Source organism: Sphaerodactylus townsendi, linkage group LG17 (genome assembly GCF_021028975.2).
Source record: "Sphaerodactylus townsendi isolate TG3544 linkage group LG17, MPM_Stown_v2.3, whole genome shotgun sequence".
Lineage (NCBI taxonomy): Eukaryota > Metazoa > Chordata > Lepidosauria > Squamata > Sphaerodactylidae > Sphaerodactylus > Sphaerodactylus townsendi.
Window position 1 is genome coordinate 18,157,738 of NC_059441.1, and position 288,358 is coordinate 18,446,095.

At 46.0% G+C, this 288,358-nt stretch overlaps 4 protein-coding genes and 1 long non-coding RNA gene across 9 annotated transcripts in view; 3 read left to right on the forward strand and 2 right to left on the reverse strand.

The window, feature by feature from the left end:
• Positions 1-4,302: 4,302 nt before the first annotated feature.
• PDE8A (phosphodiesterase 8A) lies at positions 4,303-152,307 on the forward strand. 3 transcript variants are annotated; one of them, XR_007243243.1, is made up of 23 exons: positions 4,303-5,862; positions 98,338-98,394; positions 103,089-103,279; positions 104,416-104,472; positions 105,583-105,640; positions 107,423-107,511; positions 108,544-108,622; positions 111,095-111,232; positions 115,881-115,969; positions 117,681-117,732; positions 119,039-119,081; positions 120,076-120,153; positions 122,644-122,714; positions 122,989-123,153; positions 126,379-126,427; positions 127,304-127,439; positions 134,251-134,449; positions 135,751-135,968; positions 143,566-143,698; positions 146,555-146,722; positions 150,621-150,750; positions 151,228-151,421; positions 151,691-152,307. XR_007243243.1 is itself a non-coding variant. In XM_048481819.1 (22 exons), the coding sequence occupies exons 1-22, from the start codon at positions 5,638-5,640 to the stop codon at positions 151,332-151,334; spliced, it is 2,532 nt and encodes an 843-aa protein (XP_048337776.1). In that variant the 5' UTR covers positions 4,303-5,637; the 3' UTR covers positions 151,335-152,307. The 3 variants fall into 3 exon arrangements, 2 of the variants coding, with proteins under 2 accessions (XP_048337776.1, XP_048337777.1); XM_048481819.1 differs by having other exon boundaries at positions 151,228-152,307; XM_048481820.1 differs by lacking the exon at positions 120,076-120,153 and having other exon boundaries at positions 151,228-152,307.
• Positions 152,308-171,531: 19,224 nt separating this feature from the next.
• FSD2 (fibronectin type III and SPRY domain containing 2) lies at positions 171,532-189,351 on the reverse strand. Its single transcript, XM_048481896.1, has 12 exons — positions 188,681-189,351; positions 188,494-188,589; positions 186,847-187,080; positions 185,004-185,026; positions 184,432-184,553; positions 183,134-183,298; positions 180,495-180,629; positions 179,344-179,497; positions 178,718-178,851; positions 177,555-177,687; positions 173,140-173,316; positions 171,532-171,949 (listed from the first exon to the last, which is right to left on the reverse strand). The coding sequence occupies exons 1-12, from the start codon at positions 189,224-189,226 to the stop codon at positions 171,700-171,702; spliced, it is 2,169 nt and encodes a 722-aa protein (XP_048337853.1). The 5' UTR covers positions 189,227-189,351; the 3' UTR covers positions 171,532-171,699.
• A 5,808-nt stretch (positions 189,352-195,159) lies between these two features.
• On the forward strand, positions 195,160-212,791 carry WHAMM (WASP homolog associated with actin, golgi membranes and microtubules). 2 transcript variants are annotated; one of them, XM_048482149.1, is made up of 10 exons: positions 195,160-196,016; positions 198,120-198,293; positions 199,523-199,673; positions 201,514-201,683; positions 203,230-203,395; positions 204,133-204,320; positions 206,927-207,013; positions 207,765-207,860; positions 209,686-210,166; positions 211,248-211,427. In XM_048482149.1, exons 1-10 carry the CDS (start codon positions 195,429-195,431, stop codon positions 211,277-211,279), a joined length of 2,133 nt encoding a protein of 710 aa, XP_048338106.1. In that variant the 5' UTR covers positions 195,160-195,428; the 3' UTR covers positions 211,280-211,427. The 2 variants fall into 2 exon arrangements, with proteins under 2 accessions (XP_048338106.1, XP_048338105.1); XM_048482148.1 differs by having other exon boundaries at positions 195,162-196,016; positions 211,267-212,791.
• Positions 212,792-212,901: 110 nt separating this feature from the next.
• On the forward strand, positions 212,902-214,161 carry LOC125424555. Its single transcript, XR_007243252.1, has 2 exons — positions 212,902-213,692; positions 213,882-214,161. It is a non-coding gene; the product is annotated as an uncharacterized LOC125424555 (long non-coding RNA).
• Positions 214,162-231,263: 17,102 nt separating this feature from the next.
• HOMER2 (homer scaffold protein 2) overlaps positions 231,264-288,358 on the reverse strand; it is a 74,330-nt gene continuing 17,235 nt past the window's right edge. The window contains exons 2-9 of one of the 2 annotated variants that reach the window (XM_048519618.1): positions 270,311-270,467; positions 248,601-248,732; positions 245,461-245,553; positions 244,490-244,629; positions 243,307-243,463; positions 241,163-241,273; positions 236,366-236,446; positions 231,264-233,070 (exon numbers count right to left, since the gene is read on the reverse strand). In XM_048519618.1, coding sequence (XP_048375575.1) covers positions 232,882-233,070; positions 236,366-236,446; positions 241,163-241,273; positions 243,307-243,463; positions 244,490-244,629; positions 245,461-245,553; positions 248,601-248,732; positions 270,311-270,467 — 1,060 coding nt within the window. In that variant the 3' untranslated portion in view covers positions 231,264-232,881. The remainder of the gene's footprint in view (positions 233,071-236,365; positions 236,447-241,162; positions 241,274-243,306; positions 243,464-244,489; positions 244,630-245,460; positions 245,554-248,600; positions 248,733-270,310; positions 270,468-288,358) is intronic. The other variant, XM_048519619.1, reaches the window with a different exon arrangement.

Consider the following 288,358-nt stretch of genomic DNA (forward strand, 5'->3'; position numbering starts at 1 on the left):
GGACAGACGGATCTTCCCTAGAGGTGGGGAAAGCCTTCTCCAATTTCAGGTTCTTCCTCTATCCTCGTGCACATTTGTGGAGCTCGAGAGAGATGGCTAGACGAGATTGCAAGCCTTGTTTCATCAAGTTAGATAGGTGGATATACACACGACCTGCACACAGCTTTTGCGGGGAGGGACGGTTAAAATAATGGATGCACTTTGGCTGGGGTTGAGTATATAGCACCGGTGCCATGCGAGTTGGCACGACATCTGAGGTCTTCAGGGAATTGCATTCCTGAGCAGTGTGTGGATTTTGCCACTCCTGTTCTTTGGAGGGGGAAAAACAGCATTTAACACTTCACCACAAATAATAATTGCTTACGCTTCTTGCAGCACTGTTTCCTCTTTCTTTTCAAAAGCACGCTACTCCTGTTTTCTATTTTAAGTAGGCTTCTTTGCTCATCCCAGATTTACTTGCTCTGAGCTTGTCTAAATTATCATTACACAGTTTATCTTCTTGAGGTATAAACCACAAGTACCTACTATCACTAACAGGGCTGTATTATCCATAAGGCTGACTAGGTTGAATTTTTTTCATAAGTGAAAACCCTCTAGATCAGGGGTCTGCAGCATGCAGCTCTCCAGATGTTCATGGACTACAATTCCCATCAGCCCCTGCCAGCATGGCAAATTGGGTCCTTGAACATCTGGAGAGCAACAGGTTGCAGACCCCTGCTCTAGATGGACGGACGGATGGACGGACGGACGGACACACACACACAGACACACACATATTATTGCTTACTGGTTCCATACCAATATTCACATGAGAGTAATACAAGGTGGGAGATGCTTCGTTTCAGTTCATATCTACTCATATCATCCCTGTTGCAGTTATGAACTGCACCTTTCTGCTGGGACAAAGTCGATACCGCTTCGAAGCTTCGAAGTGCAGACGCATCGAAACAACACCTCATCCATTCAACCAATCAGGAGCCGCTTTTGTGGCATGCGCAGAATGGGAGAGTCGTGGCGGGCATGTAATTGTAAACTGTAAACTGTAAAAAAAAAAAGAACGCTCCCGTTTCCCATGGTAACACAAGCTCCAATCACAATCGAGGAGTGAAACAGGTACCAAGATGATCCCGCCCACTTAGCTCGGTTCCAGGGGGCCAAGTAAGTTGCTGTGCAGACAGCCTGGAATCTCCCCCCACTGAAGGGAACCGAGCCGACCTTAGCTCCCTTCTGTAGTGCGGAAAGCCCCACAGTCAACTGAAGTTTGTTTTGGAGGGAAAAGCAGACCAATAGTATGCTAGCGTCCAGGTTGTGACATCATGCTGCCTCCTGTGACATCATGCTGCCTTTCCTTGAGAGCCAGCGAGGTGTAGTGATTAAGACCAGGTGGAGAACCGGGTTTGATTCCCCACTCCTCCACCTGAGTGGCGGAGACTTGTCTGGTGAACCAGATGTGTTTCCCCACTCCTGCATTCCTTCTGGGTCTGGGTGACCTTGGACTAGTCACAGTTCTCTCAGCCCCATCTATGTCACAAGGTGTCTGTTGTGGGGAGAGGAAGGGAGAGGAGCTTGAGTCTCAGAAAGGTGGGGCATAAATCCAAACTCTTCTTCTTGCTCTCTTATTACACCTCTATGAGACGTAATCTAGTTGTGACCTGAAAGCCTAGAGGTTCAGCCCCGAATAATACAGCCCCGATCGCTAACCAAAACATTTGGATTTGTGGCAATTATTTCCAATAAGACACAGGCAATTTGGAGAGCTGCGACCAGTCAGAACAAGCAAGGCGGACCTAGCCTGGCAAACAATCTGACTTCAGTCTCACACTCCCTGGGCAGCATCCTTGAAGCAAGAGGTCACTGCCCTGTCGGCCAGCAAGGTGAAACAGTGTCCTCAGCCCCCCCATCTCCTGTTTTGTGTGTGTAAAGCGTGCTTAAACCACAGCCAACTTACGGCCACCCAGTAGCGTTTTCAAAGCCAGAGGCTAACAGAGGTGGTTTGTGTACCTAGAGCCGTGGTGGCGAACCTTTGGCACTCCAAATGTTATGGACTACAATTCCCATCAGCCCCTGCCAGCATTGTCAATTGGCCATGCTAATACAAAACCAGAAACGCATTGCATCAACCGCTTTTATGTGCTGAAAGGTGCATAATAAACATTTTTAAGAGGACATTGTCTCGGTAAACTGGAAGTACTGCGTGCGAATGCTGATACCTTAACAGCTGAGAACTCTGACAGCTAAGAGCTTTGTCCTTAAGAATATTAGGCACATAGAGTGCTGTTGTATTTATTGTTGTATTTATTGTTGTATTTATTGTTTATTGTATTTATTGTTGCACTTGTTCCTTTGTATATATGCACTTTATTGTTTATTATGCACCTTTCAGCACATAAAAATGGTTGATGCAACACATTTCTGGTTTTGTATTAGCTTCAATGTTGCATCTGTTGGTTGATTGATACAATTGACCATGCTGGCAGGGGCTGATGGGAATTGTAGTCCATAACATCTGGAGTTCCAAAGGTTCGCCACCACTGACCTAGAGAGAGTGCCTCTGCATAGTGACTTCTGTGTTCCTTGGTGGACTACCACATCTAACATGATGTGGTGGTTAAGAGCAGCAGACTTTAATCTGGTGAACTGGATTTGTTTCCCTCTTCCTCCACAGGAGGTCTGTTGGGTGACCTTGGGCCACTCACGGTTCTTCAGAACTCTCCTGGCTCCACCTGCTTTACAAGGAGTCTCTTGTACAGAGGGGAAGGGAAGGTGATTGTAAGCCACTTTGAGACTCCTGATGTGGAGCAGGTGGAGTCTGATCTGGAGAACCAGGTTTGATTCCCCACTCCTCCACCTGAGTGGCAGAGGCTTATTTGGTGAACCAGATGTGTTTCCACACTCCTACATTCCTGTTGGGTGACCTTAGTCTAGTCACAGCTCTCTCCAAACTCTCTCAGCCCCACCTACCTCAGTGTCTGTTCTGGGGAGAGAAAGGAAAAGAATCTTGTACGCCACCTTGAGTCTTCTTACAGGAGAGAAAAGTGTGGTATAAATCTTCTACAATTGAGAATAGCAGGATATGAGTCCAAACACTTCTTCTTCCGCTACTACCCAGGACTAACCCTGCTTAGCTTTGGACGAGGTTTGGCTAGCCTGGGCTAACCCTGATCAAGAAGAGTTTGGATCTATACCCAGAGGTGGGATCCAACCCGTTCTCATCACTTCTCTAGAAGTGGTTACTAATTTTTTCTGAGTGCCGAGAAGGGGTTACTAAAGCAACCTCCCTGCCCAACAGGGACTGGAGGTGCGTGTGTGCGGCGGCGCCACTGTTTGAATCCCACCACCATCGGAACCTGTTATTAAAATTTTTGGACCCCACCACTGTCTATACCCCACCTTTCTCTCCTGTAAGGAAACTCAAGGTGGTTTACAAGCTCTTTTCCCTTCTCCCCACAACAGACACCTTGGGAGGTAGGTGGGGCTGAGAGAGTTCCGAGAGAACTGTGACTCGCCCAAGGTATGTAGGAGTGCGGAAACACATCTGGTTGACCAGAGAAGCCTCTGCCGCTCAGGTGGAGGAGTGGGGGATCCAACCTGGTTCTTCATATTAGAATCCACCTGCTCTTAACCACCATGCCACCACTTCGGACGAGGTCTGACTAGCCTGGGCTGACCAAGGCCCCTTCCGCACATGCAAAATAATGCGTTTTCAAACCACTTTCGCAACTGCTTGCAAGTGGATTTTGCCATTCCGCACAGCTTCAAAGAGCATTGAAAGCAGTTTGAAAGTGCATTATTCTGCATGTGCGGAATGAGCCTCAAGTCAGGGCGATGTGTGGCTCTCGCTCTGTCCGGGCAGCGCCCCCTTGGCGGAGGGGCAGACCCGTGGGGGCAGCGAGGCCCCGGCACCTTCCACTTACTCGGTGAGCCAGGCTGCAGGACGCGGGCGGTGCGCCAGGGCGCTTTGGGCCCGGCCGGAGCAGCTGCCGGCGCGGCGGTGGCGCTACTACAGCAGAAGCGGCGGCGCCAGTTCGAAGTTGCCTCCTCGGCCGGCAGCCGCCGCAGATTGGCCCTCGCCGTTCATTTGCATTGACGCCAGTAAAGGCTGGAGGTCAGCGCCGGCGGGGGCTTTTATTGGCTGCGCCTCCGCCGCCGCCTCCGCCGCTGTCAAAACTCCCGAGCAGATCTTTCCCCCTCCTCTTCGCCTCCTCCTTTTTTTGGGGGGGGGTGGGGGGTGGGGGCGGCGGGGAGGTTGGAAAGGGGGAGGCCGGGGCAGGCGGGAGGGAGGGGGGAGGCGTGCAGGGGGTGGCGAGGCTGGGCGGCTGCGGGAGAGCGAGGCGAGCTGGGGGGTGGGAAGGCTTTGCAAAGCCAACGGAGCTGGGGAGCCCGGAGGGGGCTCAGGCTGCGGGGGATCGGGACCGCGAGGGCCCCCACCCACCCACCCACCCGGCGCCTTCTCTCCGGTTGCGCCCTTGGGTGCAGCAGGGTGGACTCCGGCGCGCGCTCTCGCCTGGCACCGGCACCGGCACCGTGCGGGGGACCCAGCGGCGCTCCAGCGTTTCCTCCGGAGCCTGCTCAACTTTGGTGCCTGCAGCCGGCCGGGTGCCTTCCTCGGCCAGGGCATCTCTGGCGCAGGTCCCTCCTCTTCCACCCCCGGAGGCTTCCTGGGCGAGGATGTGCTAGATCGGGGCTTCTCTCTCTCTCTCTGCCCACCTCCCCACCCCCCCGGGGAGATCGCTGCTGCGCCTTGGCTTGGCTGGGAGGCGTCTCCTGCAGAGAGGAAAGCAGAAGGAGAAACGCTAGAAACCCCTTCCTGCCGAAGCTGCGATCGCAAACAGAGGCGCAGTAACGTGTGAATGTCTAGGACTGGAAAGCAGGTCGGCTGCAGCTGGTGGGAAGGCGGAGGACCGCGGACGGGAGTTGCGCCGACGCTTGCCGAGGATTGCTGTGTAGCCCTGGAGGATCTCTCCCCTAGCCAGGAAGAGACCAGCTGCTGGACCCTGCGTTTGTCTGAATCGCTGGCTCTTGGAGGAAGGGAAAGGTTTGGGAGGAGGGGGGAGGAAGGGTGGGGCGCACAAGGTAGGGGGTGGGGGCTTGGGGGGCAGGGAGTAGGACACCCCACCCACCCCCTCCTCCTGGATTGCGTTTTATTACAAAGGCGCGTGAGAAAAAATGTGTTTTCCAGTCGGGAGGTTGTTTTTTTTAAGCTCGGGAGAAATGGGGCCATCGGGGAAACTGGTGGGTTTGACCTCCTCTTAATCCAAGAAGGTCCAAGGGAGAGGAGATTAGACCCCTTTCTCTGGCCTGCCCTTCCATCCACGAATATTCCCTTCCCAATGTGAAGTTGTCAAACTTTTGATTCCCGTTTGAAAACCCCCACCCCCAATTATTTCCCTTCCTTCTGTCACTCCCCAGCCTCAACTTGCAGAGGCTGAGATCAAGAAAGACGCCCCCTCCCCTGTGCAAGAATGCACCATGTTTCTTCTGAGGAAGGGATGTGGCAACTGTAGGTAGCTGACCATGTGGAGCGGGGCCCAGGAAGGTGATACAAACTGTTAAGGAAAGCAAGATCTGGACAGGTTTTTCCCCACAAGTGGAAAGGGGGGGGGAGAGAAGTTGCTTTCAGCATCACGGAGAGCCAACATGGGCTGCGCTCCTAGCATCCATATCTCGGACAGCAGGGTGGTCTACCACAGCAACAAAGAGCTGGAGGACTCGAACTCCTCGCAACCGCAACAGGGCCACCCTGTCTCTGGATTATTCATTAAATCCTCCAACACCTCCACGTACAAATTAAGGACGAACCCCTCCAAGAAGGATAAGCGGAGCATGGAAGTGGAGACTCAGGCCGGCAAGTCCAGTGTGAAGGTAATTTCTTTTTCAAAATTGGGGTGTGGGGTGGAGAACCGGCGGAACTATTGAGATGTGGCTTTGATTTCATACCCTACAAGACGCCGCGGCCTGTGATGGGCTGATTTTAGACCGGCCTGGCTGGTGACCTGTTTGTAGGTTCCTTCCTTTGCCGCAACCTGAAACGGGCTTTTCCGATTGGTATCCTTTCCCCATCTTTCTTTGGCTTTTGAGGACCTGGGGCCGAAGGAAAAAGTTCGGCGTGCATATCAAATAATACTGCTCGGGTATGTACTTGAACACCCTTGGGCCTGAACGTGCCAGCTAGCCGCAGTGTGAGAAGATACTGATCGGTGTAAACTCCCAGCAACCTACCTCTCTGGTTAGCTTTGGTTCTACACAACCCCCTGATTTTTTTTCAGGTTTATTTGCATAAGCTAAAGTTTATTTTCGGCCCCCTTTCTAAGAAGAAACAGATCTGATAGGGACATTGGCGTGAGGCTCTGATTTGCAGACAGAATCATGACTTGTTGACCTTTGTGGGTTTTAGTGTACAAAATGGGAAAGAGAATATGCAAGAAAATGATTAATGGGGGGCGGGGGGGGGGAAAGGCCGTGCAGTTTTAATTCTAAGTAAATTTAAAAGAGATTTGTACCAAGATGAGACTGGCAATTTTATAGGATGTAGTTCTCATTTGGTGAGAACAGAGACACACATCTGTCAAAAGGATGTTCCAAGCAAACTAGCCAGTATCATTTCCAAGTAAAAGTGTTTAGGAATAGGACGATCAAAGCCAGATTAAGAGGAAGGTTGGGTTTTGCCTTTTGGTTCTTGAGGGACATACTGTTAGGAGTAAGGAATTCCGACAAGGAAATATAAAAAGATTGAAATGGAAATGGTGATGCCAGCCCCAAGGCAAAGATTTACTGTCCTCAACCTTGTTAGACTGTAGTGCAAGAACATTAAAAAAAACCCCTGAAAACCCAAGTTATACAACTCTCTGATGCGTAAGACAAAGCAGGTCTTGTTGATTTTTGGTGAGACTAGATTGAATACAATCTATTTGTGTTTTTATTGTAACGCTTTCCTTTAAGATACTCATGGGGGCATAGATGACTTCCTTCCTTATTTTAACCTTACGACATTCTTGCAAGGTGGGTTAGACTGAGAGGGAATGTGTTGCTAGCTGGTCATGGGTGTAATATGAGAAGGGTTGGGCCTCACTGGCAGGGCTGTTGTTGTGTGAGTAGGTTCAATCTCTAGTGTTGGCCATTCGAAAGATCTCTGGTAGCCAGCATTGAGAATCACTCTTCTGTGCTTAAGACAGTGGAGATGTCTGCAAGTCATAGTAAAAGAAACGAATCGAACAAGATGGACTTGTCTTAGCATGAAGATGGCGTGTCTTAGCATGAAGCAGTTTTATAGATATATTTGATGCTTAGTAAAGATTTGAATCCAGCACTCTGTATGTGGATGAAAATGTAATCCACTTGATTCAGTGTAACTTGTCTCTGGTTTAAATTACCTATTTTGTCTTGCCATTGTGACTGAGTTTAGAGCAGCTAGATTCAAGTCCAGCAATACCATAAAGACCACAAGGGTTTCAGGGTATATAAGCTTCTGAGAGTCAAAGATCCCTTGGTCAGATACGAAGGGTTTAGGGTAGGCTGCTAAAATGCGTAACTGCAATAAAACAAGAATGGGAGGGAACCGGCGAGGAAAGGCCTCTGATCTGGGTTGTAAATATTTCTCCCAGGAAGCAAGCCTCAACTGACGTCTGTGCTCCCTTGCTCAGGATACAGTAAACTGTGCTCCTTTTATAATAACCTCCTATGGGAGAAAGTTCCAAAGAAATTGGCGCATTTATTTGGTGTGAATTTCAGACAAGTCTATAATATGCATGTTTACTTGGGAGTAAACCCTATTAAGCTCAGTTGGACTTGCATTTTAGTAAATGTGCATAGGATTCAATTGAACTGGCAATTTGGGCCAGAAACACAAATATGCTAATCAGCAGTAATCACTTTGGACCTCAGGACAGACAAGGAATTCAGAGGCATGTTGGTGACTTCAGTTTCTTTCCCCTAAATTTAGCTTTTATATATATGTGAAGAAATAAAAGACAGCTTGGCAAAAGGAAGAATGGATAAACAAAAGACTCAGGGAATTAGGGAGGGGCTACAAAGCAAAATTGATCTGTGTCCAAAAAGGCAGGGTGTCCTGTGTGAAACTCTGCAATCAATGTATTAGACCTTTGCTTCTTGTTAGTATACTGGGTCAGAAAGTCCCTCGGATTTATGAAAAGGGCGGCAAGGTCTGAAATCTTCTTGGTTCTTAAAATCCCCCCACATCCCTACACAAGCGTGGCTAAATGCAGTTAAACTAGAAGGAAAACCACTGTTTGATTGCAAGAAGGGTTTCTTCCATTGTGTGCTGAAGGTATCTAAATTGATTTTCAACAAGTTGTTTTAACATCCGATTTATCTTGCATTGACGGCCCTATTTTGCGGCCACTGTTTGGGCCTGCTGCCCACTTACAGACAGATTTAAAGTTGATCCCATGAATTTCAATTAATGAATGAATTGATTGAAACCTGCCTGCAACTTAAACAATAGCTGTGAAGGGTGATGCTCTATAGAAGAAGCCATCTTATGCCTACTTCTTACTGAGACATTCCTGGACTGAATGCTGCGCCATCCTCTCTCTCTCTCTCTCTCTCCTCTCCCCCTCTCTCTCCCCCCTCTCTCCATCCATCCATCCATCCATCCATCCATCCATCCATCCATCCATCCTTCCTTCCTTCCTTCCTTCCTTCCTTCCTTCCTTCCTTCCTTCCTTCCTTCCTTCCTTCCTTCCTTCCTTCCTTCCTTCCTTCCTTCCTTCCTTCCTTCCTTCCTTCCTTCCTATCTATCTAATCTGTCTAATCTAATCTATCTATCTAAAATTGAACATGGCAGGGAGAAAAGGCTGTAGTTTTGTTAGAATGCATCACACTATTATTTAACATTTATGGGAACAGCAATTTATACTTCTGAGGTGCTGCTTGCATGGGATTCAGTAGTAGATCGTTACATGCAGAACCTCCTAACTTCAGTTTCTGGCACTTGGAAGCAGTCTGTCCGCAGGCCAGTGTTTTAAAAAAAAAAACACCTTCTCCTGTTGACATTCGGGAAGCGGCTCCCAGTCCGAGCTCAGCTTCATAGGTACGGATACAGTTGCCGCTACCAGCCCCGACGTCATCTTTTCTCTCTTGGTCTGGTTATGATTTAAACCAGGATTTCATCGACTGGCATCAAAACCAGCACTAGAGTGAATAAAAACGATGTCCTTTTGCAAAAGAAAATTGTCGAATGAGCAGGTATATCCCTGATTCAACACCAATGTGGGGTTTGAACAGCTACAAGGGCTGTGCCCTTTGATCGTGGGCCAGGCCCCCCGACTCGAATAGGATTTTCAGTGCATGTCAGCCGCACGTATGATTGCAGAATAGACTGTTCACTTACAATAGCACCATGACTTGGCATTAAAAACCTGACAAACGGGTGCAATAAATCTAGCCATAAAATAGGATGAATACATAAATAACATATTGCAAGTCGGCCACTGAGATTTGTTCTGTATCTAATAATTTAGCATCGGGGTGCGTGTGTGTGTGTGTGTGTGTGTTGCCAGATAATCCATTCTTGGCCAGGTGGTAGATAATTGCTTTTTGGGAGGTTGTTTTTAAATCCATGACGTTACTGCTGTCAGACTGTATTTCACATCGTCTCTCAACCTGAACATCTCAGAATAGTAACGGTTCGAAATAGTTGTTTTCCTGAAGTTGAAGTTTTGTTCAGATTTTGCAGGCAGAAGAACATTTGGGTCACGTCTACGATCAGACAAATTTATTAACATGTTTAGGGGGAAATGTACTGATTTTTAAAATAATATTTTGGAATGGATTGACTGTCACAAGGTGTTGGAGTGGCTACTTCTGCAGGGAAATGCAGCTCAACGGAGCCCCCTTGTTTAAAGGTAGTATACCTCTGAGTAACAGTTGCTCGGGACGAAGGGGGAAGGCTGTGCTTGACTTCACATCCTGCTTTTAGCCTTGCTGGATACGTCCGTCTGATGGCTTCTCCTAGAAACAGAGTCCTGAATTAGAATGGATCTTTAGTCTTGTCCAACAGGATACTTTATTCATAAGCCGAAAAGTCAAGGCATCCTAAAAGAAATTGATACGTAGAAGAAGAGTTGGATTTATATCCCCCCTTTCTCTCCTGTGAGGAGACTCAAAGGGACTTACAATCTCTTTTCCCTCCTCCACCCACAACAAACACCCTATGTCGGTGGGTGGGGCTGAGAGAGCTCCAAAGAACTGTGACTAGCCCAAGGTCAACCACTACACCACGCTGGCTCTCTTTATACTAGTATCATGCACGATGCATGTCATATGGATCACCAGTAATCTATCTAATCCAGCATCTTGTTCCTCAAAGTGATCAACCGGTTGCCATGGAGGGCCAGCAAGCAGCCCAGAGGCTGAGGCCTTCCCCTGATATTGCCTCATAGTACTGGGATTCAGGATTACTGTCTCTGAATTTAGATGTTTCTCTTGTGATAGTAAACAATGGGCCTTTCCCCACTTCTCCTGCTGCTGCCGTCGCTGCGCGCTGCTCTGAGCGCGCGGCATCCCTAACGCGCGTCTGGGCGTCCCCACGAGCGCGGGGTCATCCAAAGGCGCCGTTTTCGCCAGAGCCAGGGATGCCGCGCGCTGAGCAGGCGCAAGAGCAGCAGCGTCGGGGCGGCTGTGCTGTTGCCGCCCCTGACGTGGGGAGTGCAGTGGGACCCCGCGCTACTTTCGGAGAGTAGTGCGGGGCTTAAGGTAAGTGGGGAAAGGGCCATTGATAAATATTTGCTCTATCTAACCATCTTTCGAAGACAGCTGTTCTTGTGGTCATCCAGTGGCAGTGAATCCCACAGATCTCTAACAACTCTTTCCCCCCAATTCTCCAGAAACCCTTTTACTTTTTTTCAGAGTGCTCTTTGATTCTTTCATCTCATTAAATTTTTTAAAAAATGGAATGGGGTTTTTACGTGCCGATTTATAATCCGACCGGGTCCGTTGCCGAGTGGGGCTCTTGCCACGGGAGAGGGAACCGCATACAAAAGTCATATTAATTCACTGACACGCAAAACGTTGTTGCTGTTTGATAGTGTTACAGGATCAACGTTTGTCGCTGCAAATGTGGTATTGCTGTACCTTCTGGCTTGAGTTGAAGATTCTGTCCCTTCAAAACACCTGGGTGGTTGTGCGGGGAGGCATTTTTCTGCAGAAAGTTCTTCCGCATTGGCGATTCCTCTTTCCCCTCCAGCCTCTCCACCCTTTTCTTTCTTGCGCTTTGCCTCGCAGTTGCTCTGAATCCTCCTCACCCTTCTTCCCTCCCGTTTTTTCCAGTGACGTCAAACCTCTTGCACAAAGCTTGGCTCCCACTGAGTCGATGCTTTCCCACAACAAAACATTTCGAACGTCTCGGTTGCTACTGTTGTATTCTTCCTAGGCCAAAATGCTTTGCTATCAGGGGGTGGCCACTTTTTATTAGATTCTGGGTTGAATGCGGCACGCTTTGTTGACATGGAGCAAACATTTAGAAACTTACTCATTCGAGTAAGTACCATGTGCTTGTTTTTTAAAAAATGTTTGAGCCATGTCAGGGCAGTCGTTGCCAAATTACGTGCTAGGAGAATGCTGCAAGTGAGCAGTGAGAGAGAAATTAATTAGAGACGCCTGGCCCCAGAAATATTGCCTATAACAGGGGTCTGCAACCTGCGGCTCTCCAGATGTTCATGGACTGCAATTCCCATCAGCCCCTGACAGCATGGTCAATTGGCCATGCTGGCAGTGGCTGATGGGATTTGTAGTCTATGAACATCTGGAGAGTCGCAGGTTGCAGACCCCTGATCTATAAGCTTCCTGAGATGTGTCTGCACATTCCATTTGTTTGGCCATAAGAACATAAGAACAAGCCAGCTGGATCAGACCAGAGTCCATCTAGTCCAGCTCTCTACTACTCGCAGTGGCCCACCAGGTGCCTTTGGGAGCTCACATGCAGGAGGTGAAAGCAATGGCCTTCTGCGGCTGTTGCTCCCGAGCACCTGGACTGTTAAGGCATTTGCAATCAAAGAGGATCAAGATTGGTAGCCATAAATTGACTTGTCCTCCATAAATCTGTCCAAGCCCCTTCATTTGTCCACATGTTTTCTGCTGGGGGTGAGAGATGGAAAGGATCGTTTCCCTAATCCTTACATGGGGTGTGATTGGACCAATCAATTGCACCAGGTACAGCGGTGCAGAAGAATTATTTATCTCAAGAGGAGTTTGAAGAAGAAGAAGAGTTTGGATTTATATCCCCCCTTTCTCTCCTGTGTGGAGACCCAAAGGGGCTTACAATCTCCTTTCCCTCCCTGTCCCCACAACAAACACCCTGTGAGGTAGGTGGGGCTGAGAGAGCTCCGAAGAACTGTGACTAGCCCAAGGTCACCCAGCTGACATGTGCTGGAGCGCACAAGCTAAACTAGTTCACCAGATAAGCCTCCACAGCTCCAGTGGCAGTGCGGGGACTCAAACCTAGTTCTCCAGATTAGAGTGCGCCTTCTCTTAACCACTGCATCACATTGGTTCACTGTTATGTCCTGTCCTGCCAGGCTTGGCTTGGTGTCTGGGGTGGTGCGGGGAGGGCTGATGCCACTGCTCCGTGGAGTCCTACTTAAAATTTGGGGAAGGGGGGAGGCTTTGGAGGGATGGGCCCATCTTGGTGTTTGGGACAGCATGGGGTTGGAGGAGAAGGAAGTGGAGGCAGATGAATTTATAAGTGTGCTTTTTGCTTTTGGTGAGACAGAGTATGAAGTGGGTCAACTTGGTTAGTACTTGGATGGGAGACCTCCAAAGAATACCAGGTTGCTGTGCAGAAGCAGGCGACAACATGCCACGTCTGTGTGTTCCTTGCCTTGAAAGGCCTGCAGAGTCACGATAAGTTGGCTGCAACTTGATGGCAGTTTTCTCCACCACCACCAGCAGCAGCAGAAATTTAACTTGGTCCTGTCCCCACCTGGACTGGATTCTTTGAAAAGCTTCCTCATCTTCCCAGGGGAGGAGAGAAACAGGAGAGCCGACTGCTGCTACTACTTAGGCCATTCAGATGAGCAGTGGTGGGATCCAAAAATTTTAGTAACAGGTTCCCATGGTGGTGGGATTCAAACTGTGGCGTAGCGCCAATGGGGCTGGGTGGGGCATTCCAGGGGCGTGGCCAGGCATTCCGGGGCGGGGCTGTGGCAAGGACGCAGCCGCTGCGCCAGTCCTTGGGCGGGAAACGAATGCACGCAGGCGCAGGCTGCCACGCACGCCGGTGCACCTCCTGCTAGACTGCTTCAAGTTCTGCACGCTACTGCTGAGAGGAGGGGCGTAACTAAGGCAAAAATCACGTGGCAAAATCACCCATTAGTCACCCCCTCTCGGCACACATAAATAATTAGTAACCTACTCTCAGGAACCTGTGAGAACCTGCTGGATCCCACCTCTGCGGACGAGTTTCCTTCACTGTTTTTCTCGCGAGATGGCACATGGGAGGGGGTGGTCTCCCGTGTCAAATGTCACTCAACCCCCATTATCTTCTCTTCTCAATGGTAGCTCTCTTGCCTATACTGATGAAGCGATTCTAGAAATGAAAGGAGACTATTATAGCAATCTAGGGTGTTTTACTATAGGATCCTTGCTCCAATAATTTAAAAAAAAAAAGGACATTAAGCTCCTGAGTTTAGGACAATTAAAATACCACATAGCAAAGAGCTGCAAAAGCCAGCTGTTCCATCCACTTGTTGCTACCATGGTAGCCTTAACGTCATCTCGCAAATCAGCTAGTGGAGCTGACAGGACTTAATGAGGGACACCTTTGTGTAATATTTGAGCAGATCGCTTGCCGAATGAATAAGAAAGCAAGAGACATCAATTTGCTACTTGCTGTTCCGATAAGTCCAGTGTAATTGGGGATCTGGGCAGGGCTCAGAGCATAAGAATGTAAGAAGAACTTGCCCAGACCAGACCAGTGGTCCATGTAGGCCAGAATCCTGTCTCACACAGTAGCCAGCCAGTAACTCTGGAGAGTCAACAACAGGGCGTATAAGTTGAGGCCCTAGTGTTGCTTCCTAGCACTAGTCTTTGGAGGCTCATTGTCTGTGAACGTGGATGCTCCCTTTAGTTACTGTGGCTTGTATCCACTGGTGGGCCTCACCTCCCTGAATTTATCTATTCCCCCTTTAAAACCATCTTTGCTGATAGTCATCACTACGTCCTCTGGCAGGGAATTCCACTTTTTAATCATTCGTCATGCACTTCCTTTTGTCTGTCCTGAATCTACTACCCGTCAACTTCATTGCGTGTCTTCAAGTTCTAGTATTTTGGAAGATAAGAACATAAGAACAAGCCAGCTGGATCAGATCAGAGTCCATCTAGTCCAGCTCTCTGCTACTCGCAGTGGCCCACCAGGTGCCTTTGGGAGCTCACATGCAGGATGAGAAAGCAATGGCTTCTGTGGCTGTTGCTCCCCAGCACCTGGGCTGTTAAGGCATTTGCAATCTGAGATCAAGGAGGATCAAGATTGGTAGCCATAAATTGACTTCTCCATAAATCCACCCAAGCCCCTTTTAAAGCTATCCAGGTTAGTGGCCATCACCACCTCCTGTGGCAGCATATTCCAAACACCAATCACACGTTGCGTGAAGAAGTGTTTCCTTTTATTAGTCCTAATTCTTCCCCCCAGCATTTTCAATGTATGCCCCCTGGTTCTAGTATTGTGAGAAAGAGAGAAACATTTCTCTCTGTCAACATTTTCTACCCCATGCATAATTTTATAGACGTCAATCATATCCCCCCTCAGACGTATCCTCTCCAAACTAGAGTCCCAAACGCTGCAGCCTCTCCTCATAAGGAAGGTGCTCCAGTCCCTCAATCATCCTCGTTGCCCTTCTCTGCACTTTTCCTATCTCTTCAAGATGGAGCAAAAGGTCTCTCTGTCTACTCTATCTGCCCCGTACATAGTTTTATAAACCTCTGTCATGCCCTGCCTCACTGGCAGAGGTGTCTCTAGGGAAAATGTAGCCTGGTGCACAATCTGAGTGTGTGTCCCCCCCCCCCCCCCATATGGGCAGCCGCCTTCCCCCACCAAGACCAAACAACGCTTTTCGGGCACCAGGTCATTTCAAAATCACCATCACATTATAGAACACCAACTTACAAAATCTGATCAGTGGTGGTCAGTACCTCACAGCAGGAGGAAGGAGGAGAAGGGACATGGGGGGGGGAATTTTTTGCCCCCCACATGACTAAATAGCCATAGCCCAAGGACATTTGACCCCATATGTCCCCCTGGGTGGTACGCCCCTGCTTTATTCTGTGTCAGACCATTGGTCCATCTGTCTCAGTAGTCTCCTTTTTGAGTAGCTGGTGGATCTCCAAAGTTCCAGGTAGGCTCTTTTGCAATATTTACGGTAAGACTTTTATGATCCTTTACGGTCCTTTGCGATGCTGGGATTTGCACCTGGAACTTCCGTCTATGCAAAATGAGGTATTTGCACCTGGGACTTCTGAGCATGCAAAATACCAAGGATTTTTTTTTTTTTGGAAGGCTTGACTCCAAATTTACTAACAGCCTAGCCTTGAACACCCCTATCTGCACATACCCTTTACACCGTTTGTGAAACCCGTCTTGCCCTGAGGGTTTCCCTGTCTCTGTGTTCCATCCAGATAACAATTGGATTGCTTGAAGCATTGGGACTGAAACCCACTGATTTATTTTGCCTTTAGCTTCCTTGTTCCATTTCTGGAAAAAAAAATTTTTTTTTACAGCCTCCAAGGCTCATAAATTATGATGATATGAGCTTTGCAGGATGGAGATTAATTAAATAGCCGTGTTTCCAACGTGCACATTCTTCCAGATCTTCTTTTCTCTGCTGCGGACTGAACTTTTGGCCTGAAATTAAACTCCCGAGCCTTTTCCCGCCCTCCCCCACCTTGTACAATCTGTAAATCTGTCACTCACCATTATGCAAAAGCTTAGTGTTTTATAAACCAGGAGCTTTGGTTTCCAGATATTCACCTTCCGTTTCTAATGGGGAGGGGAAATGTTTAAAGAGCAGTTTTCCCCTTCTCCAAATTCTCTGTTTAACATCCCCGTCCCAACTGAAGTAGTCATACAACGTACAACATTTACTAGACTACAGGGTTTTTTTTTTTAAAAAAAAATAATAATAGCAAACATGGCTAAATGTCACCATTAAAATAATTTGCGACCTAAAAAAAGTAAAATGAGTTTTGTGACACTTTCATACGTTGGCCGATGGTCGGCTGCTGCTCTGCCGCACAGAGAGGGGACATTTCCTTCACGGCAGAGATTTCTGTACAGATGCACTTACCTTACAATGATGCTAATTCTAGGAACCCCCCCCCGCCCCCCCCACACACACACATACACATTGTCTCCTCTGACTTTGGGGTTTTGTTCCTTCTGGGTTGCTCTCTTTTCCAGGCCAAGAATGAAGATTGCCATTTTTGGGTTTTGTAGCCCTTTAAATGTAATGTCAATATTCCCTAGGCCTATGTTGATATTGTGCAGGCTTTTTAAGGGAATGCCGGCTGTGGATTCCCACAAGGATTTAAGCAAAACACCTGTATATATACCTGTTTTTTCTCCCCTTTTGGCTTCTGTGCTGAAGAGGTGGTACACAGAAGAAGACGACGAAGAGGAGGAGTAGGAGTTAGGATTTATATCCCACCTTTCTCTCCAATAAAAAGACTCAAGATGGCTTACAAGCTCCTTTCCCTTCCTCTCCCCACAACAGACACCTTGTGAGGTAGGTGGGGCTGAGAGAGTTCTGAAGAACTGTGACTAGCCCAAGGTCACCCAGCAGGAAGGTAGGAGTGTGGAAACACATCTAGTTCACCAGATAAGCCTCTGCCACTCAGGTGGAGGAGTGGGGAATCAAACCTGGTTTTCCAGTTTAGAATCCACCCGCTCTTAACCATTACACCATGGTGGCTCTGGCCAACCTATTTATTGCATACAGCGTCCCAGGAGTCTTCCTACGGATCTCCTTCCATTTTATCCTCACAAGAAAGAGACTGTGAGTGGCCCATGAAGACCCTGAGATGTTTCTTGAACATGGCCCTGTCCTATCCGCACTACAAGACAGTGTTTTGAAATAAGACTTACAGCAAAAAAAGTATGGCCACCGTACAGTACAGACCTAGGTGTACTTATCCTTCTAAATGAAATAGGCTCAAATCACCTTGGCCTGGGGGTGAGTGCACACCTGCCTGAGATCACCTGTGGAGAGCCAGCTTGCTGTAATGGTTAAGAGCAGGTGGGCTCCAATCTAGAGAACTGGGTTTGATTCCCCATTCCTCCACATGGCCCTGTCCTATCCGCACTACAAGACAGTGTTTTGAAATAAGACTCACAGCAGAAAAAGTATGGCCACCGTACAGTACAGACCTAGGTGTACTTATCCTTCTAAATGAAATAGGCTCAAATCACCTTGGCCTGGGGGTGAGTGCACACCTGCCTGCGATCACCTGTGGAGAGCCAGCTTGCTGTAATGGTTGAGAGCAGGTGGGCTCCAATCTAGAGAACTGGGTTTGATTCCCCACTCCTCCACATGAGCGGCAGACCCTGATCTGGTGAGCCAAATTTGAACCCTTTCCTGATGGGTGACCTGGGGCTGAGTTCTCTCAGAACTCTCCCAGCCCCACCTATCCCACAAGAAGTGTGTTGTGGAGGGAGGACAGGAAGGGAAGTTGCCTTCTTCGTACAGGAGAGGAGAGGAATAAATTGAAACTCCTCCTCTTCTTGCACTGGTGATGCATGCCTCGTTCCAAGGGAAACTGCTCCATTGTTGGCCACGGTACAGCACAGATGTCTTTAGGCCTTCTCGTTCCAAGGGAAATTGCTCCCTATTTGGGTGACCTCTGAAAGCTTCCATAGGCTCCGGCTGGTTCAGATACGGCAGCCACACTGTTGAGTGGATCTCATAGAACTGATCGCTCCTTGTACATGTACATATGAAGCTGCCTTATACTGAGCCAGGCCTTTGGTCTATCAAAAGCAGTATTGTCCATTCAGGCTGGCAGCTGCTCTCCAGGGTCTCAACACTGAGGCCTTTAACATCACTGACTCCTTGGTCCTTTTAACTGGAGATGCTGTGGATTGAACCTTCTACTGGTGTGGTGTAGTGTAGTGGTGAATGGCAGGCGCACTCTAATCTGGAGAGCCGGGTTTGATTCCCTGCTCTGCCACTTGAGCTGTGGAGGCTTGTCTGGTGAACCAGATCAGCTTGCACATTCCAACACAAGCCAGCTGGGTGACCTTGGGCTAGTCACAGTTCTTCGGAGCTCTCTCAGCCCCACCGACCTCACAGGGTGTTTGTTGTGAGGGGGGAAGGACAAGGAGATTATAAGCCCCTTTGAGTCTCCTGCAGGAGAGAAAGGGGGGATATAAATCCAAACTCCTCGTCCTCCTCCTCTTCTTCTTCTTCTTCTTCTTCTTCTTCTTCTTCTTCTTCTTCTTCTTCTTCTGCTTCTGCTTCTGCTTCTGCTTCTTCTTCTTCTTCTGCTTCTTCTTCTGCTTCTTCTTCTTCTTCTGCTTCTTCTTCTTCTTCTTCTGCTTCTGCTGCTTCTGCTTCTTCTTCTTCTGCTGCTGCTGCTGCTGGGTTCTTTTGTCTTTTGTCTTCGTCATCATCATGTGGACAGGAAGTTGCAAATTTCCACAATTTATATTGATGCCATTTCTCCTTCATCCCCAAAATTCCCCCTCCATTTCTCCTTATCCCCCTCCCCACATTGCCACAAGGAAATGGAGGAAAGAATGGAGAATCCTACATATGGATGTTGTGTTGTGGCAGCCTTGAATGCACAATGGTAGGTTGTTGCTCCATGGAAGCAGGACGGGTCAGTCTTTTGGCTGCCAGTATCCTGGCCTGGTGTGAACGGTGGCCACCCTCTCTCCTAAAAGCACTGTGTGTACACATTTTAATAATGATTCCTTGAGGGCTATGACCAATCTGCTCATGCAGAAAGAACGTGCAGCATCTTAACCCTGACATCGCTTCCATTTCTTCAATTAGATCCCAGTACCCTAAACTAATCCATGCGAAGAAAAACAGGTTCTCTTGGCAAATAAAACCAACCGACCCTCTTCGTGGAATGCAATAGAAACTTGATGATGTAGAAGACGTCTTTTCCTGCCGATTATTTGCCTTATCTTTGTATTTCTCTTGCAACTGTAATAGTTCAAAAGGGCTCGGTTTATAGACTAACATTAAAGAATCTTACAGTAAAATTCCAAGCAGAGCTGTTCGCTTCTGAGAGCCAGTGTGGTGTAGTGGTTAAGAGCAGGTGCACTCTAATCTGGAGAACCGGGTTTGATTCCCTGCTCTGCCACTTGAGCTGTGGAGGCTTATCTGGTGAACCAGATTAACTTGTACACACCAACATGTGCCAGATGGGTGACTTTGGGCTAGTCATAGTTTTCAAGAGCTCTCTCAGCCCCACCCAACTCAAAGGATGTTTGTTGTGGAGGTGGGAAGGAAAGAAGAGTGTAAGCCCCTTTCTATGGCTGCTGAGACATCAACAGGTTTGACAACAGCATGGTGTAGTGGTTAAGAGCACGTGCACTCTAATCTGGAGAACTGGGTTTGATCCCCCACTCTGCCACTTTGTAAGGCTGAACACACTCAAACGCAGTTAACTTAAAGAAAATAACGTTATTGATTTGCGTCGCCCTAAATACAGGGTGCTGGAACTGAGGATTCATGTCCTCAGTTCCAGTATTTATTTTATTTCTGAACTCAACAACAACCAATTAGCTTTCTCCCCCCTGCCCAGTCTCTGGCCTCTCATTGGCCGTGAAGCTCCGGTGGGATGTAGCTCCTCAGTTTGTTTTCCCGCTGTTTTTGGAAAAAGGTGGGAGCGGTGCATGCTGGGAATTGTAGTCCTGACACTCTTGAGGTGTGGAGGCTTATCCGGTGAACTAGATTAGCTTGTGCACTCCAACACATGCCAGCTGGGTGACCCTGAACTAGTTACAGCTTTTCGGAGCTCTCTCAGCCCCACTCAGCCCCACCCACCTCACAAGGTGTTTGTTGTGGGGGGGGAGGGAAAGGAGATTGTGAGCCCCTTTGAGAGAAAGGGGGGGATATAAATCCAACACATTCTTGTTCATATCTATGAGAAACGGCTGAGTGAGGTCATCCAGAGATTTGGGCCGAGTGGCCACCAGTATTCAGATGATGCTCCACTCTTACTGCCGCCTTTCACAGCATTTGACAACTTGTTTTGTTTGGGGTTCCCACAATGATTCCCCCCATCATATATTGTGTATTTTATATATGTGTTTTAACTGCTTTGCATTTATTTTAACTCTGTTTTTCACTCTTTTAAAAGTTGTTTTAATGATGGGTGGTTTTATATGCTTTCGTTATAATGGTTTTTATAATGCATGCTTTATTATACTGGTTTTGCAAAGTAATTTTTAAATGCATCTTTTAAATTGCTAGCTACTTCGGCTGCCCTTTTTAAGACCAGAAAGGCAGGATGTAAATTTTGCAATTAATAAATAATGATTCATTATATCATAAATTATGCTGGAAAAGTCAGGAGAGAAGGAAGTAGCTGCCTGTAAAAGATGATTGTTCTCAATATTCCTACGAATTTGAGATTTCAGAGATGATAACCAGCATTTTGAATTGTGCCTGGGAGCAGTTGATTGTCCACTATAGGTTTGATAATAAAATAGTTTGAAATGAAAGGACTGATCTACATAGAACAGGGGTCTGCAACCTGCGGCTCTCCAGATGTTCATGGACTACAATTCCCATCAGCCAATTGGCCATGCTGGCAGGGGCTGATGGGATTTGTAGTCCATGAACATCTGGAGAGCCACAGGTTGCAGACCCCTGATTAGAAGCAGAGGCATACCTAGGAAAAATGTAGACCGGTGCAAAATCTGATCCCCCCCCCCCGGTATGGGCAGCTGTCCTCCCCCACTACGACCAAGCAACTTTTTTTTTGTACCAGGTCTTGAAGTCAGTGTATGGACCGGGGGGGGGGGGAGGAGGAAGGGTTTCCACACCCCACGTGACTAAATGGCCACAGTCCGGGGACATTTGACTCCATATGTCTCCCTGGGCGGTGCGCCCCTGCATAGAAAGAAATGAACATCGGTGCATGTTCCTGGCAGCCAAGTAATAGGCGACTCTCGTGGTTCACGAAATGGCTTACGCGAGATCAAATAATACCATTTAAACCAGCACATGCCCATACATGAGAATGCTGGGCTGCTGTTATTGTAGATGTCCAGCTTTTTCAGGGTCACAGGCTAAGGGCCCACTGACCGTAGACTAAGACCCAAAGGCCCCTTGGCCACTGGCTCCGCCTGTGCTAAATACCTGCAGCAGAGTTGGAACAGAAGCTAAGCCCTGACCTCACTCAGTTGCCAAAGATGTTCTCAGCCTCCCAGTTTTGAAGAAACTTCCTTATTCCTCCCTCTCCCCTCCACTTTTTTCTTCAAAGTGCCCATCTGGCATTGGGGCAGCCCCACTGAATGAGGATCCAGCTGGCTCAACTCTGTCCTCATCTTAAAATGGGGAAAGACTTTTTTTAAAAAAGTATTGGGTGGGATAAAAACCATGTCAGCGGCTGGTTACAGATTTATCCGTGACAGTGTCTGTGTCATCTGTGCAAACCTTTCTTTCCATGTGGACTGAGGTCAGTGACATTAAGCACGACTTCTGTTTGGTATCAGACAACTGCCTCCGACCGGCTTTCGAAAGGATCTCTCAATGAGCGTTTGCAACACTCATCTGGCTCCTGCATGTTATCCACGCCACAACCCTCGGACGTCGGTTAGGCTTAGAGACGGCAACTCGCTGGTCTGTCTGTCCGCTTATCTGCCGAAGGACCGGGGGCAGAAAATTCAGGCTCTACAGTGCAGCCGTCAAAGATCACCTTTGCACAATTGTGCTGGCTTCAGACACAACTCGCTGAGCGTAACTTTTAGGGTGGGGCAGGGTTTTGTTTTGATTCGCTTTAATGCAAAACGTTCTTTCTGCGTAGAATATTGTGATTCATACTGTGTGAATCATGCCCTTACTGGCTGATCGAAGGAAACCAAGGCTTCATGTTTCTTATAGCTTATATATTCACTGCTTCCCAAGGTGGTGAGAAGCCAGGGCCACCATTTTTCTTAAAGGGGGAGAAAACCGAGACTTCAGATGTTTCTTCAAAGAGGGTTTGGTGTTCTCTTTTTCTTCTGTATACTAGCCTGACCTCCTCCAAGCACAAAAGTACAGTTTCAGGAGCTCTTCCAGTGTTTCAGAGGCCCCTTCCGCACACACAAAATAATGCATTTTCAAACCACTTTCACAACTGTTTGCAAGTGGATTTTGCCATTCCGCACAGCTTCAAAGAGCACTGAAAGCAGTTTGAAAGTGCATTATTCTGCATGTGCGGAATCAGACAGACTGACAGTTTTGTTTTTGACTCTAGAGAGGGAAAGAGATAGACAATAAGTATACAGTTATCCCTTCCACACTGTGACTTTCTCCATCGTGGTTTTGATATATTGTGGGTCGACATGAGAAATGAAATGGGAATTTGGGGGGAGTTTTGTGGAAGCCGCAGACGACACGCGAAGGCCAGCGAACAATATGGACAAAGAGTGTAATAGACTTCTCTCTGTGATACACCTCTGAAGATGCCAGCCACAGATGCAGCCGAAACGTTAGGAACGAGATCCACCAGACCACGGCCACACAGCCCGGAAAACCCACCACAAGCAACATGGGAAAATTTTAGAAACTCAGAAATGCATAAAATATATGTATAGTAATGTATAATATCAGCTTTTTTGATCTTTTAATACCATAAACATATACCATTTCTTTTTAAAAGTTAAAAGAAAGGAAAAAGAAAAAAATCAGGCTTATTCTCTAGTTCAGTGATGGCGAACCTTTTTGAGACCGAGTGCCCAAATTGCAACCCAAAACCCACTTATTTAACGCAAAGTGCCAACACGGCAATTTAACCTGAATACTGAGGTTTTAGTTTAGGGAAAAAACGGTTGGCTCTGAGGCGTGCGTTACTCGGGAGTAAGCTTTGTGGTAGTTGGTGGCTCTGCTTTGAAGCAACCATGCAACTCTTCCAACTGTGAATCACGACCCTAGGAGGGTTTACTCAGAAACAAGCCCCATTGCCAGCAACCGAGCTTACTCCCAGGTAAAGAATCGTGCTTTAGTTCTTTGCATGAAAACCAGCGGGGTTTAACAGCACTTATCAGGGTTACCTACATTGTTTCCCCAAAACTAGGTCTTAGGTTTAATGCTAATAATCGAGCCCAGCAGCCCAGGCCAGCCTAGATGTGGGGGGTGGGGGAGGATGTGTTTGCACATGCCCCACAGAGAGGGCTCTGAATGCCACCTCTGGCACCCGTGCCATAGGTTCGCCACCACTGCTCTAGTTCAAAGGGACGGCCAAAATGTTTTCGTGGATTTCCAGGTTGTGCGGGTGCCGCACGCCTCATTCCAGGGATGTGGAAGGGATAACTGTACTTGGGTGGCCAATTAGAAGGCAATGAATCAAATGCCACGATCCAGTATAGGTCGTTGTCAGTTCAGTAGAGCAACTTTAGTCTGGCTGCCCCACTGAGACAACTTATCCCTTTCAAAAGTATCTTGAGGAATTGCCTTTTTTTTTTCTGTCTGCAGAAACATTTTGTTCCTGGAAATGATGGTGTTTTATTAGCCCTCTGCTGTTCGGCGGTGCTAAAAAAATCCCCCACTGACTTGATAAAATGCAAGAATGTGAACTTTTGAATGATGTTGGAGTCACTAAGGCCACTCACGGGTTGTGTCTGCTCGGTAAAAGATAACCAGCCGCTGCGCAAGGACACCCGTTGGTTTGTCTGGAAATCTGCAGACTGGGTCAAAGGAGAACTTTCCCTTGGAACGTCACTTGTCAGGACTGCTCTAATGTGGGGGCAAAGAACCCTGAGCTCAGAGCAAGGAGCTCCCAGTTCAAATTTTATGTCCACCACCATCGACTCACTTGGGGGCCTAAAGCAAGCCACACTTTATCAGCCTCAGCCCCCCTCTGCTTCAGGACAAGCAGAATAAAATTCTTGTTCCTTGCAGGTGCAGTGGGGAGGGATTGCCAATACCGAGCGAGTTTGTCTCAGTCTCTTTCCAGGACAAGAGAGGTGTGCAATGGGGCTAGTTTTGTGAGGAAACACATTTGGTTCACCAGATAAGCCTCCGCCACTCAGGAAGAAGAGTGGGGAATCAAACACGGTTTTTCAGAAAAGGAATTATTCCTAGGACACTTGGGTTGTACAAGATCTTCTGTACACGTTGTGAAAAGCTTCTTCTGCTGATTTTGCTCCAGCGGGCCTCAAAGGCCACCGAACGAGGCCCAAGCAGATGTGCAGTACACTGTAAGAACATAAGAACATAAGAAAGAGCCTGCTGGACCAGACCAGAGTCCATCTAGTCCAGCTACTCGCAGGTGCCTTTGGGAGCTCACATGCAGGAGGTGAAAGCAATGGCCTTCTGCTGCTGCTGCTGCTGCTCCTGAGCACCTGGTCTGTTAAGGCATTTGCAATCTCAGATCAAGGAGGATCAAGATTGGTAGCTAGAGATTGACTTCTCCTCCATAAATCTGTCCAAGCCCTTTTTAAAGCTATCCAAGTTAGTGGCCATCACCACCTCCTGTGGCAGCAAATTCCAAACACCAATCACATGTTGTGTGAAGAAGTGTTTCCTTTTATTAGTCCTAATTCTTCCCCCCAGCATTTTCAATGGATGCCCCCTGGTTCTAGTATTGTGAGAAAGAGAGAAAAATTTCTCTCTGTCAACATTTTCTACCCCATGCATAATTTTATAGACGTCAATCATATCCCCCCTCAGACGTCTCCTCTCCAAACTAAAAAGTCCCAAACGCTGCAGCCTCTCCTCATAAGGAAGGTGCTCCAATCCTTCAATCATCCTTGTTGCCCTTTTCTGCACCTTTTCTATCTCTTCGATATCCTTTTTGAGATGTGGCAACCAGAACTGAACACAGGACTCCAAGTGCGGTCGCTCCACGGCTTTATATAAGGGCATGACAATCCTTGCAGTTTTATTTATGTACGCCGTAGCATGCAGACACAGGAAGATGGTGGTCCCCATCCAGTTAGTTAGTCATGGTTAAATCCTGCAGAAATAACCAGTTGTGTGCATATTTCTGGAGAGGGCAGACCATGGGTTTTTTCACCACAGGTTTGATTGGGAAGGGGGAGAGGAGCTAACTATTGTGTTTTCCAAATGTAGCACACTTAATTGGAAACAAATACGGTTAGAATGGGCACTTAGTTGTTTGGGAGAAACCATAACCAGGTCTCATGGATTCAGGATAGTTATTACATTTTTTAAAATGGGCAGTTGTACACCTTATTTTCCACATGACTGTTGTTGCCAGATAACTGCTGTTCAGGTTTACTATTCCTTTCCCCCAATTTACCCTATTGTGGCTGAATTAAATATTACTAGAAGTAATTTTCAGAGAAAACAGAAGAAGTATTTTGGTTGGCATATTAGCAGCAAGGTTTGAAAACAGGTAAGGAAGCAGTCTCCAAAGCAAATATTTGCTCTAATTTAAGAGAGCTTTTTAAATGTTGAGTAACAATAGGATCTGATGACTTATACACTCAAAATAATCTAAAAGATAAACTCTGATTTATGCTGGAAGTATTTTGTTGGGGGGGGGATGCCCAGTGAAAGCAAATTTTTGCAAGTGGGTTTTATAAAATAATCATCAGGTTTTTCTGAGTTATCTCTTCCCCAAAATTCAATCAAATGATTATTTTAGGATGGCTTTTTGCAGTGCAATCTAAACAGAGTTGCATCTGGATAAGTCTGTTGCAGCCAAAGGACTTAGAAAGGGGCGACTCTTTTTTTATGGATGTATTTTTATTTAATAACAGCAACAACAACATAGCAAATGTGTGGCCTCTGATGTTTTCCAAATCTTTCTCATAGCGTGTGTCACAGGTGGGTAACCTGTGGCATTCACATTGGCGGCGGGGTGGGTGGGGGTTGACTCTTCTGGGCAGAGCCTTTGGACAATTGGCTGTGATAGAATCTGGTCTGCATTTGAGTGTTTTTGCCAAGGTGGTAGAGTCACTGCCTGCTCCCGGAGTCATTTGCTGAGAGTCTTTATCTGTGTGAGGCTTCAAGTGCTACCCTGTTTCCCCAAAAATAAGACATCCCCTGAAAATAAGACCTAGTAGAGGTTTTGCTGAAGTGCTAAATAGAAAGCATCCCCCAAAAGTAAGACGTAGCAAAGTTTTTGTTTGGGAGCATGCCCGTCAACCAGAGCATGCAGCTGTGGAGCGGAAAAATAAGACATCCCCTGAAAATAAGACATAGCGCATCTTTGGGAGCAAAAATTAATATAAGGCACTGTCTTATTTTCGGGGAAACAGGGTAATTGTTGTAGATCAGGAGCCAAGGGATTACCCCTGGCCCACAGGAGGTCTGTTTGGCCTCAACACGGACCAGGGCCTTTTTGACCTTGGCCCCCTCCTGGTGGAACAGTCTCACAGAGGAGATCAGGGCCGAGGGCCCTGTGGGACGGAGTTCCATAGGACCTGCAAAATGGAACTGTTCTGCCAGGCATTTAGTTGAGGCCGATCTTTGACTACCGGTCTCCCCGGTTTTTAAATTCTGATTGTATGGACTATGTTGGTTAGTTTATCTATTATTTGGGTAATGTTTCGTTTTAAACCATAGGTTCTTGTCAAAACAGTTTTTATGAATTGCACTTTGATTGTACTTTGCCCTGAGCCAGAGATGGGAGGGGGCGATTAACAACTCTAATAAATAAATAAGTAAATAAATAAATATGGCTTATTTGCGGATGCTCACAGAAAGCATTGTATGTGAGTGAGGGGGAGACATGTAGATTGTTATATGCACCAAACCTCACGAAATGCTTCAAGTTCTGGTTTGCTTGCCACCAGAAAATGCGCCTCCAATTTGGTTACCTCATGAAGGATTAAACATCGCACAGAATAGACCCAAACTTATGCTGCTAAATATATAATTTTGGAGAATTCACCTTGACGCGTACTTTCTTGCAAATGCCCCGTAGTTACCATATTTACCATAGCTACAATCTGCGGTGTTTCGAAAGAAGCTTTCTTGGAAGGAGGAGGCGGAGAAATGGAAACAGGCCGGTGGTGTTTGAGGCAGCCGTTTGGAACGAACTTTGAAATTAGTTCCTGTGACCACCCACAACTTGTCGCTCTTTCTCTCTGTGTCACGCTGTGAGGCTGATTCTGGCCCAGTCGTCTCTTTGGCAAGTTTGTGACTCCCAGACTATTGCAAAGTCTCATGTGGGTCGAAAGAAACCAGGCGCGTAGGCAAAATGTCGGGATTTTGCAAGCGTCTGTCACAACTCAGTTGTACAAGGGTTAACCGTTTGTGTGTAAACAAGTTGCTGAAGTCACTGTTTATGACCTGATCTGTTGATTAGCTGTTGGTCAGTCAGATAGCCGTTGCTTACATGTTAGTGAGCACGTTCAGCTGAAGTTATAAAGTTAACTCTCTGTTCCTTTGTTTGAGCGGACACGACACCACCACCACGAGCGCGAGACAGCAGATAGGTACCAAGACGTAACCAAAAGTACAGTAATGTGTGTTGCAGGAAAGAAAGGATTTCTTATTTTATCTCCACGTAACCTTCCCTTTATAGTTCGTAAACTCATATATAAAAAGCAACTGAGAATCTGTCTGTTCTGTTCGACTCTGCTAATATATATATATACACCCAACACAAAATAACCCAAGGAAGATGCTGGCAGTTTGAGGTTTTGCTCTCCCCTCCCTTTGAGGAGGCCTTTGTGGTTTTTTGGGTTCAAACTGTGAATGGGGAGAGTCTGTTGTCATAGTGATTTCCTAGCCAATCAGAAAATGTACGTCTTCTGCTTCGAGCCAACTTGGCAATTTCTGAAAGCTTGGTCAAAAGAGACTGGTTTTCCATGATCTCTCTCTTTACCAAACCGACTGGAAAGTTTCCGTTTGTACAGGCACGGGGGAAATTCTCTCTTTCCCTTTCTTTGTGGGTTCACCTCTGTCCAGATCCTATGTTTGATATCTCCAAACAGATGATGTGTCAAGGACGCTTTGTGTTGTAGTGAGCAGACTTCATCCCCCACCCCCCCCACCCCCAGGTCTGCTTATTATCACGTATGAGAGGGCTTCTCAAGTATTCTTTCTTTCAGAATAGCAGGAATGACCTAAGGAAAAGAGATGGTAGCTCAGTTGGATTGAATGCCGTGCTAAATAAGCCACGGAGTCGAGTCCATGCTGAATTGAGGACTTGCGCAAAGGTTGCCTTCTCAAGCCTAGCTTTCAGTACCCCTGTCTGCAGATGTGTGGGTGGCATCCAGAGGCAGGACTTTCTCAGTGGGGGCACCTCCCCCTTCCAATGCCCTCCCTCTTGGGGTTCACTGGCTGTTTATCTTGCTGCCATTTAGGTTCCAGGCCGCGCGTCTGTTTGCTTGCTTTTGCACAGGATTTTACATTGAGGTCTTCCATGTTTATAAACTATTTTTATGGTCTCTTTCTAGTCTGTTTTATGAGTAGCATTCTAGGCTGCGGAATGTTGTTTTTGTGCTGGTTTTTATGCCCCTGGCTTGGTTTTATTGTTTTGGTTTTATGGCTTGTTCATGATTGATAATTGTTAGGCTGTTGTATTTTATTATTGTATTGCATTTTACTTTGTGTGATGCCTGGAGCAGGTCTGTGGAAATGTACGTGGAAATCTTATTTTATTGCAGCCAACTTACAGCAACCGGATAAGATTTCCAGGGCAAAAGTTGTTCAGAGGTGGTTTGCCACTGTCTGTCTCCAGAGGTGGGATCCAGCAGGTTCTCACAGGTTCCCGAGAGTAGGTTACTAATTATTTGTGTGTGCCGAGAAGGGGTTACTAATTGGTGATTTTGCCACGTGATTTTTGCCTTAGTTACGCCCCTCCTCTCAGCAGTAGCGCGCAGAACTTGAAGCAGTCTAGCAGGAGGTGCACCGGCGTGCGTGGCAGCCTGCGCCTGTGTGCATTCGTTTCCCGGCCAAGGACCGGCGCAATGGCTGCGTCCTTGTCACAGCCCCGCCCAGCAATGCCCCGCCCCTGGAATGCCCCGTCATTACCCCCATTGTGCCCCGCCCAGCCCCATTGGCGCTACGCCACAGTTTGAATCCCACCACCATGGGAACCTGTTACTAAAATTTTTGGATCCCACCACTGTCTGTCTCCATGTAGTGACCCTGGTATTCCTTCGTGGTCTCCCATCCAAATACTAACCACAGCTAACCTTGCTTAGCTTTCAAGATTTGTTGAGATCAAGCTAGCCGGGGTTATCCAGGTAGTTCATAAATAATACATTCTGTGTGATGAATAATAATAATAATCTACAGTTTTCTGGATTTAGGGATTTAGTCATCTCTGCTTGTTGTGCGAGGGTCCTTTCAGATCGTTTCAGCTAAGAATATGGGGACTGTTCTTACCTGAATGACCTTAGGAACTGTGGGCGTGACCCCAATGTTCTTATGGTTTTGCTGGGTTGTCAGCAGTACAGGGTTTCTGGCAGTGGTGGGATCCAAAAATTTTAGTAACAGGTTCCCATGGTGGTGGGATTCAAACTGTGGCGTAGCGCCAATGGGGCTGGGCGGGGCATTCCGGGGGCGTGGCCGGGCATTCCGGAGGCGGGGCATTCCTGGGCGGGGCTGTGGCAAGGACGCAGCCACTGTGCCAGTCCTTGGGCGGGAAACGAATGCACGCAGGCGCAGGCTGCCACGCACGCCGGTGCACCTCCTGCTAGACTGCTTCAAGTTCTGCGCGCTACTGCTGAGAGGAGGGGCGTAACTAAGGCAAAAATCACGTGCGAAAATCACCAATTAGTAACCCCCTCTTGGCACACACAAATAATTAGTAACCTACTCTCAGGAACCCGTGAGAACCTGCTGGATCCCACCTCTGGTTTCTGGGCCCCCCACTTATAGATGCCACACATAGAAGGGATGAATAAGGATACCACCAGTTGAGATTATATGGGATTTATCTTGCAACTGTGCGTTCTCCCTTCTCAATTGAAGGGCATTTCTGATTTGCTAACGATGACTGGACATGAATCCAGGTAGAGAATGTTGGGAGCGTTGCTTAGCAACCACAGATTATACATGAATAGTATCTAGCCGTTGCTCAGCAACCAGCACATCCTGGCCTCTTGTGGAGATGTGACCAATGTATTGAGGTAGCTCCCCCTCATGTTGGAGGTTTCACATCCCACCAGAGAAATTTGGGTAGCTCCCGCTCATGTTGGAGATTTCACATCCCACCAGTGAAATTTGGGCTCTGGGCCTCAAATAATTCCACCAACTGATGCCATGTTTTCGTGGGTGTCCTCTGCGGTCCATTTATGCTTATATAAGAGCGGGACTGAACCGGTTGCTTAACATGGTGAGGAAATGTAAAGAAGCGCCAAAGGTAAGTCTCCCTTTGCAGGGAGATGCAGCAGAACTAGAAGTAGAGGGGCTACCACTGAGCAGGACCTGGAGTTCTAGAATTACATTGATCTCTAGACTATGGAGAACATTTTCTCTGCAGGAAATGGCTGCTTTGGACGGTGGACTCTATGGCCAGCGTGGAGTAGTGGTCAAGAGCGGTGGACTCTAATCTGGAGAACCAGGTTTGATTCTTCACTCATCCACATGAGTGGTAAACTCTGATCCGATGAACTGGATTTGCTTCTCTGCCCCTGCACATGAAGCCTGTTGGGTAATCCTGGGCTAGTCGCAGTTTGTTCAGAACTCTCTCAGCCCAACCTACCTCACAAGGTGTCTGTTGTGGGGAGAGAAAGGGAAGGTAGTTGTAAGCCACTTCGAGTCGCCTTACGAAAGACAGAGGGGGGGTATAAATCCAAACTCCTCCACCTCCTCCTCCCTACCAAGCTCCCTTCCCTTCTAAGACTCCCCCCCAGATTCTCTCGGAATGTCCCAAACCACAGTTGACCTTCCTAACAAAAGTGATGCTCTGTTGAGAGCCAGCGTGGTGCAGTGGTTAAGAGCAGGTATACTCTAATCTGGAAGAACCGGGTTGGATTCCCCACTCTGCCACCTGAGCTGTGGAGGTTTATCTGGTGAACCAGATTAGCTTGTGCACTCCAACACATGCCAGCTGGGTGACGTTGGACTAGTCACAGTTCTTCAGAGCTCTCAGTCCCACCCACCTCACAGGGTGTTCGTTGGGGGCGGGGGAAGGGAAAGGAGATTGTAAGCCCCTTTGAGTCTCCTTACAGGAGAGAAAAGGGGGATATAAATCCAAACTCTTCTTCTTCTTATGGAGCATCACCGGTCAAGGAAGCTGGAATCTCCCTTTGAATTGAATAGCAGCCTGACTATTTGGGACTCTTTAGTTTGGAGAGGAGACGTCTGAGGGGGGATATGATTGAAATCTATAAAATTATGCACGGGGTAGAAAATGTTGACAGAGAGAAATTTTTCTCTCTTTCTCACAATACTAGAACCAGGGGGCATCCATTGAAAATGCTGGGGGGAAGAATTAGGACTAATAAAAGGAAACACTCCTTCACGCAACATGTGATTGGTGTTTGGAATATGCTGCCACAGGAGGTGGTGATGGCCACTCACCTGGTTAGCTTTAAAAAGGGCTTGGACAGATTGATGGAGGAGAAGTCGATCTCTGGCTACCAATCTTGATCCTCCTTGATCTGAGATTGCAAATGCCTTAGCAGACCAGGTGCTCAGGAGCAGCAGCAGCAGCAGAAGGCCCTTGCTTTCACATCCTGCACGTGAGCTCCCAAAGGCATCTGGTGGGCCACTGCGAGTAGCAGAGTGCTGGACAAGATGGACTCTGGTCTGATCCAGCAGGCTAGTTCTTATGTTCTTATTGACAGGTAGATTTAAAGGCAGCAACTGCAAAGTTGTTTTAACATTTAATTAGAAAGTTAGGTTGCTCCAGAGGCTTCACTTTCCCTTGCTCAAACAGAGATGGCCTCTGGGCGTTTACATAAGTTGATTTTAGTTAACTGAAAGCTTCCTTCATGTTGTTAGACAGGGATTTAAACCAGGCCTCCCCCACATAGATGTGGTCCTTGTACAAAGGTGAAATACCTGCTGCTTCTAGAAAGTCAACAGCCCTGACATGAAAAGCAAGTCCCTGGCCCTTGAGAATATGTTCAAAATGTCTGCGGGTTGAACGTTCTTGTTTGTGCATGTGGCTGGTTTTCGCATGGGCCCTCCACCTCAGATTGTGTGTTCTGTGTCATTCTCGTGCAGATCTAACAAAAAATGACATTCTGTAGCCAGACCCTGGTTTTTTGAATGAGTCACTTGGCTGGATGGAAAGCCAAGATATGTACCCTTCAGCGACTTGAAAAAGCCACAGATGTTTTGTGGCAAAAAGTAGAGGGATCTTCCCCTCCGTGTACAGTTAAGCGCTGTAGTTTGGGAGAGTTTGTAAATAGATGGTGCAATACTGATTTCTTGGACTTCAATAAGGCACAGTTGTTGCCAGTTGGATATCCCTTTTCTCTTCAAAAAGTGAGCTATTTATCTTCAGACATGAGAAGGCATAAGAAAGCAAGAGCTTTGTCATTGAGAAAACAGCTCTTGTTTGAATCCATTCAACAATTCTTCAATGCGTGGAAGATGAAAAATGTCACCAAGTACTATTTGGTTAGCATACCATCAGCGTGTTTTAAAATCATATGTTTTACGTGAGTGTATTTCCTTGTCACATTTTGTTTATCTGGAACATTTCTACTCTATGTCTTGGCTGCGTAATGCTCAAGGCAGCTTAAAACATAACTTCCGACAATATCTATACAAGATAATCACGACTGAAATCTAAAACAAGTTAGAGCACAGAAAACAGCCAGGGAGGTTAAAAGTATAAGACAGATAAAATTCCCATAATACTAGATATCATTAAAAGTCAGTAAAAAAAATTTTTTAACTTAGTGCCTGACTCTAACAAAGTAGAGACCCTATAAATATGAAGGAGTTCCAAAAAGGTCATAAGCAATGGTGGGATCCAAACAGGTTCCCATGGTGGTGGGATTCAAACTGTGGTGTAGTGCCAATGAGGCTGGGCGGGGCACGATGGGGGCGGGGGCGGGCATTCCTGGGGTGTGTGTGGCAAGGACGCAGCTGCTGCGCCGGTCCTTGGGTGGGAAACGAATGCACGCGGGCGCAAGCTGCCACGCACGCCGGTGCACCTCCTGCTAGACTGCTTCAAGTTCTGCGTGCTACTGCTGAGAGGAGGGGCGTAACTAAGGCAAAAATCATGGGGCAAAATCACCAATTAGTAACCCCCTCTTGGCACACACAAATAATTAGTAACCTACTCTCGGGAACTGTGAGAACCTGCTGGATCCCACCTCTGGTCATACGGAAGATTGTATGTTCCTGCATTGCAGTGGGCTGGACTTGATGACCCTTAGAGTCTCTTCCAGCTCTAGGATTCTATGATTCCACTTTATCTGTGATAATGGAGGCCACCCTGAAGATTGTAATCTGAGTGGATCTGGTTAAATCCTCAGACACCAACGTCGCAGACCTTGAGGCCTTTATAGATTAAAAACAGGTACAATGTCTTTGATTTATGTTGGGGAAACGAATTGCCAGCCAGTCGCCGACCTGAACCATTGGTAGGATACAGTCTGTTACCCTGCCCACTGCTAAGTGGCTGCATACTAAATGACTCTGGACATGAACAAGACAGCTGTGTCATGAGTCCGTGCCAGAGAAAAGAGTTTTGAACGACACCCCCCCCCCCCCAATGCCTCCTCAAAGCCCAGCCAGGGATAATCCAGATCTCCGCTCCTTGGCCCAACGCACTACCAACCCATAAAATGTCTGTCTGTTTGGAACTGAACTTTGGCTCTTGTCTCAGTCTGGCTGATTGCCATTTTGCCTGTAGCTTCACCAGGGTTTCATGAAAGGGGGAAGAAAGAGCCGGGTGAATTGCCTACTTTGCTACACAATGGTGGCACCCATTCTTTTTGCTCTACCAGCTGGAACTTGCTCTTGTTAAAGCCCGAGATTGCAGTTCAGTGCCGTACCTTTAAAGGCGATACTAATGCCTTTAAGAGTTTATTTCCAGATGTATTAAAAAAAAAATTAAGAGTCCATTTTTAAAAAATGTTGACTCTAAAAACCTAGCTAGATAAACACGAGCAGGGAAGTGTTACTTGCTGTAAATGCACATACCGCCGGTTTTCAGATGAATAGAGCCCTTGCTTTGGACTGTGTCCAGCAGGAAATATTTGAGGTTTGGAAAGCTGTCCAAGTCTTGGATGGGTTTTAGATCTTAGTTCACTGGCAGACTGACCCATTCTGGGCAGGGCAGGGTGGGAGAAATGGTATGATTCAGTGCTTCGCATAATCCACTCATTTTAGTTGTTTCCTCATTAAAAGCACCACTCTGTGCCATGCAAAATGGAATTCTGCAACCTGATCATTCAAATCAAACATATTTACATAATTTTCCATTGCCTGGTGGTGCTTTTAACTTTGTAACCGTTTATTCTGGTCTGGCTGATCATGAACAAAGAGTGAAGGAATGGTCCAAAGATCACTCCCTGGAAATCTTATTCTTCAATCTGTTTGGCCTTCACAAGGCATTGCCCATGAACGTGCAACTTTACCTTTGTAGCTATAAGGACTAGAAACACAACCTTTTAAAACTGGAAGATGATTTCCCCCCTAAAAAGTCAGTACCACATTCTTTGCTCCTCTTTCCCCATGCTTGTGTGTGGAATTGGAACATATACTCAGCCCCGGTGGTATGTAAAATACAGAAGACAAGAGACACAAAAAGTAATTCATTCTGATATAACATTTTGCATCTATTGCTGAATCCTGTGGCTAAATAATACGGCAGTGATGGCGAACCTTTTCGAGACTGAGTGCCCAAATGGCAACCGAAGACTCACTTATTTATCGCAAAGTGCCAACACGGCAATTTAACCTGAATACTGAGGTTTTAGTTTAGAAAAAAACGGTTGGCTCAAGAGGCGTTCGTTACTCGGGAGTAAGCTTGGTAGTAGTCTGTGGCTTTGCTTTGAAGCAACCATGCAACTCTTCCAATGGGTGAATCACGACCCTAGGAGCGTTTACTCAGAAGCAAGCCCCATTGCCAGCAACCGAGCTTACTCCCAGGTAAAGGATTGCACTTTAGTTCTTCACATGAAAATCAGTGGGGTTTAACAGTGCTTATCAGGGTTACCTACACTGCTTCCCCAAAACTAGGTCTTAGGTTTAATGCTAATAATCGAGCCCAGCAGCCCTGGCCAGCCTAGATGTGGGGGGGGGGGGGACTCTGTTTGCGCATGCCCACAGAGAGGGCTCTGAATGCCACCTCTGGCCCCTGTGCCATAGGTTCACCACCACTGTAATATGGGAAATTCTCTTTTTTGCCCTACAGCATGTTGATGCAATTTGCTTGCTTGGTGGGTGATCAGAAATTCTGTGGTGACCGGCCCACTACACTGAAGGGAGGGTGGGAATCAAAGTCCAACACCCAGGACCTGAACAGCAGGAGTCCAGTCTGGTCAAAATTATTTAGTTATATTAAATATTACTAAAATACCATGCAACGATCAAAATGTCAGATAGGATCTGGGAGGTTTCAGATGCCCTCTCTGCTCTGGAATCTTGCTGGCTGTCCATGAGCCAATCACTGTCTCTAAGCCTAATCTATCTCCAAGAGTTGTGGCGAGGATAAAATGGAGCAATGGAGATAAGTGTAATACTTAACTAAACAAATGAATGGTTTGAACAATGCCTGATGCTAGTCAGTTGTTTTGGTGACTTTGCACTCTTTGGCCAGAGCACCAGAATGGTGGGTTGGGTTTGCTTCTCGACCAGTGATTGGATAGAATATCACCTAGGTGTTTGGATTGTTTTGGAAGAAAAGTTGGTCATGAAGGGAAGGATTTGGAATGTACCATGGCTGCCTCTCTTCCAGCGACAGCCCTGTTGCTTGCAGGCAATCATAGAATCGTAGAGTTGGAAAGGACCCCAAGGGCCATCAAGTCCAATCCCCTGCCTTGCAGGAACACCCAATCCAAGCACTCCTGACAGATGACCATCCGGCGTCTGTTTAAAAACCTCCAAAGAAGGAGACTCCACCACACTCCAAGGTAGTGCATTCTACTGTTGAACAGCCCTGACTGTCTGGAAGTTTTTCCTGATGTTTAGATAGAATCTCCTTTCCTTCACCTTGAACCCATTAGTCCTCCTGGTCCTAGTCTCTGGAGCAGCAGAAAACAAGCTTGTTCCCACACCAACATGACATCCCTTCAAATATCTAAATATGGCTATCGTGTCACCTCTTCACCGTCTCTTCACCAAACTACACATCCCCAGCTCCCTAAGTCTCTCCTCGTACGGCATGGATTCCAGACCTTTTCCCATTTTGGTTGCCCTCCTCTGGACCCATTCCAACTTGTCAATATCCTTCTTGAACTGCGGTGCCCAGAACTGTACACAATATTCCAGGTGAGGTCTTACCAACGCAGAATAGAGAGGTACCATTAGATCCCTTGATCTGGACACTATACACCTATTGATACAGCCCAGAATTGCATTGGCTTTCCGACCGGACTTGCCCACAGGATCCTTTGTGGAGAACATGGATGAATGATTGCTTTAGACCAGATCTTATATGTCTATCAAAACAAGGATAGGAACGATTTCATGGGTGTGATATGCAACATTTTGAATTTGGACTTGGCCACAGTATTTGTGAGTTGACTCACGTTATCAGAAAATCTTATGGAGGCAGCCAAAGCATGTGAAAAAGTAGACGCAGGAAGTTTAATTGTTTTTACGATGTATGACATTACAATTGATTGAATCTTAAATATATTTTTATGTTTATGGTTTTACAGTTGTTAGTTAAAATAAATTATGTATTGGCATCAGTCTTGGAGATTGACTTAAGTGATAAAGATACTTGAGTTAGAACTATAAAATGTGCTGTTCAGTCCCCTAATCACTATACTTCATTGGCTCATCTATTAAAGAAACAGGACAGGGACCTTTTCCGCACAAATCACTGAAAACGTTTGCAAGATGTTTGCAAAATGTTTTCAGTCCCCTCATAACACATCTTGGCTGCTATTTTGTGATTCTTCTGTTTTATTTTGACTTTGCTGTAGATTCATGGTTTTGATGCTTCATATTGTTGTGCCGCGATTCTCCTGGGGTCATGTCTTTGTAGCTTCAAAGATGTAACCACCCAACGTTAAAAAAAAACTGATGAAAAGAAACAGGTGAGATGGAGAGAGCTCAGAAAATGGTTCTGAGGAGAAAGTCCAGGGACTGCGGAGAGGCGTGGGAAATGTTTTAAAGACATACGCACAGGAAGTGAAAACATTGTCACTAAAAAATTGCTAAAATCAAAGATACATACAAAACATTTTGAGGCTGGAAATAGAACAGTGTTGAGGCTGAGTGTATGACTGATCCAACCACCAAGGTCACCGAGTAAGCTCCACGGCAGAGTGGGGATTTGAACCTGAGTTTCTTAGATCATAGTCTGACACCTTAACCACCACACCATGGTGGCATTATGTCTCACTGTTAATCCACCTTCTCCCCAAAACCTGCCATCAAAGAAGAAGAAGAGTTTGGATTTATACCTCACCTTTCTTTCCTGTAAGGAGACTCAAGGTGGCTTACAAGCTCCTTTCCCTTCCTCTCCCCACAACAGACACCTTAGCAGCAGTGGCGTAGGAGGTTAAGAGCTTGTGTATCTAATCTGGAGGAACCAGGTTTGATTCCCAGCTCTGCCCCCTGAGCTATGGAGGTTTATCTGGGGAATTCAGATTAGCCTGTGCACTCACACACACGCCAGCTGGGTGACCTTGGGCTAGTCACAGCTTCTCGGAACTCTGTCAGCCCCACCCACCTCACAGGGTGTTTGTTGTGAGGGGGGAAGGGCAAGGAGATTGTAAGCCCCTTTGAGTCTCCTGCAGGAGAGAAAGGGGGGATATAAATCCAAACTCCTCCTCCTCCTCCTCCTCCTCCTCCTCCTCTTCTTCTTCTTCTTCTTCTTCTTCTTCTTCTTCTTCTTCTTCTTCTTCTTCTTCTTCTTCTTCTTCTGTAGATGGGACTGAGAGAGTTCTGAGAGAACTGTGACAGTCACCTAACAGGAATGTAGGAGTGCGGAAACACATCTGGTTCACCAGATAAGCCTCTGCCACTCAGGTGGAGGAGTGGGGAATTGAATCCGGTTCTCCAGATTAGAATTCACCTGCTCTTAACCACTACACCATGGTGGCACTTGACAGTCTCTTCCCTAAATCTCTGGGAATTTCCAAATCCAGAGTAGGCGAGCAACAATGTAGGAAGACGCAGCCTGTTCGTAGTATTCATCCCACAAAGGTAGCAGGAAAAGAGGCTCTCAATCTGCACGTCCCCGAGTCTCGCTTTTATAACTGTTCCTGCTTTCCTCTTATAAAATAGCCAGCGATAATTGAAATAATGAATCACGGAGGTATTCTGCTGCAGTGGATTAAGCGTTCCTACGCGTGCAATCCAATCTGACAGCAACTGGCATCGACTTGATGCTGGACGTGAACACTGCATTCCTTCTGCAACCTGGGCAGCTTTCTTTCTTCCCTTCAGGGGGCCTAAGACAAAACAATTAGGGCAAATTGTTCTGTCATAAGCAAAGGAGAGATTTGCCTGCCTAGCTCTACCCACCCGAGCTGGAGCTAAAAACTGTCAGAACACAAACATTTCTTAGGACTTTTTCAAACAGTGAGTGTGCTTGTGAAGGGCGCTGAACACCTTCCTGTTTAATATGCAAACCTAATGTTTGTTTTTTGGAGGGCGGAAATATTTGTGCGGGATTATTTACTGGGAGTCAGCTTCATCAGTGTAGAGCTTGAGGACAAGCAAGAAAATGCGACAAGTTGTAAGAAGTTTGTGCAAGATAGCTTTGGCCTGGTTCAAATAGCTAGCAGAGCCTGTGCCATGACCTTCATCACGGTGCAAGGCCACTCCAGGGCTTCCATGAAAGTAAACTTGTGTGAACTGGTGCCTCCACAAGGAGCTATAGGAAATGCAGTGTCTGGTATTCCTAATAGCCCTATTTTGAGCTGCCGGAATTCTGCAGATCATTGCAACTATGGCTGATTATGCACAAAGTGTCTGCCGTGCTGCAGGGGCGAATGTCCATTGCTGCAAGATTTCTTGTACACATGTATTTAATCAAGCTCCGCTTTTACATTCCATTCTCTCCGTGGCAAACACCACCACTTCTAGCACTGCTTTAATTTACTTCACCGCCAGAGCGGGGCAAATTTGCCAGTGAGCACAGCTTCGCTCCTGGCATCTTCCCTCTGCCCACAGCCAGCTTACCTAGCTTCACCCTTCCCACTCCCTCGCACTTCTGTCCCTGCCTTCCCCCTTGCTCCCACTTGAATGTTGTCTGCTCCTTCCTGCTTCCTCCTCGTCCTGCCAGCATCTTTGGACAGCCAGCAAGTAGAAGTCAAAGGGGAAATCTCAAGCCCATGAACTGAGGCAAAACTCACCAACTTCTAAATTCTCATATTGATATCCTGATATAATAACAACAGAGAGTGTCCCCAAACACTCAGCCCCCCTCTTTCCAGGAAAGCTGCACCAATTTATGGCAACTCCAACAAGGGGTTTTCAAAGCAAGTGAGAAGGAGAGGTGGTTGCCATTGCCTTCCTCTTCAGAGCCTTCCTTGGTGGTCTCCCATGCAAGCACTCTGTGTACCATCACTCGCCTCTTTTCGGAAATGGAAAATGACGTTCCTTGTTCCACCTGATGCTGTTTTTTGGCATGTTAATTTTTAAAATGTTCATTGTTGCAGGTTACAATTTGCATTTGAGTGCCTTTGTTTTAAGTTGTAAATTGCATCAAAAATTAACATTAAAAGTTGGTTTAGCAGTTAAACCAACAACCTGACCGCTTTTGTAAAAGCAAAGAGTGTTTTCTGCTGGGCACCACCTTTGGAGGAATTCTCTATTCTGGCACTTTTCAGATGATTGCTCAGTGTTCTGAAAGTCAGGAGTCAAAAGCAGTGATTTTTCTTTCATCTGAGATCTTTTTCCCCCCGAACTGACTTCCTTATTTTTTGGGAGTCATATCCTGACTCCAAACTGGATGAATAAATGCAGGGACCCTGCTTTCTGTAAACGAAATTCCATTTCTCAGTTATTGTTCCCATTGCAAGTCTCAGAGGGTTATCTCTGTTTGTGTAACATATAGGGACACACACATACACATGGTGTGTGTGCATTATTTCAGTTGGCAATTTTGTTAACCTGCCCATCTGCTCTGGAAGAGGAGCCCAGGGTGGCTTACAGTAAAACAGATGAAATGTTTTACAACATGATTAAACACGATTAATCATGATTAAATTGATGGTGCATTACAACATGATTAAATTAATATATTCAATTGTAATTAAAAGCAAGTACACGAAGATGAGTTGTTCCAAGCAGCTGACAGTTTTAAATTGTTTACATGTATGTATACTTGTGTATATACAGTAGGTTAAAAACAAGGCAATGTGTCTTCCTTTATAGAGTCAGTCTTTCTTATGTTGGGTCTTCCTGTTTTTCTGCTGCCTTCAACTTTTCTCAATATTATTGTCTATTCCAATGAGTCTTGTCTTCTCATAATGTGACCAAAGTATGACAGAGGCATACCGGCAGAAAATGGTGCCTGGGGCAAGACCTTATTGTGTCCCCCCCCTCCCCCGGCTGCACTTATGGCCTCCTCCCTGCTTGGTCTTCCCTCAGCCTCTTCTTCTAGTGGGCCTGGGCTGAGGGGCACCTGGCGGGCCTGTGGAAGGCTCTGGGCCTGGCCCACGGCTTGGTGCGACCCACCGGCTTTGGTGTGTGGGGGACAATTTTTCACCCCCCCACGTGATCAGATGGGTGGCGCCCGGAGACATGTGACACCCCATGTCCCTCTGGCATGTATGCCCCTGAAGTACGATAGCCTCAGTTTAGTCATTTCAGCTTTTAGGGAGTGTTCAGACTTGATTTGATCCACAAGCCACTTATGTGGCCCTAACCCTAACCCTAACCCCTAAACCTAACCCTAACCCAAACCCTAACTTAGGTGTCTTGTTGGTGATCCAAGGTATTAATAAAACTCTCTCCTCCAATAGCACGTTTCAGATTAATCAACTCTCTCCCTGACTGCTTTCTTTGTGATCCAGCTTTCATACTCATTCACAGTAAATAGGGAACACTGTAGCATGAATTGGCTTGATCCCGATTACCAGTGACACAGCCTTAAGAATCTTTTCTAGCCCTTTCAAAGCTGCCCTTCCAAGTCTCAATCTCTTTCTGATTTCTTGGTTGCAGCCTCCTTTTTGGTTTAATGATTGAGTCCAGCAGTAGAAAATCTTTAACAATTTCAAATTCTTCATCGCCAACCAAAAGTCATTCCTTTTGTCTCTTTGTCAGCTGTTATCCTGCTTGGCGCTTTCTGCTTTAACCTTTATTAGTAATTGTTTAAATTCTTTTCTATTTTTGCCAGTAATGTGATGGCATCTGCATAGCTCAAATTGTTAATGTTCCTTCCACCAATATTCACTTCGCCTTCATCTAAATCTAATCGAGTTTTCCTTACGATATATTCTGCAGATAGACTGAAGAGACAGGAAGATAAAATACATCCTTGTCTGACACCCTTGCCAGTTGAAAACCATTCTGTTTATCCATATTCTGTCCTAACAGCAGCCTGTTGTTCAGAGCATTGGTTCTGCATCAACACACATCTGCATCTCACAATACTAGAACCAGGGGGCATACATTGAAAATGCTGGGGGGAAGAATTAGGACTAATAAAAGGAAACACTTCTTCACGTAACGTGTGATTGGTGTTTGGAATATGCTGCCACAGGAGGTGGTGATGGCCACTAACCTGGATAGCTTTAAAAGGGGCTTGGACAGATTTATGGAGGAGAAGTCGATCTATGGCTACCAATCTTGATCCTCTTGATCTCAGATTGCAAATGCCTTAGCACACCAGCTGCTCAGGAGCAGCAGCAGCAGAAGGCCATTGCTTTCACCTCCTGCATGTGAGCTCCCAATAGCACCTGGTGAGCCACTGCGAGTAGCAGAGTGCTGGACTAGATGGACTCTGGTCTGATCCAGCAGGCTAGTTCTTATGTTCTTAAGGATAAAGTACAGACAAAAAACAACCACAATAAAAACATGATATAAAATATCAAGGCTATTCTGATGTCATCTGATCCTGGAACAGGCTTGGCCCTGATTAATATTTTGGTGGGAGACCACCAAGGAAGTCCAGGGTTGCTATGTGGAGACAGGCAAAGCAAACCACATTTGTTTGTCTCTTGACCGAAAAACCCTATAGGAAGCGAAGGTTAAGAGGTGACATGACAGCCATATTTAGATATTTGAAGGGATGTCATGTTAATGAGGGAGCAAGCTTGTTTTCTGCTGCTCCAGAGACTAGGACCAGGAGTCATGGGTTCAAGGTGCAGGAAAAGAGATTCCACTTAAACATCAGGAAAAACCTCCTGTCAGGGCTGTTCGACAGTGGAATGCATTACCTCGGAATGTGGTGGAGTCTCCTTCTTTGGAGGTTTTTAAAGAGAGGTTGCATGGCCATCTGTCAGGAGTGCTTTGATTGTGTGTTCCTGCATGGCAGGGGGTTGGACTTGATGGCCCTTAGGGCCTTTTCCAACTCCATGATTCTATGATTGCCTTGCACTTTCCGCCACTCCCGTAAAATGTCAGCGCAGTCTCATAAAAGACATATACACTCAACTCTATGCATGTTTTTGTGTGGCTCTTCTGCTAAACTCAGCCCCTTCAGCGGCGCACAATGTGCATAACCACACATGGGTCTTTCTTTGCATATATTGTTTGGTAACACACGCAGCCTGCCGAAACGGCTCTTTCCGTCTCTGCTTTGTTCTCTGCATGGCTTGCCTGCTGTGTCTTGGGAATGGGACCCTTTCAAAGAGCATCTGACAGGAACTGCTGCCGGTCTGAGACTAACCGCCCCCCCCCTTAAGATAACGAAAGCAAATTTATCTTTTGAAGCTGCACCACCAGTTAAGTTCTCATTTCCTTTCAAAGCCCTACATTAAAAGGGCAGAGACAGGTGGTCTGATAAGAGTCTGATGTTGCATGTTTGGGTAACTGCTTTGGCAGAGGAAAAAAGGAAGACGGAGTCCCACAATGTGTACCGTTTTTGGAAGGGCTTCCATTACTTCTGTTTGTTATTTAGGATCAGCTGTATTTGAGTGCTTCCTGGTTTGCCACCTGACCTATTTCCTTTCTTACTCTTCTTGCATGGCCAAGCTAAACTGTTCTTTTGTAACCTTGCAGCTGAGCTACTGTAACATGCTTTTGCAGGAGACTACCCTTGAAGACAACCCAGAAACTGTCACAGGTTTAGAATGAGGCTGCTGAATTATTGGAACAGACTATAAAACACTCTTGCTCACCGACAGATGACAGGGAATTTGTGAATTAATCTGCCGTTTCCTGGAACTTCTTTGTTCTGGAATGCTCCGCTTGGATCCTGGTGTTTACCTAGTTTGGTCCCCAAGGCACTAGGACCCAAGCAGAGCATTCTAGAACAAAGGAGATCCAGGAAATGGTGGATTAATTCACAAATCTATTATCTTTCAGTGAGAGAGAGTATAGCTGATAGGCATGTATCTTGCCTGTTTTTAAAACCCCTACATTGGCTACCAGTTTCACAGTTTTGGAATCTCATGACTGAAGGTCTGTTTCCGTATATCTCTCTGCCCAGTTGTCTTCTGCCTGCCCCTGCTTAAGGTTAACCACCTGGCATCTGCCGTCTCCTGAGAAGATCTGAGGAGGCCACCATCCTTAGGAGTTGTTAGAACACTTTGGAAGGCAGTTTTATTTACTGGAGCTTTTACGGGGGTTGAGCTGAGGGCTAGGGTGTCCAACTCTGGCCCTCCAGATGTTAATGGACTATGAGTCCCATCAGCCCCTGCCAGCATGGCCAATGGGCAGAGCTGATGGGAATTGTAGTCCACGAACATCTGGAAGGCCAGAGTTGGACACCCCAATGTAGGCATTTTCTTGGAAGCAGCTGGATAAATAGGGCCATGTCTTATGTGTGTTATGACATCTGCAGTTCTTTATGGAAGATACCAAAATATAGCGTATTCCAAAAGGCATTGCCCCCATTGAAACTATTTAGCATGCTCTGCTTTATTGTCCTTTTTATCTTGAGCTCTGAGCAAAGTATATGTCCTATTCCTGTACATAGGACAAGACTTCCTGATTTTATTAATAACTTCAATCTTGAATTAAGCAAGAGGGTAGCCAGATTTCTCCAAGAAACCATAAAGTTGTGTCATGCTGAGAATGGGAAATTGAATTTTAAAATTTGTTTCTGTTTCTTCCCTATTCCTAGTTTGTTTGTTCGTTTGTTTTTAACTCACATCTTAAATTTTCACTATGTGTTATGGCATGTGCTTTTATGGATGGATAAATTTTATGGTAAAGCACAGAGGTGTCCCATGGACTGCAAACAAACCAAACCAAACCTAAGGTCTAACTCTTGTTGGAGGGGAGTCCCTATAACTGGCCCATTGTTTGCTCTTTGTGTAGGAGCTGTGAATCAGAATGGGGAAGGCAGAGGAGCTAGCCAGCCAACCCACTTGAATGGCTGGAATCCCAGCGTTTGCTCTTATGTTGAGTTTTGGTTGAACAAGAAATGTAGATAAGAACATAAGAACAAGCCAGCTGGATCAGACCAGAGTCCATCTAGTCCAGCTCTCTGCTACTCGCAGTGGCCCACCAGGTGCCATTGGGAGCTCACATGCAGGAGGTGAAAGCAATGGCCTTCTGCGGCTGTTGCTCCCGAGCACCTGGACTGTTAAGGCATTTGCAATCTCAGATCAAAGAGGATCAAAGAGATGTGTTTACTCAGCAATGCGTTGGGAGCGGGGCGGGGCCTTGAAGATCATAGCTTGAAAATTTACTTCCAGTTTTCATTTGAGATTCTGGGTCCTTTCCCTACCAACAATAAAGTCAGCTCTTAAAGGCCACACCAGGCGAGACATCTGGCATTCTGTGATTGGAATACCCACACTTTTTTTGTTTTGTAATTAGGTTTGCAGAGCCCAGTGCTGCAGAGGTGTGTAACTGTCCCTTCTTTTTCCTGATCCAAATGGCCTATTGGGGAGAGCACTAAGTACTAAACACTTGTATTTGGCCAAGTAGTGATATGGTATGGTATATTTAATTTATATACCGCCCTCCCCCGAAAGGCTCAGGGCGGTGCACAACAACCGAATAACAACATAAATAACATCGTAGAACAGCCATCAATAAACACAAGTGCACATATTAACTCTACAGAACAATTTCTTTTCTGGAATTTTCCTTTCTATCTATTGGCCCCCGTCTAAATCGTATCTCTGTATTGTTGTTATTAGGGGTTGTTTTTTGTTGTTTTTTAAAAAGGACATTTCTGTGGATGGGGATTCTTCTCTGGCAGAGGAGCTAAATCACTTTTTTGCCCGCTTTGAAACAGGTCTATCAGAAGGAGATGACACACAGCCACTAGGTGATTGCAGCTCACACCTCACTGTGGAGGAACATGAGGTGAGGCAAGTTTTGAGGGCTGTGAATCCAAGGAAGGCTGCTGGACCGGATGGTATTCCCGGTCGGGTGTTAAAGGAATGCGCTAACCAACTGGCTGGTGTTTTTACTGGGATCTTTAATCGATCTTTATCCCAGTCCACCATTCCATCTTGTTTGAAAGCTTCCACCATTGTTCCACTACCAAAGAGATTTCCTGCTGACAATCTTCAGGATTATAGACCAGTGGCACTCACCCCCATCATCATGAAGTGTTTTGAAAAACTGGTCCATAGGCATATTAGTTCTTGCCTTCCAGATACATTTGATAAACATCAGTTCGCATATCGGACTAATAGATCTACGGAGGACGCCATTGCCATTAGCCTCCACACAGCTTTGACGCATCTGGAACAGCAGGGGAATTATCTGCGAATGCTCTTTTGCGGACTTTAGTTCCGCGATTTGTTACAATCTCGCCACAAAGACTGGTGACAAAACTTGTGGATCTTGGACTCTCACATTCAATCTGTTTGTGGATTAGGGACTTCTTGTCTGGACGTTCCCAGAGGGTTAGACTGGGAAATCGGGTTTCCTCAGTTCTTACTCTAAATATGGGAACGCCACAGGGCTGTGTGTTGAGTCCTTTACTGTTCACCCTTTATACATATGATTGTACTCCTGTCTATCATAGTAACACCATTATCAAATTTGCTGATGACACAACGGTGGTGGGGCTCATCTCTGGAGGGGATGAGTCTGCCTATCGGAATGAAGTGGACCAACTGCTCTCATGGTGCAGGGAAAATAACCTGGTTCTTAACACTAACAAGACAAAGGAGCTCATAGTGGACTATAGAAGGAATAGCTCAGAAATTCAGCCCTTGACTATAAATGGAGATCAAGTGGAGCGGGTGGCTAGTTTTAAATTTCTGGGCGTTATGATTAAAGAGGATTTGACCTGGGGAGTACAGACTGCCGCGGTGGTTAAGAAAGCCCAGCAAAGACTGTACTATCTGAGACTTTTAAGGAAGCAGCAACTGGATGGAAAACTCCTGGTGTCCTTTTACCGCAGTGCTATAGAGAGTGTCCTAACCTACTGCATCTGTGTATGGTTCTCCAGTTGCACAGTGGCGAATAGGAAGGCGCTCCAAAGGGTGATCACCACTGCACAAAGGATTATCGGCTGCCCTCTCCCCTCCTTGGAAGAAATCTATAATGCCCGAAGCCTAAATAAAGCCCAAAATATTCTGAGGGACCCGTCTCATCCAGCACACTCTCTTTTTAAACTGCTACCATCTGGCAGACGATACAGGGCCCTCAGAACTAGGACAGAGAGGCTTAGAGACAGCTTCTACTCTAGAGCTGTGGCTATGCTAAACTCCGCTGCTTCATATTGATGTATTTGGGGCTGTGTAGGGATGGGTGGAGGATGATGATGTATGAGTCTGAAATTGTGTGCATCGAGGAATGCTGCTGTAAATTTCGTTGTGCGTGCACAATGACAATAAAATGCTTATGCTTATGCTTATGCTTGTTGTTTTTTAAAAAGGAAATAAAAAGGATGTCTTATTTTTCTGTGGCTCATTCCGCACATGCAGAATAATGCACTTTCAAACTGCTTTCAGTGCTCTTTGAAGCTGTGTGGAATAGCAAAATCCACTTGCAAACAGTTGTGAAAGTGGATTGAAAACGCATTATTTTGCCTGTGCGGAAGGGGCCTGTGTTCTGTTCGACGGGCATGCTTCCAAACAAAAACTTTGCTACGTCTTACTTTCGGGGGATGCCTTATATTTCGCACTTTAGCAAAACCTCTACTACGTCTTATTTTCAGGGGATGTCTTATATTTGGGGGAACAGGGTAGTATTTGGCATATTTATGGAATTTACAAATACCTGTGCCTGTGTCTCTACAAGAAAAATTGTAATGTATTTGCTGTGTCTTATGCTACCTTAGCACATGTATCTTAGGTAGAGGGGGGGAAATCATATGAGAAAAAAAGAAAAATTCTTTACTAAACAAAACAGGGTGTTATTTGGACATCACAGCAAGACAACCAGCATATTTGGAGCTAAGTTAACCTATATGGCACTCTGGGAGAAAAAGACTGGTTTTATTCTGAATTTTTCTGGGCCTTCCTGCGCAGAAGATTGTGACATATCTGGTTTCATGTATCCTGTGGTACACTTATCAGGAAACTAGCAAAGACTGCAGCTCTCTGCTGAGCGCTGTCTGGCTGGCAAATGAGAGCCCGGGTGGTGTGTAGTGGCTAGAATTTTAGACCTGGATTTGAGCAACTCAGCTTCAAATATTTATTCAGCTATGAAATTCTATAGATGACCTCACTCTCTTTGAGCGTAACCCACCTGTCATCCTGGTTGGGAGGATGACAGGGTACTGGGAGGAACTTGAGCTTCTAGGGAGCAAGAGTAAAATATTACTCAGAGATAGAAAAAAATGTAGAGTAAGAAATCTAGGTTTGCTGTTGTGTAGCACATGTGACTCTTTTGAGAAAGCAATGAGTTTTTATTAGTCGAAGGGGAAGTTTCCCTTTTCCAATGGAACCTTCTCTCTCTCTCTCTCTCTCTCTTTGCATGGTGTTTTGCAAATGAGATATTTTCTAATGACTATTCAGGAAAGATCTAACCCGCAGCTGGAAAGAATTCTTTAGAAAGACTCGGTCCTAAGCCAATAGTGTTGCCTAGTGAAGAATGTATTTTCAGCAGCATGAATAATACCAGTGCTGTAACTCTGTCCAGTAGTACACAGTTTTATTTGTACCACTTATACATTATGTCTGCAAAGAAAAAAAAACTTTACGCAAAGTACAACAAAGTGATTAAAATTAGAATAATGTGGAATGGACCATCGGTGGATCCTCCAAAGTTGAGCAAATGAAATAGGAATATACTTTTAACATCCAGATTCTCAGAACAAATATTGGTCATTACCTTTGTATACCCCTTGGCCTTCTCTGGCAGCTTTACTCCAATCAGTTGTGAAGTCGTTATGGACGACGCAATGAAGAGACGAGACGCAGTGATATCAGGAAACCGGTGGAGAGAGGCCAGCGGCAGGTCTGGCTGATCTGACCAATCTGCCGAGCTGGGGTCCCTGGCACCTTTATTAAGGGTTTGGGGAAGGCGGGAGAGCGGGAGAAAGTTGCGTAATTCATGACTCAGGGGAGGGCTGCGTACGTGCAGGGAGAAACGTTCCTGTCTGGGTCAAATCCACATTCAGGTATCTTGTGACCTGGGTGTCTGGGGGATCTCGTGATGTGTGTACGTGTGAGCCCAGGAGGGGACAGATGGCGCAGGCATTCCTGTGCACTTTCTGAGGCTCTACTGGGTTCGCTAACGGACCCCTACACAGTTGTGATAAGGGAAAGCCAGTACTGACCCTACTATCATGAAATCTCCACTGAAGGCATTAACAATATACAGATGCACATTCAATAAGACTGACTGGTTAAAAAAGGATTGGGAGACAGTGAAATAGGTGAGGCTGAGTGCCGTAAAAATAGAAAGAAAATCATAAGCTGGGAAACTTAATGGATCCCTTTATTACGCTGTCAAAGATGAACTCAGCAATGAAAGGCGGTTGTAAGTTTATTTATAAGTCATGGTGAATATGACAGGACTGGTTGATTATTAACGTAGTCATCAATTTCTGTCTTTACTGACATTGATTTATGTATTGATATTTGTTTTATTTTGTTATTGTTGTTCTATAAAAATGTAAAAATTAAAAATAGAGCTAAGGATACTGAATTACAAAAGGCAGGCACCAGAGAACAGATTCCCCTCCATGGTAACAGGGAGAGTTGGAGTGTGTGGATCAGTAATTTATAAGATCAATTTCACTACTGAAAAATCAGTGTAAAACAATAGTATTCTGTAGCTGGATTATAACCAAGACCTAATTTATATCAGGTAGGACAGATAAGAGCAGAGGTGTATCTAGGAAAAATGGAGCCCGGAAACAAAATCTGACCACCACCCCCCGGGCAGGTGCCCAGGTCTACCGCCTGGAGCCCAGGTCTACCGCCTGGAGCCTGTGCCGCCATCCAGATCTACTGTTTGGAGCTCGTGCCAGCGTCCAGGTCTACCACTCGGAGATGCTGTTGACATCCAGGTCTACCGTCTGGAGCTGGTACCGGTGATCAGGTCTATGTGCGCCTGGGGCATGGGTTACCCCATGTCCCCATAGGTGGTACGCCCCTGGATAAGAGGAGTTCAGTGGTAGAGTATCTACTTCACATGCAGAAGGTCCCAGGGTTTGGTCCCCAGCAGTTTCAGTTTAAAAGGGTTAGTTAAGTGGATGATGTGAAAGAACTTTGTCTTCTCAAGATCCTGGAGAGCAGACAAGAGTGACCTTGATAGATGAATGGGCTTGTCTACCCCCCTCACACTCCCATTCCAAAAAGTAAAAGGGAGTTTCCTGCCCAGCTGCAAGAGAGGTAGAATCATAGAGTTGGAAGATACCCCAAGGGCCATCCAGTCCAACCCCTGCCATGGAGGAACACAATCAAAGCACTCCTGACAGATGGCCTCTGGCCCCTTTCGCACTGACCAATAAACACGGGTTATAGGACGGTAAAAAAAACCCAGAACTTTGCACAGATCCTGCCCCTTAAACTAGTCTGCCTTGTGTTATTTTCCCCAAACTTTTTTTTTTTTTAGAATCGTGCTATTAGCGAGTCTTTTAAAAAATCCTGGGTTTCAGGCGTTCATGAGCGACAGCCGGGCAGGAGGCGCTTTATTTGCCTCCATTTTCCTTAAAAAAATTTTTTTGTGGCTTACGTCTGCATAGCTATGCAGGTGCAGATGGTCGTACCGTGAGACATCAGCATGGCTTGTGGGGGTTCATTTGTGCATGCCTGCGTAGCAACGCATTGGTGGGAAGTAAATTTTTAAAAATAGATGCGTCTCCGTGCGAAGACGCGACAGCAACCCGGATTGTTTCCATGGGCTCCTATCGCTGCCTGCACGGATGCACGTGAACGTGAAAACAGGAAAATGGGTTACTTTATCCCGGCTGCGACCGGTTATGCATTTGCTGTGTGGAAGAAGGGGCCTTTGTTTAAAAACCTCCAAAGAAGGCAACTCCGACACCAGTGGTGGGATCCAAAAATTTTAGTAACAGGTTCCCATGGTGGTGGGATTCAAACTGTGGCATAGCGCCAGTGGGGCTGGGCAGGGCACAATGGGGGCGTGGCCAGGTATTCCTGGCCGGGACATTCCTGGGCGGGGCTGTGGCAAGGACGCAGCTGCTGCGCCAGTCCTTGGGCAGGAAACGCATGCACACAGGCGCGGGCTGCCACGCACGCCGGTGCACCTCCTGCTAGACAAGAAGGAGACAGAGGACCGGCCTTTATTATCGCCCCCCCCCCCAGTGGTGGGATCCAAAAATTTTAGTAACAGGTTCCCATGGTGGTGGGATTCAAACTGTGACGTAGTGCCAATGGGACTGGGCGGGGCACGACGGGGCCGGGGCCGGGTATTCAAGGGGCGGGGCATTGCTGGGCGGGGCTGTGGCAAGGACGCAGCCACTGCGCCGGTCCTTGGGCGGGAAACGAATGCACGCAGGCGCAGGCTGCCACGCACACCGGTGCACCTCCTGCTAGACTGCTTCATGTTCTGCACGCTACTGCTGAGAGGAGGGGTGTAACTAAGGCAAAAATCACGTGGCAAAATCACCAATGAGTAACCCCCTCTCGGCACACACAAATAATTAGTAACCTACTCTCCGGAACCTGTGAGAACCTGCTGGATCCCACCTCTGTCCGTCACCCTTACCATCAGGAGGCTTTTCCTAATGTTTAGGTGGCTGGAGAGACCAAACGTTAGCGGTACTCAGTTTGGAGTACTTGTGTTCAGAACTGAATTGTGAGGCATTGGTTGTACACAAGGGCCAAGTAAAAGCCTATCCCCAGTAGGAGGTTCTAATTGGCCATGCTGGCAAGGGCTGATGGGAGTTGTAGTCCATGAACATCTGGAGAGACGCGGGTTGCAACTGCTGCTGTATTGACAACAGAAATAAACTATTCCTTTTAGTTCCAAATAAGCATATGATTGGAGCATGGCTAAACTGTGTCCTTTGGGCACTTCTGGAGATTCTCAGGGACTTCAGGGGTTGGGGGTTTTTTTGTACTTTCCCATATGATTATCACGCTGCTTGAAGTGCATTTTTTCTTTCTCGATCCATGAGACATCATATAACCTTCACAAGACTGGAGGAAAAATGGCTATGAATTGGCTCCAAGCTGTGAAAATGCTTTGTTCAGTAGTACGACTGCCCGAAGGGAGTCTAAATGGATTTAAACTTTGATGTTTGTGGCCAAGCTGCAGTTGAAGCGCAGACAAAGAGATGCACACATTTAGGGTGGTTAAATCTTCACTGCGCCGCACCAGAATCCTCCCACGGTCTCACTAGGCCTTGGGATTATTCAGTTGATACAGACAAATCCAATCTCAGAGATTCTAATGTTGCTAGCTTTCAACTAATGTTGTGAACTCTATGGGATATCAGAAATTCCTTCAGATCTTGGGGCGTCACAAGGAATTTTTGGGGGGGGGGTCAAGGAAGAAATAAACAATTGGAAAATATATTGTCGAAGGCTTTCACGGCTGGATTCAACTGGTTGTGGTGGGTTTCTCTCAAGAGAAGTCGGCCGTATTCAGGTGGATCTTGTTTCTGACAAAAAGCCAGCATAGGTTTTCAGGCATCTTCAGAGGTGTATCACAGAGGGAAGTCTGTTACACACAGACTTCCCTCTGTGATACACCTCTGAAGATGCCAGCCACAGATGCAGGCGAAACATTAGGAACAAGATCCACCAGACCACGGCCACACAGCCCGGAAAACCTACCACAACCAATTGGAAAATGTGTCTTCCAGTTCACATCTCTTCTTCTAGAATACTATAAGTTGTCAAGGTTTCAGAAGGTCACTCCCCCCCCCCCCAAATGACTTTCAGCTACTCTAAATTTTTTATGAGCAGTGAGCAGACAGGGTGTTTTTTGTGGTGGCCCCTAGCCTGTGGAACACCCTTCCTCTTGAAACATGCCTTGCCCCTTTTGACCCAGGTTTTTAATTAGGGATTTACTCACTCTTATGAACTTTTAAATTGGTCTACTTCTGTCTTAGGGACAGATTTTTTGAGCAGGGCTATGAGGAGTCAGCATAGAAATATTCTAAATAAATCCTCTCCACAGGAGAGTGTGTGAACACATGCACCCATGGGTAGCTTGAATTTATCACTGTTGCATTTGGCATAAGCCTTTCTTAATGATAATTAAGAATGATAGCAAACATTATTATCGCAAAGAATTATTCTGAATAATACTAAAGTAATTATGCGGTAAGGTACCCCATTTGTGATACAAGGAAGACAAAGGATTGTGCATATTCTAGTATTCTCAGTTGGAAGGCTTAGTGAACGCATGCCGCACAGTGAGGTGGAAGAATTATGAGGTTATTCCTCATATTTCAGCTTCCCTACATTAAAAACTGGCACGCATGCAGAAGACTAGCATTTCAGGACGTTATAACATAGTATTTCCCTTGCTGCACTACTTTTCTACTCGCAAGACTTTCAAAATATTTTGGAGAGTATGAAAAAGGTTAATTTACCGGCAGTCTACAATGGCTTGGCGCCTTCTGCCAGCTCATTGCACTGCATGTGAGGCCCGAGAGCTTGAAGAAACAGTATTCCCGTTTCGGCTTAAAGGAGGCTATGAGCTCTGTTCCTCGCTAATAGGCAATTAGCTGCCTCTTCCCCCCGCCCTTTTGCACTGGCCAAATTGCATTGACATATTCTCGATGCTTGTATAATCAATTCCCGTCCGGAACAGTTCAATTCAAAACAGTTCAGTTCAACAGTTCAACTCTAACCTTTTTCTTGGGGGACTGTTTCTTGGGGGACCAATAGGAATGGTTTCTGTGCATGGATTGTCAAGCGTTAATCAGCTATAGACCCTTCCTGTTTGCTCCGGTGGGTCAATAGTGTTGGTTTTCCAAACAGTGTCGTTATTGTGTCAGTTTTGGAGTTCTTGTGTGACTACTCGCATTGCAGCAAATTCTACGTCGGGTGTAGGGGTTAGCTTCTTCGTAGGACCACCGTGGCAAAGTTGTTAAGAGCAGCGGACTCTGATCTGGAGAACCAGGTTTGATTCCCCACTGTTCCACCTGAGTGGCAGACTCTTACCTGGTGAACTGAATTTGTTTCTGTTCTCCTCCACATGAAGCCCTACTGGGTGACTTTGGGCTAGTCACAGTTTGTTCAGAACTCTCTCAGCCCCACCTGCCTCACAGGGTGTCTGTTGTGGGGAGAGGAAGGGAAGGAGTTTGTAAGCCACCTTGAGTCTCCTTACAGGAGAGGAAGGTGGGGTATAAATCAGAGGTGGGATCCAGCAGGTTCTCACCAGTTCCTGAGATTGGGCTACTCATTATTTGTGTGTGCCGAGAGGAGGTTACTAATTGGGTCTGCTTTTCCGTTAGAAATTCCATTAGGTCCAAAAATCATACAGTCCTGTTGTTTCCTATGTGGCTGGTTAGCGAAGGTAGAAAATGGGATAATTCTCCCCGTTGGGCTGTTTTAAAAACATGTTTTAGAAATATGGTAAAGTTCCTTGTTTAAGGAAAGTATCCTTCTTTTGTGGGGGGGGGGGGGGGGGGGGGGGGGGGGAGAGGGGGGAGGGGAGGGGGGGGGGGGGGGGGGGGGGGGGGGGGGGGGGGGGGGGGGCGGGGGGGGGGGGGGGGGGGGGGGAGGGGGGGGGGGGGGGGGTGGGGGGTGGAGGCGGGGAGGGGGGGGGGGGGGCGGGGGGGGGGGGGGGGGGGGGGGGGGGGGGGGGGGGGGGGGGGGGGGTGGGGAGGGGGGGGGGTGGGGGGGGGGGGGGGTGGGGTGGGGGGGGGGGGGGGGGGGGGGGGGGGTGGGGGGGGGGGGGGGGGGGGGGGGGGTGGGGTGGGGGGGGGGGGGGGGGGGGGGGGGTGGGGGGTGGGGGGGAGGGGGGGGTGTGGGGGGGGGGGGGGGGGGGGGGGGGGGGGGGGGGGGGGGGGGGGGGGTAGCATGGCCAATTGGCCATGCTGGCAGGGGCTAATGGGAATTGTAGTCCAGAACATCTGGAGTGCCAAAGGTTCGCCACCACTGCCCTATGCTAAAATAGGCCACTTTAGAAAGGTAACTTTCACTAGTCAGGTTTGGTCTGGTATCTATGAGCGGCAAGAGCATCACATTGTGAACACTTTTTCAGTCCCATCTCTTTTTTTTTTTTCAAACATAACATAACTCACAGCAACAGAAAAACCTCTGTCTGATTCTGGCATACTGATTTGCCTGACAAGATTTAAAATACTGACTTCTCTTAGTGCTGGTACCCTAATTATAGAACATCTATCCCATGACAGTTTGCCTGGCTGTAAACTTACACAGCTTTCGGTACTAGAGGAAGATTTTTCTTTTGATGCGGGCATTTATATAATTGCAGACTCCCCCTCTCCCATCCTTACCCAGACCTGTTTAAGAATATTTTATCAGCTTCCAATTAATGCTGATTCTTTGGTGCTGGTCTTATGACCGCGCTCGATTTTACAGAGGTAGATAATCCTTAACTGCTGTTTTGGGTTCTTTCAGACTGAAGTTATGAAATTTTTGCAGCTAATTTGCAGTAAAAAAAAAATCACCTAAAATTGATTACCAGGTAGGGAAGCCTTTCAAAAGCAGGTTTCTTTTCCTTTTGAGCAGCAGTGGTGTAGTTGTTAAGAGCAGGTATACTCTAATCTGGAGGAACCGGGTTTGTTTCCCCGCTCTGCCACTTGAGCTGTGGAGGCTTATCTGGTGAATTGGATTAGCCTGTGCACTCCACACATGCCAGCTGGGTTCGAAGCAAGCCTTTATTGGCATAGAATGCCAGCTGGGTGACCTTGGGCTAGTCACAGTTCTCTGAAGCTCTCTCAGCCCCACTGACCTCACAGGGTGTTTGTTGTGAGGGGGGAAGGGAAAGGAGTTTGTAATCCCATTTGAGTCTCCTTACAGGAGAGAAAGGAGAGATATAAATCCAACTCTTCTTCCAACTCTTCTTCTTCTGCCTATTGAGGTGGCTAGAGTAATGTGCAAAGCAATATTAAAAACACAAAGCTAATAAATAACATTAAAAATTAAGTAACACTGCAAAGCAAAACTTGGTGTAAACTTACCATGTTTCCCCGAAAATAAGACAGTGTCTTATATTAATTTTTGCTCCCAAAGATGCACTATGTCTTATTTTCAGGGGATGTCTTATTTTTCTGTGTTCTGTTCGTAGGGCATGCTTCCAAACAAAAACTTTGCTACGTCTTACTTTTGGGGGATGCCTTACATTTCGCACTTCAGCAAAACCTCTACTACGTCTTATTTTCAGGGGATGTCTTATATTCGGGGAAACAGGGTAGTAAAAACCTTAATAATAAAACTATCAGAGATAACAGCAACGATGACACCTTCACATTTTGGGACTACGCAACCATTGTAAACATCTTTTGCAGGGTCCAATAGACATGTGCCCCAGACTGGGTTAAAAACTGAAAACACATCCTGACAGAATACAGCTTTTTAGTTTCCGGCAAATTAGTCCAGCCAGTATTTGATCCAGTGACGTCAGGCACAACAGAGAAAGTTTTACTTTCATGTCGCCAAGCGTGTGCAGAATAATAGTGGCGTACAGCCAGCAATGAACACAACATGACTTCATGATTTCAAAGACCTGCCAAAGCAAAAGGGGAAACTGCTCACATATCTAGAGAACTTGGAAGTCTGGCATGATGCCAATATACACAGAGGCCCTGAACCTCAAAGACCCGCACTTATGGGTCAAAGTAAGGAACTGCTGTGAGATAATCCATAGCATCATGGCAGCCCCAATGACACCAGGGTGGAGGGGGTCAAATGAGGTAAAGGCTTTTAAGACAGGCTTGTCTACTGGTCTGAGCAACCAAGACCCAGCTTGGTGTAGTGCAGTGGTGGCGAACCTATGGCACGGGTGCCAGAGGTAGCACTCAGAGCCCTCTCTGTGGGCACGTGCAAACAGACCCCCCCCACACACACACACCCCTAGGCTGGCCTGGGCCGCTGGGCTCAATTATTAGCATTAAACCTAAGACCTAGTTTTGGGGAAGCAGTGTAGGTAACCCTGATAAGCGCTGTTAAACCCCACTGATTTTCATGCGAAGAACTAAAGTGCAATTCTTTACCTGGGTGTAAGCTCGGTTGCTGGCAATGGGGCTTGCTTCTGAGTAAACCTTCCTAGGGTCATGATTCACCCATTGGAAGAGCTGCAGGGTTGCTTCAAAGCAAAGCCACCAACTACCACCAAGCTGAGTAACGCACGCCTCGGAGCCAACCATTTTTTCTAAACTAAAACCTCAGTATTCAGGTTAAATTGTCGTGTTGGCACTTTGCAAAAAATAAGTGGATTTGGGCACACGGTCTCAAAAAGGTTCACCATCGCTGGTGTAGTGGTTAAGAGCAGGTGCACTCTAATCTGGAGAGCCAGGTTTGATTCCCTGCTCTGCCACTTGAGCTGAGGCGGCTTATCTGGGGAACCAGATTAGCTTGTGCATTCCAACACGCGCCAGCTGGGTGACCTTAGGCTAGTCACAGTTCTTCGGAGCTCTCTCAGCTCCACCCACCAAACAGGGTGTTTGTTGTGGGGGTGAGGGAAGGGAAAGGAGATTGTAAGCCCCTTTGAGTCTCCTTACAGGAGAGAAAGGGGGGAATATGAATCCAAACTACTACTCCTCTTCCTCTTCTTCTTCTTCTGGAGGTTCTGCTTTGGCTGCTCCTACCTAGATTCAGACTGCCTTCAAATACTTAGCTCAAACAGATATATTGATGTCGGAACTCTAGACATGGTAGACTTTGTAACTCTGGTCAGCAGCTCCTTTTACATGAGGGTCAGAAGAAAGAGCCAGCACGGTATGATGATGAAGAGCAACACACTCTAATCTGGAGAACAGGATTCAACTCCCCACTCCTCCGCATGAAGCAGACTGGGTGACTTTTGGCCAGTCACGATTCTCTCGGAACTCCCTCAGCCCCGACAGAGGCAGGCAAAGTCAAACCACCTCCCAAGGTCTCTTGTCTTGAAAACACTACGGGTTGCCATAAGTCAGCTGTGACTTAACAGCAAGCAAGCAGGCAACAGAAGGAGGGGAAACAGCGTGGACTGTTAACATCCTACTGCTGAACCATTAGCCAGCACGGTATAGAGGTTAAGAGCAGGTGCACTCTAATCTGGAGAACCGGGTTTGATTCCCCGCTCTGCCACTTGAGCTGTGGAGGCTTATCTGGTGAAGAAGATTAGCTTGTGCACTCCAACACACGCCAGCTGGGTGACCTTGGGCTAATCACAGTTCTCTGGAGCTCTCTCAGCCCCACCCACCTCACAGTGTGTTTGTTGTGGCGGGAGGGAGAGGAGATTGTAAGCCCTTTTGAGTCTCTTTACAGGAGAGAAAGGGGGTGGGGATATAAATCCAAACTCTTCTCTTCAAACTCTTCTTCTTTCACCTAACCCTTTCCTTGGGTGGTGAGTTCCAGAGGCCAGAATTAATTGCTAGGCATTCAGCTACCTATCCCTTGACCAGGAAAAATACATTACTGGCAAGGTACAACCCTTTGTTGATACCTGTTGTGGGGGAAAATGAACGGTTCGAGCTACGCTGCAGTGAAAGTTAGCAAACAAAAAAAGTTCCGTTGTATCTCTTCTGTTTCCAATAACAAGAGCGGGCCTTGGGGAGGCTTCACGTCTCTAAGATGGTGTTTAGAAACAGTTCCACCTGGTCTCTGATGACCTCGAGCATTGCCTGGGGCATTGGGATGTGCCTTCTCCAGGGGCTCTCCGTTCTCCACAGCACAACAAACATTGTTAACTCCTTGTCAAAGGGAAATTATGTAATTATCAACAACAGTTGTCACAGGGAAGAAACCTGGCTCTCATTAGCGCTGCCACCTTGCAACCTGACATTTTGAGGAATGTCCGTTGCTTCGCTCCACTACCAGCGAAGCGAAACGGGGTAGGCATCGAGAAGCTACCGTCAGCCAATGCGATTCTCCCACAAATTAAGGAGAAACCCTGATTCAAGAGATTCAAGGAGAGCTTGGGTTGTATGTTTCGTTAGGTTTGTTTACATGTTCCTTGGCAAAGGTGTCATTGTGTTGTTCTGGATTTCATGTATGCTGGATTGTACATGGTCTTGTGGCTTTGGCACACTGTAAGGTGCCTTGTGCTTGACAAAGAAAGGCAGCCCATGAAACCCCCTCACTGTGCCCCCTCTGCCCCAGAGGCGGGATCCAGCAGGTTCTCACAGGTTCCCGAGAGTAGGTTACTAATTATTTGTGTGTGCTGAGAGGGGGTTACTAATTGGTGATTTTGCCCCGTGATTTTTGCCTTAGTTACGCCCCTCCTCTCAGCAGTAGCGCGCAGAACTTGAAGCAGTCTAGCAGGAGGTGCACCGGCGTGCGTGGCAGCCTACACCTGCATGCATTCGTTTCCCGCCCAAGGACCGGTGCAGCAGCTGTGTCCTTGCCACAGCCCCGCCCAGGAATGCCCCACCCCCGGAATGCCTGGCCATGCCCCCATCGTGCCCCGCCCAGCCCCATTGGCGCTACGTCACAGTTTGAATCCCCCCACTAAGGGAACCTGTTACTAAAATTTTTGGATCCCACCACTGCTCAGCCTTCTGGGAGTAGCTCTCCGGGATCCTGAGCAGAGATAGGCCTTCTGCAACACTTCCTGTTATTGGAGATATGTGGGGCAGAATCTGCGATTATCTGCATGCAAACAAAGTGTTATTCCCCTGAGCCACATTCCTTCTCTTTTTTGAAAATGCTTTATACCGCTAGTTCACTAGGTTGCAATAATCTGCTTCATTAGAGCCAGCAGGTAGATTCTAATCTGGAGAACAGGGTTTGATTCCCCACTCCTCCACTTGAATGGCAGAGGCTTATTTGATGAACCAGATGTGTTTCCACACTCCTACATTCCTGCTGGGTGACCTTGTGATAGTCACAGTTCTTCAGACCTCTCTCAGTCCCGCCTACCTCTCAAGGTGTCTGTTGTGGGGAAAGGAAGGGAAAGGAGCTTGTAAGCCACCTTGAGTCTCCTCACAGGAGAGAAAGGTGGGGTATAAATCCAAAACTCTTCTTCTGTCACACCACTGATGTTCCAAATTCAAAATTTATTTGGGATCTCCTGGGTCCAGTGAAGTGTGAAAAATCAGTTTCTTAACAAAAATCCTAATGGTTCGAACAACCCCTTTTCCACCCATTGTTTTTGTGCTAAAAACTCCACATGCAAATAGAGGAATTTGCTGAAGGAACAACAACAAAAATCCTTTATATTTCCTAGCTAAAATAAGTGCCTTCCAAAGGCCTTTTTTTTTAAAAAAAAAAAAGCTGAACAATTCCTTAGGGGAAAATGATAGAATCTTTGCCCTCAGCATCAAGCAAATTATCTCATAACTTGAAAGATGAAAGGAAAATCGGATGGTTGGCTTGTTTGGCTATCGATGAAACACGGCATAGTTAATCATAAACCTAGTTGAACAGCACACATCTTCTGATCTAGCAAAACAGAGCCTCAAAGATATCATTTGGGATGGCCTTACTTCCAATCATCCACAAATCATGAGATGGCTGGCAAGATAGGATAATAGTATCAATTCCCATGAAACCCTCTGGACATCATACAATGAAGCAGGAACACAACATAGCACAGGAACACGACATACTAACTGCATTTTTTAATATAGCTGTTGCGATGATTCAAACTGGTTTAAGACTGTGAGACAGCCCAATACACTGCAAAACCATCCTAACGTCATTTCCCCTCCATGGGTCACCAAACTTTTTAATAATATTCTTGTTATTTGTTTGATGCTATGTCCCATTTCCCATGGAATGCTGACTTCAAGGCTGTTCTCTGCACACTGGGCTTGCAGAGGGCTCTCCTCGTGTTCCTCTGTTTACACATGAGGAGGCAGCCCAGTGGCTACCCCATAGCTGCTTGCTGAAGCTTCAAACAGGCTCTGGTCCTTCCAGTTCTCTTAACTCTGCCCATCAGCATAGATCTCATTACACAAGGGAGTATCAACACTAGACCGGACATCCCCCCCCCCCACCCCCCACCATGCAGCAAACACATTGTGCGTAACTGGCCTATCTCTCTTCATGAAAGGCAGTGTGTGTAGTGGTTAAGAGCAGGTGGATTCTAATCTGGAGAACCGGGTTTGATTCCCCACTCCTCCACCTGAGTGGCAGAGGCTTATCTGGTGAACCAGATATGTTTCCGCATTCCTACATTCCTGCTGGGTGACCTTGGGCAAGTCACAGTTCTTTGGCACTCTCTCAGTCCCACCTACCTCACAAGGTGTCTGTTGTGGGGAGAGGAAGGGAAAGGAGCTCGTAAGCCACCTTGAGTCTCCTTACAGGCAAGAAAAGTAGAGTATAAATCCAAACTCTTCTTCATTTTCCTATGTATAATGAATATTTTGGCTTTGCATCTGGAATCATATTTGAGGTAAATTATTATTCAAGAGTTAATTATTAGTTTTTGCCTCTTTATTATCAATCGTCCCTGTTTCCTTTGTTACGTGAACCTTTGTCTTGTGATTTGTTTTTGATTTGCTGTTCTAAACCTACCTGGAGAAACAGCAAAACAAACAAACAAACAGAAACACAGGCATTTCAGTTATTGCTCCGGCCTGGGAAATACACTTGGCTGCATGAACTGGGCAGTAAGGATGGGAACAGTTGGTGAGAATTTCCACTCAGACAGTTAGGCCAATAAGAGGCTGGCTGGCAGTTCCAGCAGGACCAATCACATGGAGATCACAGAAGAAGGAACAGGATCAGCTTTGTTCTGATAGGCTAAGGTATCTATATAAAGCCAACCCCAAAACAGGCCAGGCAAGAATAAGGAGGAGGAGAAGGAGGAGTTGGATTTATATCTCCCCTTTCTCTCCTATAAGGAGACTCAAAGGGGCTTACAAACTCCTTTCCCTCCCCCCCTCACAACAAACATCCTGTGAGGTAGGTGGAGCTGAGAGAGCTCCGAAGAACTGGGACTAGCCCAAGGTCACCCAGCTGCCATGTGTTGGAGTGCACAAGCTAATGTAGTTCACCAGATAAGCTTCCACAGCTCAAGTGGCTGAGTGGGAAATCAAAGCTGGTCCTCCAGATCAGAGTGAACCTGCTCTTAACCACCACACCACGCCGGCACTCTTGCTCCAAGGAAGGGCTTTCAGACATGCATCAAGCTCACGTTCAGTCTGGAAATTCCGATCATCTGGGTAGCAGAAGGATTTACCAGCGTAGACGGGGACTGAGCCCAGTGTCTTGGTAATGCCGGAACTGATGTCACGTCACCAGCAATACAGGGAACGTTCTGGTTTGGTAAAAATGATAAGACTTCTGCCAGAAGACCAGGTTCCCCTGGAGAAAATAACCGCTTTGGATGCTGGACACTATGGCATTACAGCCATCGAATTCCCTCCCCAAACCCCACTGTTCTCTGGCTCTAACCCGAAAATCTCCAGTGGCTGATCTCAGTGATGAAAACGAGGTACGGGAGACAGAAAGAACGCATTCCACCTTCAGTGCTATCTAGCTCATTCTCTAGCTCTTGCAAAGGGAAAAAATCATGAAGCCAGGAAACCGAACATTCTTGGAAATATTACTGTATCACTACTTCCCATTGGACATGCATAATGCTGCTTAGAACAGGCCCACGCTGCATTTCATTATGATCTGAGATGTGAGAAATCCATTACCATATCAATCTCCTGTTGCTAATATTAATAATTTACAGCGCTCCTTAAAAGCTTTGGCACTTCGGCAACATCAGTCTATGCAGATTCTACAAATTCATAATCCTGTTTCAGGGGAGTTTTTTTCCTTTTCTTCTCCCTTAGGTGTGAACCACGGCAATGCTCTTTACAGCTGTCGGAGAAAAACCTACTAAGAATGAAAATTCAAGGCAATATAAATATTCCATGGTTTGTTTATACGAAGCCACCGATGTTCTCGGGGTGTTACAGAGTTCAAATCAAGAGGCTGCTGCTCCCCCCCAAGGGGCTTATAGTCTAAAATGTACTCTGTACCCTTGTGAAGAAGAAAAGTTTGAATTCATACCAGTGGTGGGATCCAAAAATTTTAGTAACAGGTTCCCATGGTGGTGGGATTCAAACAGTGGCGTGGCGCCAATGGGGCTGGGCGGGGCACAACAGGGGCGTGGCCGGGCATTACAGGGGCGGGGCATTAATAATTTCTCTGTTACTGTAAAAAACTCTTACTGTAAAAAAAAAGTTCCTATTTTCCAGCTGGTATCTTTCTGTCCATAATTTATAGCAAGTCCTATCGTCTACTGCCAACAGAAACAACTACTTCTCCTCTAATTGACTGCCTGTCAAATACTTAATACTTTCAAATACTTAATTTTGTTTCTAGAAATCAAAAGAAGGATAGGGGTGCTGTGTGGTTTCCAGGCTGTATGGCTGTGTTCTAGCAGCATTCTCTCCTGACGTTTCGTCTGCATCTGTGGCTGGCATCTTCAGATCCTCTGAAGATGCCAGCCACAGATGCAGGCGAAACGTCAGGAGAGAATGCTGCTAGAACACGGCCATACAGCCCGGAAACCACACAGCACCCAAAAGAAATTCCTGCTGCCTCTGAGCTGCTGAGTCTCCCCCTCGTTTGCCTGGTGACTTGTTCTCAGAGATGGCAGCCAGTCCAGAGAAGACGTGTACGAGGGCTTTACGCTGCTGCTAAAGTCCCTGCTCAGAGGCAGCAGGGATCACCCAGCATTCAGTTCTGTGCCACCTGCCACCTCCGAGCCTTCATGGACTTCAGCTCTGCCCTGCCCGCCATCTCTGGGAACCAATCAGCAAGCAAGCAAGGCGGAGAGGGAGGGAGAGGTTTTTTTTTAAATGGTAATGGGGCCGGCGTGCTGTAGTGGTTAAGAGCAGGTGGATTCTAATCTGGAGAACCGGGTTTGATTCCCCACTCCTCCACCTGAGTGGCAGAGGCTTCTCTGGTGAACCAGATGTGTTTTCGCACTCTTACATACCTGCTGGGTGACCTTGGGCTAGTCATAGTTCTCTCAGACCTCTCTCAGCCTCCCAAGGTGTCTGTTGTGGGGAGAGGAAGGGAAAGGAGAGAAAGATGGGATATAAATCCAAACTACTGCTACTCTTTCTCTTCCTCTTCTGGAGGCTCTGCTTTGGCTGCTCCTACCTAGATTCAGACTGCCTTCAAATACTTAGCTCAGACAGATATATTGATGTAGGAACTCTAGACATGGTCGTCTTTGTAACTTTTGCAAGAGGGTCAGCAGGATGAGCCAGAAAGGTATGGTGGTTAAGAGCAACACAATCCAAACTCTTCTTCTGAATAAGGCCGACAAATTGGCTTTGTTTGGGATCTGCTTTTTGGCTCCCTTAAATCACCCCCCTCAAAATGGGATAAGAAAATAATATGGGGTGGGGAGTGATACAGCTTTGCCAAATGCACATCCTTCTGCAATTCTCTGAGAATTAAAACTGATCTCCAGACTACAGACATCAGTTCCAGGGTGGATTTCAAGGTATCACATCCCTGCCTGTCATTTGAATAAGGGCAGAGGCGTACCACCCATGGGGACATATGGGGTTATAGTAAGGTGACCAGATTGTCACCTTTTAAAACCGGGACAGGGTGGGTGCGCGCCCAGAACGGGAGCACCCCAGAAGGCAGTGCGCCAGCGCGGGAGGCTGCCGTACTGCCTTCTGGGGCGCTACCCTGTTTCCCGCCCTGTGACAGGGTGGGAACCGGGAGCGCCCCAGAAGGCAAAATCGGGACAGGTACAAAACCCTGCAGGACGCTGGACAGATTGGTGTAAGACGGGACTGTCCCGCCAAAAGCGGGACGTCTGGTCACCTTAGGTTATATGTTCCCGGGCGACTGCCATTTTGTCAAATATCATGTCCAAAATTTTGTCCAACATTTTGTCCAAAATCATCCCTCACACTTCTAGCCTGGGCTGGCTTCCTGCTGGGTAGCTGAGCTGGCTATTGCAGAAGGCGCCCTCTCCGCCGCCGCCACAGAGCCCCCTTCCCCGCGGGGCTCTGTGGCAGGCTGAAACCCAGCTCCAAGAGGACCTACTGCCATCTGTTCTTCCTGGGCCTACCCTGGGAAACCTCCCCACCAGCGCAGAAGGCCGCGCCCGGCCACCCTCCAGGCAGGCAGCAGCACAGACCCTCGCAAGCCCCTGCCCTGCAAAGTCTGAGCCCGGCTTCAGAACCCCCAAAGCCATCACCCACTAATTCCTCATCCCTGCCCCGGACGGGATACTCAGTGGAGTATAAAGCCATAGAGTTCACCTTCCCACAGAGGCACAGTTTGGGGGGAGGGAGCAAATTTGGGGGGAACCCAGTGGGCGCCATTTTAGTTCTTGCTCCAGGCGCCATTTTGTTTAGGAATGCCACTGAATGATGGCAACAGGTAACAAGTCCTAACCACTTTCTGAAAAACTCAGCTGTGAGGCATCATGGCCCCCATGAGCACCACGCTGGAGAATCGGTGCAGCTGGTCTTCTGAAAAGTCCCACCTATCGTCTATAGTTGTAATTTGGCCAAATAAACTAGAAAGACCTGGGTGCAAGTTTCCTTCATTTTATACTTGAGGATTTATTCCAAAGTCCAAAATTGTCCTGGATAAAGCATCCCTCCAAGTGTCCTTATGAAGGCAAAGAAGGAGTTTTTCAGTTCTCATTATAATGCTGGATAAATAACATTGAAAATCCCTGATGACGTGATTAAGCCGTAACTACTCTCAAACAGCATCTAAAATTAACAAATCTATATTAAGAATATGCATCACACTTTAAAATCAATTGTCAAGGCTTCTGTGTCACCTTTATGTATTCCAGTGTAGAAATTCTGCACCCCCAGCCCAGTTATTATGGTTCTCTATTCACATCATCTTTTTATAGTGGATCTGAACACTAATTTATTTCTTCCAAATTGACGTCATTGTGCGATAAAAGCTCTTAAACCAAAAGCGCACTAAACCGAGTGTCGGAAAATTCTTTGTGAAGGAGACCAATCTCAAGGGCATCATGGAACTGAACAGGAAGAGAGACGTTCAAGCATTGATTTCACAAACTCCTGACGACACCGAGTTCACAAAACGATGGGAATCAAATCAAGGTGGACCGGGAGCCCCATTTTCTCCCTCTGTTGACCTGTTCGCTCCCCCAACTAGAGTTGCCAGCTCTGGACGGTAAAATTCCTGAAGATTTGGCAGGGTGGAGGTGGGGACTTAGGCAGAGGTGGGATCCAGCAGGTTCTCACAGGTTCCCGAGAGTAGGTTACTAATTATTTGTGTGTGCCGAGAGGGGGTTACTAATTGGTGATTTTGCCCCGTGATTTTTGCCTTAGTTACGCCCCTCCTCCGCTCCTCAGCAGTAGCGTGCAGAACTTGAAGCAGTCTAGCAGGAGGTGCACCAGCGTGCGTGGCAGCCTGCGCCTGCGTGCATTCGTTTCCCACCCAAGGACCAGCGCAGCAGCTGCGTCCTTGCCACAGCCCCACCCAGGAATGTCCCGCCCCGGAATGCCCGGCCACGCCCCCGTCATGCCCCGCCCAGCCCCATTGGCGCTATGCCACAGTTTGAATCCCGCCACCATGGGAACCTGTTACTAAAATGTTTGGATCCCACCACTGGACTTAGGGAAGGAGAGAGACCTCAGTGGAGTATAAAGCCATAGAGTTCACCTTCCCACAGAGTCATTTTCTCCAAGAGTACTAATCTCTTTTACCTAGTCTAGCCAGTCTCCAGAGATTAGTTCCCCTGAAGAAAATGGATGGAGTCTAGGACTTTATAAGATGGTGAGCCCCCCCCCCCCCCCCCCCGACTTCACTACAAATCCACTCCAGTCACAACTTTCCCCATCACGGTTTTGATATATCGCAGTTTTGAGATACTGCCGGTCGGCAAAAGAAACTAACTGGGAATTTTAGAGGAGTTTTGCCAAAGCCGTGGACGACACGCAAAGGCCATCTGATAGCACAGAAAACGTTTAGAAACTCAGAAATGCATAACATATATGTATAGAATTGTATAGCATCAACATATTTTATGTTTTAGAAGAAGAGGAAGAGGAGCAGTTTGGATTTATACCCCACCTTTCTCTCCTGTAGGGAGACTCAAGATGGCTTACAAGCTCCTTTCCCTTCCTCTCCCCACAACAGACACCTTGTGAGGTAGGTGGGGCTGAGAGACTTCCGAAGAACCGTGACTAACCCAAGGTCACCCAGCAGGAATATAATACCATAAATATACACAACCTCTTTTTAAAAGTGAAAACAAAAAGAAAAAAAATCAGATTTATTCTCTGGTATGAAGGGAGGGTTTTTATTCATGTGGATTTCCATATCACAGAGGGTGTGCCCCTAACCCCAGTGATGTGGACGGGATAACTGTAATTCACCCCAATAATTATGCCTGAAGAGGGGGTCTGAAATAGAGTTTACTCCCTTCTCATTTATGTTTCCTTGTATACACATATGTCTCTCGGTCATCAAATGAATCCCTCTTCTTCTTCTCCCACTTCCAAATTTCTTATTTCAATTACTTATTATTTGCACTGTTTATATTTTGTAAAATTGCCGCAGTAACAGTGGAGAGATGGGGAAAGTGGCATGAAATTAATTCATGGACCCCAAGGATGAATGCAGAAGGGAAAAGGAGAATTGGAGAATTGTTTAGGCTCCCGTCAGGCAATTCTTAGAGGCAGAAAAGCTGAACACGCAACGCAAGACACGGCTCTTGAAGCATGCATGAAATAACCTGAACCAAGTGGAAAATATTCTTCTTTAAACATTAATTGTGCAAGGGCTAAAACAGTTAGGTTTTTGTGCCAAGAGCTTTTTCGCAGTTTGACTCGGCAGTCTTGACTACTCCCAAACTCTCAGAAAGCATGTTTTCTTTCTGAATTACAACTGGAAGGAAACTCTATGCTTTTATGGTTGAAAGTGTTTATTATTCAAGCGGGAAAGAGTAAAAATGACCCAGCTGAGTCCAACCTTTGTGACTAGGGATTAGGGATTAGAGAATAATTTCAGATTGGCAGATTGCAGATATTTCAGCCGTGTATCCACGCTGTGAAGAACTGAATGACTGAACTGCATCCAAAGCAGATCCTAAGCCTTACTGAGCAGAGTCTGACTGGAAGGAGGGTGGACCAGAACAATGAATCATGCAGAGAAGCTGAAGGCAGCCTCCTTTGTACATTGATACTTTGAGGTCATGAAAACCTGTTTCATTAGTTAAAGAATTTATGAGTGCCCTGACCTGGATGCCCCAGGCTAGCCTGATCTTCTCAGATCTCAGAAGCTAAGCAGGGTTGATCCTGGTTAGTACTTTGAGGGGAGACCACAAGGAAGTCCAGGCTTACTATGCAGAGGAAAGTGATGGCAAGCTACCTGTTAGCCCAGGGGTCTGCAACCTGCGGCTCTCCAGATGCTCATGGACTACAAATCCCATCCCAATTGGCCCTGCTGGCAGGGGCTGATGGGAACTGTAGTCCATGAACATCTGGAGAGCCACAGGTTGCAGACCCCTGTGTTAGCCCCTCTTGCCTTGAAAACCCTACTGGACTGCCATAAATTGGCTGTAACTTGACAACATATTACATACACAATGGTGAAGAGCTCTAGAGAGTTAGCATGGTATAGTCCAGGGGTCTGCAACCTGCGGCTCTCCAGATGTTCATGGACTACAATTCCCATCAGCTCCTGCCAGCATGGCCAATTGGGGCTGGGGCTGATGGGAATTGTAGTCCATGAACACCTGGAGAGGCGCAGGTTGCAGACCGCTGGTATAGTCTGTAGTGGCTAAGAAGAAGAAGAAGTGAAGAGTTTGGATTTATATCCCCCCTTTCTCTCCTGCAGGAGACTCAAAGGGGTTTACAATCTCCTTGTCCTTCCCCCCTCACAACAAACACCCTGTGAGGTGGGTGGGGCTGAGAGAGCTCCGAGAAGCTGTGACTAGCCCAAGGTCACCCAGCTGGCGTGTGTGGGAGTGCACAGGCTAATCTGAATTCCCCAGATAAGCCTCCACGGCTCAGGCGGCAGAGCTGGGAATCAAACCCGGTTCCTCCAGATTAGATACATGAGCTCTTAACCTCCTACGCCACTGGACTCTAATGTGGAGCACCCAGTTTGATTCCCCAGTCCTCCACAGTTGCAGAAGGGAAAAATCTGATAAATAGTCCTGTGTTATGTGCCCTGGTAATCTTTTGCCTCCAAAGAATGCATAAATATACAAATTGGGGGAAGGGGGGGAATCATCAACAAGTATTTCCTGCAGAAGGTCCACCAACCTCTAATATGTGCATGGGTTTCTGTCATAGTTATCAGAAATGATAGCTTTTGAGAACTTCAGGGGGAAAAATGTTAAAGGACTAACTTGGAACAAGCCTGAAGCCAAAACACAAGATATTAATGTGCTGGCATTGAAGCTGCCCTGTCTTAACCTAAGCCCCCAACTCAGAAGCAAATATGAAAATGTGACCAAGATCAGGCCTGATGTTTGGCAATAAAAAAATTAATGATTTGGGCTCTTGCCTCCCTGTAGCCCATAAAATATATATCTAACATGTTTCCCTGCAACTCAATCCAGTCTGGAAAGCCAGCAAGCAAGTTGCGAGTCTGAATTAATGCTGAATCTGCCTCTACCGCAGAATAAAGTGTATGAGCCAGAAGAAGCAAAGGGGGCTATACCACTTGAGAAGGTATTGCTACAAAATGCTCCCTCCTGGGCAAAAAGACCCCCCCTCCCTGAAGCAGAAAACAACAGCAGGAGAGAAAACAGTTCCAACAAAGCATGTCTGCTAAGCTTGACAATCTTGCAACAAGGTTGTCTGTTTTATTTTCTTTTAACTTAGGAAAGTATTTAAAAATACCATCTCCCACCAGCATTCCAAAGTAGAACAGTTCATTTCTGCTCTCTCAAGATTCAACCACCTCTGGCAAAATGGTAGATTCAGCCCGACTTCAGTCTTCTGCACAAAAGCCTAGCAGTCCATTCGCATTTCTGGTTCTTTCTGTCTCTTCTCGACACTGGCTAAAGTCAGGATGTCCAAACTTTCATTCGCCAAATTAAAGTAAACTGGCTTAAATTCCGAATGGGCAGCGCTTCAGTGGGACTATAGCCTGCACATCTGTGAGATCTCTGAGATCACATACAACTTGGGGGTTAAGGGAATCGTATAAGACCAGGAATAAATAAAAAACATATGGATCTGCCTCCACCGCATCCAGCCTGGTGATGAAGGAACATTTCCTAAAGAGGCGGCTTTTTTCACGCCGCATGGCAAAAATCCATCCCAGGGAACTTGTGTTTGATTATGGCTACGTGCCTGACAATAACTCGTTCAGTTACATCTAAATCAGAGTTGGAAAACGGAGCCGCAAAAGTTAATGGTTCGCAAACAGCCCTAGCCCTCCTGCCAACGCACTTCAGTTATTTTTTTTTCTTGTTGGCGGCTTAAGAGTAAGAGTAAGAGTGTGTGTGTGTGTGTGTGTGTGTGTGTGTGTGTGTGTGTGTGTGTGTGTGAGAGAGAGAGAGAGAGAGAGAGAGAGAGAGAGAGAGAGAGAGAGAGAGAGAGAGCCAAACGCTTACAAGTTATTAAGGTTATTAAGTCTTTCTTGCTCCAGAAGGGTTAGGGAGGGCAGCTTTTCCCAAACCCACTCTAAATGGAGATCTCCAGCATGATGGATCACAATTCAGTGATTAGCTACATTAAATACTTCTAATACTAGCTTTTCTGAACCAAACCTTTCCCTCACTTGCCACCCAGGAAAACAACAAACCAATTGGTGAGAAGTTGGGGCTTTTTAGTATCAAAAAAAATTACTAGAAGGGGGAACCACGTTATAAAAAAGATAATAAAATTATGTGTGAGGTAGAGAATGCAGTTAGAAGAAGACGATGAGTTTGGATTTATAACCCACTTTTTGCTCCTGTAAGGAGACTCTCCCTTTCCCTTCCCCTCCCCACAACAGACACCTTGTAAGGCAGGTTGGGCTGAGAGGGTTCCAGAGAACTGTGACTAGCCCAAGGTCACCCAGCAGGAATGTAGGATTGGGGAAACACATCTGGTTCACCAGATAAGGCTCTGCCACTCAGGTGGAGGAATAGGGAATCAAACCCGGTTCTCAAGATTATAATCCACCTGCTCTTAACCACTACGCCACGCTGGCTCTAGAGGGAATATTTGTTGTCTTCTGCTTTAATGACAGAATTTGCTGGCACCAAATGAAACTCATAGGTAGTCGATTCAGGTCAGACAAAAAAAAGGAAGTACTTCTTTACTCTGTGAATTCTTAACTAGCGGAATTCACAAACAGGATATGTGGGTGACACTAGTTTAGACGACTGAAGGAGGCTTTTAGAGGAATTCATAGAAGATGGGTCCATCTGAAGCTATTACCCATCGTGACTCAATGGAGCTCCCAGTATTGCTCTAAATACCACTGCTCAGATGGGGGGGGGGGGGCAGAGGTGGGATCCAGCAGGTTCTCACAGGTTCCCGAGAGTAGGTTACTAATTATTTGTGTGTGCCGAGAGGGGGTTACTAATTGGTGATTTTGCCACGTGATTTTTGCCTTAGTTACGCCCCTCCTCTCAGCAGTAGCGCGCAGAACTGGAAGCAGTCTAGCAGGAGGTGCACCGGCGTGCGTGGCAGCCTGCGCCTGCGTGCATTCGTTTCCCGCCCAAGGACCGGCGCAGGGGCTGCGACCTTGCCACAGCCCCGCCCAGGAATGCCCCACCCCCGTCATGCCCGGCAACGCCCCCATCATGCCCCACCCAGCCCCATTGGCGCTACGTCACAGTTTGAATCCCACCACCATGGGAACCTGTTACTAAAATTTTTGAATCCCACCACTGGGGGGGGGGGGGGCGCGATAATAAAGGCCGGTCTTCTGCCTCCTTCTTGTAGGATTTCCAGGAGCTGTGAGCGGGCCACTGTGCGAAAGAAGATACAGGACTGGATGGATCACTTGTCCAATTCACCCTGGGGGCTCTCCTGTTCTTCTTGCTTATTTTAATGGCCCAAAGCTATTTATCCTGTTGTTTTCCCCTCTGTTTCAACAAACAGCTTAAGTTGTTGACTTGCCCTAGTTAGGGAAACGTTGCCGCTGCCCTACCGTGAACATGATTTCCCTGGCGTTATTAAAAGGCCTCATTATTCTGATTATAAAAGGACTAAAACTATGAAGCGATTGGGTTGGAAAGGATCTCATGACAGGCAGTTTTCTTCGAGGCACTGTACAAAAAAAAAAATTAAAAAACCGGTCTTCACCAGCTTCGGCGCAGAGGAAGCTGCCCTATCAAAACTCTGCTTTTATCAAAATCATTGGGACGTTCAGCTGACTGAGCAGAAATGGCCCTATGCCCGTGGTGGCGAACCTTTGGCACTCCAGATGTTCTGGACTACAATTCCCATCAGCCCCTGCCAGCATGGCCGGGGGGGGGGGGGGGTGGGGGGGGGGGGGTGATGGGTGGGGGGGAGGGGGTGTGGGTGGGGGGGGGGGGGCGGGGGGGCGGGGGGGGGGTTGGGGTGGTGGGGGGGGGGGGAGAATGGGGGGGGGGGGGGGGGGAAGGGGGGGGAAAGGGTGTGAGGGGGGGGGGGGGGGGGGGAAGGGGGGGGGGGGGGGGGGGGGGGGGGGGGGGGGGGGGGGGGTGGGAGGGGGGAGGGGGGGAAGGGGGGCGGTGGGGGGGGGGGGGGGGGGGGAGGGGGGGGGGTGGGGGGGGGGGGGGGTGTGAGAGTGGGGGGGGGGGGGGGGGGGGGGGGCGGGGGGGGGGGGGGTGGGGGGGGGGGGGGGTGGGGGGGGGGGGTTTGGGGGTGGGGGGTGGGGGGGGGGGGGGGGGGGGGTCTGAAGATGCCAGCCACAGATGCAGGCGAAACGTCAGGAGAGAATGCTGCTAGAACACGGCCATACAGCCCGGAAACCACACAGCACCCCAGTGATTCCGGCCGTGAAAGCCTTCGACAATACAGCAGGAATTTATTTGGGTTTGGGTTTAATAGACCCCAAACGTTTCAAATTCTTGGGGGGAAAGCTGGTACGGGGATTTGGCCTTTTCGTATTTTCTGAAAATTTCTGAAACTATTATTAAACCCAAACTCAAAAAAATTCTGGGGAAAAAAATGGTGCAGATGGGTAGAATTTCAGAACCCACCTGGATGGCTATCCTGCAGTAGAAAGGAGGATGTTATGGCTCTGGGAGCTGATAACTTTTTATTTTTTATTTCACATAAAGCGTGCCCTTGGTTTTCATTCCGAGAGAATGTTTGAAGTTTGGATCTCCATAGACTTTGCTGCTCTTCTCAGCTCCTGCCATGCCTCTAAACAGAAATATCTAAAACCTCTAGTAAAGATTCGAGTGAATCTGTTCCCAACTATTCGAAGCACGGTGGAAAGATAACTTTAAGGCACACATTCCCACTAGATGCCCTTGCCGCACTTATTAATATTAGACAGAAGCAACAAAAGGAAATGACATCGATAGATAAAAAATGGACAGGGCCATAACAGGAGCTTTCTTCGCACTGAATACACCATTCATTTCCACGAAAAGATCAGTGCCAAATTCAAAGAGGAGTCTTCTAATTTAAGGCCCCGCTTCAGCCATATGTCACAATCTCTGCGGAAACAAAGATTGCTTCTGTGATGAAGCTGCAAGCGCAACACACCCTTCTTTGTAGAGGAATGGACGGTAGGTACAGCGAACCCTCAGATTTTAAGTGCGTTTTTCTCCCTCCCGACAAGTGCTTCCCACATCGGAAAAGTATTTCTTTGCAAGATGCGTTTGCTTCTGGAGCGGAAGTGGATTCTAAAAATGCAATTTAGGAAAGTGTAGTGGTGGGGTTTGTTTAAGAACATAAGAACATAAGAACAAGCCAGCTGGATTAGACCAGAGTCCATCTAGTCCAGCTCTCTGCTACTCGCAGTGGCCCACCAGGTGCCATTGGGAGCTCACATGCAGGAGGTGAAAGCAATGGCCTTCTGCGGCTGTTGCTCCCGAGCACCTGGACTGTTAAGGCATTTGCAATCTCAGATCAGAGGATCAAGATTGGTAGCCATAGATCGACTTCTCCTCCATAAATCTGTCCAAGCCCCCTTTAAAGCTATCCAGGTTAGTGGCCATCACCACCTCCTGTGGCAGCATATTCCAAACACCAATCACACGTTGCGTGAAGAAGTGTTTCCTTTTATTAGTCCTAATTCTTCCCCCCATGTTTCCCTAGAAGGGTGGTTTTGTCCCTTTCCTTCAGATGTTCAAATGATTATGATCCTCTGAAGATGCCAGCCACAGATGCAGGCGAAACGTCAGGAGAGAATGCTGCTAGAACACGGCCATACAGCCCGGAAACCACACAGCGCCCAAGATTATGGGATTATTCTATTATCTTTGAATATTGACTACACTTTGTCTCAGAAAAAGATGTTAGTACGATCAGTTGAGGTGTAGCGGTCAAGAAAATTGTATGCTTCCTCATTAGAATATAGTCCTGAACAAATATGAGAAATATATTGTCGAAGGCTTTCGCAGCCGGATTCAACTGGTTGTTGTGGGTTTTCTGGGCTATGTGACCGTGGTCTGGTAGATCTTGTTCCTAATGTTTCGCCTGCATCAATGTGTAACAGACTTCTCTCTGTGATACACCTCTGAAGATGCCAGCCACAGATGCAGGCGAAATGTTGGGAACAAGATCTACCAGACCACAGCCGCACAGCCCGGAAAACCCACAAAGCCACATGAGAATTATAAATTGTTTTTATGTGCTGCCTTTGTCAAAACCATTATTTTGTGCATTATTGAACATAGTACTTCAATACAAAAGCATTTGTAGTTCATTAAATGGATGGAGGGAGCATGGCTAGGTAGGCACTAGGACCAGTGGTGGGATTCAGCAGGTATGCACCACTTTGGTAGAACCGGTTGCGAAAATGGTACTTGTAAACAACCAGTTGTTAAATTATTTGAATCCCACCACCGGAACCGGTTGCTAAATTATTTCAATCCCACCACTGACTAGAACCCAGGTGAAGCATTCTACGACAAAGAAGTCTGGTCTGTTGAGTTCTGAGGTGGAGGAATATACAACCCTACAAACATCTTTTTTCTGAGACAGACTATAATAATATGCAACTCCCTCTATGCTTCTTCAACTCCTGGTGAGTGGAATTTGCTCCCAAGACAGCATGGATGGGATTGAAGTCTTTTGAGGCTCTGGAAACAGCAGCTGGCTCAAAACGTGGCTGAGATGTTATTGTCATCTCCAGTAGAAGCTAGTCATGTTTCTGTATGCTGTATTGTAGATCTCCTTTGAAGTCCACCACTGTCCTAAACTGTCCTCCCCCATCTAGGACTGCCAACTCCAGGTTCAGAAATTCGTGGAAATTTGGGAGTGGAATCTGGGGAACACGAGTTCTGGGGAGGAGACCGACATCCGTGTGATCTTTGCAGAATTGCAGTGCAATTCTACAACGCATTGTAGAATGCTTTGTTGTAGAATGCTGTCAGGGGCTGATGCGAATTGTAGTCCACGAACATCTGGAGCACCATAGGTTGGCCACCCCTGATCTAATGCCACACTTCAAAGCTCTCATGCTCTCTGGAGAACGGTTGTCATTCCAGGAGAGCTCCACGCACAACCTGGAGATGGGCAAACCTACTTAGAATCATAGAGTTGGAAGAGACCCCAAGGGCCATCAAGTCCAACCCCCTGCAGTGCAGGAACACACAATCAAAGCATTCTTGACAGATGGCCACCCAGCCTCTCTTTAAAAACCTCCAAAGATTCATGGATGGTGAAAGACCTCCCCATAGATACATGAATAGTGAAGGAGTGGCATGCCGGTGTATGCTTTTGGGATGAGCTCAGGCATCAAATTTAAATGATTGGGTTTTTTTTTACTGTGTTTTAGTAAAGCTCTATATTGTCCGCATTAGGAGAGAATTAGTCTTTTGAATCTTGTTGACATGAATTCGTACAAAACGCAGTGAATGTGCCACAATTTTCCAGTCCCCCTTCCATTGGTATTTCGCCCTGAGGAAGCCTCTCACTTCTTAGTGGTGCTCCATTCTGATGTCTGCTTGTTTGATAATGTCATCGGACTTCCTGTGTTTTGCGGGGGCGGGCGCGGGGGGCTTGTCGTTTAAGGCATGGAGGTCCACAGAGTCAGATGCTTTGAGAAGGCAGGACGTGTGTATTTAAGCACTGGATAGAAACACTGTAAGGAAAGAAGGCAATGAGTAGAGAACTCCTAGTTCAGTGATGGTGAACCTTTTCGAGACCGAGTGCCCAAATGGAAACCCTAGACCCACTTATTTATCAAAGTGCCAACACGGCAATTTAATCTGAATACTGAGGTTTTAGTTTAGAAAAAATGGTTGGGTCCAAGGCGCGCATTACTCGGGAGTAAGTTTGGTGATAGTCGGTGGCTTTGCTTTGAAGCAACCATGCAACTCTTCCAACAGATGAATCACAACCCTAGGAGGGTTTAGAGGCAAGCCCCATTACCAGCAACCGAGCTTACTCTCAAGTAAAGGATTGCGCTTTAGTTCTTCCCATGAAAATCAGTGGGGTTTAACAGCACTTAACAGGGTTACCTACACGTCGTGCCCAGCGGCCCAGACCAGCCTAGATGTGTGTGGGAGGGCCGATTTTCCGCCCCCCCCCACATGATGAACTCTGTGCACATGTGCCCACAGAGAGGGCTCTGAGTGCCACCTATGGCACCCATGCCATAGGTTTGCCACCACTGTCCTAGTTGTTTGTTTTTCACGGGGGTGAACCAGATGTGTTTCCACACTCCTACAGTCCTGCTGGGTGACCTTGGGCTAGTCACAGTTCTTCAGAACTCTTTCAGCCCCGCCTGCCTCACCAGGCGTCTGTTGTGGGGAGAGGAAAGGAAAAGCGCTTGTAAGCCACCTCTCTTATAGGAGAGAAAGGTGGGGTATAAATCCAAACTCTTCTTCTTCTTCTTTACACTGAATGGAGTCATTGCTTTATGTATTCTTTTCTTACTTTTTTTTTCTCCGTGGTTGTGTCATATGGTTTTGTTTTAAACTTCGTGTCATCTTTTCCCAGCATTTCTCTGTTTCGTAAGGCAATAGGCACGAACACCTACTTCTCGACAGATTTTAGGCCTGTGGAAAGTATTTTCAATTAGTTATCACATAATGCTTTCAATATAACTTACAATAATATCCACAAAGCTGAAAAAAATTAATAACCGGGAACACTGTTGTAAAAATATGTATAGAATGCCCCTATGTGTGTGTGAAGCAGTGGGTTTTATCCAGTGTTCCAGAAAACTGTATACTTTTCAGTCAGAAAGCTGCGGTCTCTGAACCCCCAAACCACAACATTCTGTTTGCCGATTTTTATTTTGTGACGAGCTCTTGCCACTGTTCAGATGTAACAGGAAATCTAGGTTTTGTCGAAGGCTTTCGTGGCTGGATTCAACTGGTTCTGGTGGGTTTTCCGGGCTGTGTGGCTGTGGTCTGGTGGATCTACAGATCCACCAGACCATAGCCACACAGCCCAGAAACCCACCAGAACCAAATCTAGGTTTGTTCTTCTGTGAATGAGCCTCAGAGAATCCTCGGGCTCACACTAAGCCCAGTATGAAACATTTCTGTTATTTGCATCACAAATAGTTGTTTCATCTGAATGTCAAATTATGACTGGGGAGATTTTTGCTCAGTTGTGAGAGACTGAATCCCCTATCTCCACCCCGCAGTTTCAGAGTTGCTAGCCGGATCAAGGCCTTTGCATATATTCGGTTGCAGATTGCGCAAACTTCTGCTCAAAGAATCCGCGCTCTCGACTGTAATTAAACGCAGAGAGATCTGCGTTGAAGTCATATGTGGCTAATATCTACATCTCCAATCTCCGGTTCTTCCTGCACACATCTGTTCGTCCAGAACAGCTGTAGACCATACATGCAGCTTATACAAAGAGCTAGTCAAAATATAAGACTTCAGCAATGCAGCGCTGGAGAAAGAAAGTGGAAGACCGCTCAAGCAATAGGCTATTTGTTTGGTCTTTTGAAAGGGAAGGACGGGTCCCTGCCAGCGGCGAAACTGCATAAACACAACTGTGGGGAGAACGGTTATCCGGGCTGAGCAAAATGCACAAACTCATGAAAGGAAACCAGAGAAATGCACAAACTTACGAAACAAAACCAAAGAAAGCCTTTCATTGGCAAAACTCCGTTTCAACCCTTCTTTCTTCTTTGGGTCCCTATAGTAACATATGGGATGACTTATTTTAATAGCAAAAGGGGGGGGGGGGTTGGAAGTGTATCTCATCTACCAAAGTGGTAGGAAAGAGTTTAATCAGATCTGTACAAATTAATCGGGCTGTCGGCCTTTGGAGGAAGCTTTGATTCTGATGCAATCGTTTCAGCAGTAATCAGCTAAGTGTTCTTTGGTCTCTATCCTCTTTCCTGCATAGATCGCGTCTTTTGTGCTATTTAATATTATGTCCTGGGAACTCTCAGTGGGAATCATATGTCTCCTGGGAGTTTTCCCATACAAGCATTGACCAAACCCCTGTTGCATGGAGCCTCTTTAGATCATATCCTGGGATCCAAATGAGCTTTTGTTGTTCTGTGTCAATTGGGGTGATGAGTCACCATTGCACTTATAAGGGTCACTTACAGCTACATCTCCACTTAATATTAAATGTCAGGCACTGACTTGCATGGTGGCTCAGGGATAGTCAGATACTTGTTCTGACGTGGCCTCTATAGTACATGCATCTGATCTAGATGACCCCCCCAAGTTTGGTGCAGTTTGGTTCACGGGGTCCAAAGTTATGGACCCTCAAAAGGGTAGACTCCATCTCCTTAGCAAAGAATGGGGGATGGGGCACCCCCTTTGAGGGTCCATAACTTTGGACACCCTAAACCAAACTGCACCAAACTTGGGGGGGGGGGGGTCCCATCAGGATAGTCTCCAGATGATACCCTGAAATTTTGGTGCCAATACATCCAAAAATGCGCCCCCTGCAGGAACATCCCAGAAATTTGCCCAAGAATCTTTGTTCTGCATTGAGTTTTCTGCATTTCTGTCAATGGGGGTTTCAGGCTGGGGGGGGGGCATATTTCTGAAGGCACTGTCTCAAAACTTTCAGGGTCTCATCAGAAGACTTCCCTGATGAAGGTTTGGTGCAGTTTGGTTCAGGGGGGCCAAAGTTATGGACCCTCAAAACTGTAGCCCCCATCTCCTATTAGCTCCCATTGGAAACAATGGGGGATGGGGCACCCCCTGTGGGAGTCCATAACTTTGGACTCCTTGAACCAAAGCTCACCAAACCTGGGGTGTATCATAAGGACAGTCTCCTGATGATACGCTGAGATTTTGGTGCTGATATGTCTAAAAATGCACCCCTTGCAGGCACCAATGTCCTGGTGCAAAGAAAAATTTGGTCGTGGTGGAGTGGCTGCCCATGGAGGGGGCATCCAACTCAGGTTTTGCCCAGGGCTACAGTTTGCCTCGTTTCGCCCCTGAACAGAAATGTTGCGGTAAAACAATTCTCACATCTGACATGTCATCGTTGGTCATATAACATCCAAATCAGTCTTCGTTTGGAGTGTTGATTACTTGAGAGCGGAGTCCTTGTTGGTTGTATCGATTCCCCTAAAATGTCTGTCTTGTTCTAATTAAATTCCACGCAGCTGAGCCTACCTAGCCTTGCTAAAGAGATTTCTGTCCTGGCTGTACTTGAGGCAGATTATCACTTTTTTTTGTTTTGTTTCATTCTCTAAAAAATCCGAGATGCAGACTAAACATCTCTTGTTTCCCCTGTGGAGGGCAACGAGAAAGCTATGTGCAATTTGTGCTAAGGGTCTGGGGGAAAAAAATGTTCCGCCCAGAAAAGAGAGTGCTTGTGAATTTGTTAATGGTGTACAAGGTACTATATGTAAAATAAGAGAAAAGGCAAAGCCCCTACTCTTAGGTTTACAACCTTGGCTAGGCCTGCCAGGTCTCCTGGATTAACGGGAGAACTATTTTTGGCAGTTCTCTTCCGCCCTTCCCCCTCCCTGGTGGGCTTATGAAGGAATATAGGGGTGGGGTTTGCTGCCAGCGTGGTGACATCACTTCCAGCGTGACGCAGAAGTGATATCACTGCTGTAACAATTGCTCAAAACTCATTGGCAAGTATGGGGTGTGTTCTGTAATGTCCTAAGCGCCTCCAAGACTTAATTGTGCACATGTTAATGTATCAGACTTGGGGTCAGCCTTAGTTTGCTTGTTCTATTTGATGGTAACCAGCAAAGAAAGGCAGTTTAGATATGTAATCAATAAATGGACAAAATTGGCAATTGCCCGTACATATGAGTTCACTGTAGTATATTCCCCACCCCCATGGAATGACCTCCCTGCCGTCACAAAAACTATCATGCTTCTAAGCATTCTGTAGTCTGAGTAAAACAGAATTGCTGAGGGGGGCATTTTTGTAAAGGTAATATGTCTTTATTATAACAGTACGGTTCAGGAGATTTTTCCAAGAAGGGATCAGTGCTGTGGACTTTACAATTTGTGTACGATATGTGTTATCTGTTGCTGTATGAATTATCTTGTTCCCAGGGTATTGTGTTTCAACTTAGGTAATGACCGTTTACTGCTTGTTTAACATGTCACGCTTAATACTTAAACTTTGCTCAGGTTTCTGCTTTGTTTCAGATAGCTGCAATCCCAGTCCTATTACGTTGCTTATTAAAGATCTCGTCCTGTTGCTTGCATTGATTTACATTGTGTAATTTGCCTGAAAACTCAGTGAGAAAGGTGAACTGTAGATAACACAAAATAAATAAGTTGGCAGGCTGGCAATCTACCTGGAAGGTTCTCAAGACAAATTAGGTCTGGTGTACTGTTTACAAACAGCAGGAAATTTGATGTATTGGACACCAGAAATTTGGTCTAAGGGATTCCTTGGGGCCATTAGAGATACCTATTTATCACACTTGATTTCGGCTTTTTTTTGAGAGAGAGTTACAACATTTTATTTCTATCTGCCTTTCCTTCTGTTCAGGCTACTAGACAGTTGCTTTATGAAGAGGACACTAACATTTTGTAGATAGTAAGACCGAATTGTTCCACCGGGCCTTTGGGGAGGCCAGCCGCTGATAGTGTGCGCCCCTCCTGCCCCTCCCTATTACCATTCTGGGAGATACAACATCTATACCGCCCCCCTCTCCGGGAGGGGGTTCTTATTGATAGTTTAATGTTGGACGCCTTATGGTTTATGGTTTATACAAAACGCTGTAATTTATGTAATATTATGTAATTTTTATACTTAATAATGTTATTGATTTTAAATGATATTGTTATTGCCCTATTGTCGAAAATACTTGTTGTTCACCGCCCAGAGCCCTTAGGGGATGGGGCGGTTTTATAAATACAATTATAAATAAATAAATTATAAATAAATAGTCTCTCAGGAATAGTGTGTGGAGATAAAAACCAAGTGTTTAGAACCAAGTGTCATAGCTTTGTTTCTTAGAATGGATTTGTCTTCGTCACTTCTGTTCCTTCATCAGTTTTCTGCACGTTTATCCTTTAATATTTACATTCAGGTTTTGAAATGGTTCAGTCCTGCACTAAAACCATTGGAAGCTCCAATGTTTTGGCAACTCTTTCCCGTGTTCAGAGCTTTCCCAATGCCTTTGATGTCCAGATAACTCGTGTCACAACATGTGGGGCTGCCCGTCCCTCCCTTCAGATTAGTAAATAAGAAATCCTGTACGTGGCTCAGCAAAATTCTCGTGGAGCTTTGGGTGTGCTACAGAGAGTTGCCATTGGCCTCATCAATCAAGGCAGGAACAAAAGAGCCCTTGATATCCGATCTTCAAGAGAAAGGATGTACCTGGGCTAGATGTGTCTCTGGTGTGGTGTCTCACAGATGATTCGTGGCATAGTGTGGGCCCAGTCTATACAGTGCTCTAAAGCAAAGTACCACTTCCTTATAATATGGAAGATGCCTTCGTTTCAGTAGAATGTACTTGGTTCAGGGTCACCACTTACCAAGGGGTGGGGTGGAGGGTGGGATCATAACCCCCTTGCCTTTCTCTTCTGAGTAGCAGAAGGAAATGCGGGTGGGGGCACCTTTTCCAATGCTGGGTGAAAAGCCAGAAGTCCGTCTCACACAACCCACAACGCTATAGTAATCCCTCCCAAACCACAAAGATTTGAAGCATTTCTAGAGCATCATCGTGTGTGTGTGTGTATCTGTGTGTGTCTGTGTGTGTGTGTGTGTATGAATGGAACCATGGGGATGACAGCCCAGACATGGCATTGTGGAGTCAGCAATATTGTTTTTCAAAGACTTTGTACACCCCTCACAAGGCCACCCCATTGGCAACCACGACCCAGTTTGGTACCAAGCAAGGATGCACTTACTGGTGCTATAGATTGTGGCGGTAAAGTGAGCAAGCCCTTTTATGTAGAATAATTTGTGCCTAAGCCGAATATGTGTCTTGATGCCTGCTAGAAGCATCCTTCCCCATCTCATAGCAAAGTTTATTTACTAAGTTGGTGTGTCGCCAGAAGGCTTGTTGTATGAAACATTTCCTCGCTCATGGCTTGTTTATACAGAACGAGAACTCTCAAGGGAAAGCCAATCTCCTAAGATCTCAGTTTCCATAGTTAAGTCTAACTCTTCACGAGGACGATAACATGACAGCTAAGAATCTGTTTGTTTATAAGGACGAGCCATTTGCTATTTAATGCATCCACTCACGCTAACAGCAAGCCCTTTAGGTTTCGACATTCTGGTTTTCAGATACTGAAGGGGCGTGTGAGAGAACTTACAATCACCCGGACCTATCACTCGCTCTTTAAACGGCCATCCTTAACATTTTTTTTTCATTCTTAGCAATAACACATCAGAAACACAACAGCCTTTTAAAAATAAGCACGCCCTCAACTTTCGGTCCTACTGATTAAAATGGATCTCCCTGGTTTAGTCAATGAGAGGTTTAGTTTTTAATTAAATCTTACAGCCCTCGTATTTTCACTCAAGGAGATCAACTTTTCCTGAGCGCAAGGGCAGCAGGGACAAATAACCGATAAGAGCAGTGGTTCTCAACCTTCCTAATGCTGGGACCCTTTAATACAGTTCCTCATGTTGTGGTGACCCCCAACCCTATCATTTATCCATTTTACAGATGGAGAACACTGATGCAGAGAATCTTAGGCGACCCCTGTGAAAGGGTCGTTCGACCCTCAAAGGGGTTGTAACCCCCAGGTTGAGATCCACTGGATAAGAGCATGAGGTTTCCCTCAATAAGCAATTTAAAGCTAAATCAATCATGCTTCAAGGGGATCTAAATGGTAAATCCGCTAATTTAAGGGGGGAAATGTGCGTGCGTGTATTTGAAAGTAAGTATCTGTACCAGATTTTGGAAGAGATTCGGTGTAAGGAATCATAATCTTTAGAGGGAAAGAAACGGGTAAAATAGGAATTTTGATTTTAAGGTAGGGGTGTGAAAATCAAGTGGTTGGTTATAGGTTGCTTGGGAGACAGAAGGTACCCAGAGAGAGAATGGTTTTTGTGTGTGTGTATGTGTTTGCCCGCACACACTCCTTGAGGCTAAGTTTCCCAGTCCAAACAACATCAGCAGACCTGCAGATCTTTATACCCAGACTGGCCCTGCAACATAACCTGGGGTCCTAAAAGATGGGGAATGACGGGGTGCATACGAATGAATCGTATGTTGTTTCTTCTTCCTAGGGCAGCAGGGAGAATGTTCCTTGACTCTTCCTCAGTAGAATGCTGTAACCCTTAGGTACAGAAGTAGTTCCCTGCACTGTAACAATAGAAAGCAAAACTAAATTGTACAATATTCCAACCGTAACATAGAAATGTTACATAAATCCACGCACGTGAACTTACGGTAGGTCAGGGGTCTGCAACCTGTGGCTCTCCAGATGTTCATGGACTACAATTCCCATCAGCCCCTGCGTTAGGTAATTCAATGCCACATCAACCCAGCAACTTTTACAGTTCTTAAAGCACTGAATACAGGACCCGATCAGGTGTAGCATACAGAGAGTGACGTTTTAGAATGCCTCATTCTAGATATTTTTGCACTCCTAAGGAAGGTGTACAGGTATTATAACCACTAACCAAGTCCTTTGTGTATACTGACAGGACTATAATTATCTGTGTTTTGTTACCCAGCGAAACCAAAAGAACTCATAGGTTATCATTGCCCCTATGCATACAGTTGTATTTTCTGTATAGGTGTGTTGCTAGTGGTTTGTATTTTTGTAACTTTCGGCATTTATGTGTATTCATAGCTGTTTTTGACAATAGACAACAGGGAACTTATTTTCACTTTTCAATCCGCTTAGTAAATCAGTGGTAAGTGTTGAAGTTTGTGTATTTGTGTTCTCAAGCAGCAGGACTGGCAGTGTTTTTTTTTTCTTTGTTCATTAGTACACTTCAGTGTGTACACTTGCAGTGTGTTTAAATGGTTCCTGGTCCACAGGGTTCCTGGTGTGAGCCGGATAGCACCACACCACCTTCCCTAAGATTCACTGTCCAGAAGCTGAGCACCAAATCCCCTTAGATGTAGTAAGAGAATCCCGATGGGCAGCTACTTGAAATATTTGGACTGGGTCTTGACAGTTCAATACAACAACCTTTATTAGGCATATGAGGCTCCAGAGCATTACAGACATTTCTGAAGTGCAAATCAAAAGTACATTCAGAACACAGGCAGATAAACTGTATCTAGCATTGGACGTTACTTAGAAAATTCTGTCACTTGTAAAAGAAATTTTGCTACTTTTTCCAAGAGCACGGCCTCTGTGTTATTTAACAAAAGCTCCACAACAGAGTTGTCAGAGTCTCTTTCAGATTTGTCTAAGACCCGCCCAGGAGAGAAATTCCTAATACCCACATATCTCAGACTGTCAAGTATAATGTGAGCAAGAGTTTTTACAGTGTGGACAGACCCAATCCTGGAGAGGGATAGATAGGTAGCGACCCTTTGTAATGGCTGATGGAAAAGTATTGCATGTAATACTTTGTAAATATCCATCTCTGTTGGGGTTCAGTTAATAGTTCAAGATATTTGGCTATGTGCCCCTGTTCTGGTACTATTCCGACAGAAAGGGGTGAGCATGATTTGTTTGCTTGGCCCAACAAGATATGGTATTCCTGTTCTAGAAGTCTGCTTTTTAAGGTTTGCAGAATCTCTCTGGGTGACAGCATACAGAGATCTTCAAGTATTAAACCTAGAGAGTAGATTTTTGATTTAAGAAGTTGATACCATTCGGAGGCAAATAGGTCTGGGTCTTGACAGTTATAAAACTGAAAGGATGCCCAGCCTTTCCACTCAGTCTTTCAGAGCTGCGGAAGGAATTGCAAACCAGCAGAGACGTTATCGCTATTAGACTAACTATTCGAATTAGTGTCTTCTAAGCAGAATTGCGTTCTTTAAAAGGTGATAACTTTGCTTAGGACAGCACCGACTGTTCCCTCGGAGAGAAAATGATCTCTTTTTGCCACGCTGCTGGTTCCCATTTTCCCTTCAGAAGCCTCAGTTTGGTTTGGAAGAGACACCGGCAGGAATATTCTAATCCGAGTTCTCTCTTTTACATGCCGCTGATGTGATTTTCACACATGCTGAGGGCCCTTGCGTCACTGCTGACTTCACAAAGTGCTACAATTATGCAGCGGCCTTGAAAACCAGGCCCTCTGTGCGCACGCATGTGTACGTGGAAGTTGTCGTGTGCCCTCTAGACAAGGACAGCTTTCTAATACAGAACAAATGACTTTAAAAAACCCCATAACCAAACAACTGCACGCATTTGTCTGGCTTCTTAGCAACTTTTGGCCCACTGGGGTGCTATTTTAGTGCCAGGTTTCCTTTTCTCCTTCGGATAGGATTACTGCAGAAACCGATGGACCGAAGCATGAAAACGTTGCATACCGATGCTCTAAAGAGGCCGTTGCTGACTTTTTTCCCCTGGTCAGAGTTAACAGAGGAGCCCATTGAAGAAGCAAGCCTGCCCCTATGATGACCACACATTTTAGTATTTGGTAGTTTGCTTATGATAATATCATTTTTGCATGTTGGAGGAAAAGCTTGTTTATGGTGAGGAGTCTGGATAAGAAGAAGAATTTGGATTTATATCCCCCCTTTCTCTCCTGTAAGGAGACTCAAAGGGGTTTACAATCTCCTTTCCCTTCCCCCCTCACAACCAACACCCTGTGAGGTGGGTGGGGCTGAGAGAGCTCTGAAGAACTGTGACTCGCCCAAGGTCACCCAGCTGTGTTGGAGTGCACAAGCTAATCTAGTTCACCAGATAAGCCTCCACAGCTCAAGTGGCAGAGTGGGGAATCCAACCCGGTTCCCCAGATCAGAGTACACCTGCTCTTAACCACTACGCCACTATGGCTGCCAACCTCCAGACGGGGCCTAGAGATCTCCCTGAATTACATCTGGTCTCCAGACTAGACAACGGTCCGTGAGACATAGTGAATTCAACAGGTATAGGTATGCGGGGAAAAACAGGCAGGTATATAAAGCAAGTTGGAACATGTGGATTTATAGTTAGGCTATTCTTCTGCATATCGGCGCGTTCCATGTCAACCAAGAACATAACCTTACAGAGGAAATTGTGCGCCACATAACATCTCACAAGCGGCAGGTGAGGGCACACTGCTCTATTCATAACACCATTTTTCTCACACCAAGCATCACCATCTGAATGCTCCAGACAATCACATTATTACACATCGCAGCAGGCGGTTTTCGGCTTTCTGTTCAGCTACTCTATCGTTCGTTTATGTTGGATTCATTTACTCTGGAATAGCCCATTCAGGACTGATTTCTAGAGCAGGCATGTCCCGGCACCAGGGGTTAACTTAATATTTTAATTAAGGGAGTGAATTTGGCAGTGAATCTGCTCAGACAATGACACGGAGTCATTGTAATCCAAGCACACTCAGCAACATTTACTCTCCGAATAGGGTAGACAATAAGGAAACCGTCTCTGCTTCAGAAGAAGAGTTAGTTTTCATAGCCCACTTTTCTCTACAGTTCAGAAGTCTCAAAGCGGAGGCATTTGGGGCTGGGAGAACTGTGACTAACCAAGGCAGGCTTCATGTGTAGGAGTGTGGAAACAAGCCTGGCTCACCAGATTAGACACTGCTGCTCCTATGGAGGAGTAGAGAATCAAACCCAGTTCTCCAGATTAGAGCCTGCCACTCCTAACTACTACACCATGCTGGCTGGTGTCATATTTTTGCTGACAAGAACGTTAAAAAGTGTCCCCCAAAGGCCAAATAGCGGTGCAACATATCAGGGATGAAACCAGAAAGCAGGGACAGGTGCTGAGGCTCAGAGGTAAACCATCAGATTTGAATTCAGAAGGGCCTAGGCCCATGGTGGCAAACCTATGGCACTCCAGATGTTCATGGACTACAATTCCCATCAGCCAATTGGCCATGCTGGCAGAGGCTGATGGGAATTGTAGTCCATGAACATCTAGAGTGCCATAGGTTCGCCACCACAGCCCTAGGCTCACTCCAAAGCATCTGCAGCTGAAGGATGTAAGGTCTTAGAATCATAGAGTTGGAAGAGACCTCAAGGGTCATCAAGTCCAACCCCCTGGCATACAGGAACACATAATCAAAGCACTCCTGACAGATGGCCATCCAACCTCTCTTTTAAAAACCTCCAAAGAAGGAGACTCCACCACGCTCTGAGGTAGTGCATTCCACTGTCGAACAGCCCTGACAGTCAGGAAGTTCTTCCTGATGTTTAAGTGGAATCTCTTTTCCTTCACCTTGAACCCATGACTCCTGGTCCTAGTCTCTGGAGCAGCAGAAAACAAGCTTGCTCCCTCACCAACAGGACATCCCTTCAAATATCTAAACATGGCTATCATGTCACCTCTTCACCTTCTCTTCACTAAACTAAATATACCTAGTTCCCTAAGTCTCTCCTCGTAGGGCATGGATTCCAGACCTTTTACCATTTTGGTTGCCCTCCTCTGGACCCGTTCTTGCTATAGACTTTTCTCTGCCTGAGATTTCTTGCCAAACAGACAGTCAGTTTTAAACTGTTTCAGGATAGGCCAGCTTCATATTAGATGTTGATGGGTTGTACATATCCCCCCTACAAAATTCGGGGGCTAAGAAGCAACATTTACACAGATCGTAGGTCTTTTCCTTGATCTTGTTCAGTGCAGAGAACAGAAGGAAAGTAGATTGGGGTCATGGGTTTGGAGGAATTATTTGTGTGCTCTTTGGTGGAATTGCCTGTGTGCCCAGAGATCAGTCTTTAACAAATTGCTGACACCCTTCAGTGCGGACTCTCCCGGAGTTCTTACCTTTGTCCTTTTAATCTGGCAGGCAAAAGGCACAACGGTTTCAGGCACTTCTTGTCCCTCGTTGTTCCAGCTTCTGATTAGCGCTGGCTCCAAATTGCCAAAGGGGCGAGATCAAGGAGCCAGTCCGTGCCTTCCTTTATACAAGTTGTATATCAAGAGAAAGTTGTAAACTCATCAGGGTCAATCGCCTTGTCTGGATTATTGTAAATGAGGTGAGAAGCCAGATCACGAACTGCAAAAGTTCATTCCGTGTTCACGCGTAGCGGTGATGGGTTTCACAAGAGGCCAGAGCAAGTGTGTTACGTCGACTGAAACGGCAGAGGGTTATAATAAAACTGTTGGGCACATGATAACAATGCCGGTAAACACTTCTGAGAACAAAAAGCCCGGCTTTCTTTGTCTTGTAAGCTTTTCTGTATTTATAAGCAAGATGGAAGGTGGAGTAGTTTAGAGGAATAGTTGGTTCTAGATACTGTTGGGGGTGCAGGAGGAAAGCACAAGAAAACGAAACTAATTTTTTTTGCCCCAAGCTATGATTCAAGTTCTGAGCAAATAAAAAACCGTTTGTGGCACCCCTCCTAGCGTCCCTCTTCCTTCAAATCCCTCCTTTAGGTCTTTGCTGAAAGAAGTATGTATTCGTCCATGTGTTTCCGTAATTTATTCTGCCTTTTCTTTCCATGGAACAGTATTCAGGGGGCAAAACCCCAGGAGCTTGGAAGGTGAGCTTTTCAGCTAAAGACAGGGTTCCTATGTTGAGAGGTTTCCCTACATACATGGCTAGACTCTCTCCATTTGGCCAGAGTTAGGTGAACATGTGAAGCTACAGGCTGGTCTGAAGGTGTACCTTTTCCAACATAAAGGTGCCAAGAGATTTGATAATTCATTCACCATTTCCTGGACCGTCCTTGTTCTAGAATGCTCCATTTGGATCCTGGGACCTACCTACTTCTGTCCCCAATGCAATGAAATAGAGGGCATGTTACTCAAATTTGCAGATGCCAAATTAGGAGGGGTAGCTAATACGCTGGAGGACAGGGGCAGGATTCAAAATGATCTGGACAGATTAGAGAGCTGGACCAAAACTAGCAAAATGAATTTCAACAGAGATAAATATAAGATTCTACACTTAGGTAGAAAAAAATGAAATGCACAGATATAGGATGGGTGACACTTGGCTTGATATGTGAAAGGTATCTGGAAGTCCTAGTAGACCACAAACTGAACATGAGTCAGCGGTGTGATATGGCAGCCAAGAAAGCCAATGCAATTCTGGGATGCATCAATAAGAGTACAGTGTCTAGATTGAGGGAAGTAATTGTACCACTCTACTCTGCATTGGCCAGACCTCCCCTAGAGTACTGTATTCAGTTCTGGGCACTGCAATTTAAAAAGGATGTTGACAAGATGGAACGTGTCCAGAGGAGGGCAACCAAAATGGTAAAAGGTCTGGAATCCATGCCCTACGAAGGGAGACTTAGGCAGCTGGGGATGTTTAGTCTGGAGAAGCGAAGGTTAAGAGGGGACATGATAGCTGTGTTTAAATATTTGAAGGGATGTCATGTCGAAGAGGGAGCAAGCTTGTTTTCTGCTGCCTCAGAGACTAGGACACGGAGTAATGAATTCAAGGTGCAGGAAAAGACATTCCACGTAAACATTCTGACTGTCAGGGCTGTTGGGCAGGGGAATTCACTGCCTGGGAGAGTGGTGGAGTCTCCTTCTTTGGAGGTTTTTAAACAGAGGCTGGATGACCGTATGTCAGGAGGGCTTTGATTGTGTGTTCCTGCGTGACCGGGGGTGGGTGGGGGGGGCGTTGAACTTGATGGCCCTTGTGGTCTCTTCCATGATTCTGTGACTCATGGCAAGAGAAGAAACCTGAAGTGCTTTTATGGGTTATCCCAGGTCACTGTCGAGTTTATTTGCCCTTTGATTCCAATCAGTCACACTTGTTCGGCCCCTGTTCTATTTTGGGATTCTTTCCAATGTTTTCCAGTTAACGAATACACTATCTTGAGTTATTGGAAACCTGGGTAGAGAGAAAGGATGATGAGGCCTGGGTATGTATGCAGATAGCATGGACCACCTGGGGCGAAGTTTCATATTCATACGTGGCAGCATATCCACAAACGGAAACCTCCGCTCCGTCTCCTCTCTCACTCTGCTGTTTCCAGCTCTCCGTTCCCCTGGTCCTAATCTAGATTTATCGATTTCTATGTAGATATTTATGCCCGGGGTTGCCAGCTTACAGGTGAGGCCTGAAAGTCTCCTGAATCGTAGCTGATCTTCGGTCTACAGAGATCAGTTCCCTGGATAAAATGCCTTCTTTGGAGAATGAACGCTATGGGAACGTGCCCTGCTAAAATCTCTCTCCTCCCCGGACCACGCCCTTCCTAGGCATCACCCCCCAAATCTTCAAGTATTTCCCAACGCAGAGTTGGCAACCCCTATTTATACCCCCCTCTTCTCACCAATGTAAACCTAAAGTGGCCTTCTCACCTTGATCTGCAGTAAAACAAAAAGCTCGATTCAAGTCCAGTAGCTCCTTCCGGGACAAGTTTTTCCCGGGTTTATGCTTTCGAGAGTCTGACAAAGGGAATTTGACCTTCAAAAGCTTTATATCTGCCAACACCCAGTGGCTTGGGCTAGTCAGTACACCCAGCGTGGTGTAGTGGTTAAGAGCAGGTGGATTCTAATCTGGAGAACAGGGTTTGGTTCCCCACTCCTCCACCTGAGTGGCAGAGGCTTATCTGGTGAACCAGATGTGTTTCCGCACTCCTACATTCCTCCTGGGTGACCTTGGGCTAGACACAGTTCTCTCAGACCTCTCTCAGCCCCACCTACCTCACAAGGTGTGTGTTGTGGGGAGAGGAAGGGAAAGGAGCTCGTAAGCCCCCTTGAGTCTTGGGTGTGGTGTGGTTTCCGGGCTGTATGGCCGTGTTCTAGCAGCATTCTCTCCTGACGTTTCGCCTGCATCTGTGGCTGGCATCTTCAGAGGATCCAGAGATCCAGAGATGCCAGCCACAGATGCAGGCGAAACGTCAGGAGAGAATGCTAGAACACGGCCATACAGCCCGGAAACCACACAGCACCCAAGTGATTCCGGCCGTGAAAGCCTTCGACAACCCCTTGAGTCTCCTTAGAGGAGAGAAAGGTGGGGTATAAATCCAAACTCTTCTTCTGAGTAAGTAGAAAAAAGAGCCCACAACCAACAGTTGTTGAACTTCAAGCATCAAACTAGACAAAAGCGCACACATTTTGATAGGGATAAGGAGACCTTCTGACTTCAAAAATTGGAAACACTCGTGGCTTTCTATTGTAAGGATGAGACTACCAAAATGAAGGTTTCAGAAAACGTATTTGAGAAATGTGGTTATTGTTGGGAACATTGTGTAAAAATGGCAGTCTTAAGCAATCGGTTCCTTCTGGGCCATTTTGCTGACTTTGCCGATTTGGTTACCGAGTTACGTCCCCAACTTTTTAAAAGTTTTGCCGTTAAGCCAGCATCATTTAGGTCAGGGCACATCTTGGCTTCCGAGTCTTGCACACAAAGTTATTGGCGAACTCAGCATTGTTCTGTGTCAGACAGCTCTGGTAAGAGAGAGAGAATGAGACGAGAAGAGATTTTACATCCCAAACATCAGCAGAGCCTGTCTTCCCCCAGGGGTAATTGTATTTTTGGTGCACAAAAATGGCTTCGAGGGCTGTCGTTAGGACAAACTGCAAAATCTTGCTGCAAAAGAAGCAGTAATCTCATGTGCGGGGTGGTGGAACTCAGACCTAAACATGCTGCTAAGAGTCGCTGAACAAAATTGCTAGGTTTTTGAATAGGTTGCAACTGGAAAGGCTAGGTTGAGAAGTGGGGTCAAACTTCTTCCCTCTGTCCCCTACAATTTACATTCAAATTGACCCTGCCATGAGGTCGGACAAGGCTTCTTTGAGTAAATCTGGGGTTTACCTGGGAGCAGAGGTGGGATCCAGCAGGTTCTCACAGGTTCCCGAGAGTAGGTTACTAATTATTTGTGTGTGCCGAGAGGGGGTTACTCATTGGTGATTTTGCCACGTGATTTTTGCCTTAGTTACGCCCCTCCTCTCAGCAGTAGCACGCAGAACTTGAAGCAGTCTAGCAGGAGGCGCACCGGCGTGCGTGGCAGCCTGTGCCTGCGTGCATTCTTTTCCCGCCCAAGGACCTGCGCAGCGGCTGCGTCCTTGCCACAGCCCCGCCCAGGAATGCCCCGCCCCCGGAATGCCCGGCCACGCCCCCGTTGTGTCCCACCCAGCCCCATTGGCGCTACACCACAGTTTGAATCCCACCACCATGGGAACCTGTTACTAAAATTTTTGGATCCCACCACTGCTTTTTAGCACATGATACCCTCTTCTCCCCATACACATTTAATAGCTATTTCAGGGGAGGAAGAAAGTTTGATGGAAAAGAGGGAAAGGGGAGAAGGTTAAACCCCTCCTGCAGAATGCAAGGTGACCTTGGTCTTATCACTGTTCTTCTGAACTCTCTCAGCCCCACCTGCCTCACAAGGTGTCTGTTGTGGAGAGAGAAAGAGAAAGGAGTTTGTTAGCTGTCTTGAATCTCCTTACAGGAGAAAAAAGCAGGGAGTAAATCTGAACTCTTCTACTCACTTTACCCATCTTGGAAGGATGGAAGATCAAGGCCGTCTCCCCACCGACAATATAATATCCGCAGAGTTTAAAGCGGAGCTACTCTGGTAAGATGAGGAGGTCTACAGTCTTCTTGCACTCACTGCAGCCTCCTAGCACTCTTGGAAAAGAATACTCTCCACGCAAGATGTTCTTTCCATAGGAAGGTTTTACTTTAGCAGTTGCAAGGTTACACAAGACTATGCTATACAAGACTGTAATACAGTACAGAACTCTGAAGATGCCAGCCACAGATGCAGGCGAAACGTCAGGAGAGAATGCTGCTAGAACATGACCATACAGCCCGGAAACCACACAGCACCCAAACTATACAGAACTCTTCAGCTATAACAAAGTTCAACACACACTGAACTTAGACTCAGACTGTATCTCTATCTCAACTTAGCATAGCATATACAATGCATACATCCAACAAAGATACTTTTCCCTCCCCAGGCATCAGCCTCTCATTGGTCAAGAGTTACAGTTGAACTAACCAATCATGTTAAAGGTTAAATGTCGTTACTCCTTGCCCCTAGAGTAGACTGACTGTCTCCGGCCTTTGGGTTTGACAGACTTTTGCTAACTTGAAGACGACCCTTTTGTGACCCTTTACCTCCCGTCTAATCACAGTGCAATGACGTGCTGACATCACGACGAGGCATCATGACAAAAAATTTTTTTAAAGAAAAAGTCACCGCCCCAATGCAACCAATCAGAATGTTGCCGCCGAGCAGAACGCTTGTCCGAGGGGAGGGCAGCATTGTTTGAATGCATGTCAACACTGGATGCAGGCTGCTGAGGGGAGGGAGAAACATCGATGAAACCTGGATTAAAAAGTTCTGATTCTTTTTAAGGCGCAGTAGTGACGTAGTGGTTAGGAGCAGGTGCATTCTAATCTGGAGGAACCGGGTTTGATTCCCTGCTCTGCCACTTGAGCTGTGGATGCTTATCTGGGGAATTCAGATTAGCCTGCGCACTCCCACACACGCCAGCTGGGTGACCTTGGGCTAGTCACAGCTTTTCGGAGCTCTCTCAGCCCCACCCACCTCACAGGGTGTTTGTTGTGAGGGGGGAAGGGCAAGGAGATTGTAAGCCCCTTTGAGTCCCCTACAGGAGAGAAAGGGGGGAATTTAAATCCAAACTCTTCTCCTTCTTCTCCTTCTTCTTCATCTGTATTTAATTTTCAGTGGGGATTTGCCCCAAGCTAACTTTGAGCCAGCTACCTTGAACAGGTTGTGAGCAGAGCTTTGACTGCAGTACTGCAGTTTACCATTCTTGGGAAAGAGGCAAGGGGTGGAAGTGATACCCCACTATGGCCCCTTCTGCACATAATGCATAATGCATTTTCAGTCCACTTTCAATGCGCTGTCCTACTTATGCAGAATAGCAAAATCCACTTGCCAACAATTGTGAAAGTGGATTGAAAATGCATTATTCTGCATGTGCGGAAGGGGCCTATCTGCTGACTTCTCATCCAAGCAAAACCCCGGACATGTCAGCGTATGATGACTGGGTTTTCACCCAGTCCACTGGCTGGTAATTTTTCCGCCAACCCAAAAGAAGAAGAAGAAGAAGAAGAGTTTGGATTTATATCTCCCCTTTCTCTCCTGTAGGACACTCAAAGGGGCTTACAATCTCCTTGCCCTTCCCCCTTCACAACAAACACCCTGTGAGGTAGGTGGGGCTGAGAGAGCTCCGAGAAGCTGTGTCTAGCCCAAGGTCACCCAGCTGGTGTGTGTGGGAGTGTACAGGCTAATCTGAATTCCCCAGATAAGCCTCCACAGCTCAGGCGGCAGAGCGGGGAATCAAACCCGGTTCCTCCAGATTAGATACACGAGCTCTTAACCTCCTACACCACTGCTGCTCCCATATGTTGTTGTTTTGGGGGGGTCGTCGGAAGGGGGAAGTGGACATATAGCATCCCTGTTTGAAATACCTCTTGGAAGTTGTTCCTTTCCACCTTTCTCATGACTTTCACTGCTCTCCCCTCCCGCCCCGCCCCACATTTCTCTTTTTGGGCTTCAGTTAAATTTGAAATTAAATGGGTGATTTCCAAAGTAATAAACAAACTGAGCTTCAAGCAAAGAGCCAGGGAGAAACTATGTAATTTTCAGTGGCCTTTATGTGGTCCATGGGATAAGCTGCAGGGTCTTTAAAATTACTCATTGGAAGAAATTCTGGACTGTACCAAATTAAATCTGATCGTAAAGTGTGGTTTTACCGTGAAGAATAACATCGTAAAGAGGTCGTTTTCATATCAGAATCAGTTCTTGTGTGTATATTTAAAGTCTCCGATTCAGCTCCTGGTTCAAAACGACCTTCCTATAATTCTATTTCAGGACCAACCATGGGGGGGGGGGTGAGGGAGAGGAGCTTGCTAGCTGTACAGTTAAAAACGAAATTGTCCTTTTATATGCTTGGTGCCTTCAGTCACCTCCGTTCTGCCCGACTTGTTCTTAATTCTACTTCTGCTTGATGTTTATAAAGTTATAAACTCTAGTCAACAAATATTTATTAGGCCTTAAAAAGAAAAGGAAGATGAAAGGGAAGACATTAACAAACCAAAATAGATTATTCCAATGCATCTAAGAGAAATTTAGCTGCAGAAGTTACAATCAAAGAGGAAGAATTATTTAATAATAAAATAACCTTCCCAGCTAGTGAGTATTCATTAAACTTTAGAGGAAGCAAAGGAAAAAGGAAGGACCTAGACCCCACGCATTTAGGACAATAAAGCAGAATATGTTCCATAAAATGGACCTCAGAGATACAGTGAGCTCTTGTTGGGCAATCTTAATATTGAAGAGGGGAAAGAATTGCAGCGTGCCCTAGCATGTAGTAGTCGAAGATATACTGCCTGTTAGCATAAGGTGACCAGATGGTCACTTTTGTAAACCGGGACGGGCGGGAGCGCACTGCCTTCTGGGGCGCTCCTGTTTCCCGCCCTGTGACAGGGCGCGAAACGGAAGCGCCCCAGAAGGTCGTGTTCCTGTGGCTGCATTCGCAGGAGGCTGCCGCACTGCCTTGCGCCCCAGAAGGCAGTGCGGGAGCCTTCCAAAAATCGGGACACTTGAAAAAACCCGCGGGACGCGGGACAAATTGTTTTAAGGTGGGACTGTCCTGCCAAAAGCGGGACGTCTCGTCAGCCTATGTTAGCATGAGACTCCTTTTAACTAGAATAGGTAATAGCCATTGATAGGTATATTCTTCATGACTTCCCTCATTAAGAAACTGGCTAAGCAAATGGACCATAATCAAATGTTTAACTTTAACTTTCAACTTTAGTTCCATTTCTGTCCCATCCTGTTCCAGCCAAAGACTGGGCTCAGAGCAGCTCCCAACATAAATAATGAAATACAGTATTCATCATAGAATATACATGAATCAATAATACAAAACAGCTAAAAATCAGCTAAAATGCTTAGCCTAATCATTCAGTTCAATTTATTAGGCTTAATAGGCTGACCCTCCCCTTCCGGACAACTGTCTGAATAAAAAAATACAAGAGTTTGACACCACATTGTTCCACTTTTGACGTTTCCAAAGAGTCTTGTCTAATATAAACAACCACGCATCCAGCTCCCATTCTTTCGACTCGTTCAATGAAAGGGGGAGGGAAGGGAAGGGAACAGAGAAGGGAAAGAGAAAAGGAGATACAGGAGCTTGGAAATAGTGGAAATAAGGGGTTTCGAGAAGGAAAAGGAAAGACAGAAGGGAAAACAGAAAGGGCGGGCGAGGCCAGGCAGCTGGTAAGATCATACTGCCTCAGTTGTAGGCCTGGTGGAACATCTCTGCTTTGCAGGCCCCGAGGAACCATCCCACATCTTGCAGACAGGATCTGTTTGCATCATTTTCCAGTTTTGTAATAGTAGTCCTACCGCCTTTTTTTTTAAATTTTACTGCATTGCCTTCTGCCTTTGTAGCATGCTGTTTGCATTATGAAATGTCGTGCCTTCGACAGGGTCGGTTTGCGTCGTTTTCCAGCTCTGTAATGGTAGTCCTACCGCATTGTTTATCGGACGTCTCGGGCTGTCTTGATTGAATTTTTTGTCAATGTTTTGTCATTTGCCCTGAGCCTCAGTGAGACAAGTGATTGTAAGTGGAAGCAAACAAACAAATCAACAAACCCGTTGGTGTTTAGAGCTGTCTCGGTGCCAGCTTGGTGTAGTGGTTAAGAGCAGGTGCATTCTAATCTGGAGAACTGGGTTTGATTCCCTGCTGTGGAGGCTTATCTGGTGAACCAGATTGGCTTCTGCACTCCAACACACGCCAGCTGGGTGACCTTGGGCTAGTCACAGTTCTTTGGAGCTCTCTCAACCCCACCCACCTCACAGGGTGTTTGTTGTGTGGGGGAGGGAAGTGGCGTAGGAGGTTAAGAGCTCATGTATCTAATCTGGAGGAACTGGGTTTGATTCTCCGCTCTTCCGCTTGAGCTGTGGAGGCTTATCTGGGGAATTCAGATTAGCCTGTACACACCAGCTGGGTGACCTTGGGCTAGTCACAGCTTCTCGGAGCTCTCTCAGCCCCACCTACCTCACAGGGTGTTTGTTGTGAGGGGGGAAGGGCAAGGAGATTGTAAGCCCCTTTGAGTCTCCTACAGGAGAGAAAGGAGGGATATAAATCCAAACAACTCCTCCTCCTCCTCTTCCTCCTCCTCCTCCTCCTCCTCTTCTCCTCCTCCTCCTCCTCCTCCTCCTCCTCCTCCTCCTCCTCCTCCTCCTCCTTCTTCTTCTTCTTCTTCTTCTTCTTCTTCTTCTTCTTCTTCTTCTTCTTCTTCTTCTTCTTCTTCTTCTTCTTCTTCTTCTTCTTCTTCTTCTTCCCTCCACTATGAGATGTGAATGCACTTTCAAGGCATCAGTCAGCTGCTTTGTTTGCTGCGCTTAAGGAGAGCTTTCCAAATATTGGGACATTTTCTGAAAGAACAGCAAAACCAGCCAGCAGTGCTGACGGTGCAAGGGGCTGTCAAGCAAACTCATATGACCAATGTCTCTTCTTTTTGCCAAGGAAATGGCAGACGGAAGAAGTGCCCTGGAGGTTGGTTTGTTGACTCGTCATCGTTTTGTGGCCATTAAGTCAGAGCTGACTTACAGTGACTCTGTAGGATTTCCAAGGCAGGAGACCTTCAGAGGTGGTTTTCCATGCCTGCCTCTGCATCAGGGCCAAGGGTTGGATATAAATGCCCATGGATACTCTTGAGACTGTCCCACACACAATGCTTGCCATATAAGTACAAGGGTTGGCAGGGGAAGAGTAAATTAGAAGAAGAAGAGTTTGGATTTATAACCACCCTTTCTCTCCTGTAAGGAGGCTCACAGGGGCTTACAATCTCCTTTTCCTTCCCTCACCCCCACAACAAACACCCTGTGAGGTAGGTGGGGCTGAGAGAGCTCCAAAGAATTGTGACTACCCCAAGGTCACCCAGCTGGCATGTGCTGGAGTGCACAGGCTAATCTGGTTCTCCAGATAAGCCTCCACAGCTCAAGTGGGCGAGCGGAGAATCAAACCCGGTTCTCCAGATTAGAGTGCACCTGCTCTTAGCCACCACGCTGGCTCTCTAGAGGTATCATTTGCCAGGAAGTGACAAAGACCTTTTTTCTTCCATGTGCCAGAAAGCATTGCTTAAAATTCTCTGCATTCTTGTTTCTAGGCAGCGGGAACAGCTGTGCAGTTTGGCCCTATGCGACTCCACCAAGATCAACTTCAGGTAAGCCGTGATGGAAATGTAGATGGGCTGACACAAAATCCTTTGCCTGACAAAAGCAAAATTGCTTTTCTGCGTTTCTTGTTTGTTTCATCTTTGTTTATATATTTCAGGCAGGAGTGGTTCTCCCTGTGCTAATAGAAAACAGGCTGGTTCCTATGTAAACAATGAAAGCTACCTAAGAGGCCTCCCGTAGACAAGACAATGTGTCTCTGCAGACTCAAAGGCGGAAGTTCCCAATCAGCAGAAAAATGGCTTTTAATAATTTACTTTTATTAAGAATGTGTGGCTGATTCTGACTAGGGCTGAGTATGCTCTAGGAGGCAGAGAGAAGTTTAGAGCAGTGGTGGGATCCAAAAATTTTAGTAACAGGTTACCATGGTGGTGGGATTCAAACAGTGGCGTAGCGCCAATGGGGCTGGGCAGGGCACGACTGGGGCGTGGACGGGCATTCCAGGGGCGGAGCATTAATAATTTCTCTGTTACTGTAAAAAAAAAGTTCCTAATTTCCAGCTGGTATCTTTCTGTCCATAATTTAAACTCATTATAGCAAGTCCTATCGTCTACTGCCAACAGAAACAACTATTTCTCCTCTAATTGACTGCCTGTCAAATACATAATACTTTCAAATACTTAATTTTGTTTCTAGAAATCAAAAGGAGGATATTTTCCTTAAACAAGGAACGTTACCATATTACTAAAACATGTTTTCAAAACAGCCCAACAGGGAGAATTATCCCACTTTCTACCTTCGCTAACCAGCCACATAGGAAACAACAGGACTTTATGATTTTTGGACCTAATGGAATTTCTAACGGAAAAGCAGATCCAATTAGTAACCCCCTCTCGGCACACGCAAATAATTAGTAACCCACTCTCGGGAACTGGTGAGAACCTGCTGGATCCCACCCCTGGTTTAGAGTCAAGCAAAGGGGGGGAACTGGGGGAACATCAGTTGATATTCACTGACACTACTTTGTCCTAGAAGGGATGTCAGGGAATTCAGCCAATCGCTACCCAACTCTGGCCAAAGGCAGGAATTGTGATAAGGTTAGTCGCACTAGCTGAAGAAGCTTCTTTCCTCTGGAGGGCAAAGCAGATCAGGTGATAATCTCTGACCTCCAGGAAAGGTTTTCAACTCAAGCTTGCTTGTTAGTCTGAGCAGCTTAGAGAAAACCTCCTGCCAAGCTAAAGGTGACCCTCGGCCTTTGCTTTTCCGATATGACAAACAGCTACCACCGTTCGCTGCAGCCCAAATAGTAGAACACCCTTGTTGCTTTTTTGCTCGTGTTTAACTGAGATGTAAAAAATCTGTTTGTTTTTTAGCTAAGAGAGTAATGGCCAACTTGGCAGCTCGTGAGCCAGATCCAGCCACTGAAGTCCTTTCATTTGGTTCCAGCAGTACTACCAAAATTTTGATCAACATATGGCACTAGAACGTGCCCACGGTTTCCCCAGCTTGTCAGGAAAAGAACACAACAACTTTTTCCAGTTGAAAGATCTAGAGATATCCCACACTTGAATCTCACATCCCTCTTCTGGATTTTCTTTGCAAGGCCCTGACTCTACCCAGACACATGTTTTCCATATGCTCAGCAAATGGCTGGGATGTGTAATTCATACACATAATTCATTTCACATAAGATCATAAGAGTAGCTGTGCTGGCTGACAGCAGTGGCCCATGTAATCCTGCATCACGTTCCACAGTGGCCAACCAGATGCCGCTGGAAGGCCTGTAACTAAGGTGACCAGACGTCCTGCTTTTGGCGGGACAGTCCCGCCTTAAACCAATCTGTCCTGCGTCTCGCGAGGTTTTTTAACTGTCCCGATTTTGCCTTCTGGGGCGCTCCCCTTTTCCCGCCCTGTGACAGGGTGGGAAACAGGGGAGCGCCCCAAAAGGCAGTGCACTCCTGCGGCCGCACACGCACCCCCCCATCCCGGTTTTAAAAGGTGACAATCTGGTCACCTTACCTATAACAGTGATGGCGAACCTATGGCATGGGTTCCAGAGGTGGCATTCAGAGCCCTCTCTGTGGGCACGCACAAACAGAGTTCATCGTAGGGGGGAAATCACCCCCCGCCACACACACACACATCTAGGCTGGCCTGGGCCACTGGGCTAGATTATCAGCATTAAACCTAAGACCTAGTTTTGCGGAAGCAGTATAGGTAACCCTGTTAAGCGCTGTTAAACCCCACTGATTTTCATGCAAAGAACTAAAGCACGATCCTTTACCTGGGAGTAAGCTCGGTTGCTGGCAATGGGGCTTGCTTCTGAGTAAACCCTCCTCTGGTCGTGATTCACCCGTTGGAAGAGTTGCATGGTTGCTTCAAAGCAAAGCCAACAACTACCACCAAGCTTACTCCCGAGTGTGTGCCTCAGAGCCAACCATTTTTTCTAAACTAAAACCTCAGTATTCAGGTTAAAGTGCCATGTTGGCTACTTTGCGATAAATAAGTGGGTTTTGGGTTGTAGTTTGGGCATTCAGTCTCAAAAAGGTTCGCCATCATTGGCCTATAAGTTGGTCCCAGAGGTCAAAGGATACTAGCTTAGACTTCAGGGGCGTGCTAACCTCTCGGTCCAATTCTCCGTGCCCCTGGAAAAAGTTCCCCCTCAGCTGGGTGACTCAGGCTGCTCTCGCGTGGAACAACTGCATGGAAAAGACCTCCCTGCCAACATTTTCTTTCCTCTGAAACCCCTCCCCCTCTCACTCTTTCCTGCCAGAAATGCTCTTTTGAAAGTATTTGGTGCAGCTGTATGACTGAAAGGTTACACACTCATATGTCAGTAGTTATGGTCCTTCAAAATATTTTTAAAAGGAGAGACTATTTCTGTCACATCTTAGCTTGCTTTCAGGAATCGTCATTTCCTGTAAGTGGTTCAGAAGATCCCTTGTCACCTGCCAAAGATTAAACCATGTCATCACTATCTCTGCCATTCCCTTTTTTAATTTGCAAACAATGTTTTCTAGATGCTTTCATGCAGCATAGGTTTGCTCTGAAAATCCATAATCCTAACTAGTTTATATACTGAAGAAGTGATACTCACCAGATTCTCATTACAGCCGAAGTTGAAATCTGGTAAAAGGCATATTGACATATTACTGTGTTTCCCCGAAAATAAGACAGTGTCTTATATTAATTTTTGCTCCCAAAGATGCGCTATGTCTTATTTTCAGGGGATGTCTTATTTTTCTGTGTTCTGTTCGTCGGGCATGCTTCCAAACAAAAACTTTGCTACATCTTACTTTCGGGGGATGCCTTATATTTCGCACTTCAGCAAAACTTCTACTACATCTTATTTTCAGGGGATGTCTTACATTCGGGGAAACAGGGTAGTGAAGATGCTGTGTGCAATTTGCCCTAAAGGTGTTGTGGATGGGGGGAAAATGCCCTGCAATTCTCCAGTTTCCTGAGCGAAGTGTTTAGTTCAGATAAGGGGTGTTCAACTCTGACCATCCAGATGTTCATGGTCTATGATTCCCATCATCCTTTGCGTAGTGTAGTGGTTAAGAGCAGGTGGATTCTAATCTGGAGAACCGGGTTTGATTCCCCACTGCTCCTGTAAGGAGTTGCAAGGTGGCTTACAAACGCTTTTCCCTTCCTCTCCTCACAACAGACACCTTGGGAGATAGGTGGGGCTGAGATAGTAAAGAGAGAACTGTGACTAGCCCAAGGAATGTAGGAGCATGGAAACACATCTGGGTCACCAGATAAGCCTCTGCCACTCTGGTGGAGGAGTGGGAAATCAAACATGGTTCTCCAGATTAGAATCCACCTGCTCTTAACCACTACACCACTCTGGCTCTCTGATCATAGCAAGTGATGTCATAGAAGTGAGATTGATCCTGTTGTTGTGCCGAAGTGGGAAGTCTTTGTATTTAGGGCAGAGCATTTGTTAAAGTGAAAATGTAAAGTGTTGACACTGTATTTTTAAATTGTTCATTAATAAAGTCGATAGTGCTTTATTAATGAACCATTTAATGCTGTGGTCCTAAACCAGTGGTTCTCAACCTTCCTAATGCCGCGGCCCTTTAATACAGTTCCTCATGTCATGGTGACCCCCAACCCTAACATTTATCCATTTGACAGATGGAGAACACTGATGCAGAGAGTCTTAGGCGACCCCGTGAAAGGGTCATTCGACCCCCAAAGGTGTCGCAACCCACAGGTTGAGAACCGCTTCCCTAAACAAGAAGCCCCCACCATGGTGCCCATGGGCACTGTGGAACTCGCCAACACCTCTTCTGGCTCCTACCAAATGTTTTTAAACAGTGGATGGGGTGAACTTGAATGGCGGAAAGGGTCTCCCAGATCTTAGCCTGACACTCCTACCACTACCCTGTGCTGGCTATTAATCTGTCAACCAAGTCATGACAACGAAACCACATCCATCTATCCATCCATCCATCCATCCATGCATCCATGCATCCATGCATCCATCCATCCATCCATCCATCCATCCATCCATCCATCCATGCATCCATGCATCCATGCATCCATGCATCCATCCATCCATCCATCCATCCATCCATCCATCCATCCATCCATCCATCCATCCATCCATCCATCCATCCATCCATCCATCCATCCATCCATCCATCCATCCATCCATCCATCCATCCATCCATCCATCCATCCATCCATCCACCTAATTTACGCAACTGCATTCTAAGTTTTGTTTTCCTTGGTCCAGGTTCTTTTAGTGTTTGCCAAAGAAGACAACCAGAGCAACGGCTTCTGCTGGGCCTGTGAGAGAGCTGGATACCGGTGTCATGTTGCCAAGACGCCCGAGTCTGCTCTCGAGTGTTTCCTGGATAAGAACCATGATATCATCATTATTGATCATAGACATTCGAGATACTTTGATGCAGAATCACTATGCAGGTGAGCACCTTGGCCATTCTTCAAAGGCAGGGCGTTCTTCTGCCTTGTTTCTTTGAGTGGGGGCTAGAATGGTCCAGTCTGAAGCATTAATGTGCCTCCCCATCCAGACAAAAACGCGACATGTATGTGTCTGAACTGCGAAAGGCGAAAAGATGACAGTTTACCTACCAGATAAAGGGAACGGCTTGTATGGATATAGGCCTTGCTTTTCAGGGTTTATACTACAGTCCTCACTGTAGTTGATTAATCTGAAGTGAGCATGTATGTTTGCTTTTCAGAAATGAATAGTCGTGTTTCCCATTCCTGTGGCTGTTCTTAGTTGATGGAGCAATTCATCTGGTTAATTCCAATAACGAACAAGACTCTGGCATACTAACTAGTTACTTGACCCCCGAGCTAGAATGTCTTATTCTGGATATTTTTGCACTCCTAAAGAAGGTGTACAGCTATTGTAACCACTAACCAAGTCCTTCATGTAAGCTGACAGGAAAGGACTGTATCTTTAAATTCAATCTGTGTTTCATTACACAGTAAAAACATAAAGAATTCCTCGATCTTATTGTTTCTGTGCATACAATTGTATTTTCTGTCTATGTGTCTTGTTAGTGGTTGTACTTTTTGTAACGCTCTGTATTTTTATGTGTTCATAGCTGTTTTAGACAGTAGTGTAATTTCACTTTCCAATTCACTTAGTAAATTAGTAAGTATCGAAGTTTGTGTTTTTGTGTTCTTAAGCAACAGGACTGGCGGTGTTTTTTGTTAATTGCTCTTAGTACGCTGAAGTCCCATTTATAGTGTGCAATGTGTTTCCCATCCCCGCAACAATTATATAAGCATATTTTCCCATCCATTTATTTGTTTGATGTACTTATATCACACTTCTCAGACAGATTAGCTCCCAAAGCTGTTTACAATCCAAATCTGCTATTGTTTTCTGAGTCAGACCAGTGCAGAGATGCACAATGCCATTGTTGGGGAAGCCACGGGTGATCTTGGGGAATTCTGGGGCAGGGTGGGGCCCCAGCATTGCTCAGGCATTTAGGCAGGGGTGGGTGGGAAATCACCACATAACACTGTAAGGTTTATTTCAAAGGTTATTGTAAAAACGTATCAGCTTTGGTTTATTTTCTCCAAAGGTCCATCAGATCAACAAAATCAGCTGAAAATACTGTTATAATTGGTGTCGTGCGAAGGTGAGCAAGAAATTGTTGAAGCAGCGGATTTACTCGGAGTAGACCACCTTGCAGGACGCAATGTAGACAAGAACTGATAGACACACAGTCACCAGTGCAGTTCTATTTATTGCTATCTACTGACAAAGTGCTTCACCAGACCACAGGTGTTTTCAGGCACACATCACACTGCTGTCTGTGCTAACTATATACAAAAGTGGTACCAATCAGGTGCCCTCACCTTATCAGGTTTGCACACGGTACAAGCTGTGCACTCGGTCCTAATCTGCACACGGTACCTGTTAGAAGGAGGGTCCAGCTGTCATTTAGATTTTGCTCATGTCACCTTGTACAATAATGAATGGATGCAAAACAGGTGATGTCTGGTGCTCCCCTGAATGTCTGGTGTCCCCCTACATATCGATATAACTTCTGGCATGAACGGGAAGTGATGTCATCACACTGGGAGACTCTCTAACATCCGCCCAACACCATGCTAGGGGGTCCTGCCCAAGACCTGATTGGCCTACCTTCTTTGGCTGGGACTTGGCTTCTCCCTGGCATTTGACTTCTCTTTTGAAGTGGCCATCCTGGAATTCAATATCTAGCCACTATGTTTTGTCTGAGACACAGACCTTTAATTTGCTTATTTTCCCCCCTTCTGTCCTTTCCCCCTTTTGTAGCATTTGTGTAATGCTGCAGGCAGCTATTTTGCACAGCAGAATCCCTTGAGTGTAGTAACGGGAAGACAGTGGAAAGGTAATACATAAACAATAGGCAGGGTAATTGTGTGCCCACATTTTGTAATAAACAACATTTTTACAAATATAACACTTGTGTTCTATTGCAAGCCTCTCCAGGAACTACTGCTGGGAAGCAGGATATACATTTTTAGAATTTAAAAAGAATGTGATTCCCATGGAATCTACTTGGATCTGTGCCCATGTGACAGTTGCTGCGATAGCTGTCATGATGTCAGGTACGCTCTTTGGAAAATATTCAAGAGTCTGACGGCTGACCTGCAGATATGATTGTAGACTGCAGATACTATTGTTCAAGATCCAATAGATTAGTAATTCGTTAGTAATAAATTAGCAGTTTCTAATATCTTGCCGCAATTTTGTTTTTCAGACATGCAGATCGTGAAGAATCCTCAATATTGCCCTTCATTTCTGCTGGCTTCACAAGGGTAGGCATATTTATTGACTTTTCCATTCCATTATAGTTTCCCTGTTGTCTTTTTTGGAGCTCTAGAGCAGTGGTTCTCAACCTGGGGGTCGGGACCCCTTTGGGGGTCGAACGACCCTTTCACAGGGGTTGCCTAAGACTCTCTGCATCAGTATTCTCCATCTGTAAAATGGATAAATGTTAGGGTTGGGGGTAACCACAACATGAAGAGCGGTATTAAAGGGTCACGGCATTAGGAAGGTTGAGAACCACTGCTCTAGAGGTTCCACATCCCATGAGTCATTGCTCGCTATATCAAGGAAGTTGTAGAAGCCATTATTTTGGAAGAGGACTACAGACACCGATGGTTAGATGGTCTCCATGCTTTCTAGAGCAGTGGTTCTCAACCTGGAGGTCGGGACCCCTTTGGGGGTCGAATTACCCTTTCACAGGGGTGCCTAAGACTCTCTGCATCAGTGTTCTCCTTCTGTAAAATGGATAAATGTTAGGGTTGGGGGTCACCACAACATGGGGAACTGTATTAAAGGGTCATGGCATTAGGAAGGTTGAGAACCACTGTTCTAGATGCTTTGGAATTAGAACTCTGTGGCCAACAGATACTAAAAGGCACTTTTCTGGGAGCATAATGAAATGTCCTAATTGCCATGGGCCAAAAACATATGACATCATCGTGGAATTCCTGATGTAGTGACCTTTCCAAATCGATATGTCATGTGAAAAGACTTCTTGTGGTAAGTGTATCTTATAGGCTAAACCTAAGGTATCTGAGGGCCCTGAGAAAGTTGTGAGATAATAACACCAAAACCCAGTTTTGGTTTATGCTAAACTTGTGACTAAGTTTTAGTCTGCCCGTATGCCACAATCTCTGAACAGACCATCACTGGCTTTTATAATGAAATGTTCTGATTGTCAGCACTTACAGGTTAATGTTGAGATTCCCCAGTTAATCTTATCACTATCTGTCAACTCACTGAGGCACAGGGGTGTGATTGCTAACTTTATTTATTTGACTTATATACCACTGTTCCTGCAAACGGGCTTAGAGTGGTGGCCTACTATTAAATCCCCCTCATGTGTCTGAAAGCAGGAAAGTACATCCATCTGATTTGGGTTGTCAGAATTCACATGAGAATTGGCCTTCTGTTTAAACGTGTGAATCCACCAAATTTTGGACATTCCTTCCCACAGTTCTTCTGATGGATGTACATGTCTCTTGTATGCCTTCCATCACTTCACCCGCACACAGGTGCCTTTCTGTCTCCATCATGAAATTGCTCACATCTGTTCTTTTGTAAAGAAGTGTCTTAGCTCATAAGAAGTAATTTTTTAAAAAATAATTCTCTTTTTAAATAATCCTATGTTTGGTTGTTGTGGGTTGTGTGGCTGGTAGATGTGGGCTGTGTGGCTGTGGTCTGGTAGATCTTGTTCTTAACGTTTCGCCTGCATCTGTGGCTGGCATCTTTGAGGTGTATCACAGAGAGAAGTGTGTAACCAGTGTGTAACACACTTCTCTTTGTGATACACCTCGAAGATGCCAGCCACAGATGCAGGAGAAACGTTAAGAACAAGATCTACCAGACCACAGCCACACAACCCACAACAACCAAACATAGGATTATTTAAAAAGAGAATTATTTTTTAAAAATTACTTCTTATGAGCTATGATGCTTCTTTACAATTGCTAGTAGCAGTAAGATTTTTTTAAATAGATTGTAAATCCCATTTTTATTCCCAGATAAGCAATTGAAATATTCTGGTTGTTGTTGTTGTTGTCACTGTACAGAGGTATGTAGAAAACGCCAACATCATGGCCTGTTACAACGAACTCATCCAACTGGAATTTGGAGAAGTGCGGGCACAATTTAAACTAAGGTAATTTAGCGGGGAAATCATCCACATTAAACAGCCAGCTACTGAGAATCGGAAGGGGGGGTACGGCTGTCCTCATTAGGTATCCCAGTGCCTAGTAAAGTGGATTATTACAATTCAGTCTGTGTACTTTTCAGATTTTTATATCTAAGCCTTTAAAATGCATTCAGAATATTGACCTAGGCTGATTCCGCATGGGCCAAAAACAGTGGTGTGAAAACGGTGTGAAAACAGTATAAACCCTTTTACACTGTTTTAAACCCTTTTACACCATTTTCACACCGTTTTCACACTGCTTTTTTTGGCCCATGCGGAATCAGCCCTAGAATGAGAGAGCGAGGCTGCGAATTGTAATTGGCTGAGGGCACAATAGAATACCTGGTTGCAAAGGAAGAGCAATAAAATTGCTAACTCTGCCTTGGGAAATCTTGAAGATCTGGGGGCAGTTCTGGGAGGAGGGATTTCGCTAATCTCTGTGATCTGGAAATCAGCAGTACATTTCAGAGAATTCCAGGCCCTGCCTGGAATCTGGCAGCCCTACTGCCCAGTTATTTCACTGTAGACTTCTATCCTGTGTGAATTCTTGGGTAGCTGTAGTTTGTCCTTTAGGACCATTGAAGCCCAAGCTAGATATTACCCATGTCTGATGTGTATTTATTTCATTTGTACCTCATCTTTGTTCCCAATGGGGACTCAAGAGTCGCTTACAATATTCTCCTCTTCTTGCAAGTTAAGGCTGAAATCTTGCGTGCTCTTACTTGGTGGCAAGCGTCGCTGAACTCAGCGGGACTTGCTTCCGAGTAAAATATGCACAGGTTGAACCTCCCTTTTCCTTCTTTTTAAGTTGAGGACAGCAGAAAGTTAATCAGAAAGCCAATCCTATTTGCTGCTGTTAGTCTTCAAAAGAGATACTCTCTCTAGCTTCAACTGGTTGGTTCTACTGGGATTTGTTTCTGTATGAGCATAGTTTTTAAGCGTTCGGAAATGACAAGTCATGCCGCTCCACTCTAATTAGCTTGCACCTTGTGTTTTCAGGGCTTGTAATTCAATATTTACAGCATTAGAGAAAAGTCAAGAAGCCATTGAGATCACAAGCGAAGACCATGTAATACAGGTTTGTTCTGATTTTTTTATTAGCCATCTCAAAGATGGTTTTATGGCTTTGCTGCAATTCCTTCTAGTTCAGAAGGCCGCTTGGCCAGATATAATTTTTGTGTTTTGTTTTCACAAACGAGCAGCAGAAGCTGCTCTCTTGCTGAACCCTGTTTCCTGTATAAACTTGGGATGACAAATATTTCCATCTAAACATTATTTCAAACATTGCAATCCTCAACAGAGTTTACACCCTTCTAAGCCCATTCATTTAATGGATTTTACATGCACAGAAACTCTGTTTAGGATTGTCCCGTGGAATGATTATTAAGCTGAAATTGACGTTCCTAGAAATCTGGTCAGTTGGACAGACTTATGAGCTTTGGGATCTTGTTCAACATTCCAAAAAGGCTGGGAAAAGAAGCAAAGAAGAAGAAAACTCTTAGATCTCAAGCTTAGTTACATTTTTTTTTCCTTAGGAGATGTATCCCTTGTGTATCCCATATCTTCTTAGGAGATGTATCCCAAATCTAGATTAAAGGCTAGATTTGATTAAAGGCTAGCATTACAGTATGATTTTTTTAAAAAAAAGAATAGTTATTTTATTTTAAAAGATAAAGTTGGCACCAGGACAAATGGCAGGTAAGCTTAGCAGTTGTCAATGAGTAATAAAACTATTAGAAACAGCAAGTGAAGAATTAACCCCCGTCTCCCCCGCAGTTTCTTGCTGGAGTTTAAAACCATCAGGCAAACCGTAAAAAAGTAGTCTTAAAAAGGTTCCCAAAAGCCATAAATTGAAGGGGGCAAATCAGGGGATTCTAGAGTCTGAGGGGCCACAACCAAGAAAACCCTGCCCTGCTGCCAACCAATCTTTCCTCTGTTATTGAGAGATTGCCGAGGCAGGTTCCGGGAGCTACTCACTGACAAGCTTGAGGGGCAGACGTGGTCCCTCATATGCCCTGGTGGTTTAGACTTATGTTTAGACATACATGGCAGCTACATAGCAAATAGTTTGAGAGGCCACTACAACAAATGCTTCTGAAAGGAAAACAGGCAAATGGAAATAGGCCCCTAGCTAGGCCTGTCTGTCTCTGATAAGCTGAGAGAGAAGCCCTTTTGGATAGGAGGAGGCGTGTGTATCTAGGAAAAATGTAGCCTGGTGCAAAATCTGAGTTTTCCGCCTCCCCACCCCCCCAACCTCCTTTGGCCTGCCGCCCTCCCCCACCACAACAAAATAAAAATTTTTGCTCCAGGTCTTGAAGTCAGTGTATGGACCGGGGCGGGGGGGGAGGAGGAGGGGTGTGGACAGAGGTGGGATCCAAAAATTTTAGTAACAGGTTCCCTTGCCAGCCCCCCCTCAGCAAAGGGGGCAGAGGCGTACCTAGGCAAACCTGAGCCCTGGGCAAAACCTGAGTTGGATGCCCCCCCATGGGCAGCCACCCCACCATGAACCCCCCAATTTTTTTTGCACCAGGTCATTTCTAAATCATCATCACATTATAGAAAATGCCCCAACTCACAAATCTGAACACAGCAATGGTGAAACACACAGGTTCTTTGATAGAGACTGGTGAGATAAAAGGTACGAAAGGCTGAGAATCCATGAATTGCAGTACCTGAAAGGGATTAACCCAGTTCAGGGAGTTACATTATTGGTCGCAGTTGCTATATGGAACCTTCACGTTCAAAGGCAGTAGGCCTCTTGGGGAGGCGAGAGCGTGGAGATGGAAAAGCGGACCCAATTAGTAACCCCCTCTCGGCACACACAAATAATTAGGAACCCACTCTCGGGAACTGGTGAGAACCTGCTGGATCCCACCTCTGGGTGTGGAGCGATTTTCCGCCCCCACGTGACTAAATGGCTGTAGCCCAGGGACATTTGACCCCATATGTCCCCCTGGGCGGTATGTCCCTGCTTGGCTGCCTCAGGTCCTCCTCTGATTCTGGCTGGTGGTAGAATGGCTGCATGAGGAGAGTCTTCTAAGAGGTGAGGCATGAATGGCACATGCGTTGTCATTGAGCTATAGCCCCTCTCTGCTGGGTGCTGCCTGCCAGGTCGACCTAGCCTGGGGGTTTGTGAAGTGTTTGGTGAATGCTGCCTATTTTGCTGAGTCACAAGTTCTGCAGATTTTCCACGATGCAATTTGTGTTTTCATTGCTACGTTGGGTACTCTGGGGTGTCACCATGTGGCCTGGTTTGTGATCGGTCCTATATTTTTTTAATTGATTCGTGTCGCGGCTCACGCTCCAAATTCCGTGAGCTCCTGCCAAGATCTGGAAAATATGTCCACATTTCCTGATCTCTCCTAATGCTGAGGGGAGAGGCAGAAATCAAAACAGCTGTTTTAGGATTGAGCACGAAGAAGGAATTTCTCTGTCGACTTGAAAGAGACATTTCAAGATTAAACATTCGATTGGGGGGGTGGGGGGTGGATCTTTAATTTCCCCTCCTTTGCTTTGGTTTTCCCGGAGTAACCCTTTTCTCCTTCCCCAGTACATAAATCCTGCATTTGAAACAATGTTGGGCTACGAAAGAGGCGAATTAATAGGAAAGGAATTAACAGAAGTGCCTATAAATGAAAAAAAAGCTGATCTCCTTGAAACTATTAATTCTTGCATCAAGATCGAAAAGGTACAGTGTCGATGTAACTTTGCATGTTTCTTAACAGCTTGTTGTGAAGTTTGCAGGTTTTCAAAGCCAACGATGCCTCGCAGAACCGACAGAATATCGTGGCTTTTCTGTTCAGTCGCTATTAACTTGATAACTTGCCTTAAAAGCCAGTGCTAGTGATAGAATGCAGGGCTTTATCTGAAGGGATGTTAAGATGCCCATTGGCACTTTACTCAAATAGAGAGTGTCTTAACCTACTGCATCTGTGTATGGTTCTCCAGTTGCACAGTGGCAGATGGGGGGGCGCTCCAAAGGGTGATCACTACTGCCCAGAGGATTATCGGCTGCCCTCTCCCCTCCCCTCCTAGAGAGCAGCAGTGGCGTAGGAGGTTAAGAGCTCATGTATCTAATCTGGAGGAACCAGGTTTGATTCCCCGCTCTGCCGCCTGAGCTGTGGAGGCTTATCTGGGGAATTCAGATTAGCCTGTACACTCCCACACATGCCAGCTGGGTGACCTTGGGCTAGTCACAGCTTCTCAGAGCTCTCTCAGCCCCACCCACCTCACAGGGTGTTTGTTGTGAGGGGGGAAGGGCAAGGAGATTGTAAGCCCCTTTGAGTCTCCTGCAGGAGAGAAAGGGGGGATATAAATCCAAACTCTTCTTCTCTTCTTCAAACTCTTCTTCTTCCTTGGAAGAACTCTATAATTCCCAAAGCCTAAAGAAAGCCCAAAATATTCTGAGAGACCCGTCTCATCCAGCACACTCACTTTTTGAACTGTTAACATCCGGCAGACGATACAGGTCTATCAAAACTAGGACAAAGAGGCTTAGAGACAGCTTCTACTCTAGAGCTGTGGCTATGCTGAACTCCGCGGCTTCGTGTTGATGTGTTTGGGGCTGTGTAGGGATGGGTGGAGGAAGGGGAAAGTGAGGATGGGGTATGAGTCTGAAATTGTGTGCATCGAGGAATGCTGCTGTAAATTTTGTTGTGCGTGCACAATGACAATAAAATGCTTATGCTTATTTGCATACTGGAGCATAACAAGCAAACAAGGCCTTAGGTTCAAATTGGGTGTTCTGTTTGTGCGCACCAGTGGAAAGCGTTACATTTGGCACATTAAACCACAAAGCTTTCACGGGTGGCAAGAGGGGCATTACAGCTACTTGGGGGGAACAAGGTCTCAGACTAGATGCGACGGCATCCTCTGAAGGGTGCTGCTGCCATTTTAAAGTGGTTTAAAAACACTGCCAGGACCTTAGCCTGATTTGACTCACAGCGTGACTGGCAGCAGTACTCTTGTCCTTCCCTTCCCGCACCTTATCAAGTGATAAAACTATTGCACTATCACCCCCCACGCACACGCACACACATACACACCAGCTGTTTCAGCACTTGAAAATGAAGAAGAGCAGTGTGGTGTAGTGGTTAAGAGCGGGGCACTCTAATCTGCAGAACCAGGTTTGATTCCCCTCTCCTTCATGTGAGCAGTGGACTCCTATCTGGTGAACCAATTTTGTTTCCCTTCTCCTCTACATGAAGCCTGCCAGGTGACCTTGGGCTTTCACAGTTCTTTCAAGAACTCTCTCAACCCCACCTACTTCACAAGGTGTCTGTTGAGGGAAGAAGGAGGGAAGGAGTTTGTAAGCCTTACCAGAGAGAAGGTGGGATATAAATCCAAATTCTTCTTTTTCTTCATGGTGTTTTAAACCACTTTGGAATTACGGTGGTGGCCTCACGGCCGTCACGTCTATTTTGGCCCAAACTAGTTTATGCAAACAAACTTGGTGGCCACCTAGAGTGGCACAATTCAGGGTCATATTTGAGCAGTGGTGGCATCCAAAAATTTTAGTAACAGGTTCCCATGGTGGTGGGATTCAAACTGTGACGTAGCGCCAATGGGGCTGGGCAGGGCATGACGGGGGTGTGGCCGGGCATTCCAGGGGCGGGGCATTAATAATTTCTCTGTTACTGCAAAAAACTCTTACTGTAAAAAAAAGTTCCTAATTTCCAGCTGGTATCTTTCTGTCCATAATTTAAACTCATTATAGCAAGTCCTATCGTCTACTGCCAATAGAAACAACTACTTCTCCTCTAATTGACTGCCTGTCAAATACTTAATACTTTCAAATACTTAATTTTGTTTCTAGAAATCAAAAGAAGGATACTTTCCTTAAACAAGGAACTTTACCATATTTCTAAAACATGTTTTTAAAACAGCCCAACAGGGAGAATTATCCCGTTTTCTACCTTCGCTAACCAGCCACATAGGAAACAGCAGGACTTTATGATTTTTGGACCTAATGGATTTTCTAATGGAAAAACAGATCCAATTAGTAACCCCCTCTCGGCACACACAAATAATTAGTAACCCACTCTCGGGAACTGGTGAGAACCTGCTGGATCCCACCTCTGTATTTGAGGCAGGCATATAATTCTATATTTTGCATTTGCTTCTTATCTGACTTCCTCACCCAAACAAAAAGGAAGGTCTAGAACCCTCTATTGTGATGATGTAATTGGACCAGTGCTTCTGATGGGGGGAAGCTTGACAGGCAGCCAGAGCATCCAATAACACAAGGAGACTGTTGTTGCAGTTCTGGCAAACAAAACTACTGAATTGGCTGTCTGTTCAAAGACATGTGCCTGTCCGTCACAGCTTACTCGTAGCCCCCAAGTGAGTCAGGTTAAATAATTGGGTGACAGCGAATGCCGTGTTAAGAAGCACCCGGTTCTCGACGCTGCGTTGGGTGAAGACGCTGTAATGAATCACGAGCGACATGTGCAGTTTGACATTTATGCAACCAGGAGTCCAGCGTAAGGGAGTGATGACTCACGGTGTGTGCATCAGAGCCCTGATCGGGAGAAGGAATGCTCTGGTTGCCACTGTTTGCATCTGGCCATGCGCATACAAGTGTCACATTGTTCCCTGGAGTGTGTTCTAACTTGCTGGGTGAGCAAGAGTGGTGTTTTCAGTCTGACCAAAACAGTAAAACCAAGCGATTTTATATGGTACATTTCTCTGTCACCTTTGGTGTCCTCACACTTTCCACAAAGGGGTTCAGAGCAGTAGATTTTTGATGTCGCACTTTAGGAGGTAGGATAGGCTGAGCACTGGCTTTCGTGGGATGCCTAGGTTAGGAAATATTCGCTGCTTTTAAATGACATTTATGATAACTATGTTTTAATGATTTTATGTATATCGTTTTTATGTTGCACACTGCCCAGAGCCCTCTGGGGATGGGGCGGTATATCAAATAGATAGATAGATAGATAGATAGATAGAGAGAGAGAGAGAGAGAGAGAGAGAGAGAAACTTGACCAAGGCCATCCAGTAAGATTTGTGGCTAAGTGCAGATTTGAACCTCAGTCTCTCTCCCAACAGTGGCAGTTTAAAATCCTAATTTTGTCAGGAGCAAGCGATCCCCTGTTTGCCGATGTGCCTAAATTCAGAGGCCAAGCCTCTCTGGAGTTTGAAAGGAGGCTTCAAAAGTCAGGATGTTTTGGGTTGTGAAAATGAAAACAAGCTGTGTCGCTGTCAAGCAGAGGTTCGTTGTGACATCTCAACAATGCCGAGAGGAAATCTGATAGAAAAATGGGATTGGAAGAAGGAAGCCTTTTGAAGTTTGTTCAAAACAGAGCGCAAGAAGGGATTCATTCCCATGTGCTACTTAGAGCTCTTTCAAGATGCCCACCAAGAGAATCTCAGCCTGCCACACTGCAGAAAAGGGCAGCTTTGAACATGTTTGCACAGAATTTCTGAATCTGTTGGCCACGCAGAAAGTTTGTTTGCAGTCGCATCCTGACCTTCCTGTGTTTTATGATGCTTGTGCGGTTTTGATCTGAGTCAACCTTGGGATGAAGGTGCCGAGCAGATCAGATAAAGCAAGGTGAAGAAGAGGAAAGAGATTTGAGGGGACAGGCAGGGAAGCTGCGCAAGGGGTAATTCAGGGAAGGGTCAATGCCGTGGAGTATTGATATTGGATAGGAAGGTGAATAAATGGGGCAGTGGTAGGATTCAAATAATTTAACAGCCGGTTCTGAAAGGACTCAGAGGTGGGTTTACAACCAGTTCTCTGAACTAGACAAAAAATTAGCTACTGGTTCTACCAAACTGGTGCGAATAGGCTGAATCCCACCACTGAAATAGGGTGCTTTCGCAGCCTTCAAAATGCCTCAAGTTTGTTTTCGACAAAACCCTGACATCCCAGTCTCTTTCTTTGGTGTTGGAATATTTGTTTGTTTGTTTGACTTCCACTTTGCACTTTCCCAGCTAGTTGTGCTCAGAGCAGCTTCCAATAAAAATTCATACTATTAAAATATACAATACCATGAAACCCCCCATTTATAGAACTCGATGGCCCTTTAAAACAACGGGGGAACCAGTCCGAAATGGAAGGGCATGCCAATTAAAACTCTCAAAGGAAGGAAAAGAACAATAATATTGCAATGGATACTTGAGGAAAAAGGGAAGAGGGAGAATCATAGAGTTGGAAGAGACCCCAAGGGCCATCAAGTCCAACCCCCTGCAATGCAGGAACACACAATCAAATCAGGGGTAGAGTGAGGCCAGAAAGATGGAATAGTATTGAATTCAGAGAGAATAAATGCAGGCAAGACCTACGAATGGTTGTTCTTCTTGCTGATCTTCTAATCTAATCCCATCCACAGGAATGTCAAGGAACATATTATGCCAAAAAGAAAAATGGAGAGAGCATTCAGCAAAATGTGAAAGTAATACCTGTCATCGGACAGGGAGGGTAAGTGTATAAATCCCAGGTGTCGTGTGGACTTTTGGATTCGTTGACACATTTACAGAAACAAATGGGACAGTCTAGACTTCCTGTGGTTATCAAGCAGAAGATCAGACATTTTGAGAGTTGTTTCCCCTTGTCATAAACTTGTATACTAGATTTATCAGGCCTAACTGCACAGCGTGGTATAGTGGTTAAGAGCAGGTGGATTCTAATCTGGAGAACCGGGTTTGATTCCCCACTCCTCCACCTGAGTGGCAGAGGCTTATCTGGTGAACAAGATGTGTTTCTGCACTCCTACATTCCTGCTGGGTGACCTTGGGCTAGTCACAGAACTCTCTCAGCCCCACCCACCACACAAGGTGTCTGTTGTGGGGAGAGGAAGGGAAAGGAGCTTGTAAGCCACCTAAGGAGTTACAGGAAAGAAAGGTGGGATGCAAATTCAAACTCTTCTTCTTACAATACAGTGTTTAAAGGCCTGGCTTGGATCTTGTTGACCACAAGCTGGGCCAACTGACTGTCCCATGAAGAAGAAGAAGGAGGAGGAGGAGGAGGAGGAGGGGGAGGAGTTTGGATTTATATCCCCCCCTTTCTCTCCTGCAGGAGACTCAAAGGGGCTTACAATCTCCTTGCCCTTCCCCCCTCACAACAAACAACCTGTGAGGTGGGTGGGGCTGAGACAGCTCCGAGAAGCTGTGACTAACCCAAGGTCACCCAGCTGGCGTGTGTGGGGGTGTACAGGCTTAACTGAATTCCCCAGATAAGCCTCCACAGCTCAGGCGGCAAAGCGGAGAATCAAACCCGGTTCCTCCAGATTAGATACACAAGCTCTTAACCTCCTACACCACTGCAGAAGGAAAGGCTCAGATTGAGTTCATGCCACCCGGGTGATAATGAGAGGCACTGGCTTATATACGCGCGCGCGTGCGCGTGCGTGTGTGTGTGTTTAAAATTCTGTTCTCCAGATTAGAGTCCGCTGCTCTTGACCACTATACCATACTCACTACTGGTCTTGAATCTTGCTCCATTTGGTTAGTTTCCTATTTCATTTTCAGTTTTTTTTTACAGGTTGGTTTTATTATTGAGTTGTAGATAATTAACCGCTTTAAAGCACATGTTTTAAATATTTTAAATATTTTATATAATGGATGTTTTAAATAATACAAAATAAGATCTCCTTATTTGGGGGTTGGGGGGTTCAGTTTTGTGTATTTATTGAGAGGTGGTCCCGTGTGGCGGTCCCCTCCCTATTTTCATTACAGGGAAGCCCAAAGACTTTATATTGCCAGGATGATTAAATTATAGATGTTTACATGACTGAGGTTTTAAATTAAGATGTATAGCTGTTGCATGGTTTTATTGAGTTATTTATATTTATGGGTTGATGTTGTTGTTTGCCGCCCTGAGTCCAGCTTTGCTGGGGTAGGGTGGGATATAAATTTAAAATAAAGTTAAAAGGGGGGGGGGGGTTGCAACAGTAGGGTATTGTTCAGTCAGAAGGATGGGGCAAGGCCTTTCATCTTCATCCTGGACAGGATCCTCCAAGTAACCCTCTTGGGCCAGGGTTCTACTCCCACAACAGTCTGTATCGCAAAACAGTAGTTTACATTACCCAATCAAGCTTGTCTGAATTTATTTCCTAGCAGAGTTTAAATCAGAACTCACTGGTTTGAGCAGATAATAAAATTAATATATGTTTCCCGTTTGTTCCTCACAGAAAAATTAGACACTATGTGTCACTTAGCAGCGCGTGCAACGACAATAATAAGGTAAACAGGACTCGACAGGCTGCTTTCTTTGAGCTGTATATAATTCCTAGTTGGAGTTGCCATCTCCAGGTTGGGAAATTTGGGGGTGGAGCTTAGCCAGGGTTATGATGTCATAGAGTCCACCTGCCAATGGTGCCCTTTTCTCCAGGGTAACCAAACTTTAGTTCCAGGAGATCTCCAGCCACACAATATAAACAAATAAGGAAGGTGCAACAGAAAAATAGAAAAACACTACTTTGCATCTGTTGGCTAGTGGTACCCTAGCACTGAACAATCCTAAAACCAATTTACCCTTAACATTCATCATGTCTTCCAAAACTAGTTCAATCAAGAACCCCTCTTTATCATGGTATTGTTTTAGAGAGAGTCCAGATGGCATGCTATTTAAAAGAACTGATAAATCCTAAACAAAGATGGCCTTTCAGTAGGGCAAGATTCAATTCCTTTCCCTCTGCCTTTCTTAATGGGTGCTTTTTGAGGATACCCCCTCAAGAATGGTTGTGTTCTTACTGTTTTAACGCTACTGAAACTGTAGAACATATTTTATGTATTTGCCCTAAACGTGCTCATTATAGACCTGATTTCTCCAATATATTACCCTCTCGCATTAGGGATTGCCCTACAATATTTTGGGTATGTTTTCTTTTGGATAATCGGTCAGCTGAGATAATAGAGCTGGTAGCCGAATTTTTAAGTAATGTATTCATGAATTAATAGACTTCAAACATTTTGGTTTGTTATTTAGCTTCTACTATTGATGCCTAATAAAGTTCTGATTGATTGATTGAACTAGTTTAATCAATACTACATCAAAATCACTACTGTAGATGCTCCCCATCTTATAATTTTCCCCGAAAGCATATAAATGTCTTCACAGGCTATTGTGCAACCTCATATATAAAATAATATTAAACCAATAATCCTTCAGACAAAATAATGTTAGAGCAATAACCTTTCAGACTAATTGGCCACTGGTTTCAGACCTGATCTTGCTATCTTCCTGGTCCGAAGAATACGGTTCTGTAAACTCCTGGAAAGCACATTTTTTTCTTTCCAGTGCCTTTGTAATTATCATTCAGGAGAGCAATTCTCTCTTTGCCTGCTGACGTCAGAGCTTCATGATTGAACTGGTTTTGGAAGACACGTAGAGTGTGGAAGATAAATTTGTGTTATTCAGTACTAGGGTACTGCTAGCTGGTTGGTGCAAAGAGAGTGTTTTTCTGACCACCTGGAAATTGGCAGCCCTGTTCTGAGGTCACCTTGGCACACCTGCTAATTACCCTTTTTTTCTCTTGTTGATTTGTAGGCCGAAAGGATTTGTGAACGTGTTCAGGCTGAGTCCCAGACAGGTACGATGCTTCAAGTTTCTCATATGAAAGCTGTTCAGGCGGGAGCTTGGTTTTAGTGTATCCAAACCAACTAAAAGCAAAATATTCTCACATCAAAATCTTTCTAAAAATGGCATTTTTTGCGTGGCTAGAACTGCGGGCCTTTGCCTGAAGATAGGGCTTGGAGCTGGGGCTTAGGAGGCAGCCAAACACAGACACATTTGCACCCCTAAGAGGACCTTGCAGCAGGGACAAATCTATCAGAAGGACATAGGGCAGTGGTGGCGAACCTTTGGCACTCCAGATGTTATGGACTACAATTCCCATCAGCCCCTTCCAGCATGGCCAATTGGCCATGCTGGAAGGGGCTGATGGGAATTGCAGTCCATAACATCTGGAGTGCCAAAGGTTCGCCACCACGGACATAGGGGGTCAATTGACCCCAGGCACGATCCAGTAGATCAAGTGGAGGGCAAAATTGCACTCCCTGATGTGATCAAGCGGGGGCCTGCATATGTCCCTCCGGCAGGAGGTTGCGCCTGCCTCGCTCCAGAGGTGCCCAAGCTGGCAGGCCCACAGCTTGCCAAGTCACCAGGACCCAGCGCTGACAACTTGGCAAGCCATGGGCCTATGCGCCCCCCCCCCCGAGCGAGGCAGGCATGGCCTCCGCTCCAATGGGGGGGGGGCGGCAGCACTTGGGTAAGTGGGGTGGGGGGCACGGAGGGGGCACTGGAACAGGTGTTGCCCCAGTCACCATTTTCCCCTGGTACGCCTCTGCCTTGCAGCACATAAGTCTTTGAGCAAACAGGCAGCGTAAGGCATTTCTATTGACTGTCCTGGCCGGGGCACCATTCCCCTTGAAGCTGCTCTAAAACACAGCAATTGAGTCTAGACCAACGGGTTTGGCTGAAGTAACATTGAAGCCCAAGCCTCCCAGAGTGCCGTTGGGCTGTCAACCTGACAGGCTTTCAAAAGATTGTGCTGCAATAATAAGATGACTCGATGGTCTCTACAGATATCCAGTCTTGTAGACACAAAGACAGAAGGAAAGGTTCTTTAGACGTCCGATCGACCACGTCTCGGGGCAGCGATGGTACGTCATACCCCTGTTGATTTTCTTTTTATTTATTTATTTATTTATTTTATTCAATGTAATACTCTGCCCTCTCCAGGCCAAAGCTGGGCTCAGGGCAGCTAACATACTTACTTTCAACCACAATCATAAACAGTTTAGCACAGGGGTAGGGAACCTGCGGCTCTCCAGATGTTCAGGAACTACAATTCCCATCAGCCCCTACCAGCATGGCCAATTGGCCATGCTGACAGAGGCTGATGGGAATTGTAGTTCCTGAACATCTGGAGAGCCGCAGGTTCCCTACCCCTGGTTTAGCAATATATTTGCTGTCTTGTACAGATACTGTCAAGGTTAATCGGCCTTGAATTTGCTTTGGTCACTGCCACTTTCAAAATAGGCCACCGCTTTTGAAGAAGAAGAAGAAGAGTTTGGGTTTATATCCCCCTGTAAGGAGGGGTTTATATTCCTCCTGTAAGGAGACTCAAAGGGGCTTACAATCTCCTTTCCCTTCCCCCTCACAACAAACACCTTGTGAGATAAGTGGGACTGAGAGAGCTCCAAAGAACTGTGACTAGCCCAAGGTTGCCCAGCTGGCATGTGTTGGAGTGCACAAGCTGATCTGGTTCACCAGATAAGCCTCCATAGCTCAAGTGGCAGAGCGAAGAATCAAACCCGGTTCTCCAAATTAGAGTGCACTACACCACCCTGGCTCTTAAGCCATGTACCTGCCACTAAACCCCCCCAATAATTACATATTCAGAAAAGTGATTTGGGGTTAGTACTTCTGAACCATTTGGGCAATTGTTCTGCCGCCATTTAAAAATCCCTACTGCTGATCTTTCATGAAAACTACTTCCCTGTTAATGACAGTTTCCTTTAGAGAAGCATGTACAGCTAGTAATACAACCCAGAAGATCTTAAGTAGTAAATTTCTTTTTAAAAATCTGCTCCTCAAGCATTTAAGACTCGAACACAAAAAGAATGCGGCCCTGTGGCAGAATGACTCAATTAAGTCATTCTGTGCCTCTTCATTTATTTCATTGTGACTGCAAAGATATGCTTGAAAGTGCATAGATGCAGTATCAAAGAGTTTGAGGCCCCAATATTGTGTAGACCTCATTGCTTCTGTTGATAATACTGGTGACAACCAAAGCCAAAATAAATAATGTGAAATGGTAAACAGTATGCAAAGTAAGATAAATTACACACCTTGGAATGAATTTGCATAATGTATGCTGAGCATTGGGTTCAGATTTTTTTTGCCCCTTCCTCTCATATATATTGCCTGTATACAGTGAAAAAAACACTCAAAATCCACCACTTCCTATTTTTTGTGCCCATGTAATGATGGCTCAGTTGAATCTCTGGTCCACCAATTACTAAACTGTTTCAGATTCGAGGAAATCAGATCCAAGTATGTGAATCTTACTCCTTTACATTTACCTGATCTCCCCGATTTATTTAGATTACACTACTTGCTAGACAATCCTGATCCTTCTCTCTGTATGATAGTGGCAGACTTTCTCCTGGAAATTACTAAATGCCAGTAGATTTCCCTCCACTTAACATTTATTTCCTGTACTGTATATGTTTTTAAATCAGTTTTTTTACTATTGTTGTACTGTTGTCTATGCCAATAAAGGCTTGTTGCTGCTGCTATTTTTTTATCAATTTAAGTCTCAGCCATTGCCTTAGGGTGAAAAACCATTTCATTTGCTCAAAAGAGAGTTGTCATTGAAACATAGTCACTCTTTGCAAAAATAAAAATGATATAAGAAGAAGAAGAGTTTGGATTTATATCCCCCCTTTCTCTCCTGCAGGAGACTCAAAGGGGCTTACAATCTCCTTGCCCTTCCCCCCTCACAACAAACACCCTGTGAGGTGGGTGGGGCTGACAGAGCTCCGAGAAGCTGTGACTAGCCCAAGGTCACCCAGCTGGCATGTGTGGGAGTGCCCAGGCTAATCTGAATTCCCCAGATAAGCCTCCACAGCTCAGGCGGTAGAGCGGGGAATCAAACCCGGTTCCTCCAGATTAGATACACAAGCTCTTAACCTCCTACACCACTGCTGCTCCTTTACCCCCCTTTCCCAGGGGCGGTACGCCCAGGGGGACATATGGGGCCAAATGTCCCTGGGCTGTGGCCATTTAGTCATGTGGGGGGGGGTGGAAAATCACCCCCCCACCCCTCCTCCTTACCCCCATTTGGTTGTGGTGGGGGAGGGCAGCCACCCATCCGGAGGAGCGGGGTGGGGGACATGGAAAACTCAGATTTTGCACCAGGCTACATTTTTCCTATATATGCCTCTGCCCTTTCCAAGTTGTCATGTTCGTTGGGCTTTTTTTTGGCATGGGCAAATGTCAGTGGGCATCCAAATCCTTACTGAAGAGCTGCATTGTATTAGGTTGTCTCATATAATAGGTCTGGCAGGTGAGCCATCAAGACAGACGTGCCGGCATCCAGGTTTCTGATGGGTTCACAATGTATTCTATTTTCTCCCCTTGCATAGGTAGTTCACAGAGAAGGCACTCGTCTATGGCCAGGATACATTCCATGACTATTGAAGCACCTATTACTAAGGTAAGATACCATTGTGGAGTTCCTTTCTATCGATCACCTATAGATTTTGAGCTTCTTTCCTTTGTGCTGTTGCACAACATCTATATGTTTTCCTGGGCATGAGAATCGCTAGCTTGTTGTGTTCATTCACTTAAACATTTAGGCTTGCTAACTTGGGGATTCCATCACTGTAGAATCCAGATGAACTGGCAAAAACTGTCCTGACCGTGAATGGACCAGTGATCTGCTTCAGTGCAAGGAAATTTCACGTGTCCGTCCTTTTCTTTCAACTTAGGTGATAAATATAATCAATGCTGCACAAGAAAGCAGTCCCATGCCGGTAGCTGAAGCTTTAGATCGAGTCCTTGAGATTCTGAGGACCACTGAGCTATACTCTCCGCAGCTTGGGACAAAAGATGAAGACCCTCATACAAGTGACCTTGTCGGAGGCTTGATGACGGTAAGTGGAAACCGGTTTTAGTTGCTAACAGTTAGTGCGTCAGCTTAGGCCTAGTACAGTGATGGCGAACCTATGGCACGGGTGCCACAGGTGGCACTTGGAGCCCTCTCTGGGGGCACGCACACACAGAGTTCATCATGTGGGGGGTGGAAAATCACACACACACCATGCACACACACATCTAGGCTGACCTGTGCCTCTGAGCACGATGTGCGTGCACCAAGGGAGGACTCGGCTGGCGGGCCTGGTGCCTGTGCTCCGGGTGGCTGTTGCCTGAGGGGGGGGGGGCAGAGGAGGCAGAGATGCTAGAGAGGCACAGAGCGGTGCGCGCGGGACTTGCTGGAGGCTAGAGCAGGCTGGCCCCTGCTCAAGCGGGTGGGGCGGAGGAAGAGGGAGCCAACCAGTTTTTTCTAAACTAAAACCTCAGCATTCAGGTTAAATTGCCGGGTTGGCACTTTGCGATAAATAACTGGGGTTGGGTTGCAATTTGGGCGCTTGGTCTCAAAAAGGTTCGCCATCACTGGCCTAGTATAACCTGACTCAAATGTTGCTCTGCTATGAAACGCCCCTAGTGATCCCTAGACAGACTTGTTTTGTCTCCTTATTTAGAGAGACGGTATACTGTAGTGGTTAGAATGCCAGACTAGGATTTGGGAGACCCTAGTTTGAATCTCCATTCTGCTACAGAAGCTGGGTGATGGTGGGCCTGGAGTAACAGACCCTTAGACTGGGTGATCTTGGGCCAGTCACGTACAATAAATCTCCCAGGGTTGTTATGAGACTGCTCTGCATCCCCATTGGGGAGAAAGGTAGGGTTTAAATGCAGCAAATAGAGAAATAAAAAAATTACCAAAGGGGGCAGGAGAGAAACTGACTAGGTCTGCCAGTTCCCGGAATGTTTATTCAGATTTTAGTACCATTGGATGGTTAAAACTTTAAAAACAATGCCCAAAATCTTAAAAGACACACACACACACACGTGGCTCCTTCCGTACATGCAGCATAGTGCATTTTCAATCCGTTTTCAATGCACTTTGAAGGCGGATTTTACTGTATGGAATAGCAAGATCCACTTTCAAACAATGGCCCCTTCCGCACACGCAAAATAATGCGTTTTCAAACCACTTTCACAATTGTTTGCAAGTGGATTTTGCTATTCCGCACAGCTTCAAAGAGCACTGAAAGCAGTTTGAAAGTGCATTATTCTGCATGTGCAGAATGGATTGTGCGGAATGGTGAAAGTGGATTCTGCATGTGCGGAATGGTGAAAGTGGATTGAATGTGCATTATTCTGCATGTTCGGAAGAGGCTTGAAACCATCAGTAAAATGACAACTAGCCATTCAAAATCACTGTTAGTAGCAGGAAAATTGCCACAAGATTACACTTATCAATGAATGTTGCATTCATAATGCCATGTCATATTCAGAGTTAAGAACAAATATCTTTAACAGTCTTCGGCTGAGGTAAGCAAGTAGGGTGACCAAGAAGTATGTGATTAATGAGAGGCAGCTACCAAAAAGACCCTGCTCCTGGAATAAAACAATCCTGTGGCTGCCTTTCAAAAGTAAAATTATTATTTTTTTTTCAAAGACTCACAAGGAAGCTTATACTGAAATTGAACTGTATGGGTGCTTAGTGGGGGGGGGGGGCATGTTACCAATTTCTAAAGTCTGAAGGACTTACCAATCAAGCATGGCCATGGTACAAAACGTAACCAGATTAACAGTCACGGCTTCTCCGGGAAGAATCTTAGGAATTGTAGCTCAGAGCGCCTGGGTTAAGGGTCTGTACCCTACTGCAGTGCCCTGAGTTCTTTGGGAGAATCTCATGATATTTAATTTGGAGTGCCTTCACTTCGTGCATTGCCAACCATCTGGCAGAATAATCACTTCTTACGAACGAAGGATGACTTAAGCATTGCAAAGTATATTGCGTATTAAAAATGTTTAAATGCTAATGTTGACAATATTCAGTCCTGGATTCTTGGAGCGGACGCTGAAAGCTCTACTTTGGCCGCAACCTGCTGAAGTCATTGTTAAATCAGCCTTCAGATCCTGTTCACTTCCCCCTGCAGGTTCGCAAAGCTCCAGACTAATTGATCTATCGTCCTTAAAATAGAAGCTTGATGCAGGAATAGACTCAAAGCAGCTATCGCCTTCAGATCTGCTGTTGACTTTATCCTGTAACATTAGGAAACGATGGCTGTTATCCCGGGTAGGCAGTGGCGTGTACACTTGAGGGCAAAGATGCACGTGTGCCCAGAAGTTGTTCTGCAATTTTTGGCTGAACCGTCAAGCCTGCTTTTAAACATGGAAGTCATTTGCCCACTTGGCCGGTGAAACCTGCCAAGATTCCTCCAGCCAACAAGGCAAACTGATGAGCCCTGTGCCAAAAACAGCAATCAGTATGGTCCAGTGGCTGAAGCCCTTTCCCTATGAAGAATCCCTGATGAGTCTGGGGTTACCTGTCCAGAAAAGATTATGACTGGGGGTGGGCAGGGCAGGATAGAGGTTTATACAATTGTGCCCAGGTGGAGAAAGTGGACAGAGAGAATGAATGAATGAATGAATGAATGAATGAATGAATGAATGAATGAATGAATGAATGAATGAATGAATGAATGTTTATTTACGGTCATTGACCTGTAAAATATGAAATACTTTAAATTACAAAAATACAGAAAAAATGCATAAGAAATTTGAGATATATAAAACGAATGAAAGAAACATTATCCATCTAAAAGTGAAAAGAAATTAGCTGCCACACCCGATAGAGTCCTAAGGGCAATCTGGCTGCGACATCTTTCACCCCATTGAACGCCAGGGTTGATTCAGTTGATCTGGTTGGCTAGGTGGGTGTCCCCTACCTCCTTCACTGCTCCATGTGTGTGTCCTCCCGAAGCTGCGGTGGAAGAGGATGACCATACCAGCCAGAAGGAGTGTACCGTTCCTTGGTCAAGGATATACGACAGAGAGAGTGTTTTCTCCCTCTCCCAGTGGGGACACCCTCTGGAATTGATGCAATAGGATCAGGACTGACAAAAAGAATCCTTCGCTAAATAAGTAATGACGTTGGGGAATTTCCTGCCACAGGATGGCCACCATCAGAGGTAGCTTTAAAAGGGGATGAGACCGATTCTTGGTGGTGAACCGGCTGATTCTGACTGTGAAAGCTTTCGACAATACACATGTCAACAGTTCATTTAATTTTGTTTCTTAAACAGGATGGTCTACGAAGACTATCTGGGAATGAGTATATATTATCAGCAAAACGTAAGTATTGTTGTGGCAGCGTTTCTTATGCTAGAAATAAAGACCTAATTTTATGATAAATCATGACAAAAGGTTTTTTTTTAATACTGTACAATTTTTAACAATGACTACAGAAATCAGATAGTTGTCATGTGGGATAAGGTACTGTACATACTCGAGTATAAGCCAACTTTTTCAGCACATTTTTATGCTGAAAAATCTCCCCTCGGCTTATACTCGAGTATATACGGTAATTCCAAGACGGCAGCCGGAGCTGGGGCTGCTGTGGGGATCCAGTAAGCATGTTGCTGCTTTTTTTTCTAACTCACCAGAGAGCTGTAAAAACAAGCTTTAAGAACAGCCTGCATAGCATTACAACTAGGGCGTGTGTGTGTGTGTGTGTTAAAAGAAACCGAGGCATTTCTCTCCTAAGGGTTATTGGTGCATTGCATTCTAGATGAATACAATTCTTCATACAGTAGTTTACTGCCAAATACTGATGTTGCTGAAGACAAAGACTTTTTTTGGAGCAAAGTTTAGGCTGGCATGGCTATGAATCCCAGAATTATTCTACATGTGGAGGAAAACAGTGGTTCATTTCTGTTCCTAGAGTGCTGGAAAGCTGTTCATCCCTAATGCAAACTCTGTTAAGCAACTCTATCTCATCATGCTCCCAAATCTTCTGTTTTTAGCTGCTACTGAGTCAAGTTCGAAGGCTTATACTTGAGTCAATAAGTTTCCCATTTTGTAAAATTAGGTGCCTCGGCTTATATTTGTGTTGGCTTATACTCGAGTATATATGGTATATTGAACCAAAGCTATTGATGCATTCAAAACAATTTGGGTGACATTTTCAATTTTGATAATTTGGTAACATTTTTGTCTTTTTTCCCTTAGAAACTCATCAGGTTCCAGGCAGCTTAATCTCACCTATCTCCCTTAATGATATACCACCACGAATAGCACAAGCGATGGAAAACGAAGAATACTGGGACTTTAATATCTTTGAATTAGAAGCAGCGACCCACAAAAGGTTTGGTAATCAAAGGCAGCATGTGCACAAGTTACTATCAGTTTTTAGGCCCTAAGCTGGGTTAGCACCCCAGTGTCAGACATGGGCCCCTTCCGCACATGCAGAATAATGCACTTTCAATCCACTTCCAATGCACTTTCAATCCACTTCCAATGCACTTTCAATGAGAGTGCATTATTCTGCATGTGTGAAAGTGCCCTTAAAATCTACTTATTTTAATTGTGGAAGATCACTGCTGCTAATGTTTTAATGTTTAATTTATTTATTGTTTTAATTGAAACTATTTGCTGTATTTAAATGTTGATTGTTTTGTAAACCGCCCTGAGCCCTTCGGGGGTAGGGCGGTCTATTAAATTTAATAAATTAATAAATTAATAAATTAATAAATTAATAAATTAATAATAATAATAATAATAATAATAATAATAATAATAATAATAATAATAATAATAATAATAATAATAATAATAATAATGCAGATTCTAGCAGATTCAGCAGCTTCTAACAGCAACTGAGAATTACCTTTAGCAGTTGAGGTAATAATAATTTTTATTGTCACTAGATCACTTCTGATATATTTGAGGCAGGCTTGTAAAGAGCCCATTTCCTGGTCGCCAGAGTGAATTAATTTCTAAGAGAGCAGGCTGGTGACTTCGGGGAAGAAATATTTACAAGGCTGTTTTGTGGCTGGTACCCTCCTAACCCAGCTGTCTTCCGAGTTGAATAGTGTAATGTAATGTAAGCTTTATTTACGTTCAATGACCAAATACAATACAGTTCTCCAATACAGCAAAAAAATCTGCATCACAACAGCAGATTCAAATCTCTCCCTGATACTCCAGCACTTTCCATATATGTATCGTTAATGTAAGCATACCAAATAGAACCGAAATCGGCTGTTGTGGGTTTTCCAGGCTGTATGGCTGTGTAACATGGCCATACAACCAGTGGCGTTCCTGCCTAGGGACAGGGGGTACCCTCTGTCCCCGGGCGCCCCCCATTTGGTCACGTGGGGGGGCGCCAACATTTCAGGGTCGTTTGTGTGTTTTTAAAGTTTTAAAGTGTTTTTCACGTTTCGGCCTACAGGGGGCGCATTTTTAAGGCTAGCGGCACCAAAATTTCAGGGTACCATCCAGAGACTGTCCTGATTATACTACCCAAATTTGGTGATGTTTGGTTCAGGGGAAGCAAAGTTATGGACCCCCAAAGGGGGGTGCCCCATCCCCATTGTTTTTAATGGGAGCTAACCTGAGATGGGGCTACCCATTTTGAGGGACCATAACTTTGGTCCCCCTGAACATAACTTCACCAAACTTGGGTGGCATCATAAGAATAGTTAACAGATGATATCCTGAAAATCTGGTGCCACTAGCTTTAAAAATACATCCCTTCCAGGCACCCCAAGAAATTTGTCTAAGATTCTTTGTTTTGCAGTGACTTTGCTGCATTGTAGCCAATGGGGAATTTCTGAGTGTGGGCAGGCTGCACATTTTGAAGATAGAAGCACCAGACTTTCAGGGTGGCTCCAGGAGGGCCTCCTGGTAATAGCATCCAGGTTTGGAGACCTTTGCTTCTGGGGGTTCAATTTTATGGGCCCCTAAAAGGCTTATTTTGTTTCCCGGCTCCTGCACATGAAAGCCTGTGGGCTGCGTTCTCTCAGAACTCTCTCAACTCCCCCCCCCCACTCCAGAAGTAAAGCTCACCAAGCTTGGATGCTATTACTCAAGGCCTCTTGGAGCCATCTTGAAAGTCTGGTGCCTCTATCTTCAAAAATGTGCAGCCAGCGCTTACACACTCAGACATTCCCCAGAATCTGCCAGGCTTTTCAGCAAGTTCTGTGGTGGGAAAAATTACTTTTCCCACCATAGACTTCAATGGGGCTTTCTGTTATGCCCAGATGGCTCTGTGGTAGAGGTTTCAACAGGAGGCACTGTGGTAGGGATCTTGCTCTGGGTGGAGGCATTTCCTGTAGCTGCTGGTGTGAGTCTCCTGAAAGGAACCAGCCAAATTTGCTAAAATGTGTGTGGAAGAGGAAAATGCTGTGGCCACCGAGTTGAAGGTGAACCTGATGCCCACAGAATTCGGCCATCATAGGCAAACTTTAGCAAAGTTGGCTGGTTCCTTTCAGGAGACTCACACAAGCAGCCCTGCAGGGGGCCTTGAGTAATAGCATCCAAGCTTGGTGAGCTTTGCTTTTGGGGGTGGGTGGGGGCGCTGAGAAGTTCTGAGAGAACTCAGCCAGCAGGCTTCATGTGCAGGAGCAGGGAAACAAAATAAGCCTTTTAGGGGCCCATAAAATTGGACCCTCAGAGCAAAGGTCTCTAAGCCTGGATGCTATTACCAGGAGGGCTTCCTGGAGCCACCTTGAAAGTCTGGTGCCTCTATCTTCAAAAATGTGCAGCCTGCTTCAGAAATTCCTCATTAGCTACAATGGAGCAAAGTCACTGCAAAACAAAGAATCTTGGGCAAATTTCTTGGGGTTCCTGGAAGGGATGTATTTTTTAAAAACTAGTGACACCAAAATTTCAGGGTATCATCTGTTAACTATTCTTATGATGCCTTACCCAAGTTTTTGTGAAGTTAGGTTCAGAGGAGGACCAGGGTTGCAGTCCCTCAAATGGAGTAGCCCCATCTCAGGTTAGCTCCCATTGAAAACAATGGGGATAGAGGGGCATTCCATTTGGGCATCCTAACTTTGCTTCCCCTGAACCAAACATCTCAAACTTGGGTGGGCAATCATCAGAACAGTCTCTGGATGATGCTCTGAAATCATCAGTGCCTCTAGCTTTAAAAATGCGCTGGCCTCTACAGGCTGAAAAAACACCAAAATACTCCCCCCAAAGCCCAAATACCTTGCATTGGCATTTGTTCATTATTTGGGCAGGACATGAAATCAGACAATTTTTTGTCCGAATGTGCCCCAAAATTTGCCCAGATTCAGCCTAATCTGCTATTTGTTTCATCACTGAATCTCAACCCTCAAAAGTAATGCTGTTTCAGGGTGGGGGAGAATCCACCCCCAAACAGCATCAATTTCAATTTTGTTTTAACAGGAGACCCCAGATTCTCCCTTTAAGGTAGATTTAAAAGAAGAATCTGAGCTCCCTAGTTGAAACACCATTTAAAGTGATGCTGTTTGGGGGTGGATTACTGGAAGAATTTTTGTTTTTTGAGAAGATGATGCTGACATTTTGTTTTGGTAAATGTTTTGCTGGGGGTTGATTTGTATGAGAGATTTACATGCTTAATACCCACTTGCACTGGCTTGGAGCTGTTTCTCAGGCTAACAACCTACCTCATAGGGTTGTTGTGATTAGGAAATTAGGAAAAGAGTTGGTGGGGAGAGAGCCATGTATGTTTTGCTGGGAGTGAGAGGCATTTTGTGAGCTGGTACAAAAAATCATTGTTTGGTCATGGTGGGGGAGGGTGGCCGCCGATACGCCGGGCCGGGGGGGGGGCGCCAAACTCAGGTTTTGTCCCCGGGCACCAGTTTGCCTAGGTACGCCCCTGCATACAACCCAGAAAACCCACAACTCCCTAGTGATTCTTTCCGTGAAAGCCTTCGACAATACATCAAACAGAAATAGCTAAACAGTTCATTTTTTGTATTGTCGAAGGCTTTCATGGCCGAATTCAACTGGTTGTTGTGAGTTTTCCAGGCTGTGTGGCTGTGGTCTGGTAGATCTTGTTCCTAACGTTTCACCCGCATCTGTGGCTGGCATCTTCAGAGGTGTATCACAGAGAGAAGTCTGTTATACACTGTGTCCAGAAGTCTGTTGTACACTGGACACAGTGTATAACAGACTTCTCTCTGTGATACACCTCTGAAGATGCCAGCCACAGATGCAGGCGAAACGTTAGGAATAAGATCTACCAGACCATGGCCACGCAGCCCGGAAAACTAACAACAAATAGTTCATTTTTTCTTTTTCATAATGAATAAGCAGAACTATTCTACCTGTTTAGTATAATCTCCTTACCTTGTAATAATTTATCGCAACAAACTTTATCAGTACAATATGTCATATTATGAAGCAGATATGACAGGCATTTTTTCCTTGCCTCCTCGTAGAGGGGACAGTAGAATAGTGAAATATGGCATACACAGGATCGCCGTTGGGCATGCACAGTACGGTACAGGATCGCACAATGTGGAAAATAAAGGGAAAATAAAGGGAAAATAAAGGGTCTGCTACTCTGGTTTTCACATGTGAAAATCTGAATGGATTTCATTGCAAGCAGATAGCACAGGAGTCCCATCAGGGCTGGCAGGAGAATGTTCACAATGAATGAACCCTCTCTGCTAACCCTTTGGTTTTGCCTCATGATTTCTATGAGGACAGTTCTGTTGGGAAACGTGGCACTATGGACCCAAACTGGTTCAGAGATTGAAAGTGTGAGTGAATCATCTCTGGGCCAAATCAGGCAGTCTGCCGTGGATCACGCTGCTTCCTTAATTTGATTGTTGCTCAACTGTAACCAAGTGTAAAAACAAGTTAATTACACCACATTTTTTTTAAAAAGATGATCAATGAGGAGGAAGGGTTGGGATACACCCTTGCCTGTTGCAGATTATTCAAATAACAGAACAAATTAATTTAGCTGTCGTCAGCTATCTGGAGATGAAAACTTGAAAGTTTTTTTATGAGCTGATTTTTGTTTATTTAGGAAATTTACATGCTGCCTCTCCAGAGACTTGCTTAGAGCAGCTCACAAAATAAAATAGTCCAATAAAATGATATAAAAACAGCCAGGGCATTAAAAAAAAAAACCACAGTGAGAACCAAAGTTCTAATCTGCATTGGTTTCTGTAAGAATAGGGTGTGTGTGTGTGTGTATAATACACAGACCAGGGGCGTAACGAGGCAGCCCTGGGCAAACTGTAGCCCTGGGCAAAACCTGAGTTGGATGCCCCCCCTCCCCCCATGGGCGGCCACTCCACCACGACCAAATTTTTTTTGCACCAGGACATTGGTGCCTGCAGGGGGTGCATTTTTGGACATATCAGCACCAAAATTTCAGCATATCATCAGGAGACTGTCCTTATGCTACTCCCCAAGTCTCATGGGGTTTGGTTCAAGGAGTCCAAAGTTATGGACTCCCAAAGGGGGTGCCCCATCCCCCATTGTTTCCAATGGGAGCTAATAGGAGATGGGGGCTACAGTTTTGAGGGTCCATAACTTTGGACCCCCTAAACCAAACCGCACCAAACTTTGGGGGTACCATAAGGACAGTTTCCAAATGATACCCTGAAATTTTGGTGCCGATACATCCAAAAATGCGCCCCCTGCAGGAACATCCCAGACATTTGCCCAAGAATCTTTGTTCTGCATTGAGTTTTCTGCATTGCTGTCAATGGGGGTTGCAGGCTGTAGGGGGGCACATTTCTGAAGGCACAGTCTCAAAACCTTCAGGGTCTCATCAGGAGACTGCCCTAATGATACCCCCCAAGTTTGGTGCAGTTTGGTTCAGGGGGACCAAAGTTATGGACCCTCAAAACTGTAGCCCCCACCTCCTATTAGCTCCCATTGGAAACAATGGGGGATAGGGGCACCCCCTTTGGGAGTCCATAACTTTGGACTCCCTGAACCAAACCTCACCAACCTTGGGGGGTAGCATAAGGACAGTCTCCTGATGATACGCTGAAAATTTGGTGCCGCTAGCCTAAAAACTGCGCCCCCTGCAGGCCAGAAATGGAAAACCACTAAAATACCCAAAAACGAACCCAGCATTTTGATGCCCCCCACAAGGTGATGCCCTGGGCAGCTGCCCACCTTGCCCAATGGGCATTACGCCAGTGACACAAACACACAAACAAGAATAAAAAGATGATTTGGGGACTGTCCCTGCAGTCAGAAAACGGCCTTAGTCCCAGAACCCCTCGGGGATTAGGCGGTCTATCAAATTTAATATAATAATAACAGCAACAAAAGGGGCCACCTCTGTGCCTGGGCTGCATATTTTCCTTCCCATCCAAAATTAACCCTTTTTGTGTCTGTTAACTGGAAGTGGTGGGAATACCTTTCCAGAGATCTGAAAGAAACTACAAATGGTATCTTCTGCCCTTGGCAATAAGAATATAAGAACAAGCCAGCTTGCTGACATTTTGCTGTCTTTTAAAAATCTGCCAGTTTAGGAAGATAATTTCACCCTATGTAATGATAAGGCAGGCCAGGGATCAAATGATAGCATTACATGGCTAGATTTTGCTTGCAAGCTGCCAGTAGCTGAGTTGTCCCCGGAAGTTTCATTTGTGAATGCTTTGATTGTTGTGTAGCAATGAGACTTTTGTTTAATGTATTGTTGAAGGCTTTCATGGCCGGAATCACTGGGGTGTTGTGGGGTTTCCGGGCTGTATGACCGTGTTCCAGTGGCATTTTCTCCTGACGTTTCTCCTGAGATCCTCTGAAGATGACAGCCACAGATGCGGGTGAAACATCAGGAGAAAATGCTACTGGAACACGGCCATACAGCCCGGATACCCCACAACACCCCAGAGTTTTATTTAGCTTGTCCGTACATTTTGTATGCCACATGAATAGATGCACTTAACCAGAACATTTCTGAATCTAAGGCTCATTCCGCACATGCAGAATAATGCACTTTCAAACTGCTTTCAGTGCTCTTTGAAGCTGTGCAAAATAGCAAAGTCCACTTGCAAACAGTTGTGAAAGTGGTTTGAAAATGCATTATTTTGAATGTGCGGAAGGGGCCTAAAACAACAGATAAGTGCCTTTGGGCTTTTAAAAAGCTTGCAATGTGATTGCATCGAGGAGGGGGGGAAAAATCACCATTTTCCGTTTCCCACCAGGCCGTTGGTTTATCTTGGTCTGAAAATGTTTGCTCGCTTCGGGATCTGTGAGTTCCTCAACTGCTCCGAATTGACTCTGAGGTCATGGCTGCAAATCATCGAAGCCAATTATCACTCGTCCAATTCTTACCACAATTCGACCCACGCTGCTGATGTTCTCCACGCCACAGCTTATTTCCTTTCTAAAGAAAGGGTAAAAGTAAGTACCATTGCGGGAGAGAATGCAGAAGGAAAACCAGAGCAGGACGGGAGATTGTAAATTACTTTCTGCATTATGCAATTTCTGCTGTAGTCACTCTGATAACATTCCCCAGGTACAGCGAGAAGGCAATGGGGCCTGCATTTGGTGAAGCAAACGGGGTTTGGGTGATGACGTGTGAACTTACTCCTGGTTTCACAAATTAACCATGGTTAAAGACGCTGCAGTTTTGCAAGTTGTTTGATCTGAGCCTGACATTCCCAGTGTAGAACTGTTTCATAACAGAAGAAGAGTTTGGATTTATACCCCCACCTCTCTCTCCTGTAAGGAGACTCAAGGTGGCTTACAAGCTCCTTTCCCTTCCTCACCCCACAACAGACACCTTGGGAGGTAGGTGGGGCTGGGAGAGTTCAGAGAGAACTTGTGACTAAACCAAGGTCACCAGGAATGTAGGAATGCAGAAACACATCTGGCTCACCAGATAAACCTCTGCTACTCAGGTGGAGGAGTGGGGAATCAAACGTGGCTCTCCAGATTAGAATCCGCCTGCTCTTAACTACTACACCACATCAATTGTAGAAGCCTTCCTGTAATTGGTTATGAAGGTGAAAGAGGTGAAAGATGGCTTCTGGGAAAGGTTCAGAAATTTATCTCCAAGATTTGAGTCCAACGATCTGACAAAGGTATCCTTGACTCTGCCAAGTTTGTACCCTGAAAGTCTTGTTGATCTCTGAGATGCTACTGTGGTGTGCTACCTTTGGCTAGTTGCCCACTCTCAGCCTAACCTATCTCACAGGGTTGTTGTGACCATAAAATGGGGAAGGGAGGACCATGTGCACTGACTTAATCCGAACAAAAGGGGAGGACAAAAATTTGGGAGGTAGATAATGGACTTTTGTAAAAGCGTGCAGGCAGATATCTGGGTGCAGCCGCTGGAGGACTGCACCTGTAGAATGCAGGTGAGAGAATGTATGCCTTGGACCCCGCTCCCCCCCAACACACACACAGACAACCCACCTTGGTTGTGGAAAGCTTGCATGTCTGAGCCCCCTTCCGCTCATGCAGAATAATGCACTTTCAATCCACTTTGCATCTGGATTTTACTGTGTGGAATAGCAAAATTCACTTGCAAACAATTATGAAAGTGGATTGAAAGTGCATTATTCTGCGTGTGCGGAAGGGGCCAGAGAGAATATGCAAGGAGAGTTTGATATCAGATGCTTCCAATTGTGTGAGCCCCTGACACTCATGCAGTAGAGCAACCCAAATAGTCCTTTTCTCCCTTTTTTTCCTTTCTCCAGCAAACTTTGGAACCCATGGATGAAGTTGCTGCCCTCCTGGCTGCCACCGTTCACGACGTGGACCATCCAGGTCGGACAAATTCTTTCCTGTGCAATGCAGGAAGTGAGCTGGCGATTTTGTACAACGACACGGCTGTGCTGGAGAGCCATCATGCTGCTTTGGCCTTCCAGCTCACCACACGGGACGATAAATGCAATATTTTTAAAAACATGGAGAGGTGAGTTATCGGAGTCACGTGAGCTGGTTGACGGGTACCTCACAAAATGCTTCTTCTGCTTCCTTTCGGTATCTGTGCGAAAGTGCCCAACGGCTCTTCCAACCCCATTTCCACATTATTCATAGAATCATAGAACAAGACATCCCTTCAAATATCTAAACATGGCTATCATGTCACCTCTTCACCAAACTGAACATCCCCAGCTCCCTAAGTCCCCCCTCGTAGGGCATGGATTCCAGACCTGTTGCCCTCCTCGGGACCCGTTCCAGCTTGTCCATATCCTTCTTGAATTGCGGTGTCTAGATCTGTACACATTATTCCAGGTGAGGTCTAACCAGTGTAGAATAGAGAGGTCCTCTGGGCCTCACTTCTAAATGCCCCCCACTGGTGTTGCCAGCTCTAGTTTAGGAAATACATGGATATTTTAGGGGCGGAGCCTAAGGAGGATGGGTTTGGGGGAGGGGAGAGACTTCACTGGGGTATAATGCCATAAATTCCACCTTCCAAGATAACCTTCCACTTTTCAAGGTAGCCATTTTCTCCAGTGGAACTGATTTCATTGCCTGGAGATTAGTTGTAATAGTAGGACAGTGGTGGCGAACCTTTGGCACTCCAGATGTTATGGACTACAATTCTCATCAGCCCCAGGGGCTGGCAGGGGCTGATGGGAATTGTAGTCCATAACATCTGGAGTGCCAAAGGTTCGCCACCACGGCAGTAGGAGATTCCTCCTGGAGGTTAGCAATCCTACCCCCTACTCACCCGGAACAAGAGGATGGATTTCTGTACTATGGGACGGCCAGTCCCTTTTCCTTTCTCCTGCCAAGATGGTGCAGCCTTGAGGGAGGTCTAGGAAGAGCAGCGGGGCCTGATGATCAATGGCAGGAGAGGCTCAGATACGACAGTGCTTTGGTGACCCAACGTCCAGGCCGGTAGCCTGTTGGTGTAAAGGATTCAATGGTGTTGATGAGCGGGTCAGCCGCCTGGCCTTGACTACATTCCACAGCCCGGGCGATGGGCCAGCTTCTCCGGCGGAGACCTTATCTCTGCGAGGGAGATGAGACCTCCGTTCCCATGGGAATCCGGGAGGGGGGATGGGATGGACAGAGTTATAACCTGTGCTTCTGGCGGGAGATCTTATTCCTGCCACTGCGTGTACGTGAGCTTTCTAGGATGTCTGAATAAACGGTCTTTACACCCAAAAAGCCTTTTATTTCTGCTTCTATGGAATTCCTTACATTGTGGCAGGAATCTATCGTTCATCTATCTTCCTAGTGCAGTGGACCTCTGGTGTCTCGGCATGGAGAGGTTGAATGTTCCTGTGGAAGGTTCGGTAGCCCCCAAAGAGGGCTCCGAGCTCTCCCTTCTGGATTTAGAGGAACTGGCGGGAGAGCGGGTCTCGCTGGTGACTCTTTTCCGATGCCCCCTCGTATCAGCACGAAGTCTTCCCTTACTCCGTTGGAACGAGGGACGAGAAGACGCACCATGGGGACTTACATTGAGTCGATTTTGGGCGCTGTCTATGGATCGAGCGCCTGTGAGATCGGGATGGTATCTACCCGTTTTCGTATGGATTACAAACCTCAGATGCAACCTGTCACGGGAGGAGACGGGCTCTGGACCACCTTTCATGCGGCAACACAGGAGTCCATTGAACGATTCCTGGACTCGTATTTTGGTGATGCTCCCAAAGATCCACCGTGGTACATAGCATCTGTCTCGGCCCGTCCGAAGACCACCGGGTGAAACTGGGACTATACCAGGGATTGGGAGGGGTATCCGTACCGTCTCTCCGATCCGGACCCCCCCAGATCCCGGACCAGCGGCTGCACCTGAGATGCCCCGTGGAGCCACCCGGTGGGCACTCCATCGTCCCTCGCGTTCAAATGAAGAGGAGTCCGGAGAAAGCCTGCACTCCCAGCCGGATCTATTTCCTCTCCCATCGAAAGAGAGCTGGGATGAGGAAGTGGGCCGACTGCGAGATGCTCCAAGAAGCATGGGGCCCGTGAACGCTTCAGCGCCATGGGAAGAGTGAACGGAGAACAGCTGCAGCAAGAAGCGTGAAGACCTGCAAAGAGACCGGGAACTGCAGCGCAAAGAAGTCCAACTCGAATTGGAGGGTGCCAAAGATGCGCTGCAGCGGCAATATCGCGCCCAGAATCTATCCGTCCCATGATAAAGTCCTGGACCACTCCAAACTGGACTTTACAGCGTCAACGCGAAAGCGTTACTCAGAGCCTTCGCTGCACATAAAGTGAACTTACTGCAGCTCGTTCAACAAGACGAACTGGCTAAATTGGAATGAGAGAAAGCAGCTTTGCATGCTGGGGCAGGACGCCTTGACTCGGCAAGGAGAGAGAGCTGGCTGCCTTTGGAGAGGGAACTGAAGAAGCAGCAGAACAGGGACAACCCAAGAGTTGGAGTCTTTCGCTGTCACGAGGGTACAGCCGGCGCCAGAGGGGCTGAATCAATGCTGCTGGGTCCTGCCAATTCCTTCCAAGGGCGACCGGCTCCCACCAGTACGCCAGCGGCACCGGCGTTAGTACCTCCCACCTTCCACCGATCCCGGCCCCCCCTGCGCAACCGCTGCCCTCAGCCCACCTGCGCAACCTCGCGGCAACCGCTGCCCCTGCGGGTCGCCAAGGGCCGTGGAGAGGGGATATTACAGACCTCCAATACCTGCCCGTTTCGATGTGGACCGCTTCCAAACTTCCCTACTTCATCTTGCAACTTCGATGCCCACATGGGAGGACTATGACGCATTTATACCCGGTCTGAGCCAGCGAAAAAAAAATACGGGACATCGGCTCAGTCCTGGGTGGGGCAGCTTAGCCGACTGGTTTGTGACTCTTTTGAACCTGCAAGATGAAGATACTGCGCACGCGGTGCCCGCGTTCCTCCAAGCCTTAAGGGCTCGCTTCCAAGATCCGGGTGCTGAAAATGAAGCTATCCGCAAGACCATCAAATCCCTATTCAGCAAGGCAACCCGGCTTCGTTTGCAGAATTTGCCCGTGAATTTCGTCTGACGGCATGGCTGCCCGACTCCCTCCCTGGAAGTGGCCTTGAGCGCGCATGAAATGTGAATACTTCTACGGATGCTGTTGACGGCAAGCTCGCGTGAAACGGTAAGTTTTTAGTGGGATCCCTGCACCATTAAGCTGATTGGATCGAATTGGGATCCCCAGGTGGCGCCTCGTTTGGAGTAATGCGGCTCGTGTCGGGAGGCGCCAGCTTCCCATCACCAAAACCCGCCACTGCGACCACCAAGCCAAGCCCAGCCGCCTCTTTACCGGTGACCACCTCCGAGCGCCGCCGCCGGGACTGGGATTGTGTCTTTACTGCGGAGGACCAGGTCATCTGGCGCAGCCAACTGCCCGAAAAAGCAGAAGCCAACCGCTCCGACCGTAGCGCACCCCATCTGCCAAGCCACTCACGCCAAATCCGGGCCGCCTCTAACAGGCTCAGTCTAAGGCAGTTATCCGAAGGCGACCCAGAGGAGGAGGGAAGCAGCTGTTTGCCTTTCTTCAGCCCCCCCCATGGACATGGGTTCGACTCGAATACCGCGGTGAGGTGAAGGTAGCGCTCCATTATTACTATCCAAGCGTTTCTGGCCAACCCCGCCATTGCATACTTTCATTATTATTATAGCCTCAGCCCCTTGTGGATTCTGGCTGCTCCCATTGCTTAATGCGACCCCCAGGTGGCGGAGGGAGCTAGTGGTCTAGACCAGAGTCCCCCCTGGCTAAGCCTCCATACCATTCACCCAAATGGACGGCAGTCCTCTGGAGCGAAGCGACCGGCCCAGTTCAAAAACGCATAACGGTTCCTCCTCTCGCTGCGCCCGACCATTGGGAGAAAATTAGTGGTTTATTCTGGCGCCAGTGGTCAAACACTCCATAGTTCTTGGGCATGCCATGGTTGTTGTTGCATGAACCAAAAATTCATTTGGAAAAGAAAGGGATCTTAGAATTCCACTGGACCCTCCCTCAAGCGGTGAACACATGAATTGGGGGGAAAACTCGGCTTCTCCTGACACGCACACCCCCCCCTGGCTTCACTCTCAGCGATTGCTCCCGATTCTATCACCCGGCATTCCACCGGGCTTTACCAAGATTTAGCCAGAGTATTTCAGGAGCAAGAATGCGATCAGTTGCCACCCCATAGAGACACCGACTGCAAAATCGTAATACAGCCAGGGGCGCAACTGCCTAAAGGTAGAATTCCTACCGCATGAGTCCCAATGAGGAGAAGAAGACTTCGTTACCTTCTTAGACAAGAACCTCAAGCTTGCGGGTTCATCTACGGCAAGGGCTACTAAACACACACACATACTGCTCCTGTATTGTTTGTAAAAGAAAGATGGGTCCCATTACGGCTCTGCACAGATTACCGAGGGACTCAATGCGTAGTCTCCCTGTCCAATAAATACCCTTTGCCATTAATCAAGGACCTTTTAGACGCATTGTTAGGCAAGGGACGCATCTTTACTAAGTTGGGACTTGAGAGCAGCTTACTACAGGTGAGTCAAAATTGCTGAAGGCTATGAACACTTGACTGCATTTAACACAAAGTTTGGACAGTTTGAATACTTAATAATGCCATTCGGGTTAAGAATTATGGGGCCCCGGAGCTTTGTATGGCCTTTATCAATGAAGTGCTCTCCATGATTTATTGTACAAGGGGAGTAGTGGGTAGTGTACTTTCTTAGATGACGTTTTAATTTATTCTACAAACCATGGAGGAGCATGAGAAGCATTGGTTCGGGAAGTATTAAAACGTTTGCTCAACAACTCCCTCTTTGCCAAACTTTCCAAATGCTGTTTTCCACCAAACCTCTATTGGACTATTTGGGTTACCGGATCTAAGCCCAAGGGCCTAAAAATGGATCCTGCTAAGATTGATGCAGTCCTCCAATGGCCTGCCTCTCTACCAGCCGGGGTAGTAAAAAAGAACTCCAATCTTTTCACAGGGTTTGCTAATTTCTATCGTGGACTTTATACCCCAATTCGCTTGAACTGGACTCTCCCACTCTACAGACCTCTTACACTAAGGGTAAAGATCCACTGGACCACCAAGCCTGGGGCCCCCCTTTCCTGGTCTGAAGTTAATGTCAGACAGCCTTTCAGCTTTAAAATCTGCTTTTACTACCGAACCTATCCTGAAGCACCCTGACCCAGATCTCGGATTTGTGGTTCACGTGGATGCCTCGGACAAAGCGGCAGGGCAGCCCTGTTGCAGAGAAATAAAGATGATAGGCTGGTTCCGTGTGCTTATTTATCAAAGAAATTCTCCGGTGCTGAACTCCAACTGGACTGTGGGGATAAAGAGACCGCGGCCATCAAAGTAAAGCACTCTCCACTTGGCGCCACTGGCTGGAGAGGGGCTAAACACCCCTTTCAAGTTTGGTCGGATCACAAGAACTTGGCCGCCTCTCCACCCCCCTCAAGATGTCCGCTGGCTTAACTTCGTTGGGCGATTTCTTTTTCTCGTTTCTCTTTCACGGTCCATTTTTCCCGGAAAAACCAATAAACTGGCTGATGCGCTCTCAGCCTACCCGGGGAGGAGGGTGGAGCTGCCTTACGGGACGATTCAGGCGCACTGTTCTCTCCCCCTCCCAATTGGGGCTGGCTGTCACCCGATCTCAGACATCCCACTCTCCCTCCTTCTCGCCCCATTCCCAGCCTGGTCTCTCCTTTCCTCATGGGGGAACGCCTTTCGAGGAGGCGGGGACTGGTTGCGAAGCCTCCGGGCGGGAGGGGAAGGTGGACTTCTCACCATTCGCGTTTGGAGAATGGCGTTTGGCGGCGGGGGGATTGTTGGTGCGATGCCTCCCCCCTCCGTAAGCAGGTGGCTCCCCCTCGAGGACCTGTCATGATGCTCCGGCTTCGGCTGGACATTTTGGCTTTCTAAAAACTCTGCATTTGGCCGCCTGGTCCAGTTCTGGTGGCGCGATGCGCATGAGACATTGAGGAGCGTATATTAAAGGTTGCTCCATTTGTGCAGAAGCCAAGAGCGTTCCAGGAAAAAACCCCATGGTCTGTTGAAACCTCTCCGGTGGCCTCCGCCCTGGGAAGTCATCTCCATGGATTTTATTAGCCAGACGGTTGCCAGAAAGTCATGGCAACACGGTCTTGTAATGGTGGTGGTGGACTTATTTTCTAAACAAAGCCCATTTCATCCCCATGTCGCTTCCATCCCCTCCGGCCTCCTAGAATTAAGCCAGCGTCTGTTCATTCAGCATGTTTACCCGTCTACACTCCGCCCCTGTTGCAAAGGTGGTCTCTGACCCTGCGTGCCCCCAATTCATTTCAAAGTTCTGGAAAGCTTTTTCTAGGGTTGTTGAGGGCCGCCCGGCCGTTGCAGCCCTACCACGTTCAAAGTGACGGTGGAGTCAGAGAGAACGAACAGAACCCTAGAGCGAGTATTTACGTTGTTACACCAACCTACCACACCAAGACAATTGAGTGCGAGCTAATTCTGTTTGCAGAATACGCACTATAATAATCGCGGTTCATAGCGAGGTACAAAAAAGACCCCCTTGAGAATTGTGGTCCGGTTAAGCATCCTTCCCGCCGTTGTCAGCAACTACACTCTGCGGAAGCATTAGGATCCCAGGAGTTTCAGCAGTGGATTTCTATCTTCTGGCGAAGGGTGGAAAATGGTCCAGACTGCCTTGCCACAACAAGCTAAAGACTCCCAAGAAGCTGCAAAGCGGATATAAGCACCCTTCGGATTTCCCTCTCGCGTGTAGCGCCTGGGTGTATTTGTCTACCAAAAAATCTCAGGAGGCGTGCATAAATTTACCTACTACAAAGCTAGGCAAAAGATTCATTGGGACCTTTTCCAGATTACTAAAGTGATTAATGAGGTCCACTGCGGATTGGATTTACCTAACTCTCTTAGTAATAATATCCATCCTGTCTTCCATTCCAGTTTACTCCAAAGGAGGCTCCGCTTTCCGATGCCTGGCAGCGACCCGCCGGAGAGCACCCCCACCGACTATTATTGACTACGGCCCACAAAGCATTAACGCAAAGTGGCGCCATCCCTGGACTCTCTCTTTAATCGCAAAGCGGCTTACAATATTTAGTCTCTTGGGTGGGGGGTATTCCTCTGGGTATAATTCAATGGGTTTATTCCGAAAATATTAGACGCCCAGCCTCTCATTTTCTGCTTTCCACCGCGCATGCTTTCCGCACAAACCTGGGGGGGGAGAGGTCTTTTTTAAGGGAGGCAGAGTGTAAAGGATTCAATGGTGTTGATGGCCGGGTCAGCCGCCCTGGCCTTGACTACGATTCCCCCACAGCCCGAGGCGATGGGCCAGCTTCTCGGTGTTGGAGACCTTAAGTCTCTGCGGCGAGGGAGATGAGAGCTCCGTTCCCATGGGAATCCGGGAGGGGGGATGGGATGGACAGAGTTATAACCTGTGCTTCTGGCGGGAGATCTTATTCCTGCCACTGCGTGTACGTGAGCTTTCTAGGATGTCTGAATAAACGGTCTTTTACACCCAAAAAGCCTTTTATTTCTGCTTCTATGGAATTCCTTACAGTTGGCGAGTCGGGAACCCACGCATGTTCCTCTTGATTTCTTCACACAGGAATGAATACCGAACGCTCCGGCAGGCCATAATTGACATGGTCCTGGCGACGGAAATGACCAAGCACTTTGAGCACGTCAACAAGTTTGTCAACAGCATCAATAAGCCCCTGGCAGCCCTTGAAGAGACTGGGGTAAGTAAAATTGTGGGGGGGGGGCAGGAACTTTAAAGAGGGGGAACCACTCCCCCAAAGTTACCCCAAGTTGCTTATTGGGGAACAATTTGTTGTATGATCCGGGGATTCTTAGCAGGGGAAGAGCTTCCACCTCTACTCGGCTTCCTTATTTCAGCCAAACAGTGATTGTATTGTCGAAGGTTTTCATGGCCAGAATCACTGGAGTGTTGTGGGGCTTCCGGGCTGTATGGCTGTGTTCCAGTAGCCTTTTCTCCTGACATTTCACCTGCATCACCTTGAACCCACAGATGCAGGCGATACGTCAGGAGAAAAGGCTACTGGAAGCATACAGCCCGGAAACCCCACAACACTGCAAACAGTGATTGCTCTACCACAGGGGTAGGGAACCTGCGGCTCTCCAGATGTTCAGGAACTACAATTCCCATCAGCCCCTACCAGCATGGCCAATTGGCCATGCTGACAGAACTGGATGGGAATTAGCAGTTCCTGACTTATCGGAAAGTCAGGTTCCCTACCCCTGCAGTCTACCAGAACACACTTTATATCCTTTCCAAGTGTTGAAGGCAGCCTACTTGGTTTTCTTTGCTTCTATTTTATCCTGGGAGGTAGTTTAGGCTGAGATGTAGAGAGGGAGCATCTGGCCCAAGGTTGCCCTAGAGCACAGGTGTCAAACTTGCGGCCCTCCAGATGTTCATGAACTACAATTCCCATCAGCCCTTGCCAGTATTGCCAATGCTCATGTTGGGAGGGACTGATGGGAATTGTAGTTCGTGAACACCTGGAGGGCCGTGATTTTGACACCCCTGCCCTAGAGGAACTTCATGGCTGAATCGAGATTTGAACCCAGTTCTCTACAATTCTGGAGGAACATTCTCACTACTACAGTATGCTGGCTGGCAAAAGACACTTCTTTGGCTAGAATGGAGAAGCCTGTCTCCTGCCCCTAATGAAGAGCTCCCAGGTGGGCTCCAGTTGAGTCATTTTTCCCCCTGCCTTTGTTTTGTCTTCTGTCTCACTCTAAGAGTGCAGAATCTAGATCTCGTCTTAAATCCCACTGCAACTGATCTGCATTGCTAATTCACACGTCCATCCGCCTACCTGCGAGTGGCGGAGGGAAGACGGCTTCAAAATGTCGGGGTTTGCCAGAATACACATTTTGCTTCTCCCAGCAAGCAACTTGGGCCCGTTTCGAGTTGATTTTGTTATGGGTGAACGATTCTCTTCCCCCCCACCAAAGAAGGCACTTTTTCTGCATGTAATTAAAATAAGTGGATGATGCTGAAAGAGGGGAAAAATCTGGGAAGCTGGAAGAGCTTCCGTTTACTCTGTCTCTCCCTTAATGCGTTGTTTATTTTCGTGTAGTGAATTTTAGGGCTTCCTCCAAACCAGTTGCCCTTTGTAAAGGCCTGTGCAGGAGGGGGCCCCTCTATTTTGTGCTTTTGCACAAAGGCCTTCTTTGAGCTACCCTTGAATTCTTTCCATTTTATTCAGAGAGGAACTGGAGCTGGCCCAAGGATTTTGAAGTCAGTGAAAACAAGAACTGAAGCACCCACCCCCTTTTTGTGTGTGTTGTCGGTCATCCCGGCGGTTGGTCCTCGACAAACAATGGGAATCCCATTGAGACACCGATTGGAAATGTGATCAAATGGGGATGCTGAGGGTGGGACAAATTGAGGCCAGAATCATTCCCAGAGATTGGAGTGGGACGTTACGATGCAGAGCAGAGGAAGACCAGCTGTAGAATCATAGAGTTGGAAGAGACCAGAAGGGACATCCAGTCCAACCCCCTGCAATGCAGGAACACACAATCAAAGCACCCCTGACAGATGGCCATCCAGCCTCTCTTTAAAAACCTCCAAAGACGGAGACTCCATCACGCTCTGAGGGAGTGCATTCTACTGTCGAATAGCCCTGAGTGTCAGGAAGTTTTTCCTGATGTTTAGGTGGAATCTCCTTTCCTTCACCTTGAACCCATGACTCCTGGTCCTGGTTTCTGGATCAGCAGAAAACAAGCTTGCTCCTTCACCAACTTGAGATCCCTTTAAATATCCAAACATGGCTATCATGTCATCTCTTGATTGTCTTCTTTTCACCAAACTAAACATCCCCAGCTCCCTAAGTCTCTCCTTTTAGGGCATGGATTCCAGACCTTTTACCATTTTGGTTGCCCTCCTTTGGCCCGTTCCAACTTGTCAATATCCTTCTAGGCCAGTGATGGCGAACCTATGGCATGGGTGCCAGAGGTGGCACTCGGAGCCCTCTCTGTGGGCATGCGCACACAGAGTTCATCATGTGGGGGGCGGAAAATCACCCCCACACACACACATCTACACTGACCTGTGCCACTGATCACAACATGCGTGCACCGTGGTGAGCAGGGAAGACTCAGCTGGCGGGCCTTGTGCCTGTCCTCCAGGTGGCTGCTGCCGAGGCGCCAGAGGGAGGCAGAGAGATGCTAGAGGCACAGGCCGGTCTTGGCGTGGGACTTGCTGGAGGCTAGAGCAGGCTGGCCCTGTAGCGGGTGTGTAAGGGTGGCGAAAGAGGCCAACCATTTTCTAAACCAAAACCTCAGCATACAGGTTAAATTGCCGGGTTGGCACTTTACGATAAATAAGTGGGGTTTGGGTTGCGATTTGGGCACTCAGTCTCAAAAAGGTTCGCCATCACTGCTCTAGGCAAAAGATCTAGTAAAATGTGGGTATAGATCACTTCCAGCTGGTGATGAATTGGTATATTGAGATAAACAGTACAGAACTCTGTATAATTTTGCAGGTATGTGTGTACATGTAAATGTGCTTGATGTGCACGCATTGGTTATGATAATAACATTTTTACAATTTTTCACACCATCAGAGTACGAGCAGTGAAGGCGAATCCATCAAAAATGTCCTCACGTCTCCCGAAAACCGAATCCTGATTAAGCGGATGCTGATTAAGTGCGCCGATATTTCTAATCCATGTCGGCCTCTGGAGCAGTGCATCGAGTGGGCCGGTCGCATCTCTGAGGAATATTTTGCACAGGTAGGTACTATTGGAGACAGTGGGAGAAATTTCCACCCAACTTTTGATATTTGATTTTCTTAGGAGGAAAAAGCAGGGGGGAGGGAAGATGGCAGCGGCAGTCCTCCCCCATCCACATCTTAAGGATGAGAGTGGGGAACAAGAATGGGAAAGCACATACTGGGGCTTTCCCCACTGACAGAGTTGAACTGGTTTCTACCTAGGTTCGCCTCAGTGAATCCCCACTGCCACAAAGCTCAACATTGTTTTGTCTCACCCCAATAGAGACTTCGCGACATCCTTGTCGCGGTGCATGAACTACACTTTTCTGCGGGAACAAGGTCGATGCAGCGAGAGCGAAGTGGGGAAGCATCGAAAGCGCCACCTCATCGTTCAACCAATCGAGCAGCTTTTGTGGCATCATGAAGCAGGAGATGCGTCGTGAGCGAAGCGCGCGTAACTATAAACTTCTGTAAAACTGTAAAAAAAAAAAAAGCAGCTCCTGTTTCCCGCCATAACACAAGCCAATCATGATCGAGGAAGCGAAACAGAGCACCAAGATGATCCTGTCCCTTAGCTCGGTTCCAGGGGCCAACTCAGTTGCTGTGGGGACAGCCTGGAATCGCCCTCCACTGAAGGGAACCGAGTCGACCTTAGCTCCCTTCTGTAGTGGGGAAAGCCCCACTGCTGACTTCTTTGTCATTCCTTCTTCAAGGAACTCAGGCAGGTGTGCACAAACTGACTCCATCTCAGTTAGGCTAAGGCTCCTTCCGCACTTGCAGAATAACGCACTTTCAATCCACTTTCACAATTGTTTGCAAGTGGGTTTTGCTATTTCGCCCAGTAAAATCCAGCTGCAAAGTGCATTGAAAGTGGATTGAAAGTGCAGAATCCTGCATGTGCGGAAGGGGCAAGAGAGACAGAGAGAGAACTTAACCTAGCAGTATCCCGTTAGTTTCCAGAGTGTGTCAGGTTTTTCCATCCTGCTCAGCATCCCCCACTGGCTAGCAAAGGTTTATTTATTTGGTTTTTATCTCGGCCATCCTCCTCCTTGTCATTTTATCCTCGCAGCATCTCACTCAGATCGAATGAGAAGGGGTGACTGGAAGAGGGTCGCCCAGTGAGCAAAATAAGGATTATCCCAATGCTATAATCATTGGCTACTGTTGTAATCCTGTTGGGACCAAGCTGGGGCAATGGCAGCCTGTGCTCAAATCCAAACACGGGGTGCGCACTCCACCCAGGAGTCCCTTAGGTCAGATGTTGGAGCTTCATCTGGGGCCAGAACAAGAGGTAGAAAAGGGCTGCTGGCACTTCTCTGTCAACTAGCCAAAGACAGGAGGCTGGCAGCAGATTTTGGATGCATAATGCTGGACCCTAGCCCAGAGGCGTATCTAGGAAAAATGGAGCCCAGAGACAAAAATCTGAATTTTCCAGATGCTCTGGGTCTACCGCTCAGAGCCCAGGTCTACTGCCTGGGGCTTGTGCCAGCGTCCAGGTCTACTGGGGGGGGGGGGTGTTGTGCCAGTGTCCAGGTCTACTGGGGGGGGGGGGGTTGTGCCAGCATCCAGGTCTACTGCCGGGGGGGGGGGGTGTTGGCTCACACCAGTGTCCAGGTCTACTGCCTGGGGCTTGTGCCAGCATCCAGGTCTACTGCCGGGGGGGGGGGGGGTTGTTCTAGTGCCCAGGTCTACTGCGGGGGGGGGGGGGGCCCTCGTGCCAGTGTCCAGGTCTACTGCCGGGGGGGGCTCGTGCCAGTGTCCAGGTCTACTGCCGGGGGGGGCTCATGCCAGTGTCTAGGTCTACTGCTCTGGGGGGGTGTTGTTCTAGTGTCCAGGTCTACTGCCGGGGGGGGGGGGCTCGTGCCAGTGTCCAGGTCTACTGCCGGGGCCCCGGGGGGGGGGTGGCGTGTGCCAGTGTCCAGGTCTACTGCCTGGGGGGGGGGGGGGCTCACGCCGGTGTCCAGGTCTACTGTCTGGGGCTTGTGCCGGCGTCCCGGTCTACTGCCCAGGGCTTGTGCCAGCATCGAGGTCTACTGCCGGGGGGGGGTTGTTGTTCTAGTGCCCAGGTCTACTGCCGGGGGGGGGCTCGTGCCAGTGTCCAGGTCTACTGTCGGGGGGGGGGCTCACGCCAGTGTCTAGGTCTACTGCTCTGGGGGGGTGTTGTTCTAGTGTCCAGGTCTACTGCCGGGGGGGGGGGGGGGGCGCGTGCCAGGGTCCAGGTCTACTGCCGGGGGGGGGGGCTCACGCCGGTGTCCAGGTCTACTGTCTGGGGCTCGTGCCGGCGTCCCGGTCTACTGCCCAGGGCTTGTGCCGGCGTCCCGGTCTACTGCATGGGCCTCGTGCCGGCGTCCAGGTCTGCTGCATGGGCTTGTGCCAGCGTCCAGGTCTACTGCCTGAAGCTCGAGCCGATGTCCAGGTCTACTGTCTGATGTTGGTGCCGGTGCCCAGTTTATACGTGCCCGGGGACATGGATTACCCCATGTCCCCATAAGCAGTATGCCCCTGCCCTAGCCTCAGGAGAGCCATATCAATGGCTAAGTTTAATGTTCTGTCCTCTGTGCTGCTATATGGCAGATTGAAACAAATGGAGGGTGCGAAGAGATTCTGCTCCTGTAAATCAAATCAACTGGAAAATTTAGCCCATTCCCTCTTCCACTGCACTAAATATGAGGGGATTGGGGGGAAATATGCAAATGCTCTTCTCTTGAACTGTGACAGGATATCAGACGCTGACAAGCTCTTATACTTGCTAAATAATTCTGACCCTGTCGTTTGTGAATTGGTGGCCAAGTTTTTTCTAGAAATTATATATCCTAAAGGATAGCTCTGCTCTTTTACATTTTGCTCTGTTATTAAGAGATTCACTATTATTATTTTCTTTGGGGATTGTTTTAAATTTGTTTTTTTGTATCCTACCTGTATCGTCCTATATGCTTGGTTGTTGTTGACCGGAGGCTGGGATTCTCATAGCCATACCAGGCCTGACCCATTCAGTGATGGTAGCTGACAATGAGTAGCTTCAAGTCAGTCGCTTTATGGTTCAAATTGCAGAATCCCTTTCACATCTGAACAGTTGTCTCTGTTGTCTTTTTCAAAGCCAAGCCAAGTACTCTGTCCACTGTACCAGTGACTACTTGCATTTATTTTCCAAAATTAATATTCTGCCTTTCTGGCCTCATAATGGGTTACCAAGGTGACTATCATACAAACTAGTGATCTTTGGTAGTATTTTCACTTTGGGCAGTGGTGGGATCCAAAAATTTTAGTAACAGGTTCCCATGGTGGTGGGATTCAAACAGTGGCGTAGCGCCAATGGGGCTGGGCGTGGCACGACGGGGGCGTGGCCGGGCATTCCGGGGGTGGGGCATTCCTGGGCGGGGCTGTGGCAAGGATGCAGCCGCTGTGCCAGTTCTTCGGCGGGAAACGAATGCACGCAGGCGCAGGCTGCCACGCACGCCAGTGCACCTCCTGCTAGACTGCTTCAAGTTCTGCACGCTACTGCTGAGAGGAGGAGCATAACTAAGGCAAAAATCACGTGGCAAAATGACCAATTAGTAACCCCCTCTCGGCACACACAAATAATTAGTAACCTACTCTCGGGAACCTGTGAGAACCTGCTGGATCCCACCTCTGACTTTGGGTATACCCAAATGCACACCCCTGTTTGCCATTCCGTATGGCAGTCAGACATGACTCCTGACAACATGGATTTATCTCCTATTCTGTCTTAATGTTGTTTTGCTGATTATTTACTTTGCAAAAGTCAGACACTTGACTTGAGCCTGCTTTTTTACCTGCCTCTCTGAACAACGACTTTTGACACGTAGCTCTGCAGATTAATAATTGCTGAACTTAACAAATAAATGAGTGCGTTAACGCGAAGATACAAGACAGTTCTGACATTGTTTTCTTTGCAGACCGATGAAGAGAAAAGGCAAAATTTGCCCGTGGTGATGCCTGTTTTCGACAGGAATACTTGCAGTATCCCCAAATCTCAAATATCGTTCATTGATTATTTCATCACCGACATGTTTGATGCTTGGGACGGTAAGCAGTTTCTTAGCAAGTATCCTCTTGTGACGGCTCAGCACTCAGTGTATCAAAAGGTCTGACTCTTTCTGGGGTTAATGAGGCCAGGTTGCCTCTTTATTCTAGGAGAACTGGTAACCTTTGGATTCATTCCAGTTCAATAACCCTCTTAGCCCAGTGACAAGTTAATACCAAACAGGATTGTCTTATAAGTAAACCTCAGTTGCTTATGGTGAACTGAATAACCACACTTTGATGATGCGTTTTCAGTTTTGGAACTGTTTTCAGGGTTGTTATTGTTGTTTTACTGCACTCGACATGCAATTTTCTGCCTTGACACTGGCCAGACTAATTTTATCAGGGGTCATGTAGAACTTTGAGTGGTACCAGTTAAAATCTGAAACCGTCACCCTCCTGTCTTGTTTGTGGCATGTACTTTCAAATCCCACCTGCCCATTGCCCTGGCATTTCAACAGCTTATTTTCTTCTCTTTAGCATTTGCAGACCTGCCAAATTTGATGCAACACCTGGACAACAACTTCAAATACTGGAAGGGGCTGGATGACAGGAAGCTACGGACTCTTCGGCCCCCTCTTGAATAGCCATTACCCCCTCCACGACACACCCACAACCAAATACATACTTTTGCTCACCTGGAAAAATATAAGCCTCCGAGTCCAGATTTGATGGTGCGTTTTCAGATTGATTTGGTTCTCTTCAGTATTACAGTAAGGCCTGCCCGTACACATCTTGGGGAGACTTTGGTGTTCGAGAAAGCCCTTGAGATTATCAGTAAGCACCTGGTCACTGCCATATCGAGACTTGGTATCTAGTAAAGCTTTTCAAGTTTAATTACACTGGATTGCTGCAGTGCCTATACTGGAGAGGGTTGATGAGCAAATCTTTTTTTCCTCTTTTTCTCTCATCCCCCCCCCCCCCGGCATTCTCTTTGTGTCAGAATGTGAAGTTTGAAGATAGCCTCCTCTGAAAGTCTGAACAAGAGACGGTGAAAATCCCGTGTCGACGGCAGATGCGTGCGTAACGATTACAAGTGTGCTTTTTAAACGAGCACTCGAAAGTTACGTCAAACTATCCAATATTTGACACTTTTTGTGAAGGAGGTTTTTTTTTTGATCTTCTGAAAAACGGACCTATCTTTTTTAATATCACAGAAGGTGCGAAATCATTCACTACTGAGAGCAAGGTCTCTTAAAAGAAATTTCGTAGCAAATGTTGACAAAACAACAAGCCAGCCCAACCCTGTGCATTTTTTTTTTGGAAGTTGATTGTTAGGCCTCTATGATTAAAATGTGTTTTATTTATTTTGTCAGATGTTTAATATTTTCTATGAATTTATAAAAAAAAAGACTTTAAAAGCCAAAGCCAACTTTAGACGCATTACAGACTTACATGATTCATACTCGTTATGCATTTAATTGACGTACAAAAACCTTTTATTTTCATAATGCAAAACACCGTACAAATGAGGGGAGGACACATTTTTATTGCACTGTAAGGATAGATGCATATGTTGAAATATTGTCCAATTCTATGTTAATTAAAGTAAGTTTTTTTTTAAAAAAACAACAACCAAGGATCTCATTGTAGAGGCCAAAAAAAATTTCAAATAAAACAGATATATCATATGAGCAGTGACAGGATTAGATTCTGATCCTAACCTCTCTGGCTTTGATGTAAATCAGTGACTCCACTCAGACTTTGAAGTTAATGGAAGTCCATCACTCCGCATGTAGTGGACTTTGCTTACTGTTCTACAGGAGTCATGGGTTCAAGGTGAAGGAAATTAAATTCCACCTAAACATCAGGAAAAACTTCCCGACAGTCAGGGCTGTTCAACAGTGGAATGCACTTCCTCGGAGTGTGGTGGAGTCGCCTTCTTTGGAAGTTTTTAAAGAGAGGCTGGATGGCCATCTGTCAAGAGTGCTTTGATTACGTGTTCCTGCATTGATGGCCCTTGGGGTTTCTTCCAACTCTATGATTCTATGATTTTCTTCTGCGAAGAAAAATGCTCTGCGCATTGATACTTTTGTGGCGCATGGCTCAAAGAGAATGGGAAAGCTTGCAGATCTAGATACATCACGGATAGCATGGCCCCAGTCCAGAAAAGTGCAAGGAGAAGGGTTGCCAACTTCAGATGGAAGAACTCCTAGAGTTATGGGGAATAGAGCATGGGGTGGACGGGGACCTCAGTGAGGTATAATTTCATACAGTCCACCGTCCAAAGCAGACGTTTCCTTCATGGGAACTAATCTCTGTAGGCTGGAGTTCTAGGAGATTTCCAGGAGAACCTCATTCACGGCTGTGGGGTTCCCCTCACCCCGTTGTTGCATTCTTATGAGGGTTTCAGCATAGAGCTCAACATTGCCCTCTTCCCTCACCCTTCTCTGTTCACCATTGGCTATGCGAGCACAGCAACGGGCCAGTCATCACTAGGAATGGGAGATCTGTGTATACCACTGCAAACAATCCAAATGGTGGGGTGTTGTGGGTTTTCCGGGTTGTATGGCCGTGTTCCGGTAGTGTTCGCCTGCATCTGTGGCTGGCATCTTCAGAGGATCTGATGGTAGTAAAGCAAGTGGAGCATGTGTACCTGTGAAATGTCCAGGGTGGGAGAAAGAATCATTTGCATTGGTTAACAAGTGTGATTTGCATGTGTTGAGTGGAATCCAGATGTTCCTCCCCTCCCCAGAGCTCCCCCATTGGCAGATTCTGCCCCACAAGTAGTTCATAGTCTGAAGCCCTGGGGATGAAAGGCTTTGGCAGGCCAGTTGAAGAGGATGAAGGAAATAAGGACTCCCGTGAAGCTGATGCCGGTCCATTTCCACAGCTGCACGTGCAAAGGAACAGATTGTGCCGTATTTGGACGGCAATTTTTCTTTTAGGTTCTTCCTCAGAGGAGAAGAAAACATTTTAAAATAGGGGCCGGGGAAGCCTGACTTATTCATGTATGGTGGAATGCAGACTATATTTATTTGTCTCTGCTCTGGGTTGTGCAGTTTTCTGACCAACGAGATCTACGTGATTGATCTTCTGTCCATTGCTCTTGAGAAGCAGGAGATGCTGATATTTTAGTCACGACAACATCCAAAGAACCGTTGGGATGGGATTGAAGTTGGTTGTGTTGGCAGCTGTGACTATCGGTTTTCCAAGGATAGTGTTGTTTCTGCGTTCTGCTTTTCTCCAGAATGGCATGATGGATGACCCTCATCCCAGGAGACTCATTTAGCCAGCATGGTGTAGTGGCTCTGAGCAGGTGGATTCTAATCTGGAGAACTGGGTTCGATTCCCCACTCCTCCACCTGAGTGGCAGAGACTTATCGGATAAACCAGATGTGTTTTTGCACTCCTACATTTCTGCTGACTGATCTTGGGCTGGTTACAGTTCTTCAGAACTCTCTCAGCCCCACCTACCTCACCAGGTGTCTGTTGTGGGGAGAGGAAGGGAAAGGAGCTTGTAGGCCACTTTGAGTCTACTTACAGGAGAGAATGGTGGGATATAAATCCAAACTCTTCTTCTTCTTGGTTCTGAGCATCTCCAGCACCTGCTGTTCTTGGCAAGTCTTAGGACTGACCAAAGTGCTTGGTCTCCAATGCTCCCCCTTGGTAAATGCACCCCCTTGGTAAATAGTGTCTGTGGAAGACCATGATTTGGATTTGTGTCACAGGACAGGGGAGGGCTAAAATCCAGTGTACCCTCAAAAGGAATTAATCTGAGTTTCTGTTCTACAGAGAAAAGCTCCATAGAAACCTTGCAAATAAACCGAGTAAGGTTACAAGCCTGAAAACTTTTGGTTTGTTTTCAGTAATCTCCTTGCCTGCACATGTAATACAAGCACTTTGTGCATGATGATGACCTGAATTTTTTTAAAAAAACTATTTTCTAATTTGCAGTAGCTCCAGGGATCAAATAGGTTCCCCTCCAACCATTTCAGATTGGAAAAATGCCGATGGACATACTTCTGTCCTGATCCAAATCAAACTCCTTTGTGGTCTGTCCATTAAGAAGTTGGGTCCCAATTCATTTTCATCCTTTTATCCTTTTCTTAAGAGTAAGCATGGTGTAGTGGTTAAGAGCAGGTGTACTCTAATCTGGAGAACCGGGTTTGATTCCCCGCTCTGTCACTTGAGTTGTGGAGGCTTATCTGGTGAACTAGATTAGCTTGTGCACTCCAACACACGCCAGCTGGGTGACCTTGGGCTAGTCACAGTTCTTTGGAGCTCTCTCAGCCCCACCCACCTCACAGGGTGTTGGTTGTGAGGGGGGAAGGGAAAGGAGTTTGTAAGCCCCTTTGAGTCTCCTTACAGGAGAGAAAGGGAGGATATAAATCCAACTCTTCTTAAAATTTCATAACAAATGCATGTTTTGCCTTATTTTATATAGTGTTTCTTACTGAGCAATCTGTGGTCCACCTGAAAATGGTAAGAACTTCAAATATTTCATGATCAACAGTGTTTTATTGTCTATGGGCACAATCTGTAGGGAATGCTTCGTGCGTAAGTTTCACCGAAGTGAATGGCAACCCTTCATCTGTTTGTTTAGCGCAGCTCTTGTTAATCAATTTTAATGAGGCGTGTGCCAGGAAAAAAAGAAAAGAAACATTTAAAAAAAACCTTTCCCAAGTGAAATGTATCTTTATGTGCTCCCCCCATGCCCCACCCCGTTTCTCTCTGTGGTTTTGAAGGAAAGAGCAGCAGCAACACAAACTTTTAAATTCTACATGTTTGTAGAGGTTCCATACCTTCGGAATGTGAATGAAATATTCCTAGCAAACTGCAGAAAATAATTCCTTTTTTAAAAAACTGCATTTTGAGAAGAGTTAAAACTTTCGCCAGAGTTGCTGTAAGCATTTCCCTATATTTATTTTTAAGTTACACACTTTTCCATAGATGTGAGAAATTAAAAAAAAAAACAAAGAAAACTTTTATTTTTAAAATAAACCCTGGAGGCTTTCTGGTTTTTTTTTGTTTTTTTTTTTTGTTCTCAGGTGGCTGTGTGTCCCTTCACACCTACCCTGGCTTGACTTTTTATACCGCCAGGGGAGGGCGGCATGAAAATCTAATGATAGATAGATAGATAGATGGATGGATGGATGGATGGATGGATGGAGGGAGGGAGGCAGGGAGGCAGGGAGGCAGGCAGGCAGGCAGGCAGGCAGGCAGGCAGGCAGGCAGGGAGGGAGGGAGGTCTCCTTAACCCTTGTTCCTTGAACAAAATACACAGGAAATCGGCCAGGATTGCATCAGCATGTGAGCATATTGTGAGAGAGCTGAATTTCTGTCTCCCTAGACAGTTACATATATTAGTAGTGCTAACATGCAAATGCTTTCACAGGGGCACTGAAACGTTATGCGTGCCTATCCGATGGTGTTTTCCTGCTCCATGTCCTTCCCATCCCTTGGCTGGGGCAAACTCCCAGGAACAGAAACAAATGTATTTATTTACTTCATTTTTAATCTGCTTTTCTCCCTGAGACTTACAGTGGAGTACATGGTGTAAATGCAATCAGATAGCATGAGAGATGTATTAAACATTGCAACAGCCCTAGAATTATAAAAATTGGAGACAGTGCAAAAGACTATCAGAGGTACGTCAAACAGTGCAGAAAATGAAATTAAAAATTATAAAACAATACAGTAGCGGATCTGGCTGCCTGGAATACTGGGCTTTATGGATTTTTTATCTGGTCAAGTGAAGCCATTCTTAATACGGGTGTTTCAGGGCACAACTGTGTATTAAGAAAAGAAAGGTTAGCTACTGCTGGAAATAGAGGTTTCCCTCCCCTAAGGTTGGACAAACCTTGTCCAATGACATTAATCATTTTCCTTCCCTCTTGTCAGTGATAGCCAGCGATAGTGTGTAGCACAATATCGTAATGTTAGGTCAGTGGGGTAAGTTGTACTTCTGCAGAGAAGTAGAAACCTTTTATAGGGCTACCATTTTCAGAGGCAATCCTGTGGAGGGTTTTTTTTCGTATTATCTAATTCTACCTTTGTCTTCTATAGATGATCATCATCTGGAGTGTTCGCTGGCTGACTTTTGTGATGACCACCAAGCCAGCTCCCCAGTGGTGGGATCCAAAAATTTTAGTAACAGGTTCCCATGGTGGTGGGATTCAAACAGTGGCGTAGCGCCAATGGGGCTGGGCGGGGCATGACGGGGGTGTGGCCGGGCATTCTGGGAGCGGGGCAATAATAATTTCTCTGTTACTGTAAAAAACTCTTACTGTAAAAAAAAGTTCCTAATTTCCAGTTGGTATCCCATAATTTAAACTCATTATGGCAAGTCCTATCGTCTACTGCCAACAGAAACAACTACTTCTCCTCTAATTGACTGCCTGTCAAATACTTAATACTTTCAAATACTTAATTTTGTTTCTAAAAATCAAAAGAAGGATACTTTCCTTAAACAAGGAACTTCACCATATTACTAAAACATGTTCTTAAAACAGCCCAACAGGGAGAATGATCCCGTTTTCTACCTTCGCTAACCAGCCACATAGGAAACAACAGGACTTCATGATTTTTGGACCTAATAGAATTTCTAACGGAAAAGCAGACCCAATTAGTAACTCCCTCTCGGCACACACAAATAATTAGTAACCCACTCTCGGGAACTGGTGAGAACCTGCTGGATCCCACCTCTGCAGCTCTCCCCAAGTCTTCATGTGGGCTGCGCAGAGGACTAATCAGTTCACCTTTCTGTCAATTGCAAATAACTACTTTATTACCCCAACTGGTGTTTACAAACAAGTATATACAAAAACCATGCAACCATTATGCAGTGCGAAACTCCTTATAAAGAGGGTGTGATAGCGCTCTATGGCATCGTCTCCTCATCATCTGAGTGTGTCGGTTGCTCTTCTCAACCCTTGAGATGTCTTCTTCCTGCTGAGCCTTTCAGCAAAACTGAGCCCTGGTAGCAAAAGACTTCTGGCAAGCCGCTCTTTCTAGGCCGCTGTCTGTAAACGCTCCCAGTTCTTTTAACACCAGCTACAGCACGAGACAAGCCTCTACTCTACCAAAATACAACTCCCAGGATTTCTGGGGCTTTTTTCCCCTATTGGACAGTATCCATTTTGGAGACAGAGCCTCTGACAGGATTTTTTGGCTCTCAGTTGGAGAGCAGGCCTCAGCCAGGCCAAGGAGGCCTGAACCAGGTAGCCAAGGACTGAACCAGGTGGCCAAAAAGGATGAAACCTTTGAATAAATCAAAAAACAAATCAGATTTATTCATAATATTACTAAGCTTATGCCCCGGACTTGGTAGTAGTATTATCAGGATACCATGGACAGCTCTTTTGGAGCGGCCATTTTGGGAGGAGCCTGAATGGATTAACTGCTAGTTACTCTGTACCAGTAAACAGAGCCTTGTTTATCTATTTAAAATGTTTACATCCTGCCTTCTCTCTTCAGACTTGAGGCAGCGTTCACAGATTTTACAAGGACAAAAGCTGTTTTATCACAGAGGGCAAATTCTGGACACCAGACTTGTAATTGGGGGGGGGGGGGTAGTTCTTTCTGTGAGGAAAGGAGGTCTCAGTATTCAAATAAGAGGCCCCTTCTGCACACGCAAAATAATGCATTTTCAAACCACTTTCACAACTGTTTGCAAATGGATTTTGCCATTCCGCACAGCTTCAAAGAGCACTGAAAGCAGTTTGAAAGTGCATTATTCTGCATGTGCGGAATGAGCCTAAATCGGGGAAGGGAGATATTCCCATTCCCCAAATAATCCAGTTTCACTGTGTATCTGTGTAAAGTGCTGTCAACTCACATCTGACACGATGACTTGATAGGATTTTCAAGACAGTCAACATTTGGAGGTGGTTTGCCATGGCTTGCTTCTCTCACCTTACTTCCTCTTTATTTATTTATAATTTTAAAACAAAAAATTGTACCCACGCCTGTAGGCAGCTTACACAGGTTAAAAATAGTTTAAAAACGGTAATAAAACATCATAAATGAAATAGAACAATTAAAATGACAATAAAAATAACATTAAAACAACCCCACCCCTCAGACCAGCAGCTGTAGAGGGGGTTTCCAGGGAGGCTAACCAAATGCCTGGTTCAAAGCAAGGCCCTTTTTTGAAATTTCCTACCTCACAGGGTGTCTTTTGTAGGGAGTTTGCAAGCCGCTTTGAGACTCCTTAAGGTAGAGAAACATGGGGTATACGTCCACACTCCTCTTCTTCTAAATTATGAATGGATGGATCTACCTTACATTGAGTGGGACCATTGACCCATCTAGCTGTGGTGTTTTCTTCTCCAACTGGAAGTGACTCTCCAAGTTTTCAAGCCTTTTCCACATTCGATTACCTGTTTAATTGACAATGCCAGCCATTCAGACCCAGCTACTGTGAATGCAAATTCTGCCACTAAGATGTGAGCTCTTAACCCGCAAAGGGTCCAAGCATTTTCAGCTTATGAAAGATCAAGATAAAATGCTTTATACTGAATTGGCTCATTAATCCATCCAACTCAGTATTGTCTAGTCTGATAGTAGCTGCCCCAGGAGAGAAAGTTCTTTCCCCTCGATCTTGCATCCAAACTCTTTCAACAGAAGATGCCAGTGTGGTGTAGTGGTTAAGAGCAGGTGGATTCTAATCTGGAGAACCGGGTTTGATTCCCCGCTCCTCCACCTGAGTGGCAGAGGCTTATCTGGTGAACCAGGTGTGTTTCCGCACTCCTACATTCCTGCTGGGCGACCTTGGGCCAGTCACAGTTCTCTGAGAATTCTCTCAGCCCCACCTACCTCGCAAGGTGTCTGTTGTGGGGAGAGGAAGGGAAAGGAGCTTGTAAGCCATTTTGAGTCTCTTTACAGGAGAGAAAGGTGGGGTAATAATCCAAACTCTTCTTCTTTGTTTACATTCCAAGTACATGCTCTAGCACTGAGTTTCAGGCCCTACTCTAGGAAAAGATAGTGTGTGCTGATGGCAAGTTCATGAACTCTGCTTTTGACCTTCTCGAAAACCACACAATAAGAAACAGCAGTGCTATTGGCTCTCACCAGCACTGATGAAAAGGCAGCTAGCATACAAATTATTTCTCTTCCAGGCAAAATGACATCACATTTCCTAAGCAAATGAATCTAACTTGCTGTCGGGTAATCTGGTTAAAACTTTTAATGACGTATGTCCTCATTTGGGTGACGGGATGAAGGGAGTCCGTCATTTGTGCATTATTACATTGATGTCTTCCCAGCTTTTACAGTGCGTGCCTGCATTAGAAGGCGTTTGGTGGGAAGAAAATAAACGGAGTTATACAAATGGGAATCTGGGGGCTTAACATTTAACATCAAAGGATTAATATTTAGTTTCTTTAGAAGAATCACCCAAGAGGAGCTAGGCCAGTGGTGGCGAACCTTTGGCACTCCAGATGTTACGGACTACAATTCCCATCAGCCTCTGCCAGCCTGGCCAATTGACCATAACATCTGGAGTGCCAAAGGTTCGCCACCACGGAGCTAGGCTGTAAGGATGGATAGATTGAAGGCAGTTTGTTCCCCCTTGAAACAGACGCAGGAAGAGTCTACACAGGAAAGATAGTGTCAATATGATGAGCTCTGTGAAATCCACAGTGTGTTATTAACACCATTACATTGTATGCGAATCTAGGTGGCCGGCCTTTGCTGCTACTTAATCTTTTCCAATCCATTTAATATGTCAGAACAATCCAACATGTTTAAATTGCCTGTTTCCGCTTATATCCTAGTTGCAGTTCAACAAGAATAGCCTGTGCTGTTAATAACTAGTCACCTATGGAGAGCAGACCTACCTCCTGATGATCAGGCAAGGAAAATTTCGTATTAAAAGAGAGTTGGTCTTTTTCACTTTGCACGCCATCAGGGTTTTGCACATGGCTAACAAGTGGGCTAGTGACTTTTGTAAACTTATTTGCAAGTATGTTAGGCTGTGGTTTTGAGAGCCAGCATGGTGTAGTGGTTAAGAGCAGGTGCACTCTAATCTGGAGAACCGGGTTTGATTCCACACTCTGCAACTTGAGCTGTGGAGGCTTATCTGGTGAATCAGATCAGCTTGTGCACTCTAACACATGCCAGCTGAGTGACCTTGGGCTAGTCACAGTTCTTCAGAGCTCTCTCAGCCCCACCCACCTCACAGGGTGTTTGTTGTGGGGGAAGGGGGAGGGAAAGGAGATTGCAAGCCCCTTTGAGTCTCCTTACAGAAGAGAAAGCGGGGATATAAATCCAAACTCCCCCCTTCCTCCTCCTCCTCCTCCTCTTCTTCCTCTTCCTCTTCCTCTTCTCTAACATGAAGGGTGTGTGCGCAACATATGGTTTTGCTGAGGGAGAAGTTTCCACCTGGTTGAGTGTCATGCTCAGGACTGTGTTCCTTGTATGTTAAACAAAACATCCAGATTCTGAATGGAGGAAAATCTGCTCTCAACAAACTGTATGTAATATGCAAAGGAGGCACATATCACATTTATTTCTGTATATATAAAAGGTAAGGTATATTGGCGACAACTCACTTTTAACAAAACTGCACAAATGCGTGAGCAGAGGAGGTGGGCCGTGCTGATGCAGGCGTGTTGTATAACATAAAGTTGGTGGGACCCACTGACCACAATTAAGGCAAGGCATATTGGCGACAAGTCAGTGGCCCTTTCCCCACTTACCTTAAGCCCCGCGCTACTCTCCTCAAGTAGCGCGGGGTCCAGCTGCATTCCCCACTTCAGGGGCGGCGAGAACGCAGCCGCCCCGATGCTGCCTCTCTCGCGCCCCCTCAGCGTGCGTAATTCCTGGCGCCTTTTGAAATGGCACCTTTTGATGACCCCGCGCAGAGCGCAGGGTCGTGGGGAAGCCAGGGCGCACACCAGGAATTGCGCACGCTGGGAATTGCGCGCAGCAACCCTCGGACAAAGGTAAGTGGGGAAAGGGCCACTATTTAAAGAGATGTTCAGGTGTTCAAGTGGAAGGGGGTCCACGTCTCTTGCCCTGGGAGCATTCGCATCGTGCAAATGCTCCTACATGTTGAATTGTAATGTTTCATGAACAATGACAGAAATGTCCCACAACAGTTTTCTACAGCCCGTTGTAATTTTTTTTGGACAACAGGCTTTGTTGCTAGTACTGGTATGTTTCGTTCTGCATTTAATGTGGAAGAAGAGAAGACTTTGGATTTAAATCCCACCTTTCTCTCCTGTAAGGAGACTCAAGGTGGCTTACAAACGCCTTTCCCCTCCTGCCCCCATAACAGACACCTGGTGAGGCAGGTGGGGCTGAGAGAGTTCCGAAGGTGGAATTCAAATAATTTAACAACCGATTCCGGTGGTGGAATTCAAATAATTTAACAACTGGTTGTTTACAAGCATCATTTTAACAACCGGTTCTGCCGAAGTGGTGCGAACCTGCTGAATCCCACCACTGGTCACGCAGCAGGAATATAGGAGCGTGAAAACACACCTGGTTCACCAGATAAGCCTCTGCCACTCAGATGGAGGAGTGGGGAATCAAACCCGGTTCTCCAGAATAGAATCCACCTGTTCTTAACCACTACACCACACTGTCTGTCTCTCTGGAAGGACAAGATGCGAACACTTCATTCCCTCAAAACAAAAAAACAAACAGCTATTCAGCTAAGATCCCCAGATAGAACTTGACCTTTCCTTCCCCCAGTACAGGTGCATATATGACGTTGTCCACATATTTGCAGGTCTGTCTTTGCAGAATTATGTAGCAGAAATTTAGCCAGGAGGAACTGAAACTTTAGGTTTTTGAGGTTTTCTGGATGCTACACGAGACAGAACAGCAATGCTGGGGGTAGATTGCATCTATCTGGCATTTAAGAGGTATGGCTGGGTCGATAAGTATAAAAGGTGTTTTTTTAATTGCATGTTTAGCCACTCCTTGGTTTTTTTTTATTGTGGTCTTAAATAACATTAACTTAGTCAGTGGGCCATGAAACAAGGGAACTCAGAAGAGAGACTGTTATCCCGCTGGGATTTGGCTTCCGTTTACAGGTGGAGACCAAGTTGATGCTTAACTCTTCTATTGTGCTCAGTGGGCGTTCACTTTGGCCTTACGTAAATATGATGGGAACTGATGTCCTAAATGATGCCAGACTTCCTATTTTGCTCAGTACAGGTTTATGCAGAGGCCTGATTTCTCATGGCTCGGCTTTTAGTTGGGTCCGTTGCTCTTTTTTTACAAAAAGAAGAAAAGAAACAAAAACAAATCCTTGATTATTTATTAAGGTGATTAATACCTTCCTGCATTTGAAGCAAAAACATAAGACAGGAGCAAGGGATCCACGCCAGGACCAAGGGATGCTTTGGTGCTGATATTGGAATGTGCTGTATTTTAGTGTCATGGATTGTGTTGTCTTTGAGATGTAAGATTTATATTCTGCAAACTGCCTCGATAATTTTGATAAGAGAGTTGGCATAATTAAAAAAAAAGTGAAGCAATTAGTTGGATCCAGCAGCAACGTTATATTCCTGGAAGGAACACAGCTTTCCTGATTCCCACTGCAGGAGGATTCTCAGGAACAACATGAGAAGGGTCAGGTCTATGGTGAGAAGAAGAAGAAGAAGAAGAAGAAGAAGAAGAAGAAGAAGAAGAAGAAGAAGAAGAAGAAGAAGAAGAAGAAGGAGGAGGAGGAGGAGGAGGAGGAGGAGGAGGAGGAGGAGGAGGAGGAGGAGGAGTTTGGGTTTATGCTCCCCTTCCTCTCCTGTAAGGAGACTCAAGGTGGCTGACAAGCTCCTTTCCCTTCCTCTCCCCACAACAGACACCTTGTGAGGTAGGTGGGGCTGAGAGAGTCCTGAGAGAACTGTGACTGGCCCAAGGTCACCCAGCAGGAATGTAGGAGGGCGGAAACACATCTGGTTGACCAGATAAGTCTCTGCCAATCATGTGGAGCAGTGGGGAATCAAACCTTATTCTTCACATTCGAGTCCATTTGCTCTTCACCAATAAGTCACTCTGGGAAAAGCAAATTGGCAAAAAGGCCCCACTCCACACGTTTAAAATTACTGCTGGATTCATGCCGGTGCCAACCTCCAGATCGAGGGGCCATAAAAGGCAGGGCTTGCCCAACAAAAATTATTTCAGATCTGCTTCTTGGGTGATCTGTTTGAACGACCATGAACTTTTGTTAGTGCTATGATCCCCAGAAATACCTCTGTTTTCTTCCCTGGGGCCAGTTCTGAGTACGTTGGGTGATTTTTTTTGTTCAATTTTCTAGACCTAGAACTGGGGTCTGCCACCTGCAGCTCTCCAGATGTTCATGGACTACAATTCCCATCAGCTCCTGCCAGCATGGCCAATTGGCCATGCTGGCAGGGGCTGGTGGGAATTGTAGTCCGTGAACATCTGGAGAGCCGCAGGTGGCAGACCCCTGACCTAGAAAATATGAAGATTCTGTCTAACGTTTGTATCTTATCATTTCTGTCAGCAAAGTCTAAGCTTTTTTCCAGGCTAAGGAGTCTTCCTGTGTCAGAAGTGGCCATTCCACCGGAGGAAACGGTACTTCTGTCCACAGATGGCTACTTAGTAGTAATAAGATCCAAGGCAACATGTTTAATGGCCTTGTAAAGTTACATAACTGAGAATTGATCTAGGCATCTTAACCGTGGAATTGGCGTCAAGTATGCCTAATGCTCCTCTGTGACTGAACATTATATATGGAAAGAGAGATCACAGCAGCAATGGCGTCTGCCAAATGAAGTTATCCCTCCGCCCGCCAGAGTAGAAGTTTCCAAGGAAATCTCCAAGAGCGGAATTTTGTTTAGCAAGAGGGAAAGAGGAAAGGACGCAGTTTGAGAGCGTGTCTAAACAAGGACTGTATAATCCTAACAGAATCATCATCTTGGGTGGGCAGGAGGATCCAAGCCAAACGGTTTAGTAAGAAAATTGCTCTGAACCACATCTGAGCCCGGGCTTGTACTAATCAAACATCTGTGACATATTTAACACTGACTCCGTCAATATTTGCAGTGCGGAATGCATTCATGATACCTTGTGGTAGTGGTTACAGCTGAAAGTCCAAAGCAGTAAGCCACGTGTGGCAACACGTACGCGTACATTTCACGATCCCACACAGAAAAACCCACTTGTCACCTGTTTAGTTTCTCACAACTAGCAACTGAACGTCTGAAGGGGCTCCAGCGAAAAGCTTTGCGTGCATCTGCTGTAAAAATATTATTTGAAAGACCAAACGCTTATGCAAAACCATTTCCCAATACTGCAGAAAAGATCCTGACGTCGTTGTGGCCGTTTCTGCTAAACTAAAGCAACGTTTTTAAAATCGGCACAGCCAGTGAAATCTTCAATGGCCAATCGGACGCTTTGCTGGGCAAAGGCCCACTTTCAAAAAACACTTGGTGGGGGCCAGGAACGGTGTTGGGTGTGCACTGGAGACCCTTGTGCTACATCAGGGGTCTGCAACCTGCAGCTCTCCAGATGTTCATGGACTACAAATCCCATCTACAATTGGCCATGCTGGCAGGGGCTGATGGGATTTGTAGTCCATGAACATCTGGAGAGCCGCAGGTTGCAGACCCCTGTGCTAGATGGTGGCCTGAGATGGGATGAAGTGGAATCTGTTCCTTTAAAAAGAGATTTGTATCGCAGAGCACAAATCTCAGTCTCTCTCTACTTCCCTTGGGAGGCAGCCATCTCGAAAGGCGGAGGATCCAGAATCAAAACCAGACTCAGATCTCTGGGGCCTGACTGATACCTCCCTGTGGAACCAAGTGTGCTCGTCTACCATCAAACCCTATGGCTTCAAATATAAGTGGGGCAAGAATGCTGTGATACTGGAGTGAAGTGCAAAGGGGGGGGGATGGAAATAGGTCCCACCCGTTTTTCCCTGCCTCCCCATGACTCTGCATACATATATATGCGTGTCCTTTGCTCCTGCAAACACTTTGTGATTATGTTGCATCCAGTGGTGGGATCCAAAAATTTTAGTAACAGGTTCCCATGGTGGTGGGATTCAAACTGTGGCGTAGCGCCAATGGGGCTGGGTGGGGCACAACGGGGGCATGGCGAGGCATTCCGGGGTGGGGCATTCCTGGGCGGAGCTGTGGCAAGGACGCAGCCGCTGCGCCGGTCCTTGGGCGGGAAACAAATGCAGGCAGGCGCAGGCTGCCACGCACACCGGTGCACCTCCTGCTAGACTGCTTCAAGTTCTGCGCGCTACTGCTGAGAGGAGGGGCGTAACTAAGGCAAAAATCACATGGCAAAATCACCAATTAGTAACTCCCTCTCAGCACACACAAATAATTAGTAACCTACTCTCGGGAACCTGTGAGAACCTGCTGGATCCCACCTCTGGTTGCATCGGGGAGGAGGGCAGGGCAGTGGTAGTGATTCTGGGGCCTTTGGCCGAATGTCCGGAATGGAGCCCCAGGATCACCCCCACTGGGGCCAAGGAAGGGGTTGGTCTCGACCTGCCCAAAGCGGGGTAGGCGCAAGCAATAGCAGGATCCTGCTCTTCTACTTTCCCCCATCCTTCAGGAAAGTGGGGACCATGAGTGGTTGCCCCACTGCGTACAGGGCCCGTAGAAGCTTCCACTGTGTTGCCCGCTGGCTGAGACCACTCCTGGAGAACAGGCAGAAAGGCTCTTGCTCGGAAGCTGGAAAATATTTGAGTGCAGGGCAGCGGGCTACCCAGAGGCGCATCTAGGGAAAATGTAGATCGGTGCAAAATCTGAGCCTTCCATGCCCGCTCCGCCCCCTTATGAGCAGCCACCCTCCCCCACCATGACCGAACTTTTTTTGCTCCAGGTCTTGAACTCAGTGTATGGACCCAGGGAAAGGAGGAGGTGTGTGTGTGTGTGTGGGGGGGGTGATTTTCCACCCCCACCACCCACACGTGATTAAATGGCCACAGCCTTGGGACATTTGATCCCATATGTTCCCCTGGGTGGTATGCCCCAGGGGCTACCTGACAACTTAGGGCACAGGTGTCAAACTCGTGGCCCTCCAGATGTTATGGACTACAGTTCCCATCATCCCCTGCCAGCACGATGCTGACAGGGGATGATGGGAACTGTAGTCCACAACATCTGGAGGGCCGCGAGTTTGACACCTGTGACCTAGGGAATGCAAAGCTAAAATGAGTTTTGATGGTCCAGCGCTTGGTGATAATTTTGAGGTTTTGTACCGCAATTTAAAACTTTTTTTATGGGTGGTACTTTCCATCCCTTCTTTGTGCCAACAAAAAACAAAATTATTTGCCGCATTTTGGGAACAGATTTTTCTTTTTAAAAAGACATCCTAAACAAAGCACGCAACTTCCCTCTCCACCAATTCCAGCAGCTCGGGCTCAGAATGGCTGCTGCATTATTTATCTTTCCTGGGCAGCTTCTCAGCCAATAGCTCCCTCTTGTGAGTTAATGAGGTTTTTGCTGGACTGTGAGGTTTGCTGTTAAGAGTGTGCGCTGGAATAGCTGTGTGGTCCCGTTGCCCACATTCGCTCTGGCTATTTGACTCTTATTGTGCCTTCTGGGCCTCTCAGAGAATCACTTTCTGGAATCTTTGACAGGAACAGTAAGTGAATCTGTGCCCTGACTTAGATGGCCCGAGCTCTGCCATTCGAAGAAGAAGAAGAAGAAGAAGAAGAAGAAGAAGAAGAAGAAGAAGAAGAAGAAGAAGAAGAAGAAGAAGAAGAAGAAGAAGAAGAAGAAGAAGAAGAAGAAGAAGAAGGGAGGAGGAGGAGGAGGAGGAGGAGTTGTTGTTGTTGTTGTTGTTGTTGTTGTTGTTGGATTTATACCCCCCTTTCTCTCCTGTAAGGAAACTCAAGATGGCTTACAATCTCATTTCCCTTCCTTTCCCCACAACAGATACCTTGAGAGGTAGGTGGGGCTGAGAGAGTTCGGAGAGAACTGTGACTAGCCCAAGGTCACCCAGCAGGAATGTAGGAATGCAGAAGAAAATCTGGTTCACCAGGTCTGCCGTGGAGGAGTGGGGAATCAACCCCAGTTCTCCAGATTAGAGTCAACCTGCTCTTAACTACACCACCACACTGGCTCTTAAGAACAAACAGCAATTGCATCAAATGGCTGGCAATACAATAAATTGAATAACTTTCAACCAACAATAACAAATGAAGTTGACTTCAAAATAACAGTGGCTGAGTGCTTTCAATCCTCTTATATACACTTCTCAACAAAACGTCAAAATATGACATCCAATATTTCATAAGATTTGTTTTTAAGCTGACTCTCAGAAGTCTCAATGAGTCTGTTAAGATTGTCTGGGCCAGGGGTCTGCAACCTGCGGCTCTCCAGATGTTCATGGACTACAATTCCCATCAGCCCCTGCCAGCATGGTCTGGGGAGCCGCAGGTTGCAGACCCCCACTGACCACTACCAATAAAATGTGAACCTTCAGATAGGCCTAGGGATATGCAAGTAACTCCTGCTACACAGGAAATACCCTCTAAGGCACAGGTATCAAACTCACGGCCCTCCAGATGTTATGGACTACAGTTCCCATCATCCCCTGTCAGCATCATCTGGAGGGCTCCAGTCTGGACATCTTTTCTATTATCCTCCGTTCAGTGTGCCTATTGTCATTCAAATGGGCTCAGTGCTTGCCTTGAAAACCGTATAGGGTTGCTATAAATTGGCTGCAATTTGGTGTCACTTTCTACCACCCCCAAGTAAATCTTATGGATTAACTTGTAAAGGCATCTCTTCTTCAAAGATGGATCCATGAGCGGGGCAAACCAGAGTAGCGAGATCCTCACATTTCGGCTAAAGAAAAAAATGCGAGCAGCAAGAAATAATGGATATTTAGGGGCTCCGGTAGGGTGGGAAACTTGAAAAAGTTTTTGTGGCTTGATGGAGTGTGTGAATCGGAGTAGTTCAAAAGGGTATTGTTGTAAAGGAACCAGCAGTGTAGAAGAACAGAATTCTGCAGAAAGGACACTTTCTGTAAGGGAAATAGGGTTCTAGGTTTAATTGGCTGTGAAAAATGTTTGGCAGTTTTCTTCCCCCTTACCACTGTTTTATTTATGCCATATATTATGTGCTCTTTTAATTAATTGTCCTCTCATTGCGAAATCCAGTTTATTGGCTCCATTGTTCACGAACTGTGAAATCCAGTTTAAGGGAAGTTATATTGTTTTTCTTTCATTGCTTTTTAATTATGCAATCCAGTTTTGTTGCATTATTCAGCTGAGTGTATTATGCCGGGGTTTTTTCCCCCTTGCTTTTGCAACCGTAATCTGCCTTGTGAGGAAGGCAGGCAATAAATGAAGTTAGCAATAAAATAAAGAAGGCAGGGCGCTGCACTCAAGCTTTGGGAAAGGGAAGTCGTTAACTTCATACCATTAGATCACTGTCCTCTTTAGCAGAATATTGTTTCATATGCTTTCTGGGATCTTAAGCAGAGAGACTGCCCGGTCTGCTGGTGCAAAATAGTAGAGGATAGTCTGGAGAATCAGTTTCACACATGCAGAATAACGCACTCTCAATCCACTTTGCAGCTGGGCTTTACTGTGCGAAATAGCAAAATCCACTTGCAAACAATTGTGAAAGTGGATTGAAAGTGCATTATTGTTGCGAAAGTGCCTTTTGTTGGCAGCATAGAGATGCCCTTCATTGTCAGAAAGAGGAAAGAAAGTATGGCTCACTGTTGGCCTTGTGGTTAAGGTGCTAGATTGTGGTGCACAAAGGTATGGGTTCTAGTCCCAGGGCAGGCTCTATACTTCATTGTAATATCACGGAAGTGCAACGTTTGGAGGAATAAGAAAGTAGAACTACTGAAAGGAGTTGGCTCTGCTGATACAGTCCTCCTAAATGAAAGGTAGAAGAACACAGTCTGATCAGGAGGAGGTGGTCAGGCTGTACTTAGCTTGCCTACAACTTTTCCTTTTTGTCCCTTGAATATGAAGTACCTGCAATGATTTTTCAATGCTCTTTGTAATTTTTTTTAAAAAATTATTCGTTCGTTTGCTAAGAATTCTTCTAAGGGTTAGAATTAAGTGTAGCAAGGGAATTTAGTTTGGAGAGGAGACGGCTGAGGAGGAATATGATTGAAGTCTATAAAATTAGGCATGGGGTAGAAAATGTTGACAGAGAGTCTTTTTTCTCTCTTTCTCACAATACTAGAACCAGGGGGCATCCATTGAAAATGCTGGGGGAAAGAATTAGGACTAATAAAAGGAAACACTTCTTCACGCAACGTGTGATTGGTGTTTGGAATATGCTGCCACAGGAGGTGGTGATGGCCACTAACCTGGGTAGCTTTAAAAGGGGCTTGGACAGATTGATGGAGGAGAAGTCGATTTATGGCTACCAATCTTGATCCTCTTTGATTTGAGATTGCAAATGCCTTAACAGACCAGGTGCTCGGGAGCAACAGCCGCAGAAGGCCATTGCTTTCACCTCCTGCCTGTGAGCTCCCAAAGGCACCTGGTGGGCCACTGCGAGTAGCAGAGAGCTGGACTAGATGGACTCTGGTTTGATCCAGCTGGCTTGTTCTTATGTTCTTCTTATGTTCTTATGAATGTGATAAAGAGTGACGAAATTATGAATGCAGTGGCGGCAGAAAAGTTGCTGTTTTCCCACACTCGTAATACTAGAGTGGTTTAGGGTTTGTCCAAGGAAGGTTATCTGGGTTCAATGCCCAAGTAGCTTATGGAATTCCTTACCACAAAGTCTGGTGATGGCCACTTAACTTAAACAGGTTTCTGAAAGGGATATAAAAATGCATGGACGGCTATGATAAAATGTAACTTCCATGTTTAGAAGCAGCATACCTGTGAATATCAGGAGACAAGAGACACAATGTGGAGGACAGATGTTGCCACCCTGCTGTTTGTGGGTTCCTAAAAAATCTCTCTCAAAACCTCAGTTCACCGTATCTCCTCCTACTCTTCATCACAGTGGGGAATGAGGGTTTACTTTACCAAAACAAACGGTTGAGATTAAGCGTCACGTGTGTATTCTGAACTTCAGAAATCCTATTGGGGAATTTTTCAAAGGTTTTTTATTATCGTTTAGATCAGTGATGGCGAACCTATGGCACGGGTGCCAGTGGTTGCACTCAGAGCCCTCTCTATGGGCATGCGCAAGCAGAGTGCCCCCTCCACACATCTAGGCTGGCCTGGGCCGCTGGGCTCGATTATTAGCATTAAACCTAAGACCTAGTTTTGAGGAAGCAGTGTAGGTAACCCTGTTAAGCGCTGTTAAACCCCACTGATTTTCATGGGAAGAACTAACATGGGAAGAAGTTACTCCTTTACCTGGGAGTAAGCACAGTTGCTGGCAATGGGGCTTGCTTCTGAGTAAACCCTCCTAGGGTCGTGATTCACCCGTTGGAAGAGTTGCACAGTTGCTTCAAAGCAAAGCCACTGACTACCACCAAGCTTACTCCTGAGTAATATGTGCCTTGGAGCCAACTGTTTTTTCTAAACTAAAACCTCAGTATTCAGGTTAAATTGCCGTGTTGGCACTTTGCGATAAATAAGTGGGTTTTGGGTTGCAATTTAGGCACTCGGTCTCAAAAAGGTTCGCCACCACTGGTTCAGATGATACAAATTGTCCCAGCAGGATACAAACTTTTCACACAAAAAGTGACTTCTGCCCTCTAGTGGTCACTGGGAAACAGGACCTTAGAAGCGTGGAAACTGAGAATGTGAAAAAGCCCTGCATTTAAAAGGAAGGAACATGGATGTAAGGAAGCGTTTTCCATTTTGGTATAAACAGAGCATGCAGAATAGCTGGCCAGTGGTGAAAACACATTGCCGCCACCCCCCAAATTGTGCCCTCCCCCCAAATTGCACCCCCCCCCCAATTGTGGTGGGCCAGCAGGCAAGGCGAGCAAGCAGGGTGGGCAAGCAAGTGGCAAGCAGGGTGAGTGGATGAGCAGTGACGGGGTGGCCAAATGCGCCCCCACATGACCCAGGCAAGTGGCACCTGGGTCTCGAGCCCCTCGTGCCCCCCCTAGGTTTGCCATTGTAGCTAGCTATAATTATAAAAGCACATAAGTGGGCATGGCAAGGCCGTTACTAATTCTGAGCACACCGAGCTCTTCTACAGCAAAACAGGGACACACAAAATCTTGGAAGTGGCTGTGGAAAGTGTACAGGTGCTGCGTGGTGTCTGTGTTAAAAAACGACAGTGTCCCGTTGTCGTAGTCCAACAGGAGGCCGACCTTCCTGGGAGGAACCGTTATCCTTATGTCGGGTGTCACCCCACTGTTCAGAAATTCGTAGGTATGTCTGTGCAAGAGAAAAACTGATACAGTTAGAAGCCTTTCAAGGATTAGAGTAGGGATAAGCATCATCAAAAAGTTCCTTTAGCAAGGATCCAGGCATGGCTCAGTCTGTAGACTTTAAACCTTCCTTTCCTACCTTGCATAGCTTCCCCACGACTTCTTTTTTCAAAATATAAAATACAGAGGCTGTGATTTGTAGCAGCAGAGCAAAGTGGAATGTTTTTAGAAGAAAGGCAAGAAAGAAATTTCCTAAGTAATAAACCTTCTCTCCTCTAGAGGGGTTTCTGTTTGGTTTTTTTAAAAAAAAACTCTTCACCCCCATTTCAAAAGGAATAATAAGTCTCTCCACACGATGGGGCTTCAGTTGTGGATTTCATCCTTTGTATAATTTGGTCCTCAGAGAAGAAAACTGGTGAATGGGAGAATCACGTATCTGTCGCTGGACTGTATTGAAATATCAGATTATTGGTGCGGGGAACTGTGTCTGAATGCTATTGCCACCCAAAATGCTCTTTGTTCACACAAATTTGGATGTCTGGAGGGAGATTCTGTACCAATGGCATTCAAGCTTTTTAAAGCAGGATCCACTTCTAAAAACACAGGCCCCTTCCACACACGCAAAATAATGCATTTTCAAACCACTTTCACAACTGTTTGCAAGTGGATTTTGCCATTCCGCACAGCTTCAAAGAGCACTGAAAGCAGTTTGAAAGTGCATTATTCTGCATGTGCGGAATGAGCCACAGTTTCCAGAACTCAACTTGCAAAGTGCCTCCACGGTACCCATCCAACATAAAATGTTGGAAACATCAGTTAACAGGGAACAATGTTTTTTTCATGGTAGTAGCTACAAATATATAGCACTGCTGAGGCTGTATTTAGGGCTGCCAACCTCCAGGTGGGGACTGGAGATCTCCCACAATTACAGCTGATGACAAGAGTCCATTTCACCTGGAGAAAATAGATGCCTTGGAGGGCGACTCTATGGCATTATATACCCCGCTGGAGGTCCCACGGTCCTGAAATCCTCTCCATCCCAGGTTCTACACTCAGATCTCCAGGAATTTCCCAATTTCAGCCAGCCCTTCAGTCTCCCCATCTTCTTTGTTTCTCTTCTGCCTCCTGGCCTCTCAACCCAGGTACACATGCAATTCGCATTCCTGTACTGTCACATCTAGAAGGGGATTTTTTTACCTGGAAGGAGTGACAGTGTGTCTCATGCACCAGCATGAATGGCTCATCCCCAAACAGCTGTCTCTGGACACATTTTCAAAAGCCACACCGATGCAGTATTCAATATTGTCATCTACATCCACCTCCCAATAATGTTTTCCTGGAAATGGTATCGGGTTTCCCAGTATGGCAATTGACCTGGCAGAAAAAAACAGAAACGTGCCTGTCTCTAGGTGGGCGGAGAGAGTTCTGAGAGAACTGGGACTGGCCCAAGGTCACCCAGGAATGGGGAATCAAACCCAGTCCTCCAGATTAGAGTCTGCTGCTTTTAACCATTACGCAATGGCCCCTTCCGCACATGCAGAATAAAGCACTTTCAATCCACTTTCAATGCACTTTGCAGCTGTGTGAAATAGCAAAATCCACTTCAAAACTTGCAAACAATTGTGGAAGTGGATTGAAAGTGCATTTTTCTGCATGTGTGGAAGGGGCCTATGCTGACTCTCAATGCTCTGCTACACAACTGTGCGGAGCCAGTCCACATAACCCACAACCGTCACTGAACATTTTGATGGGTCTGAGGTCAGATGATGTGCAAGAGCCGTGTCACAACTGCAGCGGTTTTTGGAACTCAAGCGGGAAGGGGGAGAGGGAAACACCCACCCACCTCCTCGAGGATCTGGTGACGCATTGAAATGATGAACAGTCGCTCGGTGGGATGGGGTAATTATGCTAATGTTTAAAATCCCACTGCCATGGGATTAAGAGCATCGAGCTCTGATTGCGTCTCAATGACGCTTCTCTCTCTCTCTCTTTTGGTTCAGGACTCTCTGCAGAGTGCAGACTGGGGGAGGGGTGTGTGTGGGAAACGTGATTCAATGCTAGTGTGCCAGCATGCAGAAATAAGAGGGAAGTCTTACGGAGGGAATCTAGAATGATAATCGAAGCCACTAGGAGAACAGCAAGTCACTTCCTCCTGAGAAGCAGCAATCACAATCCCCTCTCTTGTTAGTTGCTGGTTGCCCTCCTGCAGAAGGGCCCCCTCCTCCCCCCCCCTCCCCCCCTCTCCCCCCCTGCCGGCCGCTTCGCACACTGGGCCCCCTGGACGCCGGCCAAGCGGCAGCAGGAGGAGGAAGGGCGGCGGTCCAACCGGCGCGCTCTCTCGGGACTCTTCACCCCGGAGGCTACGGGGAAGGAGGGAGGGGCTCCCGTCATTGGCTTCACACCCCCCCCCCCCCCTTGGCCTGGCTCTCCCGGGGACCCCCTCCCTCCCCGTCCTGATCGGGTGCCGCAGCTGAGCAGAATCTGACCCACAGTGCTCGGGAGAGCCCCCCCCCCCCCCTGTCCCTCCGCTGAACCAAGCCACGCTGACCGCCGCCTTCGCACGAGACCGCACGTCGAGGTTCTGGCGTATCCGAGCCTCTTTGGGCAGGGGAGCCGCTGGGGCTGCTGCTGCTGCCCTCCAGTGGCCAAAGGTGTGAATTACAAGCGCAAACCCCGCCACCCACCACGGCGCATTTCTCAGGTTACAACAGCTGCTACGCTTCTGAGAGCGTTGTAACGATCTTCGAGACCACCATGCTAACGCTTTCTGAGAGCGTTGTAACGATGGACGATCTTTCGACACCACCATGCAGACTCCCCTCTGCCCGTGGGAGAAGGTGCTTGCCTTCTCCCTCGGGCAGAGGGGGGGAAGTCTTGGCAGCTTTAGGCCCGATTGCTAAGCCTTGCCTGGACCGGGAGCCGCCTGCTACTCCCGGATTGCGAAGGAGCCAGGCATGGCCCTCGAGCAGGAGAACCCCTCTGCCCTGGGAGGGAGAAGGTGCTTGCCTTCTCCACTCAGGTAGAGGAGGAGATGGCAGCAGTGCCCTGCCTCCCAGGGCCAGCCTGCTCTCACAGGCGCAAGGGGCAGGCGGCGTGAGCAGGAACTCCCATCTGCCCCAAGGGGAGATGAGGTGGCTGCTTTCTCCCTCGGGCAGAGTGGGAAATGGGGGCGGCTGACCTGTTTGGTGGCTCTCCAAAGAGCTCCAGCCTGGAGTATTTTTTTTAAGCCGAGAAAGGGACCTCTTTCTCCGCATAAGCAAAAACCCCAGAGAGCTCAAATGCAGAGGCTGGAGTTCTCCTCTCTCTCTGAGAAGAAAAGCTGGAGCCCACTTTTCTCTGAGGGAGGCTACACTCTCCAGAGAGAGAGAGAGAGTGGCGCTCCAAACTCCTTTGATCCATCCACCCCACACCCTCATCAAGCTTTCTCTGCTCCATGGATCACAGGGGTCACCATGGGCAGTGACACTTCCCATCCCACCACCACCTCACCGCCCACCACAATCCCCATCCAAGCTTTTTCATGGATCACAGTGTCCATGGCTCCTTGCATCTGTGTGCTGGCATCCAGGGGAGTACCTAGAGCCAACTTGAGCCCTGGGCAAGGGGCTCTGAGTTCTGATCTTCCCCATGGGTGGCCACCCTCCCACCACTTTGAAGCCAAAACAATGATTTTTTTCCACCAGGTCATTTCAAAGTCCACCATCCTATCATGTTATAGAACATCCCCAACTCACAAATCTGAGACTTAGCAAATGGGCCATGCCACACAGCCGGGGCCAAATAAATATTTGGGAAAACATTTATTTTTCAAAATGTTTTTCCAAAGATGTTTTATTACTGCTATGAAAACATTTTATGAGTGTTGTTGTATCCAGGGAAACAGCATCACTTTCAATGTTATTTTAAACTGGGGGGGCCCAGATTCTCCCCTTTAAGGTATGGATTTAAATCTGGGAACTCCCTAGTTTAAACAAGTGATGCAGTGGAATCCACCCCAAAACAGCATCATTTTAAATGGTGTTTAAACACTAGGGACCTCAGATTCTCCTTTTAAATCCCATGTCGGAAGGGGGTGGGATTTGATAACAACAAACAACAACAACAAACCCTTTATTAGGCACTGAGAGAATAAAAGAAAGAAAGAAAGAAGCAAGCATTTGGTGGGAAGGGTAGTGAATTTAAGGAAAATGATCTTTTGGGAAATTTAGGGGGTGCCTGTTGTCAGGGTGCAATTATTAAGATATAGCGGCACCAAAATTCTCAGGAAGTATCTTCATTGAGACCTCTACTGATGATACCATCTTCCAGATTTGGTGAAGTCTGCGGTTCAGGGGGTCCCAAAGTTATGGACCCTTCAAAGGTGTAGCCCCATCTCCTATTAGCTCCCATTGGAAACAATGGGGATGGGGAGCACTTTCCCTTTGGGGAGTCCATAACTTTGGACTCCCTAAACCAAACCTCACCAAACCTGGGTGATATCATCAGGAGAGTCTCCGAAAAGATCCCTGAAATTTTGGTGCTGCTAGCCTAAAATCTGCGCCCCCTGCAGGGCAAAAACGGAAAAACACTGGAAATACAAAATCCCTCACAAACCTGCAATTTTGTCCCCCACCACAAGGTGGCACCCAGGGCAGCTGCCCACTTTGCCCAATGGGAGGTACGCCTCTGCTGGCATCTTCAGAGGTATATCACAGAGGGAAGTCACAGAGTGTATCACAGTGTGTAACAGACTTCCCTCTGTGATACACTTCTGAAGGTGCCAGACACAGATGCAGGTGAAATGTTAGGAGTAAGATCCACCAGACCATGGCCACACAGCCTGGAAAACCCACCAGAACCTTTAAAACCTCAATATTCAGGTTAAATTGCCGTGTTGGCACTTTGCGATAAATAAGTGGGTTTTGAGTTGCAGTTTGGGCTCTCGGTCTCGAAAAGGTTCGCCATCACTGCCCTAGGGGCTCTCGGCTACATTGCTCTAACGGGCTGCCAAGCTCAAAGAGGCCTGGGAAGATAGCGGAATCACCCCATAACATCCACGTGCGGTCTCATGCGAAGGCGGCGATCAGCGTGGCGTGGTCCAGGGGAGGGACGGGGGGGGGCTCTCCCGAGCACTGTGGGTCAGATTCTCCTCAGCTGCGGCACCCGATCAGGGGGGGGGTCCCCGGGGGAGCCAGGCCAAGTGGGGGGGGATCCAACTCAGGTTTTGCCCAGGGCTCTAGTTTGCCTGCTTACGCCCCTGCTCCTAAAAGCAGTTGACCCCCTCCCAACACCCCCCTCCCAAATAGTATTGCACCATCCTGAAATAGTCTGAGTAAGCAGAGAAGGTGAGCCCTGTTTAGCTGAAGAAAAGAGTCAGTGCTTGAGGTGATACAGCCAATGATTCTTTCCTCCAAGGGCTTAAGGCAGTATCCGGGGAGGCTCTACCCATTCATCCGTCCTCCAGGCCTGTGAGAGAAATGTGGCGTATGTCCATCACAAAATGTGCATTAGGCTTATATCACAAATGTTACTGTTTTAACTCCCCCTCCCATCCAAAAAAACCCCCCTGAAAGCAACGTTGTACGTTATGTGCAGGTAATGAAACTAAGCACCCCAAGCTCTGAGTTCTGTACCTCGTAAAGCTGTTTTCACGGAAGGGCAAATCACTTTTCAAACTGTCCGTTTTGTGATGCGTGATTGTAAAGCCGTCTTCTAGGACAGATAGTAAGGGATGAGCCGTCTCCTCATTCAGAGTAAAGTAGGTGCCTGTAACAGAATAGCGTAGTGGTTAAGAGCCAGAATGGTGTAGTGGTTAAGAGCAGGTGCATTCTAATCTGGAGAACCGGGTTTGATTCCCTGCTCTGCCACTTCAGCTGGGGAGGCTTATCTGGTGAAGTAGATTAGCTTGTGCACTTGGGCTAGTCACAGTTCTTCGGAGCTCTCTCAACCCCACCAACTTCGCAGGGTGTTTGTTGTGAGGGGGGAAGGGAAAGGAGATTGTAAGCCCCTTTGAGTCTCCTTACAGGAGAGAAAGGGGGGGTATAAATCCAAACTCTTCTTCCTGTCTTTTATCTGTGCCTCTGGCTGCAACCTGACCTGCATCACTTTTCAAAACAAACCTCCTGTGCTGTTTAAATGCAATCCATGTAATCAAAAGGAAGTTTGCCTCCTTGTGCCTGCTGTGCCAACAGACATGTGGGCCATCATTACTGGAAGCAAACACGTACCACGGAGAAGGTATCTTACAGCGTCAGGTGCCGACTTTGAATTTAAGCCAGCAGCGACGTAGCACAATTGATCATGTCAGCGATGTGATTATAGATGCGTAGGTGTGGAAACGACAACTGTTCATTGCTACCCACAGATCTGAAAATGACTGACTTATTTATCAAAGGACTGTTCAGGCAACATGAGCATAGTGTTGTTTTACTGGGCGACATTTTGGACAGACTGCAAGAAACACAGGGCTGCCACAGAAAATTACAACCATGTGCGTGGAAACCCCCCCCCCCCCCGATCTGTGATTTAACTGACCCCCATGACTTGTTGTCATGACACAGTGTTTCCCCTCACTCTTGAAGCATACCCAGTTATCCACATCATTGGCTGCTTCTGGCAAAGGTAGGGAAGCACATTTTATAACAGCATTCAAGCATAATGTATTAGGTTGGGCTGTTACAGGAGGGGAGAGCTTGACTCAGGGGTCTGTTTTCAGCAGCAGCTCCGTGTTGCTGAGGATTATTGGAGAGAATTTATGTTGAGTGCTTTGAAAATGAGCAAAATAAATATTAAGTACCGGTGCTAACGATGGAGACCGGCTCACTCCTTTCGCTGGAGCCTCCCATGTTCATGGCTTTCACAGATAGCAAGTATTTCCTCTTTGGCTCCAGCTGAATTAGAGATTCACAATTTGGGATCCCGACGATGGACCTGGAGCATAATTGAAAAACAAACAAATTCTGAGAATCACTGTTGCAAAAAGAAGAAGAAGTGGTGTTTGGATTTATGCCCCGCCCCCTTTTTCTCTCCTGTAAGGAGACTCAAAGGGGCTTACAATCTCCTTTCACTCCCCCACAACAAACACCCTGTGAGGTAGGTGGGGCTGAGAGAGCTCCTAAGAACTGTGACTAGCCCAAGGTCACCCAGCTGGCATGTGTTGGAGTGTACAGGCTAATCTAGTTCCCCAGATAAGCCTCTACAGCTCAAGTGGCAGAGCGGGGAATCCAACCCAGTCCTCCAGATTAGAGTGCACCTGCTCTTAACCACTACACCACACTGGCTCTCAGGCACTAAGACCCAAGTGGACCATTCTAAAACAAAGATGATCCAGCACGTGGCAGATGAAGGTAAGTCCTACGTAGTTATTTTTGTTGGAAAGGGTATATATTGGGGCCTTGCACTTTTGGATGTGACCCAACTCACTCGGTAATGATGTCTCCATTCTCTCCATCTGTCAGCTGTGACAGTTCAATTGTGTAAGAGTCAACAGGATTTGTGTTGCCAGATTCCCAGCTTACCAATGCAGCATGTTCACAGCTTTGGACCGCCTGACTTTTGATAACTGGCGGCAAAGGAGCTAAAAGGTAGAAAAGAGTCTGTACTTCAGTATGACATATAATGTACACAGCAGCTTGCCTTTCTATTACTGAACTTCCAAAATTTATTTGGCTGATTTTCAAACCAGAAAACAGACCATGAAGATTCAAATTTGCCCACATTTTCACCGTACGGATCTTGTTCAAATGAAGTACCTAGTTCCAGAATCTGTCAAGCTGAATATTTTCTAGCTGATCTTCAGACGAGTCTTTGAAGTGCTTTATGAATGGTAATAAGTGTGTCTCAAGAGTATTTATGATCAGTGGCATAACAAAGGCCCCTTTCGCACATGCAGAAAAGCGCATTTTCAGTCCATTTTCACAATTGTTTGCAAGTGGATTTTGTTATTCCGCACAGCTGCAAAGTGCATTGAAAGTGGATTGGAAGTGCATTATTCTGCATGTGCGGAAGGGGCCAGAAGAAGTCTGCAGGGTCAGCATTTGTCGACTGGACTGTTGCCTGTGGCAGAAATGTCCAGGATGTGTTTTGTGGCAAATGGGTATGACATTAAAAGTTCCCAACTGATTACTGTGATTTAGTCCTTCCTTCCTTCCTTCCTTCCTTCCTTCCTTCCTTCCTTCCTTCCACCCAGCAGGCTTCAGAAGCCTTCGGGAGCCCCTGTGCTCTAGCCTCTTTCCATGAATCATTCATAATTTTTTCACGGATCTATCATATTATCCCTCAGTCACTTTTTAAAATTTGAGACTTAAGTTTAAAAACTCCCAATTCTTCCGTTTTGCCTCCCAGCCCCCTGTTCCTTTTGGTCGCTCTTCCATGTACTTTCCCAGCTCTTTGGTGTCATTGAAGCACGCTTGAAAACACAGACAACTAAATTTCTCCCAATGCAATAACTGAAAATGTTGAACTTTCCACTTGACTGTCCCCTGTCCGCCCCCCCCGCCCCTTTCCAGTAAATGTTGCACAGTTAAAACTTTTGAAAAGGTTAATCTTAAAAGCCATCCACAGAATACATTCACCTGTCAGGTAAACAGCTCTTTCACTTGCTGCTCCAATTCCAGCGCTGTTGAGCGCTCTCACCCAAAATTCATACTGGGTATTTGGTGCCAGGTTAGCAACTATGGCATAGCTTTCCTTAACATTTAGCATAAGCTCTGGAATGGGGAAATGGAAGAGTTACGGACATTATTTGAAATTGGCATGGAGTTTTCAAAATTACGCATCTCAGTAGGAACAATTCCTGCGCCAAAGGTGCTGTTCTATATTTCAATGACCAGGGAGGGGCATGCATATGTATGAAGAAGAAGCAGCGTTTGGATTTATATCCCCTCTTTCTCTCCTGTAAGGAGACTCAAATAGGCTTACAATCTCCTTTCCATTCCACCCCCACCCCCCCAACAACAAACACCCTGTGAGGCAGGTGGGGCTGAGAGAGAAGAACTGTGACTAGCCCAGGTTCACCCAGTTGGCATGTGTTGGAGTGCACAGGCTGATCTAGTTCACCAGATAAGCCTCCACAGCTCAAGTGGCAGAGCGGGGAATCAAAGCCGGTTCCCCAGATTAGAGTGCACCTGCTCTTAACCACTACACCACACTGGTTCTCTACATAAAGGCAGCTGGTACTACAGATGGCTTTTGTAAACTGAAGTTCCATTTAGATGTAACCACTGTAAGCCAGTCCACTCTCTTTTCAAAGCAGTATAAGCCAAGTGGCCATCATATCACCAGAATGTTGGGGAAAAGGTATACTGCTAAACCCTCAAACATTTAATAGATTTAAAACTAGAGCCTCTGACTACACCCATTCACAGCATGTGCTGTTTCCCCTGCAGTATCCTCTGTTTTCATTTAGAAGAAGAAGAGTTGGATTTGTATCTCCCCTTTCTCTCCTCCTGTAAGGAGATTCAAAGGGACTTGCAACCTCCTTTCACGGAGGGGTGGGGGAGGAGTCATGCAAAGAAGAAGAAAGAAAAAGAGGTGTTGTTGTTGTTTGGATTGATACCCCTCTTTCAATCCTGTAAGGAGACTCAAATGGGCTTACAATCTCCTTTCCCTTCCCCCCTCACAACAAACACCCTGTGAGGTAGGTGGGGCTGAGAGAGCTCAGAAGAACTGTGACTAGCCCAAGGTCACCCAGCTGACATGTGTTGGAGTGCACAGGCTAATCTGGTTCACCAGATAAGCCTCCACACCTCAAGTGGCAGAGGGGGGAATAAAACCCGGTTCCCCAGATTACAGGGCACCTGATCTTAACCACTGTACCATTCTGGCTCTCTGAGATTGTTTTAAAGGCTGGTGCTTAGATACATTCAGTACTAAATTAAAAAATCCTCTTTTCTGTTCCTTTAAAACAAGCTTTGAAAACAGGATTGTAAGCAGAGTGGTGATTTGAACCACCTAGTGATTTTTTTTGTTTGTTTTTAGTGTTCAAGTTGTTCTGCAGACTTGGGACATAGTTCAGGTTTGTTGAAAGACCTGCATCGTCTGTTCCTGGCACCAGCCTCCAGATTTAAGTATCCACATACAGTTATCCCTTCCACATCGTGACTTTCCCGATATGGTTTTGATATAGCATGGGTCAACATAAGAAATTAAATGGGAATTTTGGGTGGGAGTTTTGTGAAAGCCTCAGACAACACAGCAGATGACAAAGGAAAAGTTTAGGAACTCAGAAATTTGTAAAATCCTTGCATACTATTGCATAATATCAACATGTTTTATATTTTAATACAATAAATATACACAAGTTCTTTTTAAAAGTTAAAAAAAGAAAAAAATCAGATTTCTTCTCTGGTATGAAGGGAGGGCCAAAACTTTTCCCATGGATTTCCAGATTGTGCCGTGCCCCTAAACCCCATGATGTGGAAGGGACAACTGTATTAGGCTATGCTGAAAGTCAAATATATTGATAATATGGTAGCCCAACTCTTCATTCAGTAATTAGAATAAAACAATGCTTTATTTATGTTTTAAAACTGATCTCCACAGCCTGTCTGCACTTTGCAGCAAACTCAATCTTTATTACCTATAAATATACTTTGCTACAATAACTCCCAGCGATTATACTGTTCGCTCCCCAAATGAGGACTGTTCATAATTTGTCTGATTAGAAGAAGAAGAAGAAGAAGAAGAAGAAGAAGAAGAAGAAGAAGAAGAAGAAGAAGAAGAAGAAGAAGAAGAGGAGGAGGAGGAGGAGGAGGAGGAGGAGGAGGAGGAGGAGGAGGAGGAGTTTGGATTTACATCCCCCCTTTCTCTCCTGCAGGAGACTCAAAGGGGCTTACAATCTCCTTGCTCTTCCCCCCCACAACAAACACCCTGTGAGGTGGGTGGGGCTGAGAGAGCTCCAAAAAGCTGTGACTAGCCCAAGGTCACCCAGCTGGCATGTGTGGGAGTGTACAGGCTAATCTGAATTCCCCAGATAAGCCTCCACAGCTCAGGTGGCAGAGCGGGGAATCAAACCCGGTTCCTCCAGATTAGATACACGAGCTCTTAACCTCCTACGCCACTGCTGCTCCTGCTGATTAGGAAGTTAGTTCAGTGGCCGCAACAAACTCAAATCAATGCAGTTTCCAAATTCACCCCCAAATAGACAGACCGTCAGGTATAGTCCTTTCCCCAAGTATCACCTTTGAAAGTCTTCAGGATTCTACCTCCTTACCATCTTGATCATCTTCTGATATATTGTTGCTTACTCGCCGGTAGAACAGCTGGTAGCTTTCGACAATATCTTCTGAGAAGAAGCTCCAGCACACTCTCATGGAGGTGCCGGTAGCGGAGTTGGGGTCCTGGGAATTCATGACTGGAGCACAAGGAGGTGAAATAGCTGGAATAACAATAAGGAAATCTGTCAATAGACTTTATGCGGTGGACGCAGACAAATTAGGAAATGCACATTTTTTTAACACCAAGGCCATAGGCTCCTAATAGGGTTGCCCACTCTAGGTTGGAAAACTCCTGGTGATTTGGGAGGGAAGGAGGATGGAGCTTGGTTATAATGCCATAGTCTCCACCCTCCAAAGTGACCATTTAACCCACAAATACCTACCTTGTACCTTTAAAAGTTATAATTGTGATGCTCATGGGATGCTCATGGCTTCGTTAACTTGACGCTAAGTCAGATTCTTGGAAAATATTTGAGACATTTGGTTTAAATAGCACGTTGTTGTATAGTGGCAGAGAAGCTAAACCTTTTCTTTTTTGTATGAATTGTGATAGTAGGAAGAAACATTATGAAGAAATTATGATAAGATGTTTTGGTTCAAGAAGGAGGAGGAGGAGGAGGGGAGGTGGAGGAGGAGGAGGAGAAGGAGGTGGAGGAGGAGGTGGTGGTGGTGGTGGAGGAGGAGGAGGAGGAGGAGGAGGAGTTTGGAGTTATATCCCACCTTTCTCAAGGTGGCTTACAGTTTCCTTTCCCTTCCTCTCCCAACAACAGACACCTTGGGAGGTAGGTGGGGCTGGGAGAGTTCTCAGAGTACTGTGACTAGTCCAGGAATGTAAGAGTGCAGAAACACATCTGGTCCACCGGGTAAGTCTCTGCCACTCAGGTGGAGGAGTGGGGAATCAAACCCGGTTCTCCAGATTAGAACTCACCTGCTCTTAACCACTACATCACGCTGGCTCTCAGGTGCACCTCCCCCCAGAGTAGCTATGGTGGAACCACCTGGAGGCTAGCAACCCTAGATCTGAACAAGATTATTGCAACCCTGCTATTTGATAAGAATGTGTGCTTGAAAGTACCAGCACGTGATGCGCCGGCTCATTTTTCAGTCTTCTCCTTTTCGTATTTTCCAGGTGGGAGGTCCCTCCTATTTCCTTTTTGTAAAGCTGGACTCCTCGCACATTGCCCTGTCTTTTCAATGTCTGCTCCCCCTTTCTTCCCTTCTCACGAGTCTCCCTTTAATAGGCTTCCATTAGCCCTATTATTTTGAGTGCAAAGCCAGAAGCAAAGACGAATACCTGGCACTGCATCCACGGAATCCATTAATTCTCCAGCATCAGAGAAATCTATAACTCTATCTTCAAAGTCTGCTGGGGTCGAGAGTTTTACATCCACATCCTTTTTCAAGAAATCATCCAATCTGTAAGTACCAAAAAAAAAAAAAAGAGAGAGGAACAAAACATATTTGCTGGCATCTCCATCCTCTCTAAGAGCTTGGCCCACCCATTTGTTTTTAATCAAATAAAATGACCTGCCACCTTTCCTCCTACCAGCCAAAGACATCCCAAGCTTGTCTTTCTGCTTGGGGAAGAAAAACAAATCCAAATGGCTTTTTAAAAAATCATGTAAACGATTGACAATGTACTGTGCTTCAATGATAAACACCCCCCCCCCAAAAGCCAACTGAGATTGAGTGTCCATTTGTCGGGTTAGCTGTGACGCCCGATTGACTCTACCCTTAACATGTACCGTCACCACATAAGTAAATATGTGGGGTAGACGTGGATAGGCTGACGATTAAACGCTTCCAGCGCACCAGCCTTATTCTACACAGAAGGGAAACAATTGAGAATACAACATGCAGTATTACCTGCGAACGGTAGCTATTGCAGCCTGTAGGAAAAAGAAAGAAAAGTTAGGCCCATGTTGCAAATGGGTGTAGACTAAGACTGATTCCGCATGGGCCAAAAACAGCAGTGTGAAAACAGTGTGAAAATGGTGTAAAAGGGTTTAAAATGATGTAAAAGGTTTATACTGTTTTCACACCATTTTCACACTGCTGTTTTTGGCCCATGTGGAATCAGCCTAAGATGGCAGCTCCAGTCACAATGACGGTTGTGCGAAATGACCTTCCTCCGTGGTGGGACAATTTTCTGATGAAAAGGAGGTGAGTCCAGAGCAATGACTTGGGGGAGGTGGGGGGTCAGTCCTCTGGAGGCATCAGTAGTCACAGTATGATCCAAGCATAAAAGCCTGACTGGGTAGAGCAGTGGTTCTCAACCTGAGGTCGGGACCCCTTTGGGGGTCAAACGACCCTTTCACAGGGGTCGCCTAAGACTCTCTGCATCAGTGTTCTCCATCTGTAAAATGGATAAATGTTAGGGTTGGGGGTCACCACAACATGAGGAACTGTATTAAAGGCATTAGGAAGGTTGAGAACCACTGGGATAGAGCAAGGTCAGAACAGCTGTTTATGCAGTGATGCATTAGATGAATCATTGGAGCGTACAACATCCTTGGTAGATGAGTTGTTCCCCAAAATGCGTATTTTATTTTGCAATGTTTCCAGTGAGAATTTTTACCCTATTGTTCTTCTAAGCCAGGGGTCTGCAACCTGCTGGCAGGGACTGATGGGAATTGTAGTCCACGAACATCTGGAGAGCCGCAGGTTGCAGACCCCTGTTCTAAGCAGCTCAAGATGACATGCCTAGAGTTTCTTCTTCTCATTTTGTCCTAACAACAATCCTGCCAGGTGTGTTAGGCTGAGAAATAGCGGCTCAAGGTCTTCCAGGGAATTTCGTGGCTGAGCAGGACTGTGTGGAATGAACACGCACTTTGCGGAAAGATTGCTAAAGATGATTCCTTGGGGAAAGAGTCTAACCCTCTGGTACCAAACCAAAGAAAAGCAAAGCCAATGCTTGAACCAGCAAATAATGGCACAGTGGAAAACTCCAAGTGAAATACAATTTTCTTTTTTCACCAACTTCCTTTAAAAGTTCCTCTCAGTGCTCTTTCAACGTGCCTGCCTTCCTAAAATACATTACAAAGCGAAATTAGGGTGATCGCTCACAGGAACTGAATATCATCGTCAGTCTCAGGGGAAAACACCTGTCTTAAGAAAGCCCTTTCTTGAAATGTGTCGAGCTACTGGATTCATTAGTCACAACACAGGAGCTTCTGTAATCTGGGTGCTTTGGAAGACTTCTGTTCGGCTGAACTGTCTGGCAAAATGAGCCATTAGAGCTAAGGGAAAATAAATATCTCCTAAAGTAATACCATCGCCCTGCCTGCTGAATGCAAAAAAAAATAAGCAGATGGAGACACTGGTGAGTCATTTTAATCCTTTTGAATAGGTTGGCTTGAAGAACAAATGATTCCTCTATCCCACATCAGGAGTAAACACATTCATCAAAGATTCCACCCAAGAAGAAGTTGCTGATGTGCTTCATTTGTTATCAGCTAAACTTGTACCATCTGCAGAACCCCTTCCACCCTAATAAGAACATGAGTTAGCGAGTGATTATTTTTGAAGGACTGTGGTCATTTTATCCTTACAACAACTCTGCGAGGCTGATCCTAAAGGACTAGATGTGCATCCCTTCAGTCTGTGCCCTGGACTTCATTTGGATTATTTATGCATTTACCTGTGGAAATATTTGTGTGCTAGGGAAATATCCCATCCATGACCGTTTCTAACGCACCCGATTCCTTACCTTTAATTCGTTCAGTTTATCTTCACCTTGGCCAAGATCCTCAACGGCCTCCATCAGCTCCTTACAGGTGTCAAGGTTTTCTCCGCAGTTGACCAGTTGCTTGTACAAAGCTTCCAATTTCTCCTTTTTCTCTTCCCCCAAAGCCTGCATACTTTCTTCATACCTTTGTTCAAAGGTCTGCATCACGTCACTGTAACGCCTCTTGAAGTTCTGCTCCTGCTTTGCAAAATTCTCCTGGAAAGCATTTTGGGATTTGGGTTGAGCTTGCTTAAAATCAGGGGAATTAATGACGTTAATACACCTAGAGGTTGGATCCTGATAATTTCTACCATGCGAAGAAGAGGAGGAAGAGGAGGAGTTGTTGTTTGGATTTATACCCCACTTTTCTCTCCTGTAAGGAGACTCAAGGTGGCCTACAAACTCCTTTCCCTTCCTCTCCCCACAACAGAGGTAGGTGGGGCTGAGAGAGTTCCAAAGAACTGTGACTAGCCCAAGGTCACCCAGCAGGAATGCAGGAGTGTGGAAACACATCTGGTTCACCAGATAAGCCTCTGCCACTCAGGTGGAGGAGTGGGGAATCAAACCTGGTCCTCCAGATTTGAATCCACCTGCTCTTAATCACTGGAAGGGGGGCAATTTTCCTCCTCCTGCTACAGATGTCCAGTTCACCTCTCATACTATCGCTGGCATCTCCTGCCCTCTCCAAAGTATCATTTTGTTGAGATCAGTTGGCTGCAGAGGGAGTGGAGGAAGCAGACGAGTTCCGTTCCATTCATGGAAGTGCCTGCTGTTTGTGAACATTATCAGGATCCAACCCTATATTTTAATACCCCCTCAATTTTATCCTCACAGCAACCCTGTGAGGTACATTTGACTGGGAATGAGTGACTTCCCCCAAGGTCACTCATTGAGTTTAAGGATGAGTGGGGTTTTAATCTGGATCTCCCTAATCCATCACTTTAACCACTATACCCCACTGAGTCTACACTGACTGTGCTCTGCATATTGACCTTCTACACTATGTTAACCAACTCTTTCCTGACTTGTGTTTTGTATGGTGTTTTGACATGGGGATAGGCATCTATAGTTCCCCCCTTTCTGCTGTGGGTGCCAGTAGAGCACTGTGGCATCGGGGCTTCCATGTGGCAGGTTTCTTCAACATTTCTGTGTAACAGATTATCTTGAGTTCCTAGCTCATTCACTTTGATGCTTTTCCTCTTATATCTCCATAATGAAAGGTGCTAGAGACTTGTGAAAGCTGGGAATTCAGAGAACCTGCTACATGTATTGTTGTTATAGTGATAGAATGGTATTAAGCTGCCTATTTCTAAAAAGGTTGGGGAGGAAGTGGCTGCCGTGAGGTAAATGGCTGCGGTGTGTGTAGGACTGGGAAAATCCTAGTTTTTCCACTCCCATGGAAGCCATCCACAGCTTTGCTGTGATCCTTCCCAAAACTTTGCAAAAAAGCAACTTTGGAAAAAATGGGGGATAGCTAGAGAGATCCCAGAGGTGCACATGAGAACACCACAACAATATAAAGGAACAGGGGGAAAAGCTTCGCCAAAGCATCGAACTTGAGGCAAATAACCTGTGTAGAAATGGCCCATATAGGGTATATAATATGCAGATGGGTTAGTTGTGTCTTACCTCCACAGTGATAAAAATCTCCTCCAAGTGGCTGGAAAAATTCTCCAGGTGAGCAATCTGATCTTCCAGTTGACATATATTTTTTTGAAGCTCGTCCTATCAAAGACATCAGCTTTAGCACGCCAGGTGTCAACTGAAAGCACGATCCTCCCTTCTCCCGAACCGGGTGGACTTCCGTTGTCCTTACCTTTGCAATTTCCACTACGCTGACGAGAGGAATGACCTCGTGTTCTTCGTGATCCTCTTCTGCTCTGATTGGACCGCAGCAAGTAATGCAGTACGAATTTTCATCTTTCTCTCGGTTGTTCGGCTTGAAAGATTGCCGGTCCACAGCATCTGCTCTGCCGCTGCTACCTTTTTTGTTGTCTGGGTCTTGAGAATCTTTGCCAGGGATTGGCTCCCCCTCTCTGCCCTGAACGGACTCTGTAGGCAAGATATTTTTGGCCGAATCTGCAGTCGAACCAGGCCCAGAGCCTGCTGCTGTGCTCTCAGAAATAGTCGCACGTTCTGAGTCTGAGTTCTTATCCTTGCCTGGCCTTGCTAGTTCTTGTGCATCCTTCTGCGACCCATTCTGAACCTCTTTGCCTGACGTCTCTCTCTTTTCGTGCACGGCCAGGTCTCGTCTTTGGAAGGGCTCTTCTAAAAAGACGGCCAAATCCTCACTTGAGTCATAAAGTTCTAAGTGATAAAGTCTTGGGCTTTCTTGTTCATTCTCTTTGGATTGTGGCTCCATTGCAGGATCAGGGATATCAGAGACCAACTGAACATACAAGGAAAACTTGGGGGCGTTTAGAGCAGTAGAAGCTTAGTATCTCTCAAGGTCTTCAGGACAAGTAAAGACGATCAGCTTAGCCAAAATTACCTGGAAGCACAAATGAAATATAGATATGGCAGTATTTATTTATTTGTGAGACTTACTATGCCGCCCACCCCTGAAGGGCTCTGGGTGGTGTACAACAGATAAAATACCATTAAAACATACAATTACAATATAATAATAAAAACCAGAAATAATTTAACGCAACAAAAACAGACAACAAGAAACCCAACAGCAGATGGCTAAAGACCTCCTACTCCCCCTGGGAGGGGACTGGGCACAACAATAGTGGCAACCAGATGTGATGGTATGCAGGGGGTGGCAGGGGCAATACACCAATGACCATCCTCCCCAAAAGCTCGGTGGAACAACTCCATTTTACAGGTCTGTGGAGCTGTCCAAGGTCCTGCAGGACCCTGATGGCCAAAGGAAGAATGTTCCACCAGGCAGGGGCCAAGGCGGTAAAGGCCCCGGCCCAGGTGGAAGCCAGTTGTAACACTGAGGGGCCGAGGACTACCAGTAAGTTTGCCTCAGCAGATCACAGAGGCCAAGTAGGTACATAGGGGGAACAGTAAACAGAAATGTGTATGTTAAATGCTGTCAAGTTTTGTCCAACCCTATGAATTGATTACCTCCCAAGCTTCCTGTCATTAATAGCCTTCACCAGGTCATAAAAATGAGGCCTGTGGCTTCCTTTATTGAGTCAGTCCAACTCATGTTGGGTCTTCCTCTTTACAAGCTGCCTTCAACCTTTCCTGGCGCTATTGTCCTTGCTAGTAGAGTAGTAGTTTTATTAAATTTGTTGTAAAATTTAAGCAATCAAAACTGCATTTCAGATGGTACAATAAATTGTAGTTTGTATAAACTGTATTTCAAGCAACAAATTCTAAATGGCCTGTCAGATACTGGAAGCAAATCTTGGTTTGTGCATAAATCTCCTATTCTATAGTCTATATCCCAGAAGGGTCATCGTATAACTAATACTGACTGGAGGCTTCACAGTATAGACAGAAAAAATTCCAAAACACTCTTAAAAGCTGCAAAGGGATCTGACGCCCACTCTGTAGTTTGTCAGCACATCTGGCTTCATGACCTGGCTGTTTCCTTTCAGTCATGGACAGATGTAGCAACTTGGAATGCTGGGTAAACTTTGAATGTTATTGAGTTTTGAAGATGACCTGTGAGCATTTTGACATTCTTCATGGTGACACACAACAAGGACAGATCACAGTTACTGGCTGTGAACCTCAGCCACCTTCTACTTTGAACATCTCCTGCATACATTGGAATAATAGCAGCACTGAGATTTCTCATAGGCAACAACTGAGAACACAGATCAGCAACTAAGTGACTCCTAGCGAAATTTGGCTGCATGATATTGGTTGGCAACCTTGAGTCAAGAAAGACCTTTGGATAGAGAAGCCGATAGGTCTTACTGGCATGTGCTTGCACGCAGAGCTATCCCATCTATCACCCCCCTACTCAAAATGGGTCTCCAGAAAAATCAGTTGCTGGCCCCAAGGGGTTTAGGCACATCAAGAACATCACACTATGCTTTTTCAAAAAGTACTTTCTGTTTTTGCAAAATATAACCTTGGCTTACAAAATGTGGATGCATTTTACAAAACATCCACTCCTGTAAATCTGCAGTCTAGTGGATCTCATCGGACCACATGTGTTGAGAGTTTATGCCTTCTAAAAAAAATAAACATTAAACAATTATGCTCAGGTTTACAAACAGAAATACAATTTCAGAACAGCACGCTTATGTGATCACGTTTTAATAATCTGTGAGGAACAGAATGCTGCTAGTAAAAAAAACTTGCCTTCTGTCTTAAGCATCCATAAGTTCTTCTTAAGCCCCAGAGACAGCAAACCACATCTATTTCTCCAAGCAGACCTTGATTGAAGCCATTCGATGCCAGTTCTCTGTGCCTGCAAATGGAGGCCTTGTTGCTTAACTTGATACAGTCGCTTCTTTCATGGAGCCGCATGCCAGCAATGAGCCAGAGTTACAAATATAGCCTCCTGTCAGCTGCCCTTCGACCCGAAGGCTGTTTCAAGTGACACGGGGAAATGCCAACGCTGAAAAACTGCGGAGCGCATTTTCATGGGGTTGGGGATCTTGTGCAGCACTTCTAAACCACCTCTTCCTGTTTCAAGAAGAGACCCCTTACAGTAGAATTAAAATAATCCACCACATCTGCTGTTAACATCTATTGCATAAACAATGAGTCTCAGTTCTATGAAAGAAAGAACCCGGGCTTCTCTGGCATTTCGTTAATTCCAAGGATTGTTCAGATGCCTCTACAAATTATGGAGGGTTAGCAAAATTGGGTCGGTGGAACAAAGTTGTTATGGTAAGGACAGTCTGTGGGATTTGTACCTAATGAAGCTGGTGACATGGGGGAGTTTGGCCAGGGCAGGGGCACTAGCGTAATGCCCATTGGGCAAGGTGGGCAGCTGCCCAGGGCATCACCTTGTGGGGGGCATCAAAATGCTGGGTTCGTTTTTGGGAATTTTAGTGGTTTTCCATTTTTGACCTGCAGGGGGCGCAGTTTTTAGGCTAGCGGCACCAAAATTTCAGCGTATCATCAGGAGACTGTCCTTATGCTACCCCCCAAGTTTGGTGGGGTTTGGTTCAGGGAGTCCAAAGTTATGGACTCCTAAAGGGGGTGCCCCTATCCCCCATTGTTTCCAATGGGAGCTAATAGGAGATGGGGGCTACAGTTTTGAGGGTCCATAACTTTGGCCCCCCTAAACCAAATTGCACCAAATTTGGGGGGTATCATTAGGCAGTCTCCTGATGAGACCCCTGAAAGTTTTGAGACTGTGCTGCTTCTAGAAATGTGCATGCCCCCACAGCCTGCAACCCCCATTGACAGCAATGCAGAAAACTCAATGCAGAACCAAAGGATCTCTTGGGCAAATTTCTAGGATGTTCCTGCAGGGTGTGCATTTCCTTGGATGTATCGGCACCAAAATTTCAGGGGTATCATCTGGAGATGATGGCACCCCCCAAGTTTAGTGCAGTTTGGTTCAGGGGGGGGCCAAGTTATGGGACCCCTCAAAACTGTAGCCCCCCATCTCCTCATTAGCTCCCCCCATTGGAAACACAATGGGGGATGGGGCACTCTGGGGAAAGTCCACACATAACTTTGGACTCCTTGAACCACAAATAACCCTCACTCAAACCTTTGGGGAATTAGCATAAGGACAACAGTCTCCCGATGATATGCTGAACTCCCTTGGTGCTGATATGTCTTAAAAATGCACCCTATGCAGGGCAACCAATGTCCTGGTGCAAAAAAAGAAATTTGGTCGCAGTGGTGGAGTGGCAGCTCAGGGGCATCCAACTCAGGTTTTGCCCAGGGCTACAGTTTGCCCAGGGCTGCCTTGTTACGCCCCTGGGCAGGGGCTTGGCGTGTACACCACTAACCCCATAAGGTTTTCAAGGCAAGAGACGTTCAGATTCAAGAGCATTATCTACTTGACACAAGATATTTGCTCCTGTTTTTCCTTGCTTCCCTCACGCCCATAAAGTGTAGTTTCAAGTTATTTTACTCCTCAGCCATTTCCTGTTACTCCAAAATGTGAATCTTGCAGAGGTATAGACAGAGTGCTTAGAATACATGACACCTGTTGACATGGAAGGAGAATTTTTTTTTCATAACCATGGTAACATCTTTATGGTACACCAGTATTTTGGCATTATTCTTCCTGCTCTTTTTTCTAACAAACCCAAATTTTGGCTTTACATAATTCATTCAGCAAGACCTGTAACATCTGTGAGGATGTGTTAAGATCAACAAAACAAAGTTGTTATTTTATTATTATGTTGTAATGTAAATACATGTTGACTGCGTTAGAGACTCTTCTGAGAGAGGCAAACATTCTGAATTCGGAGAAGTGATAACAGCATTTAAAAAATGTAAATAAGAGCAAACAGTGCAAAGAAAAGGGAAAAAACAAATCACAAAGGCATGATGCAGCCCATGGGTGCACATCTTAGTAATTTCACAGCAGCCATGGGTGTGTGTGTGTGTGTGTGTGTCTTCATCGCAGTCCTTTAAGGCAGCTAGGCTTGTGGTGGTGAATCTGACCATTTCTGTTCCCTACATAACTTAAATATTTATATTTATTTATATGTATTATTTTTGTCCTGCCCTATACTTTGAGACCCGGCATAGAGCGTAAAAGAAAGTGGACACGTCCGAACGAAGTGCAACAACTCAGTAAACAAATTGCAACGACAATCGGTCATACTGGCAGGGGCTGTTGGGAGTCATAGTCCATGAACATCTGGAGGGTCAGAATACATGTTGATGTGGAAGGAGAAATTTTTTCATAACCATGGTAACATCTTTATGGTACACCAGTATTTTGACATTATTCTTCCTGCTCTTTTTTCTAACAAACCGAAATTTGGGCTTTACATAATTCATTCAGTGGTACCTGTAACATCTGTGAGGATGTGTTAACATCAACAAAACAAAGTTGTTATTTTATTATTATGTTGTAATGTAAATACATGTTGACTGCGTTAGAGACTCTTCTGAGAGAGGCAAACTTGCTGAATTCGGAGAAGTGTTAACAGCGTTTAAAAAATGTAAATAAGAGCAAACAGTGCAAAGAAAAGGGAAAAAACAAATCACAAAGGCATGATGTAGCCCATGGGTGCACATCTTAGAAATTTCAGAGCAGCCGTGTGTGTGTGTGTGTGTGTGTGTGCGTGCGTGTTTATATGTATTATTTTTGTTCTGCCCTACACCAGTGGTGGCGAACCTATGGCATGGGTGCCAGAGGTGGCACTCAGAGCCCTCTCTGTGGGCACGCACGTGTAACCCCTGTGTCAGAATGGGATGACCCAGAAAGGGGTGGAGTCTGAAATGAAGTAGAATGCTGCAGAACTCATGAGGGTGGAGGAAGCGAGACTACCAGGCTGGGACCTTGATTGATTTTATTAAGCCCTTAACACCTTGTTTAAGGTAACTGCAATGTTGTGGGGAACTAGTGGGAAGGGAGTTTATTTTTTTTGCTATATTGTAAATGTTAGAATTTATTGTTTCAGGGGTTTTGTGTATGTAAATGGTGAGAGTTTTCTGGGCACCTTCATCATCTTGAAGCCCATTCACCAAGCCTCAGAAGTCTTCAAAACCAACCACCAGCAAAGAAGAATTGGACTTGGCAATATCAGTAGACTGTAAATAAGGACTTGAAAATGCAAACTTAACAGGACTGCAAAGTGTAAATGTTAAATGTTTTAAAAGTGTTATTTGTTAAGTAAAGTAAACTGTTTTGTTTAAATTTGGTTCTTTGCAACTCCTTCCAAGTACTGCCCCACAGAACCCACAAGCTGAGGTTACACACGCACAGTTTGTCATGTGGGGGGGGCTTGCTTCTAAGTGAACCCTCCTAGGGTCATGATTCACCCATTTGAAACGTTGCACGGTTGCTTCCAAACAAAGCCACCGATTACCACCAAGCTTACTCCCGAGTAACATGTGCCTCGGAGCCAACCATTTTTCCTAAACTAAAACCTCAGTATTCAGGTTAAATTGCCATGTTGGCACTTTGCGATAAATAAGCGGGTTTTGGGTTGCAATTTGGGCACTCGGCCTCGAAAAGGTTCGCCATCACTGCCCTACACTTTGAGACCCGGTATAGAGTGTAAAAGAAACTGACACTTCCGGGTAAACGAAGTGCAACAACTCAGTAAACAAATTGCAAGGACAATCGGCCATGTTGGCAGGGGCTGATGGGAGTCGTAGTCCACGAACATCTGGAGGGCCAGAATTGGACACTCCTCCTCCATCCAAAATTGGGCTGGAACTTCTTCGCCTTTTTGGAAAGCTCTGTGCTTCCGGGGGGAGGGGGAAGCCACCACACTTGGGAGCCCGACCTGCCAATCGGACAGGGAGGCTTCGCGTAACGTGGGCGGAGAGCCGCCGCACCCGCTGTCTTCGGCCCCGCCCCGCCGCCCTCCCCTGGAACTCGGGAAAGTTTTGCGGGGCGTTCTAGAACGCGGGGGCCCCGGCGGAGGCTTTGAAGTCGCCGCCCGCAGACCGGAAGCGCCGCTCCCTTTTGTCTCCCTCCGTCTGTGCTGGCCGGGGCGAGGATGGCCGCGGAGCCGCAGCCGGACAGCCTGGACGGGTGGGTGGCGGTCAAGGCGGACGCCTTCCTGGGCCGGCCGGAGCCTCCGCACAAGCTGCGCTTCCTGGTGGCCTGGAACGGCGTGGAGGGCAAGTTCGCCGTCACCTGCCACAACCGCAGCTTGCAGCAGCAGCAGCAGCAGCAGCAGCAGGACCCGCCGCAGGAGCAGCAGCAGCAGCAGCAGAGCTGGGCCGGCCTCTACTCCCCGCAGGCCTTGCTGGGCGTGCACCGGCAGCTGGCGGCCTTGGACGAGCGCCTGGAGCCCTGCTTCCCGGCCCTGCCCCCGGCGCTGAGCGGGGCCGGCGGGGCCGGCCTGTGGGCCCTGCTCTTCCCCCACTGTCCGGTGCTGGCGGAGCCCGAGCTGGAGGGGCTGTGCCGGCGGCTGGAGGCCTACCTGGGCTGGGCGTTGGACCTGTGCGGCCGCAAGGCGCTGCTGGACTCGCTCTTCGCCCAGGACCAGGACGAGGAGGACGAGTACTTCGAGAACCTGCAGGAGTTCCGCAGGAAGGCGCTCAAGGCCCAGCTGGGGGGCGCCAAGGAGGCCTTGCGGAGGGTACATCTCGGGGACGAAGCAGGGTCGGGTGGTGGTGGGGGTGGTGATGGGGGTCCTGAGCTACCCCAGACACGCCCAAGGAAGTTAGCGACGCTGCTGCAGCGCATCCTTCTCTTGCCTTCCCTCCCCAGTCTCCCTGACTTGTTTTTGCCCCCACAACAACCCTGCGAGGTGGAGTTTGCGGAGCAGGAAATAGGCCCAAATGTGCTCAGGATAAGCTGGCAGCAAAAGGGTCTCCCTGGTTTTCATCATTGAGCAGAAGGGCTGGAATAGAGAGCCAGTGTGGCGTAGTGGTTAAGAGCAGGTGGATTCTGATCTGGAGAACTGGGTTTGATTCCCCACTCCTCCACCTGAGTAGCAGAGGCTTATCTGGTGAACCAGATGTGTTTCCGCACTCCTGCGTTCCTGCTGGGTGACCCTTGAATCACGCGCAGTCTTCCCCGCTTATAAAAATTAAACTTTGGTTGTGGTTGTAGCTGATGCACGTTCAGCAGAAGCAGAAACAACTAAATGAAATGTTTTCGCTTCTGCCAGGCGGCTAAGCAATCAGCACCCTGAAGAGCGTATCAATAATAATATTTTCCCTGCTGGGAGTAACTGCTTCCAACCTTCTTAACAATTTGGTGGCTGCATCAGTTGCCTTTAATGAGGTGGTTTTCCTCTTTGTGTTAAACGTTGAGGCAAAGTTTGATGGGGAAACATAAGAACTGCCTCTCTGGGTCAGGTCTAGATTCACCACATTTAGCATTCTAGTCTCTGGCCGTGGCCTTCCAGATACTTTTCAACACTTCCGAACAAGCCACAAAAACTGCTCTCCTGGTCTGTTGTCAGCATTGGTGATCAGAGGTGTACTCTTTTTGTACATGGTGGTTCCATTTTGCGATCCTCACTCATAGCCTTTGATGGAGGTATCCTTCATACGCTTGCTGAATTATTGTGCATACAAGGTGGTAGCGGTGATGACTGAATCGTCCACCTTGACAACGCAGGTCTTTTAAGAGCTAGCGTGGTGTAGTGGTTAAGAGCAGGTAGATTCTAATCTGGAGAACCAGGTTTGACTCCACCTGAGTGGCAGAGGCTTGTCTGGTGAACCAGATGTGTTTCTGCTCTCCTACATTTCTGCTGGGTGACCTTGGGCCAGTCACAGTTCTCTCTGAACTCTCTCAGCCCCATCTGCCTCCCAAGGTGTCTGTTGTGGGGAGAGGAAGGGAAAAGGAGCTTGTAAGTCACCATTTAAGTAAATGGAAACCACAACACTATGAACTGCCTCTTCTGAACCCAAGGTCTCTTATACATACTCATTTTTAAAATCACAATTTATTAGCAACTTTTATGAATAATAGTAATAATAATAACAAAATAAAGAGCATGAATAAAACAGTCATTTAATATGGAAGAAAGGACTAATAATAACAGGAGCAGCAGTGGCGTAGTGGTTAAGAGCAGGTGCATTCTAATCTGGAGGAACCTGGTTTGATTCCCCGCTCTGCTGCTTTGAGCTGTGGAGGCTTATCTGGGGAATTCAGATTAGCCTGTGCACTCCCACACACGCCAGCTGGGTGACCTTGGGCAAGTCACAGCTCTTCTGAGCTCTCTCAGCCCCACCCACCTCACAGGGTGTTTGTTGTGAGGGGGGAAAGGAGTTTGTAAGCAAGAGAAAGGGGGGATATAAATCCAACTTCAACAATAACCAGTAGTGTTTCAAAACAGGCACAATTAGATTACTGCGCGTTTATATCATCACGTCATATAAAATTTGATATGTTGGTGAAATATTTAAAATGCTCTAGACGTAACTACTTGATAACTCAGTATTGCAAAGGCCCTTTGTGAATTTGCTGCTTGCATTTTCTAATGAATTCGAAAAGGGTAGCCATTTATTTGTAAAATTAGTTGCCTATGTTGGATTGTTGATAATTTTGAGCTGGGCGGCGGTCTTCTCCAAGATCAAGAGATCTCTGACCTTAAGATACCTTTTTTTAACGGAAGGCATTTTTAAATCTTTCCCCAAAAAGCTATGATTCACAGCATAGCAGCCAATCATGTTCATTTCCAAAGGCTTCAGCCCCGCGACTCACTTCAGATCTTTCTTTTCCCTCTTAGGTCCTCCATCAGCACAAAGAGGCTGACACTTTGGTCGCCTTAATGGGAGTTTACGAGGAGGAGGACGAAGCATATGGGGAGCTGGTTACCGTGGCAACCAAGTTCTACCAATATTTGCTGCAGCCGTTCAGAGACATGCGAGAACTGGCAACGTTATACAAATTGGAGATTCTGGTAGGTTTGGCTTTCCGACTTCTGACGACCTTGTTTGAAAGATAATAACAGTAATCTTAAATATTGTTTGGTTTAGCCTGTGGCACAAAATACGGTGGTTGGCCTTGACTCTGGGTTGCCCCTGGTTGTCTTTTGCCCTGTCCTTCTTTAACTGCACAGCAACCTTTGAATCTCTGGCTACCAATCTTGATCCTCCTTTTTCTGAGATTGCAAATGCCTTAGCAGACCAGAAGCTCGGGAGCAGCAGCAGCAGCAGAAGGCCATTGCTTTCACATCCTGCACATGAACTCCCAAAGGCACCTGGTGGGCCACTGCGAGTAGCAGAGTGCTGGACTAGATGGACTCTGGTCTGATCCAGCAGGCTAGTTCTTATGTTCTTAATGTGGAGGTTAGTCACCATGGTTAGTACTTCGGGGACTCCTTTGCGCACCTGGAGGCTCAAGTTCCGTAGCACCCTACCTCCAGTGGCTCGAGGCATTATTTCCAAGTCACAGCGCAGTGTCAGATGGTTGCTGCCTTCTTTAAAATACTATCAGGCAAGGACAGCTGACATCACTTACAAACAGTAAAGGTAACACTGGCGTGAGTCAACCATAACTTTTCTTGAGATTATTTTGGCAAACATGCGTATGAACTAACTAAAGAATGTTAAATGGCAAAAAGTTTCTCAGGAGTAAAGAGAGCTAGCGTGGTGTAGCGGTTAAGAGCAGGTGGATTCTAATCTGAAGAACTGGGTTTGATTCCCCACTCTTCCACCTGAGTGGGGGAGGCTTATCTGGTTAACCAGATGTGTTTCTGCACTCCTGCATTCCCTCTGGGTGATCTTGGGCTAGTCACAGTTCTCTCAGAACTCTCTCAGCCCCACCTACCTCACAAGGTGTCTGTTGTGGGGAGAAAGAAGGGAAAGGAGTTTGTAAGCCACCTTGAGCCTCCTTACAGGAGAGAAAGGTGGGGTATAAATCCAAACTCCTCCTCTTCTAATATTATTTCACAACAGCAACCATGATTGAGATGATTGCATCCTTGAACGGCACTGTTCCATTTGGGATGCCAATTACTGGAAGTGGTTGATGCAGCATGTAAAACGGGCATTGGTTCCTGTTAGCTCTCAAGTAATTGACTGCCTCACTTGTCAGTTTCCCCTTGGTGGACTGTGTGGATTGGGCACCTTTCTGGACGGCTGCTCAAATGCGTGTTTGGACTGAGATGTAAAGGAGATCTCTTTGCAGAAATCCTTGCAAGTGGATAGGCTGGGCCCAAAAAGGGTAGAAACCTTGAAGAGGGAGGCAGAGGAGTGGACCACGCAGGTGGAAGAAGCTATGTGCTCCATCCAAGACATCACTGTCTGCTACTTCAAGGAAACAGTGATGGCACTGGCAGGTAAGAGCAGAACCATACAGCGTGGTTTAGTGGTTGAGAGAAGATAGCTTCAAATCTGGAGAACCAGGTTTGATTCCCCACTCCTTCACCTGAGTGGCAGAGGTTTATCTGGTGAACCAGATGTGTTTCTGCACTCCTGCATTCTTGCTGGGTGACCTTGGGCTAGTCACAGTTCTCTCTGAACTCTCTCAGCCCTACCTGCCTCACAAGGGGTCTGTTGTGGGGAGAGAAAGGAAAGGAGCTTGTAAGCCACCTTGAGTCTCCTTACAGGAGAGAAAGGTGGGGTATAAATCCACACTCTTCTTCTCTTCTATCACGAACTTTAGGTATGATTGAGGGTGGCCAGGTGGGAACTGAGCATAGCCTTTAGCAGCCCTGTGGCACAACGTGGCAAGCTGCAGTACCACAGTCCAAGCTCTGCTCATAACCTGAGTTTGATCCCAATGGAAGCAGGTTTCAGGTAGCCAGCTCAAGTCTGATCCAGCCATCCAAGGTTGGTAAAGTGCAAATGACTGGGGAAAACAATTGCAAACCATCCTGTGAACAAAGTGTGCCGAGTAAATGTTGTGAGCAACTGTGGCGTAGTGTTTGAGAACAAGTGCCCTCTAATCTGGTTTTTGTGACTGGCGCTTTACCGAATACAAGAAAACAAGTCCATGCCTCCAAGGTGTGTACAGTCTAAAGCACAGGAGATGGCAGCGGGAAGAGCGGGGTATATTGCTCAGTGTGCCTCAGAGGAAGGGAGAGCCAGCGTGGTGTAGTGGTTAACAGCAGGTGCGCTCTAATCTGGAGAACTGGGTTTGATTCCCTGTTCTGCCACCTGAGCTGTGGAGGCTTATCTGGTGAACCAGATTAGCTTGTGCACTCCAACACACACCAGCTGGGTGACCTTGGGCTAGTCACAGTTCTTTGGAGCTCTCTCAGCCAAACCTACCTCATAGGGTATTTGTTGTGGGGTGGGGGAAAGGGAAAGGAGATTGTAAGCCCCTTTGAGTCTCCTTACAGGAGAGAAAGGGGGGATATAAAACCAAACTCTTCTTCTAAAATAATGCAATAGGTCTAGTTCATGGTTGATGTGACATTTGCACCAAGGACCTCCAGGCTCACAGCTTGTGCTCTTCACCAGTGTGGTATACTAGCTTTCAACATCAGTCCCTTGATTTATTTGTGGAGCTGCTAAAATTACCCTGGTCCCCCCCCCCCCCAAAAAAAAAAGACCTACCCTGAAAATAAGGCCTAGCATGATTTTTCGCTATTTTTGGAGGATTCTTGGAATATAAGCCCTACTCCAAAAATAAGCCCTAGTTACAGATTCCCCGGTGCAGCTGATCTGGTCACGTGGAGGATGCAAAATCATGGGGAAAAATAAGACATCCCCTGAAAATAAGCCCTAACGCATCTTTTGGAGCAAAAATTAATATAAGACCCTGTTTTATTTTTGGGGAAACACAGTATAGATGTTCAGGATTAAAGCGTCAGTGTAGCACATCTGCGCATGCAGAAGATGTCAGGTTGAGTCCCAGTTAAAAGCATCGAGTCGTAGCTGATGTGTAAAGCTCTCCGCTGGATGCCCTGGAGTGCCGCTGTCCATCAGAGGAGAAGCGATTGACCTTGCTGGACCTGTGGTCCGGCTCAATAAAAAGCAGCTCCACGCATCTGTGTTGGTGAGGTTTGTTTCTCTCTGCTTTGTGACACGCCAAAGTACATTTCAGAATGCTAACCAACTACTACTCGGCGTTTAATAGGTCCCTGTCTAAAGCTCGAGAGGGCTCTTTAAACAACGTGGCATTTATTTCTCCCCCTCCCCCCCCCCCGCTTTTGCTCCCTTCTAATTGGACAGCGATGAAGAAACAGATGGAGCAAGACCATCAACGGTTCGGCCAAGCAGCCTGGGCGTCGGCTTCTCCCAGGCTCGAAAACCTCAAGTACCTTTTAGCCAAAGAGACTCTTCAGCACATGAGAGCGAGAGAGCTGTGCCTCAACCACAAGAGAGCCGACATCCGGAAGCAAGTAAGAGCAACAACAAACGCCGCTCTTTCAGTTCTCCCTCCCTCCCTCCACCCCACTCTTGTTGTGAATTGACATTTAAATCCCTCCAGGCAAAAAAGAATGTTGTTACAAAGAATGCTAATGGAGGTGAACCCCGAGCATTTCTTAGTTGGGGGTTCGCAGGGCCAGATGCTGTGCTGAAATGGAACATAACTGCAGAGAGGCCTGTTGCGGTCAGCTGGGTGGCTTTTACAGCAGAGAAAAAACCCTTTTTTTCCCATCTGAAAAGAAAGTCTTTCTCCCTCAAAGGAAAACTTAAGGGGAGAAATTCAAAGGACCCGACCCACTATTATTTGCTCTCGAGTTAGTGGAGATCTGCAAATAACCAAGCAGAGAAATAAAGTTTCGTTTTCTTTTTAATTAGCAACACAACAATAGTTAACAGAACAGGAGTGCAAAAACTAGAAAGGCCCCAGGTTCGATTCCTGGCATCTCCAGTTAAAGGATCAGGTGATGTGAGACCTCTGTGCCCGAAAGCTTCAGGAATCAGAGGAATTTCTTGTAGGCATCCAAATTGGTTGTCCTTAAATCAGGAGGGAGGTTTTGAGGAGTTGGGGTTCCATCTCAAAAAGGATATCGAGGAGATAGAAAAAGTGCAGAGAAGGGCAACAAGGATGATTGAGGGATTGGAGCACCTTCCTTATGAGGAGAGGCTGCAGCGTTTGGGGCTCTTTAGTTTGAAGAGGAGACGTCTGAGCGGGGATATGATTGAAGTCTATAAAATTATGCACGCGGTAGAAAATGTTGACAGAGAGAATTTTTTCTCTTTTTCACAATAGTAAAACCAGGGGACATACATTTAAAATGCTGCGGGGAAGAATAAGGACTAATAAAAGGAAACACTTCTTCACACAATGTGTGATTGGTGTTTGGAATATGCTGCCACAGGAGGTGGTGATGGCCACTAACCTGGATAGCTTTAAAAAGGGCTTGGACAGATTTATGGAAGAGAAGTCGATCTCTGGCTACCAATCTTGATCTTCTTTGATCTGAGATTGTGAATGCCTTAACAGACCAGGTGCTCGGGAGCAGCAGCAGCAACAGAAGGCCATTGCTTTCCCATCCTGCAGGTGAGCTCCCAAAGACACCTGGTGGGCCACTGCGAGTAGCAGAGTGCTGGACTAGATGGACTCTGGTCTGATCCAGCAGGCTCTTTCTTATGTTCTTATGTTCATTGGACTGTGGTGGATGGGTGTCTGTCTAACCCCAGAAGCCTCACTCCCCGATAAACCTTCATCTTTCCCCCTTAGACTTATAGCAGGGATGGCTTTGGGTCATATCCTCAGCCACCCGCCACCCTTACTAGATAACTTTGGGCCAATCATTATTTCTCAGCCTGTCCTACCTCAAGGGGCTGATGTGAGGATAACATACCCTGAGATCTTCCCAGAGGCATGGTGTGATAAAATTGGGGTCCAACTTGAGCTCAGCAGGTGGGAGCTGGCCTTTTCCGCTGACCTCTTGCCATCTGAACAGTGTTTCCTGCCGTGTTTTTGCAAACGTACAGATGGAGGCCTTTGAAGAGCAAGAAAACGACCTGGCTCAATTGGAAGAGCTGGAAATCGAATATTACGAAACCCAGCTGGAGCTATACGAGGTACAGTTTGAGATCCTGAAAAACGAAGAAATGCTGCTTGTCACACAGTTGGAAACTTTGAGGCGACGAATGAAAGGTAAGACTGGTGGCCAGTTTCATTTCCGTAGTCTTGTGGGTTGGGGGTAGTCGCAGTGCTGTGTGGCTCAGCCATGGACTGGGCCTGCATTTCATCTTGCAAGCTGACCCCTTCCCTTGTGGGCAGGATTCCTTTCACAGCCAGGGCTTTGCCATTGTGGGGCGATGCCTTCCAGCATAACTGGGAACTTGCAAACAACATTCAGAGCAAGAGATTTTTTCCCCTCTTTTGCACCAGTGTGGTTGGTCTCATACACTCTGTAAAATGTTGTTTGGTTTGTGTATCTGGCCTTTCCACACCATTAGCCTCCACTGTCCTGGCCTTTCCACACAAGTTTCTGATCTGAGTGTGCCTCCTGACGGGAAAGAGCCAAAGCCAAAACAGAGAGTATGCGGAGACTAAATTGGGTAGCCCCATATCTTGGGCAAGTGGTAATTTTATGCGGCAGAGAGATGGCAGTCATATTTGGTCTCTGCCTCCTCCCCCCTGCTGGCCTTGAGCATACAGAGATACAACTCTAAACTATCAAGGCAAAATCATCAAGCCCAAAGCAGGCTGATCAGAAGAAAGCACAGAGTGTAGAGTGGTCCATCAGGCAGAGAGACTGCAGGCACCCTCCTCTCTGTATTTCAGAGAAGCCATATGGCATACCTTGCTGAGAATTGTGGTAGTGACTGTAAAGGAGGTTTTCTCAGTTTTGTCTGTGCCTTTCTCCCCGCTGAATGTAACCTCCTTAGAAATTCAGGATGAAGTAATTTATTACGACACGTGTGAAAACGCTGATGAGCTGAAGGCGTCTGAAGAAGGGCTGGAAGACATTCAGGCACCTCCCTCCGAAATAGCTCAGCTGCGGCAGAAGACACAGCAGCTGGAGAAGAAACGTGGCATCATCTGTTCAAGGAGGGCCTATTTGAGAAACAAAAAGGTAACACAGAATGTTTAGATGTGTGCTGGGTGCCGAGTTCAGAATCTGGAGGACTCCTGTTTTTCTTTTAAGTGCCCCAAGCTTTTCATCCTCATGGACCTGAAAGAGGTAGATGACAGGGTTGCATTTACCTGTAACTCTTGTTCATCAGGTGGTCTTCTGTGCAGGCATAAACCGCGGGAGTCCACATGGCCAGTGGCTAGCCTATGCAGCCAAACCTTTTATTGGCATAATAAACTATACAGATTAGTAGTGATCACAGAGTAATACAATCATGGTTGCAAATCATTGTCATAACACAGGTACTTAGCCACCGTTTCAGAGATAGCAGAAGTATCATTGTTTAAAATATAAGAATTTTTTTGTTGGTCTGATAGACCTTTATTCACGAGCAGAGAGGTCAGTAAGTCAGACCTGATTGTCTTATAAAATGGGCAGTGTGGAAGCATATGAATTACAGCTTCGGTCTGCTTCATGTTGTGCTAGCCTAGAAGAAGAAGAGTTTGTATCCCCCCTTTCTCTCCTATAAGGAGACTCAAAGGGGCTTACAATCTCCTTTCCCTCCCACAACAAACACCCTGTGAGGTGCATGGATCTGAGAGAGCTCCGAAGGACTGTATTATTATTATTACTAGAAGAAGAAGAAGAGGAGGAGGAAGAGGAGGAGGAGAAGGAGATGCTTGGATTTATATCCCCCTTTCTCTCCTGTAAGGAAACAGACTCCTTTCCCCACCCCCCACAACAAACACCCTGTGAGGTGGGTAGGGCTAAGAGAGCTCCAAAGAACTGTGACTTGTCCAAGGTCAGCCAGCTGGCATGTATTGGAGTGCACAAGCTAATCTGGTTCACCAGATAAGCCTCCACAGCTCAAGTGGCAGAGCAGGGAATCACACCGGTTCTGCAGATTAGAGGGCAATTGCTCTTTACCACTACTCCTCAGTGGCCTATGCATTCACGGTCCCCGTGTGGTACTGCACAGAAGCCACAAGGATGAACTTTTTTTAAAAAAATGTTCCCACACTGTTGAAAAATAGTATCTTTGCTAGGAAAGCAACCAATGTATTATAACAAGATCTGCTCTGTCCTTGTAGGCAATTTGGAGAAATTCCTATCAAGAAAGGAATGCCCCACAACTTCCATCTGAAATGTTACAATCTATTCTACCATTTCAGAGCTGTGCTGCTGGCATTTCCCCCATTTAATTGTCCACACTAATAATCCAGATTGATGCAGAGCCAGTGTGAATCAGCAGGCCTTTGCCGGTGGCTGGATAAGTAGCCTCAGGATTTTCTGGAATGAACATGAAAAGCTGCCTCATCCCGAATCAGGTGACGGGCCCAGCCAGCTATCTACGCCAGCCAGCAGTGAGACTGCAGGGCTTAAGCAGTTCTTTCCCAGTATCTGCTGTCTGAAAACCTCTTAACCAGCATGGTGTAGTGGTTAAGAGCAGGTGCGCTCTAATCTGGAGAACCGGGTTTGATCCCCTGCTCTGCCACTTGAGCTATGGAGGCTTATCTGGTGAACTAGATTTGTTTATTTTTATTTATTTATTATTAAACTTATATACCGCCCTCCCCCGAAGGGCTCAGGGCGGTTCACAACAACAAACAACAACAGGCAAATAAATAAACAAACACCGTGCATTTAGTACTGGCACATATTAAAACACAGCGTTCAAATCATAATGTTATATTGATTTACTGTTCTGGAAACAGTTATGTTGTGAGCCGCCTCGAGCCCTTCGGGGGTGAGGCGGCCTATAAATTTAATTAATTAATAAATAAATAAATAAATAAATAAATAAATAAATAAAAAATAATATAACATTTCAAACAACAGATGGTGTCTAAGCTAAAACTCCTCTAAGAGGGGAACAGCAGGGCGCCCGCTGTTAAAAAAGGGGGGAGGGGGGCATCAGCGGCTGGCCTCCCCAAAAGCCCGGCGGAATAGCTCAGTCTTACAGGCCCTGCAGAACTCATTGAGGTCTTGCAGGGCCCGGACAGCTGGAGGAAGAGCATTCCACCAGGTAGGGGCCAGGGCCATAAAAGCCCTGGCCCGGGTGGAAGCCAGCCGCATCATGGAGGGGCCGGGAACCACCAGCAAAGATTGGCTTGTGCACTCCAACACATGCCAGCTGGGTGACCTTGGGCTAGTCACAGTTCTTCGGAGCTCTCTCAGCCCCACCCACCTCACAGGGTGTTTGTTGTGGAGGGGGAAGGTAAAGGAGATTGTAAGCCCCTTTGAATCTGCTTACAGAAGAGAAAGGGGCATATAAATCCAAACTCTTCTTCTCTTCTACTTGTGCTTAACTGGAAATCCCTGGGGAGTGTGCTTGAGATCTTCTATGGTCAAGGCATGAACTCTGACCCTGGCCAGTTCCTGGCCCTTTTGCACAGGACTTCCTTGCCCTGGACCTACCAGCTGAGACAGAAAGGATTCTCTGAAGGTAAAATATTGGAAAACATTTTCCATAAGCATGCTTGTTCCTGCTGAATCTGTGTTTTCTCCCCCTCTCCAAACCTGAGCTGTCACCGTTTTTAAAAGCACACAGGATATGTAATCATGCTTGAAAGCCAACTGACAAGGATTGCTGTCTTTTACGTCAGGACCAGTGTGAAGAGAGTCACCGTCTGAGGCTCCAGCAGGCACAAGAGAGCACTCGGCATTTCCAGCAGCACCACAGCATCCAGATTGTACGTACCGAGAAGGGGCAGGGAGGCAGTTTTCTGTTTGGGGATATTATTTCTTTAGAGTATTGGTAGCTTGCCTTTCTACAATGCCCAAGGCAGCTTACAACATATAAACACACATGATACGTATGCATGAATACATAGGTAAACATTACATAGGTCAAGTTGTCGCCAGGGCAGAATATACACCCTACTTCCAGAGCAGCACAGGAAAGAGGAGAGGTACAGAACTCAAAACGTTTTAATGAATTGTTGCTGCGAATGGTTTTGCCTGACCAATAAATCAGACACAGTAGAAATGAATATGCAACCGTGCAAATGAAGATATGTGGCATATCTGCTCGGGTTGCAGAATTCCACTTCTCTGGACTCACAAGGAACACATAGCCCACCCTAGAAGGAAGGCAGTTACCATTTTGAATCTTGATCATCCTCACCATAGTCTGGGACTGTGTATGTTTGCTAGAACAGGTACTGGGTTCAGGATTCAGCAGCCTGAAAATTTAAGTTCTCTTGCCCACTTCACTTATAGTCGTGTTGACATTATGCCCATTTTACAGACAGGGAACTGAAGCCAGTACTTTTCTTTTCCCCTGGAGGGTCATCCAAGAGCTTTCTGGCTGAAGCCAGGTCTGTGCTCCAGCCTCAGTGCTCATATGTCCCTGCTTGGCTACAGGGGCTTCTAGCTGGGCCAGGAACGGAGGCAGAAACAAAAAGCACTGAACTGTTCCTCTCCCTGTGTGCTCCATTGCAGAAAAGAGACAACAAGAAAGAAGAGGAGAAAAAGAAGAAAGCTTGGATCAAGCAGGAGCGTCAGAAAACTCTGGAGAGGCTAAAAACCTTCAAAGAGGTACAGTGACAAGGCTGCCGTCCGCTTTCTTTGCATGGTGGAATCTTGCATTGTTTTAGCTGCAGCTGGGCAGCTGCCTCCGCCATGTTGTCACGTCAGAGGTTCCCTGATGCCTGGTTGGTGAGGTGATGCTGGGCAGGGAATTTCCAAGGTAAGCTGCTATCCAGCACCAGGGAAGCAAAGCCCAGAATCTGCTCCCCACTAGGTGCAGATCCATCTGTTCCAGAGCCAGCATGGTGTAGTGGTTAAGAGCAGGCGCACTCTAATCTGGAGAACCGGGTTTGATTCCCTGCTCTGCCACTTGAGCTGTGGAGGCTTATCTGTGGCACCAGATTAGCTTGTACACTCCAGCACATGCCAACTGGGTGACCTTGGGCTAGTCACAATTCTTTGGAGCTCTCTCAGCCCCACCCACCTCACAGGGTGTTTGTTGTGGGGGTGAGAGAAGGGAAAGGAGATTGTAAGTCCCTTTGAGTCTCCTTACAGGGGAGAAAGGGGAGATATAAATCCAAACTCTTTTTCTTCTTCTTGGAATGTCAGAAGTTCAGAGTCCTTCTCAGCAGGAAGAGCCTGAAACTTTGGGCGAAGCAGGCAAATTGATTCAGTGCCTAAACAACCCTCAGCTCCAGCACTCTCTCTGAAGTCAGGTGGAGCTTCAAGGCAGCCGGCTCCAATTTCAGAATTCTATCAGAAGCCCTTGGGAGGGGCAGGCCCAAACACAGACTATTGCTTCTCCCCCATCCCCAGGAGCATGAAGCTAGGATTCTGCTTTTGTTGGGGGACCCTGCTCCTCTCTGGTGGCCCCTGCATGGGTAGATATCACAGGTGGGAACCACAGGGGAGCAGCAGCTTTGCCTGTCCTGCAGTGGGAGAATTTTGACCGCTAGTTTGGGCTGGGGAGACCTGGGTTCAGGTCTGTACTCTGCCATGAAGCTCAGAGGGTGTCCTTGAGAAAGTCACGGTTTACTAACCTGTTGAAATAGACTACATACTTGACAGATAGGACTGTAGCACGCTGCAATGTCATCACACCGTTTTAGAGAGAAGAGTTTGAATTCATACCCCCCTTTCTCTCCTGTAGGAGACTCAAAGGGGCTTACAAACTCCTTGCCCTTCCTCTCTACACCACAACAAACACCTTGTGAGGTGGGTGGGGCTGAGAGAGCTCCGAAAAGCTGTGACTAGCCCAAGGTCACCCAGCTGGCATGTGTGGGAGTGCACAGGCTAATTTAGTTCCCCAGATAAGCCTCCACAGCTCAAGTGGCAGAGCAGGGAATCAAACCCAGTTCTCCAGATTAGAGTGCACCTGCTCTTGACCACTACACCACTGCTGCTCCTTTAGAATTTACCACAATTCTATGTCAGCATAATGCTTTCTGCCTTTGTAACTGTTTCTTCGTTATAATATGACAAACTTTGGACAATTTGTGTTGCCTTGAGAAGATCTTTGACTGTTCTGGTGCCTTGGACAGTTTTTAAAAATGATTTGCTTGCATTGTTTTCCCATCTTCAGTCCAAGCCCATTGCATTGTTTTTTTGTTTGTTAGGGATCTGTGCTGTTTGTTTCAATTAGATCTTTGCATTTTGTTTGTAAGAAAGGGGGACTATAGGTGAAGTTAATAACAATACAAATTGAACAACATGCAGAATAATGCACTTTAAATCCACTTTGCAGCTGTGCGGAATAGCAAAATCGATTTGCAAACAGTTGTGAAAGTGGACTGAAAGTGCGTTATTCTGCTTGTGCGGGAGGGGCCTTTGAGAGGCGGCAGTGAGGTGCAGAGGTGGCAATCATGATTGAAACATGGGCATTCTCGCTTTCCAGAAATGTCCCGCTCAGTTTGTGCTGAAGACTTCCCGCTCGCAGCCTCCAAACTCCATGCGGCAGCAGAGCGTCCTCCGCCGGACTCCAGCCACGCCCCCTCCGTCTCTGTCAAGAAGCAAGACGCCCACGAAGCAGTCCCAGAACTCTCCCCTTGCGCAAGCCAAAGTTGCCAGGACACCTCGCCGGAGGCCGCCTGCTGACGTTCCCGTCCAAATATTTCTTCCACCTTGTGACGAAATGCAACGGAAGAGCAATGAGGAGGGAGCAGCTCTGACCTCACTTCCTCCTTCTCCTCCTCCTCCACCACCACCACCACCACCACCTCCTCCTCCTCCTCCACTTCTGGGCACTCATCCTGCTCGCTCAATGTTGACACCAGCTAAAGACGTGCCTTTGTCCCTTGAGGGTGAAGTCCCCCCTAGAGGAAGTGTCTCCAGAGAGGACACGCACAATTCAACCAAGTGCACAAGTAATTATACAGGTAGAGCCTCCTCTTTCTGTGCATTGTGTTGTCCTGTTTTTTTCAAGATATACATTGGCAGCATGGTGTCGTGGTTAAGAGCAGGTGGCTTCTAATCTGGAGAACTGGGTTTGATTCCCGACCCTCCACCTGAGTGGCAGAGGCTTATCTGGTGAACCAGATGTGTTTCCGCACTCCTACATTCCTGCTGGATGGCCTTGGGCTAGTCATAGTTCTCTCCCAACTCTCTCAGCCCCACCTATCTCACAAGGTGTCTGTTGTGGGGGAGAGGAGCTTGTAAGCCACCTTGAGTCTCATTACAGGAGAGAAAGGTGGGGTATAAATCCAAACTCCTCGTCTTCTTCTTTTCCAAACAACAATGGTGTGCCCACCTTTGGTTCCCTCATTGCCCAGGCCACTTCACCTCTTGTTGTAGCCTTTGAGAACTGTGGCCTGTGTCTGAATGTTTGCTCCTTCCAGAGCTGAGGAGACAATTGCACGTGAGAAGCATACATCAGGACGGCTGCATGCCCCGTAAAACCCTTGCCGTCTGAAAAACCATCCCAGGGAATGACTGGCAGTAGAGAAAAATTCAAGGGGTGGTTTTGCACATTCTGTGCTGTGCGTTCGAGTAATGCCCCAGCTCCTGTTTGTATAGGAGCTTTGCCTCTGCTAGATACTTGTCCTGACTGGTAGCAGAGATAGAGCCAAGCAGACAGATTCCACGGCACCTTCTAGCATAGCGGTCTCTCTTCTCATGTTCAAGGGCTCCTGGCTCCTGACACAGCTGATCCCACCCACCCCATGCAGTGAAAGAGATGACATTTGCAATGGGTGTAGCCTACTCATGGGAGCAAGGACAACTGAAGCAGATGCATGGATATTTTTGCAATGGGGAGGATGTGTTTATCTCCCCATCATTGCCCAAAATGATGGCCAAAACCAGAAGAGAGTCCTTAGGTTAGAGGAGAGCCCCAGACTTGGCTGAGCGGAATCTGTGGCTCAAAGGTGGGGAACGATCGGGCTTATCTTTAGAGTAAATGAACCAGGCAAAGTGTCGTTTACTTATCACTTGTCTTTTTTCCCCCCTGGGATTAACCAGTTGCTTTGCCCCGTCCCAGGATCCATGGATGAGGTTTTGGCTTCGCTCAAGCGTGGCGAGATCCTCCTTCGAAAAGTGGAGCTGCCCCCTCCAGCTCCTCCCTCCAGCTCTTCTCTCAACGATAACATCCTGGCAGCCATCAGAAAGGGAGTGAAGCTGCGGAAGGTCAGTCAAGAGCCAAAGAAAAGCTGCGAATCGGACAGTGAGCTGGAGAGAAGCATCAAGGCGGCCATCCAGAGAATCAAGAAAGTGTCTGCCGATTCAGAGGAGGAAGAATGCATTGAGCACAACAGTGGGGAATGGAACAGCTAACAGGGTGATTTTGGGGAAGATCAAGAGTGACAGACAAGCTTCTCTGAGAGGAGATTTGTTCTCATCGCGCAGTCCACGCAGGGCCGCACCAAGACCTGGACGAAACCCTACATCTGAGGCACTGATCTAGCAAGTGCCCCAGAATCCTTTGTACTGTGGGGAAGAATGAATCTGAGAAAAGGATTCCTTTCCCCCTAAAGGTGGGAAGTTTTTAAAACCAATGTGTTTCATGGTCGTGGGATGTCTGGGCTGTATACGGGATTTTTACGCTTTAGGAGGCGAATCTCTCTATTTCATAAACTGAGAAGATGGTATATGTGTGATTTGACCCAACAACGACTGCCATCGAAACAGTTCAAATTGCCATCTTTGGTTCATCATGTGTCGTGGGACACTGATAACCAGTTGCTGAGTTTGCTGGATTGTGTGATGAGATATGGAAATTAACTATGGCTAGAAGATTTGTTGCTGCGCCGTATAATAGGGACTTTATCGCAGAATGTAACAGCTCAAAATGCAGTTACAGTAGGTATTTATGGAAATTATATTTGAATGAAGTACCATCCCTCAAACTGATGACAAGAATTGTAACATAGGTATTTATGCAGCCAATGAAGATATACCCATGACAGCGTTTCCACTTCAAGTAAGCACTTCTGTACTGACCACTGACGATACTTTAAATTTTTGATCAAGAGCAAAGACATGCGTTCAAAAGTATTATGAACGATTAACTTCTATACTGACAAAGTACTGTCTGTGGAGGGGGGCAGGTGCACTTTATAATCGCTTTCAAAACCTTTTAGACATTGGCAGTGCAGAAGCAAGCCACAGTTTGAACAAACAAAACCACTCCTTGAAATGTGACATAAAGAGAATACCAACAGGACAAGAGGCACGAAGGTTTTGTGTGTGCTGTGCAGGCAAAATGCATTTGCCACTCAGTAGCATGCAGGGAGTGGCTGTGAAAACTGTTTCCTGCCTGCCATAATCAGTGAAGTATTAGGTGAGTGTCACAAGTGCAGACACAGTTCTAAAAGGCATCCCCGGATGTGAACTTTTAAGCTTTAGGATTATGTTTGTGTTCATTTTTTTGCACAGCCTCTGAAGGTATAGAAACAGAAGCGTACCAGGGCTAAATGGCGCCCGGGGTGGGACTTCCTGCTCCCCAAGCCCCACCCCCGGCCTCAGTGCTTATAAGAGAAAGTCTCCGAGGCCGGGACTGCAGTCTCCTCTGGCCTGCCCGGAGGAGAGGTCAAAAGAGACTGCAGGCTGCGGCTGGGAGCCCAGCCGGCAGCGGGGGGGAGAAAGGGAGGGGGGAGTCCAGGGTGGGGTTGAGGTCAAGGCACGTGAAAACGACAAGACAGCAGGACTTCCTGGTCACATGGGGGGCCGATTTTGCGCCCCCATGTGACCAGAAGCGTGGTGCCCGGGGACAAGGGATACCCCTTGTCCCTAGGCAGATACGTCACTGTATAGAAATTCACAGTAGGGCAAAACCCCTTGTCTAGTTCCTTTTTCCTAAGTCTCTGCTCAACCCCTGCATTTATTTAAGGTTAACATGGAAGCAAGCAGTATAATGGAGACCTAAGTAAAATACCTTAATTTCTGCCCATCAGAAGTTCCTTTGGCTTAGTTTCTCTGCTACATTTTGCTAATAAGCCTTCCTGTAAATGTCTTTTGCTTTTCTGCTGTCTGTCAAAATCTGCTACTGTTTTCTGTGTGTCTTAACAAAAACTTACTTTGAAGTTTCTGGGCAGTGAGGCAGTTGAAGGATTTTTTAAAAATTTCCCCTCCCACTTTAAATTGTTCAATAGGGTTTGCTAGTCTGTAGCTCCTATTCCAATCTTTTTTCACTCATATACCCCTTGGCAACCCATTTCCCCAGAATTTTACTCCCATATTAGCAAACCTGTTATGTAATTTTTTTCGCGTGCCTCCAAACGCTCTGGCACGTATCCCAGGTTGGGAACCACTGTTATAGAGGATTTGTTCCGAAGAAAGAATGGCATTGACCAGCTATAATCGTCAAATAGGTCCTACGTGCTTTTGTTATTAAGCTGGTGGCAAATTTGGAATATATTTCTTCAGTTTGATTTCATGTTTGTAAACATGCCACCATGTCCAATGGCAGTGGTGGCGAACCTTTGGCACTCCAGATGTTATGGACTACAATTCCCATCAGCCCCTGCCAGCATGGCCAATTAGAGATGTATGGCAGAACAAATGAAATTATAGTCCATGGAGATATAAAATTCACTCCCTGTAATCCTATGGCGGGAGGCAATGCTCTTATCTAGTATAAAATTAATCTATAATGAGAAATATCATGAACTGTACTAGAATCTATAACCAGAGCTGTGAAATTTCTAAGACTGTTGATGCCACAGGAAACATTTTTGTTCCTTTTTTTTGGAAAAAGTAAACAATTTGAAACATATGCAGTTCTTATAAAAGCTAAACTTACTGTTTTAACAGCATGATGTATAATTTATGATTTAGTTTGTGTACAAAACTGAACTGTTTGACACAATTAAATATAAATGTCTTCGTTTTTTCCTCAAGGCTGTGAATACATGGAGATATTTATCAGAGAAGGAGAGACACGTGTGTTGGTCTTTCTTTACTTTCTTAGTGTGTTTGGGTAGGTGTGTTTTTCTGTCCTTCTCCCAACACAACTACCTACCTGAAACTCCTTGAAGAAAGCATTCTTGACCTGGATAACTCCTGCCCATGCTTGTGCCTGGTGCTTAAGGGACAGGTCGCCAGTTCGCCTGGTCCTGTTTGTGATTTTTGTTGTACCACTGACTGACATTACTATGGTGCCTGGTTGGGGTTGGGACTATTCTTCAGCAGTTCAATTCATATCCCATTGGCTGGATCCAGAAGCCAGCAATGGGTCACTTGAGGTCATTTTTCAAAAATCTAAGAAGTAGAAGAAGAGTTGGATTTATATCCCCCTTTCTCTCCTATAGGAGACTCAAAGGGGCTTACAAACTCCTTTCCCTCCCCCCGTCACAACAAACACCCTGTGAGGTAGGTGGGGCTGAGAGAGCTCAGAAGAACTGTGACTAGCTCAAGGTCACCCAGCTGGTGTGTGTTGGGAGTGCACAGGCTAATTGGAATTCCCCAGATAAGCCTCCACAGCTCAGGCAGCAGAGTGGGGAATCAAACCCGGTTCGTCCAGATCAGAGTACACCCGCTCTTAACCACTACGCCACTGCTGCTCCCTGGGAAGTTTGCCCATTGTAGGTCATTGGGGTTACTTGAGGTCATTTCCTAAAATTTCCAGTTAGTCCTACAGCAACCTTAGTTTTCAAGGCAAGAGATGTTTCCTATTGTCTGTCTCCACAGAGCAACCCTGGACTTCCTTGGTGACCTCTCTTCCAAGTACTAATTAGGGCTGACTTTGCTTAGCCGCCCAGATCTGATGACATTGGGCTTGCCTGGGTCCTCCAGGCCAGGACACCTACCGCTCTACCAGATGATTACCCACCTCGCTTCATGGCACAGAACAGATTTGAACCTGCGTCTCTTCGGTCCTACCCAGACACTCTCATGACTGTCTAACTGCAGAAAGGTCTTGCAGATAGAGCTCTGAGACCGATACTCCTCAAACTGAGCCAATGGTCGTTCTAGTTCTGCAATTAACAACAACAAAATCCAACATCTAAAGACCAGCAGCTTAAGACAGGAGTAATTCTGCACAGAGTTTTGCTGATAAGTTTCATAGAATGACTGGAACAGCAACCATAAATGATAATGTAGAAAGCAATTGTGCTGAGAGATTAAAATAGTAACTGGGCAGCAGCTTAAAATTGTTTGCTAGGAATGGGCATGCAAGTTTGGTATTGCCACCTATGGCTTAAAAGGAAATGGCATTTAGGAGCCTGCATTCTTTACCTTGGGAACCACTCCACGTTCAACTTCTCCGTCTTTACATCAGAGAAAGTACACCGGCACCCAGGGGCATAGCGAGATGATGTATTGCTGGGAGGGGGAAAGGGGCATATTGCTTCAAAGCAATGAAAAACGGCAGAACAAGATGGAGATCGCAGCAGGAAGCGTCGCGTCCGCCACCGCTGCAGACACCAAGCGCGAGTGCCACTTTAATAATAGATGAAGATCAACACAACAGCTTTGAAAGGGAATTTAATTTGGGCGGAGGTGGACAAAGCGCACTGCCTTGCTCGACCTGAGGAAAAAATCCCAGTCACAGAACTTCCCAACACAAACGTTTAACCAAGAATGGGGGAGTTTATGGCATAATTAAACAGTAAACAGGAATCAAATACCCAGGGTTGGACACGGCAGATCTATTCCATTAGAGGAAGCTTTTCCTGTTCTGCTGACCTTTTCCTTTAGAGGAAAGAATTTCAAGTATTTGTTTGTTTGTTTGTTTGTTTGTTTTTCCGATTTTTAAACCGCCCTCCCCCAAAGGGCTCAGGTGGTGTACAACATAAGACTATACATAACAGATAGAGAAGTGATGGCGAACCTTTTCAAGACCGAGTGCCCAAATTGCGACCCAAAACCCACTTATTTATCGCAAAGTGCCAACACGGCAATTTAACCTGAATACTGAGGTTTTTGTTTAGAACAGGGGTAGGGAACCTGCGGCTCTCCAGATGTTCAGGAACTACAATTCCCCATCCCAGGCCCTACCAGCATGTGCCAGTTGGCCATGCTGACCCAAACTGATAGGGTATGGAGTTCCTAGTATGAAATGGAAAACATAAGATTCCTACCCTGATTTAGAAAAAAACAGTTGGTCTCAGGCGTGTGTTACTTTCGGGAGGTAAAGCTTGGTGGTAATTAAGCTGGCTTTGTTTTGAAGCTTAACCCGTGCAAGTCTTCCAACGGGAATTGAATCACGACTACTAGGAGGGTTTACTCCAAGAAGCAAGCCCCATTGTGTCAGCAACCCAGCTGGTAAAGGATCGCGCTTTAGTTCTTTGCATGAAAATCAGTGGGGGGTTTAACTTAGCTACTTAACAGGGGTTACCTAGCACTGCTTCCCAAAACTAGGACTTAGGTTTAATGCTAATAATCGAGCCCAGTGGTCCAGGCCAGCCTAGATGTGTGTGGGGGGGGGGGGGGGGGGGACTCTGTGTGTGCCCACAGAGAGGGCTCTGAGTGCCACTTCTGGCACCCGTGCCATAGGTTCGCCACCACTGACATAGAGTATAATACACATAAAACAATTCAGATTAAAACCAATTTAAAACAGCAACAATAAATACTAAACGGAACGATGTCTGTAACAGATGGCGATAAAAGCCCCCAACCAAGCCCACTGGAGACCAAGATCACATGGGGTCTCAATTAACCCGGCTGACCGAATGCCTGGCGGAACAGGTCCGTTTTACAGGCCCTGCGGAGTTGAATGGACCTGCTGGATCCAACCCATATGCTGGTTCTCAAATCAACGCTATCTTTAGATATAAAATATTTTCCAACCGTCGAAATGATATGCCATTTTTATGCCTTTATTTCAGCAACACGGCGTGCTATCATTGAGGCATGCCAAAGTGAGAAGTGCTCTTATATTTGCGGCACCAATGGGACGAGAATAAGCCATTTATTACAAAAACAGCCACTCATAACAGCTGAGCCACAAGAGGAACAAATCAGTCACCAGAATGTGTGCCTGTCCCACCCCCTCAGAGTGGGAGTAAGAGATTTCGAGCCTGCCAGACGAGGAACCAGCAAGGAACACACCTGTCTTCCAGTCAGCCTCCTTATGGAATGAGTCACCACCATTCTTTGGGACTCAAGAGCTACAGAGGAATTACTGCCCCCCCCCCCGCCCATCTCCTCACCTACATTAGAACCTTTCTCAGCCTCTCTCCTGAGAAGCCAATTAAAATTTACATCAGGGGGAGTGAAAAGAGACTTCCTAAAGCCCTACACAAGGAGTTGGCATTTCGGTGAGCCCTAGAGGCTGCTTTTAATGTGCCTGTTACGTATGCTGGGTGTGAGGATTATATGCAGCATCAGCCGCAGAAGAGATGCCAACCACCGGTGACCACAGCGTACAGTCTAAAGTAAGTGTGAAGAGTCTTAAAGATAGGTTAGCTCTAGAATACAGGTGTCAAACTGCTGGCAGGGGATGATGGGAACTGTAGCCCATAACATCTGGAGGGCCGCAAGTTTGACACCTGTGCACTAGAAGAATCTGAAGAAGTCTGCATGTGCACAGAAGTTTATACCAAGAAAACAACCTTTATTGGTCTTATAGGTGCCACTGGACTCAAATATTTTTCTGCTGCCTCGGACCAACATGGCTACCCACCTGAATCTAGGGGGAAAGAGTGTGTGTTGTTTGTGTGTGCGTGGGTCCCTCATGCAATTTCTTAGAGGACTGTCCTCTTATGTGCACTTAACTCCAGAGTAAATGCACATTCAACTGCAGCCTTCACTACAGAGGAGATGGTGGATCAGTCTTGTCTGAAAGTACTAACGCTGCCCTCCTTAACAGAATCACATTTTTCCAAGTCCATTGACTTCAACGGACACGGAAAGGGTTTAATTCTGCTTTGGAGGACACTGTAAACCAATCAGCCTGTCAACATGTTGTAGGTAGTTGACAATCCACCCTTTACCTGAATAAATGGTTTTTTAGATCAAATAAACTGACTGTACCATGCCTGCCTATTGTCAAAACTTCCAAAAAAAGTTATGCCTTTGTGAGAGAACAGAAACTAAGATTGTTAGCCATCACAGATACCCAGCCTTTGAATACTGGTGGTGGTCTTCCATATTATACTAGCTCTTGTACAGAAAACAGCTTCAAAATACAGAAACATTCATATGTCCCTCTCAGTCTGGTGTTTCAAGTTTTCTCCACAGCAATTAAGCACCTGAAGATTCATCTAGCAAGCAAATCTATTAAAAAATTGCCACCAAAAACCCCTCTCTTTCTGCACATGTGCAGAAGTACAGCAAGGCTGGAAGAATGGTTATAGATTCTGACTTGGAGGGATACTTGGATGGGAGACCACCAAAGAAGGCTTTGTAGGGAATGGCAATGGCAAACCAACTCTGCTTTGCGGTTGAGCTAAAAAACCCTTGATGGGTTTGCCATGAATTGGTTGCAACTTGACAGCATATACATACATACTTCAAATGCAAACCACAGAATCAACAGTAAAGAAGAAGAGCTTGGATTTATACCCCACCTTTCTCTCCTGTAAGGAGACTCAAGGTGGCTTACAAGCTCCTTTCTTTTTCTCTCCCCACAACAGACACCTTGGGAGGTAGGTGGGGCTGAGACTAGCCCAAGGTCACCCAGCAGGAATGTAGGAGTGTGGAAACACATCTGGTTCACCAGATAAGCCTCCACCACTCAGGTGGAGAAGTGGGGAATCAAACTCGGTTCTCCAAATTAGAATCACCACAGATAACAGCACATGGTGATTCTAGGCATATTGGCTCAGAAGAAGTCCCAACTGTGCTCAATAGTGCTTACTACTTACAGCGTAATTTGGGGTGGGGAGAACTGAGGTGAGCTGGAGTTCAAACGGAAAGTTCCCACTTCCCAAAATATATGCACCATTCTGAGGTCTCTATTAACTGTTAAGCTCATTAAGGATACCCTTTCGCTTTGCAACTCGGGGCAGGGGGAAATGGGGAGAAAGGGTTTAATTTTGACCTCCTTCTCCATGTAGTATTTAAAAGGAAAGCATTTTGTCACACTAGCCCAATCTGTCTTTGCTGTGAGTGGGTGATTTTGGTATACTATAATTAGGAGTGTGTTGCAGAGATGTTCCTGTAGGCCACCATCACGGAGTGCTTCTATCTCCATAGCAACAGCAGTTGCCTGGTTCCTCCAGCTAAATTATTTGGAACTAACAGTTCAGGCCTTCTTTCTAATGCTCCATCCCCCAAAGGCTCTTCCTGGCTCAGAGAGAGTAACCCAATGGACCGAGGAGAACCTCTGGCAACAGATGACATGAAACAGCATGTCCCCCTCCATCTGGCATCTAGCAGAGCTGAAGTGACACCATCCCTATTCCTTTCAAGGCCTGATGTTCATACAAGGATATCAGGCACGCTGGGAAAACTTGTTATCTAGGAAGGTGGTAGCTGGTGGTATGTGTCTTCTTAGACTGTTACAGTCTGAGTTGATAAAATACTCTGATCACAGTACTCACCTTGGATTGGAGACAAATATTAAGGCTGCTTGAGGTACATAGGCCAGATTAGAACATGGGGGTCTTTAGTAGCTCCAAAGATGGCTAATCTGTTCAGTCCTGCCCCTTCTAGAATGGCAGTTGAGAAGAAAGATGTTATGGCTCTTCTGAATGCCTAAAAGCACACATGGGCTTCATTGCATAGAATCATAGAGTTGGAAGAGACCCCAAGGGCCATCAAGTCCAACCCCCTGCAATGCAGGAACACACAGCCAAAGCAATCCTGACAGATGGCCATGCAGCCTCTCTTTAAAAACCTCCAAAGAAGGAGACTCCACCACACTCTGAGGTAGTGCATTCCACTGTCGAACAGCCCTGACAGTCAGGAAGTTCTTCCTGATGTTTAAGTGGAATCTCTTTTCCATTATCTTGAACCCATTACTCCGTGACCTAGTCTCTGGGGCAGCAGAAAACAAGCTTGCTCCCTCACCCACATGACATCCCTTCAGATATCTAAACATGGCTATCATGTCACCTCTTCACCTTCTCTTCACCAAATTAAACATACCCAGCTCCCTAAGTCTTTCCTCGTAGGGTATGGATGGACTTTTGACCATTTTGGTTGCTCTTCTCTGGGCCCGTTGACCATGCATGGACTTTTGACCATTTTGGTTGCTCTTCTCTGGGCCCATTCCAGCTTGTCAATATCCTTCTTGAATTGCGGTGCCCAGAATTGGACACAATATTCCAGGTGAGGTCTCACCAATGCAGGAGAGGTACAATTACATCCCTTGATCTTGACACAGAGCATTTCAGAGGACTAGAATCACCAAAGAAAAGGCTGCTGGACTTGTGTCTGCTGCTGTTGAATTTAGTGGACCTCTCTACCCATCTCTCTATTTGACAGAACGTCTTGTAAGAGAACGGAAACTGAGAGAAGAGAAAAGAACTGGAAAGACACAGGGTAGCAAGGGTTTTTAGTCACAGGTGGAACATGTCGGTATAAAAGCACATGCTTCAAGATTTTACTCAAGATGACACTTGTTGGATTAAGTGCTCCTGGTAGTTGGAGATTATCCCTATTCGTAGTTAGCAGAGCAGCACGGGTGGCTAGAACACAGCAGAAGCCTTACCTTGTGTGCGTGCGTGTGCGTGTGATGGATCCCAATGTGCAGCAAGCTTACACAAAAGAAAGTCGGAGTCAGTTGTAGTTTCTAATCTAATAAAAAGAGTATTTATTAGTGAACTCCATTCTGGATAGAAAGGTAGGTAGGTAGAGTCACTATGCTAACCTAATCTAGCTGGATGCAGATGGTTGCGCGGAGCATCCATCCTCTCTCTAGGCATGGTAGGAAGAAGAATGGAGAAGGGGTCGAGGAAGAAGCCGGAAGGAAGGAAGTCCCTGAGAGTATCAGTCTAACACAGGGGTAGGGAACCTGCGGCTCTCCAGATGTTCAGGAACTGCAATTCCCATCAGCCCCTTTCAGCATGGCCAATTGGCCATGCTGAAAGGGAACTTGATGGAGTAGCAGATTCCTGTTTGCTCATCTGAAGCTGCAGGTTCCCTACCCCTGGTCTAACATCAAAAGGATAGAACCAGCATGATAGAGTAAAGGTGTCAAATCCCTAGGTCCCTATCTAGCCACTAGCTCTCTAGTAAAACCCCCTCTGTAGATTGAGTCAGGAAACAGCGTAACAGTGTAAAGTCCTTCACTTCCAACAACACTTACCATGAAAGTCTCCAGCTTTCTGCCCACATCCTCCAAAGCCACCGGCACGTGACCCTTCAGCAGGAGTCCATCTTCAGTCCATGGAAAGCATGCAATGGAAGCTGCATTTCCAAGCGGAGGGCAAGGCTGAGCCATCGAACGACGTCTTTGTTAATGAGCAGAACAAAGAGAAAGCCAAGAGCCTCTTCATCACGTATAATTAATTTTGTTCTGTTGACTTGTCTCTGGATGACAAGGCCAACCATTCTGGAATATGACGTTCCCAACAGTCGAGCTTGCTAGGCAGGCCTTAATGGGTAAAATCCAAAGAGATACTCTGGGGACTCCCCAAGATTTTAGCTCCGTGTGTGGTGTGTTTTTGGATAGTTCCAGTCCCCCGGAAACAGCAGCGGCCCTCCACGAAGCATAGCTGCCCTGGAAACTTCCCTTAGATCTTGAAGTGGTTTGCCAATGGCATGGGCAGGGGACAGGCATTTTTAACATAATAACAATAATAATAAATGTTAGTAAAAAATTTAATCCAACATTCCTTCAAGAATCTGAGGCCCCTTCCGCACACGCAAAATAATGCATTTTCAAACCACTTTCACAACTGTTTGCAAGTGGATTTTGCTATTCCGCATAGCTTCAAAGAGCACTGAAAGCAGTTTGAAAGTGCATTATTCTGCATGTGCGGAATGAGCCTTAGATTGGTACATATGATCTACCTTCATTTCAGACCCACAGAAGTTGTCAAGTCCTGGTCAGTTCTTGCCATGTAGGGCTGAAAGAGTTCGGAAAGAACTGTGACTGGTCCAAGGTTATCCAGAAGGAGAAGTAGGTACACAAATTGAGTTCACCAGATAAGAGTCCACTGTTCATGTGGAGGAGTGGGGAATCAAACCCGGTTCACCAGATTAGAGTCCACTGCTCTTAACCACTATACCAACCTGGCTCACTATACAAGTAGTCCTGCAGGAAGCACCCCAGACCACACTTTGACTCTCTCATGCAGCAGGGTTTTGTTTTCATGATTATACGTTTTTCAGAGTGGGAGGACTATAACAAGAAACAACCCATCCCTTTCAGTCCGTTCTTGGACATCATGATGCAGGCACAGTCCAGGCCTTGCCAATTATTATCAGTGTTTCTTAGGCCCCTTCCGCACATGCAGAATAAGGCACTTTCAATCCACTTTCAAGGCACTCTGCAGCTGGATTTTACTGTGCAGAATAGCAAAATCCACTCGCAAACAATTGTGAAAGTGGATTAAAAGTGCACTATTCTTCATGTGCGGAAGGGGCAGAGGTGGGATCCAGCAGGTTCTCACAGGTTCCCGAGAGTAGGCTACTAATTATTTGCGTGTGCCGAGAGGGAGTTACTAATTGGTGATTTTGCCACGTGATTTTTGCCTTAGTTACGCCCCTCCTCTCAGCAGTAGCGCGCAGAACTTGACGCAGTCTAGCAGGAGGTGCACCGGCGTGCGTGGCAGCCTGCGCCTGTGTGCATTTGTTTCCCGCCCAAGGACCGGCACAGAGGCTGCGTCCTTGCCACAGCCCTGCTCAGGAATGCCAAGCCACACCCCCGTCGTGCCCCGCCCAGCCGCATTGGCGCTATGCCACAGTTTGAATCCCACCACCATGAGAACCAGTTACTAAAATTTTTGGATCCCACCACTGGGAAGGAGCCTCAGTGTTCCATCCCGAGTCTTTTTAAAAATCCCCCCATTATAAAATAAAGCAACAAAGAATGTATCATTTCAGAAAACCAGAACTTCATCAAGCCACACAAGACACAACGGGTTGTTTTTTTAAAACTTAAACTATGTATATTGTACATAAAACATCTGTATAATACAATAAAATGATAAAAATCACAAAAATATGTTTCATAAAGGAAAAAATCAAGTATCTTTTTCAAATATATAAAAACAGTATGTACTGATAACTGATAACTTGGAGAGGTTGCAAACATAGAGGTTGCTATGATTCAGTGACCTGGAGGAGAATTTTTTTTAAAATTAAAAATACTTATTCACGGTAAACAAATAACAAGGTAAAAGGCAATTTCACACCAAACTGACTGATAATCACTCTGTAGAAATTAAACCACATATCAAATATTTTAAATCTAGACAAAAGTATACATTTGAATTGGGCCACTGTTTCCCCACATGGTTAAATTTAGCCACTGTACTTTAACCAGTAAAAAAAGTTTACAAATTCATTACTAAAGTCTCATAATGGTTTAAAACATTTTGGTATAGCAAAATCACAATGAAATACTCTCGTATTGTGAACTACAAGGGAGGGCTAAACTTGATTATTATTTTTTTTAAAGCAAGGTGCTCAGTACATCAAAAATGCAATTTCAGACTATTATAGTTTCAGTAAAAAAACTCTAAATTTTGAATTTTTCAGCACTGTCAGCCACCTACCCATCCAGACACACACAACTGGAAAACAAACAAGAAATCAAATTCAAGAGCTTTAAAAAAATAATTCTCCTCCTTAGCTGGAATATGGCTAAAAAAGAAATTATTGCTAACTAGATATTGAAAACAGAAAATATAACTAGGCCAATTCACTCCAGTGCCGAGGATGCCAAAGCCGTCATAATTTTAGTAATGGTATATTCCTCAATACTTGTGAACCTATGACACTGTGTTGTTCACTTACATGTGGTTCACCTAACACAGTATGGCCCACTCTGACTGGCACCAACTCTCCAAAGCCTTGTGCAGGGGTTTTCTCCTAGCCTTTTGTTAGAAATACCATCTGTACACAAAAGATATGCTTTCTGCCACTGAACTATGAGGGCACTTCCACACATGCAGAATAATGCACTTTCAATGCACTTCGCAGCTGGATTTTACTGTGCGGAATAGCAAAACCCACTTGCAAACAATCGTGAAAGTGGATTGAAAGTGCATTATTCTGCATGTGCGAACGTGCCCTCAGTCTTCCCACAGTGGGTAAATCCTGTTGGTTGACAACAATCTCGTTCTAAAAGACTCCTAATGGTGGAAAAAAGCTTGCCCACCCATATTATATGTCAAATGACCACTCATGGCTAAGAACCACTTTTTCTAATGCTTCCTTTGCTGGTCATTCAGAGAACACACTCTTTTATCTATCATAAGGTGACCAGGAAAGTGGCTATTTATTCACAAGCCCGAGTTAAGACAGTGAAATTCCTTACGCCATCACCCATTTGATATCCTAAAAAAAGTTGAGCGTACTTGCAACTGTTGTTCAGTGAAGCCCCTTCCACACATGCAGAATAATGCACTTTCAATACACTTTGCAGCTGGATTTTACTTGCAGAAAAGTGTCTTCTGTGCAGGCATGCATGAGCCTGTGCTTACACAGTCCCACGAGGGACTGTACTCACAACAGGTGATGAAAATAGGGTTACCAAGTAAGCCGACTGGTCAAAGCTATGCCACGCACTGCATGGCTCCAGTGTTGTCACTGGCAGCAGTTCAGCTGGGCCAGGCTATAAAAATTGTATCTTATGTAGATGGCTCTGTTAGTCACACTGTTTGAAGCTTTCTTTATCCATCGACAAGACGTACTTCTGATCTCCTAAGGGCAGCATACGGATATGTTAGATGAGAAGTGCAATCTCACCATAGGGAAAAATTCCCTACGCAAGTAGGTTGCCTACTCTATTACAACCGATCTCCAGGCAATAGAGACCAGTTCACCTTGGGAAAATGGCTGCTTGGGAGAAGGAGGAGGAGGAGTCTAGATTTATACCCCACCTGATGCAACAGAAAAATGTAGTTTTAAAACACGCATACAAAATGTTTTTATGCACCTTGATATTTTTCAGTCATTTTTTTTTCATCGCTTTGTTTGATCACAGTCAAACTGGGCTGGAGACTCAGATTCTTCCTCAGTTGCTTATGAAAATATTTAACTTTGCTGTGGGGATGTTACATCATCCTCTGTCAATAGAACATTGAGTGCTTTATGGCAAGTGCATTCGTAACATTCCTCAATAGATATCTTACAGACCCGGTAATTCAGGGGCTCTTATTACTGAGAAAACAGTCTACAATATTCAAGACAGTCCTGCAAAGAAGTACACAACAGTTACTAGAATAGTTTCTATCAGCTTGCCCACCCATATTATATGTCAAATGACCACTCATGACCAAGAACCACTTTTTCTAATGCTTCCTTTGCTGGTCATTCAGAGAACACACTCTTTTATCTATCATAAGGTGACCAGGAAAGTGGCTATTTATTTACAAGCCCGAGTTAAGACACTGAAATTCCTTACGCCATCACCCATTTGATATCCTAAAGCAAACAAAAGTTACAAACAAAAGCCAAAAAATGTGAAGGTTTTATGAAAAGACTGCCAAACCCAAGCAATTCCTCTTACGTGATGGGCTCACAGAAAGCAGAAAGGCAGGTAAATAAAAAAAATAAACAATAAAGAGGCACTGTGCCTTTCGATGTGTAAAAATGTACTTTGTTCCCTCTCTCTCAGCTCCAGCTGAACATTACTTAAAGGACCTACACAAAAACTGCCCAGTTTTTAGAGAATTCGGTGAGTCTTTGAACAATTGCTTCAATGTTTCAGCAGAACTCAGGAAAGTTCTGCGAAACAGTAAAAAAGATCAATGCACAAAAAAATGACATTTTAGCTAGTTTGAAATAAAAGGCCAGTACATTTTCCAAAGAAGAGCACAACCATCCACGTGCAAATTGTGCAGTTATCTAGTACCAGTGGCTGCTCAGTCTTCGAAGGATGTACTACCCCGGTCAAGAGCTCCCTGTAACAAGCTTACTGAGCTCCCTGTAACAGCTACTACAACAAAGGAAGTCACTCTCTAGGAACACGGCATGAAAAGCGGCTTCACTCACTGAAATAAATGGCATATCCTTGATAGCAGAGGCACTGTTGTATGTGTATCTGGAGCCTCTGTCCTGCAAGGTCTTGCTGGATTAGGAGGATAGGAGCACAATTCAGAGCTTATTCACGCTGACTTCAAAACTCCACTGAAATGAAGGGGCAGGGTGCTAGGTTACTTTGATTTTCATGGGACTTGATACATGCTGTTTATGTGTTTGCATCTACTGGCTGGCAATCACCAGGGGCGTACCTCCCAGGGGGACATATGGGGTCAAATGTCCCTAGGCTGCGACCATTTACTCACATGGGGGGTGCCCCCCACACCCCTCCTTCTCTCCCCTCCGGGTCCATACACTTTGAGATAACATGGTGCAAAAACATTGCTTGGGTGTAGTAAGGGAGGGCAGCTGCCCATACCGGGGGATGGGCGGAAGTCTCAGATTTTGCACTGGGCTACATTTTCCCTAGATACGCCTCTGGCAGTCACATACCCCGTTTCTTGCATAAGTCTCACAAAAATGAAGATTTACTGACATATGCCTGCAAAGACCCTCCCTTCAAATATTCAACTTGACATTCCTTTCATTTTATCAAAGGCATGGACTCACATAATAATTTGCCCCAGATTTTAATCCAGAGGTCACTGGAAGCAGGCTCACCACTCCTGTGTACTTTCCTTTGCAGCCCACCAGAGGAAGTATGTAATAGCATTAATACAGAACTTCAACACTCCCTTTTACATCCAGCCTGCAAGGTAGGCCAATACTATCCCTCTATGCCAGATGTTGACGAGGAAGTAATTATTGCCTCAAGCCACGTATGGTGGGGGTGGATTTCGAATAGGGATATCAGGTGCAACACCAGCAAGATAGATCTGAATGAAGGGTTTTCCTAATCCTGTGTCAAAAACAGAAGTCCAGGAGTTTCCATTCCTTCAGAAACGGAGTTTCATTATTTTAAAGAGGTATACCCTGCCCTTCTAGCTCAACAGGTAACTCCAAGGCGTCTGGCAAACCCTAATCTAAGATGACAGCTATGGGCGGGGGTGGGGGTGGAATTAATGATTCACATAAACTTACTGTCAGCAGACTTGATGACTGCTGGGAAGGAAAGTGTAGCCAACACAAGCCCTGCGAAGTTTTCTTTCAGCATCTACACCTAAATAAGAAGCCAAGATGTTGGTTTTCAACACACAGGTCAGCGCAACAGATGGAGCTTAAAGGAAAACAACGGGGAGAAGGAACGTCAGATCTCTCAATTTAAAAAATACAGTAAGGCAGTCTTGGCGTTATTTATCATGGCTATTCTATTTCACTAACCCGTTTCGTTTTTTAAAACGTGAAGGAATTTGTCACTGGCAAGCCACACCACCACGCAACGCAGATGGCAGGCAGAGCCCCTTGTTCGAACAAAACCAACAGGACAAGCGCCATCAGGATCCGTCCGAACCTGCCGCCACCCACGCCTTCATTGATGTAGCAGCTCAGTCCAGACATAGCACGGAACCATGATTTATTTTAACTGCAGTGAGTGAGTGCAGGATTCAGCTTGCAGGTGCTCGGTTCAGGATTTGTCTTGACATTTTTGGCTTCAGTGCCTTTGATCTATCCCCTGGTGAGCATAGCTCAGGGGTCTGCAACCTGCGGCTCTCCAGATGTTCATGGACTACAAATCCCATCAGCCCCTGCCAGCATGGCTAATTGGCTGATGGGATTTGCAGTCCATGAACATCTGGAGAGCCGCAGGTTGCAGACCTCTGGCATAGCTGGTATCCCAGCTGGCTTTGCTGGGAAACAAGTCAGGACAGCTACAGTTGCAAGACACGCAAAGTGGTGCTTCCATAGTGGTTGGTTGTGGGTTTCTCTTGATGAGGCTTTGGAGGTACTACTGGCGGAGGGAAGGTCTGACTCAACAATTTGGTTGTCTTCTGTTCTGGATGGGAAAGCTCTCCCCCTTCCAAGGAGCAGGTTCTTAGCTTTGGGGCAGTGGTGGGATTCAGCTGGTTCAGCCTGGTTCAGGAGAACCGGTTGTTAAAAGCCCCCTCGCTCCCCCTCTCCTGGGAGAGGAAGTGACAGGGCTTTTAGGGTACCGCTGGACTAGGACCTCCTACAGGAAAAACAGGTGGCAGCAGTAGCTAGCAATTCCTTTCAACGGCTTTGGCTGGTGAGCACCTTCTTCTTACAAATGTATCATTGTTCAAGATGTGAAGGACCAGGGAGTAGAGGTGTCCTTCCCTGAACCTCCCTAGAGAAAAATTAGAAATTTGGGGCAGTGCTTAAAAAAATAATCCAATTCACTATTTTCTCTTTTAGGAGTAGAGTCTTTTAAATAGGACTGTCAGTTTCCAGGAATCCGTTTGCATATGATTTCAAGACAACAGAGCGCAGTTGCCGTAGAGGACTATAGGCAGCAGACTCTTTGGCATCAAACCCCACTGAGTCCCCTTACATCCCCAAATCCCACTCTCATCAAATTCAACCCTCAAACCCTCAACCCTCATCAAATTCAACCCTCAAACCCTCAACCCTCATCAAATTCAACCCTCAAACCCTCAACCCTCATCAAATTCAACCCTCAAACCCTCAACCCTCATCAAATTCAACCCTAACCAAGACCCTTGCTTTTAAGATGCTGTACTGAGAACATTTATGCAAGAAATCTGTGGCAGAGCATAATTCCTGTGCAGAGTTGACACATGCAATATTTATTGTTCGAGTGTTCACTGTTGATCTGCAATAGCGTGTCTAATACTGTTTTCTATTATAAAGTTTGATATCCGAATATGCTGCTAGTCGCTTTGTAACTGTATGATATGGTTTCAGCCCAAACAACGCCCCTTGTTCTACTACAAAAATTTGTTTTTGGCTTTTTGGCTTATAGAAAACTAAGGCATTTAATCCCTTGAAATTTCATAAATATGCCAAATGCTACTATTTTATATGCTAATGTATAAATGATGCACTGTATGCTATCAAAGCACTAAGGTAAATTTAAACTTGATAAGAAAGCATTGCATATTTAAATTTTTCATTAATCCCGCCACTGCCCTCCCAACCCCTCCCCCCCATTTAATGTTCCCTCATGGCTTCAAAACATCCAGAAATTTTCGACTCACTGCCCCAGGATCACAGATTTCCCAAGCTAAGCTGGGTTGACCGTGGCTAGTACTTGGATGGGAAACCACCAAGGAAGTCCAGGATTGCTGTGTAGAGGCAGACAGTGGCAAAACCACCACTATTTGCCTCTCGCCTCGAAAGCCTTACGGGTTCTCCATAAGTCAGCTGAGACTCTTCACACAGACACTCACTGCCCAATTCTTCTTACTTAAGCCTCTCTTGTGTCCACAGGCTTACTGAATGATTGGTCTCCTGCTTCTCCTTTCTGGTCACAGGATCCCTCTCTAGGAGGTCGTGACCAACAGCAGCCGGAAACCCCTCTGCCCGTCTAGCACAACAAAGAATCTTATTTCGCTGTTGGAAGAGCTAACACCTCCACTACCTTGCAATTCAATAGTGCATCTTTACACAGGGCATGTCTGCAGACTAGACGACTGTTTTAACAGCGCAGCAAAAAATAGATTTAAGTTTTTAACAGCTAAGGAGCTGTGACTAGCTTCTGCTAAGCTCCTTTCCCCCCCCCCCCCCCCCCCGAACGAATGCTGATATTTAAACTGCCATCTCCAGTGCAGCACTTTGCAAGAGAGGAAGGGGAACAGTCACAAGCACACTTCAGCTGCTTGCAGGCTGAGAGACAGATTTATGTTGTGCTACCAACTTTTTGTTGTTGTTGCTGCTGCAACGGATGTTTTAAAAACACATTCCTGAAGACGAATGTGTTCGACCCCTACAGAATGACAAAAAAGACACACAAAACACAACCCAGAATATTGGGTCGATACAAACCCAGCCTACCTTTCCTGCAGTGTTAGAAGTGGCCTGAAGTGAAAGGGACCCAGGAAACAGCATGAAAGAATATGTGGAGCACAACCTTCAAGTGCCTGAGGCTTCGTGTTGGAATCCTGGTACTTCTGCATTAAGGAGCTGAGTTCAAGAGCTCAGTGGAAGTAACAAGGGCGGATAATGAAGGTGGCCGAGAAAGGGATGATCTTACCAGAGCAGAGTCTTATTGGCTTTTTACATGCTGCTTCGGAGATGACTGAATTCAGCACTCACACAAGATATAACCATGTTGCTGCTACACTTCGTACCGTGTTTCCCTGAAAAATAAGACCTACCTCGAAAATAAGCCCTGGCATGATTTTTCTGTGTTTTTGGAGGATGCTTGAAATATAAGCCCTACTCCAAAAATAAGCCCTAGTTAGATTCCCTGGCACAGCCCCCTCCCTGCACCCCTGCCACGCCCCCACCTACCCCCGGAACACCCCCGCCCCCTGAGCGGACGCAAAAAATAAGACATCCCCTGAAAATAAGCCTCTTTTGCATCAAATAAGCCTCTGTTGCATCAAAAATTAATATAAGACCCTGTCTAATTTTCAGGGAAACACGGTGTTTCATGCAAGCTCTAGATTTAGATGCTTCTGGAACTGTGTGGGAAGCAGCCCGCACGAGAACACCAAGCCCTTCCATCCCGATAACATCTACGAAAGGCCGTGTCTGGTTTTCTCAGAATAAGCACAGCAAAGGCGGAGTTGGGACCCAGTGATAATGGCTCTGCCAGGACACAGTCTGTTGGATTTCGCCCTTGTGTTGGGGGCAGCGTCGCTGTCTCCCATGATCCATTATGATCTTTACTTGGCTCTACGAAGACACTTTGGTCTTAGGTGATAGTTTGCTTGTTTTGTTTCAGGTCTGACTTGAGAGGGTCTGGCAAATCGGCACACCGGTTAGCTACAAAAGCATTGCAACTGTGTGCATACGTAAGTGTGGGGAGCTAATACCTGTCTTCCAGAGGAGACATTTGTTGACAGTATATCCTCCCCCGCCCCCACAAAAAACCCTTCCCCTGGAAAGACAAACATGGGGAAGCAGATACACAATAAATCTTTTCATTTCCTCTCACAATTTGCTTGGGGGGGAAAAATCACCCAGATACAGCAGTTTACAGAACTTTGCAGATCTCTTTGTCCCATTTCTATATCAGGGTTGAGTATCAAAATAAGCCAGAATGATTATAAAAGAGGAGCGATTCTGAGTGTATGCAGAGTGCCTCCACCTCTTGGAGCATCATTCCCATCAACGGCCAGGTAAGACAAGGTGCCATCCTTCATGCCTGGTTCCACAACATCTTCTGGCTTAGGAACGGGGTGATAGCAGTGGGCTTTAAGGATCCTTGTGTGGAATCTTAATTCTAGCACACTGCTATAAGCCCTCTTCCCTTCAAAGCTACCTGCTTGCTGTTACACCTGATCTCACATGTGGAATTTGGGCTTAGCTACTATCAACTTTCCAGAAACAATAAAGGCGGCTGGGAAGCTAATAATTTGATTAGGGCTTTCAGAGCCAGAATCAACTGGCTGTTGTGGGTTTTCTGGGCTGTGGTCGGCTGATTTTTGCTCCCAAATGTGGGTGAAACATTAACAGCCCAAACTGCCAGACCACAGCCCCGAAAACCCACAACAGTAATTTGATTGGGGTTGCCCACTTTGAGGGGAAGACTGGAGATCCTCCAGAATTACAACTGACCTCCAGACAACAGAAATCAGTTTCTCTGGAGACAATGCTTGCTTAGAAGGGTGGACTCTGTGGCATTACACCCTGTGGGGGCCTTCCCACCCCCAAACCCATTTCAGACTCTGCTCCCACCATTCTCCTTTCCAACCCTAAGTTGGCAACCCTATATTTGCTCCACAGGAGAAATGCCCGTGGACTCCAAGAAGAAAAAGGAAGAAGTTCAATCTCCTAACATCCTGATAGCAGGTATATATATTATGCAGATATAAACTGGAGATGCTGGAGGAAAGGAAATTGTCATCCACATTTGCAAGTGGGATCTACCTCCATCCTATCTGTAGTGTACAAAGTCAAGACCTGTGGTCTGCACTCCACTCAGGTGTCCACATATTAAACACGGTGAGTTTTACAGAAGAGTCCTCCTGAACATTAGAAGCCCATGGCGTCATTTCTTCAAATTATACCTCACTGATTGGTTCCTGTTCTGAAGGCATTTTCCTCAAGCCCCATGGACAGTCAGCAGGAATTTTTGCCACATCTGTCCACAAGAAAAGGGGATAGAACAGCATGGGAGTTTAAAAATCAGTTTAACTGATCATCAATATAGTGGGAGAAGACACTTCTTATTTCTGTGTTTGCAGTTCTAGCAGCCCTTAAGATAGAAAAGATTTCCCTGTAACAACTAAACTGCACATTCACTTTAAGATAGATCTACTTCCCATTTTCTGAGGCTAGATCCTTCCCCAACAGGTATATAAATCCTCAAAGGCCAGAACAGCAAGAAACAATTTCCTATATTCAAAGTAAAAAACAAAACAAAACAGCAATTTTTGAAAGGAAAAAATGGGGGGGGGGAGGATTATGTTTCTATGTACAAATTACATTACAAACAAGAAGGATACTCTAGTTGCCTTTTGGGAAAGAGACGTTTCGGGTTAAACAACATACCCCATGTTAAACTTACAAATCCCCCCCGCCCCTAATTGTCAATACCCAGTTTAGATAGTCCTTGCCGGAAATCGTGCAATTCATCAATCTTTCCATCTAGTACATCTAAAAAAGTCTGTAAGTCAGTCTTAAGGTTGTTTTGTCTGTGTCTGCTGTCTTCCACCTCCGTCTTCAGAGCTCTGACTTTCTCCTCGAGGTCTTTATTCCTTTTCTCGGCAGCCTTAAAAAGAGAAATATTGCAGGGGAAAATTCTAAACATTTGCAAGAGCGAGCCGACATCACCTGGTGGATTTTAAATGTCAACCCCCCCCCCCCCACACACACACACACACCTTTATTACTGAGCCCACGCCAAGCCCCTGTAAGACAAATTCTGTCAGGGAATAGCCATCATTATTTTAATCTGACTAGTGCACAGGAAGAGATGGATTAAGTGGAAGAGACGCTCTGCATTCAATTAAGTCAGTCTGGGCATCTTCTTAAAATCTGGCTGGAATTTCTACACTCCACTCTGCATGCATTAATGTCATTCTGAGCCTTTCAGAATAGGTTCTAAAATTACCTGTGTGGGTCCTGCACTTTACAAAATATTACCTTAAAAATATGTGTGCCTGTATTGTAGCACACACAATCACAAACATGCTTTTTGAGCCCTTCCCTCAGGCATAAAATCAAGGTTCTTCAACACTGGAGTTTACTTCATTTTTATAAATATAATGCTAACGAGTCTACTCCTAAGTCCAATTTTCAGATTTACTTTTTCTATTTTTTAAGAAAAAAAAATCAGTTTAACTGAGTCAGATAATGGCTTTTGTTGAAGGGTGGGATGGGTATTCTAGTTCTTCCCATAAAAGAAGGGGAATTACTCACAGGGACAAGATCATCCCAAAACACATTTGTGGAACTGAGGTTGAAGGGCCAGACATTCCCCCATTTCCTCAAAACATGAATTCAAAGAGAAATAGGAGCTCTATTTTAAGAATTATATAACAGAAAAACCTATTTAGTCATATACATAGTGATATATGACGTTACGGTCAATGTATTTAACAATAACGCATACGCTTTTAGATATACATATATTAATAGATAATTTCAAATTAAGGACAAATATTTTAATATACTGATTGGAGTAAGAACTTCTTGAACTGTTATAACTGTTTTTATGTACAAAAAAATCATACGAATCTATTAATTCCTCTTTACATGTAATCAACAAGAATGCAGCAAGAGTGACTAGATTGCTTAATGATTAATGAATAAGGTTTTTCTGTTCAGTATACTAATTAATGTTACGTTATTTTACAAGGACATAAATGCAGATCCACTCTAATCGTTTTTAAAATATATTATTCTTACTGCTATTGTTATCTTTCTTTTCTTTGCCTGTACTCTTTGGTTGATGAAATAAAAATTATTTTTTTTAAAAAAAGAAACCAGAGTAACACACTGATGCTTTACTCCAAACTGATGAGATCAGTTTTGCAACACAAGGTGGTTATGGTTTACAGAACATAAAGGCACATGTAATGCAACTTTAAATTTCTGATGTTAATGCTCTCTGCAGCAGTGATGCTCAGTGGCTTGGACTCTTTCCTGTGGCCATCTGTGGCTCTTCTAAACACTGGTCCCCAATGTGGCCACATGTTCCAGGAGAGTGGGCAAAGCTTGTGTTTGGCAGGTGGTTCCTACCTTGAAACAGCCAGCATTGGAGGAATGAGCAAGCTGAGAGCCTCCCTGTGGTACAACTCTCATGCCAGGGATGGAAGCAAATACAGCTTTTAGTAATTTTAGGTAATTAGATGAATTACCAAATGCAGCCCTCTGTGAACCCTGGAGCAACTACCACTGTTCTACAGTAATATATAACATGGCACAGATGCACACATATGGCAGTGAATAGCAAAAAGATGGCTGAACTTGGCATTCATATGAAACTGCTGACAATCCCACACGAACCTTGTAATTGTACATACACCTGCGTTTTCCCACTTTCTGGATATATTGTGGAGAATACTGACAATGACTCTGAAGTACCTGTTAATAATTGCCATGGCAGCAGAGTTTTTGGCTCCACCCATTACTGGGGTCATTTCAAACCTCACTAGTTTCCTTGCAAGTTGGACAGTCTGTAGTAGGGATAAAGACTTTCTGCTTTAACCTTCCCCTTTTTCAGGCTCCTGATACATCTACAGGTGGATGTTTGCTTTAGAAAACTACATGGAGGGGGCTTGCGAGAAGGGATCTGAAAACAGCCCAGGAAAGAGTCCTGCCCCTTCCTCTGTCTTTTACTGACAGAAACTAAGGCTGGAAATCTGGCAATATTATTGTGGTTGTCTAGCAATGATCACAGAGGGCATTAATTTCTTAAAGCTACAAGAGTTGATTCTATTATTTGTAGGAGCTTAACCCCTCCCCCCCTCCCCATTTTTGGGGTTTGTTTTTATACTTCAGATTTTTCTGCTACCTGGAGTTTTGTTCATGTTTACAGAAAGATCTGTCTATGTTCGTGGCTCCAGATGCTGGATTTAAGTATCTACAAATGGGGCAGTATTGAGAATGAAATATATTGCTAATAAAGTAAACCTCTCTAATGTAGTTTATCTTGGAAAAGTTATCCCCTGTTCTTTCCACCGTCCCCAGAACCTGGTGCTTGAAGCAGCTGCCTCACTTTCCCTCACGTTAAGACAGCTCTAGTCAAGGACATGATTGTCCTGAGCCATTCTAGGCTGGCATCTTCCCTTTTGAGGAGGCCAACAATATCTTCCTCCAATCTTGCCAGAATAGTAGCCCTGTAACTTTTTTCTAAAAGGAAGAAAGTTCTCTTGCTGAAGATATCCTGTTTGCACTTTCTGCACTTGTGTGTGAACAGCTTTTTCCATTCTGCCCTGAGCTGCGCTCACCCATCACACCCAAATCACTTAAAACACAGATGGGATAGCTGATGGAGAAGGTTAGGGTAACACCCTCTTCCCAGAGGGAAAAAGTGGGAAGAGCACTTAAACCATCTTGAAAATAGAGTCTGAGTTCGTGCGTGAGTGGGAAGCTGAAAGGAATTGCAGAAAAGGTGGAATAGTTCTCAGCTGATGTCCAAACACAGTAGGCGGCTGTCATTTGCAAAGCGCCCCAAGAGCCCTTGTCACATTTGTCCTTTAAGATTACAGCCTCATAAAACTGTTATTCTGAAGGGTGAAAAGCCAGGGACGCATCAACGCTGGATCCACGGCCTGGAATTTACCAGGTGATGCAATGCGATGACAGATGACAGCTTCCTCTCCAAAACACTTATGCAAACTTGAAGAAACCCATTATTTCCAGCTCAAGAGCAAATTGTCCGGGTGGGCACGTCAGCTGGAGTTTGCCTTGCTCCCAATGAAAAGAGAAAGATGTTGAAGACGGGAAGGGTGATTTTGTGCACAGATGGATGTTCCAGAAAAAATACTTCATCAAGCAAAACCTTCCTCATCACAAACCTTTGCTTTAAGATTAATTCTAAAAATATCTGACAGAAATACCTGCAGTTTCTGAGACACCGATTCACATTCCGTCATGAGCTGTGGTATGACTTCACCCTGTTTGCGAAGATCTTCCAGTTCCTAAAGAAAGCCGCATGAAGACAGAAGTAATACAATTTAACTGGGGCAATATATATACATTTATATTTAAAAGTAATAAACTACAAGCCACAGGAAAAACTTATTTTATAAAACCACTTCATAATAAGAGGATTTATTTTGCATAAATGATTATGCAAGGAGTAAAAACAAGGGGGAAAAGTTTGTGTTCGTGGGGATATGAATTTTTAACATATTGAATTAGAACATTATTTGTTTTGAAGCTACAATGAATATCACATTCCTCTCCCTCCCCATTCCAATTATATCATGACCACCTCAGCATAATCTAGTCCCAAGAAACCAATGCTGCTTTTACTCCATTGAATTATCAACACACACAGTTACACCTACACATCAAAATTAAGTTACACAAGGAAAAATGTACTGAAGTAATAAATAGAAAGACACCTCCAGTAAAGCAACAGTGCAATCCTAAGCAGAGTTACGTTCTTCTAAATCCACTGAAGTCCATAGACATATAAAGGCATAATTGTGTAGGATGGCACTAGAAGCCCAAAAGCAATGTTAGACACAAAACAGATTGGTTTCTGGCCAAATGGGCTTTCTAAACTGTTGGACAAATCAGCAGAAATTACACGGATGGCTGTTTCCCCCAACAGAGCAAGCAACCACTTCCCAGAAATTTCAGCTCCCAAAAATGAGAGGTGGGAAAAGAGACAAGCTTCCCCCTCCCCACAAACTATAACACCAATCCAAATCAGAAGTTGTTCTGTCAGCTCCCAGATTTCATGCGTCAAACAGCCCCATGGATTTGTAATATGGGAATTGGCCCTGAATCAAACAGCCTCCATCACCCATCTGAAGGCGTGCAGGAGGGCACTCACTTCTTCCTATTTCAGTCGTCTGCCTGCCAGGGGATATACTCTCGAGGAATGTGTGGTGTACATTGTTCTGCTGCATGCAGGCACCTCTGATTTGCATCAGAAACTCCATCTTGTGCAAAATAAGGCAGCTCATTTGTCATTATGGGCTGCCCATCAGAACCACATTATACCGGTCCCGCCTCTTCATACGCCATTTGTTAAGAGCTGACGTTTACTTTCACAGGCCTTTACGATCTGGGCCCACATACCTGAAGAATTATCTCTCTTGGCATGAATGCTCGTGGTGGTTGCACTCCGCAGAATAGGTTCTCCTGGACTAGAAGTCAATGCCTTTGAACTTGAAATGTGGCCCATTTTGGCCCTGGCCTATCCTGTCGCTGCCCCACTGCTGCAGAATAGCTCCCAGAAGGTGGGGGGGGGGGGGCGCAGGTGCCCACTCTAGAGAGCTCTCAGCATGGTTGCAACTATTTATTTACTTACTGAATATATCCTGCCCTCTCCTGTCTAGCAGGGCTCAGAGTGGCTCACAACGGTAATTATGATACAGTAATTAAACTGTCAAAACCACAATAGATAAACGCAATTTATTACATTGAAACCATGAAAGATTATAATCAGCATTAAAAGCAGCCCAGTGATCCCATGGGAGCAGGGTATGGAACCTGGAAACTCTCCAGATGTTCAGGAACCTGATTCATCAGAGGCTGATGGGAATTGTAGTTCCTGAACATCTGGAGAGCCGCAGGTTCCCTACCCCTGCCATAGAGAAACCGGGGGAAGTGGTACAGCCACTAGTGGCAGCACAGGTGATACCTGTGAGGGCCACTAGGTGGAGGAACTGGGTGGCAAACAAGGGCCTCTTCCGCACCTGCAGAATAATGCACTTTCACAACTGTTTGCAAGTGGGTTTTGCTATTCCGCACAATAAAACCCAGCTGTCAAGTGCACTGAAAGTGGATTGAAAATGCATTATTCTGCATGCGTGGAAGGGGCCAAGGTGGGGGGAATGTGAATACGAATGTAAATGGACTGAAAACCCCACCCACAATACAATGCAGTCAGCCACACCTTTGCATAGCAAGTTCCACCAAAACACTTACTGATTGGTTCCCCACCCTGGGACATGGACAATATATACCCCACTAAACATTTCCTTCTCACTGGACACAGTGTGTAACACACTTCCCTCTATGACACACCTCTGAAGATGCCAGCCACAGATGCAGGCGAAACATTAGGAACATGCTCTACCAGACCACGGTCACACAGCCTGGAAAGCCCACAACAACCAAGTGGGGGGGGGGGGGAGTCCCACGATCCAGGCTGACATACAATAGAGATATTAAAGTCCATTTAGGGGACAGACTGAACGTTAAAGATGTGGATTCAGATTTTAATAGATTATTTTTGTGCAGTAGGTGTTGCAGTTAGCCTGCTTTGAGTCTTGACTGCTTTGGAAGAAAGGCGGAGTGTGTAAATAATCTAAATACATCAATATCTGTCAAGTCCCTCTGTCAATAGTCCCGGGCCTTCCAGTATTCTTCAAAGCCCAAGGCTTTCAAAGGTGCCTACAGAGATGTGCAGACCCCATGCAGAGCTTGCTGGTCTTATGATCCAAGAATAGACCATGTTTAGTTTACTTAGCAGTAATTAGGGGCTGGCTAATGTCAGAACACAGTCTGAAAGAAAGCCGGGGCAGCTTTCTGCAGTAAGCAGAAATGAAGCCTGTAATATTCATGAGTCCATTTTCTGGCTGAATGGGACTCTTGAAAGTTACAAAATACAGCTCATTACGAAAGGCTATTACGCTTGAAAGGAACGAGGAAGAAATCATGACAGTATGTCTTGAAACATTCGGCTGAAAAGCATTCATCATGGTGCAGAAAAATCCATCCCCTTGAACTATGTCGGGGCAGTGATTTGAAGGGCTTTTAAGAGGTCTGGTTTGTGAACTGCATTAGCTACACCAGTCCTGAAAAGAACTCTTGCATATGGGCTGTTAACGTCAGCTCAAGCCAGTCTAAGACTTTGACAGCAAAATCCAGCGGGGCACAAACTCGATCCTTCCCAATGGAAGACCTACAACTACAACTTCCTGAAGACATGCAGCAAATTGCTCCCCAAAGAAGCTTCCGGTTGACTCACTTTGCCCTCTTGTTATTTCAATTGAAGTCAACGTGGTCCTACATACAAGCACTGGGTCATTACAAATCTATGGGTGATGTCACATCATAGCATTTACCAGGCAGACTAGTTTGATGGTGTGGTTTGCCATCGCCTTCTCCAGTTGATTACGCTACGCTGGGTAGTGGGTACCCATTTTGCTGACCTTGGAAGGACAGACGGCTAAGTCAAATCTTGAGCCGGCTTCCTGAATACAAGGAGTATTTCATGCTATGACTACAGAGCTGAATCCAAATGACTGGATCCAAAGCAGTGGTGGGATTCTAATAATTTTAACAACTGGTCCCGCCCCCCGCCCCCCGGGCTGCATGCTGTTATCTGCTGCGGAGGAACTTCTTTGGGGGGTGGAGGGGGGCAACGGGGCCTTGCCACCACTGGGAGACGGTGCAACGGGGCTTTTAGCGCTTCAGAGCAGCTGGGCTGCAAGGCACTCGGCTGCTCCAGGGTTCTGAATGCCGCTTTTAACAACCGGTTCTCTGAACTCAACAAAAAACTAGGTTCCGGTTCTACTGAACTGGTGTGAACTGGCTGAATCCCACCACTGATCCAAAGGCTTCTATCCAACACTGAAGGCGCTTCTTTGGATCTGACTCCACAGTTTGAATCCAATCCACTATCACAGTTCTTTGACACTCCTCTCACTGGTAGCTAGAATAATTCAAAACAGGAGGCACAAATAGGGACACAAAAAGCGAAAGCATTCCCAGTATATTTTGTAGACTGTGGCTATGTGTTTGTGTCTGCTTTTATTAAACAGAGAGCTGAGACTGAACAGACTGTGGTGTGCACGTCAAGATGACTGAACACAAAAGCTCACAAGAGGAGCATATAAACTGTGCACAGAACTGGAGAGGAGGATTTGTTTGAAGCAGCGGGTGGCTTAATGAATCTGGTTTGCTGCTCTACCAACGTTCTATAGTGATACAAAAAAGAACCAATATCACTTCCACCCCAATACACTGGAGGTAAACTAAACTGGCATGCAACCTGCTAGCAGAACACAGTTCTTCCTCAAAGGGCCCCAAGAATGCATAATAATTTCAATCTAAACCCCCTTCACAGAACTAGGTTTTCAGAACTCTTGATGAAGCCATCACAGTCAACCCTGTTGTAGAAAATGTGTGTGTGGGCGGGGCGGGGGGGGGGGTATTAGATCCCGACTAAATTCGCAATTTTCACTTCTTTCTCCTCCCTGCTGTAGACCCGCCATGTTGTTCCTCGGGATCCAGTATGAACCAGGGGAAGGGCAGTTCCATTCTGCCACTGGGAAAGTTAGTCTGGATCCAACCCTAATCTTATGAGTTTCCTACTAAACTCATCAGTCCTATGCTGCTACCTGTCAATTTCCCCAGCAGGACTTCAGGTGCTCATTTTGGAAAATGAAATAATCATTCCACCCACCTTCTTATGAGCCTCTGTTAACTGCATTTTTTAAAAAATGGATCGCAACTCAGATTAAAAGCTTAGCGTGTGGATATCTAACAGCATTCACTGTTTGCAAAATTAGTCAGGCATATCAGTCAAATGAAATGTCAAAAGCCTGCAGATCTGCTTGGCCAAACTGTATTAATATCAGTAGCAGAGGAGGCAGGTATTTCTCCAAAGAAGCTGAGTATAAGTTTCTCACTTTACAGTCATTTCCCAATCAGGCTTTTCTTTCACATACCAGCTCCTTGTCTTGAAGTTCTGTTTCCAGCTCCTGGAGACGCCTGCTGAGCCGCACATTTTGCTCTCTCTCCTTCTCTATTTCACTGCATTGTTCTTCCAGCTCCTCGATCTTCAAAGAGAAGCAAGAAACATAGACAGTCTAAGTTACTCACTCTGCGAGACGGCTGGTCTTCAGGTCCACTAGTGCTTTACTTTAAACACGCACATCACAGCCTGCTAAATTCTGTGTCTGTTACAAAGGTGAATGGAATACTCAGATTTTGCACCAGGCTATATTTTCCCAAGATGTGCCACTGTATGCAAGTGGTCTCTCCCAAGAGAAGATTATTCTTATGCCAACACATACTCAAAAATAATCCTTTCTGAAGCATGAGTTTAAAGTATACCTTTAGTATTAATTAAAGAACGCCCCCCCCCTTCCCCCAGTCTGGGGAACACTGCACTAGGTGTAGATAAGAGTTACATTGCTACTGCAGGCTTTCCAGAAAAACAGGCTCAACTCTGCTCCATTATTACCACTAGTATTTGCAGAAAGAGAATTCTGCAGCTGTCAGCATACCTCTGCCAGGAACGTTTTGGACCAATTAAAAACCTTTGATAGATTGCACCATATTATTTTAGTGACAGTACAAGCTACTATTCTTGGATTGCAGCTTTTAAAAAGTGAAAGAGAGTTCTAAATTTACCCCTCTCTGCAGTTCTCCCCCAACTGCTGTTTATGTAGAGCAGATCAATCGGAAAAATGAGACACTTTGCTCTGTATCGGGCAGGTGAGATTGCTATCCAGTTTGTACCTTTTAGCTGTTCTGTTTAGGGTCTGCTGAGCAGCGATTTGGGTGATAATGCAAGGGAAAGCGCTTTCAGAAATTACAATAAGGATGCATTGAATGGATCAACAAAGATGCTCAAGAAACGCATTTTCCCCCTCCCGTCCCTTTGGGTTCAGGTATCAGATATCCGCTTGACCCCTGCGCTTGACAGAGCTGATGCTGTGATTCTTTATCACGTGAATGTGAAGCTAGGAGGGAGGAGGATATTTGCCCACTGCCCACCACGGTGGTTCCTGCATTCAATTAGCTGTATAATTACCAGCAATTGCCAGGAGAAGCAGCTCCAGAAAATAGCTCCAGTTCTGCTTCAGCAACATATGAAGGGGCCTGAAGTCTATCCTGCATTTATCCAGGGCACAGGTTTGGCAGTACATGGACAGCTGAGAGGACAAAGTTTAGATGTCTTAATCCACTATGTGTGTGAGCACAGGGCAGCATTCTCTCTCTATAAATCTATGAAGAAGAAGAAGAAGAAGAAGAAGAAGAAGAAGAAGAAGAAGAAGAAGAAGAAGAAGAAGAAGAAGAAGAAGAAGAAGAAGAGGAGGAGGAGGAGGAGGAGTGGTAGTAGTGGTAGTGGTAGTGGTAGTGGTAGTAGTAGTAGTAGTAGTAGTAGTAGTAGTAGTAGTAGTAGTAGTAGTAGTAGTTTGGATTTATATCCCCCCCTTTTTCTCCTGTAAGGATACTCAAAGAGGTTTACAATCTCCCCCCCCCCCCCCCCCAACAACAAACACTCTGTGAGGTGGGTAGGGCTGAAAGAGCTTCGAAGAACTGTGACTAGTTCAAGGTCACCCAGCTGGCATGTGTTGGAGTGCACAGGCTAATCTAGTTCACCAGATAAGCCTCCACAGCTCAAGTGAATGCAGGGAATCAAACCTACACAACTACACCACGCTGGCACTCACTACACCACGCTGGCATACCTGTCTACATGTTACCTATGTGGCACTTTTCATCAGAAGGATCTCACACTGCCTGTCTCCGTAAATGAATTATATTAATCTGGATGATTCACTCACACACAGAGTTTATAACTGTAGGATGACTTGAAGTTTCTCATCAATTTTTTAATTCCAAAATTGCATTTTTCACTTCTTTATTTCGGACGCCAAGAATGCAAACTGTCCTTCTCTCTATCAGATCATTGTCAGCAACAGGTTTGGACTTCCCCTTTGCATGGAAATAGCTGGGTCGATAGAAGCACAACTACTTTTCCTCTACAATCACAGTAACAGTGACATATTTTCTTACTGATAACACTTTGGACCCGGAGGGACAGTGATTTGCTGAAGCTCTGATTTGCTGCATCTCATACCTTGTTCCGAAGTTGATCATTCTCCTCTTTGCAGATGGAAAACTGGTCTTTCCAGTGTTCTATGCTGGCAGCGGATTCCTGCAGCGCCAAAGACAGCCGGGCATTGCTCTCCCGAAGAGACTGCAGCTCTGTTTCCCACTTCTTTACATTGGTGGAACTAAAAAAAAAGGAAGAAAAGCCCACACTTGCAACCCTAGCTTGACCATAATTCTTTTATACATCCCCTTCGGCAAATAAGAGAGGAAATAACATTACATAGAATATGCCTTAGAGGCATTTGAAGCAAAACTTTTCAGCAAGGACCTATTAGATATTTCCATGCTGTGAGTAAAATGTGGAGAAAGCAGGTTTCAAATAAACTTAAACCTGAATGAACAAGGTTGGATTAAGGATCATGGGTAGGGATCGCAGAGTTACAAGTACAATAGTGCATTTCTGTTTATTAATTTGTAAATTTAGAAGAAAATAGTAAGTGATAGGATTTTGTGGGGTGGGCCGTTATTTAAATATATTATAATTACACACAGTGGTGAATATAGTTTTTTAGCTAGAAAGATGGAATTTTTAATAGGGTTTTTTAGGAAGCATTCTTCCCGATGCTACGGTCTTTCTTGTATATATCGTACTTCTGTTGATACGGATAAATGACTGTAATGTAGATTATTGTTTGGTTCTGGTGGGTTTTCTGGGTTGTATGGCCGTGGTCTGGTGGATCTTGTTCCTAACGTATGGCCTGCATCTGTGGCTTCAGAAGTGGCTTCACCTCTGAAGATGCCAGCCACAGATGCAGGCGAAACGTTAGAAACAAAATCCACCAAACCACAGCCATACAGCCCGGAAAACCCACCACAACCAGTTGATTCCAGCCGTGAAAGCCTTCGACAATACACAGATTATTGTTTGTTTGAACTGGTCAGTGACTGTAATAAACTGATGATGATTAAGAATTATGCAGAGTAACAGAGTTGTCCCACCACCCAGGTAACCCAGCCAGAGGCGTAGCAAGGGGGAAAAGCGCCCAGTGCAGTGGTGTGTCCTCCGCTCCCGTCCTGCCCCGGAATGCCCCATCCCCACCACACCCCCATCCTGCCCTTGCCACATCCCCGCAGGGATGCGCGCCTGGTGCTTCACTCCCCCCCCCCCCCCCGCCCCCTTGGAGGTACGCTTCTGAACCCAGCTTCACCTTTGGGCTAATGCAAATTTCAGTTTGTCATTCTCCGTTTTCAGTTGTGCATCTGAGGGGGCTCCGTGTGATGCCTTCTCATCATCTGTCCCGTTCACACTGGATGCCCGAGTAGAACATGGCGTTTCACGGCCAGATTCCTGTACCAGACATGCCACAAAATAAAGAGGATCTAAAAAGCCCTAAGGAAAAAGATCTGTGTCTGAAAGGCACTCTCTTTTTAAAAAAATATTTATTAAGAAATTAATACAAGGTCCACAAATGTTGGTACAGCTATCTGTACATAACTGAGTAAATCTTTGGCTAAGAGATGATGACTCACCTCAGCCAATTTCTGTGTGTACACAGCTTCCATCCAATCTGGAACAATTTTTACCATTCATATCTGCAGTAGTTGTATATTATACTCTGTCCCAGATAAAGATGTTAGCAGTCGAAAAAATAACATGCTTCCATATTAGAATATAGTTCTGAATAAATATGAGAATTATCTCATTTTTATGTACTGCCTTTGTCAAAACAATTATTCTGTGCATTACTGAACATGGTACTTTGATACAAGAGCATTTATAGTTTATTGAATGACTATCTCCAATACCTTGCCTTTTTCAAACTGATGAGTACTAAGACCCAGGGATTCTACAACAAAGAAGGCCCAGCATGCTGAGTTCTATGGTGAAGGAATATGCAAACCTACTAACATCTTTTTCTGAGACAGAGTACAACAACAGCACACGTACCCACAGAAGTTCTGGGCTACACATATCATATAAGTAACCTCTCAACAGGAAGTCACAAATTTAAAAAAGGATGTTTATAAAACACCTTTACTAACTCTCATCAAAAATTAATCTCAAATAGTATTTTCAGTGTTTTAAGAGTGTTGGTAGAACCTGATCAATATAACAAACAAACAAAAATGTAGATTTGTTACCTGCAAGTTGAACAAGTTTTTAGGATAAGTCACTTGCCTGGGAATGGTTGCTTGAGGTCTCATTTTTTTCTTGAGATCTGTCTCGGGCTAGTCTGGCAGCTTCTTTGACTTCTTGAAATTTATCTGCAAACTGAATATATACGTGCAATTGGCATGACGTTTGCTTGGCCCAAAAGTAACAGCTTACTCCAGGTTAAATTAAACTACATGGTTCTTAAGGCGTGGAAACAGTAAAAAGCTTTTGGTACCCTTAGGGGGAGCCAAAATAATCAGCAATTAGAGTGTGTGTGGAGAGAAAGAGTACACGTTTCAGACAGTTATTATGACATCAAACTAGATGGGGAAACTCACTGTATTTATTGGTAGATTTTTACACAAGCAGTGCCCACATCTGAATATAAACAAAGAAGAGAGATAAGTGTCTCAAGTTGGATGCAGAAAACCTCAGATTTGCCCTTGGTGACTCAGCCCCTCAGCATATGCCGAAGATTTCTCATACCAATCTGGACTGCTGGTCCACAAAGCTATTGTGGCTAGCGATGACTCTCAAGAGACACAAGAAGAGAGGAGACTTTCCTAACCCAGCAACCAAAGATCCTTGAACAAGAGATATCAGAGATTCAACCTGGGACCTTCCACATGCTAAGTTGGTGCTCTACCTAGAATTTTCAGCTCCAGGCTGGGAAATTCCCAGAGATTTGGGAAGGTCCTCAACGAAGAAGAGTTTGGATTTATACCTCACTTTTCTCTACCTTCAAGGAGTACTAAAGTGGCTTACAAGCTCCTTCCTCTCCCCACAACAGACATCTTGTGAAGTAGGTGGGGCTGAGAGAGTTCTGGGAGAACTGTGACCAGCCCCAGGTCATCAGCAGGCTTCATGTGTAGGAGAAAGCAAACGAATCCATTTCACCAGATACTCTATGGGTATAATACTATACAGTTCACTCTCTAAAGAAGCTATTTTCTTCAGGCAATACCCAGGCCTCACCTGGAGACTGGCAACTCTAACTTCACCACTAAGCTACAGCCCCTCACAGGAGACGCCCTCCCCTTTTCTCTCCTTTCTCCCGCTCTGCATCAGGCTACTTCTAATAATTTCAGATTCAAAAGTGAAGGAAACAAATTTTCCATTTCAACTAGGAATGAAAAATGCCAAGTTGTTCTACTGATCCCCTTGGCCCTTCCTTTCTTCAGTGCCTGCCGCCCACACCTTCCCCACAGTGGAAACGACTGCGTAAAGTGAAACCAATAAGTAATTGCTGATATTCATTTGAGCTCACGCTTCTGAAAACAGTTCTAATATGTTTCCGCAACTGGCCATGAATGTACATTTTGACAGTCAACCTCAATGGCCTCAGACTTCATTAGAATAATAGATTTGTTGATTTCAAATCTTGGCGATATATTTCTGGATTTAGGGCAGTGGACATCTGCAACTGTTGTATTATTGCTGCACTGCAATCTACCAGCCCTACTAATGAAAGGTCTCACAGAGTTGTCCAAAGGTTGTCTGAATCTGTGGCTACAACTCACAAGCCAACGAAAAGTAGGCAGACAATCCTTGATTCGCGATGGTCAGCATTTCAAACTCCTGCTCTGGAAAAGGGGTTACCCTCCCTGCTACCTCCATTCTACTAATTGAATAGAGAAAGAATCACATTTTCTCCTCATCTCTTGTAAAAGTTTGTTCTAAACAGCAACTCCTTTTATAGATCTTGACATTTAGACCTCATGAAAGTTTCATGATTCCTGCTTTATGTAGTCAATTAATGATACAGATCAGTTAGGCAAAGCAATTGCTTTCTGAGAGAGCAGCCTCCATGGGAAAGTATTTGCGAAAGCTTTGAGTGTCACTGAAATCATGTTCAGGCACATTCATGCATAGCAGTAGGCCCAATTAACTGTTACTGCCACGACTACATTTCCTCTCTCCCATTCCTAGGGACTGGCGCATCATTACAGCCGTAATTCTGTTAATCCCAAATGGCAAACTGAGATGCAACGGTGAGAAACGGAGGCTTGGTTGGTGACCAGCCAGGCCCCCAGAAGGAGTATTAGGGGCAATAAGAAGAAGAAGTAGGAGAAGAGTTTGGATTTATATCTCCCTTTCCTCTCCTGTACTTACAATCTCCTTTCCCTTCCCCTCCACAACAAACACCCTGTGAGGTAGGTGGGGCTGAGAGAGCTCCAAAGAACTATGATTAGACCAAGGTCACCCAGTTGGCACGTGTTGGAGTGCACAGGCTAATCTAGTTCACCAGATAAACCTCCACAGCTCAAGTAGCAGAGTGGGGAATCAAACCCGGTTCTCCAGATTAGAGTGCACCTGCTCTTAACCACTTCACCTAACTGGCTCACAGAGTAACTCATAGCTCAGCTGATGAGATCAACGGAAGGCCTCTTGGCCTGAGAACCAGCATGGTGTAAAGAGCAGGTGAACTCTAATCTAGAGAACAGGGTTTGATTCCCCACTCCTCCACACTGACAAGATGGCAACCTTGGGAGAGGCAGTGGCTCTGTGGCAGGGTAGATGCTTTGCATGTAGAACGTCCCCGGTTCAATCCAGCAAAAAGGATGGTCTCTCTCTCTCTCTACAACAACCCAGAGAGCGCCTGTTGGTCTGAGGCAGGGGTCTGCAACCTGTGGCTCTCCAGATGTTCATGGAATACAATTCCCATCAGCCCCTGCCAACATGACCAATTGGCCATGGCGGCAGGGGATGATGGGAATTGTAGTCCATGAACATCTGGAGAGCCGCAGGTTGCAGACCCCTACTCTGAGGAAACAATACTAAGCAAGATAAACCAATGGTCTGACTCAGTCTTGAGAATCTCTCAAATGGTCAGGAAAGGCATAGGACATCAGTCAGTCCTCATGTGACCAGATTAAAGAGAGAGTTTTCAGGTTGAATGTTAACACCTCCCACAAACTCCAGCCCACTCACTGATTCCATGCAGGTGATTAAACTCTCTCAGGCAAGCTGGGTTTTTTTTATGGAAGCAGTTTTTTATATTTTATACATATACATAAAATATAAAATATAAAAATATAAAAAACACTCCCACTGGTTCCTTCTGTTGGTCCTTTTAATTGACTGAGATAATTACACATTTTGCTCCAAGAAAAAACAGCCACCTGGGGTGGGTGCGGGGAGAGAAATAATACAAACTCCATTACCTTTGATAGCTGCTGTTCAGAGGAAAACCCCAGCCCAAACACAGTGTTCGCTCTGCTGTCAGCCCACTGACCAAACTTCTGCGACGTTTTCGTAAAGGTCATGTTAGGTGTGATTGTGCTATTTATAATTACCTGTAAAAAAAATTACAAAAACTCAAGAACGTGTGGATTGAAGACAGGGGTTTGTACTTGAATATAATTTCCTATGCATCAGAAACATACAGGATCATTATCAGAGGCCCCTTCCGCACATGCAGAATAATGAACTTTCAATCCACTTTCACAACTGTTTGCAAGTGGATTTTGCTATTCCACACACTAAAATCCAGCTGCCAAGTGCATTGAAAGTGGATTGAAAGTGCATTATCCTGGATCAGTGGCGTATCTGCCTAGGGACAAGGGGTATCCTTTGTGGCGTATCTGCCTAGGGACAAGGGGTATCCCTTGTCTCCAGGTGCCACTCTTCTGGTCACATGACCCCGTCTGAGGCACGCAAAAACGACGAGACAGCAGGACTTCCTGCTGCCTCCAAGCACCCTCAACTCCACCCTGGACTCCTCCCTCCTTTCCTTCCCCCCCTGCTGGCTGGGCTCCCCTCTGGACAGGCCAGAAGAGACTGCAGCGCCAGCCTTGGAGACCTTCTTTTATAAGCACTGAGGCCAGGGGTGGGGCTTGGGAAGCAGGAAGTCCCACCCCTTCCTGCTCCCCAAGCCCCACGTCCCGGCCTCAGTGCTTATAAAAGAAGGTCTCTGAGGCTGGGGCTGCAGTCTCTTCTGGCCTGTCTGGAGGGGAGGTCAGAAGAGACTGCAGGCTGCCATCTGGGAGCCCAGCCAGCAGGGGGAGTCTGGGGGGGAGGTAGGCACCCTAGACCTCGCCCATGTCCATGGAGACATAGGCAAGGTTGAGGGCAGTGGGGGGTGGAGCCTGGGGGCATCAGGGGCAGAGCCGGGGTGGTGATGGGGGCAGAGCCTGGGGGGCGTCCTGGAGACAATTTGTCTCTGGGCGCCATTTACCCCTGGTATGCCTCTGTCCTGGATGTGCGGAAGGGGACGGAGTCAAGAACACCCTGCAGTGGGGACTGACTAAATTCAGTCAAATCCTTCCCAAAGACCAAAAGATTGTTTACAGTGACTGCAGACTGAAGAACTGCAATCTGGACACGATTAGGGAAAAGGTGGTTGAGGTGTCGTTGCTAGCTGATGATGGTCTTGAACCAACCTCAGGAATATCAGCAACTCACACTCAACACAGTTGGGATATCAGCCCTCTTCAGAGGACACAATTGTGGTGAAAAATAACGCACGGTGAGTCACTAGCCATGCGTCTGTACGATCACCAAAAGCAGAGAACGGCACATAAAAGATGGATATGCACTGTCCCTATGACTGGAAATTTTAAAAAGCAGAATTCCCTATCATGAGGAACGAGTCGGCACACACAGTTATACATTGAAAGTTTCAAACGCTGAAAGCACTGAACTATTGAACAGCATATCATCACACAGATCCTAACATATTAATTATGAAAAAATAATAACCTTTAAACAATATATGTTTGAGTATGTCTGGTAAGTTATCAGTATCTAATGTTGTGCTGAAGATGTTTATGTAAGACTATCTTCATAATTCACACCCTCAGTAAAATCTTAGCTCTTGAAAGCATTTTGCTTATTACCGGCATTTGATGACAAGCATTGAGAGGAAACCTTTTATTGCCCACAGACAGGCTCCTAACTTTAAACAACTCCTCACCCACAACAATGCCCACAACCTCATCCACAACAAAGCTTTCTCTTCTCTTTTCACTAAGGATATTAGGTTGTGATGCAGTTATCAGACCCAGAAGTTGAACATTTTTCATTGTAGCATCCCAGCCTTGGTTGGGAGAAAGTGGGGGAGAAGTCAATAAACAGGAAAACCAACCAACCAACCAACTAACCAGCCAAACAACCAACTAACCAGCCAGCCAACAAACAAACAAAAACTGCATATTACACCGTACTTAACTTGTGTATGCAAGAATGTTTAATCTGCTCACCTGGAAGTAATCCAGCAACACAATTTGATGTTAATTTCAAGCAAAAACAAAAAAAGATTTCCCTTGCCTGCATGCAGTGGTGGGATTCAGCAGGTTCGCACCACTTTGGCAGAGCTGGTTGTTAAAATGGTGCTTGCAAACAACCAGTTATTAAATTATTTGAATCCCACCACTGCCTTTATGCAGAAATTTTACCCAAGAGATGGCAATTTCTTCTCCTTCCCAGCATAATTTACCCACATGTCTGACTTCCCCGCTTCCAGGGGAGTGTTCCGTTTAACACTTAAGAGCCCTAACTCATCACAAACTATCCACAATCTAATGTTTTGGGGGTCATGGAGCTGTTAAATCTGTCACTGAGAAACTTGTGAAGGATGTAGTGTTGTAAGGTGCCTGGAGCATAAGAGGAAATGAATAAAAAAAATTGCACACATATCCCTTCTACTGCAGCCTCTTTTACAATTAAGAACATTTAAAATGTAGTTGATTGTAATAGAAGAGACTTCTCCTTACTTTTTTCTCCTACTGAATTCACCAGGAGCTTAACACCACAGAGCCTTTGGTTATTGCCCCTCTAAGATTTAGTTTCCCCATAGTCAGTATGGTTTTGCCTTATTGTTAAATCTTCCTTGGGAGGGTATTTTAATTAGTCCCTGCCCCTTTAAGACTTTACCCAGTAGGCAATTTCCTCTCCTTACCCAGCATCCCCTGTTTTTAATCAGTCAGTCTCATTGAGGTGCAAAGGGAAGCTGGGGTCCCTTAATATTCGTGACGCCCATATCTTTATATGGTGGTCCAAAGAGAAAGTTCACGAGTCTATATGGTGATCCAAAGAGGAGTCCATATGTCCCTGTGATGGTCTAAAGCAGGGATCGGCAACCTGTGGCTCTCCAGATGTTCATGGACTACAAACCCATCAGCCCTTGCCAGCATGGCCAATTGGAGGAATTCAGCCCTTGCCTGCGCAGGGAGGAATTCAGGCAAGGAATTGGAGGTGCGAACTGCGCAGGTGCGCACTTCCTTGGAGGAATTCCATTGGAGGACTTCAGCCCTTGCGAGCATGGCCAATTGGAGGAATCAGCCCTTCCCAGCATGACCAATTGGAGGAATTCTGGAGGAACCGGGTTTGATTCCCAGCTCTGCCACTTGAATTCTGGAGACTTATCTCAGGAATTCAGATTAGCCTGTGCACTCCCACACACGCCTGCTGAGTGACCTTGGGCTAGTCACAGATGCAGAAGTGCGCACCAATTGGCCATGGTGCACACTTCCGCATCTCCCTGCGCAGAGATGCAGGCGTGCACTTCCGCATCTCCCTGCGCAGAGACACGGGTGCACACTTCCCCATCTCCCTGCGGGTGCGCACTTACCCATCTCCTTGCGACCTGCGTACCTGCGCAGGGAGATGTGGAAGTGTGCACCTGCGCACCTGTGCAGGGAGATGTGGAACTGCGCAACTGCGCACCGGCGTAGGGAGATGTGGAACTGCGCAACTGCACACCTGCGCAGGGATATGTGGAACTGCGCACCTGCGCAGGGAGATGTGGAACTGCGCACCCGCGCATGGAAATGGGGAAGAGCACGCCCGCGCGTCTGTACAGGGAGATGGGGAAGTGCACGCCCGCGCATCTGTACAGGGAGATGGGGAAGTGCACGCCGGCGTCTCTGCGCAGGGAGATGGGGAAGTGAGCGCCCGCGTATCTGCGCAGAGAGATGTGGATGTGTGCACCTGCGTATCTGCACAGAGAGATGTGGAAGTGTGCACCCGCGCATCTGCGCAGGGAGATGGGGAACTGCGCGCTCGCGTCTCTGCGCAGGGAGATAGGGAAGTCCGCGCCTGCGTCTCTGCGCAGGGAGGTGGGGAAGTGCGCGCCCGCGTCTCTGCGCAGGGAGGTGGGGAAGTGCGCGCCCGCGTCTCTGCACAAGGAGATGCGGCAGTGCGCGCCCACCTGCGTCTCTGCGCGGGGGGATGCGGCAGTGCACGCCTGCATATCTGCGCAGGGAGATGCGCAGGGACTTGACAGAGTCACTTGGGGGGGCAGAGCTTGACTTTGGCTTTATCGCATCATTATTTTCAACTTTCAAATTACTATGTCAAATAAACCAATTGCATTAATGGCCTGTTTCCAATATCCAACCAAAAGGCACAGGAAATCTTTGACTGAATGAATGTATAGATATCTGTACTATTACAAAGGAGTGGCAAGGTTCATTTGAAAAAATTATACCCTGCTGTTTGAGTTTAGAGCAGCTTCCAAACTTATTAAGAAACCCATAAACTAAAAATTAGGTACTCAGCAGTTGCCCGCTAAAACAGCAGCAACTCTTAAGGAAGAATAAGGAAGTGTTCTGTTTTAATTTACTTTTTCATCGTGTCCCATTTGTCGACCCAGTTATATAAGTCTGTCAGATCTCCCAGAGACTCAATGTTTAGGCTCTTTTAGGTCAACACTAACACCTGTAACTGGACCTGGAAAGAAAAAAATGACGGCCAGAGTAGAGTTTTCCAATCAAGAAGAAGATGAAGAAGACGAGGAGGAGGAGGAGGAGGAGGAGGAGGAGGAGAAGACAACGAATGAGAAGGAAGAGTAGTTTGGATTTATATCCCCCCTTTCTCTCCTGAAGGGAGACCCAAAGGAACTTACAATCTCCTTTCCCTCCCACAACAAACACCCTGTGAGGTGCATGGGGCTGAGAGAGCTCCGAAGGACTGTGACTAGCCCAAGGTCACCCAGCTGGCATGTGTTGGAGTGCACAGGCTAATCTAGTTCACCAGATAAGTCTCCACAGCTCAAGTGGCAGAGCGGGGAATCAAACATGAGCCCAGATTACCGCTGCAACATTGGGCGATGTTTATTCGGCATACTTGAAAAACAGTTCCCGTTTGCAGCAGCCGGAATTTTTATTAGATTTTGTAAGGGAATTCATTGTGCAACAAGCAGACGCTGACAGTCTGTGTGATTCATATTGAGCTGCAATTAAGGCAAACTACTGGGTACCCAGCTTGAACCTCAATGAGAGAGATGCGGGTCTGTCAGTCAAGTCCTGAACAAAGGAGTTTCCGCTTCTGCCGCACACATCCACACACAAAACAAGAAAGGGTTTCTTTTCTTACTGTGTGTGAGTGTGCCGCTGAACAGAAAGGAGCTAAATTAGTCCAGAAATGCCTACTTAATATGGAATACTTATGTGCATACACGCACGGCACAACAGTTGGTTAGAGCAGCCTAGGGACTCCAGGAAGTCATTTTGGGACATGAAAAATGCAAGAGACATGGGGCCATGGGGCCTTGGCTGAGAAGGAGGAGCTTTCATCCCAACTATAGCTTACCCAGCGTTTTCCAGTTATACGTGCAATTAAGCAGGGTTTATTTCCCAATGTGGAAAAACACCAGCAGAAGCATACTTAGCAAAACTGGAGCGTTGTCATGAAGCTAGGAGGCCTTCCCACAGGCAGTTGGTTTTGTTGCTCTGAAAACCTGAGGAAGTTCTTCTAATTGTTTTTCCTGATTCCACCTCCCTGTGGTTTAAACACAATTGCTTCCTCTCCTAACTTTGCAAAAACCATGAGTGAAGTCACCCTTCTTTATCCGGCCCGTTATGCATGGAGTTTTTTTCCTCAGGGCTCTTTGCTGCACAGTGGGATCATAGTAAGATCTCCTCACGTTTCTTGGTTTACAGCATGCAAGGAGGTACCCACTGCCTGCTGCGCAGCTTGCCTGCCTCCAATTCTGGGTTGCTCCCGGTCGTTGCAAGATTGACAGTTTTGTTTTTAAAGCCCTTTACATTTTTTAATTGATATTTCTATGTTATATCGATATTTCTGTGCTTTTTGCAAAAGTTGTCTGTAGATCCCCGGAAACGCCCATGAGGAATGGGGAAGGAGGAAGAGCAGAAGGAGTGGAAATTGCAAAGCAAGGGAAAACATCTGGGTTTCCTCGTTCTAAATAGACTTTCAGGAACTGTGGCGCTGTAACACCAGGGCCCTTTCTGCACAGGCCAATAAACACAGGTTAAGGGCAGGATAAAATCCAGGTTGGGGGGATAACTTCACATGGATCCCGCTCCTAAAGTGAGTTCGCTCTGCGTTTTCCCCCCAACCCAGGTTTTTCAAGAATCACGTTATGTGTGATTCTTTCGTTTTAACGCGATTCCTTTGTTTTGCTTGTTTTGTTTTGTTTTAGCTGCACTTCAGAGGGAGGCAGGGACCCCCCCCCCCCCAAAAAAAACCCTGCATCTCCATGCAAACAGGCCAAGGTGAGGACAGGTTCGTCTAACCCGCCTTTCACCTGTGTTTACTGGCCTGTGCGGAAGGGGCCAGAGTGCGTCTGTACAAAAATCTCTGCTCGGAAGAAAATGCGGGACAGGGCAACAGCGTATAGTGGGCCTCCCTCTACACTCAAAACACTAAAGAACACAATATTCACAATGCATATTGAAAGGGTATGGAGATAGCATTTTTGCTCATTTCCAACCAAGAGGCAGTCTGTGGGAGGCTTTCCGGGAAGTTTCGAGTAATTTGCAAGCCCACGCACGAGAAGACAGAAAACTGGAATCCCTCTGCCACATGCACTCAGGGGCTTAATAAATTTGATAAATGAGGCTATTGTTCTGAGAGGTGATTATTGGATTTCTACTTCCTTCTCCTGTACTGCATTATTTCTCTGAGCTCTTTGAAGTACCAGTTCTAGGAAGCGGCTGGCAAAATAGGGTAGCCTCTCGCCTTGATGTCTCCAGGGTAAAACTGGGGGGCTCACACAGTTCTCATCCTCCACCCTGTGCCATTGTCAGAGTCCATCTGTATCTAGTAACCACTTTAAGATCTGTGAAGCAATATGTGAGCAACTCCCTATCTAACAGCTTTTAGATTTAAACTGACATTATGTGGAGGCTGGGAAGACGCTGGTCCAAATCTCAGCTGCGCTCCCTGGGTTGGTTCACACCATGGTTTGGTGCTGTGGGAACAAGTCCTTTGCCTCCACCCAGTGGCATACATGGGGGGGGGGACGGGGACAGAGGAAGCCAACATCCCAGGAACCACTTGCAAGTGCCATGTGGGGGCCGCCAGCCAATAGCAAGGGGGGGGAAAGTGCCCAGTGCACCAGTGCGTTGTCCACCCCATCCCACCCCCGGAATCCCCTCACCACACCCCCACAGGGGCATGCCCCAGTGCATCGCGCACCCCGTCCCCTTGGAGCTATGCCTCTGCGCCAGCCTCCACCCCACCTGTCGCTGCTTGCCGCCCACCTGCCCACCACAGAGATAAGCAAGAGGTTGAGGGCGCACTCTTCCTTCGCCCCTCCCCGGAGCGCAGTTAGAATAGAATAGAATAGAATAGAATCTTTATTGGCCAAGTGTGATTGGACACACAAGGAATTTGTCTCCGGTGCATATGCTCTCAGTGTACATAAAAGAAAATACAGTTTTGGGGAAAGGATGCAATTTCAGCACTTGCCCAGGGGGCCCATTTTCTGCAGGTACGCCACTGCCTCCACCCCACCTAGCATACTCCGATTCATTCTGGTTTGAAGCCAATTTGCCACCCTAGTTTAGAACGCCTACCAAATCTGCTGCTTGCGAGCAACTGTAAGCTATATTTTGGGAAGCCACTGACTAAATCAGAAAATGCAAGAGACGAAAGAATGCAAGGCTGAGTCAACCCAACGCCAAATCAGGGCTTGGCCAATGTTCCTAAACCAACGGAGTGGGCAACATGGAGATTGTAAGAAAAGAGACCCTACCCACCAGGGGTGTCATAAGGAAACTTTACACAGAGTTAATTAGCAGGACTTAATTTGTTGTTGAGTAAACCCTAAAACAAAACCAGAGTGATCACAGTAGACATTTCACAACACCAGTTTTCTTACAAAGGTGTATTTTTGCGATGGTTGTGGTGGTGGAGATGGAAACTAAGTCATGTCACAGCTGACTGATGGCAACCCTGTAGGCTTTTCAAGGTAATAGACCTTTGGAGGTGGTTTACCATTTCATGCCTCCACGTGGGCTCAGAGAGTTCTGAGAGAACTGTGACTGGCCCCTGGTCACCCAGCAAGCTTCATGTGGAGGAGCAGAGAATCAAACTGGTTCCCCGGATTAGAGGCCGCTGCTCTTAAACATTACACTACACTGAAAATGTACGCTCTAGAAATCCCTAATGCAAGTCTGTAAGGTAAACCAGCACTTCATCCCCAGGTGGGTGTGGAGGGAATTACTTGTGATTCAGAAAAAACAGCTTGCCTAAGGCAATCAAATTGAAGTAAGTGTGCTTGATACATTCTAGCCCATTATGCTTTGTGGGAGGCTTTGATTCCCAACAATGGACATTTCTAAGGTTTCCGTTCCCAGTTTCCAGCTTCTGTAGTTTCTGCTTTTGACTTAGAAATCCCTTTTAACACCTGCCTGTCCACTGGAGCTTTCTGTCCTTCTCTTACTTCTTGGCCTCTAATAGTTTAGTTTAGTTTCATATGCTGCCCTTCCCCTCATGGGCTCAGGGGTCTTCCAACAGTTCAGTAAATACAGTAGGGCAATTTAAAATATGATCTAGGGTTGCCAACCTCCAGATGGGCACTGGAGAACCCCTGCTATTACAACTGATCTCCAGGAGACAGAGATCAGTTCTCTTGGAGAAAATGGCCTTTTTGGAAGGCAGACCCTTCTGCACATGTAGAATAATGCACTTTCAAACCACCTTCAATGCACTTTGCAGCTGGATTTTACTGTGCGGAATAGCAAAATCCACTTTCAAACCATTGTGAAAGTGGATTGAATGTGCATTATTTTGCATGCGCAGAAGGGGCCTATGGCATTACACTCACCTTGATGTCCCTCCCCTCCCAAACCCTGCCCTCCTCAGGTGTCACCCCAAAACCTCCAGGTATCTCCTAACCTGGAGCTATCAACTCTATTCGGCCCCCATTCCTCCTGCAAAATAACAATTCTAGGTGCCAGATACCATCAGAAAGAAAACTTCTGGGTGTGGAAAGATTTTTAGCCTGAAGGATTCAGCATGGCTCATTTTCAGTGCTCGTACAGCAAATACTGAGCGAACGAGTTTTCCATCTTTCAGGTAACTCCCAGGAACACTAACATTACAGCTGCCATTAGATAAACCAATTAATCAATAGTGGCGATTTGGATCAGTGTAATTCCAGTAGCCGAAATATAAATCACTCACTCACTCACTCACTCACTCACTCACTCACTCACTCACTCACTCACTCACTCACTCACTCACTCACTCACTCACTCACTCAATCAATCCACTTGCTACAATTACCTACAATACTGAGTATTCTCAGTGGGATGACAAAACTGAAAAATCCCTGGTTTTTCAGGGTGTTTCTTTCACTGCATACCAGCAGGATGGGTGGAAACTCTCCGTTCCTGTAGCACTGTGGCTGGAGAAATGCATTTCTCCTTGGAGGAAAGCACAGTTGTTAAAATGATGGGAACCTTATTTAGAATAGCAGCTGGCAGCCCTAGAGAATGAAAGAGGCCACAGAAAGAAGGCAGATTGCTTTCGAAATCAGACCATTTGCATCAGAAAATTAAATAACAGTTTGTATGGGGTTGTGTTTTTTTTTACTAGCTGAAATGGAAATGTCACAACGCAACATGCAAGCTTCTGTGTTCCTAAGAACTGTTCATCAAGTCAGACGTTTAATTAAAAACAAAAAGAAAGTGTTGGAGAAAACGGTATTTTAGAACATGATGGAAAAGCTCCGTGTTGGCAGCACGTAGACCAGTGGTTCTCAAACTGAGGGTCGCGACCCCTTTGGGGGTTGAACGACCCTTTCACAAGGGTCACCTAAGACCATCAGAAAACACATATTTCCGATGGTCTTAGGAACCGAGACACAAATAATTTTATGGTTGGGGGTCACCACAACATGAGGAACTGTATCAAAGGGTCACGGCATTAGGAAGGTTGAAAACACTGATGTAGACCCTTTAAGAGGGGTGGAGGATGTAGTGCAGACTCAAATGGATTACATGAGGTTGAATGCCAAACAATTCCTCAACAACTAGTGCCAGTGTGGTATAATAGTTAAGAGTGTCAGACTTGTATTTAGAAGACCTGGGTGTGCCAAGGACGCTTGCTGGTGGTCTTGGGCCATTCACATACTCTCTCAGCCTAACCCGCCTCACAAACTTGTTATGAGGATAAAATAGAGGAGATGAGAATAATGTAAGTCGCTTTGGGTCTCCGCTGGCGAGAAAGGTGCTGTATAATTGAATTAAATAAAATACATAAGCAAAATTTGGGTGCTGTGTGGTTTCCGGGCTGTATGGCCGTGTTCTAGCAGCATTCTCTCCTGACGTTTCGCCTGCATCTGTGGCTGGCATCTTCAGAGGATCCTCTGAAGATGCCAGCCACAGATGCAGGCGAAACGTCAGGTGAGAATGCTGCTAGAACACGAAACCACACAGCACCCAAGTGATTCCGGCCGTGAAAGCCTTCGACAATACATAAGCAAAATTGCTCTGTAAAATTTAGCATAACAATGGAACAAAGCCACCGCTTAGGTTTTCAGATGCTTGCTTTAATTTTTTTAACAAACTGTATTTCTAACATGTTTTTAAAACATCCCATGGCTTTCCCAATCTAGCAGGTTACTTTTTTGCTCTGCTTTCAGCTGCTTTAAGACAGAGGGAAACCTGGGCCCCTTCCACACATGCAGAGTGATGCACTTTCAATCCACTTTCACAATTGTTGGCAAGTGGATGTTGCTATTCTGCACAGCTGCAAAGTGCATTGAAAGTGGATTGAAAGTGCATTATTCTGCATGTGCGGAAGGGGCCCAGGACTCTAACCAACAGCAAATGTGTTATGCCCTGAGCTTTTCCAGACTGCATCCTATTTTAAGGTGCCCCAGCCCCCCTTGATGCCTTCCCTTGCTGCAGCATATAAACTTTGCTAAATGCTTCCTGGAACTTCACTAAATGCCATCAAAAGGGAACAGAAATGTGAACAATGTCTGCTTGGCAGCCCAAACATCAGCTGTAGCACCACTGCCGGCTCACTTGCGTCACTCCGCTAAAGTAGCGTTCTCAGCAATGTTGGCTCCTCTCCTTCACATGCCTTTCCAGTTTCGCCAGCACAACCTCGTGGCAACACCCTAAAGAGAAGGCTGCTCTGCCTGGCTTTTGGATTTGGGCGTGGAAAGGCTTAGAAGAGGCTCTCCCTTCTTGAAAGGAGCTTTCTCTTCTTTGAGTCATCTTTACTTTGCATAAAGGGTGGAAGTGGATGTTCAATGACAGATCAGAGGCACATGCACAATAATCCACTTTCAATCCACTTTCAGTGCACTTTGCAGCTTTGTAGCTGGCCCCTTCCGCACATGCACAATAATCCACTTTCAATCCACTTTCAGTGCACTTTGCAGCTGGATTTTACTGTGCGGAACAGGAAAATCCACTTGCAAACAATTGTGAAAGGGTATTGAAAATGTGTTATTTTGCATGTGCAGAAGGGGCCAGAGTTTGGATATCTGGAACTCTGCTGACTATGTGCAGAACAACAGACAGAGGAACATGGCAGGAGTAAAGTATAATTTCAGGGGATCTCCAGGTCCCACCTGGAGGCTGGCATCCCTGGCACCCACCCAGTCTTTAACTGTGTGCAAGAGAAATAGAATATGGTTGAAGAATATAAATGGGGACAGTTGAAGCTTCTGTGGATTTTTTTGATGTGGGGGGGGGGGCAAATTTGTGGAGTCATAGAAAATAAAAGCGACCTGCAATTCTCAAATAATTCAGGCTGGGCTGAATTGGGAACTGGGCCCCGGGCGTGCTGAGACTAGCTAGAAACCTATTCTCAATGTAATAAGTCAAGGCCATTTAATTCATGGCATTTCTCCCATCTGGGTGTAGGAAAGACCGTACAATCTGCGTATGTGAAAATCATGCAATATTTATCTTGCCGTGGCTACAAGTCGACTTCTCCAATGTTGATAATTGCTCCCAGCACATTCAACAGGGCCGAGCATCTGAATCAGCCATGTGAACGGGCTCTTGCAAAAACGGCACACAAAAACACGAGTAACTCCTCTTCCCTTTGAATCGACATTAGCTTTTGCTATCATGCTGACAATCTGGAACAAACACACACAAACACGCTCCTTTCTAGTTAACACGAGTTAACCAGCTTGGTCAACCTCCCACGCTACAGGTGGCTAAACTACCCTCCCTCCAAGGAGCCCAGAACTACCTGCGTGTCCCAATCACAACAATGTCAGAAGCTCAATATAAAAGGTAGTGAGTGGCTCCTAATCAAATCGTGAGTTTTATGGCACAATGCCCAGAGCCCTTCAGGGACGGGGCGGGATATAAATCCAACAAACAAATAAATAAACAAATCCACCAAACAAATGCAAATTTGAATCCAAGATCCCCTGGACCTAATCAGACACTGCAAATAGAATGCCAGACTGGCTGTGAATGATTAATAGTTCCCATAAAACAGAAGCTCTTCCAACAGTGAAAATGATCAAACACAAATAGAACTTAAAGGGTCAGATACAGTATACTACATTCCTACATCTAGGCAATATCTTCTACACAGGCACAATATGAATATTTCAGGCTGACTACTTCATTTAGGGACAGTTCAGTCACGACGACCATTTATCTGTTTAGATAAAAACTTCTTTGATATCCCCACTGGACCATCTTTGACCAAAAATTAGGTTTCTTGTCCAGGGACAAATGTTGCAGCGACTGAAATGCATCTGATGGGGTTTGTGGTTGGAAACAAACCAACACACATATGAACATATGATGATACTTTATGCTACCTTGTCCTGTACTGTCTGAAGGACAGCTGCTCCAGGGTACCTGAGATTGCTTACCTGGAACCTGCAGCATGTAAGACAGAGACTCTACTGCTGTCCAAAGTTACTGCAATTTAAAAATGAAGCTGTGCTTCAGAAGCTACAAATTTTTGCACAGTTTTATTGCCTGCAACCTACTTCACTGTGACTTCATTGTGACTTACTACAATTCCTACCACTGTGGTTTTCTCACTTACCTTCTGACCATATTACCATTTTCATTAGAAAGCAAGGGTGGGGTAGTGGTTAGAATGGGTAGACCCAAGTTCAAATGTCCACCCACCATGACACCTGGGCCAAACATTCTCTCAGTCTGATCTACCTGCCAGGGATATTATGAAAGTAAGACCGAGAAAGAGGACGGACCCGTATATACCATCCAGAGTTCCTTGGAAGTAGAACAGGATGCATGAGTAGCAAATAATACACATAAGTGATCTATAATTTGCCAGTGAATCAAACAAGCGAAATGACTCTCCTTATCTTCACCACTGGTGACTGTTGCCAACATTTCACAGCCTTCTATTTATATCTGGAGTGTTCAAGCATCTCTACCCCTTGATTATCAAAGCACGCGTCCCACAAAGAATGACAGACATGAAACCTGGGATCACCAATTATTTGAAGCCCTGGCAGTCTTGTTAGTTAGTTTGTTTAATTTTCAACAGAAATATTATACAAGGAGGAGGAGGAGGAAGAAGAAGAAGAATTGGATTTATATCCCCCCTTTCTCTCCTGTAAGGAGACTCAAAGGGGCTGACATTCTCCTTTCCCTTCCCTCCCCCGAACAAACACCCTGTGAGGTAGGTGGGGCTGAGAGAGCTCTGAAGAACTGTGAGTAGCCCAAGGTCACCCAGCTGGCATGTGTTGGAGTGCACAGGCTAATCTGAATTCCCCAGAGAAGCCTGCACAGCTCAAGCAGCAATCAAGCCTGGTTCCTCCAGAAAAGAGTACACCTGCTCTTAACCACCTGCTCTTAACCACTACGTCACTCCATTCCTCACGGCAAAATTTAGATTGCACTTTGAATCACAACATCCAACATATCTGAATGGGATCTTGAACCAGTATCTCTTCAGTCCTACTCTAATCACTTTAGTGCTCCAGTTCTCCTCCATCTCAGAACTCTACCAATGGAGAGCCAGGGTTGGATTTCCCAGGAGCAGAATGAAACTTGCCTGCCTCTCCTTGTCCATTGATGCTGTTCAGGGGGGACGGTGTATCCTAGGGAATTACATCAGGCAGGTTTGCAGTGAGAAGAGGGAATCAGTGAAAACTGCCAATTTGTCCTGGATCCAATCCTGACTCCAGATCTCTCACGACCACCTTTTGGTAGAATGGTTAAGCAAAACAGGACCGGGAGAACTCTTGATAGAGGGGTCCCATCTGGTCTTCTGGGGGTTATTTTGATTTGCTGCAGGTGCTACATTGTGAGAAGTCGCAATTAAAGCTGTTCAGCCTCTTTGTCGTCAGCGAACTGAAGCCATTTCACCTTTCTTCACCAAGCAGGTTCCCTACCACAAAACTGGTGCATGCCCGACATGCATCCATACGCAGATAAGAGAACTGGTCACACTGCCATGGCAAACTGAGGCCCCTTCTGCACGGGCCAATAATCATGAGTGTAGGACGCTAAAAATACCCTTTTTGGGGGGAGGACTTTGCATAGATCCCATGTGATTCCCTATGTGATTCCCCCCAACCTGGTTTTTTTGAAGATCACTAACCAAGCAAGTCTTTTCAAAAATCCTGGGCTGCGACCGCTCACGAGTGAATGGCCAGTTAGGAAGGTGCTTTATTTGCTTCCTTTTTCCTTAAAAAAATGTTTTTACAGCTTGCATCTGTGTAGCTATGCAGGTGCAGATGGTCGTACCGTGGGACATCGGCATGGCTGTGGGGCTTCATCTGTCCATGCTTGTGTAGCTACACACGGGTGGGAAGTAATTGAAAAAATAGACGTGAAGGTGAGACAGCAACCTGGATTGTTTCTGTGGGCTCCAATCGCAGCCTGCACGGATGCATGTGAACATGAAAACAGGAAAACGGGTTCCTTTATCCTGACTGCAACTGGTTATACATTTGCTGTGCGGAAGGAGCCTGAGACTTCCTAGTGAATTTCCAGAGCTCTCTCACCCACACCCTGTTGAAGTAGAACTGAGCATGGCTTGTCAGCTCTGGGCTGGGAAATCCCTAGAGATTTGGAGGAGAGATTGGGGTTGCCAGGGCAAGTATAATTCTAGGAAGTCCACCCTCCAAAGCTCCACAGAAACTAAACTGGAGATCAGTTGTGATTCTGAGAATTCTCCAGGCCTACCCAATGGGAAGGGTGGCTTTCCTCCTTCAAGCCTGTTTCTTGGTGCCCACTCCGTTGAGCAGGGCAGGTTTCCAAACGTCTTTTTTTGCTTGACTCTGGAAAGTTCTGAGCTTTGCTCTACAAGGGCACAAAGCCCCAACCGACTGCCTGCAACAGGGACCACAACGAAGCAGGTAATGACTGACGCTCTCTTCAATTTACATTCTTTTAGGTCACCGTCGTTTCTGAAGGCATAAATAATATAGGTCACTTTTAATGAGCTGTCTGGTATGCAGTTTTCCCCATCCACTCTGCAGTAATTTTCATGAGCTTGTGTTTTTCCTTAATACATTCTCCTTGTTAACTCCCTCTTTCACACCCTCAATAAGTAACTTCAGTTCTTTGGCAAAGTAGACTTCTATCAGGATGAAGACCTCTAAAAGGTTTTGAGAGTGCTCACCACAGATTCTTCACCTGCTGTGCAAGCCAGGCACTGCAGCTCACATTATAAATGTATATTTCAGCAAAATTCAGTGCTGGATCAGCAGATAGCCCTGAACTTCCTTGTATACACCAGGGAATCTATTTGCCCTAATTTTTAAAAAAATGTTAATGCATAAATCCTTCAGCATGCCAAACAAAAAGCCAACGCACAAACCTATTACAAATGTTTTTTTCAAAACAATGGTATTACCACTCTGAAAATGGCAGTTAGTGACTTCACAAGAACTAGCCAATAGGTCTCTTGGTATAGCTGACTTTTGCTTAGGTCAAACATACCGTAACGCAAGCTTGCATTGTGTTTGTTCCTGAATTTTTTATTTTGATTGTTTTTATGGTGAATGCAGAGGAGTCAGGCAGGTAAACACTCTTTAGTATGGCCCACAGGCCATTCAGAAACAGTAAAAACCCTAATATAAAATTATTTCATAGAATATCACAATACATCATTTATCCTGATACGTGTATATGGTAAAGGTGCTTTTAAATCAGGCTCAATTTGTCTTTTTGTTTCTTTTTAATTTTTTTATTTTTCACAAAGAGTTACAAAAACATAAAAAAGATTTAGCAGAAAAAGAACAGATACCATGTTCCCCCAAAAATAAGACAGGGTCTTATATTAATTTTTGCTGCAAAAGAGGCGTTGGGGCTGATTTTCAGGGAATGTCTTATTTTTTTCCATGATTTTGTAGCCCCCATGTGACCAGATCAGCTGCGCTGGGGAATCTGTAACTAGGGGTTATATTTAAAGCATCCCGAAAAATCATGATAGCACTTATTTTCGGGGTAGGTTTTATTTTCAGCGGAACAGGGTAGATACAAACGGTAATGATGATATTACATGGATCTGCAATAGTAATTATTTGAATTAATTGTTTTAATTAGTGACTATACTGAAGAAAAGATTTCAGTCTTGGTTAAAGGTCTTGGTTTTTCCTCAAAATGCCCCTTTCAGTAATGTGCGGCAGGGAGCTCTAGAGAGCTCAAACCAGCCGAAGATTCATCTTGCCTGATTTCGTTTGCAATCAAGTTACAGTTGACTTATGGCCACCCTGGGGAGTTTTCAAGGCCTCTGCACCATGACCATGGGCTTCGGTGGTCTCCCGTCCAAATACTAACCTGGGCCAATCAGGTTTGACAGTGGAATTCATTACCTCGGTATGTGGTGGAGTCTCCTTCTGTGGAGGTTTTTAAAGAGAGGCTCGATGGCCAACTGTCAGGAGTGCTTTGATTGTGTGTTCCTGCATTGCAGGGGGTTGAACTTGATGGCCCTTCGGTTCTCTTCCAACTCTATGGCTTTTGGATTTGGGCGTGGAAAGGCTTAGAAGAGGCTCTCCCTTCTTGAAAGGAGCTTTCTCTTCTTTGAGTCATCTTTACTTTGTAAAGTTGCATAAAGGGTGGAGGTGGATGTTCAATGACAGATCAGAGGCCCCTTCCGCACATGCAGAATAATCCACTTTCAATCTGCTTTCAGTGCACTTGGTAGCTGTGCGGAATAGCAAAATCCACTTGCAAACAATTGTGAAAGCAGACTGAAAGTGCATTATTCTGCATGTGCGGAAGGGGCCTATGATTCTATGATAAGTTAACTTCCAAGATTTGACGAGATTACGCTATCATGGGCACTTGTCTGTACAGAAATGTCAAAACTGTTACATCTATGGCAAGAACATATCGATCCCCTTGATTATTATTCTTTTGGCAAACAATGAAAGTTTTGAGAAACACAGAATTATGTGCAGGGGTATTTTGTCAACACAAATAAAATTTCTTCAAGAAACTCACAGTGCAATCCTAAGGAGAGTTACCCCCACCTAAGTCCATTCATTTCAATTAGCGTAGACTGCAGTAACTCTGCATAGGATTGCGCAGTAAGAAAACGTACAATTCTTAACTTGTCAGCATATATACTTAGGGCTTCCAGCTGCAGGTTGGGACATTCCTGGAGATTTGTGGGAGAAGTTTGCAGAGGGCTTAGGTCAGGGCTGGGTGAGAGTTAGCCACTTTCTCTGGGAGAACTCATCTCTGTTGTCTGGAGATCAGTTACAATTCCAGAGATCTCCAGCCCCCACCTGTAAGGGTCTGTTACTCCAGTCAATCGTTGAGACTCAGGAAAGGTTCAAGAGCTTTACTGAACTGTGTCAGGACCTTAGCTGCAGAAAGCCGCAGCTGGGGCTCAGGCTTTTGCAGCTGGCATATATCTCCAAACTTTTACCGCTTCTTGGTCTCCCCCCTCCCACCGGTTCCCATAATAGACAGCATAAGAAAAGGACGGTGGTTCAACATGTGTTCCAAACTCAAGGACAGCGATAGAGCTCATTCCGGGCCTCAGGGAGGGGGAGGAATGCGGGAGGCATACTTCACTAGTCATGAGCACAGCAACTGAAACAGAATGGGACACTAACATACAGATAATAGCAAGTGCAGGTGTGACCTTGGCACTGGCCCTGTGTTGCCAGGCCAGGTCGGAGGCCAAAAACCTAAGATTTAGCCCGAAACTTCAGATTTAGTCTTTGGGATGTCATTAAAAACAGTTTAAGAAGCACAGGGAGGTTACAGCATCATCACCTGGATTTACAATTAGGCAGGAAGGAGCTCTGTTCTCGGCTCAAGATGGGGGGGAGCGCTCCAAAGGCACTGAATCCTCTAGACGCACAGGTGTCAAACTCGCAGCCCTCCAGATGTTATGGGCTACAGTTCCCATCACCCCCTACCAGCATCATGCAGCAGGGGATGATGGGAACTGTAGTCCATAACATCTGGAGGGCCGTGAGTTTGACACCTAGAGGTTTTCTATTTTGCGTGGCAAGCCCGTGCTTGTGCATTCCATGTGGGACTGGCACAGAAGACACGACAATGAACACTAATCTATCTTTGTCGAACATCGCGTGAACTACAATATCAACCCTCATTACGCAAGGGTATTCTGTTTCTCCATCCGAGAAGCTCTGCTTCTGTCAAGATCGTAGCAACAAAGTACTCTTGGTGGAACAAAGAAAGACAGAATAACAGCCAGGTGTACTTTTCAGAACCAGACATGGCACTGAACAATTTGTAAGGTCAAAACACTTCAGGCTGTTCTGCATAAGCCAATAAACAAAACTGCTTCCCAGAAATTCACTGCATTCCTCAGGGGCTCTTCTATACATTGCTCTCAGCAGCCATGGTCAAAGACAGGAGCAACTCATGGTTAAAAGCCAGTCTGGAAATCCCAGTTTAAACTCTTACTGCATGTAGAATTTGAATGAGGATCTTGTAGGCTTCAATTTCCTCCCCTTGGAAATATATTCTGAAGCCAATGAACGACGCAGTTTTCTCTCACGCTATGCCTTTGCAACTGACCAAACAACTGTAACCAGTCCATACCAAGATTATAACTGATCTTCAAACAGCATTTTTTTAAATGACAAAAAACTTTCTCCCATAACCCAAGCCATTTTGTTTCTTCTAGAACAAAAAGGGGTGAATGTCCTGTGGCAACTCAACCCTGCCCTTCCCCCATTCCCTGTATGGGTGTTTCATGTGAGGATTTAACAAAAAGGGCGTTGAGCTAAAATGACACAGAAGTCTTTTTTTAAAAAAAATAAAGTCTTATTCCCTCATTACCTCAGGAAATATTCTGACAGTTACAGAAAGTGCTAGCTTGTAATCATAAAATTAAACAAAGGTCTTCACATTTTAACAATCTGCTGCCAGTCTGACAACTTAGTCTGAAAACAGCTCAAAATGATTTTCTATTTAACAACTATATCTTACTACAGGCCTTGAAAACCAAACAATGAAACCGTTTGCTTAAATCACCATAGCCCGAAACCTAAGATTTAGTCTTTAGGATGTCGTCAAACACAGTTCAAGAAGCACAGGGAGGTTATAGCATCATCACCGCGATTTATGATGTCATAACTTTCAATGGTTACACTCAGATGGAGGGCGTAGGACGCTTGGGAAACCAACTGAGAAACAGCCAGCGTAGCCCAGGTCCTCTGTTCTTCCAAGATAAAGGTCTGCCTCCTCAACTCTGTGTGTGTGTGTGCACGCGCTGTCAAGTCACAGCTTATTTATGGTGAAGTCATAGTGAAAGCAGGTGGCCTGAGAGAACTGTGACTAACCTGTCACCCAGCAGGTTTTATGTGGAGAAGTAGGGAGTCGAACCAGTTCTCCAGATTAGACTCTGCCATTCTCAACCACTACCCCACACTGGATTTCCTCCACCAACTAGGGATATTAATACAGCAAAAGAGAGTATATTACACACCCAGTGAAGTCAACAGAGAAACAAAAAGGACTAACCAGCCTCTCTCTCTTCCTGGTATACCCCTGCAGCTCTGAACGGAGGCAGGGTTCGAAAAAGGTCTCCAGGCACACTTCTTCATAAGGCAGTGGAGCAAAATCACTGCGACAGAGCAGGAGGGAACACACCATTCCACTTTGCCCTGGACGAAGGAGAAGCTGTTTTCGCTTGAAAGACCAGCCAATCTGAAGCCACGGCTGCACGGACAAGCTGCTTCCCACTTACTTCAGAAAGCTACAGCATTTGATATGCAAATCAAAGCACTATGACGTCCGGCAAGGCTGCAAGTTTCCACCCTATGATTGGGTGGAGATATGGAATGGCTTGGATGATGTCAGGACATTCTGACTTTTGCCATCTGCTGACCTTCCGCTAGCCCAGTTTCATCAGATCTTGGAAGCTAAGTAGGGTGCGCCCTGGTTACTATTTGGATGGGAGATCGGGTAGCCATTCAGAGGCAAGCAACGGCAAACCACCTCTGTTCTTCTTTTTGCCTTGGATTTCCAATGGGGTTGCCGTGAGTCTGATGTGACTTGATGACACTTTGCACACATGTGCAACTTCCATAAATGGGTGCTACGGAGGAATAGCTGAGAATGACATCATGACTGATGGTCAGCGTTGCCTAAGGTGGACGTAGCCTCTGTTGCTGCTAATTATTCTCTGTCTGCTGCTACTACATGGTGTGTGAATGTGTAAAGTGCCACAAAGATGCAGCAAACTTATGGCAACTCAGCAGGGTTTTCATGGCAAGAAACTAACGGAGATGGTTTGCCATTGCCTTCCTCTGCATAACGGCCCTAGCATTCCTTGGTGGCCTCCCATCCAAATACTAACCAGGGTTGGGCCTGCTTAGCTTTCTGAGATTTAACAAGACCAGGCTAGCCTGGGGCAATCAGGTCAGGACCTGCTACTACAGTGATGCTCTTTCAGTTGTGATGATGGGAAAGCACAGGATGCAGGATCATTACTCTTAAGATGGGCCACAGGAGTGTCCAGTATTATTATTATTACTAGAAGAAGAAGAAGAAGAAGAAGAAGAAGAAGAAGAAGAAGAAGAAGAAGAAGAAGAAGAAGAAGAAGAAGAAGAAGAAGAAGAAGAAGAAGAAGAAGAAAGGAGGAGGAGGAGGAGGAGGAGATGATGTTTGGATTTATATCCCCCCTTTCTCTCCTGTAAGGAGACTCAAAGGGGCTTACAAACTCCTTTCCCCACCCCCCACAACAAAAACCCCCATGAGGTGGGTGGGGCTGAGAGAGCTCCAAAGAACTGTGACTAGCCCAAGGTCACCCAGCTGGCGTGTGTTGGAGTGCACAAGCTAATCTGGTTCACCAGATAAGCCTCCATAGCTCAAGTGGCAGAATGGGGAATCAACCCCGTTCTCCAGACTAGAGTGCACCTGCTCTTAGCCACTACACCACGCTGGCTCACCATGCCTACATTGTGTCTCCCATTCAGATACCTGTCAGATTTGTAACTCCTTAAGTTTTTCCATTGCCACAAGGTTAGGTATTGCCAAATCATTCACCAAGCTACCTCTTGCTCAACCCACGTATCTATGTTCAGATGGCTACCGTTCTTTGCCAACGCACATATGCTTTTGTGATCAAGAGGATACCCAGACTTCCCTGTAACCACCAGCTCATGGAGCACAGACAAATCTAGTGATGACTCAGCGACATATGCGTTTATACCATTTCCCCTCCCCATTCATGACTACGAGCAGCCACGCAAGACGCATTGGTGCCAACCTCCTACCTTGGCTCCATCCACACTGATTATCCGATAGCTGTTTCTCGTGCTGTCATAGAAGTAGGAAACAGTTACGGCCTGCTTGCTGGCAGGAACCCAATTCTTCTTGGTGGTGGGGTCAATTTGGAAGACATGCGCTCGGGTGGTGAAGATGGGCTGCTCTCTAGAATAGGGAGGGACAGGAGAAATGGAATGCATCATGAGTTTGTGAAAGATGAAATGTTGCGCAATTCTGCCCTTGAGCGAGCAGCATGGATCGAGCTTGGCCCGATGTTAAAAGTCCACAACGAGATAAACTCTGGAATTCTGAATGAGAGAGCAAAGAAGTGAAGTCACCAATCCAAGCGGCTCTGAGCCACATCTGACATTTCAGTTCCTTGGAGCCAAAGTCTTTACAAAAAACTGCTCCTAAAGTAATTTGTTTCTGTTAAGTTTCCTGTAATCATACAAATGGCCAGACACTGCTGCTTAAACAAATCAGCTCTTTGTGCTACATGGATGGTTCCCGTTAGTAAATCCGCAAGTTTTATAATGCACCTCTTCTTTCTAGCTAAGCAATACCCTAATTTTCAAACTCTCAGTCTTCAGGGTACTCTTTGCTTATCCAGTCACTTGCCAAGGTATACCCCTGAATGTCTGTCACAAAACTCTATGCTTTGCAGAAGGTTATTGAGTCTTTTAGGGTTCTCACCCAGTTCCCTTTGAATACATCTAGATTACCCGGCCTCATTTTGGACCCCCACATGAACTAAAACCACATCCCACACCACACCTTACCCTCCTTGGACTGAATGTTAGGAAGATTCTCATGGAAGTGCCCGAACAGACAACTTAGGAAGGCAGTTTGAAAGTCCAAGGCCCCTTCCGCACACACAAAATAATGCTTTTTCAAACCACAATAACAACTGTTTGCAAGTGGATTTTGCTATTCCGCACAGCTTCAAAGAGCACTGAAAGCAGTTTGAAAGTGCATTACTCTGCATGTGTGGAATGAGCCCAAGAGACCAAATCACACAGGAATAGCTCCCATTTCCCCAAAGCAATGCTTTTCACTAAATTTTATAAAACAGTTGGGGAAAGGAAAGAGATTCAGTAAACCTGAGAAAAACCGTTAGTCTACCATTCTATTTCTCCCCATTATGATTTCCTATTTAGTTATTTCACTTCAAGTAGTGTATTTGCACCCTGTGAATTGGGAGGAGGAAAGTCACACAGCACGCACAACAGCTTTATTGTAGGATAAGGAGATTAACGCTCCCATGAAGAGATAGTGAACAGAAAGAAATTAGAAGTTGTAGTTTGCTCTCCTCTGTGCTCTCTGCCCATCCAAATTCAAAACTTAAGACTATGAGCCTTTGGGGACAGAGATAAATGTTGACAAAATTGCTGAAAGCCATTGTGAGCCCATGGGACCTAATGGTGATATAAATAAATAGATTAAAATTAATTACAACTTTAAGCCCAACAACTTCAGGATGGAGCCATTTTTTAAATGATTTAATAAAAGGCTTACAGGAGCAGTGAAAACATGCAATGGCCGAGTGGTGATTTTAAATGATAAAATGTACAGTAGATAGCTAACTGCAGACTTAATCTCCTGCGCATGGTATGTCTCTGAGGGACTTATCAAATCTTACATATTCAGATTCCAGTAGAGAAAAAAGAACACTGCTTTCAGATACCACACAGGTTGCCAAATGGGTGGCAAATGGGATAACACCAGAAGATGATTGATGTATTCAGATATAACTGCCAGCCACACGCCTCTCCCCATTCTCAAGAGCAACCTCCAATGCCAGAGCACACATCTAAGGTCAAGTGATGAAAAAAGCATTTCCCTTTGCAATAAGCAATGCATTTCAGCTCCAAAATGGCTTCCCGATGCAAAGAAATTTCCTATGTTAGAACAGCAACAGCATTCCACGTATTACCCTGGTTATACATGCCCAGAATACAGTCTGTATGAAAAGCAATCTTCCAGCCATTCTTGCCATTTTCCTTTTAGAAGAAGAGTCTGAATTTATACCCCACATTTCTCTCCTGTAAGGAGACTCAAGGTGGCTTACAAGCTCCTTTCCCTTCCTCTCCCTACAACAGACACCTGGTGAGGCAGGTGGGGCTGAGAGAGCTCCGAAGAACTGTGACTTGCCCAAGATCACCCAGCAGGAATGTAGGAGTGCGGAAACACATCTGGCTCACCAGATAAACCTTTGCCACTCAGGTGGAGGAGTGGGGAATCCAACCCGGTTCTCCAGATTAGAATCCATCTGCTCTTAACCACTACACACTGGCTCTCACCTGGCTCTCTTTTACTTCAGCTATGCATAATTAAAGACACCAACCTGGATTTATACTGCTGATACTGCGCCATTAGCGTAGGGTTGCCAACTTCCAAGTGGGACCTTGAAATCTCCTAGGCTTATCTAGAAATCTCTGATCTCTAGAATAGAGAGATCAGTTCCCCCGGAGAAAATGGCCTGCTTTGGAGCGTGGCCTCTCTGGCATTACACCACATAGAGGTTCAACCCTACTGAGCCCAGGCGCCACCCAAAAAACCTCCATGTATTTCTCAACCAGGAGTTAGGACCCATTAGCAGCCTGTGATGCACATATTGCTTCCTACTTCACCATGTACTAGGAAGCTGTAAGGCTGCTGTACTTGGCTCTTCAAAGGTGAGTGAATACTGAAACCAGTAGGCAAGTAAGTATCTGTTTGCAAATAAACAACTTTAGCTCAGGAGAGCAAACAACCACACAGAAAGAAAGTGCTAGGCGACAATCGTTTCCCCCAATCACAAGGCCCCCACAAAGACACCTTATAAACCCACAGTCTTTTTTTAAAAAATCATTTTTAAATTTATTCACATTTAGATGTGTATCCCCCTCCCACTACAGCAAGGTTTGGGGCAGCTAAGAAGTCAAACATACATTTTAAATCAGGAACGTTGTTAAAAGATTAAAAACACATTAAATAATAATAAAAAGAAACAAGTTTAACTTTGTAAAATGACTCTTCTCTTCGCGCTAACCACTTCTGTGCCATTTCTGAAACGAACAGGTTCTCCTGCCCCTGGAATTTGGCACCACTCCGCCTTTTTTAAAATGGTTACTTCCAAGCAAACACATCAACTGTACTTTTGATTAAAAGTTCATTGAGGTTAACAAGAGGGAGAAACTACATCCTAGTGCCGTGGTGGCGAACCTTTGGCACTCCAGATGTCATGGACTACAATTCCCATCAGACCCTGCCAGCATGGCCAATTGGCCAATTGGCCATGCTGGCAGGGTCTGATGGGAATTGTAGTCCATAACATCTGGAGTGCCAAAGGTTCGCCACCACTGTCCTAGTGTGTCCTTTGGCCATGGTCGAGAATAACAAAACATTGGAAATGAATTACACACACACACACTCAAAGACACTTTCATTAATAAGCCTTGTTTCACACATTGACATTCATTCTACACTTTTATCCACACAACACTGCACAAGTGCAGATCTTAAATTTCCAAGGCAACTGCTGATGTAGGCAGTTCAGACGATCAAAGATGCCAAAGACATCACCAGTCTCCTATGACTCACCCTGGATGCAATATCTTAAGATTTAAACAAATATAGGAGTCTGGTACTCCGAGGAACACAAAGGTTATCGTGACTAATCATTAAAAAAAAAATTAAGCTTATCACAGTGGCCACTGCTCTCGAGCACAAACAGTTATCAGCTCGTATCTTTTCCAAACCAGCCCTTGCTAATTAATTCTCTACAGTCGTCTTCTCCGAGCAACCTACGCTTCCTGATGCCAGGACAAGAAAGAGAGTTTAAAAACTGCAAACCCCAATTAAGAAAAAAACAGTGGGCGGAACACATGGCAATTCAACCTAGGAGCTTCAGTTTCCAAAATGATGCACTCCTTCACCATTTTTATATTCAACATCTGACGGAGTCAGCTTTAAAGACTGTACATTCAAGGCCTACCCCCATACCTGATGGAGATTTTTTAATAAGGTCCTACACAAGACAGTTCTGCAAAGGGGAGGAGCAATATAGAAATTTAATAAAATAAAAAATAATGTTGACTTTTCAAAGTATTTAGAAGTTTTGCCAGATTTCACATGGCATGGCAGCAGGAGTGTATCACCCAGGGGTGACATATGGGGTCAAATGTCCCCAGGTTGCAGCTATTTAGTCACATGTGGGGGTGAGGCGGTAGAAAATCGCCCACCACACCCCTCCTCCTCCTTTCCCCCACTGTTTGGCATGGACCATTGCTGTGTTCAGATTTGTGAGTTGGGGCATGTTCTATAATGTGATGGTGACTTTGAAATGACCTGGTGCAAAAAAACATTGTTTGGTTGTGATGGGGGAGGGCGGCTGCCCATACGGCAGGGAGGGGGGGTAGAAAACTCAGATTTTGCACCAGGCTATATTTTCCCTAGCTACGTCTCTGTATGGCAGTCAAAATGTTCAGTTTGGTTCTATGAAGGCAGTGTCTAATCTTAACCCTAACCACCCTGGCATAGTTGATACAGTCTACGCATAATCCTCAAAGCTGAGGCCCAAATCAGAAATCCAGAAGCTGATAATGGTACCTTGGCTCCCAAACCCAATGAAAAGGACTGCCTTGATCCCAAGGTACATAGTGGAGTCGGGAAAAACAGAGCGCGCTGCCATCCCTTTTTCCTGAAGCTTTGAGACACAGCATTTCTTCCAGCTGGCCTTGCAAAACCAACAGACAACAGGCAGGAGTCTGTAAATGCAAATATGTATTAAGCGTTATGGCCACAATCTTTAACAACATAATGCAAAACCAAATCCATAAAAGAAAAGAAAAGAAAAATACACAATAAGGTAATCCTGCATGTGAGCTCCCAAAGGCACCTGGTGGGCCACTGCAAGTAGCAGAGTGCTGGACTCAGAGGTGGGATCCAGCAGGTTCTCACCAGTTCCCGAGAGTGGGTTACTAATTATTTGTGTGTGCCGAGAGGGGGTTACTAATTGGGTCTGCTTTTCTGTTAGAAATTCCATTAGGTCCAAAAATCATAAAGTCCTGTTGTTTCCTATGTGGCTGGTTAGCAAAGGTAGAAAACGGGATAATTCTCCCAGTTGGGCTGTTTTAAAAACATGTTTTAGAAATATGGTAAAGTTCCTTGTTTAAGGAAAGTATCCTTCTTTTGATTTCTAGAAACAAAATTAAGTATTTGAAAGTATTAAGTATTTGACAGGCAGTCAATTGGAGGAGAAGTAGTTGTTTCTGTTGGCAGTAGACGATAGGACTTGCTATAATGAGTTTAAATTATGGACAGAAAGATACCAGCTGGAAATTAGGAACTTTTTTTTACAGTAAGAGTTTTTTACCGTAACAGAGAAATTATTAATGCCCCGCCCCCGGAATGCCCGGCCATGCCGCTTGTCAAGTGCCCTCACTTCCAGCCCCTATTCTGCTTATGCCACTGTTTGAATCCCACCACCATGGGAGCCTGTTACTAAAATTTTTGGATTCCACCACCAGCTGGACTGGATGGACTCTGATCCAGCTGGCTTGTTCTTATGTTCTTAATAAGCAGTTCCATAGACAAAAACAGGACTCACAGATCTATTGAGCTCCCCCAAACCCCAATAAAACAAGCTACCAAATTAACACAATACAACAAATGCAGCAAATGCAGCAATAGAAATACAAACTTTTTTTAAAGCCAATCTTAAAATCAGATGCTTCTAAAAAGCCCAGGGAAACAAGAAAGACTTCAGGTGCCTTCAAAATAATGCAGCCACCAGGATGAATTGGACCGTGGAGTGACTTCCACAACTGGGGAGCCAACATTGAAAAGACCATGTGCTCCAAGGATGAAAGCACCAAAGGAAGATCTCCAGTACAGATCTCAACAGATCAAAAGGTTCACATCAATCTGATGCAACAGAGATACAAAATATGTTTAATAATAACCCATTTTAATTGCCGTAAAAGCAGGTGTCATATGAAATACAATGTAGTCTGGGGGCATTCAATCACTCATGCAATGATATATCCACGGACCATTGACAAGAGTTCCCTTTAGGCTCATTTCCCATATGTATGTTTGAGGTGCAGATTAAGTTCACAGCTTCCCCAAAAAAATTATGCTTCCTTTTGATCTGCTGCCTCAAGGCCCAAATGAAGATGTTCTTTAATTACAGTTTCCAGATGCATGCAAATCTTGTGTTTTTAAGCCCTCGAATGAGCAGAATTGATCACACAGGCAGGATGTTTAGGAGAAAATGTGTAGCTTCTAAATTGCTGTATGTTATTTGTATACAAGCAAACCTTAGGTTTGCACAGAGATTTGAAGGACAAGCAATCCAAGCAATCTCCCTTCACTCCTATGCTGTTCACACTTAAATACGGTTTTGCTCCAAAAGGGCACTAAATACTATTATTTCCAGGTGAGTCCAAAGGTAATGGAGTGGGGAGCGATGATTCGTCAGCAATAATGACAGACCTGTTCTTGGCGAAGTTATACTGGGGAGAGATTAATGAATACCATAGCCTAAGATCCTAAATATTGCCTGTTACACTGTCCGGAGTAGAGGACTTCTTAGGTCCCAGGGTGGTGTAGCGGTTAAGAGCTGGTGGATTCTAATATGGAGAACCGGGTTCGATTCCCCACTCCTCCACCTGAGTGGCAGAGGCTTATCTGGTGAACCAGATGTGTTTCCGCACGCCTACATTCCTGCTGGGTGACCCAGGGCTAGTCACAGTTCTCTCAGAACTCTCTCAGCCCCACCTACCTCACGAGGTGTCTGTGTGGGGAGAGGAAAGGAAAGGAGCTTGTAGGCCACCTTGAGGTGATATGAAAATCCAAACTCTTCCTCTTCTTCTCTAGGCTTCTTTTAATACCATAGAGTCCACCCTCCAGAACAGCCGTTTTCTCCAAGGGGACTGATCTCAATCATCTGGATTTCAGTTGCAAATGTAATTCTGTGAGATCTTCAGGCTCCCCAAGAGGCTTACATGCACAAAACCCACTTTGCACCAGTCAACCATCAGCACTCAGGACCAGAAAGAGCTTGAAAGTGTCTGAATATATTTGAGATGCTACCTGGGTACATCTTCATTCTGTATTAGAGCAGTCATATTGTTTTACATATATTATTGTAGAATCCACGGGGCTATGAAGATAATGAGATCTGGTCAGAAACTGGGGACAGTCTGCTAGATTGTTTAGCTTGGTATCACTTGGAGATAAGAGTTTCTATGAGATTGCTGAAATGGGAGTTGCATCTAAGTTTAATTAGATTGTTAAGATGTGAGAATCATCTAAGCGTTGTGTGCTTCGTAATTGTTATGCACATGATGGTTATGAAGAGTATATTATGTTTATGAGGAGTAACTGAGAGTTTGGTAGCACCTTGTGTGTCAAGTAAAGTTTCTTTTGAGTCATTCAGTACTGAGTCCTGACAGACAACTGGAGCATGGTGGTTTATATGTGTGTCTTCTGCTGCACCTCCCTTTTGTTTGGATATGGTGGATCCACAAGGGGTTGACAGTTCTAGTCCAGCAGAAGAGACATTTCTTAATCTCATGCCAAAAAAAAAAAAGACAGGAGATCCACTACATATTATGCAGGAGATCAAAAATCAGGATTGTCTGCAATTTTTTTTAAAAAGCTTGCAACACTTGTGTGGGGAGGGAGGTTGAAATAAAAATCTGGGGCTGCAGCAGGGGAGGAGGTAACCTCCCATCAGCCCCCCATTGCAGCCATCAAGCAATCACACAATTCTTGGCATCACATGAAGAAGAAAGAAGAAGAAAGAAGGAGGAGAAGGAGTTGTGGTTTTGGATTTATACTCCACCTTTCTCTCCTGTAAGGAGACTCAAGGTGGCCGACAAGCTCCTTTCCCTTCCTCTCCCCACAACAGACACCTTGTGAGGAAGGTGGGGCTGAGAGAGTTCCGAAGAACTGTGACTATCCCAAAATCACCCAGCAGGAATGTAGGAGTGTGGAAATACATCTGGTTCACCTGATAAGCCTCTGCCACTCAGGTGGAGGAGTGGGGAATCCTGCCCGGTTCTCCAGATTAGAATCCACCTGCTCTTAATCACTACACCACGCTACACCATGCAACTTGATTCTGAACTAGCAAAGAAGCTGCATGGATACTTAATTTCTTCATGTTGGTCACAGAATCCTATCTTTTAAAAGGTTCAGTTCTGATTTATTTCATTTGTTAATTTCTGCTTTCTGGTTGGTTGGTTTTTTTCATTTTCAAAGGATGAGATGATTTCAAGGAGGAATGTTTTATCAAGAGCTATTAGCCAAGATACCATATTCATAGGCAGTGTGTCTCTGCATGTTCGGCACTGAGGATAAAGATGGCTTTTTAAGTTTGTTTGCTTGAACCTAAAGACCACCTGCTGGTGGAAAAAGAATGCTGGGCTAGACAGACTTTATGTCGGATCTGGAAGGAAATTCTTACGGGGGAGAGGATGCCACAGAACACATGCACCTTAGTACCTTAAGCTAAGACAGGAGACAACAAGAGGGACATTTCTCCACCTGAGACCTTGGAAAACTATTGCTGGTCAGTGGACTAATGGCTGCACTCAGTATAAGTCAGGTTTGAATTTTCAGCTTGAATTCAGACCAGTTAATTTTGCCTTTGAAAACATTTTTCTTCAGCTCTATCTAATATAGAAAAAGAACCTCTGCAAATGTTCTGGTGGTTGTCAGTAAGAAGAAAGGTCGGTTTCCCTGTTTGAGAACATTTTTATGCCCTTTTCTCCCCTTTTGGGGGAACTTGAGTTCTCTTGCAATCAGCAAAAATGCATCACACATTAAAACTTAAAAAACAATAGCAGGGAAACATCATACAAAATACTGCATCATCCAAAAGTAGCACAAAAGCCCTATAAAACAGCAGGCACGATACAAAACAACCTTCCACTAGTTGCCCAATGAGTTCAGTTAAAACAATTTAGATCACTAAAACGCCCTCGACAGCCCTCCTGAAAAGTTCAGTTTCATGCAATTTTCTAAACACCAGGAGGACAGGGAAAAGTTTAATGCTGTTTGACAAACTGAAGCTGAAGAGGGTTTTTGTTTACCCCATGAAAAGAAAACTGGAGGTCTGTACTTGGGGACCCACACGCCAGTCACAAAAATGAAAAGAAGATGACAAAAAAGATACTTCATTTCAGACCCTCGTATGCCTGTAAGAAAACTTCCTCTTTTTAGGTCAGGACGAACAAACAAAAATTCCCCTTGTTCCATTGCATTTAAATATTGATCCTAGTAGGAACAGACAGGTAGGCCAATCAAGTTTGTCTGCTGCCAGCAACCAGCACTGTGCGAGATGTGAATAATGCCATTTATGGATTGACAAATGGAACAGATACACTAATTGTATTTTACCGTCTTTGGACAGCTTGTAAATCACACAACCATATGGCGATGATTTCTACTGTACTGAAAATATATTAACAACCTCTCAAAACCCATTTTTTTAAAAAATGCCAAGTCTCCTAGGATAAATGGAGCTTTGTCAGGCAATGATCAACAAAATCAGCACGATGCATTTCCCTCAGAATCGTAGCTCAGGATTAATCCTTGCGCCCGAGGGCAACACAGCTATCGATCCAGCTGGTTTATGGGATGGGTCACTCTGAAGGCGAACAACAACACAATCGGATTACGCAGTCTCACAGCAAGGCTGCGGAGCAGCTGCTTGCAAGTTTGATTTGGTGCCTTAGCCCCAATTAGAACTTTCAACAAGACCTACGACAAAGTCTGCAAACTGCCACTCAACAAACATCAGGAAGTGCAAGCATCAACACTAGATGCACAGTTGCCCACGGTCCACTGGGAAATTCCTCCACCAAACCAAGCTTGTACATGTAGGAGATGTCAAATGATTATCTTTTCCTGGATTCACGTTATGCCATGAGACAGAAATTGCATGTTTGAATGCTTCCTCACCATGCATGCAGAAAATGCGGGCAGGATGGAGAAGTCTCAACCAAGCCATTTCCTGGCATGGAGTTTTCTTCCTGAAGGGCAACGTTAAACACAGAATTCCTCGCCTGCAGCCGCAAGCGGTATAGCTGAGGAACATGTTTTTAGTACAGTCAGTTTTATTAACTTCTGGTTTATGGACTATATGTTGGTTATTTTATCTTTTTATTTGGTTACTGTTTCATTTTCAATGATGGGTTACTTGAAACAGTTTTCGTGTATTGCACTGTGGATTGTACATCGCCCCGAGCCAAAAAATGGGAGGGGCGATTAACAAATCATAAAAATCATAAATAAATAAATAAATAAATCTGTTTGGTTGCGTGTATAAAAGATGTGCTATTTACTTCAGGCTATTGACATAATCTAATTGGCTTGATAAAGAATATGAAATAAAACCATATCCAGAGGTTTTATAGCCTCTAAAGGCATCTATATAAGCCTCTTGTTACTTCACCTGTTGGATCTAAATATCCCTGGATTGATCATTAGAAGAAGTGAAGATTGGGACTCTCACAATTATAAATCAGTTGTCACAACTATAAATCATTTGTTTATGACTCAAGTACTGAGTTTTTGTACGCCAAGGTGTAATATCTGTTATAGTGTCTTTTATACACCTACCCTGTTAAAATGGTGGATTCGCAAGTAAGAACAAAGAAACAGCAGGTAGGGAAAGGGTGTAGCACACCTGTCTCCTCTGCTCCTAAGGAAACTCCTTTTCTTTCCTTTTCAAAGACAACAGTTTCCTTTGTCCTACCTGTCAAGATTTAAAGGGAAGGGGGGGGGGCATGTAAGCAGACAACTAAGGCCATTAAAAATAATCAATGGTACTTAAAAGTACTTCACTGTGGCTGGATCATACCCTTTATCAAATGCAACTTGTATTCAGTACCAGGATCATACCACCCTCACATTTTCTGTGCATAAGGGCCAAACGCTGAATAAAAGTTTGTAGAGTTGGATTGAAGACATGGAGGCATGCCAGTTTGTTGATGTGCTCATCTTGCGTTCCCATGACAACTTCCACACAAAGATCACGCAGAACTGGGAAGTTTTTAAAAATAAAATCAATGCTCTGTCCAAACCTACATTGTTTTAATTTTTTTAAAATGAAGAATTCCTACCTCTCCCATCAGCTTCCTCTATAATACGACAGCTGCCAGCAAACAATAAAGCAGGTCAAAGGTAGGGGGCGGGGGAGGGGTTGTTACTCAGCATTCACTTACTTCCAAATGTGCTCAAAACTACTCCCTTGTTTTGTGAAACCAAGACCTTGCCTCATTCTGACCACCATCCTGATTGTGCACAGGTAAATTGCATGTGTGTACAAAATCACAGCTGACTTAAAACAACTCAGTAGGATTTTCAAGGCAAGAGGTAGTTTGCCATTACCACCCTCTGCACAACAACTCTGGTTTCAGAGGCATGGCAAGGGGGGAAAGTGCCCGGTGCACTGGTTCGTCCTCCGTCCCTGTCCCACCCCGGAACACCCCTGTCCTGCCCCGGAACTCCCTTGTCACATCCCCAGAGGGGCACGTGCCCGGTGCATTGCGCAACTCCCCCACCCCCGCCCCTTGGAGCTACGCCTCTGTCTGGCTTTCTTTGGTGGTCTTCCATCCAATTACTAACCAGGATTGATCCCACTTAGCTTCTGAGATCTGACAAGATCAGGCTAACCTATCCACCCTGAAATCTATCTCTATATTAGCATCCTCCCCTTCCCCAAAGGAGCTCACAGAAAGCATATGTAGTCCTCTCTTCCTCTGCATTACCCCCATTTTATGAGGCAGGCTAAGAGATGGAGCAAATAGCCCAAGGTTGCTTTCACAGCTGAACAGGGTTTTGAGCCTGGGACCATCCTTCCTTGACATCCTTTGGGTGCCTCCCTCACCTTGCCCCAACATGCTCAACTTGAGTGATGCCTTAATTGCCACCACGCCTTAAGACAGGTGTTCATCCATCCCTTCTGCGCCAGCTGGAACAAACAGCAGGAAAAAACTGGAACACACAGGAGTCTTGTAAAAAAATTTTTAAACTGCTTTAACTATTTCAAACAGAAAGATGCACTCCACGGAAACTACAGATGCAGCCAGATGTACACAATGGTGGGATTCAAATAATTTAACAACTGGTTGTTTGCAAGCACCATTTTAACTAGTGGTTCTACTGAAGTGGTGTGAACCTGCTGAATCCCACCACTGGATGTACATTATTGGAGCAATGGAAGCCCCTCTCACTGGGTTTGGCTCAGATGTACTGCCTGTTCTGCAGGGCTACACTCTAGACAAAGCAGTTCTTGTTGTTCACAAATGGACAATGCTGACAAGCTGCCCAGCAGGGGCGTACCGCCCAGGGGGACATATGGGTCAAATGTCCCCGGGCCGCAGCCATTTAGTCACATGGGGCGGAACGTTGCCCCCACACACCCCTCCTCCTTCCCCCAAGGTCTATACACCGACTTCAAGACCTGGTGCAAAAAAAGTGGTTTGGTCGTGGTGAGGGAGGGCAGTCATCCATGCCAGGGGGCAGGGCCGGGGGGGCCGCCATACTCAGATTTTGCACCGGGCAACATTTTCCCTCAATATGTCTCTGCTCCCCAGCTTCATGGAATACAGCAAGGCCATTTCCCTTCCCCAATGGAATGCATTTTTCAACTTTAAAAAAGTATTTTTAATGAGGCTATGAATGAGCACTGGATTATGTAATGCATGTGTTGTTGTTGTTTTTTTTAAAAGACAGACAGACCACCTGAGGCACAGGACAGAAGACTCAGCACTCAATCAGCAGACTGGGAAGTTTCTCAGAGGCATTCTGAATGCAGGAGAAAGTTTGGTTCACCCTGTGGGAGAAATATCCCTGTATTTTGCCACACCTGGACAGATCTGAAAGGAAAGAGTAATGCTTTCAAGAACAAATTGACTAGAGTTGGTCAAGACTCAATAGAATGTGCAAGTTTTTTTTTAAAGAATCTGTTTGCTTCATTTTGGCCCCTTCCGCACATGCAAAATAATGTGTTTTCAAACCACTTTCACAACTGTTTGCAAGTGGATTTTGCTATTCTGCACAGCTTCAAAGAGCACTGAAAGCAGTTTGAAAGTGCATTATTCTGCATGTGCGGAATGAGCCTTTGTTATTTCAGTTTCTAGTTCTCATCAGTGCTGAAACAAGCCACCATGGGCTCCTGGCCAAAAATACCCCCATGACCCTGATCCAAAACAAATCACTTGCCTTTCTGATAATGTGCATTGTTAACTGGGAATAAGCTGATTGAATTGTGAGATATCAGTCTCTGTCAAACAGCATTAAACTGCAGAACCACTTCAAAAATATTTCCAAAAGCAAAAAAGAAGACACCCAGGATGCTTAACAGGGTAAGAAAAATCGAGAAGATGTGAGAAGTCAGTTTCTTCATCTGGGGAAAGGAAGGAGGTGAGCCAAGTCTCCCGATGGTTTTGGCTTCCTGCACCATCACTAACTTTAGAAAGAGATTCTCACCTTCAAATGCTCAAATCCAACTAGTACCAGCTCTCTCTTTCCTTTCCATTCCATTCCCTCCCCTCCTCCCTGCCTACTGCCTCAGAGCCAGCATGGTGTAGTAGTTAAGAGCAGGTGCCCTTTAATGTGGAGAACCGGGTTTGATTCCCCACTCTGCCATTTGAGCTGATGAGGATTATCTGGGGAACCAGATTGGCTTGTGCACTCCAACGCATGCCAGCTGGGTGACCTTGGACTAGTCATAGTTCTTCGGAGCTCTCTCAGCCCTACCCACCTCACAGGGTGTTTGTTGGTGGGGGGGGGGGGGGAGAGAAAGGAATTTGTAAGCTACCTTGAGTTCCTTTATAGGAGAGAAAGGTGGGGTATAAATCCAAACTCCTCCTCCTCCTCCTCTTCTTCTTTTGCTTCTGCTGCTTCTCCTCCTCCTCCTCCTCTTCTCAGTAAAGGTGAAAAAAGACAGCAGAGTCAGGCTGCAACTGAAATTACCCAGGAAATAATTTCCACAGTGGCCCAATCCAAGCTCCTGACCAAATCCTTAGTGGTCAAAAGGGTGATTAGATCTTTTGGGACTAGATCAGAATTGACGAGATCTTTTGGGACTCATTCTAAACAGTATTCCAAGAAGTAAGTCCCATTTTACTCAGTGGAATTTATCTCCAGTTTTGTGTTTTCTTTGCACACCTGCTTTTTAAAAATTACCATACATTAATTAATGATAAAGTATCATAGCTCCATAGCATGCATTTTAATGGAGATTACAGTTGCTTTTTTTCCATATTAACAAACGTTTCCCCCATGTATATTGCAATATCTGCAGGTGGAAAAGTCACTTCATGAATCTGATGAAATAGATTACAACTCTGAAAGCTGAAACTATAAAACATGTTAAGATTCCTTTTCGGTTTTGTCATAACAGGGTAACATGGTTACCCCTAGAAGTTTCGTCTTTTCTAGTTATTTGGTTTATGCAAAGATTGCATTAGGACTTAACCCAAGATTTGATTTTCTGCATAGAATGAGTTTTCAGAGCAAAGTACTTCTGGACATGCAAAGAATGCCTTTTGCTCAACATCATGAAACTGCAGTCTCTTTTCTTCCTAGATACCTTAATAATTCAGTAGCATCCTTAACGACGCAGAGAAAGCAGTCAGATCATTGAATACCATCTTTTAAAACCCTGTAAAACGAGGATAGCTACATGCCACCTGCGTCTTTTGTAAGACTATAATAAGAAACTTGTTAGATCACACTAGAGGTTTTTCTAGTCCAGTGTCCTGTTTCCCATGCTAGCCAGCCAGCCAGCCAGATGCTTTTTGGAATTCTATCAGTAGGGTATAAATGCAACAGCCACCCCAAAAAGTTGTCCCCCAGAACTGGCCTTCAAGATGGAGGTTCTATTCGGTCATCATAGCTAATGGCCATTCATGGACCTTCCCACCTCCACGAACCCATCTTTTAACCTTTCAAGTCTTCTAAACCTTTCAAGTCTTCTAAACCAGTGGAAGCTACTTCAAAGTAGTTTATTCAATGAACGTGTTATGGCACATGCGATATATACTGAATCTAAACCATTCAGCTAAGGTGGTGGTTCACGAAGTAGGAGGACTTGCCCCCCTGAGAGGCTGTGGGTTTACCTAGGGAGGCACTAAGAGGCAAGGGTGCTGGAGGGGGTGCTGGAAGTGGGCAACTTCAACTGTGTTGTTTACTTGTTTACAATAAGGCAAGCTATGGAGCCACGCTGGCATATCTGGTGGCAACTATCAGAATTTTTTCTCGGACTTTGAAAACCTGGTATCACGTTTGGGAACCACTTACCTAAGACATCCACTATTCAAAACTTACAAACTGTAATACAGATTTGTATTGTCGAAGGCTTTCACGGCCGGAATCACTTGGGTACTGTGTGGTTTCCGGGCTGTATGGCTGTGTTCTAGAAGCATTCTCTCCTGACGTTTTGCCTGCATCTGTGGCTGGCATCTTCAGAGGCATCATCCTCTGAAGATGCCAGCCACAGATGCAGGCGAAACGTCAGGAGAGAATGCTGCTAGAACACGGCCATACAGCCCGGAAACCACACAACACCCAATCTAATACGGATTAATACAGATCACAATGCATGTAAAGTATGTATCGGGGGGTGGGGGGGTGGGTCACCTTTTCATGTAAAATGTGTATGGCAGGAATCACTCCCTGGCCAGGATAGGGATGACTAGAACCAGGAGGCATACATTGAAAATGCTGGGGGGAAGAATTAGGACTAATAAAAGGAAACGTTTCTTCATGCAACGCGTGATCGGTGTTTGGAATATGCTGCCACAGGAGGTGGTGATAGCTATTAACCTGGATAGCTTTAAAAGGGGCTTGGACAGATATATGGAGAAGTCTATCTATGGCTACCAATCTTGATCCTCCTTGATCTGAGGTTGCAAATGCCTTAGCAGACCAAGTGCTCGGCAGCAGCAGCAGCAGCAGAAGGCCATTGCTTTCACATCCTGCATGTAAGCTCCCAAAGACATCTGGTGGGCCGCTGCAAGTAGCAGAGTGCTGGACTTGATGGACTCTGGTCTGATCCAGCAAGCTCTTTCTTATGTTCTTATGACAAGGGATGAGGGTGGAGGGAACCAACACAAAAGTATCTGGGTGGGGATGGGGGTGTTAGTGGTGAGAAATGAAGGCATACCAGATTGGTTGATGAGCTCTGCAAATAATAGGAAAATGTTTTCCTCGGCCTTGTAGCTTAAAAAAGGCAGCAACTATACATTGGCTAGAATAGCTGCTTCAGATGCTGTGTCAATTTAATGCAAGCTGACATTAACAAGATTCAAGAAGGGGAAAAATGAGGCAAAGGGAGATGTATTAAAGCAAGTCAATTCTACAGAGGTCAACAGAGGCCAGAGCAATTGAACACCAAGGTCCCTTTTCCACCCCACTTCCATGTCCCACAATCATCTGTGCTACAATAATGGCTCTTTCCTTGCATGCTGTGAAGCACTGTAATATAATATTTATAATTCACAGGAGAAGTCTCTTACAGTCCTAGAAGCAGTGGCACTTAATACAAAACCATTTAATACAAATCCTGCTTCATGCAGTGTGGCAGTAGCCACAAATGATACATGACACAGCAAGAGACCCCAACTCAGCTACAAACACCAAGAGGAAAAGAAGTCTGGATAATGGATTAGTAACACAATCAGAGATACTTTCAACTGTATTTTTAAAAGGAAGATGTTTATTGAAAGGATGTGTCCTCCTGTCTCAGTTGCATAAGGGAGAAAAGACGCCTTTGACACGGTTCAGATACCAAACCACCGTTGGCTGCTATGTGAATAAGCCAGGAAATGGAGGGAGATCCTCAAGTTTGCCTCCCTCCTCCTTTAACATGTGGCCAAATTGCTGGGTTGGCAGCAAACCACTGTTTGCTACTCGATCTGAACAAGCAAACTATGGCCAGGTCTTGTTTTGTAAATCAGAATTCTAGTGGCTTGATTTGGGTTTGGAAGGTGCAAGCCACAGTTTGCTGATTCAGGTGTAACAACAAACTATGGTTTGTCACCAACCCAGAAATATCTAATGATCTGTTTGCACATTAAGGGAGGAGGGTGCAAGGCAAAGGATCCATGCAGACACATGGACAAAGCAATAAGCCATGTTTTGCCATTACATCTAATCCTTGCCTTTAGTAGTTTCTTCTAATTCTGTTAGTGTTTAGCAAGGTGGAAAAAGTTAGCTGGAATTTCACTTGGAATGCTGCAGATTTTGGGGAAAGAAGGGATTTTGTAGTGGGCCATTAAGGAAGTGCCAGTTCATTCAATGTTCTCTTCACAAAATAGCTGATATCATTTAAAAAACCCCACCAAGTTGCGAGATTATTATTATTATTATTATTATTATTATTATTATTATTATTATTATTATTATTATTATTATTATTATTATTATTTGATTTGATTTTTATACCGCCCCATCCCCGAGGGGCTCTGGGTGGATACCGCAGCAGTTAAGGAAATGAACTGTGAGTGGGGAGAGTCCCAATTCAGCCTTTCAAGAACTAGCAAAGGATCTTTGGACCAGCTACTACCAGTATTGTTTCCATTTCACCACCCCCTGGCCTCTTGGCTCAGGGACGAGAGCCTTCTTCTCCCCTGCATCACAATGGTAAGAAATAGGACTATATCACTTTATCGAATAATTAGCTAAATCAATTACAGAAACCTTTTAATAAATTAAAACAGTGACCCCAATTAACCAGGCAGCAGATTTAATAAAAACTGTTTTCCATTTGAGGACTTGCCAGAATTGAATGTGGAAGGCGGCTTGCCTCGTAACGGGCTTGCCTCCTTTTCTAGCACACAGATGGGAATGCTTCTTCCCAGAGAATCCTTGACACAATGTACGCAAGTCATTTCAAAATCAAGGAAAATATGCTTTTCCTCTTTGGAAAAACTGCCTTATTTGAACACCTGCTTCAGTAGATGTCACTAACTAAAACCTATGTGATTAACCAACTAATAATTCTTTAATCTTCTGACAGCTCAAGAAAGTAGGTCTTTAAATTGCTCCCTCCC

Bases quoted from the DNA above. Each gene is read 5' to 3' on its own strand.
- PDE8A (XM_048481819.1), top strand. From the start codon at position 5,638: ATGGGCTGCGCTCCTAGCATCCATATCTCGGACAGCAGGGTGGTCTAC. The intron at 105,641-107,422 runs GTAGGCATATTT...GTCACTGTACAG, and splicing joins TTTCTGCTGGCTTCACAAGG to AGGTATGTAGAAAACGCCAA. The intron at 122,715-122,988 runs GTAAGATACCAT...CTTTCAACTTAG, and splicing joins TTGAAGCACCTATTACTAAG to GTGATAAATATAATCAATGC.
- FSD2 (XM_048481896.1), bottom strand. From the start codon at position 189,226: ATGGAGCCACAATCCAAAGAGAATGAACAAGAAAGCCCAAGACTTTAT. The intron at 184,554-185,003 runs GTAATACTGCAT...TGGTACTTACAG, and splicing joins GCAATAGCTACCGTTCGCAG to ATTGGATGATTTCTTGAAAA. The intron at 179,498-180,494 runs GTGAATGTATTC...TCTACCTTTTAG, and splicing joins AAGAGCTGTTTACCTGACAG to CTCCTTTGCCGCCAGTTATC.
- WHAMM (XM_048482148.1), top strand. From the start codon at position 195,429: ATGGCCGCGGAGCCGCAGCCGGACAGCCTGGACGGGTGGGTGGCGGTC. The intron at 204,321-206,926 runs GTAACACAGAAT...CTTTTACGTCAG, and splicing joins CCTATTTGAGAAACAAAAAG to GACCAGTGTGAAGAGAGTCA. The intron at 207,014-207,764 runs GTACGTACCGAG...GCTCCATTGCAG, and splicing joins AGCACCACAGCATCCAGATT to AAAAGAGACAACAAGAAAGA.